The sequence below is a fragment of the Ptychodera flava genome, chromosome 21 (assembly GCF_041260155.1).
Source record: "Ptychodera flava strain L36383 chromosome 21, AS_Pfla_20210202, whole genome shotgun sequence".
Lineage (NCBI taxonomy): Eukaryota > Metazoa > Hemichordata > Enteropneusta > Ptychoderidae > Ptychodera > Ptychodera flava.
Window position 1 is genome coordinate 29,284,263 of NC_091948.1, and position 262,379 is coordinate 29,546,641.

A 262,379-nucleotide genomic window follows, 5' to 3' on the forward strand; every position below is an offset into this window, starting at 1 on the left:
ATAATATTGATAAATGGCTCCACTGTTTGGATTTAAATATCACAAAAGCTGAATATTTAATTAGACACCTACTGCTTTTTTGTTGTCCTTCTTCTTCTTCTTCTCTCCAATTTGAATGTTACAGTCACAAACTTTTGCGGATTTTCAGGTATGGAGCTTTAATGTCGAACGCTCCTCGGAAACAGATTGTCGGACCCTCAAATTTCTACAATTCTTTTCTGATCTACACCTTGTTGGGGGCGGGAGGCTCATTTCAAAGCTCTTCGAGAAGAAAAACTTTGACCGGCTTAGTTTTTCGAAAATCCAAAATTTTATTTTTCCCCATGGAATTAATACAGGAATGGCGGCCATTTTGAATTCCAAATATCGCAAGATGTTGGGTAATTTGTTTCGCTAGTTCCAAACTTTGCACGGTGACCCCCGATTTTTATTGTTGATTTGGTAAGAGAATGGTTGACCGTTTCATTCAGGAAAGTTCTTTCATTTTTGAGGCGCATACTACCTTAATGTGAAGAGACTTTTATTGTTTTTTAGTACTATGTTTCTACTACCGGCGATTTATGGCTCTATTTGGAACATTTACCGCTACGACTTTGAATTATACATCGTAATGCATATTTCAACGTGTACGACACCCATTAATGTCGCCAGGGATTCTCCTCTTGTTTGCATTGTGATCGCTATCAGGACACAAAGGAGATATGATGCAAGTCTCCAGACAATTTAGGTGACCGTCGCACTTATTGAAATAGAAGGTTCAACGAAACGGTGCTCTTCAAGTTGTTGCTGTAGCTAGAGACGTAAATGTCACACTTTTGACAACAATTGGCTGAGCATGCGCGGTGTTGTGATAACGTTGCTTTTCGTGTGTAAAGCCTGAATTCCTGTCGACGTCCGGACAAGACGTCATTTTTCACTAGTTTTCTTATGAAGTACATACGGTTGTGAACCGGGCTGAGCATGTATACTGTGCCATTCAGCATCATTAACCATGTACTTTTATAATTGTACTTTGCATAACAATTAAAAAGTATGAAAAAAATGGTTAAAAATTAGCATTACTGGCCCATTAAAGCCATTCTCTGTTTCAAAAAGAAAACGTTTACGACATGACAAAACATTTCTTATCAAAAATAAAAATTTGCTCCCTATCAATTTTCAAAATGTCCTTCTTAATACGTCCCAAGATTTTTCACTGTCCAGCTCACACTTTCCAAGGGTTTATGAAATTGAGGTATGCAGCCTGGGACGTGTACAATCTGCAGTGGCAGTCAACATACCAAGTTTGAGGATTTGCGACCGTACGTGTTTTTACATGTAGACGTGCTTTTGGAGGGGAAAATAATAGCTGTTCATAACTGTTCATAACTGCAGTCCTTATACGATCTTAAAATTTTCCCATCGATCCTTCCCGTACGTTTCCCTTATCGTTACTCTCACAAGGAAACCTCGCCTCCCCTCTCCCTACCAAAAGGTTTTTCCATTGCTGAAGTTCCCACTGCCAAGCTCTTTGCCACATGCTTTACCCTGCAAATCTGCAAACAACCTAACCAATACTCCCTAAACACTGCCTTTTTTCCAGTTGTTACCTAGCAGTATGGAGTGAAATTTTCCCGCCCTCTAAACTGCCCACCCGCTAAATTCCCCTCCACCGATACTATACGGAAGAAATTTGCCCACCCGCTGATATGGAAAAATTGCCCATCCGTCTATTCCCCGCTAACTGATGTAGAAAAAAATTTGCCAGCCAGCCCGCAAAGAAATCGCTTACGAACAGGTTTTTTTTGACAAAAAGCTTCTTCATGTTTACCCCTGAATCTGTACCCATTATCAACATCTGTTAGTACAGGGTGAGTTGGATGTGGAAAAAAATTCACCGTAAGACTGAACACTGACTAAATAGAAATGTTTGTTTTGCTGATGAAAGATCTGAAACCCTTCGGTGCCAATGTCAACCGATTAACGGCTGACAACCATTTTTTTTATTGACAATAGAAAGAACTGCGCACGATGGCTTGTGTGATATTTGAATGTAAGCTTAAACATCCGTAATTATAAGATTCTATTTCTTGCATTTTCCCTAGATTACTATGATCACAACTCTCTTATAAATCACCGAGAGGTGTTTTGGAGGGATGCCCCACAGACAGAATATACATATTCTGTCTTAAGATCCTCTGTGTTTGCACGTGGTCGATGATTGACATGTTCAATCATCATCTTGAAGCAAGTATTTGATTAGGCGACAGCGGGTAATGAACAAACAAGAGGCGATGCGTGTGATGCATTATACACACCGCCAGTTGCACATACGCAATTCTGATTTCCAAAGCAAATTAAATATCTTCTCCAATAGTCTAACATTGCGAGTTCCATTCCCTGGTTATTGTGATCGACTGACCTTTGAACTTATTGACTTCTGCCCTCTACTGTAAATTCTGTTTTCTGACTTTGCACATCTGTCAGCATTTTTGGCGAAAAACGAAGCGTTTGGGGTCAAGGGTCGCGCGGAATTGTTACATTGATGACTGATTATGAAGCAGTACGGAATGACACCAATTCGATAAATTTCAAGGTCTCATCTTTTGACCCCTGACAGATATCCAAAATTAGACAACTTCATATCGCTCGAACCGCTTTTACAGCTGCTTTTATAGGCGTCAATTACCTACTAACGGCTGATGTTTTAAGGAATAAAATTTTAACAGGTCTGGTCTAGCAAAGGTTTTGTTCAGAAAGTAGGACATCGATTAACAAGCTTTGAAAGAGCACAGTTAATCAGATATCGACTTTTAATATTTGGTTATTATTCTGATTCGACAGTCGCCTCCAAGTCATCGGCTCAGCTGTGTAATGTACATGGTGCTCGGTAAGATGAAAATTTGAAATAGAGTCAGCATCCGAATACAAATTCTGTTTTACATTCTTCGAACTCTAGCGGTGATTACGTTACATACGCCGAATACCCTACGTATTTATGTCAGTTTCATCCTTAGACCAGTTGTTCTAATTTATCAGGGTTAGCGCCCCGAGTAACAAGTCTTCAGACAAATGCTCAGAAGAAACCCTTTCGTGAATAATTCCGCTCGGACGTGTTTTAATTCTGTCCACTGTTTTACGTGTAAACTTACTATCGTGAGACATCCCTTTGGATTCTGACGCAATCGAGATGCGTTGGTATTGTTTCTCAGATTTGGGTCTATAGTTGTCTTCAAATCTTATCAGTGGTTTAAATCGCAACAGGAACTTGGTACAACTGTGTGGATGCAACTGTTTTGTGATTCTATGGGAAGAGATGCAGTGGAGTTATCGCGAGACTTCAGCTCATAACGCGTTTACCCTTCATTTAGATGCCAAGCCTTCGTTCATTCAACTCAATGAATACAGCCTAAGATCATATTGCCGTCATCCCGGACAAAGCGTTTCATACAAAAAGTAACACTTATGGTAATAATAACTTCCTGAAATAACTTAACAAAATCACCGACTTGGCCCGAGTCTAAGCCAAAACAGTTATTTGAATTTTTATTTTTCACACGATCCAGTCTGTCAAAATTGTTGCTGACCATTTTTATAATTAAGACGGATCAAGGGTTGTAAAAAGTTTAACCTTCAAAAGTAATGCCATTCAACATTAAGTCATGTGCATACCATGCACGGTTGCTTGGCGATAATCCCTTCAAGTGCTATCCAGTTGCATAGGAATCTCCAGTAGCTTTCCCGATAAAAATATTATCATTAAATTAAAAGTGTCATCACTTTGCTATGCTGGAGGTTTGCAATTTCAAATTACATTTTAACAGCTACATAAAAATTTACTGAACTTTCATAACATAGGAGATCGCTGTATTAATTCTTGATACCGAGTTCAATATTTATTTTCCGGCCGAAAACAGAATAGCGGTTTCATACGATATTGCGTGGGTGGTTTTTTCTACTGCGGAAATGAACAACCAAATGAGATTTATACCAATATGATAAAACAAAAAGACTTTTATGCATTTCACCAGATTGATATTCTCACGACTGGGTACGTATATTACGGAGCTGAAAACCACAATCGAGATGCGTTGGTATTGTTTCTCAGCTTTGGGTCTATAGTTGTCTTCAAATCTTATCAGTGGTTTAAATTGCAACAGGAACTTGGTACAAGTGTACAAGATGCGACTGTTTTTGTGATTCTATGTAAAGCAGGTGCAGCCAACGGAGCTATTCATCGAAAAAACTATTCTGGTAGCAATTTTGAGGGCAGGGGAAATTGTAATTTTGCAGGGCAGGGGACATATTTCAGGTGACAGGGAGCAAATTTTAGTGTTTTTTTTTTGTCGGGCAGGGCAGATATCGGTTGATTGTCCTGGGAACAGGGCGAGGAGAGGGGAAGCTACTTTTAAAATGGGGACAGGGGAAGTTGAGCCATGATGTCTCCAGGGATGGGACACAGGGCAAGTACTTATACCTTTAAAGGGTTACCCAGACTACTTACCTATCGTGATTGACCCCACATCAAGTTTTTAGGTGAAATTTTTTTCACAGAGCAGGAGGAAATCGACATGTTTTTTCATCACAGGGTAGGGTAGCTTCGTGTCTGAAATGGAATGACAAAATTTTGAGGGGAATTTTTTCCAGCGCAGGGGAAATAGCAAGTTTTCCGTCACAGGGCAGGGGAGCTTCAAAAATTCACAGTGGGAGGGGAAACAGCCAAAATAAGTGGGGAGTGGGTAAAAATGAAGTATGAGTGCGGGAGGGTAGGTCGAAAAATTTTCTGTGGGAGGACAAATTATGACAGCTAACCCTCTTGACTTCAATTAGTCAGTTCACATTACTTGTCATGCACAATATATCTTATCATAGTAAGGACCCTTTTTAAAAGTGCATTGTTCGTTGGCTGCACCTGACTTTCTAAAATTTTTGATTGCGAGGTGTTGTACGTGAGCGCTTGAAGGCTGTCCCCTTCGCTTGCAGTGACGTACGGAACACGGACGGTAAGGGAAAAATGCTATCGTGTCCCGTTCGGGGACACCGCATTCTCGCAGGCCAGAGCAATAATTTCCGCTCCGCGACCTACGCAAAAATCAAGAATTAGCCAATCACGAATACGTTTTACAAAGTCATGTCGGGTCGTAAGCTCCTCATTGTCTGTGTGTACACAATCGAGCTTTCAGGGCCTGAGATCCTCTGGTTCTGTTGCACCTCTTCCGATATATGTTGCATTAAATCCGACAGCTTTCAAAATTTTGACTGTTTTTCTGTCATGATCGAGAGCAACGGCGACACCATGTGAATACTATGGCTTCGATAGGTACACAGACTACGGCCATCAACGAACCCTACCCGGTCCCACTGCAAGGTCGTCCCGTACACTCAGTGTGACAATTTTCGGACGATCTCGGTTCGGACATTCAAAGACATGCTGTTCGTTGTACTCACTTTGCTCCGTATTGATAGCGTTTACAATTCATGATACCGCATATTAAGTCAGGTGACGCTGCTGTCCCGTTTTGAATAGTTAGTTTTTTTCGGTAGAAGGTATTTCGGGCGCTATAAAACTTCGCGAAGTTAACACACCGTACGATCTAAAGCAACACACAGAGACAACCCATATCCGATGTAAGCACCATACACGTCGAAATATAGTTGCGTCGTCCATGGGTTGAACGTAACTAATTTATCACAAATTTTTACAAACAGTTTTCTCAACACATCGAAATTGAAAATCGAGGGTTTGAAGTTTCAAAATATCAATATTTAGCCCCTATAATCACATTCCAAATACGACGTCCGATTACTACGCACTCACTATGGAGTCAACAATTTGGCAACTTTGACCCCCCAATTCCCAAATACCACTTCCGTCCTGTTAACAGTTTTAGGATAAACACAATAAAGTTTCGAAGGGTATGGTAATAAGATTTCGTACTGCTCGTTATTTGTGAAACGGCTTTGGGCGAAATTCACTATACCCTGTCCGAAAATTGTCACCATCTAGGTCACACTAGACACTGAGCGAGTGTACGCATAAGCTTATACGTGTTCGTACCCCGCTGAACTGCAAACCCATGGAACAGACTAAACCTCTCTTGGTTTGATTCCGTTGTAAGCGTAACTTTTGTGATGAATTAATGAAACATAATCGGACTTGAACAACTACGCAATTTCCCGAGATCTGTGATTTCGGCAGTGTTGAGACGATCGGGAGCCTAGCGTACATTTGTGATTTGTATCGCGGAGCACCAGCTCGAATGAAACTTTGAAAGGGCCCAATATACCATTCATACGTTTCTAGCTCCATGTATACCCACAGCACGATAAGAAAGCTTTCAGTGTGAACCTTAATGAAGAGATCGATACATAAACGTTTATACATAACTTGTGGTAAAGTAAATTTATGATCAATAGTTTTGACCAACGGGTTTTACACAGCGGTGTTGTTCTACGTCTGGGTCGGACACTGTGCATAGCGAGGCGTGGGGCCAGCTGCTCCAGTTATGCGATACCCTTCGATATAACGCCCGTGAAACACGATGGGCCGGACGGCCTGCCATGCCTGGTAGCATACAGACTTGCCACCGCTGGTCCTTGTGCAAAGAAACCCATCTTTTCCTTGTAAAATAATTATCAATGGCGTCTTTTTGGTGTGAATAGAGCGGTTGAGTCCAAAAACATTAAACATTTACACATTGCGCGCTCTTCGTCGACAGTGAACGCTGTGTGGTGGTAAGCACCAAGATCAGCTCTGTAACGGGCAATCTGATTGGCTCGTAGGTTTTTCCTCGACTATCATAGAGCCTTGCAGCAATGCGTGAACGCTAAACGTGGCCAGTGATACCACGGCCTTTTCGGCGTTGGGTGATAAGACTCGCCGAAGAGGGCGTGGTGTACGACGATGGGGACACCGCTGCTGCACCCGGTTTTGCCTGGCCGGGTCGAGAGTTAGAACATCACTTTTCACTAAGGACGATTCAGAATTTACTTCCAGGGGGAGGGTGGAGGATTTTCTATTTTCTGGGTGATTTTTTTTCCACGCCCCCCCTAGTAAATTAATGAAAATATCTATGGCCCCCCCCTCATCTTTCCTGTTTTTTTTCCATGCCCCCCCTAATATATACATGCATGCTTATACATTATAGACATATCCAGTCTAACAAGTTGCAGGAACTGTAGTGGACATAATCAATGATATAAACAAATCATGTCAGAGTTATGTGACTATAAAAGAATGATTTGCAGGGACTGCAAGTGGCACACTTTTGGAAAGGGTAGCAATAAACATATCTGGTTGTAAATTTCTGAAGGAAAGTTAATTACTAAATATGAATACTTTTTTCGTTATGTCTCACTGATAAATATGATGCACACAAAGACAAGCAAAGATGTCCGTTAGAAATAGTGAACAGAAAATCAGAGGAGCAGATAATTGGCAAAGTGATATATATCTTGAAGTTGGTACATCATTTGCAAATATCCAGATATTTCTGGAAAGTGAGATGTACTGTACATGCACACGTTCAGCATACATTTTCATTTGATGATGCTGAATATTTGCAGACTCACGGTGAAAGTTTTAAACATTAGGAATTAAAATTGGTGAAAGCCAACTTATTTTTAATTTTCTCTTTTTTCTAATTTGGTTGTCATAAGACCAAGTAGCTGCCACTGAAAGCAACAATGCTGAGGAATATTTTAGAACATTTCTTGAACAAAACACCTTATCCAAAACATGAATTCACATTTTATTCTGCTCATTCCATTCACAATCCAATGTTCATATTAAAATGCAGATTACCCTGTGTAAGTCAAAGTTCACCTTTTTGTCAGCAGTATTTTTCAAAATTGACAGAGCATTCATATTTCAATTTTTTTTAACAAACTTTAATTTAAAATAGTCGCGATGCACATGTTTTCAGATGACACGAAACAATACATGTGTATTTGCTTTTTTTGCCTTTTCTGCCAGCCGCCACTGTGAAATCTTTGATTATACATATCAGAATGAATGGGACACAAAAGTATTAGCATCAATACACAATGTGAAAGCCTATCCAGATTTCTCCTAGCCTCATACACATTGAGATCACTTCTTGGACTACAGCAAATTTCTTGTGTACACAATATTTCAACAATCCGACACCGTAGCATTGATGCAGTGCCACATAATCTTCTGGATGCCCATACAGCATTATTGGAAAATCAACCCTTTTGTAAATTTATCACCATATATTTTTGACAGTAATACATAATATTTTTATTTTAAACATTAAAAAACTATTCGCTGAAAAGCAACTTGAAGATGAGACGGCCATAAATTTATTTTCAAAAAAGTTTATAGTAGATGTAAGCACTGTAAAAAGTTATGTAAAACATTAAAAAATTTAGAAAGGGTAAAATTGATGAGAATGAAACATAGAAAAAGGAGCAGAAAAGAAGAGAGGATAAAAAATACGAGGACTATGACTGGTTAAAGTTGCTCTTGAGTGGGAACCTTCAAAATTTAAACGTAAAAGAATTAGATAAATACCTTGATAAACATAAATTACCAAAACAAAAAAAAATTGAAAGCTGAAAAAGTTCAAATTATAACCGCACATATACATGCACAACCTTCATTCAATTAAGAAGACTGTCAGGGAAAGATATTGTAACAACTTATGTCACAGATGAGTCAGAGTCAGATAGCAGTGACTCTGAATTGGAAACCTCTGTCAATGGAGTCATTGAGAGTGATGATGATGGTGTTGGTTCTGAATATGATAGTGACACAGACACTGACACTGACAAAATCCCAGAGAACCAACGTGACCATGTTACTTTAAGAAGTGGCAGAGTAGCAAGTCGTTTTGTTTTGAATTAAGGTGGAGCTGCATGTTGCCAATACAGTTTTTTCAAAGCAATATTTCTCATCAAAGATGACAAGGAAACCCCCTCATACCATATATTTTCAAAAAGCAGAGACTCTAAAGTTTAGAATGGTAGCAGTAGTTTACTCGAAGGATGAAGTGGGTGTATATTTGGGGTAAAAAACCTCAATTTTGGTATTAATGATAAAAATTAATTTAAGTCAAAACTAGACAGTATTTTCTGAAATGTAATACTTCACTTGAAGGAGAGTATATGTAGAAAAAAACAACTATTTTATTTGGCATTATCCATCCTCATTTTAAAATTGTAGGGGTTTAAAGACTGACACACTAATATTGATTAAAATCATGATCAGCAAAATTAAAATGCCTCTTATTCAAAATGCCTCTTATTAAAACTGTAAGAGCTTTATTGCCAAACAAAACCATTGATAGTCGTTGTGGTATATAGCATGTGAAAATAATGTGAAATTTCAGAAAATTTGACCCACCCAGAGTGGAGTTAAATTCTTTGGAAATTTTGAAATTGGGAGGCAAAAGAAGCCAAGAAATCGGGTGATTTGCATAAATTAACACTTCTTTATCATACAACTTTCAACTGCTTTACAAGCTACAAGTTAAACCCAACCTTATTAAAAAGACATTTGCTGTAATTTTTAGCATTTGTTCAATGTTCATCTCTGTGTATCAGCATTTGTTTGTTATTCTATCACTACATAGAACACCCAATGCTGTATTTAGCAACATACCAGTGTGAACATAAATGACCATTGTTATTGTTGATAATGAATTCTAGTCTGGACTTGATCCGAGATCTCTTTTCAACAAAAACAACCCTGACTGTTCACTGTATGGTTTGTGTTGACATACTAAATACTGGACATTTCATGACGCTTCAGGGAGGAGAACAAGATACTGCAGTAGATGCATAAAACAAAACCACTGTGAATATTACCGAATTTGGCAGCTAAAGGAGTTTAACTAAACATGTTGAGTTTATCTGTCACCCAGGTAGCATCTATGGTTCTCTTTTGTAGAGATCAGAAATTCTGGGCAAATATTAAATTGATGTTTTTTTCCTTGGCCCCCCCTAAAAGATTGTGGTATTTTTGTCTGGCCCCCCCCCCCTAAATTTTCTTGGGAAAAATGGGTGGCCCCCCCCTGAAAATCCTCCACCCCCCGGGAAGTAAATTCTGAATCGTCCCTAAATATCCGGTGCGACAAGAAGCGGGCCTCGGGTCCCGGTTCTAGCGTCAACCGCCGAGCTCCCCATCGCGGGAGAGGCGCGCCACCTGCTCCGGCGACAGTGTCGGGCGGAGAGATTGACTGGGGCGGTATATCTGTCAAACGGAAATGCAAAAGGCGAGCTCGCAGGGACGGTAACCCCGCGTGGGGCAAAAGGGCAAAAGCTCGCAGACTGTAGGTTGACGTATTTCACGAGGTGTTCAAAGTTACCACAGGGATAACTGGCCTGTGGCCGCCAAGCATTCATAGCGACGTCGCTTTTTGAACCTTCGATGTCGGCTCTTCCTATTGCGAAGCAGAATTCGTCAAGCTTGGAACGCGAGCTGGGTTTAGACCGTCGTGAGACAGGGTTAGTTTACCCCACTGATGAGACCATTGCTGCAGCAGATTGAGACACTCGGTCTACGCGCTTGGCCGATAGGCCAATGGTGGGAGGTACCCTATTTGGGGGCTTACGACTTGAACGACTCAACGTCGGAAACCCGACTGGTGCGCGACGACTCGATGGCGCCGCTCGCGGGGAAGAACTGTATAACGTCAGCGGCCGCCCAGGCCTTCCCTTCCGAACCCTGCCGACGCCGAGATATAGAGCGCCGGTCGCTTTGCGGGACAAAAATGCCACCGTGGAAGGGGCGCCAAATCACTTTAGAAGACTTTGGTGTGGGTTCGGGTGTCGTACTTCAAGCAGAGCAGTCTCTTCGCCGCTATCTATTGAAAGTTCGCCTCCACGACCCACCGATCTGCCCGCAGCGGACGGGCAAGTTCGGCCCTTGCCCGACTGGGTCTTGTCGGGGAAAGGCAATGTTGAAAACTTCCTTTACCGGGAGAAAGATGAAGAGTGCGAAGTATCGCTGGTGGCCGGCTTAAGAGGTGTGTCGGCGCCCGGCCGTGCACCGTTGGCTTGTCGCATGCTGTGTTGAGGAGAGGCAAGAATCAAAATTTGTTTTTCGTCGGGTGACAGAAACAAGGGTAAAGTTGCAAAGGAAGGGCATCGCGGGATCCATGTGCCTAGTGCGTCGGCGCCCGGCCGCGCTGATGGTTTTTGCCCTTGCCGTCACATTCATTGAGACAACCAAACTCTCGTGACGTATTGTCACATTGGACAACCAAACTCTCGTGACGTATTACCGGATTATGGTCTTCAAAATTAACAAATCTCCGACGCAAAAAGGTGGAAGGTCAAGGTAAGACCTGGTCACCCCGACATCTGTATTTAGCCATGTCGCACCTGTACTGAATCTTTTAAATTTCTTAAATTATTTGCCAGCACGATGTAGAATACACGTAGATAAGTTCATCGTGTGATATTCAGTGCCCTACAACTATTAGAAGTGGACATATTCTACCATCGCCCGGGGCAATGTATGCCCAACAGGGCCGCATCCTAGATTGGGTGACTTTGTCGGGTATGCCTCTGTAGAAAATCGGTTAAATGTGCATGAAGCTGATCGATTCTAAAAATTTGCCCCAGTTTTAGACTGAGAAATAGCCGGAGTATTTAAGTGATTTTATTTTACCTTGTGTTGGGGATACACATAGTGCCGAAAGGTATAATTGTGGCCACTAAATGTGGTAACTTTTTGTTTTTATAACTTTTTATTCAGTTTGTTAGCTTGTTTCGTCCACTTAAGTTTGACATCGCAAATTAATTTGGTGTAAACATAAGATAATATAAGCATATCACATGTGATTGTTGACAACTATTATATTGTTACACTTTACATTATGAATAATAACAAGAATTCTATAATTTTGGCAGCTTTCATTGGTACGTAAAATGGGGAATACTCAGAAAGCATATGACAAGGAAACAGAGATCGTTTGTCATATGCTTGCTCAAGTATATAGTTTAAAGCAACGGACAATGACAAATATTTAATTTGAATTGAGTGAACTTTAATAACTTAAACTTGGATCGCTGGTATAAAAGGAACGCAGCTAACACGCGCATAAACATGATGTTAATTTCATTTGAATAAGGTTAACAGCGTCACAGACAGCTCTGCAAAATATCCACCCAAAGCAGTAATAGAGGAAAATTTTCGACACTTTTTCATGTTTCATGAACGCATGAATATCCATCGAATGCTGCTTTAACAAAACACTAGACATTTCGGTCGTAGTATATAGGCAAAACTGATCGAACCTTGCGCCAACAGAGATGGGCAGACCGCGGGACCCACTTCCGGCCGTGAGATTCAAAATTACGGGTTTGCCGACGGAATGAACTTTAATAACTTTACGACTGAACGAAGTTTAATGACTTAAATAACTTTTCAAAGGTAAAACTTCACTATCACAGTATGTAAATCATTTTATCAGATAATGTCACAAATACACAATCATAGCTGGTGGTAAAGGCTGGCTCTAAATCTCAGTCGTATAGATATGTGCCACCACAATGAAAAAACCTATAATGCGTTTGCATGCAGTGCTAAGAACTAAAAAGTTTTAATATGAGGCGGAAGATATTTTCTGAGAGAGAGAGAGAGAGAGAGAGAGAGAGAGAGAGAGAGAGAGAGAGAGAGAGAGAGAGAATTAAATTGTCATCCACTTTCACAATATTTTAGCACTGTATAAAGTCAAGCATTAAGCTTATAGGCGATCAATTTTTCAAATTATTTCACTGCATGGGGTAATGATTATCGACAACAAGGCTCATTTCTATTTAATCTTCAATGTCACTCGCCAAGCTCCAAAAGTCAAACATGAAGAATCTTTACCTACAGGACATGCGTCCTCAACGCTTGTGTTGATTTGATGACCCTATCGAAATGGTAACAGCTAACAAACAAAAACGTCGCTGTAGATGGTCAAGATGATTCCCGCATAAAATTAGCCTCATCCATATCTACCCTTTATAGTGCAATGATGGTTGATAGTATTTCCGGTAAAAATTATTTATTGTGGGCTTATAGTAAGACAAGTTGAGACTTGCATCGAACTACAGAGGCACTGACCGACCATGATAGTAAAAGTATGATAAATATAGAGAAAAGCTTGTAGTTAGTAATTTCATGGGAGTAATTTATTGATTTTGAAGTCCTTAGGTCTGCATTCATATCTAGGAAAGTCAATAGGAGGTAGGGATTAAGCCGTACGACGGCCTAACTGTAGTCGAATGATAGCTATTATCACTCGTACACAAATTCAAACGTGGTAATATCAAATAAAATTAAACTGCAGTTAGTGTGTGGAAAATATACCGGAGTAAATAACTGTACTTGCGTGTAACTGTTCTCATTCACCTTTAAAGAAATACAGGCTATCTTTTAAAATATTTTGAAAAGGCACGCCTATCAGAACGATATGCTCTTCTGTACGTGCAAACATGGCGATGCAGTGATGCGAAATTCAGTGATAAATGTATAAAAGAAGAGAAGTGATTTATAAATTCAGTTAATCACTATTTCCTCTTCATTAATCTCGAATAAAATGGCTCACTATCTCATATTGTTGAAACCAAACTACTGACTTTGTACACATCATAATTGTTTGCGTTCGCTTTTAATACTCCCTGGGAGGATAGGAACCTATCGTATTATTATGATTCGAGATTTCCTGTCAATTGTTGGATGGCAAAGATCATTTTCACTCTTTACAGAGAAGTGTTTCAGTGAAACCAACATGGCGAAATCAGAAAATTAATGTGTACTGGCAAAGTACACTCCGAAAAGGACACTAGAAAATTGATCCCATCGAGAAAAAATTGATGTCCGATATTTGGTCAAAAAGACACATTTAGAATACTTTTCAATACAAATGAAGATAAATAAAACTATTTCGAGGAGTTCGAATCGCCAGAGTTACTATGTTCATCCCAAGAATTATGAAGGACTTCTTTTCAATGACAGTCCTCCGTTTCAGCGTGATCTTCTTTGTTTGTTTGTGCATCGTATTTTTTTGTTGTCTGTTAACTATCCTGGTAAAGGCGATATAGTGGTGTTATCGCCAGACTTCAACTGAAACTTTTATAAAGCGTTTACAATACACATACATGCAGATGCCACGCCTTCGTTCATTCAACTCAATGAACACAGCCTACGATCATATTGCCATCATTCCAGTCAAAGCGTTTCATGCAATGTAACATTTATGGGAATAATAACTCTGACACGACTTCCCAAAATCATAGACTTGACCCTAGTCTAATCCGAAACAATTATTCGAATTTGATTTTTCACGTGGTCCAGTCTGTAAATTGTTGGTGACCTTTTTCAAGAAGGATCAAGGGTTGTAAAAAGTTTAATCTTGAAAACTAAAGCTAAAATCGTTATTCAACATAAGTAGTCACTTGCATACCATGCACGGTTGCTTAGTGATAAGTAACCAAGTGCTATCCAGTTGCATAGGAATCTCCGGTAGCTAGCCCGATAAAAATATTATCATCAAATTAAAAGTGTCATCACTTTGCTATGCTGGAGGTTTGCAATTTCAAATTACATTTTAACAGCTACATGAAAATTTACTGATTTCATAACAAAGGAGATCGCTCTATTAGTTCTTGATGACGAGTTCAATATTTATTTCCCGGCCGAAAGCAGAATAGCGGCCGCATACGATATTGTGTGGGTGGTTTTTCTACTGCTGAAATGAACAACAAAATGGGATTTATACCAAGATGATAAAACAAAAAAGACGTTTATTCATTTCACCAGATTGATATTCTCACGACAAGTTACGTATATTACAGAGCTGAAAACCAGAAATAGTGAAATCCTATCCCTCCCAATAAAACTTGAAGACCAGATTATGAGGCAAGGTCCAGTAATCCATGGAAGAGAAATTCAATGCCAGAGATAACCTTGCCAGAGATTAAGCACGCCCAGTAATGGACTTATTCCCACCGTCCGACACTAACAAGGGAAGGCCGAGTCTAATTAAAATAATTTTGTTAGTTAGTTAGTTTTTTTTTTGCTTTTATATACAGCCAGATGTTGGAATATTTTGAATTCACAAGGAGACAGATGTTTACAAAGAATAGGGTGTGACTTTCCGTTACTGAAAATAAAACTATGCAGTGCATTCCAAGGACACTCAAAATGAAGCCAAACTATTCAGCGGACAGTTCATTGTAGTACTGGAAAATGAAATTTCACAGACCCTTACTGTATGAAGTGAGCCCTCTAACTGCTAAATGTGTACTGACGCCCAAAACCTGGCTTTTTGTTTCCGTTTTGAATAGAGGTTTGAAATAAGTGAAAATGAAGATCTGAAATTGAAACAAGAATTAAAGCGGGCTGCCTCACAGTTTAGGAATGTCATCAAATATTGTCGCGATAATTTTTATATTTTGAATATCATTTCTGACGTGATAGACTTTCCCAGTCTCATAATATTATGCCGATGCATGCTACTTATTGTGGCTGGTAACTCATAAGTAACCTTTTCTTTGTTTCGAACTGTGTGATATGCCCAGGCTCACAACGCTTTGTTCCAAATATTTTTTCGTAAACGGAATTAACTCGAGCTCACGAATTCTTTCGAAATATAAGTGATCGGGATAATCTACGCTATCTATAGGCATTTTAATTAGGGTATGGAGCTTCAAGTATTTCCATGTTTCTTACTAGTATGATATTACTCGAGTTTCTATTGAAGAAGTAATCAGTTAAAGGGAAAAGCAAACCAGGATATCCCTACTCAAAGGCAATTCATCTATTTTGTTACTTATCATCATCAGAAATACTGGTTAAAATTCTGAAATTCTGAATAACTCCCATCAAGATGCTTGAGAAGAAAGTAGTTGAAAAGGCACTACACTCGACATCAACTAAAGATGACGTTGAATTGCGTTGTTCATCGAAGCATGCTCAAGCGAACAGCGGGAGTTATTGACCTCTAGGATTCCACCTTAAGTTCGTTCAGTAAAGGTCAGAGGTCAACCCCTGAAATGGCTCAGTCGATGTAACGAGAACAGTCATAAATACAACGATCGATTGTTCGTACGAGATGTATAAAAACTGTACAATATTCGATCGAGATGCCACAAACGTGACTAACAATTTTTGTAACCCATATCCAAGAGTCTGGTAACATGTACGTATTTTTAACATTCAATTTATAGTGTCTATGTCAACTATTCTCAAAAATACCCTTCAAAGTAGGTTCGAACTGACAAAGATATCCGCTTTTTTGACAATAGACGTTGTTGCCTGTGAAAACGTACGATCTGGCGTCAGCGGTTTACGATCATTGTTATCCCCAACTGCTTCAGTTTGATGAGGAAGGACAGAATGTGATCCTGAACTACTGATAGTAAACTTGTGAGACATATTTAAAGCAACAAGAGCTGCAATCATCTTTTGACAATCTGATTAAACTGGCATGCTATGTTTGAGGCAATTAGATAACGATCGTTTGCCGATGGCATCGATCAGGATTGGGATAAGCAATTCTGAGCTGTTTTGTATGCAGTAATTCATATAAGGCAATTTCAGTGATAAGATGTCAAAGTACAGTGTTTGTCAATCGATGTTTTGTTCCAAGTATTGCGCCATGGAAACCAAATCTGATTCAGTGCATTTTATATCTGTATTCGAATACATACATGTAACCATCATGAAGAGATGTACTTGCTTCATCTTGTCTGCGTTCAAAGGGCCGGTCGTCCTCCTTTGGTGTCCACTTTTGAAAAGTGCGTAGAAAGGGATCTTTATGGCAATTTCAAGCTAAACGGTTTACACATTTTGCATTTCTCGTACGAATTATTATTTCGCAAACTTAACATTTAAACTGTTCATGTGTGATCTGTCTGAATAGAGTGGGTAAACACGTCTCCAAAGAAAAACATTAATTCTGACTTAGATCACAAATATGCTTCGGTAAGATCAACGTGATTGATAGCATCCGACACAGTACCCTTCAGTTTCAATCAAATTGTACTTGTCTTGTCATCAGAGGCAGGGTACCGGTGCTTATACTCCCCGTGGTAAAGAAACAATGATGCGTATGCAATGATGTTCCAGTTTTTTTAAAAAAATGTTCTTTTGTGTCGGAATGACCGTGACGTACTGGTGATGATGCTTCGGAATACGAGAGATAGAAGGAGAGACAAGAAGGTATGGATAGAGACAGACAGACAGACAGCGAAAGGATGAGAGACAAACAAACAGGACATCTTGGTGGCCTGCGGATATGCCCCTGCCGGTAACGAGGAGTAAAATCCGCTTTCAATAATGAACGGCCCTAGGGCTGCAGATGCGAGACAGATGAGTTCTGATTAATTATAAATTTAATCATCCCCTGTAGCTGTGGAAATTCCCTCTGAAATCTTTCATGAGCGCATGTGCAGCTATGGAAATCAACATCACGCACTCCAATTGAACGCTGAAAGACTTAAAATTAGCGTTTGGCAGAAAAGACAACGAATTATGAAAAAGCATTCGGGGAAAAATATGAATTAAAAACATTTTATTAAAGATCGTAAATGTATTCAAATGAAGTTGTTATCCAAACCTGTCAAAAATAAGGCACATTTTTCAAAATACTGACTTGTGTGTTTCTCCAATTATTAAACGAATACACGCTCTATCGGCTGTGTCATTTCAGTTTTTCCATCTTTCAGTGCGGAAACACAAGTAAAAATACCCTGAATTTCAATTATCAACTAGTCTTCACAATTCATAATTAAGGCAAGTATTGCCCAAGAGCCAATAACCTAGATTTCTTTGAAGCAAGCAGCTGTATAAATCACTTGGTCATATCGATGATTACAGACATGAAGGCAACTTACTTAAAAGTTTACATATCTGAACAAAGGATATTGTTATCGACAAAAACATATATACTATCTATATGTATATACCTATAAAGTTACCTATATTGTTGTAGTATTCTTGATTTCCATATGCATTCTCTGTTTGCTTATGACAAAACTTGGCTTTCTCACTGGTTAAAATGAGTTTGTAGTTCAAGATTGAATAGGTGATGTCGTGGTAAAAAAGGGAAAAATCACAATTATAGACTTCATCTAAATGTAGTTTCGAATATCATTCTGCAGCAGATAACCTTAACTGTTAACAAGAACAGCCAGTACACCCAGAGAGCAAAATATATGTTTACCTTTAATATCTGAAAGAGAGTATGATTCTTCGTCTTTTTCTGCAAAGGTGATGGTACTTTGAAAAGTCTCATGTGGGGGCGCACATCATGAGACGAAGACATGCGTGAACAAACCATAGATATTGGAGAGGACCCCCTGGTAGACTCGAAATAAAGACCCGCTTGACATATACAAAGCCACAATAGTGACACTGCATATCGTATCGGCACTCTATTTCTTGATTGATTGATTCATTCGATGAATTATTTTTGACCTTATAAAAGCATCATTCACTCTTAAATATTATTCATATCCCGGTGGGAGCACATATTAGTAAATTCAACTATATGTTGAAATAATTCTGATCGCTGAATATTGTATGGTTACAACTTTGAAGCCATTGAAGACTTAGATATTTCTATCCCAGCGCTCCGATGAATAAGTGCATTTCATGCATCGATTCATCCGGGGATTTGTTTAATCGGGGACTAAAATAGACCCGTTTACTATACAAACTGCATGTAAAATACGCATCAGTCCTACTTATGAACTTGTATAACTCTTTGATTTGATAAATTGCTAAGTGAAATTGCCAACTGTTCAAATAAACCACTCGGTAGAGTCAATGAAAGGGTCATACATCATTGCTTTATAGAAGAGTTGTCATCCCGAACACGCCAGTAAAGGTCAAAGTTTACTGTATGGTTCGTTAATTTTCCCATCGTTCTTTATACTGAAGTTCACCGCCACCAGTAAAAATGTAAACATCAACTTGAAGAGAATAAAGATTAACCTAACGGTATTCAAAGATTTTGTTGTTATGTGAAGTTTTGAATCGACGACAAAACTCGTATCATAAGCTCACCTTTGACCGAATAACACCATTGTCAAAGCTTTCCTCGGTTTCGGACGAAATTAGCCCATTTCAACAATTCTGTTTAATGGTATATTAATACAATTTGCTGGTTTGCAAACATCACCAGCCCTTATTTGTATAAAATTCACAAAAAAATTTATGATGACACGTCCCAGAAAATGTAGAACTTGCCCTGTAAACTTAAGCTTAAGATATATTAAACCTTGTTAGAATACATTTCAGCGTTGTCGTTCTGGTTTATTCATCAGTCAGTGACCGGGCATTGAGTTCAGTGTTCATTCTGTGACCTTGGTATTGACGTCAGTTCGTACTGTCATCACCAGTCTCCAGTTTCCAGAAAAAATGAGGTGCGAGGGTGTGTACTCCTTGTCACTATTGAATTCGGCAGTTTTACTTTTCATCGATGATTACCTCCAAGTCTTTGATCAAAATGATCTCGCGGTTGACAAAGTGATGGAGTTTTAATGTTTATATTACTAGGAGGCACTGCATGGTATGAGGAAGAAAATATGTAAATAGCTTGTCTTACGTTCTGTTATTGGTGGGGTCCGGGGTCCGTACCCTGTCAATCGTAATTCAAGAAATTCCCGACATTTATTTTGCTTAATCGGATATATTCCTCGGCCCGGGCGTGCCTGGATTACCAAATAATTATCTAAAATTCCTGCAGATATGACGTCATAGTAATAAAAATCGTTAAAGATTTTCGAATGCTAACACTTCTTGTTTTTCGTAGATCCTGGTGTCTTCCATCGCAAATCCCGAATTCAAACAAACGAGCTATGAGTCAAGTCTGACGATTGTCTTAAAACCACCATGCCGGTTGCCATGGCTTTTGCATCCTCGGCACCTTGAAGAGGTCATTGCATCTTCATGATTGATGTTGATAAAAATGAATCAGTAGTTTGCCAAAAGCAGAACTAAGCTAACACCTTTCTGTCCTTGTAAATGGTGGGTGCTGACAGCAAGATTCCACCGGTTCCACTGATGACAACGATCAAAAAAATCCAGAGGAAGATGCGATCAATAACCATGGCGACGTATTTCCAATCTTCTCTTATCTAAAGGAAGGGAAAACAAGACAAATTTATAAACGACAGAGGAATATATGACAGTGAGATAACAACTGACGACAACATTTGTAAACTTAACAGTGTTGGCTCAACAAGGGCCAGTGGAAATTTGGGTGAGTATCAATAATGCCTGAGAAACAATATGGACATTTAATGCACAGACAATATCATGGTTCTACAGGTAAATTTGAATCAGACAAACAAATTAAATCAACTGGATTTCATCGCGCGTCTTACTCATTGACCGAGTGGCCGCTTGGAGTCGTGTTTTAGAACTGAAACAGATACAAGCAGTCTCTCTCTCTCTCTCTCTCTCTCTCTCTCTCTCTCTCTCTCTCTCTCTCTCTCTCTCTCTCTCTCTCTCTTCTCTCTCTCAGCATTAAAATTTTTTTTGTATTACTGTAATGCACATGAGCAAGTTTCATCTTTCAAGAAAATGCAGAAATTACAGAAACGGGGTGGATGATGGGATTCACTTACAGTTTGGAAATCATCTTCGTTTTTCAGATGTTGTGCTATGTACGACACACCTTTGACCGCATCTTTGATTTTCGGGTCGATTGGCTTGTGTTGTTTGTGTTTTGAGTTGGGCCACGTTTGATCACTTTTACCCAGTTCATCGGTAATGGAGTAAAGCTTTTGTCGCACTTCGCAGTAACTTCCTCCATCACAGTGTGCACCCGAACGCTGACGGAGAAGATTGGTGAGTTCGATTCCCCCGTTGGCCAACTCCGGCTGCGGAAAGTCATCGTAGTAATCCTTCGACGCTTGGTGGCGCTTCATCATCAAGAGAGGTGGAAGCGTCTCCAAGAACACTCTCCTCACCCACTTGGGCATGGTGTGGGTGCTGGGAGCACGGTGGTGAATATTCAATACTATGACGGTGATCACGATTGAAACGGTCACCAGTACCATAGTAAACAAGAGATAGCGTCCGATCAACGGGATGACCAGCGAGGTCGGGGGAATGATGTCCGACACCAGGAGCAAGAACACAGTGAGGGCCAGCAAGACGGAGATACACAGTGTAATCTTCTCACCGCAGTCGGACGGCAGGTAAAAAACCAAAACGGTCAGGAAGGAAATTAACACACAGGGTATGATGAGATTGACCGTGTAAAACAAGGGTTTTCGCCTGATGTGAATTGTGAACGTCACATCGACGTTTATGGTGTCACAACATGAATACTTCACAGTGTTTTTCTCTCCGGGCGTATCTATTATGTCCCATTCACCGCTCTCCCAGTAATCTTCCAAAGCAACCTGACTTTCACTGAGGACAACGTCGACAAGATATCCATCGTATGTCCATGAACCGTACTTCATAATGCACTTCTGTTCATCAAAGGGAAAATACTGCACGTCTATATTGCAGGAGCTTTTGTAAATCGCAGGCGGCAACCAGTAAACTAGTCCGTTTGGGTACAGCAAAGCTTTCGTCATTAACGTCACCTCGTAGTTACCGTCAGCACTGAAGGAAAAAGAACAAGTCATTTCTGAGTAAAGCGCCCTCAGACCCTTTCATAAGGAACAGTAGACGTCCTGTCAGTCACTCTCTCTTTCACAATGGCGATGAACAAAGTCATGTGACGAGCTTTCCCATTTAACCGGTTTTTTGAGAAGTAATGATTTTCAAGGCAAGAAAGAATAATTCAATTCTGCCAAGCGCCTGTGTCTTTGAACAAGGCATAACCTTGGAGTCATAAAGGACATCCCGATTTAGGATGACAACAGTTACCATGCAACCAGTAGACTCGAATCTCTGGACTTACTTGACTGTCTTTAACTGAATCTATACTTACTTGTTGAAAAGCACAATATCTGGTAACCATAACATTTGCGACGGCACTCTCAATATACTTAGGTTTTCATACTTAATTGGATCCCAACTCAGTCTGTAGTCATACCATTGCTGGAAGACAAGGGAAACAAATCGATCACGTATTGTTTCAAAATAAGTTAAATGACGGTACTACCGATCGAAATTTAGAAAAATCACGCCAACCATACAATGTCAAACGAGATAACAAACGAAAAGTGTGATATATGGGGACTTTTTTTGCCAATTCATTTGGTATAGTTAAAAGCGGCTTCAACAGTCCCGCGATCCTTTGTTTGAGATATGATATAGCACACAGAACGAGACGATTATGCAACTAACCTGCTTCAACCATACATTAGCCGTCATAATCTGGTCTTTTTCATTCTGAAATAACGAAAGAAAAATGAACGATAAACACATGCATGAACGTTCGGTTCGTTAGTTTAACCATAGACCCTCGAGGGTCTATGGTTTAACGTAATCAAGTAAAATTCTTCCTGTTTGGTTTAAAAAATGGAGAGAATGGCCCAGAACAGTCCGACAGAAGACACGAACACAGAACCTGAACGCCAACCATGTAAAGAAATGAGTTTGTAACCCTGTATGATGACGCATTCTTTACATGACTGCTGCTCACATCCGGGATACAATAAATGCAATCGCGTTCATAAAACAAAATCCATCACACACGCTCGCGCTATCGCCCATAAAAATACTTGATTGCGGATTGCGATTGATAGTTTTACAGAAATTTCGCAGCCAGAGGTAAAGCGACAAAGTCGGCCATTTTTCATGAATTTTGTTTGATGCCAGATGTATTGTTTGACACGTTGAAAAAAACTGAATAAATGGGTGACCGTGCACATATTCGACCCCGGTTTTGAAATGAAACCATGGCGAAAATGAATTAATGGTGCGGTCATGACCAGTAATTCATTTCAGTCATTTTCGTGATAGGTTTCATATGTCTAAACCCGGGGTCGAATATATGCATGGACACCCATTCATTCAGTATCATTCAACATGTCAAACAATATAAGTAGTATCTCGTATCAAATAAAATTCATGAAAAATGGCCGACTTTGTCCCTTTAAAGCGTCGGAACCTGCGCAGAGTTTGAGTGTTGTAAAATTGCAGCTTATGAGAGGGTGACCAAGAGTATCTACGGTGTCCTCTGTAATTGAGTTACCTTTGAGAATGTTTTAAATGATTAATAATCAATAATGAGCGCTCATAAAAACATTAAAGTTCACATGAACTAGAAACCAGTATTTGCTTTGTTATCAGGTACTCTGTTCATCGCTGCGTACGGTGTATGCGGTGTTTAAAAAAATCAAATAAAAATGTGTCCCTTTCCACCATGGTGTTCCTACGGTTATTTGTCTTGGCACTGTCAATTATCTACTCCACTGAACTGAATAATAAGTTCGTATTCATCTTACACTCCAACAAGCAGAGCACATGGACGATTGTAACTTGGGCAAAGTTGACCCCTGGTATCGAGGTCTTCACCTCGGTCAATGAATACTGTCCTCAAGGGCATTAAAGCACGCGTACCACTGACCCAGGGGCACTAAATGGCGACACCAGAGAGAGCGATTGCGAATGTCGGATATCTTCAGAGACTGACCATGGCCATTAATCCTGCATTAACCTACAATTTGTGGCCATCTGAGACTCAGAAGTCTGCAAAATGACTTTTTCGCAAAATGATCGGACGTGGCAGTAGATGTCTAGATCACACTATCAGCAACATAGTGGCCAGCGGAGCAGACACATGGTATTTTTTGCCCTAACTTTTACAAAAAAAAGTATCACACACATACACAAACAAACAAACAAACAAACAAACAAACAAACAAACAAACAAACTATAAGGTATGGATATGACGAAACGAGCTTTTTTTAACTCAAAAGGGCGCCACCACAGCCTACGGCTTGCACTGTGAGGGTGACTGTAAGAATGTCATATTGTTTCAAACGTAGTTGGCGCTGGCTATAACCAAAAGAGAGCTGAGACAGTATCTGGTTTCTTTACAGAGTAACCGTCTCAAATATTGGACAGCTCTGTAAACTACGTCAAACATTACTTCAGGTGACTAGCTCCGCAATCTTGATGCTGCGTTAATATGATATGATATTACCCAGGAGTTCAGTGAATACAGCGACGGAATGAGCTCCCTGGAACGCAAATTCCTTGCCTGACTCCGGAATTTGTGTCCTTGAAAAGACAAGACAAATGGCGACAGTTGGTGGGAGGACAAAGCCGTGAAGAATTTCAATGGAAATTGACATAATTAAAATGTGCATTTTTGACGCGAGATTTATTTACACATCTGAAGCAATTATCTGACGCATCCACATGTCGTCGCATAAAGCCCAGACAGACATCAAAATCGATATGGAAATTGCGTTAAAATCGCTCCATTTCCATTTCGAGTGTCATGCAATAGTTTGTAAATTATCTCGCGATGAAACCTCAAAAATTACCGTAGCTCTCGGGCATCTGTGAATACGAAAACCCTGAGTAAAGTGTTTTATGTTTTATTTTTATTTATTGAAGTCATCGTTCCGCAGGCGAAAGCCCGGTGATGACGAGGCCCCCACTTCCCATTACTAAATGAGGCGTGGAGGAGTAAATTGCCCATCCCCCCTTTTCGAGTCCTAAATTCACCATTCTCTGACAGTACTCTTGACTTAGTGGGTTTCGAACTCACCCTCAAACGACGGTCAGTTCGGTACCAAGCCATTATGTCATATTCCTGTTATGAAATTGTCGCAAAATCCCTCACCGGGCAATTTACACTCTCTCTGTTCATTAGCACAACAAAAGTACAGTTGACCCAAAAGTAGTAAGGTCATGATGTCTCAGAAGAAATCATTAGCGGCATAAAATTTCATATGCCTTCGTAATTGTTGTACTTCCATGCTCTTCCGTAGATTAAAGTTTCTCTTTTCATGAAGACACGCAATCAATGAAGATATAACAGAGAAAAAATATGTAGTGAAATGAACAACATTAAGGACGGTATTATAGGTGAACTCTGAAAACACATGGAGAGCTATGAGAGGACAGACTCCATTGCCTAAGGACCCTGAAAGCTTTTATAATCTCTAAGAGTCAGTGCTGTGACATGCCAGTTAAATTCGGAATGAATACATCACGTGATCTATTATAAAACTTTGGTTTTATGAGGGTAGCACACTGGGAATCCCATGCACGCACTAAATGATTGCTGTACCCTATGCAGTTGATCAGCAAGTAGGATTTACCCTTCGGTATATACTCACTAATAGAATTGGTCTAAATGGCGGTAAAATATTTTTCGGGAAGGGGGTCATTTAATTACGAGTTGTATGGCCCAGAGCTATGAACATACAATTGCAGTATGTATGTTACTCTATCTCGGTAAATGATGTGTATGGAAGCAGAGAGGGGATGCGTACAGGAACAAAGCAATGGCTTCAAATTGTAGATCAACAACTTTGGTGATTAAGGAAACCACTCTAGGTAATGTTTCAGCAAGCTTACTATACTTCATGAAGCTCTCAGACATCAAAATTCAAATGAAAAATTATGTCAAAATATTGATTAACCACCGGCTGTACACATTAAAAAGCGAAAATAAGCTATTAGTTTATTCAAATGGTCCCTGAAGCTTTAACTCGCCATTATAATTAAATCTTTTAATCTTATTGATCTCATTTTGAATAAATCAATAAGAAAGCTAATCTCGCAAAATGAAAGCCTGCCTCTAGTAAGCCCGTTTTTTTCAAAAAAGACGATTTATTATTACGTCTTTCTGATGAATATTACCCTTACTTCTAATGATGAGTACTTGAACTTGTAATTAGATGTTATTATCAGTTCGACGAGAAGAGAGCAACCGGTTTACACAACCTTCCTGCAAGATTTATTATCGATGGAGCTGAAAAAAATCTGCTCTTTTTCACAAATATCATATCGACTCTTCTTGTGTCAGGCAGATGTGTTGAATAAATTCAGGGCAAAGGCTAGTAAAGAACTGGAAGGTTTACATGATTTTTTGACTGGTGATAAATTAACTGATCAGTTCCAAGGTATTGCATGCAGTCTTTATCAGCGATATCAACACTCCACAAAAATCTTGCATCATTCAACTTCTTTTAATTGTCGAAAATTAATTCTTATTTTTGGTTACCGAGGAGATTTATCATAATTTATCATCTCTTTCGTTTGACATTCTTATATCGTAACAAGAAATTGTATTCACTCATAGCAAAGTAATGGCTGCTGTTGAAACCTTGCCTCATTGCCACATAGCTTCTCAAGTAACCGTTTTGTCATAAATATGCTACTTCTAGCTCACATTGAACCAATTGCAACTCATTTGTGAGAATTAAAAATCCCGAAATATGTATAAGACGAGCATTACTTCGAATTCCCATTTTCAAAAGAGGTTAATGGCTTATTTTCATGGACTACATTGGAAATAAGTAACTGAAAACCGTGGAAAAATACATAATTTTGTTGAATAGCACAGACAGAGCCGTCAGCTTTGTTCGTTTCCGGAATATAGCCACGTGACAAAATGAAGCCAATGTAGACGGTATCACGACCGAGACACAACGAATTCGTCTTTCAATTCAGTCTCTGTGGTGACCGATCTCCATTAAGATAAATAAAATGTATCGGTTAATTTAATGAGCATAAAACAATTGCTTGGATCATTAAAACAATGATTGCTTTCCTTCGTTTATGAATCTGAGAAATGAACATGTGTGATTGTAAGTCATTCTGACAGATATGATCCGTGGTCGAACCTCGTGTAAAATATTTACGCTTTGAATTCAAACAAATTGTAAATCACCGTTTGGCTATGAACGATTAAAAACCCTGTGGAATAATTGGTCTTGAAAACATGTACACTGCAATGTGCAAGTACGTGTATGTATGTATGATTGGATTTGTGTGTGTGTGTGTCTACACGCGTGCATGTATGTCCGATATATGTGATCAACATACACGTATTCTGGTCACGTGTCAGAGGAAATTACACAGAAGCAAAATGCAGAACAAACGTCACGCATCAATTTATTGCATCGTCAAAAGCACTGCATTCTTTCACGATGTCAAAACTTGAAATCCAGCTGTTGGAATCCTATGCCCATGTCATGACCCTTAATATCATTGTCAATGTTAATGTATCATCTATTTTCGCGATCTGTTCACCAAGAATACCTTCTCAATGTAATTGAAAACATTGCCTGTGGGTAGCGAGTGTCGTGCCAGATGCGGCCAAGTTCACCGACAATGATGACAGACATGACATACATTTTTCTATCGACTTCCATGGCCATCGGCAATATTGAAGCCCCCCCCCCCCCCCCAGTGTAATATAAAGATTCGTGCGCTATTACATGCCAACGAACGCGAACGTCCTTGCTGCTTGAAATCTACAAGATGTCACTACGAGTGCACATGGAATCATACTTCTCTACGAGCATTCGATCATCCTTGATTCTATACCAGTGGCATCATATTTTAGGCGTTTTTTTAAAAACTACCGGGTAAAACATGAAAACACAATTATAATATACAAAAAATGTACGGAACAATTTTCCTCTGCGGGCCAGCATATAGGAAGTATATGTTCCACAGCTGACGTATTATCGCCACTTTTAAAGGGAAAAAGTCCGCCATTTTTCATGAATTTTGTTTGACACGAGATACTACTTTTTGTTTGACATGTTGAAGGGTCTGAATAAATGGGTGACCATGTATATATTCGACCCCGGTTTTACTCAAATTAAATGAAACCATCGCAAAAATGAATTAGTGGTCATGACCATTAATTCATTTTCGCTATGGTTTCATGTATCGTGTCTACAACCGGGGTCGAATATATGCATTGTCACCCATTTGTTCATTATCTTTCAACATGTCAAACAATACAAGGAGTATTTCGTATCAAACAAAATTCATGAAAAATGGCCGACTTAGTCCCTCTAAGTTGCTAATAATACTTTCGTAAAAGAATAACGGTAAAAATTAATGTTCGTGCTTCAAAGTAACTTCAGTGAAATTCAGGGCAACCTACTAAACCTATTAGTATGACAACAGAGAGACTGTTTTTAGAAACGTTTGCCTTTGGCTGGACTCGAGTATTTGGTGCTGAAAACACAACCCAAAAACTGAAGTGAATCTCTCCCCAAATCAACGAATCACTGTACCTCAAAAAATAAAATGTATAGCTGTTCATCAACTCAAGGATATTCGTGGACAGTAAAGCGTAACACTGTCTTTTGAACTCAGTCGTGTTATGCGACTAATGTTCGTGTCTGATTCCTACGGAAGGAAGACACAAAGCCGTACACACATGTGAAATAGTGAACACCGAACGACGTTGATTAAAACAGACATTAAATGCTTGTTTTTACCGCGAACTGTCTTGCAGGTCCTAGAAAGTTATTTCTACAGAGTGTGTACGGCGATTGTTTAAGGTCATCATCGACATATGGCTGCTCGTTGCATTGGATATCCGATAGCCTAACAGGGTGGACTGACCGTATGAAATGAAATCACGAATAGACGGCAATGAGTTTGCAGATATAAGGAGAAACATTACAGATCAAGATGTCAACAGATGCGTGTACCGATAGAAGGTGTGCACTTTCCAAAGTTACTGTATCATTACTTGAAGTCAGCCGACATGTAAGAAGGAACCATTTGTGAAACAATGACTGCGGGGAATTCGTGAGTTAATAAAGTGCAGGCCCTCCATACTTTCGCTTTATTTTCAGTATCAAAGCTCACTGTGAATTCGTATTCTCGTGATAAACCCCCTTGAACTATTACGTGTTTGATACAAATAAGTATGAAAAACCCTAAATCCCTTGAATGGTAGTGGTACACGTGGTATGACAAGCGAAATATCAATGCTTGGATGTTAGTGTAGTAAAAGTATACAGACTATATCGAAAACCCGATGTGCTATGTGCAACGACTGGTTTACCATTTACCAAACTCTATGGTGATTCGTATACAGTTGTTCTGTTGTTTTCAAATTGTTAATAGCGACTCGGCGTCGTCGTTATGTACGGAGAAAATAACTCAGACCATGAGTCACAGTAGTATTGCAGAGATGCTCTGAAACATGATTTATTGAGTAGTTGAAGCTGAATTTAAAGTCCAGACTTCTGCTTATATTCATCAACATACATGCAACGTAATTAATAAATCGTACGACCGTATTCAGTGGAATCTGGAATCTGACACTTTGCCTCATCATATCAATGCAGAGCTTGAGAACGGATGAACGCATAGCAATTTTCTTCTTAGACACCGACACTATGTTCCAGGTATTTGCTGAAGGCATTCAACGTACTATGTTTTTGCCTGGTAATTTACCGGGCAACCATTTTAATGGGTTTTTAACGTATGCAGAGTGAAAATCTGAGAATGAGTGAGACTCAGAGCAATGATGGTGCTAAGGTGTTAAGCTTGGGGAGATTTGAGTCACTGTGATACCATCTTTCCCATTCGGAATTCTCCGTAATTGCTCTTTTAGCCCGCCACCCCATGGAGTGTGGTTCCCATGACAACCATCGCACAGGTGGTAACAGTTGAAAGATTGCTCTGGGACAAGAATTGACCTAAACAAGTTACGCTTTCAATAAAATTACATCTGGCATTTAGTTCACTGAATTATTCACTAGGCGTGAAGCCCAGTCCGAATTGTCTGTCATAAGAAAAATAAGAGCATTGTTGCGTCATAGAAGTTCACGTGAGGATGGATTAACTAAACACCCCCCACGTTCAGTCATCAACTTTCCATCGCAATGGACAGTATTGGAATGGAGCCAACGTTCAGTTCAGTGTGTACTTGTCAACTGTTGTCACGTAAATAGACCGTGTAAAGCATGCGGTATATATATTTACTTAACAGTCAATGCGCTGATTGAATACCAGTATGATGGTATGAAAGTTGCGCATACAATCCGTTCCTCACCTCTCAAATAGAAGAAGAATTTTGTAATGAATGGTGCCCCGGCCGTACCAAGGGTCTAGATCTTACAAAGTATACATATAAAACCACGTCAGAGGAAAATACTTGGTGGGGGTCAACAGTGTCTCCATTGCACGGAGCAAAGGCGTGATTGGTTTGATATGTCCGATTTGCTCTGTGCATGGATGGCTAATCCATTTCTGCCGACATTGTAGTCCAGACACTGAATAAAGTGTTGTTGTAAATGTAATTATTTCGTCCCATTGTTTTTAGCTCTTGCTTTGTACGATGAATTATTATCTGTTGTGTTGTGAAGCGTGCAGAGGTACCCTGTACACCGTTGAGTGACTGCATGCTGTCTACTCTTGAACTAGGATGTAACTTTCAACGACCTCCTCATTGCTTTACGATCAGAAACGATGTTATGATCGATCAAAATATCCGCGAGCGATGAAGAACAAAGGTTACTTTCTCGAGAATAATAGATCGATTAACTTCCAGTCAAAGAAGCGTTCCAAAATAGGACGTAAGCTGTCCAAAATAGACGAGATAAAAGAAAACTTTAATATCTCTTCTGTGATCGCGGCGACCAATCAAGTTTCGACTTCATGGACACATATTTTAAGTGCTATAATAATTGCAATCAACATCATAGCACGGCCGACAGGGCATGGACACATGCTTTACAATAAACAGCAACGCCAATCAAGACGAAGCTTTGACTAAAAATGTACGAAAATTTGTAGGAAAATCTAAGATAGATACACAGGCCCCGAAGACATGAAGATGTCTTGTTTGAAAAATGTTGACAGGTTCTGCCCCGGACGTGGCATAAGCTGTCTATCAGTTTCAATCACTATTGGGAAGTATTACTCGGTGCGGAAAACGTACCATAAAACACATAAACTGGCATTGAGGAATTTGTCTGTGAGGTATTCGTGTACCATATACTTGTTCAAGGGTTTACAGTACATGTACATGCTTTAGTATTGCAAAATCAGGATACTGATATCCAATATATATGCGAAATAACACTCTCTGAAACAGGCTTCATAGACAACACAAAGCTGAGAACACGTTACTGATACTGTATCTTTCCTAAACACCAAAGACTGGTTAAACATTCGTTTTGAATGATAATTCAAACTAAATTTGATCACATTTCTCTGCATTGATTGGGTCAATCATTACGACTTACAATTAAACAGTGGACACGGTCAAATGCAGGGTCAGCCTAACAACTTCAATGTCATGCACAGAAGTCATGGACACGTGTGCTCACTTTAGATTCATGGTTTATTTGATAAGAAGAGTCGTATTTGACGATACTGCAGGAAAATAATTATTTGATTTTAGATTTCCTGGGAACATCAACACCTGTGGATTAAGGGGCTGTGGATAATCATGATTAAAACACGCGCACAGTAAACGCAACCTCCGTGTTTAGGGGGGGGGGGTTTGACTGTATTTCGATTACCGTGCGCAAAAATCGCACTACAAGTTTTCCTATCGCAACATCTCGCTACACGTTTTTCTGTATAGCAAAATATCGCGCTACATTGTTTGGCGTGTACCAGGCCAGTACGGCACCGGCGCTACACCGGCATTCTTCTGACCATCTTCGCTTGCCAAGGTCTCCGCTACGGGCAGCTGGATGCTTCCCGAAATCAGACCTTGGCTGATAGACCCCCTAGATCGTGTTTTTTAAAGCGCCACCACACGACTGTATGTGACCAGTAAATAGCCAATCAGATAATAGGTTACTACGTATGTTGTAGTATAGGTCTTTTCCCACTTTTTTTTTGGTGTTACATTTACAAGTATTCGTAGTCACTGTTTACATTTCATGCTACTGAAATCTACTGCTGAAATAACTGATGTGTTCAAAACGTCAAAACAAAGGCCCAGCCGCCAGCGCGTCTTACTGCAAGATATTCCCAGCTGTCGCTCAACTTGTAAGGTGAAAACATCAACCCGCCACACTCAAAAGATCGTGGCGCGAAATAGAAATGTTCTGCCCACCGAAGCAAATCTGTTAAACCACTCCTCCAATTTTGACCTCAAAAATTCACGATAAACCCATTTAATACTCAGACGTTGTTCAGACATTGTGGTCCTGTCAACTGGCGCGACCGGCAACTATTCTGTTGTTCATATTTTGGGAAAATTGTAAAAATTGTGAGACGATGAACAGGATTTACCCGAACAGAACATCGACACGCCGCGGGAGAAAAAACTAGAAGCATGGCTCGAAAACATGGACTAGGACTTTGTGAAATATGCAAGAACTTGAAATCAAAGAACCGGATTTTGTTTGGGTGTTGTTCAGAAAAAATCACTTATTCATCACAGTAAGCAATATACTCATCGGTGAATTTCATAGACTACAAGCGTCAGTTTTTTCAAAGTCATCTTCTGCACTATCGCCATATTCGTCGATTTTTTTTCCTTTAAGAGATATCTAATACGCTTCACACGATACAAAGCGTTGCCATACATTTCGTAACCCACGATCACTGAAACGGAACTTTTCGCCACCTCTCTGAATGACGAGAAAATCGCCCGTAACTTTATCCCCACCACGCAGTAAGATTTCCATGCATGACAATCAAATCCTGTATTAAACTCAGGCAAGATTGCCTTCCCACTCCTAAATCTCCGTTTGAGCCATTAGGGTGTCACAGGACGAAGGTAAACCAGAGACTTGGTTCAAGTCGGTGAATTTTCAAAAAAGAAAATGATTTGTAAAAGTTCCTCTTGTAAAATTTGGTAGCGATCGAACGCGTTTTTATTTAGTCTGTGCAGCTATAGCAGAAGTGAGTTAATTTGTGGCAGGTAAAACTTCCCTGTATCGCGTTCACCCCACTCAACGCGTTCACATAATCCTACTCACACATTTCACATGAAAACAGAACACAGATCATTGCATTCCAGACGTTCACCCAACTTACATGTTCACAATCACGCACTTGAACCAAGTCTAGTAAACCAGTAAGTAAATCGAGAGAAAAGCTGTGCACAAACAGTGCGGTGGTCGGCGTTTGGAAGGTAGGCGTGGTTTTATCTTTGAGTGTAACGCGTGCTCTGATTGGTCCGCCTGATTTTCTAATTCCATCAAACTAAATAGTGGGGGTATCCCGCACGGCGTAGTTAGTGGAAGACTCCTGTCTGGCTAACGAGCCGTGCGAGCGGACGATGTCTTCTGACATACTTGTGATGATGAGTGCAAGAGTAAAATAACGTAACAATCATTTTGGATACATAGTTTCATTTTATTCTATTGGTTGCATCATTCTTCAGTTGGCGCTGAACAGAGATTGGCGCTGAACAGAGATTGATTTTAGAGGGGGTATGGGGGGGGGGGGGGGGGGGAGACGGCCGGTAGAGTATGCGTGATTTCATAGCGACGTAATTACCGATTGTTGGATGCAGATACAGAATGAGGCTTGGTTGAATTTTCGCACTTCCAAACTTTCGTTTAGGGGAGGGGGGTTGAGGCCAAACGCACTCAGTTTCGTTTACCGTGCGCATGTTTTAATTATCCACGGTCCCTTCATTTTCACCCCAAAATCAAACTGACAGAATTCAAAAGAAAACTTTATTGCTTCGCCACAAACATCTGAGCTATACAGCGATTAAACTCAACTCGCAATTTAAGTTGTCCGTGCACACTTGGCCATGCCCTCGAGACTGTTTTAGTACTTTCGCCCGATGCACTTTATCTACAGAATAAATGACGTAATTTGTAAATGTCGACACGCTGGCGGCGGTAATTTATGTAATTGAGGAACACAACAGGCAGAATGGATGTCGTTCCAAGATGTCAAATTGCTGTCTCATCTTGTCATGTATTGCTTTGTTTTGTTGACTTGTTCGGAGTACCAAACCAAACCAATAAACGCCAGTCTTCAGGGGGGTAACCGAAATTAGCGTGCTATTGTCCTCTGCATTGTATCATGGGCGAATAAAACCACTAAGACTCTAAAGGGTTCTGAGGTAACACACTGGCCACTACCACACGCGTGGGACTCTGTGTTGCTTTGACGTTCTAGAAATCCACCACTAAGCACACCGTGCTTACACCAACTATTCATAGCTTTGCTCTCCGTTCTCCAACATTTTTGACTTTTTATTCATTTAATGAATTCTTGCTAGGATAAGCTCAGTGACATCTTTGGGCCCTAATCCAGACATGCATATAAATCACGACTTCACGTCACCGACCGATTTAGTGTGTGTGAAAATGGGTAAGAGGCCCCGTACTCATTGAATAATAAAAAATCTACGCATATCACATACTTGATCGTGATGCATGTGCGTCATCTTGCAACAATTGTTTTGTTGCACACCGCAACAAACATAGGCTTGCACTGAAATATAAAAAGACTCACTTTCGAGATCCTGTCAAAATCAAGTTGACGGCGATATGTGCTATTTCCTGTCATGCCTTTCACATTTTAAGCAACTGGTAACTATTTTTACTTCATATGAAATCTTGCATACAGAATTGACGAAACTTGTGAAGAAGTTTACAATGTTATTTGGTGGTTGTGTACATCATATAATGTTCAAATTCCTACCAATACAGACGAGACATTCATGGTCATGCCCCATTGAATTTTTCCCCTGGTACAAAATCACTGGTGCAGACTTGTTATATTAGCATGACAAGATTTCGCAATGCATTGTGGACATTGCCTTAGAAGTGAAAACCAACTTTACACGGTGATTAGTTTAATACATACCACGTCTATTAGTTGGGACATTGTGAGAGATAATTCCACTGTGAGGAGATCAGTCACATTTCTGACTGGTCGAATCAGCCGATTGTAGTTCTTGAATAGTTCGCCAAATAGCCTTTCTTCGGGCTCGGCTCCCGCAGAGACTGGAAAGAGATAGACATGCAGAAGATTGTTACGTGTTGGTTTCATTGTCGGCATAACACGGGTCACACGGGGGGTCTGTGTAGCGGCGGGTAGATGAACTCGGTCAAAAACTCGGTAAGATGATGATACGGTGAATTAAATATTGATTGACAGGGACTTATGACATGAGAAGACAAAAACAGCGGGCGATCGATGCGTCGTGGTCTCGTTATGCTTGTAATTGTTTCAGTGTTCCGATGGCAGAACAACATCACTGGTGGTAGTGTTATTGCAGACATTGAGACTTGATGGCTTCAATGTATTTAGCTTTATCTGTTTGATTCATTCGAATCGACAATGATTTATGTGATTTTTTCCCCCCGAAAACTGTCATGTCATTCTTTTACCCTCAATTGGTAACTGATATCACAACATATGTAATCTTGCAGTCGACCAAAGATGTTTGGAAATAAATATTAATAAAAAAAATAAGAAACTATACAAAGATCATTTAAATATGTCGTTTTGATTTATATACAACAAGATTTTCATAAATAGTTGAGTTTTCACGATATTCTGAAAAGGTGATTCAAGTTAAGTGAACCTTCTCATGAAATGAGAGGTGAAGTCTGATTTTATCGCGATATGAGGCTACGTGGCCATCGGTAGAGGGCCAAAGTGTACCGTCGAAATCTCGGTATCGCTGTCTATAGGGTGAAATCTCCCTATTTCTGGCGGATATTTTATCTACGACTGCTAAAGATACGGTACAAGGCTCAAGTTGGACTGTTCTTCTTCTTTCCCTTCGTCAATTTCATCGACGGCGCACTGATATTGTCACGCCATGAAATTAGCATAACGCCTGGAACGAGGTTACTGTAACACTGCACTTGACGTGCAGACAAGAGGCACGGATTAGTTGAATTAGTCGGCAAAGAAAAGCCAACAAATAAGATGAAGATTACATGGATTTGTAGAGTTTTTAGCTGCTTTGACAAAGTGAGATTCTGATAACAGTGAAAATGCTCAAGCAACTGGAAAATACATCAGCCACAACATTTGATTGTTCCAGTTGTCCCCAGGCAAATGAGGTCAGTTAGATCAACCGAGTACAAGAGTATGAATTGAATAGGCCACCATACTGTGACTCATTTCGCTAAGCGGAACCTAACTGAGCTGAAAATTACTTTCTGGTATTTTCCCTTTTTCGTGGCAATACGACAAGCCTTACCTGAGGTAATTTGAAATCGTAGAAGGGGTTTGACGTAATGGAAAATAGCTGAAGTGGTCAATGAATACGATCTCGTACTTTAAACGCATGGAATGTTCTCTGCAGAAGAACTACACATGACTTGCAGAAACAACGACAAAAATTTTAACATGAGTGTTACTTCATTATTTAATGTAAAAGGAAACAGCTTTAGTATGTTAGAAAGTACGAGAACATGTATGACATTGAAATTTGTGTTGGACTCGACAATGAAGAGCTCAAGCACTATTGCGAGTCTCGGATGACGTAAGATTCCCGAGCGAATTTTCAAAATCGATACTATAATATTTTGATAGGCATATAGAAAGTCTATTTGAATAGAGGATAATGCACACATGCTGGAATGAGATGCTGAATAGCTTTGTGGATTTCCATACTGAGTTGTCAATCGTCGATTTGTTGGAACAGCTGCTTTCTTTTGAAGTCACGATTTATGACAACGCCAGATGAATTCCACTCCAAATATGTAACTTCGGAAGTTTGCAGTGTCTGCGGGGTGTTGGAACGGGAGAGAATTTTGAGCATGACAATACCGTAATCTATGACCCTCAAACGCTTTTACCGGTCAAACACTCTTTTTGCGACAAAGCATGTGCTGTTCTGAACTTAGAAATAACTTGCCATTTGCACAACGAAAGTGTCCATGCACAGTTGCAACGTTGGCAAAACTACAACAACAGATGTATCTCTAAATCAACGCTTCGTGACTAAACACCTTGTCAGAGCTTTTTTGCTTTGCAAATGAAAATAGCCAAATAAGTGTCTACGCTGAATCAAAATATCTCTAGGATGAATGCTCAAAGAACAAGGACCGTGAAAATTCTTCGACGATTAAAGAACATACACACAGAGGAAGAACAACGGGAGAACCATAAACGCATGAATTCAACCAACCTGACCAGGAATGTGTTAGTGAACTTCTGTCATTGCGAAAAGAGGAGATTCAACTGCACTTTCTATTGAAGCATTGTGGAGTGAAGTTTAAACAACTTGCGATGTTGTTCAGATAGAACCGTAGTCCCTACATAGCCAGGGACTGTCACAGTGGTTTATTTGAGCTTTTAGAAATCAGAGTAACAGAGCCACACCACTCTATTTTCAGGCAAGCACGACTTAGCTTTACGTTGTGAAGACGACTGTAGGGGATCCTTTGTACAAATATAAACTCTCAGAGTCAATGGTCTAATTCGCTAAGTCAAGGTTTCGCTGTGGAGTTGGTCGTGCCGTGATCGCTTAAAAGACATGTCGCTAATTTACAGTGTTTGACGCGTACTTCAAGAAGTCACCGTTAATGCATTAACTTGACCATTCGGTGACTCAGAAACACATCACGTGACTTTTCTCTGAATGTCATTTGGTATGGGGAGTCACGTTTACCAAACTCTACGACGTTTTCCGAACGTTTACCAACCTACAAGAAGATGCGCATTGTCATGGTGAGAATTGTTAAAAATCCTCATATCAATTATTCAAAACACATAAATTTACTTTACAAAGCCGTACAAGTACGATTTGATATGGACACAGCAAGTTTTAAAATAAGGTAAAAACAAAGGTATAAATTTTTAGAAACGGGCGTGATACAGAATATGAAATGTGACAGTGAGTAATGATGATGATGTAACTGTCACCCCTGTTAATAATGTACATCATTTGCATTCTAACCAATTCACGATCATTTTCTCTAAATTTACAATTCTACAGGAAGCAAGACATCATAAAATACGAATCATTTCATTATCCAAGACATTCCCGGAAGTGTTTTCATCGACGGATGATGCACATTTGTCAGAGACATAGTAATACATCAAAACTGTTTCTGCATAAATATTTGAATAGCGTTGTCGTTTTGTTAAACAGCCACATTTCGTTGCAAACAGAAAGTCAAAACAAATTCAGAAACTTCCACTTGCAGGCGGAACTTAATGCTCGGTACAGAAACATGTGCACTGCACGTGAATTTACTTTGGAAGATACGTTCAACTTTGTAGATGGCTTAATTCGATGCAAGCAATGTCATGTTGACTTTGTTCTCAGTTCACTGGTCTTTGCCAGGCCAGCCGACGTATCTCATTGGTAATAAGGTATTCTCTCACTCAAAGGCATAAACTGAAAATGTGAGAAATTTGCAGGGTGACAATATAACCTTAAAATTGGATGCTTTATTAAGAAAAGATGCCATGCAGGGATGTCCATGTATCAAACATTTTCTGAGCACTGACTTGTTAAAAGACGCTATGGCGCTTCTTTAGATATTGATGATGTTTGACTCGGCGTAAGTCTCCTAACCACATTTAAGCATACTTCTGCAGCAAAACTGTCGATAGATTGTAAATGTAACTATACAATACATTGTGGGCACATTAACAGTACTTTCTGGGGAAACTGCGATTTAACTGTTACGGCGAAATATGGCGATAGATATGTAGTAAAGGTCTTTGAATATTACGTAAGCTTACACATTTGCCGTAGTAAATATTTCAGAATCGTTGCATGTTCGCTGTTTACAAAGATGATTATCTGAATATAAGACCACTCCTTCAATTTTCTTTGCTACCTCAAGTAACTTTGACCAAATAGCTCTGACAGCGATGATAGGATAATAATTTCACGTGATTATGACGCAACACCGCAAGAATCAGTATTTCATTTCTTGTATAAGGGCTACTTATGACATTAAAAATTACAATTTTTTGATGTGTCACAAAATTAATTCTCTTTACTATTAAGAGAGATTCATCCAATGCAATAAAGATTCAAATACATTATCTAGGATTGTACTCTAGACTGGCGTCTGTATGAAATTAAGATGTCTCTTAATAGATCTAGAGCTCGGGTTCCTCGAGTCCTACTCTGACAATTATTATATCTTTGCAACTCAGAAAATATTAGCTTCCTGGCTTCCCTCTCTGGTCATATTAGAAATAATTCGCTGATAATTGTTATTTTTTCATCTGGTCCTTTTGGCACACTCTGAAAAAGTCACATCTCTTAACAAAAAAGCTTCCAAGTCGATAAAGAGAATGCTTTTTGTCACCAGCTGGATGGGTAATGTATCAGACTACTTAGTATTTCGCATCTTATTATAGAAGACAGGAGTATATCGACACCGCCATCGGCATGTTTTGTCCAGAGTACGTAATTGCACAAATCCCCCTATTTAAACACCCCCTCCCAGTAAATACAAATGTCATGTCCACGCCATGTCCCCTTCTACAACGAGATCTTGAGATATTGATATACACACAGTATGGATAGTTGATTGCTGCCAGCAATGTAACATCACGTAGTTGATTTAACCCAGTAGCCGAAGTAAAAAATGTCAAACTAGTTTCAAAGCTGGAAGACTATCAACTGGACTTTGCTTCCAGATTACAAAACTGTGCTTGAACTTAGATTAAGTGTCAATGGTTTGTGTTGGTTCCTAATATGTTAGATATTTACGGGGCAGATAAGAGCAAGAAACTGGAGACCGCCTTTAATTTGATATTTGACCCACACTCTATACAACCTCAACTGCTAATATACTGGAAAAACCTTTAGTAATTTGTATAACTTAAATTTGCATATTTTATTATGCCCCCCCCCCCCCATCAGAAAAAATCCAAAAAAACTTTTCAAGCAGACAGGGACATTCCCCTTTGTGTGAGAGACCTCGAGAAAATACTATAGACTGGGCTCCCCTTCCCTAAATTTGGTATTTGGTCTCTTGCATCGGTTAAGTACGTGGAATCCGAACATGTCACGAAAAGGTGTCTTCGATGACATACAACAAGCCCGTAGAAATCAACCAAGCAGATCTCGCTAAAATGGGGCCGTTTTTAAAATACGTTCGAAGTGGGTCTTCACACTGACACATGTTCATCAAGCTTTTGCATCCCCATTTGTGCGGAATATTATATTTTCGATCAGTGTGATCAGCCAACTCTGAAAATGAAGATGACTTATTCATGAGAGTAAGTCAAATGTAAGATTCTTGCGATTTCTGTTTAACATCGAAATCACCGACACTTTCATGACAAATATTTGCACTCACTTCTCTGCATGATGGACTTCAGCGATGGATAGAGAAATGCAAGTACGCACAAAATAACAAGGGTCACAAGAATGCCTACCATCCGGGGATACTTTCTCAGATTTCAACAGAAAGAGATCGTGTTTCAAAATCCTAATAAAACCTCCTCAAGTATCACGAACTGTGAAATAGCGGGTGCTACTTTAATGTACTGAGTACACTTTAATAAGTGGTCTCCGATGACTTTCATTAAGTTCATAAATTTTAGAATTGGAGACAGGTGCATTATGGTCCGTGGTGAATCATTTTAAATCAACGGGTCATTTTTCTTGCATGAAAATTTTCTCTTTCGGAGAATACTGCGAGATGAGTGGTTCCCGCCTGCAGCGTGTAGATTAAAATATCACGAGACTAGATCTCGTGTAAGAACTACGATCTCGGACAAGATTTCGACAAACATGACAAAAAACAACAACTGAATGATGGAACCGTCGTAAACCGTGGACATTGAATAACAAAACGTTTATAGGAACCAGGATTCAGAACAAGCGCGGTGATGTAAGTATACAGCGAAATGACATTTGGGATTCGATTCAGACGATTTCTTTCGAATCCATTGATACTGTCATTTGCCTGCCCCCCCAGGAAGAAAAAATCGATTGACTATGACGATTAAAACAAAGTTGCGTAAAGGTTAAGTGACTCACTTATTGGCACTTGCTGTATAATGCTGTTAAGTGTCAGAGTTGACATAAGGCGTGATTTCAAATATCTTGCATTGTATTAGGTACGCTTGCAGACGATACAGCATCCCGTCTGAGCCATTTCAATTATATTTTGAAAGTTTTGTAGTTTCTTCTGAATTTGTTCATAATTTCGTAATTATCCAGTATTGCGTAAAAAGACATGTGCGAGCAACTTGAAATGTATTATTGTTATCAGACACTCATTACATCTGTTCAAATGTGTCGTCCCGGATCAGCTGCAGGTCGGGTGTACAGTATAAAGGAAACAGTCGCGTTTTTGTCAATGAGTAACACCTGTCCAAGTGTAAACGGAATACGAGCTAACACATGCATTTTCATACTTGTCTGGTAATGTGTGTGTCAGACAATAAATTCGGAAAAAGGGCGGTTATCTTTTGCCTTCACACAATGTCAGGCTACATTTTTCAGACTGGGTATGTTATTGCTCTGTTTTTGCAGAAGTAGTGCGTAATTTTTTTCATTTTTATTTGTTTTGATAAGTTTCTCGTTTACACGATGTAAAGATATTCGCAATTTAGCTGAATAACTTACAGATGCAATTTAGTGATGAAAATGAGATCAGGACAGACGTTCCACTAATTGGTTTTCAATATTCAGATGAACAGTTTGATGAAGTGAGCCAAAGCAAAGAAACACAGACAAGTTCTGCTAGTATAAATCGGTTTTTTTTTGGTGGTGAGGTATTTTTCAATAGGAATAATCCCTGGTTTTGTCAAAATGATCGTTCACTGAAAGTTTGAGATATTTATAGGCAATTCGTTCAATTGTCTACTACATCTTCAGTCAGTGAATGAATTTTAGGTTCAGGTAAACTGGTCAGAGAATACAAAACCATGATTGACTTATACCTCAGAGTTGGTGATGTCTGACAACTTGCACATTGCCTTACTCTTATTCATATACACTTTAAAGCTTGCGATGTCAAATTTGCTCTGAACATACAGAACTTTGTCACACTGAGCGTCATAAATAACTTAACTTTGATTCACCGTACTTGTACTTTCTACTGGATGTTACTGTATGCATGAAGTTATACAAAAAGCACGATTAGTGGTGTCCCTGCTTGACATTTTGAAGATTTCTACTCCAAGTTCCGGCCCTTTCAATCAGTGCGTCTGAAAATCAATCAATTAGAAAGTGGGCGACCTTTGGTCACACTTGGACGAAGAATTCGGTCAAAACGAAAGACTGTTTGTCTATTTCGTAACGTGTATACATTTTGGAGTCACAGATGCACATTGTGTTTATTTGGCTTCGACTTTGACAAACGCAAACCGTTTGCTGGTGTCACTAACCTGCATCGACTCATTTGGTTTGAGGGACATCACACGCGTCTCCTATGTTGATCTTTGTTACCAAGAATGTTAAGCACTTCATTTCACAGTCAAAATGTAGCTAGTACTTGTGAGGTGACAGTCTAGTATTACCAGGTTATTGTCTTCAGCGATCTAATCTTACTGTCTTGTGTTTTGACCGACTGAGAGAGGGGACTGTCCCAGCACCCAGGGGATTTCTTCAAGCAAGTCAAAGAGAACAGATATCCTAAATACTTTTTTGTATTTATGTAAAGGAAAAGTGTATGAAAAGCATGATATTTCAAATTTTGAATAATTTCACCGTTTAAAGTTTCAGTGCAGTATCCAATGTTAGGTTGCTTTTTCCTTGAGAAACCTGTGTGTCTAAATGTGAGATACGATTCTCGTATTGAAGTTACCCCTGCCACAATTTTCGTGATTACGTGTTTCATTTCGATGCTATTATTTTTTGAAAGAAGACTTCCGTTCTGAAAATAACTCGGTTATTCACAGTTATTGTATTATTGTCATATACTTACATGAACCAAGAATGACTTGAACGAGACTGCACAATTTATTCCAATAGCAATTAACGAAAAGCAACAATTTCGTGTCTTGTTTGTTACTTCAGTAAAATCAGAAACATACTACTAAAACGTTGTATTATGAATGCACCCCAGTGTTTTCGAAGGACCTTTAGGGGTCGTCTTGTTCTCAAGTAATTTGACACAGCCCAAGGCAAGATGCCAATGGAATGTAAAAATCTTATAAGGAGTGACGCAACGATGCGCCGGATTACAAGTAGATTATTTCCCAGCGTTACGTTCGACAATTGCGAATTGCGGGACATTTCAAAAAGCAAGGCGTGTTTGTAGTGCTCAGCGAATCAAAGGTTGTTATCATTCCCCTCTAGCGTTCTAGCTACTGGAGTTCGGGTTACTTAACAGTGGTTATTTTCTGCTGATATGTCTGCTGGCGAAACATCGGTCGAGAACAAGAGCAATTATTTGAAGCCAGCTAGTTTGTGAAAAGGCAGAGAAATCTGAAAATAAACCTGCAGTAATTGTATTCAAATGTCTAAAGTGCATGCAGCCATCCTATACTGTGTTGTTGGGTGAATATTCTGCGCTGTAAGGGCTCAGTACAGAGCAGTAGCAGCCGATACCTCTTTCAGAAGATGAATGAAGGAGATCCCAAAAATACCGCTCCTGCTTAACGGCAAAGGTCAATGGCATACGGATTTCAATGTCTCTGACTCGGAGTCTGACAGATCGGTAAATAATGCCGATGTATTTCCTCAAAACATCAGAATAGAAAGTTGAATTATAATTTAGGAGACTGCATATTTTCTGTACGATCTGTCAATCCTGAGACTAAACAGTTGTTTTAAGTTGTTATTTCCGAGGCCATTAGGTTAAGTCTACGTCAAACAACTGATAAAATCGTCTCGCCAATTTTGGAGTCGCTTGCTTTTAAATGTATAATGATCACAGTCCTCTGAAGACAGTTTTTTGAAGCAAGAAACGTTAATCAGAAATGCCCAGAGATTTTGTGTTCAAAGCGATGTCAACCTGGTTTATGTGATACTAGTTTATGTGATACACAATTAATCTGTACACCGTATATATAGACGTACAAAGTCATGTATCGCTGTACATGGTAAGCTTACATATACTTTTAACTTTCTTGGACAAGATTACACGTGGAAATTTTCAGACATATTTGTAATAAACTGAAGCATAACAATAAGAACTAATCAAAATCATGAATTTACTTCATTTGGCGAAAGTCAACTTGAATTTAGAGGCACTTTCAGTGACACATCCTCGTTACAAAGCATACGCCACACGTCTTGCAAATTATATCATTTACAACCCGTTCAGTGATATTCTTGGACTATTCAATTAAACATAACTAGTTTTGCCTGACAACAGCTGTGATTTATTTAAATTTTCACTAACTTACATCGGTTTCATGGTGAGCGACAAAGTGGGGTTAACGTCAATATTTCATCTTTCTCGCGGAACCCCGCTGCAACAGAAGGTGGTTTTATTAGGCCATTCATCAAAGCGACCACGGTATATGACAACCATGAAGGCGTTTGGATATATTTGTTATTAACATCTGCCTGCAAATTTAATCTTATAAGTTTTATGTAGGCTATGTAGACTATAGTTTTGCTGTGTTACGACAAGACGTCAGTTATACATGTGTATTGTTTCAGTGTACCGTTTATGCGAGATAACTTCACGCTACTGTAAAATGATAAATGTTAGCAGCGGCGACTGTCACGAAGTATGTATGTACATTATTAAATTACAGCGTGTTACGCCTTGTTTCACATGCACCCAACCTTTTCCTTCGTGTTCATGTAAGTTGACATATTCATTACGTTTTCCTGTAAATACGTGCAAGTCAACTAACACGTTTCTCAGATCGCCATGGGAACAGATCAGTCCTCGGGCTACTGATACAGTCGTTGTTTGTCCGAACGCAGATGAACCAGTGGGGTGTACCTTCTTTTGGCATACGTTCAATTCGATGCTGTTGTGGGCATCAATTTATGATGAATATAAAACTAACACTTCGATTACCAATTCTATTCATTTCCCAAAAACCTCAACTCCTGCCCTGGTTATGGTAATCCTATGCTATCTGGCGGCAATGATGAGAGATCGAAGATATAAAATATAGAGCGAGGGGAAACAAGATTGTTATAAAATAAATACCCAACTTTGCGTCCGGGAATCACCATAATTACCCCATCGTCATACAACGAGGGGAAAAATCAATGACATTAAGTAAATAATGCTTTTTTTCAATTCATTACGACCTCAAAACCGAATATGTTAATTTTAGTGAAAAATATGTTGTAACTTTCCAAAACTAGTGACATTTTAGAGAAGGATTTAGATTTCTGTATACATTGTCGTGGAAAGTGACACTTAGGGAATGGCTAGGTCTCAAACGTATGCCTTCTATCTTTATTCAGGTCAGTCCCGCCAGACTTTCCCGGGATATAGAGTTGGACCACTCGACCTTATCACCGAATAGACCCAAGCAGAATACATTGTCTGACATTTCCTGTCACCAAAACTTTAGTGAGCGCCATTTCTTCCATGAAAGGACGACTCTAATATGAAAATTTAAAAAAGTTAATTAAATTTGTCTTAAGATTGACCGAAACTTAGAAGTTAATTAAAGTACTCGTAAATTATTGTACTGAAATGAACTCCTTCCCTTATTGAATTTGAACACTGGAGTATTTAACTTGAGTTTTCCTTTTGTATTACTTTGTTGGCTATTTAAATATCATTAATTTTAATGAGGCTGAGTGTTCATGGCATAGTTGGTCAGCATAGCATGAACTCATCTACGGAGTTAATAAAATCAGGTTGTGTCGATCAGACTTTTCGTGAAAGAGTTAATTTCAATGGTGTATTTCTTCACATATGAATGAAACTGTAATCGTAAAATACGTTGAGACTGCAATTTTTATTTCATTAATACGATAATGACGTTGCATTTGACGTAACGACTGATCGCCGTCGGTCTTCGGCCAAGAGGCAACTTTGGAGACGTAGCGTTTTCTCCAAGATATTTTTGTAAAGCCTCTCGTGAACAATGTCCAAGATAGCCGCTTGTCACATTTGTGAATGTGACTTCAGACAGCAAAGAGCGACGAAATAGTGAAGAATGGCCAAATTAGCATATATAATCATATAACTCTAGCGACCATCAAACTAGGATATATCATATGATGTCATTAGTTAGAAATGTATTAGAACGTTTGTAGACATTTTACTGTTTATATGGCCATGAATCTGTATCCGGTACGTCTCCTTCGACTATTGTATTCTTAACGGGAGAGAAGTGGGTATTGTAGATTTTGTTGGTTCGACTTAACACCATATCTGCTTAAAAGAAAAAGTGATTAGGCCTACAGCAAACCAAGTCTGGAAAATTTCGTCACCGTTTTGTGGCTTGTGCATTTAGTGTGCGGAGGTGCAGCTTAACATAAGCGAAACGTGACATTTCAAGGAAAATTACTTTGTGTTTTTGGCGCCTTAACAAGTCAAGCGTCTCGGTGTAAGTGTGATATTGTGTTTACAGAGTGACTTACTGAAAGTCATGGCTTCCACACAATATCCACGGATAGTAAAAGTGAGAGACGAAAATCGATTGTGTAATTAAGAGGGCATTGTTTTTTCAAATATTGAAAGGACTTGTCAATATCACACTCTTTCTCCAACAACTGTTGATTGTTTTGTTTTGAACGACATTTTGAAAAGGGCAGAGCTGGTCATGCGTTACAAAACGTTTTACAAGGATTTAGACCTGAAAAACATCATCAGACAACCCGTGTAGCTTAGACACCAACGCCGAGAAAATACGGATTCCAATCTTAAAACCTGATTGAAAACAACTATTGGCTAACATTTACCCTGCTAAGAACAAAAAGAAACCCTGTTCATTGAACTTCTTGACGGAAAAAACAAATTTAAATGACGGCTTTAGTGCTTAAGCTATCCAAACCATTCACCTTTTATGAATAGTTTTACAAGCGTTAGTGTTTTCCCTGTGTCTTCTCTTTTACCCCGGCAACAAAGCGAAATTCTCGATGACAGATTCCTTACACTCAAGCATAGTGACGGGCTTGGATTCCCTTCATGCAACCATCAATACTGCTATTCTTAGAGTCTCCCCTGTGACAGTATTCCTTTTTTCGTTTGGAAACTCGACTCAATTAGTCCGCGCTGTATATTTGTTTTACGTGCTGTGGTACCGCAGTGCGTCCATTCTGGTGAGGCTCTCTGTGTTGCTCGGCATTGTTCACTGTGAATAAAAGTAGGCAACCCAATTCACCAGCTTTCAGCAGGTACCCCTTTCTCGCTCGAACACCGTGTCGCTCTGTTCCCAAACCCACAGATTAACAATTTACAGGTTTCGCTGACCATATTTTGCGGTATCCCTGCTCGTAGACTCAACGAGCAAGCATCAACCGCATGCATGATAGTAAAACTTCTTACGACAACGATAAAAAATTAAGTAGGGTACGAATACGGTGTCTCTGTATTCCCGCAGTAGAGATGACAATTAGAAGTCCCTTAGCAGTGATCACTTCATAAATGTAGATGTGTTTTTTTGTCTGGAGGCATCGCGTTTAGGATTGCTTAATTAATTACTCATTGGTAGCTCTTGCATAACCCCCAGCACAATGTCAGTACCAATGGATTTTAACACGACTCAGTCTGGCTGTACATTATTTCAATCTCTGTGTTTTACTTACTTTCAAGAAACGCAATACGTTAGTATGCACATTTTACGTCACGAACGCCGTGAAACACACTTCAACAGCGACATTGATGAATCGCTTGTATCCACACAGAATCTTATAACCCATCCATTGCCGACCCGTGTCGAGTGTCAAGTGCTCCATAGACCGTGAAAATTACAGCTAATCAGTACACGTTTGTTACAACCATGGCAAGCTGAATCGCTTGAAGAACGGTCGAATTTAACCAATGAGACAGCTATTTATTCTCTTGAACTTAATGATATCCCTGTACGACAATACGACGTGTTATCTTAGATAGTAAATTAAAATAATATTGTGCCCACGAGTACGTTTAATATAGGTTACTTTCTTCTGAGTATTTTGTCAACAGACACACCACCAAGCTAGAAACTATTTCAGAAATATTAGCTTTTCATGGCAAAGTGTAGATTTTTGAACACTGTTTTGATAATAGTATTGTTAAATATCTCCGATCTGATCATTGTAGCAGTATTTTTAAAAGTTCAAAAGTTAAAGTTTATCGTTACACTGTTAAATGGACGGTTTACTTACCCCTAACGACTAAATTCACCATCAAACACACCAACGAAAGAACGGCTAGATTGAGTAAACCCATGATTATTGAACCATAATCAGAAAACACAACTCTTGACTTTACTCCTGGTGCTTATTTCCCAGTGATCCGGTCTGTGTCATCACTTCTACTCTTACAAATCGGCTGGTGTCGGCAAATGCTACTGTATGCGTGTGCTGACGTTTACGCAGCTTGGGGGTCTCACCGGGGGTGTGTTCACTTGTTAACCGATCTCAAGCATGCCCAGTAATGCCCTGCGCTGGTCCTCGCTCTCGCATATCACCACGCGCCGAAAGATCAATGACAGGGCACTGGTGGCGCGCTCACGCATACCAGGCTCCCTAAACAGCCCTTTCTTTTCAACCCTTCTTCAATACTTGCCAAACCAAGCGCGAGAAAAGGAAGCAGTGGAACAGTCTGTAGTCCATAGATAAAACTTGTTACACCAGCCGTATCTGTCATGACAACCTAATAATACTTAGGAAAAAGAGACCATATCTTTCCCATGTGGCTTTTCAATTTACATGATGTCGGCCGACGTGGTTGTACGCCTTTTGATCCCTGACCACCGCTCTTCGCGAAAATAACGCATGCTCTTCACTAACCTTTTGGTGCTGAGCATGTTCCCTGTACGTGTTAGCTGCGCATCGCTTTAATACATATGTCAGATGTCACAGCTACTGTGTATTCCCAGAAACGATATGAGGACCTCACAGAAAGTATAGACTATACTGCGTGGCAAGTTGGGGTTGTTGGGCCCCAGTTTTACCAAGATTGATTCATCCTTTGGACGATAGACAGTGAAGCGGAGGAAGGACATGAAGTGACCTTTTATCTTTAATCCGACAAACCGACTATCTCGACTGTCTATGGTTGGACATGACGAAAAATATGCATATTTCAAGAACACTGTCTATTTCAAGAAAGCTAAATTTGTTTCAACAGTACTCCAAGGGCAATCATGAATAAGTTTTCATTCACTGATTGACACAAACTTGAAGTTGATCTGAAGCTGTTTTCTCTAAGAATAGTTACAGAAAGCTAGGAAAAACTCTTTATCGCATCTTCACAATTTGCTTCTTGTTTATAAATGACCCTGACCCTGACAGTAGTAATAAACGATACTTCACAATAAATACGGCCACAGATTTCAACCGAGCGTCAATGCAAGACAAATCGCCATGAACTCTAGTACGTAGGTTATTTCCGACTTTGCGTCCTTCACAACTGACACCATCACTGAATTTGCGATTCTTTGTCGGCGAAGCTTGTCAAATTGCATAGTTTGCTTGAAAGAGACCGCGTGATATGAACAGGTGTTTATGTTATGCAGACGTTGATATATGATAATGTTGTGCGTCTATAATTATGCAGTCTGTCACCTTTAAACTGTTCTTGTATACTGTATGCTGGAGAGGAAATTGAAGGCTGCAACTCGACATGTTTCTCTAGAGGTGTCAGGTCAAGATTTACACCAAACAAATCGGGTCAAATGTTTTCAAAAGTGGCAACCTTGCCCAATTTGAACATAAATTAGCAACGATGCAAAAGAGTCTTCGGGAAAAGTCAGATTTAACTTCAGTCTATAGCATTTGTGCATTGTTAACGCTCGATCCATTTTCTGCCAAGTTTTTTTTGTTTAAAATTTGCAAACACAATTCCTGATTCTACGCCAAATGCCCAGTATTCAGCTGTCCAGTCAACACAGCTGTCCGGACGTGAGACGAGCAAGAAAAGATATTTGATTCCAACAAAAATAATGAAAACATTATAAAAAATTACGGCAACTGTTTCTGTAAGGTACGCAGGTGAAAGACTTAATCTTTTGCTCAAACTTTCGTCAATGAAATGTTCGACCAATCTCTTAGCAAATCCAGGATAAAAATCATGGGTCATCATGTAAATTTTGGCACTAGAGAAACAAATTAAATAAGATTTCCCGATATTTGAAATTCAAAATGGCCGCTATCCCTATGTTAACTCTACTGGAAAAATAACATTTTCGATTGTCGGAAAACTAAGACGGCGAAAACTTTTCTTCCATCAAGAGTTTTAAAATGAGCCCCCATAAGTGGCAGATCGGAAGAGAATTGCTAAAATTTGAAAGCCCGAATTTCTGTCCCCAAGGCGCGTTCTACCTTAAAATATGCCGAACTGGTAATTATTTCTCCTTATACTCAGGTAACGACGCCTGCTGCAAATATGAGCAACGTGTCACACATCTTCTCGTAAAACACACTCACCGAGGTGGTATGTATACGTACCTATTCAACGATCAGAACACTTATCGGTATTTAAATCCATACAAGTCTTATACTTAATTCATAATCTCATGAAGTGAAATTGTCCCCATTTCACTGGTATTTGTCTGTGGTGTGCAAAAGCTGAGAGGAACAGTGGGAAAACCTGGCCACATTTTACGTTTCCATACCGTAAACATTTAAAAGTTCACTTAGTCTTTTAATGACGTTGTGAACAGTAGCTGTGTGTGCCGTAAAGATTTAAACTTTAAAATGAAGAGAGAGTTAATTTGAAAATGATATCCTGATAGATGTTGATTTATCTACGTCAGCAAACACGTCGATACGAATGTGTATAAACACGCTGAACCCAAAATCTGTCGAGGTCTCACAGTAAAAAGAAATGAATGGTAGGAAATACGCAAGCAGGTGTCGACTAGTCCGCTTCATACATGTACAAAAAGCCCATGAACAGAACACAACACGAATGAGTGGCTTTCCCTATAATGTTCAGCCGAAACGGACAGTACAGTCAAACAAAGCGAACGGCAAAACTGACAAATCAAGTTTAATGATCACAAATACATTTGACAGTCAAATTTCTCAAGGGAAAAAACAATGCGTTTCTTTTTCTGAACAAAGGAACAAGTGAATTCAATCTTTAAGAAAATTCAAAAGAAATCACTGACTGTTACATTCCTGGCCGTCCTCAACTAGAGTTACTGTGCTGCCCAAGGGATCAACGGTAGCGGCGTTATACGCATGCACAACAGCAGCACAACAACAGTTCATACGACTCGTCGTAGTCACAGTGGGACAACACACTATAAACAGTCCGTCCGCGTTAAATCACGGACAACACGGAAAATCTTCAGTTTGAGTAAACATTTCTTAGACATACGCTTCTCAGAAAATATACCACGAAGGCCATACAATATTACATTACTAACAACACTTCACATAAATGTATGTGATCTCCTCACTCTATTATTTTTATGACAACACATTGTCTGCGTCAATAGACATATATAGAGGGCCATTTCAAAGTTCAATTTGAGGAACCTAGACAGTATCGAGACAGCAGCGATGCTCCTATTCAAAGACACAGCCTAACTGTGTGAGGAGACAGACAGACGACGACTGTTACATCCTAGGTTGCTGACAACTGCAACGAGTTTCACGTCAAACTGATCGACGACAGCTGCAACGTGTCAGACCTTTGAGCCTCGTCAACAGTGAATCCTTACGTGCAAAGTGAACACACTCCGTGACGTCTGCCAAAATTGAATCGTGTATGATTTTGCTGGAATGGCAGATGAACATTGAAAACAAATATCTACAAAGACACTAAAGCAGAGAAGGGAGTAGAGGGAGGAGGGGGAAGGAACGATCAAACAAATTAGAAGACGGGGACAAGGGTATTCATGGCATTTTAGCAATTATATGGTAAGGTTGCTGTACTTTTCGACAGAGGCATGACAAAACATGACGAACTTACAGGCGTGGAAACATTTATAGTAACTGTTATATATATTTCACCTTCCATTAAGCCTATTATTTTGCGATCCAGTGACGTCAACTCCGTGCTAAAAATACGCACAACAAGAGAAAGCGCATTCTTCATAGCTAGAAAGACCTAAATTTTCGCTCCACGATGCTGTATGTTGAGCTGTTGCCGTAAAGAGGTGATTAGTTTACGACGATGGAGATCATGTACACAGTTGTCTGTGATGCAAGACTCATGAAATCCAATACACCAACTGGCTAAGATTGCATACTTCTATCGAAATTGAACTGTTTTTCTATGTTTTCTACCGTCCAGTGAATTTTTTACAGGGAAACTTCTGCTTGTGTAAATTGTCCGAAAATTTTATAGAAACTAGCAGGTGGTTAACACGTTGTATTTATTGGCTTGGTCCAAAAGGGATATTCAGATGACTGAAATTTGATATATTCAACGTAGTTATGCAGACAAATTCAAGTGCGTCTGTCAAAGAATGCGATAGGAACTTTGTTTATCAGTAAATCAAGGACGTCTGTTTGTCGAAATAAATTAGTAGAAGATCTGTATGCATAGTCAATGTGCTATGAAGCGAATGCTTTTGAACTTGAAGGAGGCACTTTTCCCCATTAATCTTTCCGGAGGAATTTAATGAGCTTGTTTTGAAGTAGACTGTCTTGCCGATGCCTTCAGTTTATTTATTAGGTGCGGAATTTCAGATGATGTTTGCTCACAGGTAATGAACCTTAATGGACCAGTAGCTGTAACTTTTGATAATTTTTATGCATTTTTTTGTTTTCAGTGTCAATTACAGTTTTTGTTCTACTCCCCAAATTATGTTGAGATACACAGTATTTAGCTTGTCAACTCAGCCTGTACATACGTTGACTATTGTTGAAAAAGTGAATTCTGGTCCGGACTAGTATTCAAATGTAAACAATACAGCGCATCATCCATCAACACGTATAGACGCCTTGTTGGCAAGCCAAATTAACTTGTGATTAAACATGTTTTGGGGATTACAGCAAAAATTAGCAAATGATATACAAAACAAAAGTAGTGAAAAGCAAAATCATCAACACTTAGAACTACTGGCTCTCTCAAGGTGCATGGTAACCATCTTACCAGATTCAGTAGATATTGACTCACATTCTTTATATTTTCGATCGATACGCATGAAATTGACAGCGGATTTTTAACCGATATCAAACCGAGTTGTCACGTAGCTTCATTATTGAAAATAGGTTGTTAAAAAGATTTTAGTTCATTCTACAATTTACACGTGGATCAGACCAATCCCCCCCCCCCTGAAAGTAGAATGTACGCGGTGCAGGCTGGAAGATTGTTCGTGCTAACATCGTGCGTATCTTTTCCGATCTGAACGGATAGATGTGTCTAACAGGGACGGGCAGATTTATCGATGGGGCGGGGTCGCCACATGGTCTTGTCGAGAGAACCTTTGAAAATATTGTGAAATGCAGGGCTAATCTGCTGTCAATAAAATTAATTCTGATGTAGCTGTTCTCACACAGAGATGCATATCTGCTTATCACGATAAATCATGTTCACACGAAATGTGTAAAGTTCAGAGTACAAATAATATCTTGGGAGCACTTTATAGCATGACTGTCCATGAACGGCTTCGTCAAGAATGTAGACGGGTATTTATCTCTGACAAAGTATGGCAAGAGTGCCCTTCCGAATTCACAGCACATTGTCAATTTCACACATTTCAGCACATTTCAAAATCAAGAATAAAAATCGGGGGTCACCGTGCAAATTTTGGTACTAGAGAAACCAATAACCCAAGATTTACGATTATTTAGAATTCAAAATGGCCGCCATCCCTGTGTTAACTCTATTGAGAAAAATAAAATTTTCGAATTTAGAAAAAAATAAGGGAGTGAAAAGTTTTCTTACAGCAAGAGCTTTAAAAAGAATCCTCACAAGTGGTATATCAGAAAAGAATTGTAAAAGTTTGATTCGGAACATCTGCCCCCGAGGCGCGTTCTACCATAAAAGCTAATATTATATAGGGCTCAGCCCTTGGTGTCGCGCCAGGGGTTAAGATTGGCAATGTTATTTGTATTGATTCATGATAAACTGTAATTGTTACTTCATAAACGTTTATATGACAACTATGCCCAGTTTCCCTCTGATGAAAGCAGTTCACGTACTTACACGACGTCAAACCCTGCAGCAAGGCAGGTATAGATTTTCTGTAGCGTGTAAAAATTTTGGACAAAAATTGGCAATTTTTACAATGATAACAGCCTATTGCGTTAAACAAGGGACGTATTATGCAATAATTATCATTGCAATGGTAACCGCACTGCCCACCTTCCACTTGCAAGCTGAAAACTATAGCGTTCCATCTAAAAACTTGCAATTTTTGAATCTAATTATTGACACAGGGGGCGCTCTCTATAATTCAATCCCAGCATTCTTTGCGTATGCCCCCGTTCATATGCACGACAGTTTTCTCCGTTTATCTATATCAACGATACTTTGTATCAGCGACAAGGTGTATAATAACATTTACTGGCTAATAAAAGAGGTATATTTTATAAAAGGCATGTTCTATCATAGTAATTTGTTTCGTATTTGTTTATTTACGAGTACTCAAAAAAAAAAACATGGCGGCGCCCATGAAAGAAGGGTACACTTCCGGTTACTCGCATAGTATATTATGAATAAGCGCATGCGTAGTCAGTAAGCCGCTGGCGCGACTATTATGCAACAAAGGTACGACAGTTGCAAAAATCTCTGTCGGTAATTGACGTATTGCAGTTTGAATCTTTGGAAAATGCCGACATTTACAATGTTTATGGAATGAACTGGCAGTCCATCTATATGCAAACACTTTAAGTTAACTTCGCTTTACTGCATACAATACATTACTACAATTAAAGTTACAATACATTACAACAATACCAGTTACTTTCCCTTATCTACGTTGCCTTTGATATGCAAATTGACTATGCTACGTGGCTCCAACCAGACTCTTGGTGGGCGATAAGTCTGGACGCGCGACGACTCAATTAGTATTTGGCACTTCTTGCGTCCCCTCTGACAACCTGGTATGTAGTACCTCACCCCAAAATCTGGGAAGACACGATGGTCCTGCCTGAAATAGGTCCTATACATACTGCGACTCTTGTAGATGATGCTGACTGCTATTATGTGACTTTTATCGGGGTTGCGAATTGTCTGTCCCTAACAGCACGGCACGTTTTCTCGAATTTCCAGATTGAGAGAATACTAGTAGCTCAGTGTAAGCTTGCTTACGTCACGACATCATAGATATCTGCATTCAAGAAATTTAAGATAGAAACTCAACTTGAAGACAAACATTTGTTCAAACGTTTCTAAAGGAAACTTAAACCATTCCCCTTTAAGAGTAAAAGAATTAGGGGTCAGCGTGCCAAATTTGGTGGTAGAAAATGATACAAATTACCTAAAAATCAAAAAGACGTTAAATTCTAAGTGGCCACCATTCTTGTTTTAACTCTGTAGAAAAATTAAATTTTCTATTAACAAAAGGAAAAATAAGACGGTAAAAAATAATAATATTAAACAGAGTTTTAAAATTGCCCTCCCAAGCGGTAGTCCAGAAAAGCATTGTAAAAATTTTGAGAGTGCGAATATCTGTCTTCGAGGCTAATTCTACCATAACCTGATTGCTAAATCGCACACTTAGCTGACGATTAGCAGATGTGTCTCGACATAAATTAGTCATAATTTATTCAGCTATTAGCGACCGTTGCATATGTTAGAAATCACCCCCAGACTTGTATGTACCCACTGTTCATCATATCAAACTTTATTTAGACTTTTGGTATTTGAATAAAATGCGAAAACAATTCTGAACATACTGCAGCAGTTTGCGTTGTCACTGTGCAATTACGTCACTGTCGGCGTGGAGGCCGCTAACATTGTTCATGTTGTTTGTACACAGACGAGAAGAAGGAAAAAAGGTGGTTCTAAACATTTGAGAGCGTATCCTGGAATCAGTCAGTCGTCATTATTACGGTACCTGGAGACAATCAGTCGTCAATAATATCAGTACCGACAGTATCCGGGAGGGGGTACCTCCCGGGGTTCCTGGAAACAGTCAGTCGTCGACCTCACTCTCTGCATCGGGGTTAGGATGAAGCGGTCGTTGCGGTAGTCAACCGTACTATCATTATCATCCTTGACGCCAGCCAGAATTCATACCGAAATTTTGAACCTCGTCAATATGTAGAAAATGTTATGTCTTTGATCCAACCGTATGTTTTGTCTCGCCGGTTTCATAGATGCGATTTTCCAATTAATTTGAATTTCGGACAAACTGTGGTATCAATGGAGCCATGTCGTAATTTTACGTGTCAAAAGTAATTTATGACTTATAGCATCGACATAGTCTATAGGTACAGTCGATTTTTGCTGCATATATTGGTCTCAGATTAATCTTACTTCCAACACAGATTTAAGCTTATGGAACAACTTGTTACAATATTCTAAATCTAAATCGACCATGTACTGGAATCGTTGCACCTGTTGGAAGGAGTGAATTTTTCTACGTCGTAAGGAGAAAAAAGAACGCCATAATGATCATATCAGAGTGCCCTTGTCAGACCTTTTGACCTTAAAGCTAAATGATAGGCCATTTAACGTCGTCTGTTTATATCGTTAAAGTGAACCAAAGTCCCGTAGCATTGGCAATTTTATTGGCTTTTGTTCATCGCAGCATATTTCCATAGTTTCGTTTGTTTTTGTATTATGTTGCAAAGTTTCTACCAAATAAAATCGTTTCATTGTCATGTGATGTGAATTAAGGACCAGTAGCGGCAACTTTTATGATTGTTTTCACAATGTTTGCTTTCAATGTCAAATGCAGCCTGAGTGCCTTGTTCTACTCCATAAAGCATGTTGCGATGCCCAGTATTCAGCTTGCCACCTCACTATGTACACGTGTAGGCGACATTGTTGTTTTAACAAGTGGGATCTTGTCCAAGCTAAAATTCAAATGTAAACTATAACAGTGCGTTTTAAGAATAGATGCTGTATTGACAAGATCAACAGTTGGTCATTCCAACATGCTTCGTTGAATATAGTAAAAACTTGCAATTGACATAAAAAGTGGGAAAATATCAAAGAGTTACAGCAACTTGCCCTTTAACAAAATAACTCGTACGAGTCATCATTCCCATTGCCAGTATATTTTTCGAGTTTGTGGCCGTTTGCTTATTTAAATATTTCACGGACGGTTTGGTGACATAGAAGCAATATTGCTGCTTTCTCTGTTCTTCAGTCAATCATTATCAAAATCGTTCTTCTTTCACTGAATGAATCTAACCCAACACAATGCTATACATTTGTAACAATCCGCTAACGTAAAGGAGTGCTAAACATTTGTATCAATTCGCTACTAGTTAAAAGAAGCTATTTTCAATGGCTTAAGCTCGGGGTGGCGTTGCACTTAACAAACACACCTTTTTTCAAAGCAATATTTCGTATCAAAGATGACATGAAAACCGCTTCACACTACATAGTTTCTATTTTTTTAAAGCAGACAATCTAAAATTTAGTATGGTAGCAATAGTTTGCTCGAAGGTTGAAGGGCACGCACATATTTGGGGTAGAAAACCTCAACTTTTGTGTTAATAAATAAAATTGATTTAAAAAAACTTGATACTACTTTGTAGTATTTAATATCTCATTTGAAAGTAAAGTAGACGTAGAAAAAAAGACAAAGTTTGTTTGCATTATCCATTCTCAGTCTAAATTGTAGCGGTTGAAAGACTGACATTCAAAAAATGATTAAAATCATGTTAAGCAAATTGAAATGGCTCTTATTAAAAATGTAAGAGCGTTATTGCTAAACAAAATTGTCGTAGTTTTACATAGTAATTAGGGGACGTAATGTAAAAATTTGAAAATTATTTTACAAACGTTGAAAACGGGAGAAAAAAGACAAATGTGAAACACCAACTTACAGATCAGATGGAAAGTTAATAAAACCAGCCTTCCGCTTGCATGAAGTAGATCTCCCTTTCTACATTTGAAAAGTTCAAAATGTGTAGTATAGTTTTCATTGATACTGATGGTATCTTCTTGTTTTTCGTGCCAGCCAATCAAAATACATTAAACGGTCGTAGGAATGTTCCCTAAAATATCTTGATGAACCAGTCGCCATAAATTTGTTGAATAAAAGAGAATCGAGATAAAGGGCAACTGTGCATGACAGTATCCCCCTCCCAGCCCATAATGGATGAGAGCAAACTTTGTATGACGTAATGTACGAAGCTGAGTACATTATGCAATGCAAAGTTTGTTTTAGATCTTTATGGGTCGGTAGGGGTACTCTATTGTCATTATTTTATAGTTTTGGCAATGGCAGTGAAGTGTTTGATGTAGAAACATCTGGAGCCACAATAGTACAATACTGGATAATCGGATATATTATCAATAATAATCATGGGGTGACTTCACAAAATTCACTGGTATTGACAAAGCCGTAATATAATATAAATATTAATAAGTTATGGTTGCCAATTGCAATTTCAAAAACCAACTAAATTAGATTCTCTTTCTTTGCAAGATTTTCATGACTCGCGTACATATTTGCAGCAGAATCCGACTTGGACCTCTTCGACTTACGTTTCTGTGAATCAAAGAATACAAAAGTCTTACTACATTCGCTAGAAGCGGCTCAATGATAAGATAAATACGTTTCTGACACTGAAACTCACTTGATTTTCTAGGCGTTTCAAAACCGGATGAGAGTTAAACACTTGTTTATTTTAACATTAACATTATTCAAAAATAAGCTTCTAAAAATACATTTCTATTACCTACCCAGAATTTCGACATGAATGGTGACCTTGGGGAACTTTTCACACCTGAAATAAACATATTTTACATGTATTACAGTGATATATATCACAGCATAACGTACAAGGGTATGCAAGTAACATGGTGAGATAAGAGAGACAGGCTGAAAATCAGAGCACAGTGAGAACAGAGAAATGGACGAAAGAATGAGACAATACTCTTTCGCTCAACTACCTACACACCACAAATGATGAAAAATAATTTCTTCTGTATGGTCTATCAAAATTCATATGAGCTGTTTTTATATTTTTATTACCTATGCGCGCTAAAAGCACTCACCTTGCGTTCCCTTTCTCTTTGGCGACTTTTCAACCGTTGGGGGCGTTTGCAATTCGGCGTGATGTTCTGGTTCACAAACGATGACACTGTTACTTGTGTTGTCAACATTACATACAAAGTTCACCTCATCAACGCTTCCATTTTTATCTTCGGGCCTGGGAACAGTGTCGGTGTCCAGACATGGCTGTTTCAACTTATAAGTTATTATGTCATCGGTAACACCTTCACCACCGCCAAATGGTCTCTCCATTTCTGTTTGCTTTCCTTGTCTTTTTTCTGTCAGTTGACTGATGAGTAATTTCTGTTCTTCATTCTCTCTCTCCAGTCTTCTAACCGTCGCCTCCTTGCCGATCAGTCGTGATTTCAACAGAGACATTTCTCGCGTCGCTTTCAAGTGATATAGGCTGATATACTGAGTGGTGATATCAGAATCTGTTTCCCTGATAGTTTCCTGTACACCTTCTTTGAAGCTATCATTGCATGTTCTATCTTCATCACTCATTTTCTTTGTCACCAGCATTTCTTGGTAGAAACGATTTATGTTGTCGATGTTTTTCTTCAGTCGGAAAATCGTTTCCTTTAATCCCTGTTCTTTCGCTGTTTTAAGTTCAAGTTCCTCTTCCAATTTTCGTATTTTTTCCGCCAATTCGTTGTTATGACTTTGAGCTGTTTCCGACATTCGTCGCCCGTAATCAATGACACCTCTCAAAACAGCGATCTCAGCAAAGTTTTTAGCGAATTCCGCTTCTATTTTCAGTTCATTATCGCGATTTGCGACGATTTCACGTTGTTTAGCAACCAGCTGCATCTGCAACGTTCGTACTTTACTTTGCAGTAGCTCCGTCTTTCGACAATTTTCATTTTTCATGCAGATAACTTCTTGACCCCGTTCTTCACTCAAGCCCGCAGAGGCTCTTGAACCGAAATACGCAGCGATCCCAAGCCCACCAACGGCAAGTCCGGCTAAAAGCTGTTTTGTGCTTACGTCCATTTTGACCACGGAATTTCAGACGCTACGTCAAATATCACGGTTACAATGTTCCGAGGACTTTTCAAAATATTCTTTTCCGCGTGCGCCTAGCCATTTAGTGCGCGTCACGCTTTTCGGGCCTAAATTGCGCGTGTTCTTTGCCCTCCACTAGTACAAGCCAGGGTTCTGACTCCGGCTTCGGTAATATGTAGGGCACTGGAAGCTGATTTGAAATGACCTCGAGACTAATTTAGTTCTGTTGAATATCGTGGCTTACAATAGTTATCGTTCTTGTTGACATAAACCAATTAAAATTCTTTCGAATTAGAATAACTGGAATCGAGAAAGTAGACCCACACAAGACGAGATACAGAAAAAGATCTCGATGTCTGTGTGCGAGTACTGTGTACAGATATCTTTTAAAGAAATGTTTTATTGATTTGTTATCCATAAACTAGATAAGTTTCTTCGACGGCATTATATTACCTTACCTGTTTTTGATATTTTGAGAGATATTTTTGTTTTCTGGTATTGATTCATGCAGGCTCAGAATACATTTCCGAAAGCAAACGCTATCAATAAGAGGTCAAACACAGACATTTAGGTGCCTGTCTGGTGCGTTGAAAAGGCGTTGGCACAACGTTATTGCAAGAAAGTGAAAATGCCCAAAATAATCGATAACTTTAGATCAACAACCCGATACTTTTCATATCCATCCATTAAAAAACATTAACATTTCACTTTGTCAATCAATTAGTGGTACATATCTCTAAAGTCAGCATTTCGCCAGCAAGTCACCGACTGTCACCACTCCGGCCCTTATCAGGATACACATCTTGTCATTTACATCAGGAATGACTTTCCAACTTATCCTATGTTGGAAAATGTTCAACTTTAGGATTAGTTTCCTGCAGATGTCGGTATGTAATCGTTTAGTTTATGAATCCGGACGGTAGAGTTTTTTTTTGCTAGTTGAAAAGTTATGGGAGTTAGCAACATTGACATTGACCGAGACCTGACAATTATTCTAATCCATAATTTTAAGTTTTCGATAATTTAAAATTCAAACGCTCAGGGTGTAATTGACTTCTAATGACCTAAAACAATCGCACTGGTCGCTATTCTCTGCTGTCAATGTTTGTAAATTATGTTACATTTTTTGCGGACAAAGTCTTGAGAAATATGCCAATGAAATAGTCTGAGATATTTTAGTCGTTTGCAGTCATTACTCAGCGATACGTAGTAAATGCATCATCTAAATTATCGTCAATGGATGAAACTTATACTCACAAATGCAACCTTAATCTGCTGGAAGTATATCGAATTGCTAAAATCATAGAAATTGAATGTACAATTCCCGTTCAAAGTAACTATCCGAGGTTTATAGAAATGGTGTCAAACATGTACCGTGCCCCGCTTTAATAGTTTTCGTGTTTCGTCTCTTTCCTGAAAATTCGATACCGTCAGAAGAGGTCATTGTCAAATAATTAGATTAACTTGGTGATAAGATATTTCGAAGTGATCGTGCAGCTGTTGCCATAACAACTCCAAAAGAAAATATGAACGAAACACGAACGAACGACTATTGCAAACAGGTGCATGGTTTCACACTATTATGTACAAAACCTACACATTTCCTCTTCTACGTTGACAGAAGTATGTTTACTCTAAGCTAACACGAACTCTTTAAACTTGGTATGAAGGATTACTCTGAGTATTTAGTTGATTCATTATGGACTTCAGATTCAGTTACTGCACAGTCCATGATTGGAAGGACTATCCCTCAGACGACTGCAGAAACAAAGTTCCCAGTATTTGACAGTGCATAATCATTGACAATATCATCGCACTGCAAACAAGTGTTTGAAAACATTGAATTTCGCAAAGTGCCAGTTTCCTGAAAGGAATCTTCCCGAACATGTGTCACTTTCACCCTATGTCGTCATACGCGCTTCTGCATACACACCGACCGCTCAAAACATGTGAGAAGACAAACCACAACTTACAAAAGCGTCATAACTCTTTGAATTATGCTTTTGTGGTTGATATCAAGACAAATAAAGACATAAATTACAGATTGTTTCGAAAATTGTACCTCATTTTGTACAGGTAATATTCATCTTAAGCTTGTGTACGAACAACCCATGCTGTGCCGTGCAAGATTCTGCAGAATCAATGAGTAAGTTGAATGAAATGACCAGATAGGGTAAAAGAGAAATTCTTTTACCGAAATCAGTCTACTTTTCCTTCCGATAGAAGCCTTTATAATTATTAGCATTCTATCCCTTAGATAAAGTCACTTCTTTTTGGTTTATTTATTGATATTTTCCCTCTGTAACTCTACTTTTGAGATTAAAATTGTATTTATCAATGAATTATGCTCTTTATCAAAAAGGATTAGAAAACTGAACTGATAAATAAAAATGACAATTTAGCCGGCCTTTTTCGTTTCATTCGAAGCACCTATTTTGGTTGTTCATCGACGGAAATGTAATTGATTGACATTCGGTTAAAATGCTCCAGGCTTCCTCCTTACTTGCCAAACAAGTGTAAATGGCGCGCTTAATTCGTTGCGATCAATAATTCAATGAGCTGATATGTATCAATACAAGCTGAAATGTTTGGGTAACTGTTAGGTCACCATCGTTCAAATATGAATCAATAACTTTAAATTACGATGAATCATATCCATGACTAACTAGCTACGTTACGAGACATGAGAAAGATCCAAAAGTATACCTTTTAAAACGATTTTCTAACCTCGATATCATTTAGGTTTAAGTAATCAACTGACAGTCTGAGCTACGATAATAAAAAATGAACAGTGATCGTAAATTAAAACGAGACGACACATACTCAAAAAATTAGCCCCTTTCCTTCCACATCAATATACCACTTAAGAAGATTATTCAAACCTCCATTGATGCAGAATGCAGATGCAGAATGTATTTGTTTCTTACCATAGACCCTAAAGGGTCTATGTTTCAACCAAGTTCTGTATCAGAATCCTGAAGCTTTCATTTCATACTTGTGATCTGATATCGCTACTCGATATGTATCAGCTTGTTCAGAAATTTATGATTAATGGGGCAAAATCTTGAACTATCTGAAAAAGTATCCAAACAGAGCATGACATTTTTGCATGCACCAGTTTTAATTCTAAGTACAGCGGCTAGGATTGTTTAATTGTCATCGGATATTCCACTGAAAATCTTTTAAGCTTTGAGATACCATCTCACAAAACCGGAATAGAAACAGTGTATCAATGACTTCCCGATAAACTTGTATGAATTTTGACTGAAAGTCAAGTGTACATGTGGAATGTATAGGTGAAATGTTTTTGTTAATGTAATATTTCGCAGCATATTTGGAGCTTCCTCAGCAACGCCTACATTGAAAACATACAAACAATAATTCAAAGAAGCTTGCTTTTAATGAAAGTGATTACAAATGTTTTAACTACACATAATATAATAGATAAATGCATACACGTTGCATTCTCATATACATTTATAATGAAACATTGCTAGTATTTGGCATATTACCCATTACTTTGAAAAGAAGCGCCCACCCTCTCCATAGTTATTTTCTAAATTATCTTGGTTCAAATGAATTCTAATCATATCTGTATCCTTTCCTAGTTCCATGGAAACTTGTATTCAAAGCAGTGGCCGGTACGGAGGAATCAGTTTATGATTTATGGAAAACGAAAGGAAGTCAAAACGAGAACGTAGAAGGTGCCAACCAGCTGAACTCTGACGTACATGCCCACTACAAATGTTCACTTGTCGACAGTTGGGTTACCAGTGGGGCAACTCAGGTAGGCACTGATACTCGCAGAGTCTTGCCAAAAGCAGAAAATGATCCAAGTGACGATTCCTTAACACCCTAAAGGTGTCCATCCGGGTGTGGGTCACTAGAGAAAACTAAATCGTCGATATTCACATAAACCTAACGATGAAATTTACTTCAAAACTTCAAAATTAGCCTTCAGCTGTAGTAAAAAAAAAACATGGTAAAAAGTTGAGAATCCGAATGTTTGTCCCTGAGGACACCTTACCTACCTTAAATAAAAAATTTACATCGGCTGGTATGATTTAATGAGTGACGTTCTCTATCATTAAAGTTCACCGATCACAAGTCTGTCAAAATGTCAGAGATTGTCAGAGTACTACTGACAAGATCATTATTATATGTACATGTATATTTCTGAACCTAGGCAAAAGTATCGATTTACAACGATTCTGGGATAGAAGACGTATCTGTCTATTTCAACTTAACTGAGGGCGGAAATCAGTTTGATTGGTTTAATTTGAAGCAGTATTCAAGATCGTCGTGGGATGACATTACAACAAGGAAACCAAACATATTTTCGATCCATGGGTAAGCAAAACCCAGCATCACAATTGTGAAGTCAATACTTTGGTGCTGTAAAATGCAGCTGTGGAGGTGTATAAATGTACATGTCCATCTCTGTATTTCTCTACAATGTCTTCAGAATAGCTCTGTGATGTCATCGTATACAGTGGAACCTGTTTGTTTCTTTGCGATATCTTCAAAAATGGTTGTGTGATACCATCGCTAAAGTAGCGTCGTAGTATAATCTTTCCAGTTCCGTTGATAATTGGGCGATGGAGTTTTAAGGACGGGGACTATGTACGAAAATCGACGTCTGCGCAAGTGTTGCGCAATATTTATGTCGTAACAGAGTGAGCTAAATATCGCAAAACGAGATTATTTGCGACATCTTAAATTTAGGCTGTGTTACGCATAAATGAAGGTAAACGTATAAACTTGATGAAGGTTTGTTATGAATGATCAAATTAATTATGTGACGATAAAATATTGTAAATTTTCATGATATTGGCATCGATGTGATCGATTTAAGAAGGTACCGTAAATGGACTAGATCCTGCGTATCATACCGCCATTAGCCGTCAAACTACGTCGCGCTGTCAGTGAAACTTTGTCGTTTGGTCGTGCCAGTCGGCTGAAAGTCACAGGTAGATTCACTACCAAAGCAACACAAAACAGAGCCAGAAGAGTTTCTGAGGCCCCCAAGGATAAATGGCAATCCTCTAGTCATGAAAATTTAAAATCTGATACTGCGGCCACAACGGCTGACGACCATTGCTATGTTGACTCGTGCAACTCGGTTCCGGAACCCATATGAAGTAGTCATATGTGAATATGATGAAGTCTACGATCCTTGGCGGCCAACAATCTACAGTGCTACGAGGAGAGATGGTAGGCGAATTGTTGATCTTAGTATCCTTGCAGATGGTTTATCTGGCTGCAAGCAATGCAGCATGTCGTTACGGATGACCGACACTATCGGCGAGACTCGTCATGGTCTGGGCATGGATGTAAAAACTGGGCAGCTGGCTGCTTGTCAGGTGTTGCAACCCCATTTGTAATTTTGTCAACGTTATTCCCCCTTGCCTGAGACACGGACCGAATAAAAATATTTAGGATGTAAATACCAAACTTGCAATTGGTAAGTACGAATTTTTTACATTGTTTTTTCATGCACGCGCGCGAGTGCCAAGTCTCGCGTTTACCTCAAAGCGAACGGATGGCTTGATATATTCAGTGCACAGAAACGCTAGTTTTCCATAAGCTGACAGTAACACTGGACTGGTCATAATGCGACTCAAGTGTTATATTTATGCCAGAATTACAAGCATTATTTCAAACCAGCCCAGTGATCATGTGATGTGGATCGAGTTAGCATCAATCTACACATTGCTTATATGGTCATGGCACATATTTATAGAATTTTTCAGGGACAATGAGACTACCGTTACTTCCTTTCAAAGTTTCACAGTGTCATCAATTTGGATCTGTTTAGGAAGCTATTTATGTGGTTCTGCTTATCACAAATATACCCTGAAGCGTTGGCTTTTGGAGTTGTATTCTCACACTTTCCCTGGACATGAAGTATAATTACTTCTATTCTGTGAGTTTTTGGTACATACAAGGAATTGTATCTTATGACCATAAATAATTTCAAACTGGAGTTGAGACAGCCCACTTCAGTTAACAACACAACAAAAATATTTCAAAAATTTATACTGATGTCATTGTAAACTTGTCATTGTTTTGCCATAGGTAAATGAACAGATTGGCATGTCTTCAGGGAAGTATTGTGTGTCACGTGCTTCCTATCTAGATAATCAAGAAAGAAAGAGACGGATGAAGAGCCAGACCCGGTGTGCCAAAAAACGTCGTATCAAGCTGAAGGCAAACAAGTGTTTACGACAGAGTGTCCAAGAACTCAGTGAAGGTGACACATACACAACAGGAATTGACCTTGTTCAAAGTAATTACTTGTTTAAACTAGTCCTTGTTTATAATTGCTTAGAATGAAAGTTTGGATTCAGATAGATGTAGATGAATGATATTAGAATCAATGTAAAATGACTCTAAATTGCTAATAGTTGAATGCTTCTATTGATATGGCTCCCTGCATATACTGACTTACCTTTCAACTCACTGGCATAAAACTGATGAAACATGTGCATGAAGGTCTGTAGTAAGTTTGACATTTATTGATGTGGTAATATTGTAAATGAACACACAAAAACCTAATGCTTACAATATGACATGTACCATTTCATCTGCAAGTGTGCACATAGTCATTGAGTGACCTGATGTACTCTATCATTTGCTGGATGGCAATTTTGTTATTTGCATAATTGTAGAACTAGTTACTCGGTTCATGTCTGCTTAAAGTTTGTGATTTGCCAAATACCTAAAACATTGAGCCATGGACCATAGGTTGTACTATTTTGTGAATATTCTGTTTCATTAGAAGTAAAAACTCAATCATTCATTCCCATATATTTTATCTGTATCTGCTTCTATTTTTTCATTCAGAAACCCAAGATATACAGGAGATACCTACAGAGCCTGTTCCACAACCAATAGAATTGACTGATCAACCTGTAGTGTATTTTGACCTGGAGACTACTGGATAAGGTAGGTGTTGTTGTTATCAATGTGATAATTCGCAATACCTTTAGAGGCTACAAATGGCTATTGGACTGTACACACACAGATCAATCATTAAACTGAAGCAAATTTTTACTGGAAACAGAACAAGTTCATCCATGATTCAAATTTCTGCCAGCATTGTTTTAATGATCATGACTTGCTTATCAAAATCAGCAATGGTTTATAGACAATAGGCAGATGACATTATCTTCATACCAACAAGCCAATCAATGCCTCAAGTGTCAGTTTCAGTTTATTACTCATCTCCCAGGGCAAAGTCTGACTCAGCAAATGAAATTATCATTGAAATTTACAGTAATCCAAAATAACATAAACAAATTATCTTGCCATTTGTCATGAGTTTTTTTTTCTTTTCAGCAAGAACATCACACATAACACAGCTTGCAGCTATTGGACCAAAAGGGTGTCTGAATGTGTATGTGATACTTAGGATTCCAATAAGTGTACCAGCATCAAGAGTGACCGGTCTGGCAATGAAAAATGGAATCCTAACACAGAATGGAAAACCTATCAGTGCAGGACCTGTAAAACAAGCATTGTTGACATTGTGTGACTTTCTTGGACCAGAACCCTTGTATTCTGGTTGGACATAACATCAAGTCATTTGATTGTACAGTTTTATATAATGCTGCTGTAGCAACAGATATGGTTGATCAATTGTCTTCACACATTGCTGGCTTTGTTGATTCGTATAAAGTCTTTAAGACCTCATATCCTGATTGTTAAAAGTACTCACAAGTGAGCTTGTTTCAAAATTTGTAGGAGAAAGTTACAGTGCACATGATGCTTTAGCACATGTGAAAGCTTTGAAAAAACTTATTGAAAAGGTGCAACCATCTTTTGATGAGTTTACATTTACATGGGAGTTTGTGAGGAGTCTGTAGAGCATGCAAAGGCAACAAGCCTAAACATGCAAACCTTGCATACTCTTGTACTCAAAGGTGTATAAGTAAATGTATGTGTAAGAAAATTGCAAGCAGTGGCCTTGCTACGGGCCATTTAGAGCTTTCATTCCACAGGAAAGGTGAAGAAGGCATTGAATTGTTGTTGAAAGTGAAAAATCAAAATAGAAAAGAAAGGGTGACAAAATCAAAACAAGTTATCAATAATATTTGTAAATTTTTCTCTCACAGAATCAATACTGTATGTCTAGCATCATAACTTTGAAATTTATGGAAAACTCCATGCTGACTTGTGTTAGATATTTTATAACTTTAACTGTTAAAGTTCTCCTGACATGACAAACCCATCTCAATTGCATTAGCAAACTTAAGTATACATAATAGGTGAAATAAATTCATTACTGTTGAAAACTGTATTGTTGACCCTAGAATAAACACTTTTTCACCCAATCACAGCGATTTGAAAGAACCCACCAAAAGACCTGAAGTGCTCTTTCGGTGATCTTACAAATACGGAAGTGACGCAAATACAAACACAGTACCGCTGAGCCTAGCCAAGACTGTAGACGTCCCTAGAATTTGGAAGATTATCATATACAAAAAGTTCTGACATGCCAAATTGCTGTATATGTATCGCAGTAGAGTGCTCAATGTTTCCAAGTGATTGTGTTTCATTACTTCAGTTTTCAAAGACCCAGGATTATTTGAAATCTGGCTTGCAAGTGCTGTGCCTGAAGCAGAACTGGACACCTATCCAGCACCCGCAACTTGTGTTGTGCATGCAGTGATCATGCATTCGAGGCTGCTGCTTCCAAATCTGCACCAGATCTGAAACAGTGAAAGCTATAGTACTAGGATTCAAATACTTTCTGCCATTCTCATGGTTAGGAATTTGCCTTGCGAGGCAAAACACAAAACATGTTGAATATTTTTTCAAAACTTCCAAAACGAAAAACACTAAAAATCACCCATAAACGAGAATGGCTGAGCAAGCAGCCTCAAGTATGAGCAATTAATTTTGTATCCATGTCTATAGTAGCTTCAGGGACTTTGGCCCTATGTTTTCCTCAGCTGGTTTGGAAATGTCACTCATGTCAACACTCTGTTCACTAACGTAGTCATACCGGTATTCCAATTACAAATTTTTCTTATAACTTCAAATCATTTTACACATTGGAATATCTATTTGCAGATAAACCAGTCATTTGGAGGTCATTTACAGGTCATGCAGAGCTGTTGAGACAATACTGAAAGATTTTGTAGAATATTTATTGTACATACTACGCTTGGTATTATGCATCTTGGTATTATGGCATCTAAGTATGCCTTACTAAACAATCTATTGTATCTTGATATACTTTTAGTGTGTATGCACAGTTGGCTTGGTGATTCATTCTTCATCTTTTAATCATTCCAGAGCAAATAAGTAAATACAGCATAATATTTATATTGATATAAAATATTTATCATATAATATTGATTATATAAGAAGATATCATATTATGATGTAAGTATATATGAAGTAAGCAATAAAGCAACATTATCAATCAGTCAAACCATGCTTATGCTCCTTTTTCTACACTGTGTAAAGGACACCCTGTAACTCAAAAAATAACACTTGAAACTTCCTCAATATTTGTTGACATATAACCAATGCAACAACATAAGCAAAAATCAGAATAATGGCAATATTCTCTGATAATTTTTGAGCATGTACTTTGCTAAACAATTTTTCCCTCTTGTTTTTGTTGACATAATTGATCAAAAAAACAATATATTCAAAAATCAGAAAAATGACAATATTCCCTGACAGGTTTGGAGAATGATCCTTGCTGAAATTATCAAAATGGGAGAAAAAGGCCCCCTTTGTAGTTGAAAAAGCATTGGTTAGGGTAATATAGAACCCCCTAACTCAAAAAGTAGCACGGGGACCCCTCTTTTTCTGTTTATTTTTGTTGACATAATTGTTAAGAGCACAATATATTCAAAAACATCAAGAAAAATGACAATATTCCCTGATAGGTTTTGAGCCAGATCTTAAATGAAACCATCAAAACATACGAACAAAAGGCCTGTCAGTAGTTGAAAAAGCATGGGGTTAGGGGTAATATAGGACCCCCTAACTCAAAAAGTAGCACGGGGACCCCCCTTTTTCTGTTTATTTTGTTGACATAATTGTTCAGAGCACAATATATTCAAAAATCAGAAAAATGACAATATTCCCTGACAGGTTTTGAGAATGATCCTTGCTGAAATTATCAAAATGGGAGAAAAGGGCCCCCTTGTAGTTGAAAAAGCATGGGTTAGGGGTACTATAGGACCCCCTAACTCAAAAAGTAGCACGGGGACCCCCCTTTTTCTGTTTATTTTTGTTGACATAATTGTTCAGAGCACAATATATTCAAAAATCAGAAAAATGACAATATTCCCTGACAGGTTTTGAGCATGATCCTTGCTGAAATTATCAAAATGGGAGAAAAAGGCCCCTTTGTAGTTGAAAAAGCATGGGTTAGGGGTAATATAGGACCCCCTAACTCAAAAAGTAGCACGGGGACCCCCCTTTTTCTGTTTATTTTTGTTGACATAATTGTTCAGAGCACAATATATTCAAAAATCAGAAAAATGACAATATTACCTGACAGGTTTTGAGCATGATCCTTGCTGAAATTATCAACATGGGAGAAAAAGGCCCCCTTGTAGTTTAAAAAGTATGGGTTAGGGGTAAAATAGGACCCCCTAACTCAAAAAGTAGCACGGGGACCCCCCTTTTTCTGTTTAATTTTGTTGACATAATGTTCAGAGCACAATATATTCAAAAATCAGAAAAATGACAATATTCCCTGACAGGTTTTGAGAATGATCCTTGCTGAAATTATCAAAATGGGAGAAAAAGGCCCCCTTTGTAGTTGAAAAAGCATGGGGTTAGGGGTAATATAGGACCCCCTAACTCAAAAAGTAGCACGGGGACCCCTCTTTTCTGTTTATTTTGTTGACATAATTGTTAAGAGCACAATATATTCAAAAATCAGAAAAATGACAATATTCCCTGATAGGTTTTGTGCCAGATCTTAAATGAAACCAGCAAAACATATGAACAAAAGGCCTGTTAGTAGTTGAAAAAGCATGGGGTTAGGGGTAATATAGGACCCCCTAACTCAAAAAGTAGCACGGGGACCCCCCTTTTTCTGTTTATTTTTGTTGACATAATTGTTCAGAGCACAATATATTCAAAAATCAGAAAAATGACAATATTCCCTGACAGGTTTTGAGCATGATCCTTGCTGAAATTATCAAAATGGGAGAAAAAGGCCCCTTTGTAGTTGAAAAAGCATGGGTTAGGGGTACTTTAGGACCCCCTAACTCAAAAAGTAGCACGGGGGGACCCCCTTTTTCTGTTTATTTTTGTTGACATAATTGTTCAGAGCACAATATATTTATAAATGAGAAAAATGAGAATATTCCCTGACAGGTTTTGAGCATGATCCTTGCTGAAATTATCAAAATGGGAGGAAAAGCCCCTTTGTAGTTGAAAAAGCATGGGTAAGGGGTAATATAGGACCCCCCTAACTCAAAAAGTAGCACGGGGACCCCCCTTTTTCTGTTTATTTTTGTTGACATAATTGTTCAGAGCACAATATATTCAAAAATCAGAAAAATGACAATATTCCCTGACAGGTTTTGAGCATGATCCTTGCTGAAATTATCAAAATGGGAGAAAAAGGCCCCTTTGTAGTTGAAAAAGCATGGGTTAGGGGTAAAATAGGACCCCCTAACTCAAAAAGTAGCACGGGGACCCCCCTTTTTCTGTTTATTTTTGTTGACATAATTGTTCAGAGCACAATATATTCAAAAATCAGAAAAATGACAATATTCCCTGATAGGTTTTGAGCCAGATCTTAAGTGAAACCAGCGAAACATACGAACAAAAGGCCTGTCAGTAGTTGAAAAAGCATGGGGTTAGGGTGCTTTAAGAGCCCTTAACACTAAAAGTAGCACGGGAACCCCCCTTTTTCTGTTGATATTTGTTGACATAACTGATCAGAGCACAATATATGAAAAAATCAGAAAAATGATAATATTCCCTGACAAGATTTGCGCATGTTCTTTGCTGAAAGTATCAAAATGTGAGAAAAGGTCCCTTAACACTTGAAATAGCATGGGTTAGGGGTACTTTAGGACCCCCTAACTCAAAAAGTAGCACGGGAACCCCCCTTTTTCTGTTTATTTTTGTTAATATAATTGATCAGGCCACAACATATGCAAAAATCAGGAAATTGACAATACTTTTAATTTTGAGTAGACCACCACCTTAAGTTACAGTGTGTGTATGCAAAAGTTAATAGGAACATGTCCATTGGTATACCCAATTACTTTGGAAGAGTTCAATGAAAATATCATTTTAATGTCGACTTATATTCTGTTTGTGTCTGTCCTTCCTTTCATCTGTAGTCCATTGCCAAGTTCAGGCTATGCTGATTACATAGACTTTATCATTAAATTCAGTGAAAACAAAAAATGCTAAGGCAGATCGTTCCTTGTATTTTATATCACACAGGATAATCTCAGTGTGCGTAACAGAATTTTAATAATAATCGTGTGCAACAGTATATGACGTTGTTTGTGTAATCATAGACCCTAATATTTTTAAGGGTCTATGGTGTAATGCTGATTTGTGTTGGCAACTACGAATATATGTATTTGAAACATTTACTTCAAGGAACAACAGTGATAGTCATTTCATGATCTCTGACTACGAGAATACAACATGTGATTCATGGACTTGGCTTCAAGTTGAAGAACCTGACAGTAATCACGACTGTTCGTGGAAACAAGGAAAGGGAGATTATCCGTATTTCATATATTCCATGCAATCAACAGCTGTATCTGGCAACTCAGGCATGTAAAGTATTCCGTTGTCTTTAAAGAATTTTACTTCAGAGGAGACACATCTCTAGAGTTCATTATTCACGAGATTTTCATTTTCATCTTAGTAGTGTCATCAAAATTGCTCTTAAAATAGTAAAATATGTAAGAATCGTCTATCATGGTCATGTGTATTTTGTCACTGTTATATAAGATATTACATGTTTATGAATACAATGTATCGGCCACAGTACATTGTCAAATATACTATTGTTTACTAAAGTAAAGTAATGACAAAGTTTGTTAATATAGTCAAGTGTAACACAGGGAATGGCCATCGTAGACGACTGATATTCATAAAATACATTGCTTTCACAGATCACATTGCGTATGGGAAGATACTTGCAGTGTTTCTGGACGTTCAATATGGTGAGCCTGCAATTTTAAACGATTTTATTTTTAAGTCAGTGTGGAAAAGAAAATTTGAAATTCAGAAAATCCTCATGCAGTCGCAACCTGGAAAAACGCAACTTGTCCTCAAGTTCTGGAGGAAAATGTTAAACTGGTAAAATATTATTGCCTTTCTCTTTGGCCAAGATCCGAAAATATGAAAGAATCTTGTCAGTAAATGTACTAAATCTTGCAGATTTTAAGCAAATGACCAAGTAAAGTTACAATATCTGAAAAATACAAAATTTTTCACAGTTGATGGTGCCTGGACATCTTGGAGTCCATGGTCACAGTGCTCTGTCACATGTGGAGGCACCGACTCGTTCCAAACAAGACAGAGAACTTGTACCAACCCGGAGAAGTTCAACTGTGGTAACAGTTGCTATGGTAACTCAACGGAAACCAAGAGCTGTGGAAGTTACCCGTGCATGGGTAAGGCAGTTTCTGGCAGTTTTGTGTATTTTTTTTCTCATTTTTGTCGTTTCGTTATGCTTGTCTGTTTGATATGTATATATGCACTCGTACCTTTTTGAGAAATGATTTTTTTCTAATGGGGTTATTTGTTTTTGTCGCTGCTAGGTAAATGGAATGCAATTTTCAAAGCTGTGTCCAGAGTCAGTGGCTACGTATCAGATGCCATTGGTGAACTCTTTATGGGAACCGATGTGCGCAATGAAGGGGTCGCCGTGGCAAAAGCGTTGACCAATGAGCTGCAAGACCATTATAAAAGTATTGTTTTGAATTATTGGGAAAGTTACAACATCACTGAGGTGAGCAATATTCTTTTACTGTCACGAATTGAGTAAGACGTATGGCCGTAATATCGGAATGGCTTCGAGAAAAACGATCGAAAATGCTTGAGTATTGGTGTTATGTATGAACACAAAGAGACAAATTGTCTATTGAAACTTGTTTGAGACAGTAATTAAATAGAAAACAAAGAAACTGATATGACAATGTATATACGATGAGTAAAACCACCCTCCTACAAATATTACAGTTGCGCATACATTGTGCAAGGATTACATTCTGTCCGAATCAAAAAAATCGAACCCTACATCGCCCCTTCAAAAGGCAGGATACTGAAAAAGATATGTAATTCAACATTGAATGAAGAAAGTCAAATTGTCTTCGCATAACTGTGTATTAGTACGCACAAAGTGATCATCAATTCGGAGAGTGTCAGTAAGTATATTTGCGTGGCTGCCCATTGCATTATCCTCTTGTCAATACCTCTCTCTTTTTTCCCGTAAAATTGACCGTCTTGAGAATCCGCGATGTCGTTATGTGTCTCTCTATCAGCTTTGATCTCCTCAGTCTCGTGAGGCCATCTTGATGTTGTGTCACGCTATAATTTTAGCAGCCGTTTCGTTTTTCTTTAAGGTGTGTTTAGTCCTGTACACAGATGGCTATGAACAACTTCGTCTGTTGTTCAACGGTACTGGCTCTAACAAGACAGACTGGTTTACTGGTGGCCGTTTATTATCTCATCCATGGTCAGACCTGGTCTCCAGCAATGAACCAAATTTTAACATCGATAGGTAGGTCATTCTGGTTTACGGCAAGCTTTGCGGTTTGATATTAAGGGGCAGACGACAACGCGTAGAGCCATACACTGAACGTTAGACAGACAGACAAAGACGAACAGACAATGTATACATTCAATTAAATTCCAATAAAAAGGGTAGATTTCAGTGACAGCCAATAATTTGAAATCAGTGAGAAAACAAAAATTAAAGCATTTTTACACAGTGTTGAACTCGTCAAATAAACCTTACAAAAATAAAACGCCTTGAGATTGTAGACAGGTGAATTCTGGTCCGGACAATAATTCAACTTTAAACAATAACAGTGCACTCTACACAGCTACAACGACATGTTGACAAGCTAAATAGTTGGTGTTTCCACATGCTTTAGGGAGTAAAACAAGAACTTAAACACAAAAAGTGTGAAAAACTATCAAGGTTACTGCAGTTGTTTAAATCTATAATATGTTCCTCGGCAGCGCTGGAAGTGAACAATTTTTCATAGGTGTAAACAGAACTGATTGTGAACACAAGAAGATATGGTTTTATGTTGAAGACAACAGCGGAACACACGGCTGTGATTACGAGACACCAGGTCCATATCCCCAGTTTTACTACAGTGTTTTATCAGAGGGCGGTCATCCAACAATCCAAGGTTTGTGTCGCTTTATTGTTCGTTGTCTAAAATATTTCTTGACTTTGTGCTGTAGTCAGTGTGTTTCTGAATGGGATCATTCTGCAAAATTTAAATATGTATGCCAACATTCCTGCGTTTGGTAGGGGAAAGGGACTTTAATTGTACCCGAAAAATCTATGTCATTATTTGTACTGTATATCTAGATCCTGACCAGACGCTATTAGATTGTTTTTAGGATTTTTTATTCAACTACAGGTGAAACTGACAATTCAACTGAAGTCATGGCGATACTCGTTGACGTACCTCAAGGTAAACATACATTTCATTTGTTTTCATCATTCATCTTAACAAAAATCACGATATCACAAAGATCGTTTCATTGTGATATTCCAAACAGAAATACATACAGGGAGCCTTCAACTTCTCCATCCGTAAAGAAGCGTCTTCTGTCTTATTGTTTCCCCTACAAACGAAACAAATTATTGCTGATGATCGATGTACGTAACACATAACACTATCACGTCTACTTCAAGCAGATCTGTTATATCTGGATTCCCTTTGAACAGTGGCCTGACGTCTATCAGCCACGTGAAAGTACTTTTGGAATCAAGATGTTTGGAAATGTGAAACGCAAACTGACGCTATGTTATGTAGGCTCAATAGATGTGTCCTGCCATGGCTGGATTCCGTCTTACAGAAAATATGCAAATCAAAGATGAAAAGTCAGTGTATAAAAGTTCATAAAAGGTCGTAAGCTATGTTCAATTAAAAATGAAAATAACAAAATAAATGCACACCTGACAAGGAAAAGTTAAATTGAGTGAGAATTAAAAAAAAACTACGATTCTTGACCCATAAAAAGATGATGTAATCCGTCTTGATCGACGTACCGTCTCTTTTCCTTTTCCTTCTTAAAATTTGTTTTAACTATACATTCTGTCAAATGAACGCTATAGGTTACAATACAAGTAAAAACTCTTTGTTCTAACTTTTTAATATTAAACTTATAACCATCAGTTGACGGTGGCTGGAATAGCTGGAGCGCGTGGACGACATGTTCGGTCACCTGTGAGGGCGCTAATACATTTCAAACACGGAACCGGACCTGCGATGATCCTATCCCTGCCGACGGTGGCGTGTCCTGTGATGGCGATGACCAAGAGACGCGGCCCTGTGGAAGATATCCGTGTACACGTAAGATTGGACAGTCAAGTCAAACCTAACACCTAACGCAATGTTAATCGTTGCCTCTGTTCCTATTTTTTATTTAGCAATATAGAACAATGCAAAGGATTTTAGCTGATGAGGACTTTAAACCTACAGTAATACTAATTTTTATGTTTGAGGTAACAAGGTTAATGTGTTGTTTAATTTTGATTTCTGTAACTCTTTAGGATATATATATATATATACATATAATATACATATATATATTATATAGTATATATAATGATATATAATGATATATAATGATATATATATATATATATATATATATATATATATATATATATATATATATCGATTTCTACACCCTACGATTTTGAATTCACTATACACCGTGTGTACTAATGGTATCACTTTCACTGATTTCACTTTTTCCCAAAACTAGTTCACGGAAATTGGTCACCGTGGAGCAACTGGGCTGTATGTCCAATCACATGTGAGGCTAGCAACACTACGATCACGTATCGAACACGTGACTGTACCAATCCAGCTCCGTATAATGGTGGGAAGGAATGCACTGGTGAACACAACCAAACTAAACCATGTGGTAGTTCTCCTTGTCCAACCAATCCCTGCTCGATATTTTTCAATGAATCAGATCCTCATTATGAACTCAAGAACAAAATAAGTGCACCATTTGTGAGTACCAAGTGTTTAAAAAGAATAAGCGCGTTTTAAGAGGAATACTGTGCAATCCTATGTTGACGCAAAATTGTAATTTTGTTAAATATTGGACCAACTGCGAAAATGGGTCGAAAATTAAAGGTCTAAAGCCAAATGAAAAGTGGTTGTCGAAGTAGTGTAGAATTAATAAAAACAATTCTGAAGATTCCAGTGAACATCTTAATATTAAGGAGAGGTTTAAATATACCCAAATTTCTGTGAATAAATAATGTATATTTGATGCCTTTATGCATTTTTACTTCTACCTATACTCTGCAGTGTCATATCGCTAACTTGACGGAGGGACTTACATCAGATGACGTGGTAGAGTCTTCATCGTTTTTGATTGGTGGTTACACGCCTCGCTCTGGTGACGTGTACGCAGTCCTGACATGGCTAGGCTATGAGTCGGCACAGCCACTGCTAATCAATATCATTGATGCCAACTATCAACTTGCGGTATGCGCAATATACACATTTAATACCAAATCATTTCAATAACATGTTTTGTGCTTATAGTTAAATGGACAACAATTCACAATTTCTATTGTAAATTATTCATCAGTCACATATATCTATCCAGAAGTAACAACAAAACATTCATTGGTCATTTCCCATCATAGAATTACTTCACCATCTGCGGTAACTTACTGGACAATACCCTGATCAGTCAATGGTCCGAAGTGAGGGACTACACTCGAGGACCTATCCAACTGTTGGAAACGTGCAACTCGTTTGCACTGAAAGCCGGAGAAGCCAATATCGGACAGGTTGAATTTTATCATCGAAATATTGGTAAGTATACCTCTATTTGTCAGCATAGGACGTGAATACTGTTGCTAATGTTGCTTTGATGTAAGTATTTTATTGTTATGAGTTTATAGAAGGGAAGATCAGTCGTCGTACAGAACTGTTCACACTAGTCTCTACAAAATTATACCCTGAAAATGTTTTGGAGGAAATTGTCTGTAAATTTTTGTGATGCATCCCTGTGCATTACGAGCATAAACATTAATCAGTCAGTCAGTCAGTCAATCAATCAATCAGTCAGTCTTTATTACCTTAATTTGGGCAGTTATCATTGTGGCAGCGACAAACACATCAATTATAAAAATGACAATTTAAAATAGATGCATTTTAAAATCCGGGCAGCATACGGTCAAACTCAATAAAAGCACACCGGAGTAAAATGATGGAAATTAATACACATATATTTAGTTTTGCTAACAATTCAAGATATGATTTTTTACAACGCTCAAAAAATCATCCACTCTAAGACTATTGCGGCTTTCGAGATTCGTTGGTAAGCTGACAATAGCCGAAGCGTCGGCAAACTTCATAACATGTCTATTTTAATGTTGACTTCTACAATCGTCTGTCTACAATATAAACAGGGAAGGCAAGAGAACACAAACTTGGGATACCAACGAGGCGGACACTGTGTATAACGAGAAAGAATGTATGATACACGGAGAAACCATAAAAAATGTTAAAGTTATGAGTGACTGGGGCTGCTAGGCTCTGACACCTTTTATCAGAAATGAATATTCTTTCATCCAATAATCACGCCGATTATGCAGTATGGCTCTTGCGAGGATAAGCCTTGTCCTTTCGTTTGTTAAGGTAGAATGCGCCATGGGGACAGATCGATATACGGACTGTCAAACTTTTACAATAGGTGGTTGGTCTACCATATGGGCTCATTTTGAAGCTTATGGAGTAAATAAAGTCTCAAATTCCTGATTATTGTAAAAAAATCGAAAATTTTAATTTCAATTTCGAGATGCGAACTGCCTTAACGAGACTTTTAACCGTTGCAGGACTGAAAATAGACTTCGTCAACGGAAATGAGTTTTCTCAGTACGAGAATGATATGAATGAATATGGTTTGATCAGAGTCGACTCTCCGGCTTCCGATGACATTTCAGGTTGGTAGGATGTTTTTAGGATTGGAGGTATAATTACATTGTTGCGTATTTTTAAATTTATGGATCTTGGAGAGAAGAACAGACCACCAATACTCTAAACGTCACGATCAACATTTTAGGCATCCTTGGACTGGAGTTCCGCGCGTTAGTAAATGCGCCGTTCAGCCGATCTTCAAGACGCCGTGGTTTTGGACACACGACTATTGCAGTTTCACATTTAAGGAAGGATAAAACAACAAATTAAAAATTATCTTTGATTTGTTCCTCTCATTTTGCATATACCGATACAGTTACTGTTTTTAAAATATTATTGAAAAAGATCTCTTTACCTTATATATATTTAGACCAGCTTTCGGTCGAATTAGAAAATTCTTATACATCATTTCAAATCTTTTTATTTCATTGTATTTTCACAGATGGCTCTGTTATCAGTTTTCTAACAGTCGTCTACGCAAACTCCTCACAGCTATTTTCAACAATTCCCCTGCAAGATCAAATTGTAATTCGAAATAATCAGAGGTTTGTATAACACAACGTATTAATGCTGTTTCTCTAAAAGTAAGAAGAAACATGGGCATATGTGTGTTTTTTCACTTTGCTGCATATTCTTTCAACCATCGATTGGGTGACTTGTCGTTCCGGGACGATCTTGCAATGCATTACAATGGTAGCCATTTTAATCTCTGATTTCTGGTTACGTTTTGTTTTCTCTCCAAAGAAAATATATGAATTAGTACTAAAAGCCTTTAAACTTTGAATTGCAGTTCAATACAGGGAGCTAGTCTCGAGAGCAACAGTATGGCAATTGGTACTTCAATATTGTCATTTACAATGCTTGTGAATGGTCAAAGCTGCAGCGTACCAGTTGAATTTATCCTGTATAATGCCTTTGTAAGTAAATGCGGAATTTTTTGGCACCTTTGTGACAATATAATAGACAACTGGTTTCTGGTGATAGTGCAGGCGATGATGATGATTGTTTGTGTTTTTAAGATTGACAGAGTAGCTAAAAATACTCTCCTATTTGTGTCAGATATATATATATATATATATATATATATATATATATATATATATATATATATATATATATATATATATATATATGTATGTATGTATGTATGCGTGCGTGCGTGCGTGTATGTATATATGTATGTATGTATGTATGTATGTATGTATGTATGTATGTATGTATAAAGAAAACGGCAGATAATAGATATACAGACAGACAGAGATCTGTAGTATTATAGTGAATATCATATCATATCATATCATATCATATCAAATTCAACATACTATGGCAATGTTTCAATTTCAGAGGGCCGACACAGATGCGTATTGGAGCAATCCTAGATGTTCATTCTTGGATTATTCTACCAGGTACGTATTGTTTACTTTAACCTTTCCGAACACAAAGTATGTTGACAATCCATTATGAATATATTGGTTTAAATGAATCAGTGTTTATTTATGAATTATGTATATGAACAGTTCAAGAACTAGGTAGAACGTCCAGAAGAAATTTCCATTCATAAGAAGTACGTACGCATGGCTGAAAATTTCTAAGATGTTTGATCATCTCTCGAATCCTAGCCGAAATCAACCACTAATTCAAAATGACATGCGACCTGACAAAAACCCCGACTATTTGTCAATTACATGTTGTCTTTCCTACAGGTTTTACGACGATACATCCTGGTCTTTTCATGACTGTCGTACAGTGACAGATACTGCGCAGTCGACGACATGCCATTGCAATCATACAACCGACTTCGCTGTAATCATGGATATTCTACAACAGCCGGTTTGTAGATACTTCACCGTTTTTTATGTTGCCTTTATATTCCGAAATTTTTTCAATCTAAATCCACAGTTATGTCAGACTGCTTCACAAAGGCTGGTGAACACATCCTTGCTGAGATTACACGGAGAAGTAAAATTTAAAGAAACAAAATTGACCATAGATGCCCTAATATCAGATCTGACAGGTATTCCGTCAAATACTTGACATGTTATGTAGGGAAACACACTGGGCCAGCAATTACAGGCAATGTATATATCCCGTGTTGAGGAAATTACGGAGAGAACAAGTTTGCCTGTAAAATGCTCATCTCCGAATAAAATCAAAAATCGTTATCCATTGTCACTATTTGTTTATTTCTTTCTTCGATTTTAGAGAACAGAGTTTGACTGGATTTTACAACAGTTGGAAGTAAAAAAGAACGTGTGTTAATTTCTCTCAGTATTGTTGAAGCCTTGATCATATCACACTCTAAAGTTATGTGTTCAGTTATTGAACACATATTAGAACGCTTAACTGTAACACTTTTTGAACGCAGTTTAAGTGTTCAGTAAGAAAACTAGAATGCATGTGTTCAGGTTTAGAACATATAGTGTCTTTATTTTTGAACGCATTTCATATGTTCAAAATTACATGAAATAGAACACTGTTTACGCATCAGAACACTGTAACACTTTTTGAACACAATGTAAGTGTGCAGAGTAAGTAAATAGAATACATGTGTTCTGGAAAGCACTGAGACCACCATGTGTTCACCTAATAATGTACACATAGAAATGTTGTGACTGACAAATATTGTAATGTGGCAAAATGGCATGTTAACTGGCCTGAAATGCATTTGAAATGTAACAACAGACTATAACGTTTGGGTTACAGTTATATTAGAAAAAATGTTGCATATTACCGGTCGAACACTAGCATTCTATTTGTGATTTACAAAATTTGTGTTTGGACTAACGAATATGGCCCGAAAATTTGCAACTGTCTAGTAGTATAAACACAAAACGAGATAATTATTAAAATTAGACCGTAAGTGACTCACAATATTGCGAGAGAGAGTACTCTACGGCAAAAATACACTTCTGAGGTGTGCCATGTGCTTATCGCCTGGCCACAGTTCACACTTGGTGCCTATTCAATGCCATTTTGCCACGATATACAATACTTACCGTAGCAGTCAAACTCTCTGTGTAAACAGCTATCACACCGTCACAAAATACTGGCAGAACTCAATCGCTAAAATCATAGAATGTGAAAATACCGCCGGCAACAAAATGTGTCGTCTGCAGCAGCGGCGCGGCTTGCATCTAATGTGCGCATGTTCAGAGGGGCCCTCGTGTGACCCGAGGAAGCCCGATTATCCGTGACGTCATACTCGGGACACCCAGGAACACAAGTGTTCATTTAGTTGGTAACACTAGTGTTCTCTGTTTGGCGTTCTGTTAGAATACGAATATTCACAAATTGAACACCAGTGTTCCGGAAGATTTTTGTCTTCACGATTTTATCGAAATAAAGAGTTTAAAGACATTTACCTCCTTTTATTATAAGCAATTAATAAACTTGAAAACATTTTCGGAACTACCAACATGTGCCTTTGATTTCAAAAAGTGTTCACTGACTCGAATTCACATACGAGTCAAACAAAATATTTTGTTCGTTTTTTGTTTCAGAGGAGTTTACTGGAGCAGAAAACAAATTAAAGATATCGTGATGTGTGTCTCTCACTAAAAATAATATTGTCTGGATAAAAACACACGACAAACACTGTTGTCAGTTGGTGTTAGAATGGCAGCGGTCTATGGCTGACCACATCCATTCTATTTCTGAACACAAATGTTCAATACTTGAACACACATAACACTTAACTGAACGCATCCGACGCGTCATAAGCGTCCAAACGTTTAGAGTGTATATACTATTTATCTATTTGATCTCAGGTACCGTCTGCCTTGAGGTTACAAAGCGTCATTTCAATCTGTAGTAGTCTGTCAATCATCGCCATCAGCTTGACGATTCTTTCATATCTGTTTGTTCGGTGAGTAGAAATCATTAAATCTTCTTCCTTTTTCAATACAGCAGTAATAGTATAAACGGGTGCCCAACAAAGCTGTTTGCATGTAAGGTGGCCACCAGACGTCGAGTATTTTAATCTACTATGAACGGGCAGGGAAAGGGCGGGCAGTCTATTTTTGTTATCAGTCAGGTAGAAAAATTTATCCTTTGGTAAGTGGAAGACTTGGAGTATGCCAACGGGTAGGATTCGGTTATTTCTGAGGCTGACAAAGGGGAGGGCAGACCATGTGGTGAGAGGCGGAATAGTTTCAAAAAGCGTTCGCCCTCTCCTCAGACAATATTTCCCGAAATGCCTCATAATGGCATATTTGCATGTAAAGACAAGCATTCACTGAACGAATTTTCCTTTGAGTATCACTGATTTAAGTGGCACAAAAGCATAGTAATTACTGGCCTCTCGACGCTTAAAGAAAACATATCAATGGCTAACGCATTTGTAGTCGCTGTTTCGTTACCTTTTGCAGGATGACTAAAAATTACCAACTTGGGAATGTTTACTCCGTTTGACGGAGCAAGACACGTCCGCGCCTTTATCAACCACACAATTCGTTTCCTAGGGCACATTTAATTGAAATACATCATCACACTTTAAAGCTCCATGAGCTATAAATCTTGATTTAATTTCATATTATTTTTTCTGTTTGTGAAATAGTTTGTAGTTTTATCCCTATCCCCGAACATCCTGACGGAAGGCTCAGTTTGTAACTGATAAACACAGCTTGTATGTTTGTAATGTCAAATGATATTAACGACTGAATTTTAAGTCCGGAAAAGAGTTCTTGTCAATAATTACAATGCTAAAATTGTACACAATGCGTTGTGTATTCATTGCTGGCACGCCGGTGTCAAAAAACTACATGTCAGGTTTTGAAAAAATAGCACAATGTTTGACCAATTTAGCTTCACAATACAAGCAAAAACCAGATAAACCAGAGGGTTTTCTTTTAATATCTTTTACACCAAGTTGATTTAAACAAGTGGTAAAAAGCTTGGTAAATTTATCACATGGCCAATTTAGGACCGTCATAGTGTGCGAACAAAGTACAGTGTGTGGCAAAGTCGGAAACACTGCTTTTTCTACAGTTAACGTAGCATGACTCTTTCATCAATTTTGTTTCAGAGTCATTCCAGAAATCAAGAACATCAATAAACTGCAATGTCACAAGTAGCTGGAAATACTAACCATCGTGTATCTAACATTACTTTATACTTTTTTCTTCTTTTGTTGAAGAATACACCATTGAAATAACAATCAATATTTAAAACATTACATCTGTCCATTTCCTATTTATGGTGCTAACCCGGTGGTTAACGTCAGGATGAAGATACACGATGAATTAAGATATATCCATATAAATGAATGCATAGCAATTCTTGGAATTAATCTGTGTTTCATGCTTGGAGTCGATGCTTGGGATAAAAAGGTAATTGTTATGTGATCGTTTTGCTTCTGTATAACTCGGTGATCCAAAATAAAATGTGACCAGTTTTCAGTCACAACACGATCTACACTTATGCACTGGGTTATGGAGTCATTAATAAGTAAAACGTTATTTCTCCTTGTATGATAAAGTAACTGTTATGTACACTGCTTGTCCGTTATGGGGAAAATTTGCACATTGTCAAACTGCGTGTCAGAATAACTTCCAGCCGTAAAGATAGTTTGTCCACTCAGTAAAGATCTCGAGGCGAGAATCAAGCCTATCCATTATATCCGACCTTGAGTTGTATTTTCACCAATGCCAGAGGTATCTGTGACCCTGTTTGTCTCTTTGTACCAAAGGTATCCTGTATGGCAGTGTCTATACTGTTACGAGTATTCTGGTCTTCACTATTCCTCTGGTTGATCATGGAGATGTGTCATTTTCATAAACTTTGGAAACAGACAAGACTTTGTAAAGATGAGAAACTCAACAGATCTAAGGATGGTCCATTGAAGAATACAGAGAAGACAAGTAATGTCACGAAGAGAGCTAGCTCAAGATGCAAGAATGCACGCAATGTACAAGGAATAACGTGCTGGGGTGTGTAAATAAATACAGTAAAGTTCTGATTGCCTTGGTGTTTATTAAACCATTAAATCATAAAGACACGTGAGACGATGGTGAAATTTCTATAATTCCGTCTATACTGAGTTAACTTCAAACAATTTACACAACTCACGACACAATGTATTCTTTCTTGTCCAATCATCTTCACTCGCGCTTTCCAAGTGTCCGCTCACTTCGTACTTTTCAAGTCTTCGCTTACAGACGACTAATTCCTTGCGTGTCTTCGCCAGGTGTGCCCGTGGTAATGATTGGTGGAACAGCCGGTGTGTTTCCAGACATGTTTGACAACGGACGAAAGTAAAGTCTTCAGTATATATAAATCTGCCGTGGATGGGTATCTTTACACGTAGCTTGGCATATTACCTACACTTACATTTTGTATGCGAAGTCGTTTAGAAATAATCAATCCGCTTGGTTTTTAATGTCTTTAAATAAAAAAGGTGGTTAGCTCTAACAACAAATCCTTCCAGCAAGCCCTTAGCAAGTTTTATTGAAAGCACATCGAAAAGCCCTACAATAGAAAATAGAGGCAATTAGAAGTCAGAAAAAACATATTTTATTGAGGAAAACATGCAAACTAAGGTCCGTTTTGTTGTTTAGTGTGTTTGGAAGTCGAATATTTGTCGGGAAAATGTATTAGTTTGCTGCTTGACCAATTAACTGAATGTCGTGGCTAGTTTGGAATGAAAACTTTTCATTACAATCCTGTATGCACTGTAAATTTAAAGTAATGTGGCCATTTGCTTAAGATAAGTTACATAATGACAGTTCTCTCTTGAACGTGATCGTAACCATACATAATGTCTTTCAGAGACGAGCATTTTCAGAACAATTCAAAGGGAAATAGGGCTTAGCCCACTACATTTTGGCTGAACAAGAAGTTTACTGATGCTTTCGGAGACAAAATCAATACAACCATCAAATGCAAAATATTGAGAATTTCAAAGATGTAGGGTATTTCCTCCTCTGTGACTGTTAATTCCTTGTATCTAAGCCGTGCAAGTCAAGTGCATCCAAGCAAGAGACTAAAATTCCATGTCCTGTTTACAGCTGTTGGTGGTACTTGGAAGTGGAACCGTTCGAATACAAGTATTGGCTGTTGATTGCTCCAGACCTGATAGTGATCATTTTCATCACAGTCTTCCTGGTTGTTGTTCGTGTCAATCTGTTCAAAGAATCCAATCAATATGTCAGGTAAATTCTCAATGTTACGTTACAGTTGAAGACAATAAGGGGAACACCTGCAACTGGCGTTCCAAACTGATATGCGCGATATATTCCTTCCCTTTATTGTGTGTGTGATTAATTCGATATTCTCGAATTTCACATATTTCATTTCATCTACTATGATATAGGTCATATCGTTTCGAACGAGGAATGTGTGCAATATTCATATTACCTTCTCCTTTTCATGGACCATTTCGTTAATTATTTCCGTTTCTTTGGGCCCTAAATGCTTCAGTTACCCTGACACCAAATGATCATTAATAAAGTTGTAAATAATATAAAATTGACCACCCCATGTAGACAAGACTGAAGTTAAGCTGTATAATATACCTCGATTCTTCTATTCCTTGATTGCATTTCCAGCACGAAAAAATGCGAACAATTAATATAGCATGATGACAGATTACAATGCCATGCTTGGTGCTTTCCGTCACAAAATTCCAGCGGACTAAAATCAAATCCATATCTAAACTCATTTTCTCTCCGTCTCCCATTTAACTGTTTTAACAAACTGCGTCACCCGATATAATAAAGACGGCAGATTCCATTTGACTTTTCTTGACTTCATTTATTTCAGTGGAGGAACGAAAAGATGCGTCGGTATATTTGCTCTCCTGTGTGCGGCATATGCTGCTGGCTTGGCAGCCGTAAATATGACGTCACTGGTTGAACTACAGTACGTGTATGGCGGCGCTGTGACTGCTGTCGTAAGTATATAACTTTCTCGCTTTTTACGTCAGTGTACAACATGAATGTAGATTGTCTTTTCACTGCCTGTGTGAACAGATATAATATTTTTTTTATTTCTCATGAATTACAATAACTGCTAAATAGACAAATTTAGAAAACAAGAAAACTTGAAAATCCTATCCAGAATGAGTTATGGTTTTGTTTTTCTTTCATACAGGGATTAATATTCTTCATACTTCACGTCCTGTTCAAAAATGAGGTACGTACGCAGCTATTTCTGCCATAAAACAACAAATATACAAGGCTCAATATTAAGGTGAATTCACCAAAACTTGCCCTTTTTGCTGATACTAGTATATTGTTTAAAGTATTTATACCTTCAATTTTTAATTGCACAAATGTAAAATAATGATGTAAACATGATGTTCGTTCAAGGTTCCAAATATCTATGTTCTGTGCCCTGTTTAATATCGCTAGTAACCTTTGCAAGTACATATTAAATGTAGTGTACATAGTATACAATCGGTCCTAACAGTTCTCTCACACGTCTTTAAGGCGTCATCGGTAATTGGGCCAACGTCCAAAATAAGTGACGATGAACTGGCAGAAACATTTATGATTGTGATGAAGAAGAAAACAGAACCTAGTTATGTAAGTATTAATTTATAATGATTTATTTTAATATGATATTGCACAGAGGCAAAATCTACATGGTAAATGTACACACATCAGAGTTCGAAACACTTTAACATATTGCGGAGATGAGAGGAGCGTCTCCTCCTGACATAAACACGTAGTGTGTTGTTCGAGCCCACACGAAATTTGTTGTGCGGTGATCTGGAAAGCTTTATTTAAAAAGATTATCTTTGATATACTTACTAGTGTTTAAAACCAGTCAGTTGCCGAATTGCGCATTGGGCGCGATATTAGCCAGCCCGTAGCGTAACTGAGAGCAGTGCTACGTTAACGCAGTATGGTACAAGAAACTTCTGAGAGAAAATAGAGGCTAACAAAACCACTATCGCCAGTTTTTAAACTTCTCTGACCATCATTGCCTTAATTATCTACCCTAAAATGTCGTCTATTTAATATTGATCATTAACTTGAAGGAGCAACAGCTGATTCAGAATTCTAAAGGGAAACAGTCGTCGGAACTGCGCATGCAGTTTCTTGTTCATAAACGATGTATTTCGTGCACGATATCTAGATGCACCTCATCATCATAGCTGCAACATTTAAATTATACGATGTAGATTATGACAGATATGTTTTAACTTTCATCAGTCACCATAGTATCTTGGATACAGTATTTAAATTGGTCGTATGTGTCCCATACGACCTTTTAGCATAGGGAATTCAGGCTCCGATGATGATGATCAGATGGTGACGATGATGATGATTAAACATTAAAAATGAAGAAAAAGAAAAATATAATCGGACTCAGTAAAGTTGTTGTTGTTGTTATTGTTGTTGTTGATAGTATTTGTAGAAAAGAACAAAGTATGAGTTGCAAATTCAATACAGCCAAACTATACACATGCACTGCAAAATTCAATACAGCCTTTATAGTATACTATACACATGCGCTGCAAAATTCAATACAGCCTGACTTTAGGCTGTATTAAATTTTGCAGCGCATGTGTATAGCATGGAGGTAGCTTACCTCCATGTCTACAGTAAGGCTGTATTTAATTTTTCAGTGCATAATTTGTTCTTTTCTGCAAATACTATCAACTACAACAACAATAACAACAACAACAACAACTTTACTGAGTCCAAATATATTTTTATTTTTCTTCATTTTTAAATATTTAATCATCGTCATCATCACCATTGAATTTTGCAGCGCATGTGTATAGCATGGAGGTAGCTTACCTCCATGTCTACAGTAAGGCTGTATTGAATTTTGCAGTGCATAATTTGTTCTTTTCTGCAAATACTATCAACTACAACAATAACAACAACAGTAACAACTTTACTGAGTCCAAATATATTTTTATCTTTCTTCATTTTTAATGTTTAATCATCATCATCATCATCACTATCTGATCATCATCATCGGAGCCTGAATTCCCTATGCTTTAAAGCGCAGTTCCGACGACTGTGTCCCTTTAAAAGGAAAAGCGAGCGTAATTCTGGAAAGATTACAATTATCTCTTTGTAAAGTGCCTGGCTAAGATATTTTTCTATTGCACATCGGTACATGTTTAGAAATCAAGGAATGACTCGTCTTTGTTTAGAAGAGGTTCATTTCCAGAAACACTACATGACTGCATAGACCTGCGGTGTAATGTGTTGATGGTGAAATTTGACTTGAGAAGGAAGAAATTATCTTCAAGTCTGGCGTCACATATTGAATGTGCCTGTAACCACCAGCTGTATAAGTGGGGGTAACATCAAGTTTACTGTAGTCTACATTGCATAAGTGCTTCAACAATTGACTTGATTTGATTTTTTGCGCATTTGTACATCTGAAGTGAAGACGTGACTGAAAACTGACTTGCACTTTTCCTCGCATCACGTGATAGGTAAAGAACAAAAAGGATGGCTACAGGAACACAGACACGGATATCATACGGGAACGTGACGATGTCGATATCCTGGATAAGGTAGGAAGCTTTCCCTCAGGGGTCAAACTGAAAACCATAATGATTCAATTTAAAATATCGTACATATAAAACGTCCACCAGAGTCAAAGATAGATGATGCAAATTGGTCTGGCTCGTTGCTTGCATAGTTCATTCCTCATAGGCACAGACAAGCTTCATTTGTGTTGCAACTCACCTATAGTGTTACGGCCATTCACTTCCATACTTAGTCGAACCTAACGAATATATATATATATATATATATATATATATATATATATATATATATATATATATATATATATATATATATATATATATATATATATATATATTCATTCCTCATAGACACACACAAGCTTCATTTGTGTTGCAACTCACCTATGGTGTTACGGTCATTCACTTCCATACTTAGTCGAACCTAACGATATATATATATATATATATATATATATATATATATTATATATATATATATATATATATATATATATATATATTATATATATATATATATATAAAAAGTGAGGACATTGACCAGGTGTACGATTACAGGTACGACCTTCACGATTTCGTCATTTTATCTTTATTTCACAAACGATCATTTTGTTATGTCTTTGTCGTCTTCCTAATCATGCTACAGTTGCCTGGATTGGTTCGTTCACACGACGGAGTGCAAAATACAAACAGCGAGATGACCGGTGAAGAAGATGGTAGCAATATTGAGAAACATGATAAAGTTTTCCCAGGGATAATTTTCCTTTTGTTTGGAGAAATTTTTTTTCCATAACAGAACAAATTTGTGACTTGTAAGATAGATTTCATGATTTTTATGGATTGTAGATGATCTTCTGTCATTGTAATTCAAACAATCGGAGACGCTGAGGCATTTGTGAGAGCCGAATTGACGAAGATCACAGAGTATTGCAAGCCATAGTGGCCTAGAAGTTATGAATATGATTAATAAATGTCATGTATTAAACTTATTTTTATTATACAAGCCATACCTGTGTCTAGTGTGTGCCTATTACTTTACCCTATCTCTGTATAGTATTTCAATAAAATACTGTTACAATAAGATACTATCGGAACACTGCATAAAATCGCTATAATACTTACTGTATTTGCATGAATTATTGCCTGTATTTTAGCTGAATAGTGCATATACAGTGAATACAGTTAATAATCATTGCTTGTATTCAGAAAGCCTGTATTCATGTGGATTCATGTGAATTCACGTGTTATTATTCTATAATACAGGCAACTCATTAATGTGAATTTATCTGTATTATTGCGTTTCATGCAGTGGAACAAATGGCCGTTGATGAATATTTCAACCAAAGTTTGAGGGTAAAAATAAAAGTTTGTGATTACATTCGTTTCACGCAAAACGATGTGAAGTTACTTTGCGCTATATGGGAACAAAATAAGTACGCTTACTGATGTTCAAGAAATTTGTTTGTCTGTTACAGGCCACTCATCATCTATTCGAATATGTAAAGTTGTCAATCTGACTTAAATAGAGTTGTTTTATTCAATATGTTTAATGTTTATCAAATGCATGTCATTACTATTTTGTCCGAGTAAAGTCAGAACATTAATAAATTGATAAACTTGTAGAATTGATATGTTCATTTGAAATATGTTTTTACACTTTAATTACATTCTTCCATGAAAACAATATCATCGTCACTTGGAATGTACTTAGAGTGCATTTCTTTCCAGTTTTTATTCAAAACAAAAATCTTGAATAGTTATGCATAAAATACTTATATGAGCTTGCGCTGTTACGTAGAAGACATTTCTATTGTCGGTTACTGATTGTCAATTTGCAAGAATTCCGGCAATATCACTCAAGCAATTTTCAATTTGATATGTACATATTCATAGTTCTAATATACCTGGTTCTTGTATAAGCTATTCCAACTGTGTCTGTATGACGCTCGTCTGGTTTATGGTGATCTACACACTTTCCTATCTGTGACGAATTTTGAACATTTTTTTATTTTGAAATGCGGTCCTCCGATTGGCAAGCAAAGTTTTTGAAATTTGTGTCCTAGACAACAAGTTTGTTTGAGAAAAAGTATGTCTCCGTCGGTTCTTCCAACATCCTGTAATTATTGAACACTGTTATCTGATATTGCGCATACATTATGACGCCGTTTGGCATTTTGCAGTACAGTCGCGGTCACAAGAACGTAAAATCATGCGAGGTCCATAATGTCGAATTGCATACTTGGTACATTGGTATCATTAACTTCAAGAACTGGACGCGCCCGAATAATCCAGGGCCCAAGCCTCGTTATGAAAACAAAAGAGTTTTGTAAGGGGCCCAATAGCTTAGTTACTAGTATGTTCGTTGAATTTTATTGGTCAACAACAACAACACGACTAATATAAACATCAACAATAATACATACATACAACAACAACAAGGTTTCTTGGTTCCCTATGCTCTTATTTCAATTAAATTATTGTTAGTTACGCAAAACTACATTTGCAATGTGTGTGGCATTTCAAGTGGACAATGCCAAAGGTTATCTGACCTTCTGAGGTCAACTGCTAGTGTGCACACCCGCAGAGATGACCCTGGACTGAAAGCGAGGTCAACGTAAAGCTATCCACCACCACCACCTTCGATTGGTCAAAAAGGTAAGATTATCGTCCATTGCAGAGCTAAAGATTGGGCGATAACTGACTCAGGGTCGTTAAAAAGACTGAATAAATGTTTAATTTGCGTGGTACCGTACGCACGTCGTAAAAAGCTCTTGTGTGCCTTTTGGTGCAGACTGAGACTGGGACTACACAGTTGTATGTGTACTATTAAAATGTACCGTGTGCCACACCTGATAAAAAATCGTAAATTCCTCACAAGTTGTCATGGCAATCGGCAAAACAATAAAAATAACTCAATTAAAATTTTTGTTGTTGTCTTTGCTACATTCCCAGCCGACTGAGAGTCAAGGTCAATCCATTGTATCCGCGTGTAACTGACATGTATCTGCATATTTTTACGCACTTCCTGGTTTCATTTCTAGTATTGATCACTTTGTATTTGACAGTCAAGACGGGATTAAGATGATAGCTGATGTTATGTTTTGCAAAATACACAGTCCTTGCGGTGCATCGATTGTTTGAAGAGCAGACTCGGACTCGAAGGGGGGGGGGGGCGGGGATCTAGCGGGTTCTACAGGATTCATATGGTCTCAGTACTGTTATGATCAAAAACGGCTCGATTATAAACTTGTTAACGTATTTGGGGTTTTGGTGATATTCAGGATGGCAGACAACAAGTGTGAAGACTGTAGTCATGACGACACTGTAGATATACCCGATGATCATCCAGCCAAGGGATTGGGTGATGATTACGATCCAAATGTTATGAAAGAAAAATTCGATGAATGGAGCAAGACATACGATCAGGTAATAAAACGTTGTATGTCATATAATTGTACTGGTGCGAACTAAATTATGTCTACATATTGTAACTTTAGTATTATCTAAATTCATTAGTTTCTATTTGCTTCTTCTGTTAGTTTTTGTTGCTATAGATGCCGAATTGCATGTGATTCAAACAAAAGGCTAGTTCTGCTTTGTGGCAGCAGGTACATTACGACAAAAAGCTAATTTTAAACTACTATTAATTTATCAGTGCCAAGCTACATATTTTGCAAACCTCTTTCAATCTTTCGTGCAATGTGCTGAAAACTATCCAATGACTTTTACTTCATGAAAATACAGTCAATTTGAACTTCACAGAGTAATGTATATTCAAAGGAGGAAATAATCCACATCTATCTACATCTGGCAACAAACGCTTTTTGTTTCTCTGATCACCGGATATGTTCTGTTATTATCTCCCTTTTACCAAGGACATAGAGAAATGGAATTACAATGGTCCAAAACGTGTAGCAGAGTCCATGTCCAAGATCATACCTGACAAATCTGCAACCATCTTAGATTTGGGATGTTGTACTGGATTGGTCGGCGAAGAGGTGATAATTGCTTGATTATATATAGGTCATATGTTTTCACAGAGGGAGATAGTAGCATTTAAACCCATAGGCTGCAATTTTTTTCTGGGCGTTTTAATACCAGGAGAGTTGCAAAAATGAAAATTGACAAAGACCATGTCAGTAGTCGATGCAGTTTCAAATGATCAAAAACAAGTGTTTTATGTCAACTATTTAATCTAGTATTCATGCTAGTTTCACTGTAATTGTATCTGGATTACATCCTCCTCCAGACTATAGATCCGTCTCTCGAGGGATGGGAGCGTAGAGAGCGCCCTCGACGCGATGGATTTTTCCACTCATACTCCCATTGCACCACAACTTTGGTTGTGAGCGATTCAACATTATTTGAAGTACATTTTTCTATAAACAATGTGATTATTGATCAAATTATAAACTGTTATAAACTCATCAGATGATGATATCATAGGTATGTGTGTATAGAGTAATAGCCATCTGATGATATCAAAGGTATGTGTGTAGAGAGTAATAGCCATCTGATGATATCATAGGTATGTGTGTAGAGAGTATAGCCATCTGATGATATCATAGGTATGTGGTGTAGAGAGTAATAGCCACCTGTCACATATTTTCTGAGCTGATTTTTGACTGAAAGAAAAATTTTCTCAAGTCACAATATTACTTTTTGCAATTTGAACATGTGTAAATACTGTCATTCTGAAAGACATGCAAATGCAAATCAATTGAGCAAGCAGTTTAATGGGCACATGTTTCCTGAATTTTTGTTCACATCAATAAATAAGACATAGTTCCCAAAGCAATTTTTAGCAATTGCTAAGTTTCTCACATTTCACCTAATTGCAAATGTCATCTTGTGCCCCTGGCCCCCCCCCCCCCCCCCCGAAAAAATATAGTTGTTGCAGTTTGAATAACAACAAGTCTTGACCAAAACAATTAAAAAAGTATCCTCAATTGCTGATTTGTTAATCACAGCCAACAAAGGTGCTCTGAAAATGCAAATCTATATGATTTCATCACCGGGAACTTGAAAATAAAGTATAAGCAATCAAGTTTTTAAATGGTTTATACCAAATATGTCTTTACAAATGCATAGTTGTTCATGATGAAGAGTTCAACAAATCTGAAGTAATTCTCTTAAGGAACATTTAAATTACAGAATAAAGCAATTTTGCAAATAAGTTATACCCTGAGTGGAATTACGACCAAATTGTAGCTGACAGTTTGAACAGGTACTTACCTTAAATCATATTCATTGTACGATAAGCAATGTTTAGCTTCATCATGAAGTAGCAAAAAACATTACCCACAGATAATAGAATTCCGTAAATCACATGATTGAGGTATGCTACTCCTGTCTTTAGCATCGTTGTTGTAATTTCATCATAACCTTATAAATTACTGATAAGGACAGTTGCTTCAGCAATATCTGTACACCATAATTTTTTTACTTTTCCTAGTAGCTGTCCAAAGTTGGTTTCCACAACGTAGATGGTGTTGATATCTCAGATGAATGTATCAAATTAGCCAAAGGGAAAAACATATACAGGAATATACTCAATGAAGATCTCAGCCCTGATAAAACACTAAGTTTTGGCACTGGTTGGTATTCACCTCATTGTTTTACTTTACACACTCTCCTCAATTGTATTTTTTTCAGCAGAATGCAAAGGTTTCACCGACTCAAGTATCAAACTTAAACAGAATATTGGAATACACTGAGCAAGTGCAATAATTTCTGCACTAATTTGTTACCTAGTACTTTGCCAATCTCTGTGGCTTTGTAGAGATGTGATTAATCACAGAATGTGAAACTAGCCATTTAGGGTTTTTGTACTTTAGGTCACTAACTGGGAGTAAAATGTTATATATTCTTGCAGAAAAGTGTAAACACATTAAGTACAAGTAAATTCCCTTGAAATTTCCACTTTTAATCTTTTTCTCTTAAATGTCTGTTTATTTGTATCTGCAATGATGACAGTATGAATAACATTAATTTATACTTCTATAACTATTCTTTGAAATGATGTCAAACCACTGAATATATAATAGTTACAAATGACACCATTGAAAAAATTCAGTCAACTCACCGAATTCTGAAAATGTCCTGATAACAAAATCTAGGTTGTGATCTCAGAAACATAAATTTACTTTTCAGTAGAGAATATGAGTGTGAAGAAAATATGATGCATATGTACTGAAAATGTCTGAAGAAAAATAAAATCTTTAATTTGATTTGCAGGCAGTTATGATGCAGTTATATTAGTTGGTGCCGGTATGTTTCTTGATATCCATGGAATGAAGGAGTGGCTGAGGATAACAAAAACAGGTGATCATCTTCTTTTTGAAATTTGAAAGAATCAGAATACAATGTAAAACAAAATCAAAGATTAACCAAGTACTTGAGTGTATTCTGGTATGCAAAATAATGATTTTCTAGATATCTGTGTTGAACATGAGCAATATTAGAGACACTGTAAGAGAGAGAACATCTTATCAAACATTTTGACAACTGTCCACCACATTACATGTAACCTCATCACCCCCCAAATACCTGTGCACAGGTCCACTCTCATTATTGATAACAATACACTTTGACCAAACCATGGAGGTGAAAGGGTTGGGAAAGAGGTACAGTTATGTCTTATGGGTGAACATGAATACATGTTTTACATTTATTTACATATATTCTGAAATTGAAAATTTACAAAAAAGTGTCAATCATATCATGTACTGGTAGAACAATGCTGTTATTGTCATTGATGAAGATAGTAAAATAAAATGTCAGATTGAATGATATTGATGAGGTACAACAAAAGGAAAATCACTGGAAAACAAATCAAATGATTGTAGGATACATTTGTAGCTCTGTTGCTGTTTTGTGAAAATCTCTCGATGGTAATGCCTGCACTTGAACTCTGTAAGCTTTCAATGACACTGCTACACTTCATGGGTAATACAGTAGTCATTGTCAAGTGTACTTTAGAGCTATTTGCATCATTTTTGAATGAGAGATTTACAGTCTGTCAGATTAGTTTTTATCCCTTATTTCACATCTTGCATGGAGGCCACAGTTGTAGTGACTGCTGGTTCTATCTTGATATTCTTGTTTGAATTCTAAACAGACGGTTACACAGTGATTGGTGTCATGGAATCCGAGACCACATCTGACTCAGTCAAACCAGTCGTAGATGAATATCTCAGTCAAGGTTTGATGGAAAAAGTTCATGAAGATATTGTTGAAGATTATTTTCAAGGCAAATCTGGAAGTATCGTGTACTTCAGACCATCAAGAAAATAACTTCAGAAGAAATCACAAAAAGTTCTTACATTCCATGAAAAAGTCACTCAGAAAAAAGAAATAACTTTTATTCTTAGTTTAATAATTTGCGCTAAGAAATCAATTCTGAGTTAGCATTTTCACACACAAAGTGACACAATATTTGGCATCCATTTTGGCCATTTTTAATACCACTAAAAGGAGAACCATTCCTGTGTCTTGTAGTTTTAGAACAGATTGCCTGAAAAGGTTCAATGATTTTTTAAATATTAATTCCATTACATTCAGGGATCACCACAAAAAAGGAGTTTCTAAATTGTTCAAATTAAGACTGGAATTAAAAGTTCTGCTTGAGCTGTACCAACATCTTTAAAAATGCATCAAGGATTCATGAAAAAAGAACAGAATTTTTCAATGCAAAGCAAAGCACAGCAAACTGATACCTGCTGATCAGATTTCACAGCAGGAGAGCCTGTTGCCATCTTGTCAGAAGTCACCACTGCAAATTAACAGTTGTGTCTAATTAGCATTATGAAACATCACATCCAAAATTACAGTACTTCTTGCTTGGTCATTGTTCATACAGACTGTGTATATGATTTAACAATTTAAGAAGTGCTTTTGGTGAATATGGAAATAAATTTTTTCTTTGTAACCTTTCGATGGTATCTCTTATTTCTGTGAGAAATGTCATTATTTCTTGCAGTGTGTTTTCATCACTGGAATCAGAATCAGATTCCTCTGCAGATGCAGAATCCATGTCATAATGAGGTTCTAAAGATTCAAAATCATTTTGAATTGTTCTTGGACTCTTGCTAGCCTCTGTTGCCATGACTACATCAGCTTGTCCTTCTGTTGAGACTCCAGCATCAAGTTGGGGTCTAGAATTTTCTCCATGTGAATCTTTGGAATAGGTTTCTTCATTTTCATTTAAATGTTTTGAATCTGATGCTGCTTTTACTTGGTTAAAAGGCTCGGCTGATGTCAGGCCATGTACATAGCTAGTGAAGTCCATGGGATTTTGGCCCAACTCCTCACAACTTGACATCATTACACTATGTAGGTTGCTTTTATCAAACGATTCACACACTTTACAGACATTATCCCAATCATGAGATGCAAACTTTAAATATTTCACAAAATATTCCAAAAAGTGAGTTTCTGAAGATATTAACCAGTCCAAAGGTACACTGTGATCAAATGATATTGACTGTAGAAATGTCACAAATATCTGATGAGGATTGCACAGCTGACAGATTCTGATGCAGTCTTGTCTAACCTGGTCTTCAACCTGTACACTGAAAATAACAAAAGACAATTCATTGGTTATTTTGCATAAAATTAAATTGTACATCTAGAAAGAAAAAATGCCGGTTGGCAGGTAACAACCCATTTTGGATAAGTATCTAAACAAATCATTGGAATACCCTTGACATTGCATCAATCAAGTCCTTTGACATCATTTGACAACTGGATTCATAGCAACTGCATCCTCGTAGCAAGCAAGCTTACTTGCCATCATTGGCTCTGCAATTGTTCATTTCCTATGACATGCATACCGGTCATTTACAGTCAAAGCTACAGGAAAGACTTTTCTATCATGAATATACTAGTCCAACATCATCTTTTGGGGCAACTTTTCATATACCTGTATTTTTGTCTTAGCATTTGTGAGACTTTATTGGCATGAGAACCTTGACTAAAGAACCTAGGGTGAACAAACTTTACATAAAAAGGAAAAGTGTACCTTAGTTTCTTTGCCTTGGAATAGATATGAAATGACACAAGCAAGGCTGACACCAAATCATCGTCTTGATCATTAAAAACATCACAGATCCACACAGAGATGCAATCTGCTGCAGACTCATTGGTCTCATTTGGTGAGAGGAATGATGACAAACACTCTAAACACTTCAGTACATCAGTGCAGGAAACTGGTGGGAGAATTACACAGCGTTGGTTATGTGAGTGAAATACATTTACAAGTAGTACTCTGGTCATGTGTTCTGTAAGTGTATGCTACATGTATGATCACATTGCTCAAGTTGGCTGCTATGAACTGCTGAGAATGTTCAGTCCTGAGACACTGAGAGCAGGCACCTGGATGTTTGTAATGTTGATAGGCAAGTCTCCTGCAATACTTTAGTACAACAAAAGATTCCATAGTGAGTACCAGGTAATGATATGATCCATTTTCAAAGGACCAATGTTAATTCACATAAAGCAAACTGCATGCACAGGAATGTATTGCCAAACAATGCTCAAATTCTACAATGAATTTTATGGTAAGAAATATTTCATATCCTTATCAGTATTTATAGACAGTTGTAAGTGAGAGACAAGGATTTGAAAAACACAAATCAAGTGTGACAATACCTGTTTGTTTCTGTTGATCATCTAACATCTCTAAGATGACTTGTAGATTTACACAGCAAGACGCCAGAGCAAGGCTGGCTAGTTTTCTCAACAAAACGTTATCTTTCTCCATCAGCAGTTCACAATCCCTCATCTCATCAGTCCTGTCAGTGAATAGTGCCCCTCCAAATCCAACAAACCCATCATTTGGCAGTAGTTTCTCAAGCCTTTCAGCGGTTATCACCTGCATGTAATTTGTTGCTATGGTAACAGTTGCAACATCCAATGACGTGAATTCACTGTTGCCATGGTGCATTATCTGGTTCATCACATCAAGTATCCTTTTGCATAATACTGAATCTTGTGTTTCTATATATGGCATCAGTTTCATGATTATGTCAAGCAGACTTCTGGGTAGATTTTGTCTGAAATGTTTGACAACTTCTACCATGAGGTCTACATATGCTATCAATACAACTCCTGCATTGTTGTGTGGATTTTCTGTAAGCTGTTCATGAATACAGTCCAGTGTTTTAGGTAGTTTGGTTTTCAGTAACTCCATATATGCCATTCTATCATCTGAAATAAAAAATGTCATGGGAATGTATTTAAATGCTGGAGTCAACAGACGGTAACAGTATATGAAATGGAAAACATGTAAATTAGATCTGTGATAGTTGTTTTGGACCACTGAAATATATATGATACAAATACCTATGATTGTATTTCACAATGCACACATGGTAATTTCTGAAAAAACTTTGCTTCTGTGTTCCATAAATGTAAGATTTATTCCTCAAGAATGAAATACTGTTAGTTGACACTTGTCAATAGTCCGTACCAATAACATATCTTCAAACTCTGCTTTGCAAGCTCATTGGCCATGGTCATTTACTGTCACTGATCATAGATCTGGACAACCAATCCAGTGATCAGATCAGTAGACTAATTACCATACACAAGGTGTAATGGAATCTGAAAGAATCACCGTGTTGCCAGGATAGTCTACAATAACACTGCATTTACAGTGACACTGGTTTCTGGGACAACTACCGTAAAAGCTTAAGAGACATAGGGTCTCAAATTTAATACTGGTAGCAAGCAATTGTAATGACAAACGGTTTGAAATAAAACACATTATACCTTTACTGATAGGGTTTGCTTCTTGTAAATGAACACAATTGGTGCATGGATTGTCAGGGTTTACTGAATCTTCAACATGATAACAGCCTTCATCCATAGTCCTGAGATTCTTCAAAATTCCTTTCCATGTGTCAAATGTAAATATCCTTAAGTTCATCAGATCCAGGGTAGGATGCCTCTCTTGGATGACTGTGTCTTGTTCAAAACCTAACATCAAGTCTTGAAGGACTTCTTCTGAAAATATCTGACAATAGACAAAGAGGAACACTGAAGCAAATGCAATTCACAATGCTTGCATTTTACCTTGCTAAAGTACAATGTTGATTTTCAAAAGATGTCCATGACACCGTACTACGATTGAGTCCTGTAAAATACTTTAATTTTATTTCACTACATGGACAGCTATGGAGTTATGTAGGTGTTTTAATTTGAAATTTTCTGGGTGACATTAGGGTATAACATACCTATGAATTGTTGACATGAACAACACACTTTTTGACATGAATTTTAGAATAGAGCATAACAATGTTTTTTACATAGGTGACAAAATTTATATAAAAGGCATCAAAGTTAGAGTTAATAGAACCTTAGGTTTATATATTAGCGGTGTATCAATGTATTATAGTATGCCAGTAAGCTGTTCTGATTGGACGAGAGCTCATGCTGGCTGTAGTAAAATACTAGTAGTAATATACAAGTGCTAAAAATAAGTTGTTCAACTTGTATACTAGTAGGAGATTAATGGTAAAGCAACAAGTGCTTAGATGACAGGAAAAATCATCCTCAGAAAAATGAAATGATTGAATACATAGAGATAAACCTATTGAAATTATATTTTAAAACTGCCTGATTAGAACATGAGGTTTACAATTTACAGTATCAACATTATTCCTTTTGTCATCAGCACCGCTCTCACTGGTAAAGCGAAGTAGGTGTAGTATCGTATATGTACTTCTCCTTCTAAGCTTGTTGACAATGCTTTGTCATGGATGCTGACAATCTGTTTGACGATGGTAATCGCTTTTAAAATCTGCTGTTATCTTTATGAAAGCTATGGAGAAAGCCACTTTTCAAAGCAAGAAACACAAATGTTGATATAGTACACTAGTAATAGCACTAACTTCTTCTGTAGATTGGTATAAACACTCAATCTGAAGAAGTGGCTCATACTTTGTATGCATTTAATCTTAATCTAATTAATCCTCTTGAGATGGGGGTTACCGGTTTACTTTAAGACTGCAATGACTGATACACCAATGATACAGACAGTGAGCTCACCTTGATGGAAAAGATGGACATGATACGTCTGATGGCTTTGCAACTACTGAATGCAACCACTCTGTTTTTGTGACCAAGGAGAGTTACCTGTGACAGGAATTAATAAAAATAGTGATGAATGAAACAACAGCTGTAGAATCACAGATGTTAAATTAAAGTTTATAAATTGATTTGTATTGAACTCAGATTTCATTGGTATTGATTACAATCTGGATCACGTTTCTTACTTATTTCAAATTTTATAACCATCACTTGACTTGTCAAACACCTCTATGTAGGTTTGGTATGGTACCCCAAAACTTACACCTGGCGTTGTGGGTGGATTTTTTGTAAAAGTTATGAAAATTTGCTCATTTGACTGTGTAGGACTCCAGCCAAGAACAATTATGCAACTCATGTCCTGCATATTCTTCCAAAGTCAATTGCTAAATTTTTTCCCTCTAGTGATATATAGCTATGCAATGGTATGGGTAGTTTGCTCTATAACAACAGACAGCTCAGTTTCATGGGACACTGGTTATCGGTACTTTATGTAGCTACACCTGAATGAGTTATGTGGTGGCAAAAAGTAAAATTAATTTTCTCGTCTAGAGTCCTTTCACATTCAAATGAATAGCTTTATTCACTTTGTGAAAAATCACAGCAAGTCACTAGATGCAAGTGTTGGTGTACTGTATTAAAACTGCAGAGAGGTTCTGGACAGTCACCTAATTAAAACTTATTTTCATTTTATTTTTTTATTTATCAATTGATTTTTTCATTGCATGTTATTATGTTCTTTTCATTGGTATCAGCAAGTCCTACTGTAAATTTCTCTGTCAGAAATAAAAAAGTTTCTTCAATCTTGAATCATTCTGGAATTATTTTAAATGGCATTCCCATTTCCCATATTTATAAATAAATTATCCAAATGTTGTGGAAGCTAACACAGCCAAATCCTGAAAGGAAAATACTACTTGAAATTCATTTGGGCATGCATTACATTTACTGTAAGTTGCCTAAGTACCTTCAGCTCTTTATTGTCAAATATTTGTATCCCTCCTTGAATGCAAAGCTATGTTTCCAGGTTTTTCCCTCAGGTATTTGCATGGACAGGAGACCATAAATTGCATGCGTGAAATCACAACTACATCACCTCATAACCATCAACACAATAGTGCACTTCAAAGCAATCATCCAGAGGAATTACTGTACTCACCAAATGTTTGAGAAATTCTTCATTATTGGCAAGCTGAGATCTCATTTCATTGATTCTTTCACAAATATTGCTTGAGCTGGTGTCGTATAAGTTGACAATAATTGAAAGTCCTGTCAACAGCTCACTTAGACTTTGTTTGTCTTGTTGACTTGTGAGATTTATTATAAATTTCATTACATCTTGGTTGTCATGGCGACACAGGCACTTCTTGTAAACATCATTTCCAAGTGATATGGCACTAATTTCACTGGAATCAAGCTTGATTTTCTAAATTAAGATAGATTAAACATTTTATTAAACACTATAGAAATAACAAACATTCTGAATATCTACTTGCTAACAAAAACACGAATGGTACCAGTTATTTCCAAGCATAATTGATACAGACACAGTCACACTATTAGATGAAAACAATACATTCACTGAGAGTCTTGATAAGTTGATATGTTTCTTCACGGTTCATCTCAAGGAAGGCAGGTATCTTTCCCAAGAAATAGAACAATGACATGTCTACCTGTGTTTCCAGTGATATATCTTGCAACAGTGAGGCATGGCATTGCAGAGAATCTAAAGTTTAGTATGGTAGCAATAGTTTACTTAAAGGATGAAGGAGTACATATTTTCGGTAGAAAACCTCAATTTTGGATGTCCTATGCACAAATAAAACGTGAAATTTGGTATGAGAGTCAAAATATATTGTTGATAATTAAAACATCTAATTAGCCTGTGTGTACATGAGCAAATAATTTCTTTAGGATCAGTTTATTGATAGAGATAGAAACAAGACAAACAGATTATTTAGGGCTAGCTTATAATAGTACGGTGGCCTCTACATGCCACAGAACTTAATATTACTTTGCTCGAATTTTTCTTGACAATATCTTTAATATTTGTAAGTGATTTTATTTCTTCATCGCAAACTTTTAATTTTGTACTGGAAACTTTATTTTGGAGTAAAATGTTTTAAAATACTGTGAACCAAATTACTTTAACTTTTAAAAAATAAACTTAACTTTAACTTCAACAAAATATTTGTTTCTCAAAAGTATTTTTTATTTTGTAAAACAAAAGTAAAAATTGTTCAAGAGTACCAACTCCCCTACATGTCATGGGAATTTATTACTTTTGAATATAAACTCATATTTCTGACAATATATTTAATATTTGTAAGAAATTTTATTTTTCCACAGCAAACTTTTAATTCTGAGCAGGGAAACTTTATTTTTGGGTAAACTGTTTTTAAAAACTTTTAACAAAAAACTTTAACTTTTAAAAAATAACTTTAACTTTAAACAAACGTGGCGTGTAGGGGCTACCCTATGATAGAGATTGAAGCAAGATACTCAGTTCATACTAAAGCCTCAGTTACCTTTTGATTATGCATTTCTGAGGCAGTATTCATAGTGTCAATATGTACAGCATCAATGAACCACTGGCAAGTGACGTCACATGTCAAGAACTATTGTGCACCATCATCAAAACACAGTGATGGAAAGGCGTTGGTGTGCCACTCTGAAGAATCCTCAGCCACTTATCGTAGAGAGCTTGTACAAGCTGAAATTGGAGTTGTAGGACCCCTTACGCATAGCATGCAACTACACAGTACATTGGCATGGTTATGATGACTTGTTGACATGGAGCATGGAACCTGTACAGTACGAGTGGCACTCAGACAGATTCAAGGTAGAGGTTTCCCGGGCCACTTCAGTGCTCGGGTTTACTGTCGAACATCTCTCGGCTCTCCTCGGGATCTCTCACGCTGAAAGGTTAGACCCCGTGCATCAGCAGCTGTGCGAATGCGTAGGCATCCCTGTTCTCAAGAGTGATCAGTGTCCCGCGGGCAGGAGGCCCGGCAGTTGTAAACTTCCTTTTTCAACAGCTGATTAAAATCACGTGCTTTGCGAGAGTCGAAAACGCGATCCCGATATGGTCAAGATACTGAACTGAGCTTGCGTGCAAGCAAACCCGGAAGTAAATTAGGGAAGTTACGACTGGCTTTCAAACTTGGTTGAATAGAGTTTACAGGATCCATTGGGAGTTACACACATCTTTGTCTCTAGACTTCTTTGGAAAATGTCTCGACCAGCACCTCCTAAACCAGCCCCTAAACCGGGTATGTACCTGTTTACTTGATTGACTCACAGCGTCTTCGCGCTTCGCAATGTCAAGTGTCACCTCAAGTTTCAACTTCAAGGAAGGGAGTGACCGTTCCTTTTCGCTTCAGGTTTATTTGGGAACCAATACTTCAATGCGATATGTATTTCTAATTTTGTTGTTTATCGGAAATTTCGATTGCTTGCTTGCCGGCAAACACAGCCTGGTTTCCACAATTCCAATATATGTACTTGTGTTGTGATTGTTCACATTGCAGAAGCAATATCTGCCATTCTTGGTGAAGTGTGCGAGAGGGCAAGGCACATGTACTCCAGTGACGTCAGTGATAATGTACACTTTTCTCATAGACCTGCTCAATTCTCAACCCAATGCCTATGACAACTTTGATGTTGTCACTGGTTTCCCTTTCCTGCCAAAATCTAGAGTAGACAGTAGATGATAAAACTGAAGTGGGCGGTGTCGTAAAAGTTGGATGGCTATTCCACAGGAATTCGACTCAATGCAAGCAAAGCGTCATTGATGCAACCATGCAGTCAGAATAACTCCTGATTGCATCAGTGACGGTTAGCTTGCATTGAGTCAAATGCCTGTAGGCTATTCCATGGAGGTAGAAGCTTCTCCGGGAAGCTTCTACCCTTATTCTTTTACGTCATTGCCAAACCACAATAGCTGTATGGGCGACGTTTGAAAAATATTCAAATATATGTGATACACATTAATTTAACATACCAACAGTCTGGGATGGTGAGTTACAAATAGAAGTCTGTCACGCAATCTGTAGTTTTGGTACAGTCTTCTGAGTTCACTTTTCCACAGTACGAGAGAAACTCAGGGTCACTGATGATGAACATTTCAGGATTTGGTAGGAGAATGACAGCATTATTCAGCACAGAACAGGAAGATGATTTTAATCTAACCATAAAATTTTTCACTTTTGTAGGTTTGGTTAAAGTGTTTCAAGCAATGTACAAATATGATGCTCAGCAGGTGAGTATTTCAATAGGATCAGAAGTTGAATAATTGTTAGAAATAATTATAAAGTTTTAGGGATTGTGATTCTTGAAATAATCATAAGTAGCTTCAGAATTATGATTTTGATTCTGTAAACAATTTTACAGACTTAACTGCTACAACACACAAGGCCATGTGGATGAAAGTACATGTGGTTTTGGCTCAATATACTGCTTTTTACTGACTTTGCTGATGGGGAAGTCACTGTCTGGCAGGAAAAGGGATATTAAGATATGATATTCAATGTACGAATAAAACGTTTTCTAGTTAAGTTAAAAGTTTTATCTCTCTTTCTGTCGTATGCAGATAAGAATGGACAGTGAAATTGATCTAAATGTTATCACACTTGTGTAATTGGTTTGTAAAGTTGTTTCAAAATTTACTTCAGGATTGGTAATTTTAGTTGAGTTGCGGCAAACAACAGACGGATGATAGTGTTGTTTCGCAGTAGGCTTCCACTGTAATTGTTGAGATAAAGCAATAAAGTAGGAACTGATTAGTGTCTGTGTGTAGGGTAAAGATTTCCTGACTTTCTATCCGCGTACATTTCAACAACTTTCTTACACCTCTTTTCCTGTGGATCATGATTTTTTTTTGCCAAAGAACTTCATAGAATGCAAAGGCAACAAGAGTCTAATGACAACTAGACTCTGACTCAGCTGTGATACAATGTAAGTCAGAGCGGCAGTATATAAGGAATGTAATATGATTCTGTTTATGTGAAGTGCACTGCAAAGTGTACTCCCTGGTGTGTGTTTATTATGGGTCCATAAAAGCTCTTCGATTTTCACCGCAGTTATAACAAGTCAGTGCAACTTCTGAGGCAAGTTTTTGAACAACTTTACAAACCAATTACACAAGTGTGGCAACATTTAGATCAATTTCACTGTCCATTCTAATCTGCATATCAGTGTAAACTCATATACCACATTCATGATTTACAGCGTGAGCACGTGGCTTTCTCTTTTCCATTCTTTAGTCCAAATGTTGTGATTCTTAGCAATGAGCATTTCAATAAACTTTGAGCAAAAGACCTTGAAATGACATATAAATAGTTCCGAAAAAAATCTGTTAACTGCAGACAATAGATGCTTCTACTGTCAATGTGTAAACTCAAAGAATAAATCAAGTAATAGACTAAAAAATCCGCTGTGGTACAAGTATTTACCTCCAATAAAATCTAAACATGTCAAAGCCATAATTTGCCTTCTTGATTTTTTCAAATATATGAAATTTTTGATGTTGGTATTTGTATTTCGCAAATGTATGTATGTGCATAAGAGTTGTATTGGAAAAATAAAGTAATATTGATTTAATTGGAATTGAAAATGTGAATTACAATTTCATATATGAAAGAATATTGGAATATTAACTGAAATTTTCTTGATAACTTTTAGAGATGGGATGTTTTGTTTTTGACTTTTTTCAAATTGAAACAGTCTTACATTGCCTTAATTAATATTCTATATTTCTGATCATATCTTCAGGCTGATGAATTGAGCTTTGATGAAGGTGATATGTTATATGTGCTGGACATGGTATGTATCATAGCTTTCAGATCAAATAGTGCAAAGTTTTGATGTTAAAGTTCATGTCTGGATAAATGTAGATAGAGATGTACATTGTGTTGTTAGCTTTGTATAAATGACCACTTTCAACAGCAGACCTAGCTCTGCATGGCAGGGCTGTGTGTTCCTGGCGTATGTGGTGGGAGGCCATAACGCCGGGAACACACAGCCCTGCCACGCAGAGCTACAGCAGACCATGTCAATCAATGCTGTTCATACTTGGGGAATGTTTCTGATTCTTCATTACTTTGTTTTTATCATGGATCCAGAACTGAATTCCATGGGTAAATCAACAACCGATATATTTGGTTAAAAATCAACTTCAAGACTAGCCATCACCTGAAACAGACAAGTCTGTCACAAAACTGTAAATGGTGTTTTTATTAAAGTTGGGATGTAGGTAAATGACTGTACTGGTTCCTGGTCGTTTTACAGGGATTTCCCTCAGTGTATCATTGCAATCAGACTGGGGACAGCAGAAATGTTACCGAGGTTTCTGAAAAATTTACCAAATGTTGCCCATGCTTAGCATAAACACTCAGTACAACATTGTGAAACATCCCCCTCAGTTTGAGCTATTTGCATACCATATAACATACTGCATCAGCTGGTTAATACTTAAACATTGTCATTTTAATCTGTCATGAATATTTATTTATCTCCCTGTCATTGCATTAACCGGGAGAGTGGTAGGGTTGGATCTGAAACTGAAATAATATGAACTTCCCAAAAATTGAGTCAGGCACTGCTTGCCCATGTTAAACAGTAGACATAAGCTGTACAATTTAATAACAATGATAAGATTGTAACCATGGTATCATGGTTAGCCATTTTTTGACTAAAGTGACATAGTATAGTTGACACATACCAAAAATACATGTAGTCCTAAAACTCCACCATGTTTCCCTATTTATATTAATCTTCTCCAAACAAGTGTTTCTGTCACATAACATTTGTTTCTGTGTTTCTCCTTTTTTAAGAGCAATTCAGATTGGTGGAAAGCCAAGTGTGGTGGAAGAACAGGTCTCATACCAAGTAATTATGGTAAGTGTTCAGGTATCCATTGATTTGAAAAAGAAAATTTGTCATTTCAAGTGTAGGTTTCCACCAAATCAAATTTCTCATTATGAAACTGGTAAGGAAAATAATCTAAATCTGAGTAAAATTTGGTATTGTTGGTATGAGTGAACAAAATTAGGGGACACAAGCTGCTGATATGAACTAAAGGGGCTTAATCCTTGGGTCTCTAGCTCAATCTATACTCCTATAAAACTGTAATGAGTCCCTAGGTATCGATAATTACTGCAAAACTGTCATTGTTCAATATAGTCTACTATCGGTTATTTTCATCAGTGCGCAAATGTTATACTTGTACTATTTGGTATGCTTTAGCTCTGAATTCAAATCATCCAGTCTCCATAGAGAATATGTCAATCATTTCCAATCACAGAAAGTCAAAATGTAATGCATATCAATAGTGTTGATCGTGATTTCAGGTTTGTTACTAAATATAGCTGCATGCACGCAACTTCAGACAACGCTGCCTGAAATTCAAACAAATTTTCTTGTTGCATGCACGGCTGTTGTTGCAGCTGGTAATCTGAGCCATAAATTCATATGAATCAGTATGATTTTTAGTAGCCACTGTAACTCTAGCGGGTTTTATTTTCATAGTTTATGTGGAAAATGCAGACAAATATTCATTTATGCATATTTATGAGAGAAAAAGTAACGTCATTCGCAATCAGTGCTGTTATTCTGTACTTAGATGTACATTTGTCAAAGTGCTGGAACAACATTTTCCAGAATACTGCAAAATACAAAACTTACCCACCATTTGTTCTAGAATGCTGGCAGTGAGAGTGTATTTCATGTTGGCAGTATCGTGTGTTTGAAATATCACTGACACAGACATTGAGCTTGTGTTCCAGAGTATGGACAAGATCTAATCGTACAATTTTGTTGCAGAGCTATTGTTTATCTTTATGCTTATTTTAAGATATTCAACTTTTTTAATCAATAAATTTTCAATGCTTTAATGATGTTTAAAAATAATCACAGAAAGGAATCATAGTATTATCTCAAAACTTGATTTCAGTTGATAAACAGAAATGGACAAATATTTTTTTCTACATTTATCTAATGTCTCAGTAAATGACAAATCTTTATTTAACCAAATTTAGCCATATACACGGTATTTACTGCAAGATTTTTGTATTCTAAAACAATATATGTATATTGGTTTTCAGTTGAAGAAAGCGCTGAAGCTGTGGACAATCCTTTACATGAGGCTGCAAAGAGAGGCAATCTGTCCTTCATGAATGAATGTCTGAATAATGGAGTGAGTGTGCTTTCTGTCGGTAACAAACTTACTTCCCTTGTCAGCCACAAATAAACTGTGAAATAATACTCATTCAATTGGTATGTGTTATGTGAAACGTTTTTGCACACCAATTTCCTTCTGTATTGTTGGCACTAAGGAAATGGTGTATATTGTTTAATGCCCTTTCCAAGGAGTCTTTCATTCCACAACAAATTTGAAATCTGAAACTACATACCAATGCTCAACAGAAAGCATTAAAGTTAATGCTGCTTTCAGTTGTCTGTATGAATGTAATTTCAGATTTACAACTTGTTGTGGAATGTATTTTTAGATTTGAAATTTGTTGGGGATTGAAAAATTCTATGGAATGGACATTTAATCTGTACTAAGAGATTGTAAATTACTTGACAGGATTGATAGATCACTTTTAATTTTTAATTTTAGCCTCAGGAAAAGTGTTCCTAAGCATTCTAAAAATGTTCACAATTACATACAACAGGCACTTCCTGTTGCAGACAGTATTGTTGGTTTGTGACCAGGCTCATGCGCCTATACTGTGTGCATAGAGATGGCCAGCACTATGATTGCTACATCAAATTGACACAGCACACAGATTCAAGTTCTCACTACGTCAATAAAATATTACATGAGCATACACTGGTTAAGGACTGACATTCCAAAAATTGACTCAGAATGCTGAAATAGTGGCGGCCTAGAGTTGACAGATCTTATCCCATACCATAAATGTTGGTCAGGAAAACAATGCATAGATTGTTAACGGTTAGTTGTGTCATGGAGCTACCAAATCATGGTGTGTAAACAAGACTATGCCAACAAGACCTGTAAACACATTTATAAATGCCACAGAATCAGATCATAAAAATATTAATGTCTAGATATTTACAAGCATTTATGATATTGAGAATACGCTGGTTGTCATTCCATAGATTTTGGTTTTATAATCAAATTTAATCATTGTAATATTGCATGAATTGCAAAGACGATAATTACTGGTGATGTTTTGTGTGAATAGGTCTCAGTGAATGGCCTGGACAAGGCTGGATGTACAGCATTACACTGGGCAGCACATGGTGGCCATATAGACTGTGTGAAAACACTTCTATCAGTGCCTCGTATACAGATCAATGTACAGGTAAGTCATGTTTTGAATCTTTGTCATCATCTAAGTAATCAGCAATATCATTTGTTGAGAACACCAGAGTCCATATTTGCTTCAAATCACACGGCTAATTATTCTATTCTGTCACATGTAGATTTACTGATAGTTGTACAAGAAGTACAGTTATGGATGTTGTTTGGATCACCATGCTTGATCCTCTATGTTACATGTGTAACAGTTTTCTTCAAATACATATACTTTGATAGTGAATATACAATGGATTGAGACACATTTTAATTTGTACTTAATGCAGTCATCTCTAACTCAGCTTTGCATTTTATTGCATAGTTAGCAATAGTTGAATAGTTAAATCTGTATGTTAATGGATCTACTGGTAAGAAATTAGAAAAGCTGTAAAATTATCAAAATGTATACAACCATACTTCTTTATCATTGGGTACCTATACTGTTCACCCCCAATTCTCTATAAAATGGTCCACAATCACTATTGAGAACAATGTGCTTGGACCAAACCATGGTCACTGTGGTGAAATGGTGAAGTTAGACTAAGACCTTGTTTGGCTGATCTGAAATGAGAAGCCATGTTTGAACCAGAAATCAGGAAGTTCCATGGTTTCATCGTATGATTTTTACCAAGAACTAACGATTGCTGATATGTACCTTAAAATGATGTCAGATTATGCACACATGACTCTAGGTGTGTTGGTTCCTATTTTCAGAATAAGATGGGAGACACGGCATTACATTCAGCAGCATGGAAGGGACATGCAGAGGCTGTGCGTTTACTTCTTGAGAAAGGTAATTTTAAATTATACAGAATTTGTGTTAATATGATTGAAAATACAGCCCCTCCGTCATGGATTGACTTTGCCGACAACCAGTGTTTTCAAGTGAAATACAAGTAACAACTGGTAGCTACTGAGAGTTCATCTTCAAAGCCAGCCAGAATTTAACAGCATATAGTCTGGCAACACAACCGGTATAATAAACCTTTTCTTCCAAATGGATTGACGTGTAGCCATGTGAAGTTACACAAAACTACAAATATTCAACTGAAAACACTTATTCAGTAGTATACAATTAAAATAAGGTACAGCTGATACCTAGACTTGTATATAACCCCTCTATGTATTCAAATGAATGCTACCCATTTATGGTATATCAGTATCTTACTGTATACCAATGTGTTACAGTATAGCAATGTGTAACCGTATTCTGATAAGTTACTATATACCGATGTTACAGTATACCAGTGTGTTACCATATATCAATGCGTTACAATGTACCAATGTGTTATACTGTATTCCACTGTGTTTCAATGTACCAATGTGTTACTGTATACCACTGTGTTACCGTATACCAACGTGTTACCGTATACAATGTATTACCGTACACCGATGTTTTACCTTGAACTTATATGTTACCATATACCAATGTGTAACCGTGTATTGATGTGTTACAGTATACAAATGTGTTACTGTATACTGCTTGTGTTACTGTATACCAATTTGTTACCATATACAGTGTGTTACCGTACACTGATGTTTTACCGTATATCGATGTGTTACGATATACCAACGTGTTACTGAATACAATGTATTGCCCTACACCGATGTATTACCATAAACTGATGTGTTACCATATATCAATGTGTTAAAACTTATGTGGGACTGTGTTTGGTAGAATGCAAGAACTGATCATAAATGATCGTCATGTCTTTGTGACGTTAATGTTGAACTATTTTCTGTTTTATCCCTTTCTTTCTCACAGGTATTAAAACTGATCTGAAAAAACATGACAAGAAAATGGCGTATGACATGGCCAAGGATCCATCTACAGCAGCCCTTCTCAAACACACAAAAAGTAAGCTAAACTTTCAATGCCTGAAACTTGATACCTTTTCTGTATATCATCTATTAGAATGTAAAATTGTCTATTAATACCCAGTAGTAGTGAAGAATGAATAAGGCAAATCATACTGATGTAAGATTTGTATACCATAGTAAACCATACATGGAGTAAGTACTCATCATGTGTAAAACTCTAAATGCACTGAATATTAACAGACAGTTTACTTATGTATGAAAGGTGGTAGGTAGCAAGCAGAATATATTCCATTTACATTATTGTCAATATTTTAATGTTCAAAAAAAACATATATGGGCCGCGTCAAGCAAAAACAACCCTGATGTCAGGTCACATGATTTCGAGAAACATTGTTGCAAAAATTGATATACAAAGTTGCAAATTGATTGTTCTATTTTGTTTGAAGATCCATCGAAAACACTGTATTTTGCTGACTATAAACAAGTGAAGTCGCTTTTACTTCGTTCTGAAGTAATCGCAGATAACATTTTACCCACAGAAATATCCAGGTTGGTGTAAATAACAGAAAAAACAACATAAAGTTAAAATTATATTTAGCGTGAAATACGACTCGAACCGTTTCCGCGGGAACGTGGTTTCCCGCCTTACAACAGATCGGCTGCTACATATCATTGACTCGCAAAGCCAAGTCAGTGTGTCGACTACGTCCGCAACTTGTGTTTTTTTCCAAGTATGTCTGCAAGCTCATCCGATAATATGTCCGGATTGGACCAAGAATTGGTCGATTTATTGCTTGATCGTCGAAATGACGTTTTAGGTGATCGAGAACACGCCGAATTCGAAGTAGTTCCAGAACACGAACCAGTTGTCAGCCATCCAGCCGCGGTCCCCAGTCACTCGGAGTCCGGCCAAACTGTCGACGATGTTGATGACGAAGAAGGCTTTCGCCAGCTAACCCAGGGTGAGATTAGTCAACGCTCAAGGGATTTCGTAGCGTTAACATCGAGCCGTTCCCAGACAATGGCGAACGAGAGTGGTCCTGAAAATGTAGACACCCTTGATCCCCTGGATGAAGCTACAGCTCGTCGCATAATGGAGGCTGGCTGCGGATGTAACCGCAAATGCTACCAACGGCTGGACTTCGATCGTGTTCATGGGTACCGTCTCGATCTCGCTGAATTTTCGCGGCAGGAAAAGGACATTCTGTTGCTTGCCAAGCTTCAGTCTATGGAGGTGTCTGGAGACACTGCTAGAGGGGAGAAGAGGTCGTGTCAACGCTTCCGTTACACGTTTGATGGCCAAGAAATTTGTGAAAAAGCTTTCCGATTTGTTCATTTCGTCGGTAAGTTTTTCTCAATGTCCTCATCATAAAAGTAAAATTTATTCATACGTAAATGCAACCTCCTGAACCGCTTTAGTTTGTATTTACGCTAATCGTAATCGGATGACTTTCCAATGCGATAACGAAAAACGCATGCTCAAGTTCACGTGAAATTTTTATTGTCAAATGTCTTGTCATGGGCGACTTTTCATTCCTACGAATCCTAGTGTACACCCGGATCGTTTCCTTCGGAGATGTCGACAATGCACAGAAGAGTGTTACCGATATACATGTATTTCAACGACTTTTAAAAATGTATTTATATGATATCGCCGTTTCTATCAAATTTTCACTCGCATTTATCTGATTTCATAGAGGTCAGCTGAAGTTTTGCCAATTATTACTCAGACGTACCGTGATGTATCAACAATGATGCCTTGTATTTTGTATAAAAATGGTGGGACGGACGTCAGCATTAGTTAGGAGGGGGGAGTAGGTGGGAGCTGTCTATGTTGTGCTGAGAATTTTCAGATAAGGTAAATCACCTTGTCTCATTTTCCATTTTCTTTTCAGGTTCTCAGTCCTTTAAAAACCTAAAGGCCCATTACAAGGATAAGGGAGTTCTTCCAAGAGTTCACGGATTAAAGGGGAAGAAAGCTCATAATGCTTATTCATTTGAGGTGAGTGATCTAAACAAATTATTTTGTGCTCTCCAGTGTATTATGAATTCATGTTGTTCATTCATGTTACTGTAGCTATTTTGAAAATTATTAATGAGTGCATGCAATCATTGCAGTAATTTAGAATTTTATAATCATTAAAAAAACAGAAAATGAAAAGAATGAAAAATATTTTGGCATCATTGATTAGTATTGTGTATAATTTGACAGCGTTGACTTTAAAAATATTCAAAAGAATATTTTCTCTGTATGTAAAGCTAATAAACTACAATAATTTTTACTTCTTATAGTTATTTACAAAGTTCTGATATATTTTTACAGACTAAGGCAACATTTACTATTTCATTGATTTTAACATATTTAAAATTATATTTTTGAATTTTCAGGTTATTGCTGATGTTATAAAATTCCTGGAGCAATATGCACAGGAGAATGGTATCCCCATGCCAGCTGCACCTCGTGGTCGTGATGGTGTCCCACCAATTTACCTGCCATCAAGTTTACGAAAAGAGGACATTTATAAGCAGTATGTTGACTCTTGTAAAGCTTGTAGTCCTAGTAAGCAGTGCGTTGGCTTGACAACATTCAAAGGTGTATGGAGCTCCTGTGCTCCGCATATCCAAAAGATGAATATTCGTACAGATGTTTGTTCTAAGTGTGAAAAGTTCAGACAAAAAATTATGTATGCTGTAAGTGAGGAAGAAAAGTTAACCCTGACTTCAGAATACAATGACCATGTTTGCTGTGCAAAAGCTAGAAGAGAATTTTACAATGAATGTGTCAGTAAGTCATCAGTAGAGGTCAGTGCAGCATCTGGTGTTGAAATTGGTTCTGAGCCTTGTTCTAATGATTATTTGATGTCCATTATACTTTTGATTTTGCTCAAAGTTTTCTTCTTCCTCATCAAACTAGACAAGTCCATTGTATTTTTGTCACCTTTGAAAGTACACTGTTTTGGAGTGTGCAATGAAGCCCTTAAGTTTCAGATCAATTATTTATTTGATGAGACAGATTCAATTTCAGTTGATGGGAAAAAGAGTCATGGACCAAATAATGTGATCAGCATGTTAGACCACTTTTTCAGCCATTACAGTTTAGGTGAGGTGGAATGTAAACTTCATGCAGACAACTGTGGGGGGACAAAATAAGAATAAGAGCACGATCCATTATTTTTGTAATAGATGTGCTAAGGGTTTACATCAAGAAATACGTTTACATTTTATGGAGCCTGGTCATACAAAATGCATTTGTGATGCATGTTTTGGCAAGATGCGTCAACTATATCGTAGGTCAGATGTTGACTAACCTGACCAGCTAGGTGATCTTGTCAATGCTTGTGCTCGGGTCAACAAGGTACAAATGCATAGTCATTCTGCAACTTGTGAGGAAATTGTTCAGTGGTTTTCATGGGATAGTTATTTATCTTCATTTATGCGCCCACTCAAAGATATCAGAAAGTACACCATTTTAGATTTGTAAAGGCAGATGCTGGGGCAGTGTATGTAAGAAAAGTGTCAATGATGAGGAAGAAAGAATTAGTTTGCTCCTTCCTGGTAAATCATGGCCTCCACCTGATGATTGTCTCCCTCATAGATTACCAGCAGCTGGTTTGAGTGCAGCAAGAAAGAAAGATTTACATGATCACATACTTCCATTTGTAAGGCCACCATTCAAGGAAAGTTTCAAATCAAAGTTCTGTGTTTAACAACTTCCAGTAATCAGTCATTTATAGTAATACTGGAAGAGAGTGAAGATATCACATCTATGTCACATGATGTCCCCTCTAAATAGAATGCATTTCCTTTATTGACTTGACCCCACTCTGTAAACTGTTCCTTTGAACTACATCTGTGATATTATTGAATTGTTTCATAGCCTTGATGGAAAATTTTCATATCAACTCCCGTGTACTGTCATCAAATATCTTCATTTCATCTCACCCATGCCAGACCCTCACACTAGGTAATATATCTTTATTTCATCTCACACATGGCTGACGCTCACACTGGGTAAAATATCTTCATCTCACACATGTCACACCCTCACACTGGGTACAATATCTTCATTTCATCTCACACATGGCAGACCCCCACACTGGGTAAAATATCTTCATTTCATCTCACACATGTCACACCCTCACACTGGGTAAAATATCTTCATTTCATCTCACACATGGCAGACCCTCACACTGGGTAAAATATCTTCATTTCATCTCACACATGTCACACCCTCACACTGGGTAAAATATCTTCATTTCATCTCACACATGCCAGACCCTCACACTGGGTCAAATATTTTCATTTCTTCTCACACTTGACCCTCACACTGGGTAAAATATCTTCATTTCATCTCACACATGCCAGACCCTCACACTGGGTCAAATATTTTCATTTCTTCTCACACTTGACCCTCACACTGGGTAAAATATCTTCATTTCATCTCACACATGGCAGACCCTCACACTGGGTAAAATATCTTCATTTCATCTCACACATGTCACACCCTCACACTGGGTAAAATATCTTCATTTCATCTCACACATGCCAGACCCTCACACTGGGTAAAATATCTTCATTTCATCTCACACATGGCAGACCCTCACACTGGGTAAAATATCTTCATTTCATCTCACACATGGCAGACCCTCACACTGGGTAAATTATCTTCATTTCATCTCACACATGTCACATCCTCACACTGGTAAAATATCTTCATTTCATCTCACACATGTCACACCCTCACACTGGGTAAAATATCTTCATTTCATCTCACACATGGCAGACCCTCACACTGGGTAAAATATCTTCATTTCATCTCACACATGTCACACCCTCACACTGGGTAAAATATCTTCATTTCATCTCACACATGGCACACCCTCACACTGGGTAAAATATCTTCATTTCATCTCACACATGTCAGACCCTCACACTGGGTAAAATATTTCATTTCATCTCACACATGTCAGATCCTCACATGGGTAAGATATCTTCATTCTCACACATGTCAGACCCTCACACTGGGTAAAATATCTTCATTTCATCTCACACATGTCACATCCTCACACTGGGTAAAATATCTTCATTTCATCTCACACATGTCACATCCTCACACTGGGTAAAATATCTTCATTTCATCTCACACATGTCACATCCTCACACTGGGTAAAATATCTTCATTTCATCTCACACATGGCAGCTCCTCACACTGGGTAAAATATCTTCATTTCATCTCACACATGTCACATCCTCACACTGGGTAAAATATCTTCATTCATCTCACACATGGCAGCTCCTCACACTGGGTAAAATATCTTCATTTCATCTCACACATGGCAGACCCTCACACTGGGTAAAGTATCTTCATTTCATCTCACACATGGCAGACCCTCACACTGGGTAAAATATCTTCATTTCATCTCACACATGTCACACCCTCACACTGGTAAAATATCTTCATTTCATCTCACACATGGCAGCTCCTCACACTGGGTAAAATATCTTCATTTCATCTCCACATGCAACACACCCTCACACTTGGTAAAATATCTTCATTTCATCTCACACATGTCACACCCTCACACTGGGTAAAATATCTTCATTTCATCTCACACATGGCAGCTCCTCACACTGGGTAAAATATCTTCATTTCATCTCACACATGTCACATCCTCACACTGGGTAAAATATCTTCATTTCATCTCACATATGTCACACCCTCACACTGGGTAAAATATCTTCATTTCATCTCACACATGGGAGCTCCTCACACTGGGTAAAATATCTTCATTTCATCTCACACATGTCACATCCTCACACTGGGTAAAATATCTTCATTTCATCTCACACATGTCACACCCTCACACTGGGTCAAATATTTTCATTTCTTCTCACACTTGACCCTCACATGAGGTAAAATATCTTCATTTCATCTCACATATGGCAGCCCCTAACACTCGGTCAAATATTTTCATATCACACTTGACTTGACCCCACTCTGTAAAATGTTCCTTTGAACTACATCTGTGATATTATTGAATTGTTTCATAGCCTTGATGGAAAATTTTCATATCAACTCCCATGTACTGTCCTCAAATATCTTCATTTCATATCTCACACATAGCAGCCCCCTGACACTGTGAAAAATATCTTCATTTCATCTCACACATAGCTGACCCTGACTTTATTTCATCTCAAACATGTCAGACCCTCACACTGGGTAAAATATCTTCATTTCATCTCCAGCTCTTTGTAGGATATCTCAAATCTATCTCATTCAACAGTCCTATCACATAAGGCAGAATATTTTCAATCAGTTATTTATATTTAAGCAATTCCTGAGAGCACTATTTTAATCTTGTGGATCTGCACATGTAACACATAACATTTATCTGCTTAGCAGAAAAGTGTATCTTGACACCTGCTTAAGGAATGTTCAATAATGAATGTGCATCTTTTGTCAAGAAATTTAAGAAAGAACTCTATAGTTTTTGAGGTCATGATCTTATTGTGGTTACCACTTTGTAAAGATATAGGAATATATGTCCATGAATTTTGTGTTAACAGGACAGCAATAAAATTACAGATTTATTTTACAGAAAGTATTTGTTTGTGAAGATCTTTATTCTTGTTGAAGTGATTGAAAATGTGTTGTTAAGTATGATTTTTGGTAGCAAGTGTATGTTGTAGGTGTTTTACCTCTTTAATTTCATTGGCTACCCCGCCCCCCCCCTTTTTGAAAATGTAGTGATCCGTATTGTCTTAGTATTTATTCATACACCCCAAAAAGTTTGAAACTTGTAGAAAGCTTTATTAATTATTTAATATTGCTTAGATGTATTTTAATATAAAATATGCAATTATATTGGTTATGAAGGTCAAAGGTCATATACAAGTAATTATGATGGGAGCACGTAAACTTATCTAAAAACAACATAAAAATGTTAACACTTATGAAAATTTGTCATATTGAATTAAAATGTTGCATTACTGTATGAATCTATTACATTGACACATCCAAAAATTGAAAAAATGTGAGTCCCTTAGTATTCAGTCGCATCATCCTACACTAAAGCTGATACCAGCACCCCTATCAAATAATGGTGCAATCCAATACCAAAATTATCTTGTATACTACAATTTACATCATTTTCTTTTAGTTTGGCTGGTTACTTTTTATTATTATTTTCATTGAGTGATTTTTTTCCATCCATGTGATTTCGTGTTATTTTATGCAATGAGCAGTCCCATCCATATCATGAGTGGGTCAAAGGTCAAACAAAAGAGACCTCTAATCCATACTGTAGGATGAATTGAGCAATCTGTTTTAGGAGTACAAACTACTAATGGTCCAGAATCAAATTTAGTAAAAACTCAAAATCTGAAAATTTTGACATCAGGGTGTTTTTGCTTGACGCGGCCCATATCTTATTTCATGTATGTTGCCTTTCAGTCAAAATTTTGGCTGCAACTAATTTTTTTTGACATCACGATCTGCATTTATGGAAAAGTTAATGTTTCAAATTGCTAAAAATAAACCACTGAACATCAAGAAGAATTCAAATTTCTTGCATGACACCATGACCAAATCAAGTGAGCCTAGCATTGTATTGCTGCTAATGATATTGAATAACCATGTTTTGCATACTCTTTTATTTAGATATTAATCGTTGAATTTTCTTTCATTCTCATCAGTGCCACAAAGAATTTCCATGGATTATGGTGATGAAGAAGATTCAGATTAAATATTGAGAAATCTGGGATTAAATGAGATGACTTACACGTCAACTGAAATCTGGGTCATGGGAAATATGTGACAATACTATGCTATGAAGTAAACTTGTGCTAAAGTGAAATGGTACCAAGTCAAATTTGTCAACAGTGTAACCAAATGTATGAACTGTGTAAGAAAAACCTATTTTATAATTTACTGTCAAGAAATAAACTGAATATTGAATTTAAATTTATACTTTTCTGTAGAGAAGAAAGACTATAATTTCACAATATCAACGCTCTTTGCATTTCTAGATGTGTATAAAATCTTGCATTTGCATCCAAGTTATGAAGTAACTTGTAGCAATGATTTTGCATTCAATTATTCACAATTGCTGGATTGGTGTCAGTTTTGTTCCCAGAATGCAACACCATGCATGTGACATGTTTACATACCAGTGTGGCAGTGTGGAAATTTAAATTTACCATTTGCAACAGTTGCATAAATTAAGTACCTAGTCCACGATACGTAATTGGTGACCATCATGTTGCAATATGGGAATGGAGAAAAAAGAGTTGTAACACGGGAAATTTCAGACATTGTATAACTTTGACATTTATTTCAGCTGGTATCTAACTGAATCATGTATTTATGTGATTGCTGGGAAATGTAGACATTGTTTAAAATAATCCAACTCAGATTAATTGTAATATTGTCATTGCATTTCTTTTCTATCTATTTCATCTTTTCAACTTCACAAGAATTTAAGTTTCAAAAAGTTTCAACTCATTCAAACCAAGCACAGTCACTTTGTAATTTTTAGGATATTCAAATAAGTGTGTATCCTTAAAATACACAACAATATTAGAATTCATAGCAATTTTAACTTGAAAGTTAATACAAATTCTTTCTTACTGAGGTTTAGATGTAAAATTTGATTACAATCACAAACTGAAAAACGAACATTCCGCCAGGTATCTTTGATAATAGTAGTTATATTTTTGTATCATAACTATGCAAAATATTGTATGCAGTAGTTGGCGTTAAGTAGACTATCTGGAGAACCAGTCTGATTGAAATCAGATGTTGAGATGGGTGTTTTCCATAGTCTCATCATGATCTTTACTTCCGGGGTGGAGAGGGTGGACCATAATACAATGTATAAATAGGGTCCGTACTCTCCTGGAAAGATCTTGATTTTCAAAGACTCTGGGAAATTCCTTTGAAATGAAATTGAATCCTGAAAAGTCCTGGAAAATTGATATTCCACCCCAAGTTTCCAAAAGGGCAAGATGACCAGTCATTATATTGTAAAAAAAAACACATAAAATTATACACGATCAATATATTGTAAATTTGATATCTGGAAAATGGTGTTTTGGACCTCAAAGTCTTTAAATTTTATGTGACTTTGAGTTATGGACCCTGAGAAAAGACAGACCCATCTCTTCATCTAATTTTAATCAGAATGGCGAAGAACAAGTGTAGTATTTCTTACTCTATTATTTTGAGCACTTTTCAAGCTTGTTATAGAAAAGTTTTGAGTCATAATGCATATTTTTGTCCCCCTGTGTATTGTTGGCCTTGTGCCACAGTTTCTAAATGGGAAAATATTTTATCATTGTTGGCGATGGTAAATGTATGCTACTCAGTTCAGAGATTGAGTCACAGTTAAATGTAATATGGACCTGCACCCCAAACCATGTCAAAGTAGGAAGTGAAAGATTAGGAATAGCAACTATCTAGTGTCAATCAGTGACAGAGTTAGTTAGTTGAAACGGTGAGCTGTAAAAAAGATGTCACAATGAGATGACGAACACAAACTCATTCATTTACAGTTTGAAAACGCCATACCGTGGTATTTGTGTTTCTGAAAACAGTATTATTTATGTTCCAATCTCTCATATTTGTGTTGCTGAGCTGTTCTTAGGTTTTATTTGTCCTTCAACATTGTCCTAATATGAATAAGTATTATGTATATTGTTTCCTAGACCATACATTAGCACATTTGACCTTTCTGGCAAAGGTCATCACTACAGAGGCTTTGGTTGTGCTATGCTGAATCATGGTACAACAAGTAGTGCATGTAGATAATGGATATCTCGACCAACTACAATGTTATGTACATGCACTTTGTGTTTTCTCTCCAAACTGCCCTATTTTACCATTACACACCGTTTCGGATTTGTTTTGCATATTGTTTTCTTGTATATTCTGGAGCAACTCTTCAGTTCTTGCTGTATCTCTGTATATAATCAAAGAAATGTGGCAAATAAAATATATGAACGAGATTCTCTCTTTAACCGCCGTCTTATCTTGGCAAAGTTTCAGCCAATGTAATCTACAGATTTTACAAAAGTCAGGTAAGGAAACAGCGGTAGTGCACTAAACTTGCATGATAGTTGTGACCTTTGTTTTGTCCATTGATTGTACTCAGAAGTAAATTTGATGTAGCCCAGTACTTCAAATTTATTCAACACTTTCAATATTGGGGCGAAGGTTACTGGCAACACTGAATTATGCAAATGAGCATGGCCTCTAACCTGGCTCAGCCTGATATGTGAACCTCAATGTGGCAGAGGTGTATTACAATGAACAGTCCATGTGATCTTGTGTGGTGATGATGTGACATCACAGGTAAGGAAAATTGCCCAGTTGCATTATGGGTAATATGAAGTTCCACTGTCATAGATTCATTTATTTACTTTGATCATTTATTCGCGGGAATCAAAAGTACATATCTTTTCAAAAAAGTCTTCAATAAGATGTGATACTATCAAACTAGGCCACAGCCATCTACATTTTCGAAAACCGAAGATCAGTCTATTGGAGCACAAAATCGAGGATGCATTTATGCATCAAAGGGTTGAAATTTGCAGTAAATTCATTTAGACTTGTCAGCATGCTACTTCTAAAGTCATGTTGAAATCCTCAAGTCTTAAACTTTCGAAAACGGCCTGTATGTGTTTAATGTCTTGGGTTATTGTTGACAATTGGTTTTTGAGTTCAGGCTAGAATTCATTTTTGAAGAATAATGTACTATACACAAGATGTGCTGACAAGGATATTACTTCCATTTTATGGAACAAAAATAAAATATTTCACAGCTGTAGATATTGTCCACATAAAGGTTTGAAATAAGTGTTCTGAGAGACGCATTACTAGCAACAATGCAGTTCTAATGTTCTGTCCATCTGTACATATGAAGCATGAATGTACCATCCCAATATGTTTTTCAGTATTTTGTGATCGAAAGGGACCTAATGTACTGGTATTGTCCCACTTAAGCATATCTTGTATACCATGTACAATAATGAAGCCAGTGTGACAATACATGCAAATAGTTATAACAAAGTTACATTTGAGATAGCAATTGACTCATCAACAGTACAAATTATGAAATATACATATATGTAGTCCCTCCGAATACAATTCTATTAGGGCACAAAGACACTGTACTAGTCTATACAAAGTACTGGCTAGCAAATTTGGCACTGACTGATTGTCAACATTTGAAATGTATTCTATTCCTATCAATTCAATATTCTGATTTGAGACATTAAGCCAACATCTGATCATTTTAGATTTCTAATTTCTTTTGTAATTCATTGTACATCAAGGATAGTTTGTACTGAATATGCAGTAAAGATGACTTTATAAATCATTTCACGTATAAATTGCACTCTATTATTAGATATTTTGGGTTATGTAGTCTTTTGTCATTTTGATATTTTGTCACCTAATAATGGATAATCGCCATTAGGTTCTGCGATTTCATGGCCTCTTTTTGAACGGCCATGCTCAATGAAATGATATATGTCTCATAATTGTTGATTTTTCATTTCAAATCATGTAATTATGAGATGCAGAAATACAATGAGAGCTAGGTCCATGTTTTATCAACCTCCAGGGTCAATGAATTTTTCATGTAGTAGAAGTGGACCAAAACAGGTTTCATCCGAAAATATTTTTGTTGTAGGTCACAAACTTTGAGTACGGTGGACTGACTACGACTTTTCAACTGGAATTCTGTCACGTAGCCTTGTGCATGAACACTCTTCCCTTACGTGTATTTCCTCCTTTCTACTTTCAATGTCCTTGCTCAGGTCATCTGCAATCCTTTGACATTCTTCACAGCATGCAGTGCGCCCTCTCTGGCGACATTCTCTACATGAGAGCACAAGTTGGTGGCAGTGTTTGCTAGTGCATGGCCGGTAAGAGTCCCAAGCAGCTCTGCAGTATGTGCATTCTGAAAAGTAATACCATTGTTCTCAGTTACACACACACATGTATCAAAGTCTTGCTACATTTGATGATTTCTTCTGATGGTCATTTCACAAACTCATTCTTCAAAGTAACAATAGTTGATCAATGCATATTTTAACCCTTTTCCTGCCAGACAGTATCACTTCCCAATCAGCCAAGTCAGTAAAAAGCGGTATTGAGCCAAAACATGACGCATTTTCACCCACTTAGCTTGGTCTATTATAGCATCTTTAGTCCAAAAATATGAAGTTTACAGTATTATGTTTTCAACAGCCTTCAAATGTACAGTATTATGTTAAAATACACCATATGGAATATGTTGTGTTTCATTAATTTTAATCATCTTGACCTGATGGTGAAATATGGACTTGGCAGGAAAAGGGTTAGGGTGAGCCTGCCTTTGACTGGGTATGTTAAGTAATGCTCTTTACCTTGGCTTTTAGTTTAACAGGCATTGTAGGATACATATTGATAGTTATCAAACATCACAACAATATCACTTGTGAGGGGAAACCATTGACACCAAGGCAGTTTTGTCTTTTAATTGCTGTCTTTGGCAATTTTACACAAAGAATCACTCATCTTGAGGCAAGTCTTTAATAAACCATTGTGAAAGACAGACTTTATTGCATCAGTTTCATTTATTACTTGAAAGTAAACATATTAACTACTGAGGCCAAAACACATGTCATCACGTGCATTATCGATTTCAAAAATGATAAAGGGATGCCTTTCAAAAAGGATGAGAGAAAAGATGTCCCAGACCTCTGTGTTGCAATTGAGGGAAGAGTAGGGAGTCTTTTGCTTGTATCACAATGTGGATTTTGCAACTAGTTGTGCATTTTTTGAGGCAACTTGTATTTGATATTGATTTCAAAACCATCACTCTCACAAACCACCATAGAAAGCATGGTAAACAGGGTTTTTCTTGGGTCAAAAGTCCAGTATAGATTGTGAGGATTCTTAAAGTCCACACAGCTTTTGGTTGCATAATGCTAGTAGATGTGATTTCAGGGAAAACTGTCAGTTACCATAAATTTTGTACAGAAACAATTCACAAGCATGCAAAAGTCTAGCAATTGAACGAGTGAAATTTTTGACTAGTCAAACTATAAACAAACGCTCAGAAACTAAACAAAATCTTCTGCTTAATTCTTTCATTCTTTCCTTCATTCTTTCATTCACTGCACTTTGAAACAGTTCTGAATGAATAACGATGGTTCTATAACTACTGCATGTTTTCAGGACCATGATATATGTTCCAAAGCTAGTTGACCACGTTATGATCTGTCATTTTGACAGAATGATATCAACAAGTTGGCATGCCAGAACATGACAAATAATTTCCTCACCAATTAATACAATTTTACAATTAATCAGGTTTGGAGGTCATTGATTGATACAAAGGTGTAACCATGACTACTTGGCTTGCTGCCAGCCAACATCTCCACACCTGATCGATAAAACTCAGAGGATCAGGTTGAGAAAGGGAAGTGGGTGTTATCAAGCATTAGCCACAGGGATATCATGCTGAAATTCGACTATTGGCATTTTAATGACACTTAAGTTCTGGAATATAGAATATTCATCTTACACGATTTCTTTTTCATTATATTTCATATCATACATTCGTGATGATGAGAAGATGATGATATTAAATGGCAAAGGACTATATTTTCAAAGCAAATACTTTTTTACTACACTCATTGCCATACATGTACACACACCCATACTCACCAGATATGACATCAGAATTGGCCGGCATAGCAAACCTCTCATCAAAGACAAATAATTTACCCCGGAAATAACCATTTGGATATTTCTCTATGTATTTATGAATTCCTCCCTTCAACTGGAGAACTTCTTTACAGATGCTCTGGAAGAAGAAAATAAACAATAAATGTTCATATTTTGACAGGAAACGGTGTATTGTTCTCCTGTTGCTTGTTATGATTTGATTAAACAAACAAACTATGTTACTTTTCCACTATTTTCACACTAGAATTTTTCTTTTAGACTATCATCATTTCACCTGTGTCAAGATGATTGAACATGAATAATAAATACAAATGTCAATGAAAGTTAAATGTCAGTCACTGTCTGATAGCGAGGGAATAATTTGAATACTCTAGTAATGAATAAAAATCAATAAATTTCCCATGTTAGTCATGGTCAAGTTATAAGGAAATTATTTGCTCTCAATGGCACTTTGAATAAAAAAAAATATTACAAAGAACACGTTTTCCCCCACATACAAATGATGATGCACTTCCTGTTTTATTGCTTTCCTTCCTGTTGCACTCGCATAGAGATTAAATAACTGTACGGATTCACTGTTAACATCTCTGAAATCACACTTTAAACCTCAGTAATGTGAAAACAATTGGCAGGAAACATACTGTACGTAGTATTCCAATATGACATTAAATACATTTTCATCCTTTAAGGTGAATTTCACTACATAAATTATAAATTATCATTGAAATCATCTGTCCAACTCAGAGACAAAATTAATTCGGGATGAATATATTGGATGCTGGTAGAATATCAGTGGAAGAAATAAGTAACAAAAACTAGCATTAATGTTCCATTATTCTTTCTCACTCTGTTCTCAAGGTATTTAAGTGTCTCCATACCAAACATCAACAGAAAATGAAGGATTTTAAATAAGTTTATCAGCAATTTTCCAGGGTATTTTGCAGTGAAAAAAGATACTTTTTTATCTACAAGGAAGTTTTGTTGGTAAAAAACAAAGTTTACACAGCTTGTTATAAAGTTGTAACATTATAGTTCTCAATAGTCAGTAATAGTTGGTGGTACTACAGTGTACTTTAAGCCATTTACAACAATCTGTCTCTATTTGATCTTTCTCAGTAGCAATTTCACATTCTGGGTGGTAGTTGTATTTGACTTGTAGCAAATACATCACAAATGATAGTTTTTTATTTTTCATTTAATTTTATAGACAAATCATTTTGTTTAAAGTATGATTTGTAATAAATAGCTGGTGCTATTCCATGAAACTCTGTATTATAACTCTTTGAAAATCTTAAACACACCATTAACCATACATGTAAGTACACTGTATTTGTAAATATTTATAAGGCCTTCAAGCAAATTTAAGAGGAATTTGAACTTTTTAGGGAATGCAAACTATGTCACGGGTTTACATTGAACAACAAAAAAAGTAACCTTTGTATACATAATAAATTTTCCATTCTTTATTAAACAAGTTTTTGACCGGAGCAAATTTTAAAGTGCATAGAAAAGGAAAGCCAAGGGGAATGGTTTTAAGCTATGAGGAAGTTCATGGAAAATGACAAACAAGCCTTAGGGCAGATGAATTTGCAAAGTTGCCTGCTTTAGCAAAACAGTGCCTGTGCTGATAATTGTTTTACATACTGTACACATAGTATCATTGCCTTTCATCTCAGCAAACCAATACCTGGAAATTATTTCCACTTGTCCATCAGGCAGGTAACTGTAAAATTCACCTGCCTGGCCAAAATTTTCCTCCCCCTGGGTAGGCGGGAATGCAGTTACTTAGTTACATGTATGAACCAATGAAACCTATCTATAATAAATTTTATGCAGATGATCAGTGATGATGCAACAATGCCTGATTATGCCCATATATGACATAATTATGTCACATATTTTTTAAGATATCACATAATGTTTTACAAATTACAAATCTCACTGTGATAATGACATTGCATTTGACTTAAATTGAATATGTATTTTGTATGATGGTACAAAGTACAGTGCTCCATAATATAACAGCAAATACATTGTTACCATGCATTACTTTCATTTGCTTTAGTTTATGAATACTGCCATACCATATGGACATAAATTAAATTTTGTACTTAGAAATTTGTTGCCTATAGTTACCGTTCCATAAATGTATACCATTAATAATGAATTCTTACCTTTGACCTTAAATATGCTGATCCTCTTTCACACCTGATGCCACCAGTGCAGTACATCAAAACTTTCTTATTTTCAAAAACATGGAGATTTTTTTCAACATACTCTGGCCAGTAGCTGAATTTCCTGATATTAGGGGCCAATGCACTTGTAAATTTACCCTTTAATATAAAATAAATTAATGGAAATATTTAAATTATATTAGATATCTTTGCATCTTAAGCATTGCACATTTAACTTGGTTCAATCCCTAATATAGGCTGAGCAATGTAGAACTCCTATACTATTGCCCTTTAACAGTCAAGGTGATTTCTAAAATTGCTGACTTTTATACCATAATATTTTTTCCTATCATTAGCCATCAGTAAAAATTTGACACCAACAGCTCCGGAGTGAATTTCCTGGCAACCTCCACATGCGTCCATGGTTACGTAAGCCATAGTGTGTTGAACTCTATCTTGCTATATACTCTTCCTCAGCATCATTCACATAACTTTTTAGTGTATTATTACTAAGATCCATGTCAAAAATATTATCAGTTGTGAAAGAGGGCTTTGGTTAAAACACTTGGCTTAGTACATTTCATGGAAATACGGATGTTGTTCCTGAAATAAACAATAATTAATCACGCCGTATTCTGCTATGATCTTGAACAGTTGTGTGGCCACTCTGTCAACACACATTTTCAAAATAACATAACAGTTTTGGTCTGGCTCAAAGTCCCAAACCCCATATATTGCTTAGATGCCCAGACTCTGACCTGAAGTCCTGCGAAATATAAATCGCGTACCTACTCAGATTGTTCAGAAAACCCCATTTGTATCAGAGATGGCAGCTATCAAAAATTCTATATGAGAAAGATGAAGGAAATCAGGAAGGGCTGATCAAAATGAATTGTAAATATCTTGGTTGCTGCTTTATGTGATGGTATTATTGTTTGTCAAAGTGTTCTTGGAGAACATAAGATCACATTCATCATGAAAGAAATTTTGGATTTTACGGTCTACACGAGGGCCGAAAGTAGCCGTTAGTGATTCATACGATGCTGGCGAACCTGCAGTGACTGCCATCTTATCAATGACGTACTCTGATTGGTGATTGGCTAATCATGGAAATAATATTATGGTATAGCGTTGCCAACTTTGGAACTGACCCTGACTGTTTAAGGCATATTGTGACCTACAACCATGGGTTTACATGGCGGTTGAGTGACTAGCATTCATGTGAAAGTTGGACAATCTTCAATTTGCTGTAATTTACTAAAATAAATGCCAAGCTAATTATTGCTTACATACAAGGAAATTCTAAACATTTCGAAGAGTTCAATACATGTTTTGGAATGATTGTAAAACTGCTCTACATTAATGATTTCACTCTTCCTCATGTAACAACTATGCCATCCTCTGAAGTAGAAATTGCGTGACTGACATTGTCTTTTGTCAATACAAACAGTGACAGCAAGAGAGTAGATGCATATCAATTTGTTTGATCTTTTGGTTAGTTTCAACTCAAATATCGGTATAACAAGAAGGGGTATTCATTTTCACAGCCAAACTATCTTCGCGGGAAAAAATAACTAAAAATCTTGGAATACACGCGAATATGTAACTGAATTTATCCTCGTATAGAGCAGATGTAATATGTGATAATTATGTTCATATTTGAAGTCATTGCAACATTACATTTTTTGTTTCTGAACAAATCATTGTAAACAATGCTAAAATAGGTATAGGTAGTCTAGACTTCTGTAATCACTTTCTTGGAGAAGATGAGTGACGTACTATTTTACTTTCATAGAAATTGCGACAGTCCACTAGGACTGTGTCTTGGTTTCCGTCAGTGTTCAGTTTCTGCAGAGTGTCATGGAATTCATCCACAGTGAGATGTCCTCCTGAATAAAGGGTAAAGACAAAGAAAGAGGCGATGGAACAATGGTTCAAATTTGATGTGATTCAACATCTTTTAACTACAGAAATTTGTCCAAATATGATCTGTAGCTGGGTAAAATAACTTCTCGAAAGTAAGATAATTAGCATTAGCAGTACTTGATGATTTTGTTTAGCATACAGCCTTTAATCATCATGGTATTTTATCATCAAAGGTCATATCATTCAGGCTTGGTCAAGAGCCCAATTACTGGTTAAAACAAAAGTCATCGCTTGTGCTGATAATCTTGTAACTTGGTTTCATGTTGTCATTCTCTAAGGCATTATGGATCACAGTTTATGTTGATGTCAATAGCTGCAATGTCTATGCAGGAATACAAGTTAAGCATTTTTCTGACTAGCAAATACCAACATATAGATCTTTGACCATTGTCATGGTTGCATGAGGTTTCAAGTCTCTGAACTCAGTGTGCTGAACTTTGCTTTTTACTACAAAAGACTGCGAAAATAGAACAGTTGTTTCCAGATGATGAAGACTGTAATTGTTCTCTGCATGATACTCAGTGAGAAATCAAGAATATTGGACATTGGGATAATGCTTAGCACAAATACCACTGTAAATCCCTTAGAACTTAATAAAAAAATTGGATATTTTGACAGTGTACTGTAAATATGAACAACCTATCAGCAAAGTTGAGAGTCAAAAACTGTAACACAATCTCGTGAATTATACTTCATGCATTGCAATGCTATTTTTTGCTTGTGAAGACTTTGGCAATCAGTGGTTATACCATGAAAGATGTGTCAAGATTCAGGAGAATATAATTTGTCCTCAGCTGAGATACAGTACCTTTTGCAATACTTTTTTTATGACTAATGTGAAAGGTTGATAACAAATTTTGCAGTGTGAAGTGGTGAAAATATCCACTTAGAGTCTGGTGGTCCATCATGTGATATAAGTATCTTAGTGTTGAATGTAAGTCTGCAGGTTCTGCAGTCTAGTTTGCTGACTCCTGCATACATTCTTTCTCCCACATTGGTATAACATATATTCAGTTGTGGATAGGATTGATAGAATGGCGCACCATATACACAACTCAAAAAATTGATATTTCTATAGGTATTAAAAGATTTGCTCATGCACTACATGAAAGCTAAATACAGACCTGCTTGGTGATAGCTGATCTGCTGAGGGTCAACACCCATCGGAACAATCTCTGTATGAACTGTAACTCGTAAGCCATCAGGAAAGTCCTCCACATTACCTGGACTTGTCTGAAATAGCAATATAGATAAAGTAAAATAATAAATTGAATCACTATTGAACCTCATGAGTACCAGAAAACAGTATGTCAAAAAATGTAAGTCTACTACACAAACCAATACTTAGCACTGCAATACCAATCCACAGTCACTCACAAGAAGTCAATACAACAATTTCCGATGTGAAATGTGTTGACATGCAAGAGTAGAATGAGGAATATGTGGTAAAAGTGTAAGTTACAATGGTCAACAAACCTTGAAATCTTCCAGTGACATATCAGAAAATGAAGCATGTAATCTTGTATACTTGATGTAGAGTTGTGATGCTTGAAGTGAGCCACCAACGGTTCCATTCAATCCTTCACGAGCAATACGAACCTGGCAAAAATAATTAAATCTCTCAGTTTACTCACTCAAGCTGTGTTTATTTGTCCATTTGAAGGACTGGTTAGAACAAGGTATATATAAATGTACCTGCCAAATATATATTAAAAACGCAGTTTTATTACTTTTATTATCATAATTGTCAAATATTGCACAGAATAATGCATTTGTAAGCATGGTTCTTACTGTATAACTTGATCATCATTGCTAAAAACCTTGGCAAATATTGTCTTGTGCAGTAAATAGAATACCGGTATCTGTAAGCTAAAAGCCATGGTTTTTTATTCATTTACACAGGTTACTTTGTGGTATAACAATGTGGTTATACGAGGGTATGGCTAACCTGGGTTCTTGAATCAGGTACCAAGCCATATGTTCCTCACTGAAAATGTTAGTATCTTAAAGCTAAGTTGACTTTGAACTAGTGCACTGACTGACTGCAATAAGTTTATTGACAAACCAGTTTACCAACCACACTGTCGAACTTGTGATTTTCTGTGAGATTTGCTCCACATAGTTTAGTGAACAGAAAAGCAAAAATTCTTAAATTCATGAGACACATGTAGACTACTGTCCTCGAGCAAGACCATGCAGATCACTACTAACACTGTATGTACAAATAAGTTACACATTATGCGGGTAGTGAGGCCATGTCAGCAATGTTTACGTTGAGTGACTTTTAAAAAATTAAATTTTGAACACTGGGTTGGTACACCATAGTTATCAAGATGTTTGCATCTCTTGATCTGATTTATTATGTCATAATGTTATGCAAATGTAATAATGGCTATGAAATATTTATAATCAAATGACTGGGTGTTAGGACCACAGTTTATTGGAAAAACGTCCACAGTGACAAATGATTTCATTCAGAATTGAAAAATCAAAGAAACAATTGACTGTTAAAACTTGTAGCTGGCAACCTATGGAAATACAGAATGTGTATCCGTGAAAACCATTACAATCCTTGTTTCAACATCTGCAGTGATTTTGTAGCTTGCTAGGAGGAATCCCTGCATACGCAGTAGTTGTAAATGTATATATGCATTAATATTTATGTAATTGCTTATATTGCATGGCTGAAATGACGAGTCAGAAATAATACTTACTCATGCACTGACAGACTGACAACACACAAGTGGACGACACATATTGCCATAATGTGCAACTTTAGAAATTAAAACTTACCTTTCCTGTCAATTTTAATTTACTACAAAGATTTTCCTGCCAATCACATACTTCCTGAGGATTATCAATGTCAGTGTATTTATAGTACAGAAGTATCTGTCCATCAACAGGTACTTCTTTGGTTTCTACGTCCTGTATTTCCTCGAGAGTTGGGAGCTGATAATGAAAGGCTTCATCGTCATGACAACCATCATCAGGTCTCTCTATTTCAGTTGAAGAACAATGTTGCATGGTTGCATCTTCTGATACATTTCCTTCTTGTCGTCCACTTTGACCTTTGACTTCAAAATCTTGGATGATATGATTGGCAGTTTTATCGATATTGTCTCTGTGCACCATGGCAACATGTTTGTGTACTTTCACAATGTCTGAGAAGTCTTCATTGCAGCACATCCACCTGCCATCATCTTTCTTACTCCGCAAAGTTTTGACAAACAGTGCAAATGCCTTTGAAGAAAACAAAAATTAATATACATGCAGTGATGAGTAAATTAGCTCTAAGTTTGAGTTGGTGAAACATGTTGATAACAGTATTACATTATATACAGGTGTGGAATCATCAAATTGTGTTCGTTTCAAAATTGTACAATATGATGAAAGACTAATGCAATATAAATTGGTAGATCACATTTTGGAACCAATGTTATCAAAGGTGATTATTGTTACACAGGTAGAAAAATGTAATTATTGTATAGAACAGACATAACCAGCTGTCTGCAAGATGTTTATATGGATGTGACCTGGAGATTTAAAATTGCTGAAAATCATCATACAGTAGCCTGCAGGGCAGCATAGAGTGCATATCTACAATTGGGAGTAACCATTCCCCTAAATGAACTTAAAAGAATTCCAATTACCTGTTTTACTCTATGATTATGATAATATGTGAAGTAAACATCCCCCCTCTCCCAAAAAAATGAATATAGACCCACATAAAATAGGATACACTGTTGTATGGGATTACAATGTACTTTAGGTGTTCAGTGAAATTAATTGCACCTGATGATCCCATAAAAACACTACTTTTCAGAGCAACTGCCCAAACTATCATGCATGAACAAAATTGGATTACAACTTTAATAGCAGACGGAAAACCTGTAATCTTTTGTTGGATATAATTAGTTGGAATGCTGACATTATCAGTGTATATAAAGTGTTGTATCTATTATAGAGAGGAGTTCATAAAAGTGTTATATACTTTTCAGAATATGGCAATCATGATGAAAATCATGGATGTAGCTTAGATTAGAAAATTTTAACGTTAAATTAACCAGTAGTATAAACATCACAAAAGCATTGAATATGAAGTAGCAATAATTTATTAATCATATTTTTCATGCTGTGAATAACATAATTTCTATTTATCATGGAGGCAGAAGTACCGCCATGATTTATTTAATGTTCAAGTTCATGATGCCCTGGCTGGATACAGATTAAAGATACTGGCTATACCTATAACAATATTGTTTAATTAGTCCAATCAAGACGGTATGTTAGCTTACTGTAGCATTTGCTCCACGGTCACCATGTGTGAACTGAAGAGATTTTTCAAAACAAGTTCTCATGGATGAGTTTAACTCTCTTTTTATCTCTATGGTTCTAACATAGAGCATAGGTAATAAGGTAGCCGTCATTATTTACAGACTGGGGGTCAGAGGATTGGAAGGGGGGGGAGGTCACTCAAAAAAATGAAAACTTCAATGGGGTTGCTCAGAATGTGGAGAGGAAGAAGGGGTGTTACTCAATTTTTGGTGCAAAATAAATTGAAACATTTCACACATCAATTTCTCAATATTTTTGATGCGAGGGGGACACCCCCTCTCCCCTTGGGGTGTTCTAATAGTTTTACTTTAAAAAGCAAATTAACAAAACTCCTCAGATTGCACCAGACTGCACCATTGCTTATCATTTCTCAAAATTTATCATGGTGGGGGGGGGGGTACTCGATATTTCGGACTTTCCGATGAAATTCCTCCGACCCCCCCCCCCGGCTGTAAATAATGACGGCTCCCTAAGCTGCTAAGCGAGACCGCTTGTGGTTCTACCGAACTCGAATCGATTGTAATCAGGGAAGCGATTAACTTATATTGCCGGTAAATGAGAACAAAAACATGAAAACATACGGACCACAACTCCAAACAAATCTGGCCAGGAAAAGTGGCCCGTACCACTCTAAACCGTAAACGCGTACCCGTCGCAGTTGTCGGCGGAGAAGCGTGTCACTGCCTGATATCAACATTGTTAGAATTACCTTTCTCCTTGCTAACTTCTTCTGTGTTTTAGGCCCTTTCTTGGTACGAATACCTCCCTTCATCGTACCCAGCCACTTTCGATACTGATCGGTACCAAGATCTTTCACACAAACGGCATGAAATTCGGTGCAGACTGCTACAGATGCGAGAATAAACAGCCGGTAAAAATCTGACTTTTGACCTTCGCCCTTTGACACATCCACCCAGTACTCACGTGATTTATGCACGCAAAACCGGCGACATGCTTGGATATACTCACAGACTGGACGTGGACAGGGCCATCGTTGGCTCTTAGAAAAATGTAAAGGCGAGTCTTAAGCCTATCCTGTAATGGTCTCAGCGACTCAGTTGCTGACTTATGCAGAATGTGAACTTTCCCTCAATATTTGCAGACTTTTTTTATCATATTATATAACAGTTTTCATTGACTCCAGCATCCAATCAGTTTCTGTTAGGGTTTAGATGATATCAAATTATATAAAATTATTTTATTATCATAATTTATTTTGCAATGTTGTTTTCTAAAAAGGAGAGAGCCTAGTATGTAATATTGCCACGAATAAGTCTACTTCAATCTTTCCAGGTTCATTTGTTATTTATTTACGTATTTGTTTTTTGTGTATACCTGTATTAAAGATGGATAAGAGCCGTTGACAATGTTTCCATTATTGTTATGCTGATGAGTAATTTATTCTGCTCTGTAAAAGTATTTCCTTCCGAACAATATATGCATACACTACCTATATTGCCATTTATAATGGATAACGAATGTTTGTCTCAGTTTATACTTAAATTCAGTTATAATGTCAGACATTACACAGAAAAAGACAGCTGGAAATTTGAACACGACTGCACTGGACATTTCAACATGATTTTTCATGGAAAACAAGACACTATTTTACTTACAGAACAGTCAAAATGTTATGAAAAATAATCAGCTTATTTACTTTGTACAGTAAATGGAGTTTTGAGTTTTAATTGTGTATTAACCCTTTGATTGCCAAAGTCAACTTTTGTTGCCTTTATAGAATATGACATAGCCAGCAACTTTTTTCAGATCTTGACTATTTTTTCAGATTTCCTCCAAATTTTGGTCAAAAATTGTAGCCATAGAAAGGTAAAGTCCATTTAGTCCAAAATTATCAAAAAAGTACAGAAAAATTCATAAAAATTGGTAAAATCAATGTTTCACTGAAATTTTGGTGGGAAAAACCAAAGCACTCAAAGGGTTAAATATAGGAGTAATACTGCATATAGGACTGTTTCCTAGATACTGACAATGATCTTTCACGGATACACTCATAACATTTATAATACATTAATCTACAGAGAGGCAACTTGAGTGAACTGTTAGTGCAAGTTTCTTTATTTCACACAGTTCAAATATTGCATATCAATGAGCAATTTTTGCATTAAAAAAAGGAATGCCTTAAATAGACAAATACAATGAATAAAATGCAACTACTAAAATTGTCGCCTGACAAAGAAAAACTTGAGACATATACGAATTACAAAATGTGAATTCACGTAATATAATTAACACGCACAATATTAACAAAATAATTATTGTACTAAACTGTTGCTCTTAGTATCTTGCAGATAATTTAGTAAATATTTGAATAATGCAGGCAGCAATGAATTGTGTCATCTTGCTTACATTTCACAAAAAGCAATGTACAAATTAGCATTATCTTGCTGAAAAATTAGGTACCCATTCAAGTTCAATGTCTTTTAGATCCAATTTAGCCATTCTTTTGTTTCATATGAAACTTTTTGAAATGTAGAAGTATTTCAATAATCTTTGTGGAGAAAAAAAGCATGCACATTGTTACACTGTCTGACATTCTGGCTAATTCCGTTTTACCAAGTGTCAGTGAATTCATTTGAAATAGAGTTCCTTCATATTTTTTCTAAAGAAGAAATATTGAAATCTTTGCAGAAAGAAATTTCTCAGCTTTGCATTGTTTACAGTGCCTTCCTTCACAATCTTGGTAATCTACAACTTTTTCTTTCAAAAGATGTTAAAACTTCATATAATTTTTATTCATCCCTAAAGCTGAAAATGAACCTCTCTCAGTGATGATAGCAAGCAATGAAAAACATGATACACCATTTACTTAGAATTCTCATCATAATATTTTGCAATAATCTCATTTGTTTATGAAAAAAGGTTCTCCAAATTTCTATTTTTCCATATTTCCCATCCAGAGCTGGATGATAAACTCAGCTTTATTTTCCCTGCTTTGCCATTAGCACATAGATACTGGAGACCTGACATCCATGGGTAAAGTTGTCAGGCCTTTTCTGAAGTATAATAGCTAGTTGGATGACGCAGGTTCTTTAGAAGGTCAATTTACCAGAATAATTCACATGACAACCTAAAAATACCCTACAATGCACACATGCTGCTTATTCCTGTGTACACAAAGCGTGCAGAGAACCTACATTTAGCCTGCTGAAGTACACATGAAATACAATAACGCAATGAAGAAATATTGTTGTACAATGAATTGGTGATTAGCCATATTGGAGGGCTTTCATAATTACTTATTACAATTGCACCAAAGATTAAAAGCAAAGAAATATCAAGCGTTTAATATTTAAGGACTTTTTTTCACGTGTGAAATTAATTACATGCTGCCCTGGTACAAAGCAAAAAACACATATAGTTGACAGAGCTGAATTTTAAATGTTGCACACTTTTGTTATGCTACACAAATACAGAATGGAAGTGAAATACAACTGCATAATGCTTTATAGCAGGAACAACTGCTGCTTCTAAGATATTCTCAGCGCTTGACTTCATTAAAGGTTGTCCTGTCCACTGACATCCTAAACCAAACATATCATTTAAAATTGGAGTTAAACATGATTTGTGAAAATCCTATATGCGGAAGCTTACATATATCATATATTGGTTTGGAATAAGCTCCTAGGCTTCAAATTATCCAAATGTAATTGTTACACATTGCACATTGACAAATAGTTACATCTTTAACTTGAATTTCATTATGTTGTCTTGACAACAATGAAAAGTGAAGGAGAACTGGACGTCTACTGTTGATTTTTTTGGTTTCAATATCTAATCAGGAATGACCTACGACCTCTTTCTTGGAGTAGGGATCACCAGCCACTTTGTGAGAGGAAAAAGGTTTCTGTTCCAGAGACATAGTCAAGATAAGATTACATAGAAAGTAAAGGGATTTAGCATTCACATGGAAAACAATGATTTGGAGAGACCGTGACAAAAATGAGAATTAGATAAAGAACATACATGGAACAATCGATACACCACGTTAAAAATATTTCCCTTTTAAAATTTGTTTAAAGCTTTGGACAACATGTTGACATCATGGACACTGACAGTTCAATATGAAAACCATTACATGAAAAGAGGCAAATTTGACAAATTTATATGAAGTTGTGCTAAACAAATACAAATCACACATCAACCTTTCCCCTTCATAAACAACATTCAATAAAATCCTTCAAGAATTAATTTTCCATTCAAAACCACATTCTTTAATTAGGATTCATGTATAATCAATAAACCTATAATCATTCAATGAAATATTGAAGCAAAAATATGGAAAGACCAAATATGACAACTTCCTTTATTTGGCAAAGATGTTGGCACAATGGAATCACAACAGCTTGTGACCTTCTGAATGGTGTGTAAATTTGCTACACGCACACAGCAGTAACAAAGCTACCATAGTGTGCAGTGACTTTCCTCTGTACAGTACCAATCTCACATGAATAAGCTAGGCTATGCACAGACGCATCAAGCTTTGGCATTAAATGGTTGTAATCCATTCCTAAAACTATACATGTAAATTTTCTAGCATCTATTTGAAAACCAGGCTCTTTAGGCTGTGGAACTTTCAACACCAGTGGCAACGAGGGAAGAATTGGACCGATTTCTTTATAACTCAGGGATACAAATTTCCTCAAAGGTAGTAATACAAGCAGTGTACAACCTTGAATTTCTATCATGAAGGACAACCTCTTTCAATATTCATTTGCTATGCTTGAGGTAGCTGTAGGTAAATATTGAGCTCAAAAACTATTCTTGTAGAGTGCTGTTTTGCAAAGGAGTTTCTCATGAATTTATCTGAAATATCAATATCATGACTGCAATAGTACCAGACACTTCAAAGATATTTCTGAATGGTTTGACTCTCTGTAACAAGTTAATCTTTTTGATTAGGAAGGTTTGATTTGTGGTTGACCATGTAACTGGAGAGTACAACTACTGCATCACAAAAAATAAATGTTAGATCTACTCTCGGATAATTATTCAACAGAAACAAATCCACAAAATTACAAAGTCAGCATACTTTACATTGTGCCTTTTTTCATTAACTAGAGCACAGGGTGGTTTCATCGTAAGTTTTACACAGAAAGATGTCAAACAGGGCCTGTTGGCAAGTTTTTATTTTACATAATATGGAGTCAGCAATTTCCCCATTAAACTTCACACAGGCAGACATCTGGAAACGTTGCAAAACAAGCAAAGTTCATATCACCTCATGTTGGAAGGAGCTACAGCCTATTGTATTGTCTGAGAATAACATGTTTACTGCATTTGAGCTTCATCTGATGAAAAGGAGATTGCTGTCTCAGTAGCAAGGACGTGCATCTCAATGTACATAAACCATGAGATGAAGTTTCTGTCTGGGTGTTGCATTACACTAAAATCTGAAAACATTTTTGTTGGTATGTTTAATACATGTATCCATTGCATGAGACAACATTCAGATCTCGTCACCCTGACCTTTCACCCTTTTGACCCTTTGACACCCAGTCTCTGAATGAACATTTAAAAGAAGCTGGATGAAAATAATGTTCAGATTACTTTTTGATCACTTTGAAGAACAGCTCAGTTTTTTGAATTTTTACACTGCATTGTGATATACAAAGACATTGGAAATGCTGTCCATTTTCTACAACTGAGTTTTTAAAGATGTAAAACCTTTCACAAAAACAATTGTTTTCAAAGGACAAAGTCTATGGGCATTTGACTCTTTTAGATACAAGCACAGACACAATATTGACTTCATCAGTTGTCCGGCAATTCTTTAAGCATGTCATGATCTCATGAGTTGTATTTGTAACAATACACAGAGCACAACAACTATAATATGAACATAGTGTGATGAAACACACTTCATACTTTTGATGTCCCATTGTGATTTCTGAATTCAATGGCATTTAACCTTGCTTTCAATGATCAAGCTACCATACATCCATATTCACTGGTCAAGGTCTAGTATTTTGATATTGTGAAGAGATTCTACTGCAGTCCAACAGTGACTGTGAATGGTCTGTTTCATCAACAGTTCAACACATCGTGTCAAGGCTTTTCTTCAATCAGTAGACAAGCAAATCAGCGCCATGCCTCTGTATTCTTTCACATGTACTGAGAAGAGCACGTCAAAACACTACACACTGGAACATAGAAAGTCAATGTTTGCGATCCTATCCAATCATTTCATATCTTGCTTTGGAACGGATATCTTTAGGAATTGCAAGAGAGGCAAAAATCATGTCTAAACAGGTGTTACCTAGGACCAGTGTGATATGAAGCAAAAAGGACTGGCTTAATAGCTGGAAAATATGTAAAACATAGATCCCTGCCACAGACTTCATGATCTTATAATTCTATAATTGCTTGAGATGTGACTTTGACTTTGGATGTTTTCATGGTTTCTAACTGCACATGGTAGAGAACTTGGGAGTGCAATGACTGACATACACAGTATTGCAGAAAACAAAGTCAAAAAGGTTGTACAAACATGTCACTTTTGTCGAATGCTACACCTGCCTGTGTGGTTAGAAATCCTTGCTTGTAATTCTTCCTAGAATCTTGCAGACACATACGACTACACCAGAGTGAGAACACAGGAAAAGCATGAGGTGATAGACTTCAATGTTTACAAAGGCAAGAATATTGGGGTTTATTCAAATTTGATGTATTGGTAGGTTCACAGTTATTACAGTATATGTAATTAACTGCTGGCATCTTTTTCCCCCTTACATCAAGTTTGTCAAATGCTACATCTCAGTTTAATGAAAGCACTATCTTTCAGTTCTTCTTACCACAGAAGCAAAAAACACTCATTCAATGAATTTAGAATTTTTTAAAAGATTACACTGAAGCATTGAATCATATTTTAACTCGCACACACCTTCACGTTTATTTTTGACTGGTGTGCTAAAAGGTAACGCACTTTTACTTATAGCCATTGATGTGCCAACTCTACCTGATGCCAGAGTGTCAACAGTGTTATGAACTTCATTATAAAGTGAAACTGGGACAACAGAAAGACAAAGACTACGCAATCTATATTTTGTACAGATAATGGAAGAGCTTCCTAATGTCTATTTTTTTATCATTTTCCTTGTAACAGAAAATATAAATTTTCACCTATATTTACAAATCGTCAACAACAAAAATATATCAACAGGTGTGGTCACTTATATTGGACACTGTCCCTTCTTCAACTTAATAGCAAATAACAAAAATTCTTAAAGTCACATGGCAGTCACCATGGCAACATATCAGAGAACCACTTCAACGCACGTAACAAAATTCTGCACACTTTACAAAAATAGTATTTGAAATTATAAAAAATTTTACACAACTGTGCCTCCACAAAAACACACTGACTGGAATTAATAATGTCAGCAGCTTCACAGACACCACTTTCTAAATGTTTTATACATATAGTTGCAATTTAGAACATGATAAGTTATGGAAATTGTCCAGAGTTTTCGATAAATATCAGAAACCCTCCAATTACAGATACTACATAAAGGATACAATCTCAATTTTATTTTTATGATTTTGATCTCTTTAATTTGTTAGATTGTGTCAACTTTGAATTTGAAGATACATAATTAATGGAAATTTCTTGAATTTCGTAAACACTGATGTAAATTCCAAGAATTACTTGTGAAGCATAAACAGTTGCTATATTCTGTATGTATCATTTTTAGAAGACCACCCTGTCAGACAGAAGCCCTAATTAACTTATTCTTTTGATGGATATGAATATGACAAAATCGTTATATTTAGAGTACCTTTATACTCAAATCAAGCAGCGTCTCTCTTGAAGACTAGTTAAGGAGTCCTATGACACACAGACAGAAGACATCTCCTGAATAACTCCTTGCAACTTTTACAGGCGATCAAAAATTTCATATGTGCTGGTATAACTCATACATAATTTGGTTACAAAACAAGCTAAAACAATGTGACATCAATCTTTAGATACCCTCCAGAAATACTTTACTACTCTTCCTGCTGTGATTGCACCTTGGATGAGTTAAGGCAAAATACATATCTAGGTAAAAAAAGTTTCTTCTTTCTTGAATCAGTATTTTTATCTATCCTTATAAATAATGATTTGTGCAGAGAATGTTCATCCTGGCTTCACTGAAAAAGAATGTCACATGGGTGTTCAATGCCCGTTATATAATCTGACATTTACTGTCATTTTTTCCAGATAACACACCCACCACCTGCTTGATAAGCCAGGATGAGATGGAGCGTGTCACTCACAAAGAAATCTTTTCATTTTCATACAAATACACTGAATAAAGTATGTATTTCTATCGATGTGTGAATTTGAGTTTCTGGGCATTACATTTGACCACAACACAACAGTAAATCAATATTCACATTTGCCCTATTGTCAAGGGCACTTCTTCAAGTTTCATTCACACGGCATGTGTGATGCTAACAAACTAGGGGAAAAAAACACTTTCATTTTCTGATCTGAAATCACATAATTTTTGCCATTGAAGGAACATGATATCTTAATAACAGGGCACCCCACTATTTTCTTCACTTCCAAAAATACCGTGAAGACTAGTGGAGGTGTGTCCATCACTTTAAACATGATTGGAATTTCAATACCGACAGTGCTTGCTTTACGTTGATACCAGGCACTATAGTATTGGGAATAGGTTTAGCTTAAATTAGCAGATATCATAAAATTTCTTAGATTGCTCTTGAATCTACAATAAAATATTACGCTAAAACAATTATCAATATGGATATATGCCAAGTGTTGTCATAAGTTTGGAAACATCAAAACTTAATATTGTACATGCACTTGAAAGCACTTGGAAACTATCAAGAGCAACAATAAGACTGGGTCATTTCGCCTAAACTGACCATTTTAAAGGCAATGTACCAAAGTAAGATTCTGAACTTGGGTCAATATCTCTTTGATCATTGCTTCAGTTACAAGTAACAACTTTTGGCTCCAGAGCAGCTCCTACTATGCATGTTACAAAACAGTATTTTCTTTGCCCTTCTAAATGCTTCTTTGGTCAAAAGAATATAGCTACATGTGTGGCAGTTAAATAAGTGTGTAATGGAAGAGGAGTGATTTCTACTTGTACATAAATCTATGACTACTTCTAGTCAAATGTGATGTATGGAAGTACATGCATATTTCGTACTCATTGATGGCAACGACTTATAAACTAGTCTTGTTATTCAAAAATGACAGCATTTGAGAGCTGCCGATCAAAAAAACTGAGGCACTTTATATGTAATTCCTTAGTTTAGGGAAGGGGGTTACAGACCCCAAATGTGTTTTCTGTGTGTCATAATCGCAATAAGGATTCTGCTGTAACAAAAAATATAATGCAACTGTGAACACGCCACATGAAATCCCAAAGTAATGACCTGTCTGTTGCAAAATTATGAAAAGCGTCTTTTTTGACACTTTTTAATACATTTGTACCAGGAAAAATCATGATAGTCACTTTCTAAATTTCTTCCCGTGGTTTGCATGTGTTGTGTCCTGCTATGAAGAAAATCACACCTATACATGATCACTACTCTTTTTTTGTATGTTATCACTCTTCACATTTTAAGTATCTTAATATTCTCCATACACATTGTGATAATAGACAACAGAGTTTTCCTGAAACCAATTTCTCAGTGCATCAGCTTTTATGATCAACGAGCCCTTATTAAAAAGTAATGTTTGAGCCACACATCAACATCTAACAAAGGACCTGTTTTAGTTATCACAAATTTTCACACACAATTTTAAGATACTTCATTTCTCTCTAATTCCATTCACATGGTTCTATTAAAATGATATGCTTGGTTAATGAATTTGTTCATTTACAATGTACACTGTATGCTGCTTTGCATTTCAGCATTAAAATGATGTGGATTAGTGTGAATTTTTCAGGGAGTTAAATATTCTATGAACTAACAATAGGTTTTCCTCTACCAAGTGTAAAACCTCTGGTCCCATCAGGACCCCTAGGTTGTCTTATAACACCATCCATCCCAGCAAGACATGGCTTGTTGTTTGCGTCCAATGTTCTTCGGCCCATCAGTGGACTACTTCTTGGACTTCCATCGATCACTAGAGGGCTCTGATCTTGCTGAGCTGCTAACATACGACGACGCTGGACCCAGGACTAGAGGAACCACTGCCATCAGATGAGTAGTCTGTTTTCTTCCTCGATAACTCTGGACTTGCTTTGGGACTGGCCTTAGGGCTGAGGTAAGCAGCTTGTCCAGATTTCCCTCTACGCTGAGCACGTGGACTTGACCTTGGACTAGAGTGAGGACTTGACTTGGGTGACATACCAGGACTCAGATGGTTTTGTCCACCCTTTGGAGAGAGCTGCTTGTTATTGTTATTGGGTGTTGTTTTTTGCCCTCTCCGATTTGGTGATGGTGAACTTGCTTCCACGTCAGAAGAACTTGAAAATCCGGAATTATCACCTTCCTTGACAAGTTCTTCAACTCTGCTGTTCCTTTTCTTTCTTCGTCGTTTACCTTTCTCTTCACTGTCAATATTGTCACCGCCGTCTGTGTTCTGATTAGCATTCGGACTGAGTGAATTTGTTTCGTGTTTTTCTTCATTTTGTTTGTTTTTAGTTTTCTTCTTAGGGGTTGCCTTGCTTAGCGTTGCTACATGCATACCGTTTCTCCAGTCATTCTTGTCGTTGAGAGTTTCGATGGCTTTCCTTGCAGATTCCGACTTCTCAAATTCGACAACGGCACACACAGTAGTCCCTAGTTCCGGGTGTTGGGTTTGATGTCGCTTGACATCTTGAGGTAATGGTTTCCCAGGACGCAAGATTCGTATTAACGCTATTTCGCCACAAGATGAAAATAAATCGGCTATAGCTTCAATGGTTGGCTCCTGCATTGGTAGGTTAACCGCTACAATGCTTCTGCTTGGAGTGGTTTCATCATACTCGGGGAGGGGATGGACACGTTTTACTTTGGTACCCTCTCGATTTGTAATTAATTTGTCAGATTTTTGCAGGCTGAACCTGACAGCTTTCCAATCTTTCGTCAGGGATTTCATTTTCTTGAAAGACGTTATCAATTTTAGACTGACATACCCTTCCTTGTTTCTACGGACATGTTTGAGTAGGAACGCATCTTTCACTATATTGGCATCGGAGAAGTAAAATTCAACTTGTTTGATAATTTTCTGTACAAGTTCATCTTCTGGTGGAACCCAATTTTCGTCATCCTTCTCACCGGTGGTTTCGTTATGAGCATCGTCATCGTGGTCAAGTACTTCCTCTTCGCTCGTGTATGGAGAACTCGTTCCATCGTCCATTAATTCATGTATTTTCGGTACCTGTAGATACTTCTGGTTTGGTGACGTGCTCATGGCCATGTTGTCCATGCTGCACTCTGACACGGTAGGTGCGTTTTCCGGTACAGGCACAACGTTAGCTTGGACGTCGGTCATTTTTTCGCAGTTGAGTATCCGAGAACCGAACTAAATACTCAGAGTTCCGAGCAAGTTTTAAAAATGCCCGATTGAGCGACGACTGCAGCAAAATAACCACGTGAATGTCAAACTCTACCACCGTTCCTCCGCCGCAGCGCCTTCAGTATGCAATATGGAAGTGTTTGGCTGCTAAACTTGACACAACACTGGTTTTGATTGGTTGGATTCAGTAACCTTTCACCTTTAATCCCTTATAATGACGTCAATTGCAACATCGATTAGGTATATTTGCATGATTTGTACGTCATTATACACTCTGGAGAGTGAGCTACCGTTATTAAATGCGAATTTTAGTGACATGCCATTTAATAAGACTTAGATTCAGACAGAGAAAACACACGGGCTGCGTTGTTTCAGTGTCGGGAGATGAGGAAACATCGACCAATCCTGAGTTTCATATTATTTACAGTGGAAGATGTCCCAGAACGGAAGTATGACGTCATTAGTCTGACGACACAGTACTTCACGGATGTGTGTCGGAAGTGAGAACGTGTGTGTAAATGTTGTATTTTTATTGGGAGCGAGAAACGGAAAATCCCGTGCTAGACGTTGTCCATGGAATATCTCAGCTGACCATATAACATTCCAGGATGTGTTGCAATGGAAAGCGTATTTATAATAATCCAAACCACCAGTTCCGCATTCTGCACTGAGATTCCTATACCTGTTGGATCAGACACCAAAGTTCTCATGATTATAAATAATCTATTTATGTATTAATTTATTATTGTCAGGCAGGTAAAGAGAGTGAAAACAAACGGTATTGCAAATTGGAATAATCAAACATAGATATGTCAATAGAGAATTAATTTTAAGAGTTACATAATTGAATTTTATGGAAATATGAGCAGTACATATACATGTAATTTAAAACATTAAATGTAAGATGGATTGGTCTCTTTAAGAAATTAGCAAAGAATTTCAGATCGAAATTCCAGTTAACTGTCAGTCAGGGTAATTACAGAGGAATATTCAAAAATACCATGTATACATTTGTGATTCTGGTATTTGATGGGAGATTCAATGTGCTATTCTCTGTGGGAGAATTATAACAGCTGCAAAAATGGCATCCTGATAAAATTTTTAACAGTTCAATTTGGTCAAACAGGTTTTGATGAGTTTCCTGGTACATGGTAATTTACATGATAAATGCATGATAATTTAAATTTTGTAATGTGCAGACAATGTAACAGTGTTACATAATTCATCAATAAGATCAGAAACTCAGGATTTGAACATTGTTAATATTGTATATACTCTTTTCCTAGTTGAAGGAAATTGAGTTTTTGCTGCAGCACCTTCATATGTTGAATATTTAACTGAACTATGTTTATCTCAACATTTTACAGAACATCACACACAGTTAACCTTGTGATAAAGAACACAATAAGTACTTATATATCACCGAATGTCAAATTCATGCTAACTATTCAATAAAGATTGCTCAGTGTACAAAGCATGTGGCCTCATGAAAATGAACTAACTTAAAGGGTCACAAGCTATAACTTTTGATTTTTCGCACACTATTTTTGTTTTGAATGTCAACAGCAAGTTCTTGTCCTACTCTCCAAAGCATGTTGAAAAATCTACCGTTTAGCTTTTCAACACAGCATCTATACATGTACATTGCACTGTCATTGTTTACATTTGTATTCTAGTCTGGACCAGAATTCACCTTTCAACAGTAACAATGCAGTCCACCACACATGTGAAGGCTGAGCTGACAAGGTTAATACTGCATCACCACACCACTGTGTATGGTATCACAATATGCTTCAGAGCATAGAACAACGAAATGTTATTTACAAAACGAAAAGTAAAAATAAGAAAATCTGGGTACTGGCTCTTTAATTTGAAAAATCAGTATATGTATTTTTGTGTCAATAGAAGATGGACCATCAAATTAGCTCGTCTGGCAAGGAGTAGATTAAAGGGACAATAACTGTGTTATTAGACTTTGATGTCTTCATTAAAACCACATCAAAGTATCTGCAAACAGAAAATATTGACTTCAGCTGTCCTTGAATAGTTGTTTAGAAATAGTGAAATCAATATTAAAAGGTATTCTGTCAATGATTTTGAAATTAAATGACACATACAGTCAGAGTTATTGTCTGCATTCAATGCACCCATGAGCCAGTCACTAAATTTCAATGCAGAAGGATAGTAACTCTGGAGTTTCCTTGAATATTTGGGAACAACGGGACAATAGCACTGCCCTTTGTTAACCTAATGATCATTCATACATTACAAGAAAAAAAGGACCAAAATATTGTATACCCGGTACTGTATACCAAAATAATATATTAGAAGACTATTTCTAGATGGAAAATTAAAAAATGGCTCTTAACTGAAGGAAGAAATTAATTCAACACATCTGAAATACAAGATACTTATTTCCCAGCAGCACTTGCAATATGCTACCATTTGAAACAGGGCCACCTGGTACGTTTCCTGCCAGGTGAAAATCTGCATCAAACGAAACCCCACAAAAGTTCAGAGACTAACTTGGACAATTCTGGTATTCACGTTATTTCTAGGAGTGTGAAATATGGCTTTCCGATGGTTATCTTCAGGCCAGCAGTATAATGACAATCCTTGTGTACATTGAGAGAAGACTATTGGCCTTGTCAGTTCGATTGCAGTTTTACATTTGTTCTCCAGCCTTGATATAGTTGACAACTCACTTAGTCGAATTATTTTGATACTGTGAAACAAATGCACATTTTTTGTGAACAAGCATGGAATGGATATACAGGAGTATGTCTACAATGCTAATACAAAGTGTCAGTTTGTTGTTAGATTTTACTAAACCAAGAAGTATTTGCTTGTAGCAGACTGGCACTGCCTTCCTCTTAAGACTGCTGAGCTGGCTGGCTGCAACTGTGTACCACTGTTCATCAAGCAGCACCTAACAGTAACAGACACTGTGTAGAAAGCAGGGTAGGCAGGGCTGATGAATCATCAAGAGCGCCCTCAACCAGAAATATCTCTATGTCTTTGTTCCACCACCAAAAACTCCTGATATGAGTGTTTGATACTAGTCATCAAATCGGTCAATTGGTTTATGGTAGGAAAAACTCTACTGCATAAAAGTACAAATAAAGTTACTATGACATAACTGGACACCAGTAAAAACAGATTTCAGTTTTATTTCTCATCATGGCAACAGAAGATATAGCACATGACAAATTGCACTCTTACAAATATTTTTGGAGATTCACGTTTTGAAGATTTTTTCCTTTCTTTCTCTGAGCGGTTTCAACTCATGGGCTGTGCATTTATGAAGTGTCAGATAGAGATAAACTAACAGTTTAATATTATGGTAGATACGATAAAAGCATGGTAACTTACATTTATTTTTCTACTACAAATAAATACTCTTTTCATAACTTTCGACAGTGATATTAACTTAGCAAAATAGCTCCATCCTCTTCCCAAGCATTCAGATGAAACCTTGATGTCAATGAATTAGCAGACTTGAATTGGCACCATTTCTGTTTGTGTGACGCTTGTTATCTTTGTAAGTTCATAAACAGAGTACAGATGTACAGGATTTATCATTACACAAACAAGTGGTTTGAATATCACAAGGAATTAAATTTGAAAATTCATTAATGAGACCAAAATATACATTTGTTCATGTTGCTTTCAGAAAGGTATATTAAATCTGTAAGACACATTTTAAAATTGACTTGACTCTATAAATTAAAACAAAGGAACATGTGTCTAAATAATTATATGCATACATATTTATGCCCCATGCCATGGCAGTATTTACTGATCTATCTCCAATCGTGTAAACTCAATCATTCCACAGCTGGATTATTCAACGACTTGAAGAACAACCATCTATGCAAGGTGGGCAATCAACTTGCTTATCAGGGTCAGTTGACATTAAAATATACCAGTGCTGTTACACAAACAAGATCTTCAATAGTCTGTCCAATGCATTGTACTTGATGCAAACATTTTGTGTCTTCAACATTTCTAAATCAAATAAGAGCTGAGGGAAATGTACAAGATACACTGCAATATTTGAAAGTTGAACTTTTCCATCTGGCAGATTGCAAAAATGAAATGAATCTGCATTTTTCAGAATTGGTTTTCAAACAAATACGTATTACCCTTGTCAGTCAAAACAGAGACACGAATGTGGTGCTCAATCTTTGCAAATTAAACAGCTCCAAATACTGCCTTTGAATTTTTCACAGCAGTTACTTCAGGTCACACTATAAGACAACAGTATTATTCACACACAGTTAAGCATGCTTGTCCTTTCAGATTTCCTACATGAAAATGTTCAACTTTGGTACATGTGTACTGCTCTCAGCATGCTAGACTGAGTATGAAATATTATACAAGACGGTATCTGGGAATACAGTATGTTGTGATAATCATAACAAAGCTAATCCGCATTAAGACCTAAGAAGTCAGTAATAATCTATGTTTGAAATATACAAATGAAAAGAAATTTAATATTTGCATTTGGAATAAAAATTTTGTACTTCTGCCAACAGGTAGGTACATGAGAATCTCATTTATTGTAGCAATACACATGCAGTATATAGAAACCACTTCTATTCCAACAAAGCAAGAATTTGAGTGTTCTGAGCGGAAGGGCTTCTTGACAAAAAATAATGCTATGCTAAAATGTAATACAAAGTTCTTTTGGGTGTAGCTATGGCCTATTCTACAAGCATTCATGATTTAAAACTAGCAAAGGACGTGGAGGAAACCAGTGATACTGGTTAAGAATTTCCTAGCTGCGCAAACGCTTTTGTCACATCACTTGCATTGATGAATTGCACACACTGCAGCTTACTGCAGCAGATGTCTTTCAGCTGAAAAGAGTATCATGGAATGACTGCATATCCTGACTCAGCAGACCCCGTATCTCCTAGTCTTCATCTGATTTATTCTGGGAAGCCACTTCATATTTTGTTATCATTTCATCCCACTGTACAAACTGTTTTGACAGCAAAGTTATCTGAAAGTGCCAAGTTAAGGTGATACATTTGCTACAACAATGAACTCATGCAGGGCAGTTTCATGGCTCCAACAACAACATTTTTATGTGGAACATCTTATCTTCTAACGATAACACTGATGATGTGAATTTCATATTCATATCAGAAAATGTCATAATTTTCGAATACAATAGAAATATCAAAAATATAACTATATGTTTGCATATCTCTGAATGATTGGGTCAGAAACTAGGTACACTGAGTGTACCCTGGACGGTAAGTCATTCTACCAGTTTATAATATAATGAGGTAAGGATACAATATTGTTATATGCCTCTAAGAGTTGTCTGGTTTCTTGACTTAGAGCATCAGCCTCCTCCTGTAAAAATATCAAGACATTTTGATTTAGTCCAAACATAATCATATTTGAAACAAATATTAAATTGTTACTCATTAATCAGAGGATACCAAGATAAATATCACTTTGTACTGTTTCAAAAATACTGAGATTAATCTTTTTTTTCCAAAAACAGTTGTGGTAAAAAAGAACTGGTTGTACAGACATGGCATCTGAATGACATAACTGAACAGGTCATTTCTAAGACATTATTTAGTACGATTGGAGATATTGCAGCATTATTTATAATAGTGAGTGGTGTTACCACAGAGAAGCCATTGCAGAACTTGTTACCAAGATGCTACATAGAACTTCCAGTATAACAAAACATCTTAGATAGCCCTCATATGTATACCTGTCTAAAATATCAACAAGACTAAAATATTATACCCATTTTCTCATGAATAGAAAACAGATTACAATTGCATGAAGATTAACCTTTCATAGCATCACCCTGCTAACATTAGATGATCATGAAAACACAGATCATGAAAAAGATCACAGAGGGTAAAATTGGTTCTGTAATACAATCATCATCACGCTCCCCAAAATAATACATTTGATTCTCATGCCAGATCTTTGGTAAATATGGGATGTGAACAGTTCTTTACTTTCATTTTGTTTGCCTTAAAGATCAAAGTGATGGGATAATGGTACCTTGTAGAAAGTTGGTTTGAAATAGTCCTGAAACTTGTTCACAATAATCAATGTTTTATATAGCTGTACATCATCAAGTTCAATGATCCTCAACAATTTTAATTCAATATACATAATATACATATAGTTCTCATCTTGATCTTTGCATCATCTTACCATATCATGTTAAAGCCAAAGGCTTACATTCAGTTGATCAAATTTCAAACTTCTGGAAATACTTATATGAGATACAAAAGACGTCATACATGAAGTGTGTTTATCACAGGCTCTGGACTGTGAACATTTCACTTAACGTGAATTGTGGAACATTTGTGAGTTGTTCAAAGTACAGCTTAGATATCTCCTTAAAACTATATTCTGGACCTATTTGGATTCACATGGCACTCTTGATATTCATTTGAAGGGAAAAAACTTCATTACAAGTGCAAAAATCTCTGTTTGCAAAGCTTGGTACACTTGAATCAAAGTATATGCAGCCAGGACGCCCCCTTGCCACAATGTCCCCAAAATCAAACCTGTTGTCCCCCACTCTCCCACACTGTGGGTCACCTAAGGCGTACTTTTGAGTTGACTGTGGTGGTTGTAGTCTGTAGGTAATACCTGACACTGACAATGACCTTTGTTTTGCATGATCATTTGAGGCTTCTATTTCCATTCTTTCGGAGCTGTGATTAGAAGTAATTAAAATGCTGCACTTGATATTATAATTTGCTTGTGGTCTGCCTGAGCTCTCTCATTTGTGGCAGATACAATACATTAGCTGCTAGAGTTGCCTGCAATTCAAGCATGATGAAGCGGTCCTGGTAGCTTGAATTTTGTTTTGTGAAACTAATTGGTAACAAAATAGTACATTTGATTGACAACTGACACATGTTGTCATCAAAATGTATAAAATGTCCCCAAGAATAAATTGTAGGGGGACATAGTGTCCCCTCGTTTAAAATTCCTGGCTGCAACACTGCATATGTAATGAGCATATACACTTACATCAAGCTCTGAGACTGAAGGGTATAAGCGCCTTAGCCTGAGCCGCTACTTGCAAAGAAACCAGAATTTTTATGCAATCTCTAAATTATGTGCCTAGCCTCAGTCTGAAATCAAGTTCAAAGTTAAGAACTGTACACTTAGAATATGTAATTTTACAGATATCTTCATTTTGGGCAAGGCAGGTGCATTGTCACTTGTTTTTATTTCTGCAAATGGGTATGTTGCCGGTGTAGATCAAAGCACATGAGTAAGAAAAACAAGATTTTTTTCAGCTGTTTTGTGAAGGATATGTGCATCATGCATTTTCTCCAAATTCTACACCTATAAGAATTCCATTCCAAGAGTTGTTCCACTAATAACTTACTTTTTGAGTAATGTTAATGACAGCTAAGGACTGCATTTTGTCAGACATGTTAGAAGTCACTGTAAAAGAACAGAAATATAACAACTGATGAATTTGTGATATGAACCCATCGCTTCAATGACAAGATGGTGTGGCAAAATAGACATTCAGTAAGATGGTTACTTGAGAGCACTTTAGTCATCAAATAATCATAGACTGTCACACGAGTTATCATGCTCCAATCTGACTTTTCTGTATAATACCTGAATTCTGACAACAACAGGAGATTCAATATATTGTGCCATGTTTACAGGGTGAAGTACACATAGACCTTCATGCTATCAGGTAGATACTGTGAAACTTTGTTGTAGTTGACTTATATGCTCTTGCGAACAGTAATCTAAATACAAAAACATTTATACTAGCTATTCAAGTGAAAACTTTGTGTGACATTTCATTCTAGAGTACATGGTGTTTGGCCTTGGAGTGTAAACTGGAGGTTGGTTACAAAGTTCAGGTTTGAAGTGGTTTATAAATGTATGAAGATGTCTTGTTTCGTCCTGAATTCTGCCCCTGGATGTGATGTCCAGACAAGGAATGAATGACTATGATTTAACACTTTTTCTATTCCAGAGATGCAAATTTCCAATAATGAAAAATTGGATCTGTGAAATTTCTACTATAATGAAACCAGGCATTACAAACATAATGAGTGTCATGTTTACCTTTCAAATGTTCACTATCTAGAATATCTTTCATCTTTTGAACTTTTTCCAGTAAAGCAGCCTGTGTCCGAAGATGTTTTTCTTCTGCAAATGAATTCAAGAAACTACAGTTATTAACACTACATGCTTCATGATGATTCACAGATTTGAATATTCTGAAGAATAATACAAAATGCTGCTGTCAACAAGATGCAGCTTCAATCTGGGTATCGTTGATTCAATAATGAGAAAAGCTTATCATTACGGACGAGTTACACTGTTGATATAAAAATGTTGGCAATGATTTAGCATTTCAATTTGACCATCCTGTTGTTCATCACAAAATATTACTTCTTCATACTCATGTTGAGTATAATTTGTTAGTGGTCATAGTCAGCTCAGCTGAAAAGGCATTCATTATGAAGCAACCTCAAGCGTTACAAAACTGTGGTTTGCCAAAAACTAACAATGACTTCCTATGTTGAGGTTGGACCTACTTTCACTCTGCAGCATTTCTGTGGCGATATTTTTAACCAACTACAGAAACTTGCTACGGCATCTGCATTCATGTTTCTACTGCTCTCAAATTTGGCCATCACTATTTTCAGTAATCTATCAACAATAACTTTGAAACTTTTGGACAAATTTTTCTAAAATATTTTCAGATTTGCTTCAATGTACAGAGTTGCTATGGTGCCAATGCTAAAGCTAAGAAACCAGTATCCGAGGTTCTTCCTCGTTGGGAAAGTATTATTGGCGAATTCAGTAACATTGACTCAACATGTTTTATTTGTCAAACTTATTTTTGATAACCTGATCTTCCTAACTTGTGTTCTGTTGATTGAATGAGCTCTAGTTATACTCATGACAAGCATAACGACAACACTCTTGCCCATATAATCTATGTTGTAAATGAAAGATTTGTTAAAATTCCTCACCTGCAAGTACAATTTCTGCTTTTAGTTCATCATCAAGAGTAAGCTTATCGACCAATGATGGATCTAAACACTCCTCCAACTCATCCACTGCAGATAATTAAATATTATACGAATGCAAAATTTCAATTTAAATAGCAACAGGAAAAATTTCCCCAGTGTTTTCGTTCCATGGCTCATATTGATGATATATTACTGCTTAAACATCATGTTTCATTTGTAAGTAGACCAGCAATTGTTACTAATCCTAACAAATCATAAAAATATAAAAATTCACAATAATTGTGCGCAAGTCTCATTCATTCTACTGTTTTTGTTGCATCAACAGTTCTCTTTTCATATTTGGTAACCTGCAAAATGGCCATTTTTATGTGTTTGATGTCAGACATTACGTACATATTTGACAACCAATTTTGAACCATCTAGCATACATCCTGTATATTCTTGCCTTTTACCTTGACAATGAAACCAAACATATTTGAACATGTCAGAGTGGATTTGAGTAAGTGCCCACTCCAATTTCTAGGGAAAATAATATGATCCAGACCAGTCTGACCTTAGGTGCAGTGTTTATGATCATATGTTAACTTTATCAGCAGAATTTCTAATCTAGGTAAATGGCATGGGAAAGTTGGCAAAATTTCATTGTCTCCTAACATAAGAACCAAGATGCCCTTGAAATTGAAATTGAAAGTACGCAAGTCAGATGATAGCTGTGCACATATATCAACACAACTACTGTACAGAGAGTAGCCATCACTATGATATTCCTTGAAGGTACTGGATATGTCATCTCAGTGATCAAACTGACACACTACTAGGCATCATCTAAAATCCTCATAGGTAACATATAATCTGTTACTTTGTTATACTGTATTGTTATTCACAAAATACTGGGATTTATGTCTGAGTACGTTGAACAGTGGAGGTATTGTCAAGGACAACACTGAAGTGTGTGACGTACTGGTATGAGGACATACATCATGGTATTTTGTGAACAACCTTACTATTATACACCTATTTAGTCAAATTTTAACAGAAAAGTTGACATTGTAACATTTTGAAAATGTCCTGTTGTACACTGCATCATGTGATCAGCAGACTGTGAATGAGTTCAGCGCTTTGGCAATATAGAAAGAAAGAAATGTCGACCCATGCAGGGCAGAGCAGTGCACCTAATAGTTCAGCAGCATAATTTCGATAAATTCACAGGTTTTGGAATGGTCAATATTCACTGTGTGACATACCACTGGTTTGATGTATATTTTTGAAAAAAATTGCAAAATCTGGTCTTGTTGACATAAAGTAGCTATGAGGGTAAAGGTTAGATAGCATCCAATAACACCAAAAGTTATTGTGTTCCTCATCAATGTTATTGGGAATGTGTCTTCTTCTCCTGAATCTTACTGTATGATGAAACTCAATAGGTCACTGATGTAGGTGTATAATAAATGTACTTACATCTCTTCCACAGTGCTCCAATGTTGTCTCTCCCAGCAGTTGCAGTATTCATACTTTGGGAAAAGTTTGCTACTGTATCGAGCAACTACAGGAATAGAAAGATATTTTTCAGAGTTGGTTACACCATGGTGTTCAAGGTCAATAGACATGATGGTATTAAACTCATAACTACTGGTCATGTATCCATAACTGACACATAACAGGGACAAACCACTATCTTTTGACATTGTTATGGTTATATTTTATTCAATGGAGCAACTCTTCACATCTACGCTCCCCTTCTAAAGGAACTGCCTGCATTTAATTTCTGCCACGTGTCATATCAGGAAACATTTACTTTTCATTCAGAATTGTGAACAAGTGGAATATTCTGTTAAACAATATGAAGTGTGATAATTCTTATTTTCATTATAATAATAATTCAATGAAAACTTTCCAGACTTTGACATTTTGCTGAACTTGAATCAAATGCAAGTGAAACATTTTTAATCATTAAAGAACTGTATTTAAAATAGATACATTTGTAAGGCCACATTTTATGGAACGTATAGAATTTGAAATTCTTCACATGAAAAGTGAATGCATTCAACTCTTTCTGGCCATAATACTAATCTGGTGACATATGGATTTTTCTGCATATTTTGAAATCTAAAATGCTAATCTCCAATTCAGGGAAATATAAGAAAAACTGTTGGTCAGTGACGCAGTGTCTTGATCACCCATAAAGGGCCAATTGCTGTAACTTTTGAAGATTTATTTCACTTTTTTGTTTTGTATATCAATTGCAGGTTCTTGTTCAACTCCCCAAGGCATGCTTAAACTCCTACTATTTAGCTTGCCACCAGTGTTTATATGTGTAGTATGCACTCACAGTCGATACAAGGATATGGCCATTGTATGCATTAGAAACGCAGAAAGTTCAGAAACAGAATTTTCAGTTCTTACAACAGTGATTGGTCATCTACTGTCAGTCTGCGATCATTTGAAACACTTATATTTGGGAATGCTGACTGAGCCAATGAGTGTACGGCAGCCATCGGTAGAAAGGGTCCCCTCAGAAATTGTACCGCAAAATGCACAGAAGATCAATTTTGATGCAAGGATGATAGCAGGTATGAATTTAGAGATGTAGTGGAAGCCATCGATGCTGGTTTACTGAACGATGTGTACCTTCTCCGAACTCAGCGATAGCCAATTTGTTTCCAAACTTCCTACATTTCTAATGCATACACCGGCTGTGTATCGCACCACAAGCGATTGTGAGTGCACTGTTATTGTTTACATTTGAATTCTAGTTTGTACAAGAACTTTCTTGTCAACAATAACAATGCAGTCTACACATGCACAGGCTGAGTTGACAAGCTAAATACTTTGAGTAAGAAGAAAAAGAAAGTGTGCTTGACTTGAAAAACAAAAACAGTGAAAAGGTCATCAATAGTCACAACTGTGCTGGTCAACATGATCTGCGTGATACCTCCATGATCCAAGCTCTGACCTGTTGGCACGGCTATGGCTTCATCACAGGCTCTGGGCTCACTTTACATACGGTCCTGTGATTGCTATGTCAAAGGGCCCTACATGGTTGCAGTACTGGAGTTCGAGGTTTTGTCGGGGGGTGTGGGCTGGGTAGAAATACAAAACAGGCAAAACCTCGAGCATAGTACTGCAGCTAGGCTGTACTGTGTACACCGTAGTCCGTACGTAAATGCCATGTAGTTGGACTTAGACTACACCCCCCAGCCCAAAACTCGGCCGGTACCAATTCTCGCCCAGCGCGAGAAAAAACGTTACGAAGTCTGCCGTCATTATAATTCTACGTCAGTTCCGCATTGCTATGGGTTCTGGGTATAATCAGCAATCTTACCGCCAAATTTGACGATCCTGGAGCGAAGCAGCCTGCCGCGATCCGCAACAACCGAGAAGGTGCGTATATCGATTCTCATTTCCACTGTGCTTTTAACGGTAGCTAGGATTTTGGCACCATTTTCTGACTTCGTCTCGCGAAGTCAAGACGACTTTTTAACTGCCTAAATACTCATCAATGTTCTTTGGTAATCTGTCGATGCGGCAATTAGTGTCATTTGTGGCTGATTGACAATTTTCGCGCCTCTTAGCAAGGATCTTAAGAAATGGTAATGCCCAAAAATCGGCCGCTGTTTTGTGCGCTTGGAGTCACCCACTCTTGCAGTCATTCTGTTAAATTGTTGTCAGCAGCAGTAGTAGTAGTAGTAATAATAGTAGTAGTTAAAGTAATAATAATAATAATAATAATAATAATTGTAACGATAACGACAACAATAACTTATTATTATTATTATTATTATTATCATTATTATTATTATTATTGGTGTGACATTATAATTAGTAGTTTTATGTTCCTTTTCTTTGTTGTTGTTTGGTAACATCTTTACAATTTTTTGCTGATGGCTATCCTTCATGTTTGAGACAAGACTATTATTCTAAAATAGCATGTTTTGATGAAATTCATTGCTGTGGCATGATTGGGGAGGATATAGGAAGATGTCAAATCCAATTCCTATTAATCCTAACAATATTATACAGAACATTCTTAAGCAGTAAAGGGAAAAATATTTTCATGTTTTTTTTTACTACAGAAAATAAATTTAAAATGGAAAAAAAAAAGCACTTGAAGGTGCTGTCAATGACATCATTGTAAACAAACTGTCTTGGCGGAAAGCTGCAGCCAAATGGAATGTGAAGAAGTCAACTCTCGGTGATAGGATAACAGGCCGAAATGCAATGGGTCGAAGAAGTGGACCACCCCCAATATTAACAACAATGGAGGAAGATATGATTGCTGACTGGCTCATTGGAATGGCTGAGAGGGGGTTGGTGTCACAAAAAGTCAACTTCTTAACACAGTAAAGAAAATACTTGATAAAGATGGAAGAGTAACACCTCTCAAACAAAGAGATCCACCAAATTTACCTGGGAACAAGTGGTATCGGTGTTTCCTCTAACCTTAAAGTAAAGATGGTTAGCACACGCAAACTTGATCTGAAGAGGGCAAAGGTTAGCAAAGTTGAAGTTGATAAGTGGTTTGAAGATTTCGAAGTATTCCTATCAGATCATCAACTCCTTGATAAGCCAACTAGCATCTGGAATTGTGACGAGAGTGGATTTTCCATGCAAGTTAAAACAGGCAAAGTACTGGGCCCATCCAAAAAAACAGTGGCAGTTCCACAGTTGACAGCTAATAGCAAATCTCAGCTAACAGTACTAGCCTGTATAAATGCTGCTGGTGGTGCCATCCCCCCATATGTTTTGTTTCCACTGAAAACAGCACCCCGTTCATGGAATCCATTGGCTGGCTGTGTACCTGGGTCAAGCTGTTACTTCACTGAAACTGGATGGATGGAATCTGCTGCATTCTACTCATGGCTTGGAAACCATTTCATTCCTAACATTCCTCCAACAAGACCTGTGGTCCTGCTCTATGACAGTCATGAGTCACACCTTGACCTTGAGACTTTTAAGCTGGCGGAAGAAAACCAAGTCCTACTTTACCGTTTGTTGCCAAACGCATCCCATTTCCTACAGCCATGTGACGTATCCTTGTTTTCGCCACTGAAAAGTGCGTGGAGCAGAGCTGTCAGGGAATACATGAATGAGCATCCTGGTGAAGAAGTGAATAAGCAGACCTTCTCAAGGGTGTTCTGTGTTGCCTGGCAACGAAGTGTCACAATAAAGAACATAACTGATGGCTTTACCCGATCAGGAATCTATCCAGTGGATAGAAGCAAAATAAATGACAAGTTGTTGCTGCCATCATCAGTCTTCACAGAAAATGCAGTAGAAGAGGCAAATATGGAGTCCACTGCGACTGACAAAAACTCTAACAGCATGCTATCCATGTTGAAAGAGGTGTTGACAACACCTGAGAAGGAGAAGTACAAGCAAAGGATGGCCGAAGGATATGACTTGGAAGGGAGTCCATCTTATCGGTTGCCGAAAAGGCTACACTTAACTGAAAGCACAAGCCAGCCAGTCATCATTCCTAACACACAACTTACCCCTAGTTCACTATGTGCCACACAAGCCTGTACTCCACCTACAATGTATGCCTGCCAAGCTGCCAATCCTTCACCAGTACAACTTGCCACTACAACTACCACACCCACTTACCAAGCCACCAGTCCATCACCAGTACAGCTTGCTGCTACTAGTACTACAACTATCACACCTACTTACCAAGCCACCAGTCCATCGCCAGTACAGCTTGCTACTACTAGTACTACAACTACCACACCTACTTACCAAGCCACCAGTCCATCGCCAGTACAGCTTGCTACTACTAGTACTACAACTACCACACCTACTTACCAAGCCACCAGTCCATCGCCAGTACAGCTTGCTACTACTAGTACTACAACTACCACACCCACTTACCAAGCCACCAGTCCATCACCAGTACAGCTTGCTACTACTAGTACTACAACTACCACACCTACTTACCAAGCCACCAGTCCATCGCCAGTACAGCTTGCTACTACTAGTACTACAACTACCTCACCCACTTACCAAGCCACCAGTCCATCGCCAGTACAGCTTGCTACTACTAGTACTACAACTACCACACCCACTTACCAAGCCACCAGTCCATCGCCAGTACAGCTTGCTACTACTAGTACTACAACTACCACACCTACTACCAAGCCACCAGTCCATCGCCAGTACAGCTTGCTACTACTAGTACTACAACTACCACACCCACTTACCAAGCCACCAGTCCATCGCCAGTACAGCTTGCTACTACTAGTACTACAACTACCACACCCACTTACCAAGCCACCAGTCCATCACCAGTACAGCTTGCTACTACTAGTACTACAACTACCTCACCCACTTACCAAGCCACCAGTCCATCGCCAGTACAGCTTGCTACTACTAGTACTACAACTACCACACCCACTTACCAAGCCACCAGTCCATCGCCAGTACAGCTTGCTACTACTAGTACTACAACTACCACACCTACTTACCAAGCCACTAGTTCATCGCCAGTACAAGTCACCCCTGGCAGTACATCCATACCCACCTACCAAACTCTCACTACCACACCCCATCTTCCTGTTGCTGCCAGAGGAATTCTTCACTACCCCAACATTGGCAAGAAGAAAAAAAGGAATCAAGTCCGGAGGCAAACATTGAGGTTACCCAATTTCTTGAACGGCCCTGAAGCCATAAAGCTTATACAAGAGGAACATTTGCGCCAGTTATTTGAAGATAAAGAAAAGCAAGTAAAAATGCAGGAAAAAGAAGACAAAAAGAAACAGAGGGAAGACCTTGTTGCTCAAAGAAAACATGAAAGAGAAGAGAAGAAAAAAGAAAGAGAAAGGAAAAAGATGGAAGACCTTGAAGCTAAAAGGAAAAGAAGACAGTCACGGGAAAGTGCCAAAAAAAGACAACGCCGTGTCTTCAGTGATGAAGTGGATGATCTTTGCAAAATTTGTTTGATTGCCTATAGCGATGATGAACGTGAACATGCAACATGGGTTCAGTGTGAAAAACAAGCAGGTGGCTGTGATAGCTGGATGCATGTGTCATGCATTCCCCTTAGTTATGACACCAGTGCCATTGGCAAGTCAAATACCCCCTTTGTTTGTCACGAGTGTGATCAAAACAGCAATGAATTGTAATCAAAACAGCTAGAAAGTGAAATCAGTGTCGGTTGGATTCCAGCTAATTAATCATTAATGTTTTTTTTTACATGCCAGGTTTCAAATATGCCGCAGATCAAAATCCTCAACGCTGTCATAAAAGGGTAAGAATTAGCAGTGTCACCCTTTGATTGCCAGTCTTTTTGTCACCATTATAAATATAGCCCAATCGTTTCTTTTGAAATATTTGCAAAAATTTTGATAATAAAGTGTAGTCAAGGAATGTCATGCCCATTTGTTCCAAAATTCTTTTTAAAATTACAGGAAAGTTCAAAGAAATTAGTACAATGTTGATTTAAAATTTTGCTGGAAAAATTTACAGTACTCAAAGGGTTGCAAGGTCCATTAACTATAACTTTGGGCTTCAAATTCTCTCCAAATAGTTTGATTTGTGAAAGTAATGAGACAACACTCTGACAAAACATTTACAATGCAGTATAATAAGGAAAGTGTAGTATCAGATCTCATCAGTCAAATGAAATGAGTGCTAATGAATGCAATGTCAAACCAAAGTCATTGATGAATCACAGCCACACTTAAATTAAGTTTGAAACCTCCCAATTTAATGTGTGTTGTTGATCTGGAATGATTAATGTTGTAGTGTAAATGTCATAGATACATTTTTATTTTGTCAAGGTACCACTATTATCAGGTTAGGGCACCTGATGGGTTGCCACTTATGGTGAAAAAAGAATATGGCAACAAACGTGACAAATATGCCCTAATGGGTGGTTACCTGAACTGAAAGATATCCAGCCTGAGCTACACAATGTTGTCACTGATGAAAAGAGACACCTCAGACTTCCCCAAGTGGCTGGAGTGCCAATGGGACACGTCCCATTTATTATGAGTGAAGGCCTGTACCGGTGCATTCATGAACTTGGAGCTGACGTTAAATGGTAACTTACAATGAGCATATCTGACTACAATCATAAAATAAATTTTTGAGGGGTTATTTTGTATGAAAGTGTAATACCATTAAATTTCTAATTCCATATAAAAATGCAATCAGCAACAATATTCAATATTCAATTATTGTTTCTGTACATTTACTTCATGTGTGAGCTTCAGTTCAAGTCAAAAAGATACTTGATAACTTTAACTTTGGTTCACATCACTTTAGAGTGCCACAGCAGAGTTAGTTTATAAATCTTTTAAGAAATTGAATCTCTGTGTGATTTTTACTTTCCATTTTTTTTTACTATTTTTCTCCCTTGTATTTGGAGATGTTATATGATACTGTGCATGAATGCAAACACATTTATGTGTCACATTGACTGCTGTTTTATTTTTAGTTTTGTAACTGGAGATCCTAGGCAGAGTTTCCCTCCATGGCCTCTTGTTGATGAAAAGGGTGGTGGAGCTGTATTGCCAGCTGAGTACACAGTTTCTATCTCAGAGGAGAAGTACACTGCTGCAAAGGAGTTTGTCACATCTTCTATTGAGAAAATGGAAGAGAAATCTGTCCTGAACATTGTGTTATTACAGTAGCAAATACATGACATTTGTTTGCATGAAGATTTTTATTGTATGCATGCTTATTAGTTAGTGAAGATAATTTTAAAACCCCAGAAATTGTTTCTTTTGATGACCAATATCAAATTCTATGTAATTTTTATTTGAATAACAGCTATCTTCATGTTTCACTATGTAAACAATGATGAAATACACAGTATTGGATCAATCAAACCGCCCTTTTGTTTGCAACAACATTGAAGTCCAGACTTTAAACTTATTTTCTGACATTTTGCTTTTTTACTCTTAAAAAAGGCTGTGTTTACCTTTTTACCATGTTATTGAAGGAAAACAAAGCATGTTAGGTGCACACAAGAAATTTCTTGAAAATTAATAGGCCAAAAGTTACAGTTGCTGGTTGCTTTGAAATATATGTAGACAAAAGACATTTTATTGATTCACACACAAAATTATTCCAAGACAAAAGCTAGTCTGATGATTGATTTTTTTTTAAGTTTCAAACAGTTTGCATTTACCGTCATTCTCAGGTTGTCTTTGAACTGTTCCCTCCACACTCCCATTTACATTTTTAAAATTCAGATTCTAAAGTACACTTGAAATGTATAATTATCTGTTATACGACTCTACAACAGTGCAACAACAATTTAGTGTATCAAACTACTGATATTTTACCAGAATCCATCATCCCATTGTTTGTTTAAACCTGTTGTACTTTTCTCTACACAAATGCAACTCAGGAATATTCGATTGTGCCATGCTTTTTATGACAAACAAGAACAGAAAATTTATTTAGTTTTCAGACATATATATTACTAAAATTATATGCCTTTTTTATAAATATATATATACAGTTATATATATATATATATATATATATATATATATATATATATATATATATATCCATTTTTTTCCATTTTCATTGACTCATTTGTAACTTAAAGGCCTACGTTGCCAACCAAGATTTAATTATTACAGGGTTTTAATTATTGGTGCTAAGTCTAAGCTGTGTCTAATATTGGGCCACTGATAAAAAGTACATTTTTTTCACCGTCCATGCAATATGTTTTTCAGTTTCAGTTTTTGTTGTTTACAAATAAAGTATTGTTGAATAATGAGATTCTGTGATTTAATGTGAGTGGGTGCTGTGTATGTACATGTTACAATTAGTTTGACCTGTGGTAATAATATCACAAACTTGGTTTTGGTGCATATGAAAATTTCTCAAATATTTTAACATTTTGCTAAAATTGCTATCAAATTAATGCTTGATTATTTTCACAATTAAAATATGAATTTTATTGTTAAGGGAAATCAAGTCATTTATTTTTTTTTTACTCCAGCGTCAAAAAATGTTTGCTTTTGTGTGATATCAGTCATATCCATATTTACGCATATTATTACAAATTTGATTCAAAATTTAGGAAATTATTCATATCAACTGAACTAGGATGAGTGATTTTAAGTGTTGGGGTACTTTAAGAAATGTTTCCGCGTGTCCCATTGCCCTTTGTTTACGCTGACAACGATCAGATATTAACGTCTGGACGCTGGAGATCCAGAGTCAACAGTGCACTGCAGTGAGGGCCCGGTTGAGAACAGTTCTCCGTGAAAACTGAATTTTTTTACGGGAATTTCGGTGGTATACAATGTTTTTATGATCAGTTCTGTTCTAAAACATGTTTGTGGCTAATAGTTTTTAAAAGAATGTGTGAAATTTATGTATGTTTGGCAACGGTCAGGCCACAAACGCCAGGTCAAAAGTGTGGTTGAAAATAGGGCGTGATGGACGACTACTGGAACAGCTGCAGTGTTCCTTTTTGTTGTTGCTGCCCTTTAACCTTTGCTCGTGTGACCTTTTTGTGTGATTGTTCGTGAAGTCAGACCTATTGCCTACAGTCAAAACAAGGAAGTCTGGCAAATCCCGTTAGCGGCGGAGTGTGAGTAGCGATTTTCATTAAAGCGGCCGAGTTTTGGGCTAGGGAGTGTAGTGTAAAGTACAGAACACAATCATTGGACATCAGCTCATTAAACGATCTTATTAAAAGAAGAAAACTACACCTGCCTTTTTGTTGTCTCTAGTTGTGGATACCCTTCTATTTCCGAACAACCGATCCTCGACAACTTTCAGTCGTGCATTAAGAGATTCAAGCGTCTGGTCAGCAGAGTCGGCGGTCGCCATTTTGATGTTTCGGTGATGTCATTGGGCTCCCTAGCCTGCCGCCTAGCAGCTTCAGATGATAGACAAGTGCCCCTATGAAGGTGTTCATTATGTTATTACCCAAACAATATTTCTGGGCTGACTTGCAGCAGTTTCGAAGGTTGTAGCTGGTTGGCCGATTCAAATTATATAATTTGCATATGTGCATAATTTACCTAGAAGCAGTAATGCATTGACGGTTGTGGGCTCTGTTCAATGTTGTCAATTAAACCACAGTAGTAAGAAATTGGAATAAGCTAAGTGTTCTTAACTATTTGTGCGTCTATTTTTTTTAATGTAAATTTGGTATGCTTGTTCTACACTTGGTTTTTTTTTTTTTTTTTTTTTTTGAGGGATTATGTCGTTCACGACAGCTTGTTCATGCTTTAAACTTGCGTTCTTTTTCTGTTGATCATAGCTAGGCTTTTTCTGTGTTGAGCACTGTTGATTGTGTTGATCAGTGTTGATCACAGGCTTTTCTGTGTTGAGCACTGTTGATCATAGCTAGGCCTTTTCTGTGTTGAGCACTGTTGATCATAGCTAGGCCTTTTCTGTGTTGAGCAGTGTTGATCATGTTGATCAGTGTTGATCACAGGCTTTTCTGTGTTGAGCACTGTTGATCGTGTTGATCACAGGCTTTTCTGTGTTGAGCACTGTTGATCGTATTGATCACAGGCTTTTCTGTGTTGAGCACTGTTGATCACAATTAGGCTTTTTCTGTGTTGAGCAGTGTTGATCATGTTGATCAGTGTTGATCACAGGCTTTTCTGTGTTGAGCAGTGTTGATCATGTTGATCAGTGTTGATCACAGGCTTTTCTGTGTTGAGCACTGTTGATCACAGGCTTTTCTGTGTTGAGCACTGTTGATCATGTTGATCAGTGTTGATCACAGGCTTTTCTGTGTTGAGCACTGTTGATCACAGGCTTTTCTGTGTTGAGTAGTGTTGATCATGTTGATCAGTGTTGATCACAGGCTTTTCTGTGTTGAGCACTGTTGATCACAGGCTTTTCTGTGTTGAGCACTGTTGATCATGTTGATCAGTGTTGATCACAGGCTTTTCTGTGTTGAGCACTGTTGATCATGTTGATCAGTGTTGATCACAGGCTTTTCTGTGTTGAGCACTGTTGATCACAATTAGGCTTTTTCTGTGTTGAGCAGTGTTGATCATGTTGATCAGTGTTGATCACAGGCTTTTCTGTGTTGAGCAGTGTTGATCATGTTGATCAGTGTTGATCACAGGCTTTTCTGTGTTGAGCACTGTTGATCGTGTTGATCACAGGCTTTTCTGTGTTGAGCACTGTTGATCACAGCTAGGCTTTTTCTGTGTTGAGCAGTGTTGATCATGTTGATCAGTGTTGATCACAGGCTTTTCTGTGTTGAGCACTGTTGATCACAGCTAGGCTTTCAGCTCAGGGCTTTTTCTGCTGTTTTGAGCACTGGAACTTTAGCATTAATTTTTCCCTGGCATATTGTCCTAATCTTCTCCAATATATTTTAAATCACCCCCATTAAGCCACATTACCTGCATTTACATTCATTTGTCTACTACTGGCGACGGATTCGTTGAATAAAGTTTTGGTATCTTCGCGGGATTTTGAAATCGGCCGCCATTTCCAGGGGCTCTTCACGTGACTAAGAACGCAATGAATGCAACGTCACGCAGCGATATTTTAAACGAGAATGGGAACTTGGCGTGTGACTTACAAATGGGCCGAGTGAACTTCTCGTGAACTCATATCGCCATACAATGGACTCGACGGAAGGCGTAAGTAATACATATGTATATATTTTTTTCAAAACAAGTGCACATGTCTGGCAAATTCAACATGTTCATGTTCGAATGCAGACTTTTCTCACTCATCAGGTATTTACTTTGACCGTCATTTCTATCGAGAAAACACATCCAGCAACTTTTAGCGATTTAGAAACCTTTGTAGGACGCCTGAAATAATATGCCGATCACAAGCTGTGGCCTGAATCCAGGATTTGAGTTGTAAGAATCGCACAACACTCGCAGAATTGTGATTTTTCGATAAACGGCTATGATTTCTCGACGACATATGTGCAAAGTTTTCCGCTGCCGCCTGTGTTTGTAAGCTTATGCGTTGTTGCTTACGGCAAAGTAGTTACGTTGCAGTCGAGTCTACATGAACGTGAATACTTTCCCCGATACTTTCACATCAGCGATATCCAGCATTGTATTATTCGGGGCTACGACGAAAGGACGGATCTGTCTTATTGCAAAAACAAAAATCGCTTGCAGTGCAGTGCAAGCCTCACTTTACAGCCGTAGATTTTGGGCGCGACGTTACTCCATGGCTGGGCTGTCTGATGAGTGATGACCGGCTGCGGCCGGAAGTTCATGTTGACCACACGGGCTGATCTTTTTATCTCAGACTATATAATCATAGCCTATCCATCTTGCTTATCTTCGAACCGATGACCGTAGAGGATAAAATAATTTACATTCACCTAGCTAAACAAACTGGATTTACGATGATCAAACTTGCATTTTTACCTTCACGGATTGAGTTGACCCTCAAAGAGTCCAAGCATTTTATCGTGGGTTTATAGTGCGTATCCCATGAGCGTTTTTCTCTGATCTCGGGCGCAGCGTAGCCCAACATGGAAAACGTAAACACGATTTCTATTATTTGAATATGACGTTATTTTTTGATAGAATTTTAACAAAGATACGTTAGGAAAGAGGGAGAATCTGCAAGACAACGCTAGTTTGTTTGGACTGTAAAAGCTACAATGCAGAACCAGCAGTGAGCCACTACAGCTGTATATGCAGCGCACACAAAAAATGTTTGTGGCAGCACTATGGTCTTTGGCTAAATAGAAACAGACTGACAGATAAAATACTTTAGAAAATAGGAGTGCAGTCAATACAAGATGTGAATAAACTATAACACAAAGAAAGATAAACACTCATGCATAACTATAAACTTACATAAATAAGAGACCCTAGAAATAAAGGCCTATGCACAATAAAACAATAAAACTGAGTAAATCAGCTCTGGGAAGTCGATTAAAAATAAAATGAACAGCAATGAAATCATGAAAGTAAAGAGCAAACTATATGGACGCTGAAAATGGCATAGCAGAGTAATTGAAAGAAAGGAGTATGCAAGTTGATTCTAATGTAACGCTTTGAAATGCTCCGGCATACATATCATTTAGTGTTCAGATTTATTTTGCTTGTTTTTTTCACTGTGTATGTGTACATGTTTCTACATATTTCATTGTCTTGTTTTTGTACCCATTTTTCAGCCAAAGGTCCCTGCGAATACATATTTCATAATCCGACTTTTGGACCTGTCATAGTCTTCATGATGGTCTGCTCTTGGGAGATGAATTGTATCGTTAAGGACTGAAATGTCCGTTTCATTGGTTTTGACATGTTTACTCAACATTTTCACATAGACATCACCGCCTCCTTCATCCAATGAAAGCTAAGAGCACATCAATGTTTCAAGCACAGTTAGAGGCAGGGAAAGATGCAGGGGTAAAAGCAGAGGTCATGCAAGAAGAAGAGGTAGAGGAAGAGGTAGACACACTACTACAGAAGCCAGACCATCATCAAGTAATGAGGTCTTACTCAATATAGAATAGAGGAAGGTAACGTTACGGGTAAGTCATTTATCATATATGTGATAGTGTGAATATTGCCTTTTTCTTTATCTTCAGACCCAAAGGGTCCACATTAGTGCTGGTACAGCTATTTTACTATCATGGTGTGTGCTCTTATGCTCAGTCACAATGATGTCTTTATAAACTTGGTGCACAGACATGCATGTAAAAAATTTGTCATTTTCTTTCAGGCCATGATAGAACAAATGAACGACACAGAAAAAAATGACCAACTGCTAAAGATTATTGAGAACCAACCAAGTCTTGTGTTTAACTTGGCAGTACCGCAACCACAACAACCTGGAGTGGGCGGATACCATCCATCAGAATCATCTTCCAAACCAGATTGGTGTGTTTGCACATTTTGTAGGGAAATGCCCACACAAACCAGAGAGAAAGTGCTGTGATAGACCTCATGAATTCTGTATGTCACAATCACCGTGAGTAGTTAACTTGTAAGCTTTGAAACTGTGCTACTCATGCTTCTGAAAACTGAAAGCAATCCAGCAAGTTAGTCCTGATTCACAGACTTTGGGATTATTTTAAGCATCAACATGCAGTACAGGTAGCTGCACTGACTCTGTACTCAGTGAAGTCATCGTATTATTTAAGACAATGCACAAATCTGCAAGAATCATCAGTCTGTAATTTGATAATAATTTTGATAACAATTAACTTCCATGTGTCATGTTCACTCAAAGTTCCACAAAAGTTCCACATTAAAAGTCACCAAATCATGAAAATAACTAAACTCAAGTTAACACTGATTTATCATAGGATACATTGATCTAGACCAAACAGACGTAGGATCAATGGAATCAATTTTTTCCAAAACTCTAGATTACCTCTAACATTGTCTTTCTTTATCTTTTAGGATTTGAGAATCTTCTGCTTGAACGAAGGGGTCCTGGCAATAGCTAGGGCTTACCGAAGGGATGTTTTGGCATTGAACGAGGATGCAGACCTGAATAAGTGTAACAGACATGCTGCGTATAGGCAGTTTATTCTGTGGCAGTATGGAAGATTGGGTGCTGGGGACAGAAGGGTCATTCCTAGTTGTTGTGTGTGGGCCATCCGTGATAAGTTCCCAGACAGATTTGGACAATACACAGGATTTAATCCTGGGAGATTGGCCTAAGTTTAATCGGTTGTTACATTTGATGTTATTCTGTCAGTGATTATGTTGTACACTTAAACATGTTGACTTTTCCTTTGATGTTTCGTTATAAAATGAATAAATCTGTTGAAAACAATAATTTGTGTTTGCTCCTATCCCAGTAACTGGTGCATAACTGGTGCATAAAATGTGAAATAGTTAAATAAATTCACTAGCCACCACTGTTACCTTGCAAAAACGGAACAATCTTTATTTATACCTGGCCTGGCTGTTTTGTTGTCACTGGTGACACTGCTTATTGAGAGGTAAATGTCAGGGCATGTACAAGCCTGCGGGACGGAAGAGTTCTTCCTCCTGAGTGGTTCGATATGAAAACAACAACAACAACAAAACTTATACAGAACAACAATAAAACTTTAAATATACAGAAATCGATAAACTGCTTCAGGAAGAATAATGCTTACTAACTACCTCAACAAAGGAGTATACAGTGTAAGAATTTGATTCTCATTGACTGTACATAAAAGCGTTTTTAGCACAAACATCAAAAATCTCCTTATTGTAACTCTGTTGTTTCTAGTCAAAGATATTACCATTGCTTGTCTTGGTTATGCTATTGGTGGCCCTACTTAGAGTATATCAATTTACCCAAAAAAAAACAATTTGATTTGTGAGCTCTCACATTTGTTGCCCAAAGGCTTCTTCTGACCCTAACCCTAACGGCAGCACCTGATAAAACAACAAAATCAGCTGAAAATTGCATTTGTATGCCAAATGTGTTTGGATTCCACAAATTTTGCACTTTTAAACAGCAATGTACGTTTCTTAATCTGACTGAGTCATGGGATATCTCCTTTACAGGGCTACAACCCTAGTTGTACACCAATAAACTGTATAATTTGTTGATCACATAGTACCTGAAGACTACAGAAAATTTATAATAATTTATAAATTATTTGGACTTTGAATTGCACAATATACCCATTATAAAGCACCTAACACTTTTCCTTGCTATATTTTGCTACAAAAACTGTGGCAAGCTTTATGGTCTTTCAAAAGTTCATTCACATTGCTGCATTTATTGTCGACGTGAAACATACTCCTGGACAATGGAAGCTGTTGCCGGTGGGCTCAGAGGTGCAACGTGTGCTGATATTCTTCGTGGATCTGCGGGTTCTAAATCCTTCTTCTTCTGCATTCCCCCCTGGTCAGCCTGTCGTTTCTCTATAATGTTTAATGTTTAATGTTTAATATATTTCTATAGCGCTTTTCTACAATAAAATATTCAAAAGCGCTTTACATCATGTACAACAATAAAAAGTATTGCATTCAATAAAAATACAAAACAAGATTTAAACAAAAATCTCATAAAATGTCCAATAATATTAAAAATTAATCAGTGCAGTTGATAAAATTGTTTAAAAAGAAAAGTTTTTAACTTTGATTTAAAAGGTTGAATTTATGGTTGATTTCTGTTATGCACTTTAATTCAAGTGGGAGTGAGTTCCATAACCTTGGACCACAGACTGCAAATGCACGATCATTATACTTGTTGAAAGATCTTGGTACTACGAGATTCATACCGAAATTTATCCGCAGATTATACCTATTAACGCTGACTTTTTCTACCAAGTCACAAATATACTGTGGTGCCATACCATTTAGAGCCTTAAAGACCTGCAAGATAATTTTGAAATTAACCCTGGCCTTTACTGGAAGCCAGTGTAGTTGGATCAGTGAGTCAGTCACACCATCATACTTTCTCAGATGCATTACCACTCTTGCTGCATCATTTTGGACACGCTGTAATTTATTAAAATGCTGATTTGGCATGCCATATAAGATTGAATTGGCGTAGTCGAGGTGGGAGCTAATGAGAGCGTGAACAAGAATTTCAGTAGTGTCTTGATTCAAATAATGACGAATACGTCGGAGGTGTATAAGCTGTGACTGGCTTTTTTACAAATCTGGTTGACATGGTGCTCCATCGACAAGGTCGAATCAAGATATCCTCCTAAATTACGAACCTTGTTAACAATTTTGATTCTGTCATTACCAATTTGAACATAGTCACAAGTTATTTGGCGAGCTGTTGTTTGGTACCAAAAATCACAACTTCTGTTTTGTTGTCATTAAGTTTCAACCTATGTTCCAACATCCAATTTTGAATATCACAAACACAGTTTTGTACACATTCAAGTGCTGTGGTCTCATCATCAGCTCTCGGTGCAAACACTTTCAGGAGCTGTGTATCGTCTGCATAACCATGACTGTATAATAAATGTTTGTTAATGACGTGGAACAATGTACTTGAATAAGCTGTAAACAGAACCGGTCCAAGGCAAGATCCTGTGGAACACCAAACTAACTACGACACTTTTCAGACAAACTGTCGGATATCAGTACTCTTTGTGTTCTATCACTTAGATAAGATGAAAGCCAATAATAAGCTTTTCAATGGAGCTACTTGTGGATATGTCTTGTTTACCTTCACTGGATAGGCACTCCACCTTCCACTTTTCTTGTTGTAATGCCTATGATAGCTGAATGAAGTAGAATGTAGTTCTCATCAGTCTCTCTGTGACCTTGGCTTAAAATGATAATACTAAAAGTTGTGTCAAGGACAGTGTGAGGAAAAATAATTGTCTATCAGTCATTCATGAAGCACACAGACAATGCAATATTAAAAGTTTGGATAGTGTAACATTGACCTCTCAATCATGGTTGTGAAGTACAGCCCTACAAAAGTAACTTGCAATGATGCATTTTTTGATTTGCTGAAACAGGGTAGGGATGTGATCTTACTGCCAGCACCTCCCAGTACTAGTTTGACATTGCTAGATCAAATACACCCCAAAACTTCCATGAATGTAATGTGATACAAAAGTAGCACTGAGGTAAAAGTTCAACATTCTTGTTCCTGTTCTTTATTGGAATCCAATTAGCCTTTCTCCAGGGTAGTGGCTGTTTTTCATGGAGCCATAAAAATATAATCTTTGGAAGAACATAAAATTAAATTCTGATAAACAAAGACTCTAAATTAAAAAAAAAGACAAACAGTGATATGGCTATGAAAAAACTCCAACATGAGTAGTAATAATAGTACTACTGTTCTGCAAAGTTGGCAAAGTAAATGTCGTGTTCTACTTACACAATTTCACCCTTTTTGTTTCTCATAATTTCCCTGCTGTGGTGAACATTGTGATCCACTGCTGCTAAACGATTCCGGGCTCTGTATACTGGTGGCACATATGAAAACCTCTTTGCAGCATTCACATGTATACTCTGCTGGAATGTCTCTAACTCAGCAGTACTTCTGCAAAAATTGAAACCAACAAACTTTGCATTATTCGAGCAAAAGGAATCAAAGATGTGTGGGAACAGAATATGCTACTGTCAGTTTGAGGACTTAAAAGAGAGGTTCTCTATCAGCTTTATCTGTGAGCAAATTAACTAACTAGATGCACAAATTCCTATGAAAACAAGGGACTAAAATCACATGGACAGTCAGTGTCAACAACATCTTATGCGAGAACCAGGGACTGAAGACTTCCTGTTTAGAGTTACATGTGCAGGTACCGAGCAAATTTCCATCATTTACCATCAGTGTATTACTTTGTAATTTAACATAAACCTGCTAACTTACCTACAATTTACGAAGTAGGGAATTTGATTTGTAAATCTCTTGTCCATGACAATTTTCACCAGTGCTACATGAGCTGGACTAACCTTTTCTAGCCATTCCTTGTCACTGTCTGCAGATTCTGTTAGAGGTCCATGGTTACAAGAATTAGTTCCCTGGCCATATGATAAGACCCATTCGTGTTCATTTGTAACATGATGAATCACACCACACCAAAGTCCCTGTGATGGAAGCATAATAAATACTTCAGTTATCATACATTTTAACATTCCTCATAATGAAAAATACCACACTAGTAGTTTCTATAGACAGTCTCTATTAGCTAAAATGAAATCATAAAATGTCATGAGTCTAGAGAGTGAGATGTACACTTAACATAAATTATGAGACAAACAAGTAATCGCTGATGACACAGTCCCTACTTGTAAATGGGTACTTTAATTGCAATTCCTCAGAGAGGATAGAGTCCTCTTCATTAATTAGGTCTGCGATAAAAATACTGCGATACAGATGGAGCTCAATGGCCAAGAATGAGTTCTATGGTGGTGACAACATAAAACCAATGTAGGCCGCCATCCTAATTACAAAAGGTCATTAAATGAGTCAATTAGTAATTAATTGACAGGATGACATTGCCAAATATTATTGCATCCTATCGTAACACTGACAGATTATCACCGGTACTATATTTTATAACGTTTGATGCAGTATTTACAACATTACGAGATCAACATCTGTACCAAGTTTCATCAAATTTGACACAGTATTTGTAGATATATCACTCAAATTAGGAAAGTTCATTACATATGCAATTACAAATTAATTAAAATGACACTGATAAATGTCTTTTTCACTGTTAAAGTAATGTGAGCTTAACATCTGTACCAAGTTTCATGAAATTTGATGCAGTATTTCTTGATATATCGGCCTAATTACGAAACTTCAGTAATTGACATGATAATGCTACATGCCATGAAACAAATCGATGTGCATATGTATGAAATAGGTCAATGTCCTTGTACCAACTTTGAATGATACTGGTGGAAATATGTCTGAGTTATGGCTCCATACATGAAAAAATCGTAACAAAATGGCCTACGGCAGCCATATTGGATCTTATAACAAAACAAATCAACGTGCATATGTATGACATATAAAGTAATCCTTGAACCAAGTTTGAATTAAATAGCTCCAGGCATCTTCGAGATATCTGCGTGAACGGACGCACGCACGCACGCACGCACACATGCATGCACGGATATTGTCAAAAACCTAAAAGTCCCCACGGACACTGTCCTGGGGGAATAATAAGATTGAAAATGTGTACGGCAACACTCCTCCCTCACTCTGTTTCTTTGGCCAAATAATGTCCATACGAGTGGACTGCTAAGTGTGATTTCCATCAACAGAAATAATTGAACGTTTTGTATTTCAAAAGGCATTCATACACTCTTACCAGGAACTCTTCATAAGTTGAAGCTTTTTGGCAGCAATACCAAAAATGATTCCTGATATGCCTGCTCCATTTCTGAAGGGCTTTACAGTTCTTCTGCTGACCAGCCTTGAAAGCAGATAAAGAAAAACTTGACTCAATCCTCATAAAGATAACACTTTACTGACAATGATTTAAGATATCAGTACAGATTAATGTATCAGTACATGTATATTAAATGTAGGTGTCAGGGAAAAAATTATTTGTATGTGAAATGGGCTTTATGGTGGCATAAATAACTAAGCATTATTGCATGTATAGCAGCAGCTCACACTACAGAGGACAGCTAATTCAAACCAAGTGATGCATCATTCTTGATGAAAAATGACAAACATATACCTATGATTTAACATTGCAACAGCAACAAACCTTCGTTATTTTTTTCCCAAGGTTCTTGGCAGCATGCCATATATCAAATGAATGTGTGATACCAGGGTATGTGGTCTCTACACAAAAAGAGATACAGGAAGGATTAACTGCCAATAAGGTGGTGCTCAGTGTTTCATTTACAGCATAGGTTCATGCATTGCAGGATTAGCTATGTAGTAACCCATGACTTGCCTTTACATACTTAATAGACAAGTTATTGTAAATGACATAGTCACCCTTTTCATTAATTTCAAAAGCATCATCAGAAGTTGTCATGGTGACAGCAATCATGATGAAGTGAATTTGGGAAAATGGCTGGGAAAGTATGTGCACTGCTGATGTTCCAAGTACTAGTGGAATAAATGTAGCTAAATTTGTGTAATGGTTGGCTATATGAAAAAGTACAACAAAGAGGTAGGAATTAAGTAATATGATGTCTTAGTGATGGTTTACGATAAAGACGGATGAACAAACCTTTAAGTCCCTCATCTTGGCTATGACTGCAACAACATATGATCAATATCAACTGAATTATTTCATGTTGTCATGTTCTTGTTATCAAGAACAAAGTTCATTTATCATGAAAGCTGTTACATGCTCTTTTTAATTCTGACTACCGGTAGTTAATTTTACAGTTAAATATTAGTATGATGAAACAACTTAAAAAAAAGCAGGTTGATTTGCTGTTGTTTATATGGTAGTTAAAAAGAGAAATATTTATCAAACTTACTCATCAGGTATGCAATTTGAGTGTGGGCATCTGTTACTGCTTCTTTTATCTGCAGTCCCTTATCACGGAGCTGGTTTAACCCTTCTTGAAATGCTGCTCTTTCCATGATGGTTGATTTTTTGTCAGTTTGACGTTTGTCTATGGTTACAATCTCCAAAATGTCTTTGGATTCGTTTTCCATGATAGTGTATGTACAGTACTGTGCACAGTATCCAGGAGAGTCCATTCTTCCATCACCTTGTGATATCGTAAAATAAGCAGATATACCACAATTACACTGAGCGTAAAATTCTACTACTTTAAGAGCAATGAATACATATTCATATAAGCAAATTTCTCAATAATTTGTGGAAATCAAATCTCAGTCAATGTGCATTGTCATAAGGATTGCGCCATGTCTATTCAATGCACAAATTTTTCTTAAATGACATAGAATGCATGCTGGACGAAGACAAATGTGTATAGTACGGTACTCTGTCCTACAGTAACAGTCACTACAGTAACGTTACTCACCAAGAATAACAATCTCCTTATCTTGATACTTGGTAAGTATTTCCTGTTGATGTGAAAGCCAATATTCATCCACACATGGAACTAGATAGTGCCGCTGTATTTTGAAGAATGTACTACTACTGACTATCTTCAACCTTAACATCTTGGCAAGTAAAGCAATTTTGCTGTAATTGTTTCCGGACATCAGTATGGAGGCCGATGTAAGCAGGTCTCCACTGTGAAGCCGTCGTTTGAGAAGGGGCTGTGAGCACCACTTGTATTCTACATGACCAGAAGGGCATACCTACAATAAAGTATCAAGATAAGTTAACATTAACTGTGTTTGTAACTACAGATTTGTATAATAATACTATGTACTCTGGACATATGAACATTATGATCAAACTCAGAATCTTGTACAGGATTTAACAAGATATTCACACAGCAACCCCTTAGATCACAGAACAGGCCCTGATCTATCTTTGATATAGGGAATGGCCTGTGTTTTTCGTTGGATTTACAGCTGCTTTCACAGGCATGCAACATACATATTGAACGTTCACGTATACAGTTCTGTAGTCTCTGTCCAGCTATTTCTGTGATCACATTGATGAAATTTGTGTCTGTATTGATAACAGACATGGAGAAGTGTTGAACCTACAGGGTTTGTTACAGTTATGTAAATTCACAAGATGTTTAAAACTGTTAGGATGTGAACGGCCTGATACTTCACCTATGTATAATATGGCTGTAACAACATGAATCCACAGTAATTATGACTTAGTCAAAATTCTTTACATAACAGCAGTGAACACTGTATACGTCAATCTTCCTACGTGATGAGAGCCATGCTGTCATGAGGACATTAAGTCTGTAGTATGTTATGTATGTCATTGCACGTCACCTTGTACCCAGTTTAAAGTAGAACATTATGAAAGGCCAGAGACATGAAGTGTCACTGACTGAATCAAAGTATTACATTAGGGTCAAAGACAATGTACATACCCATGATAGATACAGTGCTGACCCTACTGTATTTGTTGAAATGGTCAGCATTCCTTTACAGTCTGAGTTGCTGCATGTTGACTTGAGTTCAGCTTTGGCCAACAAAAGTAACTGGCCTAGACTTATCAAATAGAAGTCCTCTTCAATAAGTCTGTTAACATCTGCCTCACTTCTCACTCTTGTTACACCCGATTCTCCGTTGTTCCTGTATATTGGGAGAGGTGTCTTCATCACTTCTGTCATCAAACTCTGAATGGTCAGATGGAAAGTCTTCCATGTCAATTCCATGGGACCTGTGAGAAGTATCAATATACATGCTAATTTCAAATTTCAAATTATGATAAGAGTTGTTTAGCACGATGTATTTACTAATGTGTTGCTAATGATGGATAAGTAGTCTGTTTGCGATAAAAATTATGCCCTGCATTGAAAACATTACTCAGAATTTCAATTGTGTAAAAGTACCACAATAGAAAATTAAATTTTTCCAGGATTTATTGCAGGGAAGTGTTGTCACTACTCAAATCAACATATTGTATCAGCACATGTAGACATATCAATTTGACATGATTTCTTGTGGTAAACTTCATCTTTGTAATAGTGTTTGAAAATTCAATGAATTTTAAGGATTTTGAACCTTATGAACATTACATGCATGAACTTCAGACTATAGCAAAGATATGCAAACACAAATGCATGTATATCATAGTGTCCCAACAGCAGTTATGGCAGACCAGTGTCATGGTTATGTTACACACCATGTGCCCTCTTTGTACAGGACCAATTTGTAGCCAGCTACGTACACCTGACAAAAACCCTTGTACAATAAATTGTTTTACTTACTGTATAGTTATATTGAAGCTTGGTTCATAATCCGCATCTCCATCATAGTATGACAGATCAATATGATCATAATCATCGGTTGGATCAATTGTCTCATCTTAACTCACAGTGGAGGTGAAACACATAATGTCATGATTATCACAAGGCAAATTGTGCAACTATTAAAATAGTCAGTACATATATCACGAAATATATATCTCTTCCAAAGTGTTGAACAATATTAAAGTAATCAACAATATTGATAAAGCTTATATTAGTGATATGCCAGTCTGTTGTCATACTACTTATAGTCTTTTCTTTCAAAATACTAAAGGACTTACTCAAATGGGTCCACAAAAGATTCTGATATGGTACTCTTTTTCCTCTTCCCATTCTGCCACTAGCACTGCAATGTGGAAGTTAAATAGTTACATTCGTCATTAGGATGTCACAAAAGATTACATATTGTTGTAGAAGTTATTTAGTGTGTTCTAGAAATTATGTAGAGTGACACTAAAATAAATTGAGCTTATGTACCTTGTTGTTGGTTCTGTTTCTGTTTGGGGTTCCTTGTCTTGCATTTCCTCCACTTCTGACATCAACATGTCACTGGATTAAAAACATGAAAAGACATTGTAAGCATACCCAAGCACAGGAAATAATTCATACATAATTATCTAACTTTGCATAGGTAACTTTGAACAAACAGAAAACATTTACAATGGAAAAAGATTTTTGACTTTCACGGAAATTTTGTGACTTTCAGAGAAATTTAAATTCACATGCACATGAGCAGACACCAATTTGAGTAAAAGATACTTTTGATCTGTCCAACAAGTACATCAAGATCTTAGCCATCTCTTTCAGTTAACTACTTTTCTTTGTTAGTAATATTTAAATTACAGCTGCAGGATACAGTGTTTTAACGTGATTTCTATCCTATTGCTTGGAGTTGTTTCCTTCACAAACATGTACACCAGGGCCATGAGAAGTTCATTACACAATGTTTATCTTACCCTTGATCTGTGGATACAATGGAAGACATCTCTTCAGACATCTCAGACATTTTAAATGTACTTGCAGTCAGTTGCTGACCTGCTGGCGTTGATGATGTGGGCTGTTTTGGCACATTTTTTCTTCTGAAATAGAAATAAATGGAATCAAGTTATTATGTAAAAGCCACTGAGACCAGATCATTACTACGTTGTCAGTTCTAGTACCTCAGCTGTCAACAGCATACACTGTCTACTTTGTTGATCATACAGCTGCACAGATTTCTCATAAACAAATAACACTTCTTTGTTTGGAAAGTTTGAACATTGTACAGCTACCATAATGACTGAACAAACAACTATTCTTGTTTGTTGTTATTCATCTTTCCATTACAGTAAAATGTCTACCAGTTACATTTAACATTACACAAAGAAGTGAAATGATATCTTACCCATGACCAGATGAAACTGATGATGTACTAGACAACTCATATAGTTGCTCAATTATATGAGGTGATGCTGAATGCCTAAGGAAGAAGGCTCATTTACAGGTGGTAATGCTTGTTCCGGCAACACTTCATGACTCCTGGTCCTGTGATAACTGAAGTAATTTATGAAAAAAGGGAAACCAAAATATGTTACAAATGCCTTATAAAATGTACATGTTATTTTAGTGATCAGTCAGCCGCCCCTTCCCATAATGTTCTTTTTTTTTTTTAAAAAAAAGGTAAGAAATTTCAAATGCGCTATGAATTGCTATGTTGTAAGTTTTGATCGAATTCTTGTTGACAAAAAATTCATGAAGCTGTATAACATACTAAAAGCTTTCGATTAGATTTGGAGACACTGTTTTACATTTAAATAACGCTATCTCTGTACTATTGGTCATGGAACTTGGACCCATGACGTTTAGACAGTTGTTTCCGATATTTCAATGATTTTTCACCAAATTATTTAAAATGCTAAGTATTCTTCTCTAACCTTTTATCTTGTCCCGTGGGGGGTTTTTGCCGACTCTTTTAACCACAGCGGTCAAATTTTTAGCGAGCATAACCTTAGTTTGCCTTCGGACCTGCGCTGTAGCATGATATACTGTAGCCTCTGCATGGCAGGGCTGTGTTACCAGCGTTACAGTATACGGTGGTAACAGTACTAACACACAGCCCCGCCACGCAGAGCTACATGGATCATGGGTGTCTATTTTTTACATCCATGCATGCATGGATACAGCCGTGACTAAACCACATGATAGATACAGTACATACGAATTACACAATTCGGGAAAAAAATCGTTTGTTTGGCACACGTTTATTGTCGGCCTGCTGTGTAGACGTGGTTGGCAAATGTGTATATTCTTTGCAAACACGGTTCAGTAGTACATGGTAGCCCAATCGGAAACAAAGCAGTGCCAAAACGTCTTGGGTCCCGGTGACCACAGGCGTACGGAATGTTTCCTAGATCGTCGTCGGATGGAAAGTGACGGACACTGCATGCACCGTGAGGCCGAAGGCCGAACCTCGGTACTGTATAGTAATGTTATACAGTACCGAGGTTCGGCCTTCGGCCTCACGGTGCATGCAGTCCGTCACTTCCCATCCGACGACGATCTAGGAAACATTCCGTACGCCTGTGCCGGTGACGAAGCGTTTGGGACCGAAATATACTGGGCAGGAATGGTTGGCTTAGAAACCATGAAAATGTTCAGACTACGAAGAACGATGTGTCCCCGAGGCACAAATTATGTGAACTTAGTAACGCTAGACGCGTCGGGCCGCACTCTCACAGTCTCATTACCCTTACCTGTCGATCAATTCTGCCGCCAAATCGGGATTAGAAAGGCCCAGTTCATCCTTTAAATCCTGCCATCTTGTGATCTGGTTGCCGATGTATATCTTGCATTGACGCTTCAATGCATTGCCACGCAGCTGCCTTCGCTTTTTTGCCGAGCTCGTAGTAACAGGGTGTCCGCGCGGGCCCCGTCCACGCTTAGCGATGGACGACGCCATGTTGAATCTGTGAATAAACGTCCAGTCACGAACGAAGGTCGATGATACGCGTATGCACGCCCAATAGTAAGTTCATCTACAGGGACAAATCGTGGTTTGAATGTAAAATCATGAAAATAATGTCAAAAGTTCCAGCTCTTGGGGCTGGCTCCACAAGGATTGGGATTGCGCGCTATCCTAAAACCGTTGGGGCGGAGCCTGTCACTCAAACACACCAACCAATCAGTTCCAACCTTGGAAAATCGCTGCGAGTCAGCAGCTATTTCTACGTATGCATTTGGCCGACGTCAAAAGATCGATGTCTGATAAAAAAGTTAATCCTGCAAGTTTGTGGATGGGGTTGGGGTTCGACAAAAAGAAATTTCTATCCGACAAATCCACTTCTAAGCTCTGAAAAAGAAAGCATCAATGCATAGTAAAGTGGGCGAAAGTCTTGCTGCAACACGTTTAGGATACGACTGATTACACCAATATATGTTTGCGTCAACATGCGGACTGTTGGCTTTCATCTCACCAGGGAATCCTATTCTTGTCCACGTGTCCACATTTTAACGTATGCTTAATCTGACGGATTTTTAGCCTAGGGAATGCATATGCGAGTGACATTTACTTTCGCTCTGTAGTTAGGATGGGTTGGCCCTGTCTTCAGCTAGTAGGCCTAGAAGTTTGGTTTTTTTTCTCCCACGACTAGAAGTCGTTGTCGTAGAGCTCGTAGAGTGAGATCGCAGAAGTTACTTGATTAGTCATTATGCCAGTGTGCCGAACTATAACTAGTATTGTTTTTACGATGTAGTACCGAGATTCATTTAAACTGCTTGGAATTCTACTGAGAAAGTTCGACTGCCTAAAACTTATAATTCTGAAGAGTTTCCTTTAGTAAAATTGTACTGACTAGTACAATTTTCTTTGGTTTAGGTCATTTTGGACATGTTTAATTGTTCTTCATTTTTACAGCCTTCGAGTTAAAAATATGTATGTTCATAGATCATTATCCAATGACTCAATATATATTTGATCATGTAGTTTTCGTAAACAATTACTAAATAAAGCTGCATTCACAAATAACGGGGGGGGGGGGGGGGCTGGAGAATCGCGATTGAAATCTTATTTTTTTTAGATCCCCCTCAATACCCCAAAAAATTGAATACCCCCTCTATATGATCAAAATTTTTCAAGTCCCCCCAACTAAAGGATGTGCGCGCTGAAAAAATAAACACGTATCGCGCCGTTCTGCTCGCAGATGTTCAACACTACCTGTTATTAGAAGTTTGTAAAGTCATATTCCTAAGGCAAGTTCTTAATTTGATTCATTTTTAAATGCATTAGTGAACTTTTTGGATTTATCAGTCACAAAATGACGTCATGAGAGAGTAGGCAAAACTGTGAATTCTGGTAAGGCCAAAGTAATTAAATTCTTTGTTTTGCGTCCACTTAAAATGGGAAAAGGTACACGTCTAAGCGGCTAAAACACACACAAAAGAAAATTAACACAATGTAATTTGATTGCAGCTGCAGCAAATAAAAAATTGTATCAAAATTTTAGTTCAGAAAAGCTAAGCGGTCATGTCCTAAAATTTCCTATTCGAATACATCGTGTGTGTTTTTCATGAAAACCTTAAAAACCTACGCGGGTGGGGACGCAAAACAAAGAATTTAATTACTTTGGCCTAATTGTCATATTGAAAAAAAGCTGAGCACACTTACCTACCAAAAATTTGTTTCAAAGGTACAAGACATGAATTAGATGCTACTTAAAATTGACAATACTGGACAGTTCAACATACTGTAGGGGTAGGGAGTAGAACAAGAACACAGTTGTATAAATAAACTAATTAATTCCATTTAGGCTAATAAATGTTTTAATCTCTGAAATCTTGGGTGTAATAATGGAAAATTTTGTTACAAAATAAATCATCCAATTAGTCACATATAGTTACTGTTTAAAGTTTTACTTTTGTATTTTTTTATGATGAGAATGTGAAAATTCAGAAAATCAAGCATGGTGACCCTATCTTTTTTCTTTAATATTCTATTATTCTCATATACCAGAATTCAAAAATCCCTGATAATTTTTACACTCAAGTCTCCTGGTCTTCCACGTGTTTCTCTCTAGCCTGATCTTGTGTACAAATATGTTTCACTGTCCTAAGCGTCATTTGACCCAAACTCTTCTTCAACAGTCATTTATATCAGATTCAGAGTTAGGCTGCGTTCACAAAAATGGTTAGGGGGGCTGGAGGAATTCAGGGGGGATTCGAAAATTTGGGGGTAGTAGAGGGGGGACTTGAAAATTTTTTGGTTCCCTTTTATGTTTTACATTTTCCAATTCCAAGTTTTTGTAGGTAATTCAATGAAAATGAATACCATTTTTATGTCATCCAACTGTTTTAATGTTAGTAATCATTTAACAAAATCTAGAACCATTTTGAAGTATGTAATTAGCTGAAATAAAAATATTAAAGTTCTTTTATTGCTGTCATTGTATCACCACTTTATATACCAAGTGTAATTACCGTTGGCCAAGTCCTTCAAGCCATATATGCCGAGCTGTGAAAGCTCATTAGACATGCAAATTATAAATTAACTGACATGAGAATGTGAAATGACTTTTGATATTGTTTTAACCTAATATAATCATCAATGTACATAGAATGTTTTGCCAACTTTGATCAAGTGAATCCCAGTATATATCCGTAATTAGAAAAGATCATTAAATATGTAAATTAGGAATTGGCTTAAGTAAAAATGCTTAATGATTTTCAATAATGTTGTTTCATGGTATCTGCAATATATGTAGCAAGTTTGTCAACTTTGGTCAAGTTGATTCAGATATATATCTCTAATTAGGAAAGTTCATTAAATATGCAAGTTAGGAATTGGCTGAAGTAAAAATGTTCAATGACTTTCAATAATGTTAAATCATAGTATCTTTAATATACATACCAAGTTTGGTCGATTTTGATCGAGTCAAATCAGACATATATCCCTAAATAGGAAAGCTCATTAAATATGCAAATTAGCAACTATCTTTCATGTCACCCCTTAATGGTTCCCACTGCTGATATATATTGGTGTGATCAACATTTGTAGCAAATCTCATCAAATTGTGTGTAGTCGTTTTTAATGTATATTCGTTTTTTCTAAAATCATTAATTATGCAAATGAGCAAAAAGTATGCAAGCCACACCCACCAAAAACTAATCAGTTCTTGCTATTTGCTAACTGAATCTATGTACCGGATTTGATTCTGATCTGATGAGCCGTTTTTTGAGATATCAGACCAACAGACAGACAGACAGACAGCGACAGACAGACAGACAGACAGATATCGCTACGACATATGCTCACGTGTGTAAACACGTGAGCAAAAAAACAGAAGTTGCGTTTACCGTGCGCGTGTTTTAATTTATCCACGGTCCCTAAAGAACATGTAGTCAGCGTCTGCTCACTGACTAGTACCACCATTCAAATTAGAGATTGGTTCATCAAAAAAGCCTTATTACAATTTACTCCAATCACTGCAGTGATTGTTATTACAAATTTCTCCAAAGTTTATTACAATTTACTGCAGTATTACAAATTACCGCAAAATTTTATTACAATTTACTGCAGTATTACAAATCACTGTTCTAGTCCCTACAGTTAACCGAATTGAAAACCATTTCGAGTTTACGTGTAATACTATCAAGATACATTAGAGTCACGAACGAAGTATGATTTTGCAAACTGATGCCTCGTCCTAGAGTGGACTAGAAAGTTGGACAGACCTATGAACGATTGTTGCTAGGGTTAATAGCGATGTTTCAACATACATATTGATCATTGGTCGGAAAAGATGTAGGATTCAACCCGATAGTGTCAATTCCAAACTTTCTTACATTCCTGTTGCTACTCTACAAATCAAACCACCTCTGCTCACACAAAATATTCAAAATACTGACAATTTCACCTGGATACGATGTTGATTCTTTGTTCCCTTTCAAGTAAAAAGGGAAACGAATTCATGTCAACTTTGCAAATATTGTGTAAAATTTGCGAGTATAGCAGGTCAAACAAACAGACGATTGATTGATTTTTCGTATATGTCTTTCCAAAAACAATATTTCAAAAGACAAATAAAAACATCCTAAACAAAATACACATCTTCAATTCACTTCGCAACGAATAACACAAATACTATACTTTTAAGTACACTGTTGTGAGTAAAGAAACGCCTCAACTTCATGTCGACCAACACACTAACCTCATCAAGGGCTTGCCAAAAACAAATTATCAAATACGTTGTATTTTTTGTTTTTTGAGTAGCGAATAACAGAATAATGAAATATAAAGCAAGGTACAAGATCGATGAAAATAAAATAAGACTCCTTGACAAAGTCGGCTTGCACCAATTGGTATTGCCATGGCAATACCGCTTTCTTCATGGCCTGCTATTGAAGGCATAACCCAACCATGATTCTCAAACAGACCATTGCTTACCGTAGAGTGCTCTCAATACGTCGACAAATTTTCAGAATTAGTCAGACAAGTTATTGAAAGGTCAACGTGTCCAAGAATACAACGATACACGTGCGCAAAGGTACAAGGAAATAGAAATGTTAAATCATTGTCACTCCGATTTTGTTGTCATAATCACTGCAAATGTAGAAGGAGATTCTTTGCAGGTGGTCTGAGACCAGGTGGCAGACATAAAGACAGATTTATCAGTGTCGCAACTTGTTCCGCCATCTTCCCTTGTTGAGAGTAGAGTTTCATTTCAACGTTGGTTGACGGCTTTTGGTGATACCGTGGCAGTTTTTCGTTTGCTTCATGCACATCATGTAACCTGGGCTCGTCCAGTTCAGACTGATATGGAGTCAGGCCGGTGAACAAAGTGGCAAGAACCATGCCAACACTCCAAATATCTTCTTTGAATGACGTAATGCCATTATCAAAGACGGCTTCGGGTGAAATGTACGGGAGACTTCCAATTCTATGTCTTATTGAAGCGTCCTCGAGTGGAGCAGAATTTCTGAATCTAATCAGTGTCAAGGCTGACATGTTCTTGTCAATCTGCGGAGAAAAGAAAACTTTAAATTTTATTCATGATGTTGTTAAGGGAAAGGCATGCAACTCCGGAGTGAGAATAACAAGATTCGAAAATTCTTTTTGTATTCCTTGTTATTTTCCCATCTGCCCTTTCTACATGTAATTGTATGCATAGTGCATGTACACTTGAGCGTGTACTAAAATGACGTCAGTTGGTTTGAAGAATGTGTTACTATCTAGATGCAATAGCATGACTCCTTTATGGAGCAAATTGAAATGAGAGAGAGAGGGGGAGGGGAGAGACTCTGACTCTCATGATGATAGTGTCGGAACAGATATTCTGATGGATAATTCCAAGTCCGTGTTAAGTAATTGCTAAAATTACCATAGGCCTAAACCAACGAAGCGGAGTCCGAAAGCGGAGAATTGTAAAATAAATAAAGATGACGACGCTGGAATGTCGAAATAAGAGAAATAATGAGAATGGAATTATACCGGCACGAGAGAAATGATCAGCGCGAATATTTCGTAAGTTCTTGAATTGGGTACAGCTTTTTTGTAAGGATTAGTTCTCTATGATCGTTACAATTTAATTCAGTTATCCGATTAAAGTATAGCCGAAACTAGCCCTGTAGTAATTTATATCAACAATTATTTGACCGACGTATTTGATCGCTACACAATAAACGCTAAGGCACCGTAAAATAAATTCTTTGTTTGCCGTCCGCATGCGGGTAGGTTTTTGGACGAAATCTGAAAAACAAACAGATCATACTCTCGAAAATACGGCGCGTTGTATCCTTCCTTTGTTCGCAATGTCGCAGCAATTGACTCAAATGTCGCAAAAACGAAAATGTCGTACGATCGTTTCAATACAAATCAGATTAACTACCGTAAAGGGGTACATCAACCGCTGTACGTAAAGTGTACAACTTGAAGTGCACCTCATGTTGTAGCGGACTGCAGTGTACCGTAAGTTAAGATCGATCGACCGTTTCACAAGTTGATTTCTCCCGCAAAGTTTTCAAATCGGCGAAAGTGCGTGAAATTGTATTGGTCTCCATACAAGGCGGATCAAAAACAATTCTTGACTGGTTTAACTTCAAATAAGGAACTGAACTGAATTTCCGTCACCTTTTCCGCGATTCGCGATTGATCATGATGTTGGATCTGCACCGGGGCAAGCAGGTACCGCCGCTGAAATGTTGGTTGTTGAATGCTCCAAATAGTTCGTACGCAGTAGAAGTTGCTCTTACTTTGAACACTTTTTTCTGCTAAAAACGATTTGGTCATTTTATAAGTCCGGATTAGAATTCAATTTTCAAAATATCAATGGCCATTTGGCATTGCTGTCTTTACAAGCAGAATATTTAGCATTTTAGTATGCAATAATGATGATCACTTAACGTCATTTTTCTTTCCTTAATATGCAAAAATAAATGTTTTGTACTAGTCCGACATTGCCGCCTGCCGATGCCAGGCCGCTTAGCTTCACCTTGACTTTTGAGCTTTTCGGGTCGGACTTTTATTAATTTCCAAAGTAATTATCCTGGTAACATGCTGTGAAAGTTTGGATGTCCTAACCTGTCGGAAAGGGTCATAAATCTACTTGCAACCGATACTATATCACCGCTTCTGACAAGGCCTACTTTATTTTCAGGGGTTCGGGGGATGGCGGTCAACGGTAGATGTTTGGGGGCCCACTGTGCTCCTAAGCGCATAATTTCACTACAACCGACTTGGTTTTGAATACTCCAACTATTCCTCAATCAAAAACTGGGGAAAAGGTTTAGGCTCGACCAGCTTGCATATTTAACCGATTCTCTAAAGAGGGATAGGGAACCAAATCACTGAGTCTAGGATGATGCGGCCCATGTTGTGCATACATCAGGCGATGGTAGAATATATCTTTCCTTCATGAATTTGACTTTGTTGTGTGTACCAGTGCTTACAGTGGATTTCAACTAGGCACCGCAACTCAGCGTATGAGACAGACACATTTCACGTACAAAACAAACGGTAAGCTAAGGTATCACGACATATTTCAAAGCCACCGACACCTTGATTAATTACTGTAAACCAGAATGGGACAGCCGCCCTGTCTAGACTGAGAGATACATCTGACCTATGTTTTTACGGTTTCGGCTGCAAGCTAAAATGAATTGAAATATCACATACGTTGCTGCCAAGATAAGTCGAAATACAGATGTTATGCTGCACAAACACTTCGCATTGCAATACGAATAAACAAAATACATACCTCTTATCATACTTTTTTAATATTTATTTTATGAACACAAACAAAGTGAATATAGTGGTGACCATGAGTAAATACCGGTAGAGTAACATGTACTTCGACTTCTGTTTTGGAATCGTTGAAATAAAGTCAACAGATCTTTAGTCGACGAAAAAACCAAAGCCGCTTACAGATGACGACTTTGTATTTCGCACGAGAAAATCTACTGTGCACTACTTCACGGAAAGAAGTTTAGAATACGAAATCAATGGATAATTGAACAAGGTAACTCTGGTGTAAGGTCGCAAGACGAGAAAGCAGTTGAATATATTTCGAAGCAAATTTTTCTTTCTCAAATTTCTGATATGCTGTAGTCAACTCAAAAGTTAAAAGAAAAACAATAACAGTAAAATATTGCATTGCCTTAAGGAATGAACATTTGGGACAATTACTCGCCATTACTATTGAAATGGAGGAGGTGGAGGTGGCGGGCGCGATGGTTGTTCAGTCGGCAAAGGAGGCTGATGAGAAAATGGATAAGCTTACGAATGTAAAGGTTGATTCAGAGCCATACTATGGCCCATAATTAGCCATGTACGCATAGGGATGCATTTGTGCGACTCGGAACACAGACCGATGGTAAGGCAATACATTCTGTTCATAGTACATGCTAGGTTGATAGTACGGCCGTGTCTGTTCTGAAACATTGCTAAGTTCAGAGTACCGTTCACCACGCTCTCTACTGAATCGAGTTGCGTCGTTTTGTACCAAACCCTTGTTTACATTCGCTGCGGTAATGACATCTGTGCCAGCACATGTTGGTGTACCGAGTGATTTTGACGTCTGCTTGCTTGGAAAAGTAATTCCTTGCGATTCAAGTAATTTCTGTACACTGTTAGTGTGCTTGGGTCGTTTTTTCTCCTGTCTGCTTGCGGCTGCCTGGATTATCTCTGGCCAGGCCAAACTTCGCGTATAGTCTCGATGTTTTCTGGAATTTTACCATTGTAATACGCACGAAGAATGGCTATGTCTGCATTCACAATCACTTGTCCATGTTGTCTGACACGACCATTGAGGAGATATTTATCTGGATTGTTGTTGATAAGAAATGGCTGAACTTTACTTTCGAACGAGTTTAATACATACGGAGTTACAAATTACCAACACTCATCGACAACTTGGTTATTAGGGACTCACCACGACCAGAAATCCGCCTGTAATTCACTGAAATATCACCTTTTTCCTAGCTTTAACATGACTACCCGGAGACCGCCATTTTGCTAGCGTAAAACTGTTGACCAACAGTTCGAAGTAGACGTATTCGGGCCCAGTGTGTTTCATTCCTTTCAAGGTTAAATTTGCGTATTCGTTTCATTCCACAGAGTTGAGAGCAGAAGTAAAAGTAGCCCGTTGAATTATGGTCACTTTATTAAGGGATGGACCATTAGACCTTGGGAGGGGGGGGGGTGGTCACAATGAAATTGTGAAAATTTTTTTTTTACTATTGTTAATTTCTGAAATTTTTTTTTCCAATTGAGATTAGCTGTGCAAATTTTTTTTTTCAGAGTAAATTTTCAGATTTATAATTTTTTTTAGTTCGTCGCTGTCTAAAGATAAAGAGGGCAAAGATGTGGTGCCAAGCACCACAAGCGGCAACGCAAGCGGTCACGGGGGGGGGGGGAGGTCAGGAGAGGGGTGTCCCCCTGCTGCTGTTGGAGCTTTTGAAAAATAGAGATTAAAATGGTGTTATTTGGTGGCACTTGGGGAGTATTTTTGTGGGGGGTGGTCAGGAGGGGGTGTCCCCCTCCTGCCGTTGGAGCTTTTGAAAAATAGAGATTAAAATGGTGTTATTTGGTGGCACTTGGGGAGTATTTTTGTGAGGGGTGGTCAGGAGGGGGTGTCCCCTCCTGCCGTTGGAGCTTTTGAAAAATAGAGATTAAAATGGTGTTATTTGGTGGCACTTGGGGAGTATTTTTGCGGGGGGTGGTCAGAGGGGGTGTCCCCTTCCTGCCATTGGAGCTTTTGAAAAATAGAGATTAAAATGGTGTTATTTGGTGGCACTTTAGGAACATTTTTTTCGGATTACACATCTTCCTCTGAAACATGGTCTTCTTGCTCCTCAGTAGCTTCCTATAGTTTTGAAAATTGACTATTTTGGTTTCCTGGCTTCCCTTTCTACTGCGTGGTGAAATGCCTACATTCACCCCACCAAGCATCATGCATATCTCATGATTTACAATTGATTTTGACAAGCTGAGAAGCTAAAATAAGCTAAATAATATAGTTAAATTAGCATATTTGTGTTTTTAGAGCAATTGTTGCCCTTTTTTGATCAAAACATCTATTTCTCTGTAGCAGCATGTCCAAATTGATTGGATGTGTATAGATGTGTTGAAATTTCAAAATTTGTCTTTTTAGGCAATTTATGCCATTCATGGTCAAAAAATCTGTATTCTCTGAAAGGGCTTGTCAAATTTCTTTGAAATTTGCTACACAAAAACGATTATTCATGCAGATTTATTCAGTATTTGCTATCGAGAAACTTTCAAAGTTCAACCCCTTTTGTGTGTTTTTGTGTTGGGATTTGTTGGATAGATGGCATTCTACGTAGAGTATTGTTGAATGTTAAAACATGTGTTGCTGTTGTTTTTTGAGGCTGTTTTTTGAGAAAAAATGAATTGAAAATGCCTTTTAAAAGCAAAATAATACATAATGACTTGATATGTTGTTTTATCATTATTGACGTGTTTCTACTTGTTCACCCATTCTTGCATTCATCATTGCAATAAAATGCTGTGAAAAAAATGAAACTGATGTGGCCTGCATCTGTTTACCTTGATCTTAAAAGGCAAATACAACTTTCTGTCTTGACAACCATACCATAGTTTCAATGTTTTACCTAGTGTACCTGCTTGGTTTGTACGCAGGAAACAAGTAGAAAACAGGTTCTATAATTTCATAATTTTCAAGTGATCAGAATACAAAAGTCCTGAAAAGATAAGATAATCACAACTTCCAGTATAAGGGATACAGTCACTCTAAATGTATAAATTAAAATTAAACATGTGCCGGGAGGATGTACTAAAAAATACAGAAAGTTGCTTTCTGTCGGTAAAATCTAAAAACAAAATTCAAAATTTTAAAGACTTTTGCAGATTTTTTTTTTACGCCTTTGTCTTCTTATTATTTTTTTTTTATTTTGCAAACTAGTTTGAAGATTTTTTTTTTCCTAACTTTCTGCTCTGAAAATTTTTTTTTTCTGTTTTTGACCACCCCCCCTCCCAAGATCTAATGGTCCGTCCCTAATGCTCAAAAAATAAACGCTTTGAAGTATGTTACGATGTGTGTGCTTTGTACAATTTCTGTAATTTTGAGGTGCATTGCAGCAAAATGTGAGGCCTTTATTTAGTTTCTTAGTTGAGAAAACTCTCAGCTGAAACTGTAAAACCAGTTACATTGTAGGTCAAGTGTATCTCTAAGTCTAGACAGAGCGGCTGTCCCATGCTGGTTTAGGGACGGACCATTAGATCTTGGGAGGGGGGGGTGGTCAAAAACAGAAAAAAAAATTTTCAGAGCAGAAAGTTAGGAAAAAAAAAATCTTCGAACTAGTTTGCAAAATAAAAAAAAATAAATAAGAAGACAAAGGCGTAAAAAAAAAATCTGCAAAAGTCTTTAAAATTTTGAATTTTTTTAGATTTTACCGACAGTAAGCAAACTTTCTGTATTTTTATTTTAATACATCCTCCCGGCACATTTTTAATTTTAATTTATACATTTAGAGTGACTGTATCCCTTATACTGGAAGTTGTGATTATCTTATCTTTTCAGGACTTTTGTATTCTGATCACTTGAAAATTATGAAATTATAGAGCCTGTTTTCTACTTGTTTCCTGCGTACAAACCAAGCAGGTACACTAGGTAAAACATTGAAACTATGGTATGGTTGTCAAGACAGAAAGTTGTATTTGCCTTTTAAGATCAAGGTAAACAGATGCAGGCCACATCAGTTTCATTTTTTTCACAGCATTTTATTACAATGATGAATGCAAGAATGGGTGAACAAGTAGAAACACGTCAATAATGATAAAACAACATATCAAGTCATTATGTATTATTTTGCTTTTAAAAAGGCATTTTCAATTTTTTTTTCTCAAAAAACAGCCTCAAATAACAACAGCAACACATGTTTTAACATTCAACAATACACTACCTAGAATGCCATCTATCCAACAAATCCCAACACAAAAACACATAAAAGGGTTGAACTTTGAAAGTTTCTCGATAGCAAATACTGAATAAATCTGCATGGTTAATCGTTTTTGTGTAGCAAGTTTCAAAGAAATTGGACAAGCCCTTTCAGAGAATACAGATTTTTTGACCATGAATGGCATAAATTGCCCAAAAAGACAAATATTGAAATTTCAACACATCTATACACATCCAATCAATTTGGACATGCTGCTACAGAGAAATGGATGTTTTGATCAAAAAAGGGCAACAATTGCTCTAAAAACACAAATATGCAAATTTCACTATATTATTTAGCTTATTTTAGCTTCTCAGCTTGTCAAAATCAATTGTAAATCATGAGATATGCATGATGTTTGGTGGGGTGAATGTAGGCATTTCACCACGCAGTAGAAAGGGAAGCCAGGAAACCAAAATAGTCAATTTTCAAAACTATATGAAGCTGCTGAGGAGCAAGAAGACCATGTTTCAGAGGAAGATGTGTAATCCGAAAAAAATGCTCCCAAAGTGCCACCAAATAACACCATTTTTATCTCTATTTTTCAAAAGCTCCAACAGCAGGAGGGGGGACACCCCCCTCCTGACCTCCCCCGGCAAAAATACTCCCCAAGTGCCACCAAATAACACCATTTTAATCTCTATTTTTCAAAAGCTCCAACAGCAGGAGGGGGGACACCCCCCCTCCTGACCTCCCCCCGCAAAAATACTCCCCAAGTGCCACCCACATAACACCATTTTAATCTCTATAAAAGCTCAAACGGCAGGAGGGGGACACCCCCTCCTGACCACCCCCCACAAAAATACTCCCCAAGTGCCACCAAATAACACCATTTTTATCTCTATTTTTCAAAAGCTCCAACAGCAGGAGGGGGGACACCCCCCTCCTGACCTCCCCCGGCAAAAATACTCCCCAAGTGCCACCAAATAACACCATTTTAATCTCTATTTTTCAAAAGCTCCAACAGCAGGAGGGGGGACACCCCCCTCCTGACCTCCCCCGGCAAAAATACTCCCCAAGTGCCACCAAATAACACCATTTTAATCTCTATTTTTCAAAAGCTCCAACGGCAGGAGGGGGACACCCCCTCCTGACCACCCCCGCAAAAATACTCCCCAAGTGCCACCAAATAACACCATTTTAATCTCTACTTTTCAAAAGCTCCAACGGCAGGAGGGGGGACACACCCCTCCTGACCTCCCCCGGCAAAAATACTCCCCAAGTGCCACCAAATAACACCATTTTAATCTCTATTTTTCAAAACCTCCAACAGCAGCAGGGGGACACCCCTCTCCTGACCTCTTCCCAGTGACCGCTTGCGTGGCCGCTTGTGGTGCTTGGCACCACATGTTTGCCCTCTTTATCTTCAGACAGCGACGAACGAAAAAATTATAAATCTGAAAATTACTCTGAAAAAAAAAAATTTGCACAGCTAATCTCAATTGGAAAAAAAAAATTTCAGAAATTTACAATAGTAAAAAAAAAAATTTCACAATTTCATTGTGACCACCCCCCCCCTCCCAAGATCTAATGGTCCATCCCTTACAGTAAGGGACGGACTACGGCGCGCCAAATGTTTCAAAAATATTTATCGTCACAGAGTAAAAATAAACTGTCAAATTTTCTTTCTAAAAACAAGTCTTAAACGTGTATGAATAATAAAGAAAAAAGTTCTTTCGTCCATATCATTGCATTTTATTAATGTACCTTTTCATAAAATAGCATTCATTTGAAAATACGTGTCATTAAATATTTGAATGTGTCTGTACAGATAAAGATGACGTGCAACCGTCTTTCTTGATTGAAATAAAAATTCGATGGAATTACGGAAGAAAATAAACGAGAAAAGTAGTATTGCAAAAAAAGGGCAGAATGTTATGTAATGCTTAATTGTAAAATATTCTTTAAACCGTAATGAGAAGATAAACTTTTCAAAAATTTGGAAATACCACACTCCCATACTTATTGACGTACACATACACGTGTATTTGATATAAAGGTGCAATGAATGCTGATTATAAGGGAAAAAAGAAAAAAAATCAAGCACACACAAAAAATATTGAAATGATTAAAAACAAAACCACAAATAGTACTTGCACTACTACAATAAACAAAACGAACCACCATCAGGTCTGACTAAAAAAAGAAAGAGAATCACAATTGAAAAGTCGACCGAGATCGCGCCGGCGTTGAGGCTGTAAAGAAACCAAAACGAGGTCAGCTTGGAAAAAAAACCAAAGCGAGGTTACAAAAAAAAAAGAAAAAAAAAAGAGGTTACCAAAAAAAAAAAAAAAACTCAGTAGAAAAAAAAGAGGCCCGTTCGAGAAAAGAAAACAGAGTGGGACACCCCGCAGAAAAAGCCCAACATGAAAATTGAATAATTGTCAACGTCATGATTGTTACAGTTTAATGCCAAAGGGTTTGGGATCATCACACTCGGATGTTGGACATGATATTTGGGGTATTTCAGCGATAACTCTCAGCTTCTAGTCGTCAATATCATCTCATGGACGTCCAAGTTACCGACACGTCCCATTCTATATTAAACAGTTACCAGTTTTGGTTAAAAGTGGACAAAACACTCGTGGTGGTTCGTCGGCTGCCAGCGGTCCCCTCGCTCCAATGTACACTCGAGGTGGTAAGCCAGCGGCCGGCGGTCCCGTCGCTAGTACAGTAGGCCTACACGCCGGCAACCAGCGATCCCCTCGCTGTAAAGTGTAGGGCCGCCTCTCCCAAACCATAGACAGTCTGTGCCCAAACCCCAACAAAACGATGGCTTGCCGCTAGCCCACGGTTACGTGTGGTTCGATACACAGCGGCCGCCGTGTGGGTATGCATAGTAAAATTGCATACCACGCAGCACGCTGCAGCCTAGTTCTGCATGGCAGGGCTGTGTGTTACCGGCGTGACACGGCCTCCCGTATAACGCCGGTAACACGTACACAGCCCTGCCATGCAAAGCTAGCAGCGGCCGCTGTGTATCGAACCACACACGTATCCGTGGGTTTAGCCTCTAAACGGAGTGTGGCAAAGGCAAAAATACTCGGGCTAAAACACTCCGTTTAAATTCGAGGAAACGTTTTCACTAGTAGGGCAGAACGCGAACGCGCCCGACTTGACAAATACTGATCAAGCAGCCGCCATTTCTCTGTATACTGTAGCTCAACACAACCAGCAAAGGGAGTGGTAGGGCTACGGAACCACAGCAAGGCCGGGCTGTGAGTTACCGGATACGGCCAGGCCGTATAACACCGGCGTTATACGGCCAGGCCGTATAACGCCGGTAACTCACAGCCCTGCCCTGCCACCAAGAGCTATGTATAGGCTACTGCACAAATATCGTAGCTCCATATATTGGACTGTGTGGATATAAAGATTTCTGCAATGGGGATCGACATGTCGTGTATGTGCCTGTCTAGCCCTGCGAGTATAGTGAGAGTGTCTGGCGTTGCGAAGGCCAGACACTCGCCATACTCGTAGTCTTAAGGTAAGGCTTGTACAGTTGCGTCGCTTGTCTTGTCGAACACGGAAAGCGATGGACGTTCTCTCAACACGCGGCAAATTCTTCAAAACTATTCATTTTATCATGATTTGGGTGATCTTTGAGGATAGACGAGGAATTAGCAAACAACGAGGTGGTTATTATCATGGTATTTGAACCCGATGTATCGAACCATACGTATAAAACTATGTAGAAATCATGTAGGCCAAACGGCGATGACAGTGCGGCTCGGTGGAAGGCCTGCAGTGGGCTCCCTGCCATACCGCGCCTAAGGCATCGATATGTTCGCAGTGTTGCTATGAAGGGTCATGGGTTGTACGTCTCGCTCGTGATCTGACCTGTGGACTGCCTGAAATTGGCTCAGTTAACTTGACTCTCTGGAACTATTTACTGTTAACTTGGACGTTCTTTAGGTGATATTGCCCACTTCATTTCATCAAGTATGGTTTCAAGTAGAGCAGGGCCCAGCCAAACAGAGCTAGGTTTCAAGATGTCACGTTATCACTGAAATGCTCGATTAATATTTCGTCAAACATTGGAGTATGTGGTGATCGGATTCCCCGCTGTTGGGGATTCATCGATCGAAGGAAACGTGAACCATGAGTTTTTTGAATAAAATAATTGTAATTTCGGGCTTGTTTTTTTTCTGTGGCGAGTGCTTGTTTTTTTTCTTGTTTTTTTCTTTTTTCTTTTTTTTTTTTTTTTTTTTTTTGCTGTGGCGAGTCCTCATTTTTTTTTTTTTTCCACAGGCCTCCGCGTTTTTTTTGTATCTCTTTTCATGGCATTTTTTTATTTTTTTCGTTTTTTTTTTATTTTATTTTATTTTTTTGTAGATGAGATCCACTTTTGTCTAGAGCCATCACTGCCGAATTTTTTCTCTGATTTTCTCTCTTTGCTGTCAAAGCGGCTGGTGATTCATATTATATTTTTGATTATCTATAATACGTTTATTATGAGACGTAGTGCTTTTTAATTTTCTGAAGTACATAAATAATTTTATGTGTGCATGGCTTTTTTGTCTGATTCTTTTACAATTATTTTCTGTATGTGGTTCACGTTTTTATTTTTGTACTATTTTTTCCGAGTGGTAGTAGTTATTTTTGTGATTTCTTGTGAATTTTTGGACGTATCACTGTATAACATATTTTTCTTTTTTCTTTTGTAAAATCAGCACTCATTGCACCTTTTTCGCGAACTATTATACGTGTATGTATGTCGATAAGTATGGATGTATGACTTTTTCAAATCGTTGAAAATTGTTTATTTCCTAATTACGCTTAAAAGATTTTTTCTCAAGTTAAAATGAAGTATTAAATGGTATTTCTGTCTTTTATTTTTTAATTATACTTTTCTTACTTATTTCCTTCCTAATGAGACCGAATTTTTATTTCAATGAGAAAAACAGATTACTTTTGCACTGAATCGATAAATATTTTTGAAACATTTGGCGCGCCGTAGACGGACCATTAGATCTTGGGAGGGGGGTGGTCAAAAACAGAAAAAAAAAATTTCAGAGCAGAAAGTTAGGAAAAAAAAAATCTTCAAACTAGTTTGCAAAATAAAAAAAAAATAAATAAGAAGACAAAGGCGTAAAAAAAAAATTTGCAAAAGTCTTTAAAATTTTGAATTTTTTTTAGATTTTACCGACAGTAAGCAACTTTCTGTATTTTTAATACATCCTCCCGGCACATTTTTAATTTTAATTTATACATTTAGAGTGACTGTATCCCTTATACTGGAAGTTGTGATTATCTTATCTTTTCAGGACTTTTGTATTCTGATCACTTGAAAATTATGAAATTATAGAGCCTGTTTTCTACTTGTTTCCTGTGTACAAACCAAGCAGGTACACTAGGTAAAACATTGAAACTATGGTATGGTTGTCAAGACAGAAAGTTGTATTTGCCTTTTAAGATCAAGGTAAACAGATGCAGGCCACATCAGTTTCATTTTTTTCACAGCATTTTATTACAATGATGAATGCAAGAATGGGTGAACAAGTAGAAACACGTCAATAATGATAAAACAACATATCAAGTCATTATGTATTATTTTGCTTTTAAAAAGGCATTTTCAATTCTTTTTTCTCAAAAAACAGCCTCAAATAACAACAGCAACACATGTTTTAACATTCAACAATACACTACGTAGAATGCCATCTATCCAACAAATCCCAACACAAAAACACATAAAAGAGTTGAACTTTGAAAGTTTCTCGATAGCAAATACTGAATAAATCTGCATGGTTAATCGTTTTTGTGTAGCAAATTTCAAAGAAATTGGACAAGCCCTTTCAGAGAATACAGATTTTTTGACCATGAATGGCATAAATAAATTGCCCAAAAAGACAAATATTGAAATTTCAACACATCTATACACATCCAATCAATTTGGACATGCTGCTACAGAGAAATAGATGTTTTGATCAAAAAAGGGCAACAATTGCTCTAAAAACACAAATATGCAAATTTCACTATATTATTTAGCTTATTTTAGCTTCTCAGCTTGTCAAAATCAATTGTAAATCATGAAATATGCATGATGTTTGGTGGGGTGAATGTAGGCATTTCACCACGCAGTAGAAAGGGAAGCCAGGAAACCAAAATAGTCAATTTTCAAAACTATACGAAGCTACTGAGGAGCAAGAAGACCATGTTTCAGAGGAAGATGTGTAATCCGAAAAAAAATGCTCCGTAAGTGCCACCAAATAACACCATTTTTATCTCTATTTTTCAAAAGCTCCAACAGCAGGAGGGGGACACCCCCCTCCTGACCTCCCCCGCAAAAATACTCCCCAAGTGCCACCAAATAACACCATTTAATCTCTATTTTTCAAAAGCTCCAATGGCAGGAGGGGGACACCCCCTCCTGACCTCCCCCCGGCAAAAATACTCCCCAAGCGCCACCAAATAACACCATTTTAATCTCTATTTTTCAAAAGCTCCAACAGCAGCAGGGGGACACCTGACCTCTTCCCAGTGACAACTTGCGTGGCCGCTTGTGGTGCTTGGCACCACATGTTTGCCCTCTTTATCTTCAGACAGCGACGAACGAAAAAAAAATTATAAATCTGAAAATTACTCTGAAAAAAAAAAATTTGCACAGCTAATCTCAATTGGAAAAAAAAAATTTCAGAAATTTACAATAGTAAAAAAAAATTTTCACAATTTCATTGTGGTGACCACCCCCCCAAGGTCTAATGGTCCATCCCTAATTAATCAAGGAGTCGGTGGCTTTGAAATGTGTCGTGATACCAAAGATTATCGTTTGTGTTGTACGTGAAATGTGTCTGTCTCATGCGCCGAGTTGCGGTGCCTTGGTGAAATCCACTGTAACTATCTGTTCTCTGCTGTTTTGTGTCATATGATTATTTCCACTTTTAATAGTTGTGGGGCGCTGAAAATCACACGATGAGCTCACCTTTGTCTTTTGTACATCATGCAGGAAAATAATTTAAGACATTGAATTAGATTCAGTATAAGTCCGACATAGCTAAATACGGATTGAGGGTTGATCCTGTCTGACCTTGACCTTCAACTTTTTCTGCGTTTGATTTTTATTAATTTTCAAGACAATCATCCCGGTAAATACGTCACGAGATTTTAGTTGTCCTGAGTCTGCGTTCACAAATAACGGTGGGGAGGGGGGCGGGGCCTGCTGAAGGAATCGCGATTGAAATCTTATTTTTTTCAGATCCCCCTCGATACCCTCAAAAATTGTCAAGTCCTTCCCGTGTATATGATCAAAAGTTTTCAAGTCCCCCCAAATATTCATATATCCGCATATTTATATGCGATGCACTCAAATAAAAAATAAACATGTAGTTCTGTTCAACACCACTTGTTATTAGCAAAATATAGAGCCACATTCCTAACGCGAGTTCTCTATTGATTCATTTTTAAACACATCAGTGGACTTTTTGATTTATCAGTCAAAGGCAACTTGACAGCTCGATCTGGCCATGCTAATGGCACCTGCTGAAGAGCACACAAATTAACGATCATGAGAGAGTATGCAAATTGTGAATTCCTGGCTACATTAGATGCTACTTATAAGTTTTATAAAATTGACAATATAGGGAGGTTAAAGTATTCCATGAAATAAACGTTTTTATCTCTGAAAGTTTTGGAGTAATAATGGGGAATTTGGTAAAATTAAAATAATTCCATTTAGTCACACATTTTTTCATTTCAAAGTTTTGCTTTTGTGTTATTTTACGATGAGAATGTGAAAATTAGAAAATCAAGCATGGTGACCCCATCTTTTTCTTTAATATTTGATTATTTGTATATGCCAGAATTCAAAACTTCCTGATAACTTTCAAGTCTCCCCAAATGAAATGGGAAAATCGGACATTTGGTATATTGGAAATTGAAAAAACGGAATACGAATTGTGGGAAATTGAGTTTGTCAGAGGGAAATTTGAATGGCCGTAAAGTGCCATCCTCACAGCAGTATACACCTGTTTCCTATATTTCAATCTCAGCCCAAAGATTTTAAATTTAGAAATAGGCCTAAAAGTTAATAATCAAAATGATAAAACCATTTGAAAATTGAAAATCAGCTCCACTTCGATTTTCTTTTTTGAAAATGCAAATTGGTTTATTGGTTGGCCGAATTGTGCCACGGATTGTAATTCTACACCGGGCATTGGGCAGCGAAATGTTGAGTCTAGTCCTTGTAATTTAGACCCAGCAGTCTGTTGACTCTATAGCAAAATTGTTAATTTTCTGTTTATCTGTTTATTTTCATTGTGTAGAGTTCTAAATCAACCAACTATGTAAACACTAGTGCAATGAATGTAAATTGTATGAAAAAATAGACAAGTGGTGAAAAAACTTGGGCGGCATTTTTATCATCTCAGCTGAAATACAGTGTACACTTTGGAGACATTTCGCTGGGGTCTATGATTACAGACAATATTATTGTCTGTCCAGAAGATGTAAAACCACTTGAAACACCAGTCAGGCCGTTTGCTTGTCATTAGGGACTAGTCAATTTCTTCGGCCTGGGGGTGGATTATTTTTTACCGACGTCAAAAAGTGGTTGACCCACCCCCCATTCCAACTTTCGAAATCAGGGTGAACCCCCCAATTCCATTTTCAACGCCCCCCCCCCTGCGCGCGACAAAGGTAAAACAAAAGGTGGAAAATATATATAAATATATATATATATATATATATATATATATATATATATATATTATATATATATATATATATATATATATACGAACTGAAAAGTGTCAATTCTAAAGTTTGAAAACAATAAAGTATTTTGAATGAGCTGTGAATGTACTCTATTTTTTTAAAGGCATAACCAGATGTACAGAAGTACGGGGAAATAGAGGTGATTGAAGGCTGGCTGTGATATCACAGCAGTACTTGTTGCCTGTATCGAACGCGCCAGGGTCATTGAGGTCATCGCCGACTGTGGCGTGACCCCAATGACCCGAGCACGTTCGATACACGCCACAAGTAATGCTGCGATATCACAGCTAATTGAAAGCAAACTTTGTTGGAACTGTGAACGACGATTGATTTCGATGGATAGAATGGTGTCCGAATTTCGTGAAAAATGCCAGGCATCACAGTGGCTAAATCATGGAGGTAGAAAGTCTTTCTTTCTACCTCCACGGCTTTGTGGTACAAACAAGAAGTTGGTGTCAAGTGAGCCTGAAAGTGCGAAACCCAAGAAAGATGAGAAAAAGTTACAAGTGTTACTTTCATCCAATCACAGCTTGTTTTATTTTAGGGACTGGTCAGTTTCTTCGGCCTGGGGGGGGGGGGCCGGTGGATTATTTTTTACCGACGTCAAAAAGTGGCTGACCCCCCCTATTCCAAATTTTGAAAACAGGGTGACCCCCCCCTATTCCAAATTTCTAAAACAGGGTGACCCCCCCCCCCCCGGGCGCGACAAAGGTAAAATAAAAGATGGACATAAATTATATATATATATATATATATATATATATTATATATATATATATATATATATATATTTTACATTTTACATAAAATTATATTTATATTTTAAATAGTCATTCTATGTTTTAGTGAAATTGTTGACATGTCAGTTGTAAGATAGGAATTTCAAAGTGTCAATCTTAAAGTTTAAATACAGTACATTTTGAATGAGCTGTATTTTGAATGAGCTGTGAATGTATTTCACACTTTCTCTGCTTAACCAGATGTCCTGAACTGTTGTACAGAAATGGATGTCAATCATTAATATCAAAGAGGAAAAAGCAGTGAATCAAAAACTTTGATGGGTGTTAAGACTTGCCAACCATCCAATTAAATCTACTGAGGAGCCATAGAGAGCTTTTTTAGCCAAATCTGATGTGTACAGTGTCTGAGAGGACCTTTTCTTGTGTAACATTGAAACCATAAAAGCACAGCTAATAATGACAAAAACTGCCTTTTTTAACTGTTATTTTGTTCATAAAAAAGCATCTTTCAACAGAAAACCTATGAAACAAAGGAAAATAATTGCATCAATGAGAAGGAAAGATATCTTGTCATTTTTCTATCTCTAAAATAAGTCACTGTATCAAATATATATTGTGAAATATTTGTGCATGTTGCTTTCTCATACTGAATTCTCACAGAGTGAACAGAAAAGTATCAGGAATTTGTCATCCTTTTCATATGAAATGCAGATTTCATAATGGTACACTTTCACTTAGCAAACATCAAGATATCTCTGAAATTATGGCGCCCGAAGGGCGCGCCAAAAATATGAAACATCCTGATATCTCTGATATATATGCCTTGTATATTAAAGTCATGCACCTGAAGGGCATGCTGAAAGATGTATGATATATTAAAGTAATGAGCTTGAAGAGCACGCTGAAAAATATTGAACATACAGATATCTCTGATGTATGTATGCTTGATATGTTAAAGTTGGGCACGCTGAAAAATATGACTGATTATTAAAGTTACGCGCCCGAAGGGCGCGCCGAAATATACAACTGAATGATGAATTTTGTGGCTGACACTAGCATTTTAGGCAATGATGAGCCTGTGTCAAAATTCAAAAACACACTGACCCCCCCTATTGGGCATTTCAAAAACATGGTGACCCCCCCTATCACCAAAGTCAAAAACAGGGTGACCCCCCCCCCCATGAATCCACCGGCCCCCCCCCAGGCCGAAGAAACTGACCAGTCCCTTAACCCAATAGCGCCCATGTTTACATTAGCCGGTACCTGACCCTATAGTTGGGTTGCCAATGTGAACAAGATAATATCTTGTTCACATTGGCAACCCAACTGAAATTTGGGCCGACGCAAAATAATTGTCCTTTTCGCATTAAATTTGGTCCGTGTCCACACTTACCGGTACCAGAATTAGGGCCGACGTAACTTTACCTCCTTTGTGACCTCTGACCTGTCAAAGTTCAAAATGGCGCATTTGAATATTGCACGCTGTTTCTACTGTTCATGATTTTCCTGTGTTTTACGCACAAGAAGGGCAAATATGACTACTACTCACCCTTTTAATCATCGGAGAGATCTTCACTATTTATTGGATGAGCATATGGTATATCAATCTGATTAAAATCAGATGTAGAGTACGGCGACGTCTCTGTACTTGCGCTGTTTTTTCTTGCTGTCGCCTCTCACTACAAAGAATACCGCCCTAGTACAGAGACGTCGCCGTACTCTACATCTGATTTTTAATCAGATTGATGGTATATATAAGACCGCGGTGGAGAAATAACCAGTGCGCGGCATTTTTGACATGCCTCTCTAGTCTATTACGTGCACTGTGGAATCGAATGACATGGTCTCGTTTGCGGAACAAAGGTTGGTGGGAAGTTCTGCGTACATGGGATGATAATTAAAATGTAAAGACTGGATTGAAAACTTTCGATAGGTGTAAACTTTAGTTTCAAACGTCGTTTGTTTGTGCGAATAGGTGACTAGTATCTTGTTCACATTGGCAACCCAACTGAAATTTGGGCCGACGCAAAATAATTGTCCTTTTGGGATTAAATTTGGTCGTGTCCACACTTACCGGTACCAAGAATTAGGGCCGACGTAACTTTACCTTCCTTTGTGACCTCTGACCTGTCAAAGTTCAAAATGGCGCATTTGAATATGGCACGCTGTTTCTACTGTTCATGATTTTCCTGTGTTTTTACGCACAAGAAGGGCAAATATGACTACCACTCACCCTTTTAATCATCGGAGAGATCTTCACCATTTATTGGATGAGCATATGGTATATATAAGACCGCGGTGGAGAAATAACCAGTGCGCGGCATTTTTGACATGCCTCTCTAGTCTATTACGTGCACTGTGGAATCGAATGACATGGTCTCGTTTGCGGAACAAAGGTTGGTGGGAAGTTCTGCGTACATGGGATGATATTAAAATGTAAAGACTGGATTGAAAACTTTCGATAGGTGTAAACTTTAGTTTCAAACGTCGTTTGTTTTGTGCGAATAGTGTGACTAGTTCAACTTCGATCCATAGCGGAGGCCTGGTCAACTGGGACCAGGGCCGACGTAACGTGTCCACACTGGCGATTTGCGTCGGACCAAATTTTGCGTCGGCCCTGAGTCGGCCCTGAACCCCCCTTCTAACCGGGACCAAACTGAGTCGGCCCAGGGCCGACTCAGCGTGTCAACATTGTTTTTTTACGTCGGCCCCGGCCCTGGTCGGGACCTGGGCCGACGCAAAGTCGTCAGTCTGAACGTACTATAGTTCAACTTCGATCCATGGCGGAGGCCTGGTCAACTGGGACCAGGGCCGACGTAACGTGTCCACACTGGCGATTTGCGTTCGGGCCCAAATTTTGCGTCGGCCCTGAACCCCCCCCCCCCCCCCCCCCCCCCCCCGCCCCCCCCCCCCCCCCCCCCCCCCCCCCCCCCCCCCTTCTAACCGGGACCAAACTGAGTCGGCCCAGGGCCGACTCAGCGTGTCCACATTGGTTTTTACGTCGGCCCCGGCCCAGGTCCGGACCTGGGCCGACGCAAAGTCGTCAATCTGAACGTGCATAATTCTCGATATCATGCGGGGAGTACCAAACTAATCTGTGACACTTGGGAGAATATTATATAACTAAAGTTTGGATTTTCAGTTGCTGCTGGGCATCGGTTCTGAAATGGCATTTGATATTTCGGATGATACACATTTATTTGCTAATGATAGATACATTAACAAGTTTCCGCTTATGACAATGCTTCCAGCGAGTCAGCTTTTTGCGAGAATCGGGTGTACCGTTACGTATAATATTCACTCGTGACTTCAATTGGTGTCGCATTGACGTCGAGCACGTAATATCATATTTCAAGACCTCTGAAAGCCACAGAAAGAACTGTACACCAACCCCGTTGGTTCGTGCCTGTAGTTGCCGATGTATGTGCCTTTCTCGCTCAACGCCACATCATCTTAGTACGAAGACTACGCTTGGGAAAATCCCGCAATATTTTGTTCAATCACCAATTTCGTTTTCCTGGTTACTTAATACAAGTGAATGAAAATCATCTATGCTACATTCTGAATGAATATCCTTGTTCCTAGATTGTCAATATTGTTTCCATGACCACAAATTTCATTCAGGAAACGATCTAGTCGTATTTTTGGTACAGTTTAATTGTCGTGGAAATTGCAGTGGAAATCAAACGCCTTTGTTAATTTTCTCGATATCTATTTCTGACAAGCATTACGCAAACTTTCCAGAATTTTCGATTGTGAGATGGACAGACAGGTCAACTTCTCCCTCGGACATCAACTGATCTGATTAAATATGAAACTGGATTTTCAAGCGCACAACAAACTAACATGTGGTCGTTGCCATGTGTCCCAGTGTACAACAAAGTTGTTAAAATGCGCAGCCCAGCCTTGTAAATCTTCGCAAACCCAATGAAAGTTTTCTGATACCCACCTGTTCATTATGCAAATTCTTCGCAGTACATCATTAGAGCGTGCCGCCTCTGGCTTTGCCGGCGGAAGGGTAATCCGGCCCGGTGGCAGATTTTGGCATGCCGTACCTGTCAAAACACCCTTGCAAAAATTTCGCCCTCCATCCTGGTTCAGGCCGAGACAATATATGGGCATGTGCCAGCAGGACTGTACAGTGTACGGAGACTGCAGGAGGCCAGGCGGCAGAGGCGTTCAGGGCCTCAGTCGGCACCGCCGTGTGCTCCCGCAGTAGAGAAGGGGAGAGGCTAGAGCAAAGACATCTTATTGGACTGTAGCTAGGGAGAGCATGACCGGGCCGAAAGTATATACTAATAACTAAGAGCGGGTGCAGTCTCGGCTTTGCCGGCGGAAGAGTAATCCAGGCGGGTGGCGATTTTGGCGTGTCGTACCTAAGAGTACACCCTCACAAAAATTTCGCCCTCCATCCTGGTTCACGCCGAGACTATATATAGGGGATAACTCTTGCTCGAAATGGGCTGAAGGTGAATGCGAGAAAGTACGGACTTTTGCTGTGCTTTGGCGGCTTTAGCTTCGGCATTGCTGGTACGTAGGCCTACACCTTGGCCAGGAAGCCATCGTCGCCCCTGCAACGATAACGTGCAGTATGTGCACACTTGCAGTGACGTACCGTACACAGACGGAAAGGAAAATATGAGAGAAAATAGGGCTTCTGCCCGCAAAATATTGTTTTCCCTCCCGGGAAAAACTGCAAGAAAGTGGCGATCTCTTGCAGCTTAAATGCAGCACTCGGTTTTGCCTGGCCGAGTCGAAAGTACAGGGCTTCTGCCCGCAAAATATTGTTTTCCGACCCGGGAAAAACTGCAAGAAAGTGGCGATCTCTTGCAGCTTAAATGCAGCACTCGGTTTTGCCTGGCCGAGTCGAAAGTACAGGGCTTCTGCCGCAAAATATTGTTTTCCCTCCGGGAAAAAATGCAAGAAAGTGGCGATCTTCTTGCAGGTTATATGCAGCACCGGATTTTGCCTGGCCGGATCGAAAGTACAGGGCTTCTGCCCGCAAACTATTGTTTTCCCTCCCGGGAAAAACTGCAAGAGAATGGCAATCTCTTGCAGCTTCATGCAGGGCTCGGTTTTGTGGCTGGCGGTCGAAAGTACAGGGCTTCTGCCCGCCAACTATATGTATCTTGTCCCCTCTCGCTTTGCGCGATAAGTGCCACCGTGGAAGGAGCGGCAAATCATTTGCCAGACAACATTGGTGTGGATCGGGATCACATACTTTGCAGAGCAGTCTCTACGCTGCGATCTATTAAAAGTTAGCTTCTACGATCCGCCGATTTGCTCGCAGCGGACGGGCAAGTTCGACCCCGGACCGACTGGGTCTTATCGGGGAGAGACCATGTCGAAAGCTTTTTTACGGGGACAGAGACGGAGACCATGGTTGCGGAGTGTCGGCATCGCGGGATTGCCGGCTGCAGAGGTGCGTCGGCGCCCGGCCGAACACTGTTGCCTTGCCAGGCTTTGTTGGGGAGAGGCATGAGTCAAAACTTGTCTTCTCGTCCAGTGACAGATACAAGGGTAAAGTTGCAGACGACGAGCATCGCGGGATATTCTGCCCAAGAGGTGCGTCGGCGCCCGGCCGGACACTGTTGGCTTGCCAGGCTTTGTTGGGGAGAGGCATGAGTCAAAACTTGTCTTCTCGTCGGGTGACTGACACAAGGGTAAAGTTGCAGACGACGAGCATCGCGGGATATTCTGCCCAAGAGGTGCGTCGGCGCCCGGCGAACACCGTTGGCTTGCCAGGCTTTGTTGGGGAGAGGCATGAGTCAAAACTTGTCTTCTCGTCGGATGATCGACACAAGGGTAAAGTTGCAGAGGACGAGCATCGCGGGATATTCTGCCCAAGAGGTGCGTCGGCGCCCGGCCGAACACCGTTGGCTTGCCAGGCTTTGTTGGGGAGAGGCATGAGTCAAAACTTGTCTTCTCGTCGGGTGATCGACACAAGGGTAAAGTTGCAGAGGACGAGCATCGCGGGATATTCTGCCCAAGAGGTGCGTAGGCGCCCGGCCGAACACCGTTGGCTTGCCAGGCTTTGTTGGGGAGAGGCATGAGTCAAAACTTGTCTTCTCGTAGGGTGATCGACACAAGGGTAAAGTTGCAGAGCACGAGCATCGCGGGGTATGCTGCCCAAGAGGTGCATAGGCGCCCGGCCGCGCTGCCTTCAATGGCTTGCCAGGCTGTGCTGGGTAGACGCAAGAGTCAAAACCTTTCTTCTTGTCGGGTGACCGAGACAGGGGTAAAGTTGCAGAGCACGGGCATCGCGCGATGGTCTGCCCAAGAGGTGCCCCCCCCCCCCCCGCAGCGCTCCCTTGGCTTGCTAGGTTGTGCCGGGGAGAGGCAAAGGTTTAGTCTGGTGACCCAGACAGAGTAAAGTTGTGGAGTACGGGCATCGCGGGAGGAGGTGCGTCGGCGGACTGCGAAGTGACCACTGCACACCCCCCCCCCTCTCCGCAATCACACATCTTCGTGCTTATTAGCTGCGGGTGGGTAAGCATTGGTTGCAAGTAGAGTTTTGCCCTTCCCGTCACATAAGGACAAGCAAACTCTCATGACATATCACCGGAATAATGGTCTTCAAAATTAATAAATCACCGCCGCAAAAAGGTCGAAGGTCAGACCGGATCACCCCGACATCCGTATTTAGCTTTGTCGGACCTGTACTGAATTTCTCAATTTCGTAAATTATTTGCCAGCACGATGTAGAATAGACATAGATTAGCTCATCGTGTGATATTCAGCGCCCCACAATTATGAGAAGTGGAAATATTCTACCATCTGTACCATCGCCCGAGGTAGGTATGCCCAACATGGGCCGCATCCTAGATTCGGTGATTTGGTCTTGTACGCCTCTACAGAACAAAATCGGTTAATGCACGAAGCTGGTCGACTCGAAAAATTTCCCAGTTTTAGACTGAGAAATGGCCGGAGTATTTAACCGATTTTATTTTGCCTAGTGTTTGGCATGCACGTCGGACCGAAGGGTATAATTGTGGCTAGTAAATGTGGTAACTTTTTGTATTTTTTAACCTTTTTTTTTATTTACTTTGTTGGCTTGTTTGTTCCCTCTGAAGTTTGGCAGCGCAAAGTAATTTGGGATGTAAACATAAGATAAGCATATCACATCTGTGATTGTTGACAACTAGTATATTTTTGCACTTTACATTATGAATAATAAACAAGAATTCTATAATTTAGGCAGCTTCCATGGGTACGTAAATGGGGAATACTCAGCAATATGACAAAGAAACAGTGATTGTTTTTCATTTGGCTGCTCAAATATATAGTTTAAAGCAACGGAAAATGACAAATATTCAGTTTGAACTGAATGAACACGGACCGCGGGTATAAAAAGTGGCTAACACATAAACATGATGTTTATTTCATTTGAATAACGTTAACAGCATCATACAGACAGCTCTGCAAAATATCCACGCAAAACACTAATAGAGGAAACTTTTTGACGCTTTTCATGAACGCATGAATATCCATCAAATGCTGCTTTAACGAAACGCTAGACATTTCGGTCGTAGTATAATATATATAAGCTTCGGCAAAACTGGTCGCACCTTGCACCAACAGAAAGAGGCAGACCGCGGGAACATTTCCGGCCGAGGGATTCAAAATTACGGGTTTACCGGCTGAATAAACTTTTAACGACTGAACGAAGTTGAGGTGTGTAAGGGTACCTGAAATCGACAACTGCGGGGCCAAAGTGAGGGCTCTCACAATCGAAGTGCGAGCAAATGTGAGGGTTTGAAGTGAAGGCCCTCACTTTCAAAGAGCGAGCGACAGCTGACTTTCACCTAGACCTAATAAAAAGTTAATACAATGAAAGTCATTCCTACCGGGTAACTCCTACATTTGTAAAACCGTGATACGACCTCCAAGAAAGTATAATAGGCTGCAGCGCAGCGCTGTGTATGAGCGAATGGCTGAGTGTATTGCTGTGAGTACCGTAATATCTGACTACATGTGTGATAATGGCCGTGTACGGCGCGGCAGATGTGGGATTTTCACTTACGTCTTTTTCATAAATCTTTTCGTGTTTTGTATTATTGACATTAAAATAGCAACCAACTTCCATCCCACATGACTTTGCAATTGTTTGCTGCTTTCTTACATCAAAAAGGTAATGTCATCTACCGTAATGAGTCTGTACATCTCCCTAATATTCGTGCATCCCTTTTAATACAACAAATAGTCTCCTCACCATAGCAATTCACACGTCATACTTTTACGTCACTCATAAAAAACTCGTAGTCAACTACCATCGAACATCGCAATCTACACCTGTGACAAACAATAATTATGAGAAATTTGTGATGTGGTGGTTAAAAGATCCTGACACAATAAGGGAAAATCCAGTATTTTGTCAGCTGATGTTGCTGAAGCGCGATCGTAAAGCTCCCTCTTGAAAAATCTATCGGCCATGATCATCTGTCTGCCGAATACTTTCAAATATGCTAATGAACGTCTGCATGTAAGTCTCATGAGAACTAATATTGAAACCACCGTATTGTTCCTCTAGTCAAAGACAAAACTCGTGATTTGTCCAGCGAAGGTAACAATAGATCAGTCGCCATTACCACAGTGACTTCTAAGATAAGATCTTGGAGTTAATTATTTTACATTGACCATGGGAATAGATGAGTGTCATGAGTTCTGTTCTCTAACTTTTTATGTATAATTATGAAACACACCGACGCGTTATGACTGGCTCTATGGAATTCCAGTCAGAATGATAATATGATTCATATTTTAACATTAAGTGTTGTCAGGATTGTCTGAATACTACAGATTTTCAGTTTGGTTTTTAACAGAAACATTGTACTGATTTTTGTATTTATACCGTGAAAGAAATAATTTCCTTAGGCTACTACAGTCATCTCAAAAGTCCAGTATTTGTGTGTTTTCCAGATGCAACCAAAGCATTTATGGTGGCTGTACACTTAGAAAAACATGGATAACCTCAGAGTGGCATATCTTCTCTTAAGTTTACCACGTGACTGCAGTGCCAGTAGAATGTGTGTATCGAACAACATTCCATCTTTCGATGCTCTCAGACAAAAACTGTCGTATAATTTCTTCATCACACTGCACAAAAGTAAAAATTGTGTTCTGGCCAAATTGTGAGTTCTCATGCATTCGTCGAACTGTTATGAATTCACCCTTTATTATCACAGAAACATATATTTTAATTGACTTCAGTTCAATAACCATTTTGACATTTAACCATACCCTATTCAGGCGTTTCATTAGAAGCTGGCAGCTGGAGAAAGACACAAGAAGGTAACAGATTTTCCATTCATCCACATTCTTTGGTCGTAATCTCCGGCAAACTGAGAAATGTTTAAATTAACAAAATGTATTGTCATTGTTTGATTGTTGAATATTGTGACTCAAACACTAATCATGCAAAAAATGTAATAAAAATATCAGTGTTCAATGTCATTTTCAAACAATTTTACCGACCGAGTGCAAAACAAATTGAAACACCTCTCAGACTGCATCATTGCACACATCAATTTCTTAAAATTTTCGATTTGAGAGGTGGTCCATCCTCTCGTACTGCCCCTTTTGAGATGTTCTAACAGTTTTACTTAGTAAACAAGCAAATTAAAAACACCGCACCATTCCACACATCAATTTCTCCAAATTTTCCAAGCCAGATAGGGGACAACCCCTCTGACACTTTCCCCCTCAGCCTCTTGCGTAGTTTCACGTATAAAATCCTAAGGAATACAAGATTCGTTATTTTTCCAAATATTAAAGATTGCTTTATTAATTAATACACATCATTCCATGGTAGGGATGAAATGGGTTACATGAACTCAGAAGAGAAAAGGAAACACAATTGGAACTAATTTGGGATAATTGAATGGTGAAATTATGTCGTTTTAACCTGCAAATGTAAGCTCATCTGCTTTTCTTTTTAAATTACACACTTTTTATGAGTAAATTGTAATATTGCAACAATCAGCTAAAGAGCACCTAACACTTTTGAGAAATTTTATAAATATGAAATCCAATTATCCCAAATTAGTTTCAATCGTGTTAAAAATAACAGAGTCTCAGAAATCTCACTGCAAATACAAGGAAAAACTCTTAACGAAGACACTTAATATAATCTAACTGCCACACAGTGAGCGATGGCAGTGCAGAACCTTTGAATACAATATGAAATAATCCTGCATAACTTAAATTTCAATTTTTATTTTTCGTTCTCTACGCTAATTGCAACTTAGCGGACGCGCTGAACGCAGTCACAGTCAGGGTGCGATTTCGCCACGCAATCTACGGCACCTGGGACTGAAAACCCGGTAAACCGCTACACCGTGACATTTGACTAATATCACGACCTACATGTTTATTGTGAAAAATAAGATATAATAAATAGATCGAATAGAAGAAAAAATACTCTGAATGTGCTTTTGTGAAATACGCAAATATGTAAGCTTCGACTAAACAAGACAGGCCTAAATGATATCGGTGCCGCCATGGCATCACTGGTTCTTGTAATACTAATGCAATGTTTCCGTTACGTGGGGTCGGACGCTCAAGTTGCCTTATCAACTGGCTGAAATGTTGCTAGTTATAGCTGAATCAACGACAAACTAGCTGTGGGTTAACCTCATCCATCAAACCTGAGCTTGTTTTTCGAGTTGGCGGGAATTCAATTAAATATCACAATGTCTGCGTAACAAAAGATTTGGACAAATATAACAAGTTCTTCGATTTGTTGCTACACTGTCGCTAACTTAAGTAATTATATGGGCGTACAGTTCATTTACTTTGGAAAGAACACGTTGCCGCATACTTATACACTGAACGAGCAGGAGATAATTTGAAGTCGCGTACACATGAAAAGGAGAAATACAAAAATACAGCTTTTTGTTTTCTTTTTCTTGGGCATAGACACTAGAAAATCTTCGTTTCGAGTAATGTATCTGCAGATACGACGGAAAGAATGGACGCAATTAGAGTTATTAGACCCCCCCCCCCCGTTTGGTGAGAGGGGGTACCCTCGGTTTTCTTAGAATTTTTTCGGAGTAGCCATAATCAAAACGGGCTTATAGACTTATTATCTTTTGATAACGTTTTAATGAAAAACATAAAAAGGTGTCCTTATCCTTTGTACATTTAAATGTGAGGCTAAAGGAAAACAGTTGGACGAGTTTTGCCACGGATTCGACACGTACCCGTACGTCTCCTGATCTTAGAGTGGAGAGACTAATGTGACACTGCGATTGACGCCACGGTATGTTATGTTGTGTTATGTTATGTTATGTTGTGTTATGTTATGTTATGTTATGTTATGTTATGTTATGTTATGTTATGTTATGTTGTGTTGTGTTATGTTATGTTATGTTCATTTATTAAAGTGTCATGTCTGGACTTCTGTATTGTTGCGTTGAGCTCCTATAGGCTTATAAGACACTGAAGCAATACAGGCGTAAACATATACTTAAACGTTACACACAGATTCCTTTCTCTAACGAAAAGCATTACTGACAAAATTTGCCGGGTCGACAGACATTGTTGTAATTAAAAATTCTAAATTTTCTTCATAGTCTCTAGTGTCAAAATGTGGGAACATTTCCCTTGATTTTGAAAACGAACTAACTAATAGTATTTTGCCAAAGATACAGATTGTTGAACCCTTATTTGTTTGTGCTTGAAGTTTGCACTTTCAATCATGCACCCAATCGGAGGTGAGGCCCCCCTCCCCACGTACGCCCCTTATTTAATAGTTTGTCGGGAACAGCACTCAAATTCTCGTGGAATAAGTTACTTATCTCGGTAAACGGGTATATCCGAGTCAAGGCCACAATCAAGGCACCGTAGAGTAACCTTAATCAGATTGAGGGTGTGGGGCAGATCATGAGATATTTTTTGAGGAATTGTAACAACGATATATATATAATATATATATATATATATATATATATATATATATATATATATATATATATATATATATATATATATATATATATATATATATATATATATATATACTATTCTAAAGCGCTCTGAACCGAACTTATGGGGTATGGGGAATCTGAAAGCTGCTAACGACCGCCCGCCCACACTGATGATTGAAAATCCCCTCCTACTTTATTTTCCATAGGAAATTTCCACTCCCCTCCCCCTGCCACACGATTTTGATCCCCAAAGGGCTTTATCTGAGTTTAAGCAAAGGCTTACCAACACTCAAAAATACCTCTCGCAAACCAACAAAAATTCGTCCCTCCTTTTCAAGTCCACGTGCGTTCGGAGTGTTCAGTGTATGGCAACGTATAATCTTTCTCCGTGCGCCTTGGTCCAAAACCGTTTGAATTTGTAAGTAGTTTTCGTCCTCAGCCTCTACAGTAATGTATTTCATTTCTCGAACCTCTTGGTGAAGGTAGGGATATAATTTCATGATTCATTTCATTTCATTATCATTTGAAAATACTGATGTATTTTTCTAATAATTTGAGGTTCTTTAGGTGAGTCGCACATTTGACTTAAATTTCCATACGTAGTTTATATTTAGGCTATTTTGAGAAGTTCTTCTCTCTTCGCGTTTGTAAAAGAAATTTGGAAAAAACTTGAATGACTTTGTGAATTTCCTCACGGTATATAATATATTGTAGCGTGTGGCCGCCTACTTCACGCTTTTTTCAATTCACACGACACGAATATTCAAAGCCGCCTCACGAAGCGATATCCATACGCGATATGCCGCCATCGCGTATCACGACAAGTTGGCCGTGCTCAAATAATTGCGATTTTGGATTAAATATGTTGTTTTCGGCAGAGAAAGTGCGCGCTACCAATCTGGGGGAGATCTAACGTTTTGTTTTCCCTTTAGATTGCGATGTTATTTTTAGCAGAGCGCGATATTAATGGCGAAAACTATTGTTATTATTAAAAATCTACATGCAGCCGCTGTTTCTTCAAGTTGCACGTTTGACATATTTTTTGCTGTGTTAATCACGCAAATGAAATACATCATGTACACTGGATGTTCTTTTTGAAGCATTACCATACACACAGTTGTACGAGTTTTGTTGTGTCGTATCTTGCACAGTACCAGATTGGGCAATTATTAAAACAAATAAACATTTAATGGAAGGACTATTTCTGAAAGTAAAATGTCAGGGCTATGCGAGGACTTGAAATACGCTCAATCTTTTCACCATAGGCATATAGGAAGAAATTCAATATCACCTGTAACCGTTACTTCAAAGATGCAGCTGTCATAAAAAATCCTTGGAAATGTACGAATATTTCATATGCATTTGGGAAGTTTTACATTGAAATATTAGGCCCTATAACGGGAATTCAAATTTCCTCCCTGCTCATTGTTGACATTTGTGAAAAATTAAACCACCCGCCTCTGTCCTCATAAATAGTTTGCAAAATTGTATGGTTCCCATTTGTTAAATTTGTTTAATTTTGTATATAATAAGCTTATCGTCTATAGACATTGATCTTCAACTATCGCAATATTTCGGCTGTAAACATAGACGAGTGTACTCAACTAAAAATGGAAGATAACCAGCCCAACTCAAATCATATCGAAAAACCGCAATAATTTCTACATTTGGAGAAACCAGTCATGAGAAACGGATTTCTTTCAAAACGTTTAGAACTATACCAAAAAATTAAAAGTAAGTTCTGAAAATCCGGTAAAGTGGAAATCGGAAATAAGTTTCGCCCTGTTTACATCTTTCACAATTGATTTCTGTGATTAAGCAATACCACTAAGGATCAAGGAGAATTGTGGGTAGGCTCACACATTGCGTAATGATACTAATACTTTAGACCCCTTTGGTTCTGATTTGCATGATCAAGGATTTCTCAGTGACGGCTGGCAGAAAATGCGAAAGAACAAATTATCATGTTTGTTTCCATTATCTTAAAACATGTACATCATGACTATTTTAAAGTTTGTAAAAGAATGTGAAATACGCATGCTCTGTCAACTTTGATTAAAAAATGTACTGCTGACAAAATTCGAACTTTGACTTATCCAGGGTTATCTGCATTTATGAACATTGAATTGTGAATGGAACTAGCAGAAATTTAACATAGACATTATGTGAAATCATGTTATGGATAAAGTGTTCTATTCAGCAAAGGTTCTGAAATATTCCTCAGAATTGTTGCTTTCAGTGGCAGCCACTTTGTTTTTTGGCAACCAAATTTGAAAAAAGAGAAAAGAAAACACTAGTTGGGTTTCACAAATTTTCACTGTGAATTTAAGTTATTCAGTATAATAAGATGAAAATGTGTGCTGGACTTGTGCATGTAACACTCACTTTCCATAAATATCTGGAGACCTGCAAATTAGTTAAATGTGCTCCGACAATTTCTAACTGAATTATGTGCTTGTTATTGTGTGTATCATGTGTATCAGCGAGAAAACACTGGTTGTAGTTATGTTTATTTACTCAAATTGCACTGTCAAAAGTACAGAGAGGATTTGCATGGCATCCCAGAATGAAAGTATAAAATGATAGGTCTTTGCCTTGCAATATGATAAATAAGCTTAATTGTGGGTTTGATGCAAATAGCGATTTTTCTTGGCATAAGGTAGAAGACTATCCAGGGGCTAATATTGCAAAATTAGTCATTGCATAGGATTACATATATGTAAAAATGTCAGGAAAACATATTAGCAATATTCTCAATTTCATAAAACTTTCATAAATGATCTACTGAAATGTACTTCATTAAAACATATAAAACAAATACCATGTTACTGTGCTTGATTTTTAAAGAGAAACATAATTGTGTTTTTCTTTGAAAAATCACTGATGCAAAAGTGCTGACTCAGCATTTTTTCACAATTTTTATTTATTTTTTATTTTATTTTAGGTGGCATTTTTCTTATTGGATGATTAACTTCATACATGATGTTTATATCGGAAATATTACATGTAGACAACAAGAATGCAATGAAATAACAATATTTTTATCCACCATTGCTATCGTTTTCTTTGAACAGGTCAAATTTGCAATAAAGTCATGTGTTAGAGCTCAAAATCACGGGGTAGGCCTAATGGATAATTGAATGTAAAGTAGATTGGGAACAGGCATTTTACAAGCTACAACTTAAGTGATTTCTAGAAATGACAATATTCTTGGCATTGGGTAGTACCCCACCTTAACATTTCCACCTACGGGAGAGTATTCTGAAACACAGTGACACAACTTGTTTATTCAGTGAATGATGTCTATAACGGAAATACTGCATGTAGACAATACTGAAGAATCAAGAGTGTGATGAAATAACAATAGTTTTGTATATCATTAGTAGGCCTATATCATTCCTTCCTCTGAGTACTTGCAGCTGTACTTGCTACTAGTCTGTAATGTTAAAAACAACTTGGCAACATTTACAACCAAAGTGTTTGATATAGACCACTGATATAACAACATTTAGGACTAAGTAATTTTCAAATAATCAAGGAAAGGTCTATAAAACGGATCATTTATAGTGGACAAAACGAAAGAAGCATTCATGTTTCATAATTAACCTACTTTTCTTCAGAAATTTACCTAATTTGTTCATTACTAGCCTTCCCAATAGTGTGCCACTTACAGTCCCTGCAAAACATTATGTATATATATATATATATATATATATATATATATATATATATATATATATATATATATATATATATATATATATATATATATATATATTTATTAATATGTCACCAGGAAAATAGAAAATTCTCAAGGCCCACCCTGGAATTAAATTCTGAACAGTCCCTAAAAAGTACATTTCGAATGGAACTCTGTATTTTCATATTGCAATTCTGTGCAAGTGAAACGCTTTTGTTGTCCATAAGTTTGGTCTGCTCGACATTTATATTGCATACTTCTTCGAAAATCGTCGTGGATAGATATATGGGTACAAAGGCACTGTCACTCCCATCTCCCAATGCTATGCTGTGTTGACGTTTGACTGGTCTGACCTTGCAATTTCCCGCCAGTTGGGTTGAGGTGTGTATTGCGCAAGCGCAATACTGTTGCATGAGAATGCTGGGAATTTAATTTAAAATGGCCGCGGTTGTTCAAAGTCTAGAGAAACATCAAGTCGTGTTGATTATTGACTTGCTTTCCGCATCATCAAGTGGACATGATCACATCAACTTTCAGGAATACTCATCAACAGTAAGATTGATAGCTCTCAAACTCCTCTACTTCTTCAGTAATAAGCGTGAAACCACCGAATCGCTAAGATGGGGCTACAAGTTTGTATACACTCGGGAACCAAAATACGAACGATGCGCCCGATGCAGTTTCAAAGATTTCAACTTGAAAAACTTTAAAGAATTCGAATGTGATGTTATCAGTAGAATAGACGAAATCGTCAATTTCAAAATAGACAGTTCACTGGAAGCGAAGAAATCCAGTCGTTTACGGGAGATCGGGAGTCCAGTGAACAGAGTGAAAACTTCGTTGACAGAGGTGACCCAGGACTTCGAATGGGATCTACCAGATATCAGTTCCCCTACTCCTAAAAAACCCGTCACGCGACCACTGTCCAAGCAACAAGACCGAAGAGAACTACACGGAAACTATGTATTCATACTGTCCCCGTGCCCATGCAGTGAAAGTTCGTTACAGGTATTCAGCGGACAATCAGCAGGTTCCGTCAATGCGAAAGGTTTGAAGGAATTACTGATGTCGAATAGCCTGTACAGCCAGTTTCACGATGTGCATAAAATCCGACTGTATTGGATCGATACTGGAGGATGGTGTCGGCAGGAATCTGTAAGTAGGCACCTGATCAGTTTCAGATCCATTTTGAAGGGTTTTCCGCAACGACAATCATGAGACAAGCGACAGACGCGAGCTATTGTTGCCATGGAAGCGGGATTCCTATGGTACATATGCACTCCCTTCAAATCAATGTCAATGCGTTTTGGTATTGGTATGGTGATGTCACATCATTGCTTATAGTTGGGCTCCAATCCACACCCGTGACCTACATATGTATAAAGTAGTTGCATATATAATTCTGGAGCATTCTGGATTTGAACACATCTGTACAATTCATCAGTATGAAATTGAACCAGGCAGTAAAGGACTTGGCCAAAATTTATTGTCAATGTGTCCTTTCCTGATTGTTTTATTTTTGTGTGGGAAAGAAATGTAGGGAAGATGATGAAGATTATTTCAGATTCTGCAGTATCATTTCATCTTATTTGAAAAATGTTCATTTAAATTCAGTGTATTGGCTTTTATTAATCGGCGCAATCTGTGGTGCAAAGGCAATACGCAACATTGCGCCAACGGAATCTAGAGATTGCGCTTAATACATTGTACATGTTGCATAATGGGGCATGCACATCAACTTCTAAATGATGCTGTCACGACAGTCCAACTGCATCTTTGCGCTAAAAACTAAAATTATCAGCCAATAATATTCAGTATCTTTCAACACGTCAAAAAATATCAGTGGTATCTCGTATCAAACAAAATTCATGAAAAATGGCTGACTTTGTCCCTTTAAGAACCAATATTCATTTTATTCCCATGTTATATTTACAGGCAAGACATCCAGATGACCTTGTTGGATATTCTGTGTTGTCAACAGTCTTGGAAGAATATCTCAATGGTAGGATCATACCCGTTAACGCCATACTAAACACTGGCAGGTGTATGACAACAAACATTCAGTCAGTACTGGGTATCCACAGTGTGCAGGCAACTGAATCTGAAGAAGGAAATGTTGAGACAGAGGAGGAAAATGAAAATTCCACTCTACAAACCCAACGGAAAGCCAAGAAAAATTGTCCGTGGATTGATGGAGTGCTGCCGATAAGTTCAGTTGCAGGATATTTTGCATCAAAACCGAACGGCCCCTTTCATGACGTACCGTTTTGTAATGAAGCTCAAGTCTTACTTTCAAGAAAGAAAGGTGAGTATCTGTTTCCACTTTGCTCTCAACCACAGTGCATATGGATGCTACATTTGTTGAGTTGATGCTTGAGATGTAGCAATATGCAATAAGTTATACTCAGGTTACACTCTATGTTGGCACTGAAAATGACTTTAGGCAACCAAACGCCCATCTCACTCTCTCATTTGCCAAGTTTTGTCACATGTATACTAACACCTATCACACAATTCTTTAGTATTTTCTCATTAACTTATTTATTTTAAAACTCTTCAGATTTATACCATCATGGATTTAATATTTGTTTTCCTCATCAGTGTAACCCTAATGAAGGCAACTTTTGTGTTGTGGAAATGTTAATTTGAATAAAATATCTTTTGAATGCTGGAACCAAGTCAATTCGCATATCCTCTGTTTCAAGTTTTCTTGTCATCTGTCTTGCTCTGTCAATACATGGACATTCAGTACATGTACTTTGTGAATAATGCATAGAAAGTGTGACTGGTCCATGAAAAGAATGAAGTGATGTAACATTTACCAATTAAAGGGGAAGTTCACCAAGGATGATTTTTACAAATGAGCTAGCTTTGGGGTCACTTACCCGGAAAAGCTATTTTCGCCATTTATAACTTGAAAGATTTTTTTACAAAAACCGATAGAAATAGTACAGGAAGTTGCCCATGTAATTTGAATCATGGGAAAAAGCGCCAAGCTTGGAGCTTGCATAATGTGATATGGAAGGGACCATTTTTCCATGGGTATGGCATTGTCCACTCACCCATGCTTAAACCAGGCTGTGCGTATTTACATAACTTTTGTTTATACTGAGTATCCTTGCATAAACGATAATTCACTTATAATAAACTATCCACTGTCAGATTTTGTGTTGCTGTTGACTACTGTATTACTGTGAGTGGTCAATGTGGGGCCATACCCTTTCGGAAATGTTCCTTTGCATATCACGTTATGCAAGCTCCAAGCTTGGAGCTTTTTTTCCATGATTCAAATTACATGGGCAACTTCCTGTACTATTTTTATCGGTTTTTGTAAAAAATGTTGCGGGTTATAAATGGTGAAAATAGTTTTTCCTTGGTAATTGACCACAGAGCTACCACATATGTAAAAATCATCCTTGGTGAACTTCCCCTTTAATAAAATATCGTTTTCCGTTTTACAGATACAGGAACAGATATTTATTGCAAGCTGGAGTTGTTACCTCTTTCAAAAGGAAAATCAACAAACACAATGTGAGTTCTACAGATGATATATTGTTGTCCGAGTGTAGAATTTTGACATGTAATCATGTGCTGTTTTCTGCATGACTTTCCCTGTATCTCACCAGTAATCCTTCACCTTGCTATAAAACTTACCATTACATTTACTGCTTGTAATTTTTTGTCTTTGAGTTACTGTGAAAAAAATTTGACAATGTTTTGAATATGATAGGATCTACAGCAGGCGCAGTGTATGTTTATACTGGTAATTAACACTGACCAAAGTACTTGGGTGCTGGGGATATTGGAAGATCGCGAGGGAAAATGGTAAGTGCTTATCAAAGTTGGTCTCAGGTACAAATTGGCATCCACAGTAAATAACACATTTGTATAGCAAATTATATCTTTTCATGAACTCTGATCAGTGACAATAGTTTTTCATTAATTAGTGTACAGAGTGCTGATGCTTTACCCAAGGCAAGTGAGAGCAGTGGACAAAGTGGTGTGATGGGTGTAGACAAAGCTCTGACAATGACGGATCAAGGACAAGTGACATCAGTGAAGATTTTGAAGGAAACCAGTCTCAATGATGCCCCAGTACAACATATGTACATATGTGGTGTAGTGCCAAGTCATTGCTTAGCCATTGATATGTGTGACTTGCAACAAGTGTATGGTTGTGTCGGATTCAACCATCAGGCTGGTAGCTCATCTGTGTCTCAGGAATCAATGCCATGTCCCACAATCAATTCAGAGAGTGGGGAGAAAGACGACACCTCAATCTCCTCTTGGTTTCAAAGTCTACAGTGTGTGCTGGCCCAACAGCAACTTGCACTGGTAAGTTGAATCTATCATCAAACAGGCAATTTAAGGGTTGAAGGTACACTTGTCAGAAAAGGATTTCTTTGTTACAGTGGGAGAATATGTGTACTTGAAAACATTCTTTTAATACATGTAGAGAACAGAGCTTATCAAGAGCTAAAAAAAGCCAGCAAGATCATTTTAGATGTATGTGATTGAATGCACTGTATAGAGCTATTATAAAGAAGTACAGAATCATGTTTTATATATTTACATGTATAGATCATATTGTGTAAAATTATAACAATCAAATATTTGCAAGTACACTGTTTACTGAATGGACTTGCAAATGTCTAATTTTAAGAGAAAATGTATTGAAATGAATTCCCATTGAAAACCTTCATCACTGAATGTTGTATTTTTCAGGTCGTTGAGTTCTGCAATGTAATCACAGGATTACCTGTGACTGCTGTCTTACAACCTCTGACCTTCACCATGGCAACCCTCAGGATCGTTCAGCCTGAGAAGATTCTGTCACTTGAGAAAGAGTTAGTTTTTGGATTCCGTCTGAGAAATGAGGGTAAGTTAGCTTTTGGTTTCCATCTTAGAAATCCTGGTATGTTTCAATATCGCAGAAGATTTTAAAACAGCTGAGAAATCAAACAAAATATCTTCCTCATGAAGACACGTATGTCTGTGTATAGTATGAAATAACATAAGAACTTCAGGAAATAATTTTCACTGATACTACCAAATGATATTTGATACCCCATCCCCTTCTTAACATTAAAAAAAATATGGCTGTATAAGAAAGGAGTTCCAAGGAAATTTTACAACCAAGAATCAAATAATGTGAAGGACTGGACCATTTTCTGTGAATATGAAGTTTTTGTTTCATTATCAAAATGCTCACAGTTTTATAATGGTTGACCTCTGTTGCATCTAGCAGAAATGTCAAAAAATGTGCACATAAAGAACTTCAAATAAAAAGAAGCAGGAATTCTGGAAATGTGTTGAAATTGTACAGTAGCATTTACTAGGTACATCTTGTGATAGTACTTAGATTTCTACAAATTTTCTCTCCTTTCTACAGACCATAGTTCCACATTGTCTAGCACAGGTCTGTCAGTTGTGACATCTCAGATAATTGAACCGTGGTATTCAAGCCATCCTTGCTATGGAGCATGCCAGAAATTAGTTCAAGAACTTATCAAGTAAGAAAGATGTCATCATTTAATGTTTTATAGTTTTGTTGTATGATTTAGTGAAATAACATACTCATAACAATTCAAAGACAGACAGAAGAGGTTCAATCACAGTAGGCATTGTAATGCATGTTGTAACACAGAGTAAAAGTATATATGATTTTAAACTTTGAAGGTATATTGTATACAGTTGTACCGTAAAGAAAATGCTAAACTTAAAATGCCATCTATGTAAGAGTGTTACAAATCATATGAAACCAGTCTGACCATTTCACTTGTTGACAAAATTTACTTTTTGAAATGATCAGAGAAATAACCAAATTGTACACCAGAGTAACATCTGAACTCATCACACATTACATCTTTTTGAAACAAAATTTTGAGCATTTGCCTGTATGCATTTGAATAAGCTTCAGTTTTCTAGTTTTGTGGAAAATTATCATTTATCTTCCGTTTGGCTAACACAAACACATTGGCAAGCATCACAATTCATATCTGATATTATTTAACATTTTGCATATAGCAGCATTTGCATTATTGTAATAACTGTTAGGTAATCTGCTACTTGGTTGCATTTCACTCCATCTTCAGCATCCCAGTGTCAGATGAAGAAACTGACAAAAGACCAGTGAGTAGTCTGATGCAAGACATTCAGGAGATGTACTGGAGAGAAAAACAGGACCAGAAGAATAAAACACAACAAAAACAAGAAGTAAAAGTTGTGCAAGATGACAAGATAGAAGGTTGGTATTTGTGTACCATTGTGAACCTTTAATATTTCTGAAGATATGAAAGATTTTTATGGATACATGTATGCTTATATTACCATGATATGAAGAAAGCGTAGATTTGTTGTGATTTATTTCTGGTAAGGTAGTTCACACTGTGAAAAATGAAAGGTATAAAGTTTCGCTCAAACTTTTGTCAAGCAAGCTTTGGACCATTCTCTTTCAAGATCACCAGGGGTCACCCTGGTGACCAACATTTGAAATTCAAAATGGCCGCCATCTCTGAGTTCTGTCTATTTTAATACGGAAATAAAATTCTACATTTCCAGAAAATGAAGCTGGTGAAAACGTTATCTAATTATATAAGTTTCAAAACGCACCTCCACCCTCCCAACCCCCCAGTGTGAGGCCTAAAGCATATTGTAACAGTTTGAAGGTCTGAATATCTGTCCCTGAGTTTCATTCTATCTTATTGATATAACCTGGCAGCAAATTTCTAAGAAAACGGGGTAATTCCCTTTAACAGTTGTTGCTAATATCAATGAAAACCATAACAATATTTTCACTGTTGATTTTGTTAATCGTCATTCCCTATTCTTTCTATGTGTGTGTCATTTTGTAGAAAATAAGAAAGCTAAAGTGAAAAAGCCATTCAGGAGAACCAAATCCATGAATCTTCTGAGAGGAGAACTTATGGTAGACAAGAGTAAAGAAGTTGTCAACAAACAATCTCAGAAAAGTCCTGAGAAGAAAGAGGAGGAGGAAAAGAAAAAAGCAGAAAGTCAGGCAAGAAGACAAGACATTGAAAAAGACATTATCAATGGTAAGGTGGTCCTGCAGACAAGTCATTGTTAAAGCCCCTGTAGCTGTAACTCTTGAAATTTGTGGACCTGAAAAAGGCTTTCTTTCTTCTCTGGTTTTCTTTAAATTCTACAAATTTAAAGGATATAGTCTTTTACCACTGAAAACTTGGACAAGCAAATTTAAATTTTAACCGTTATTTTGATTTCCTGCCATTTTTAAAAATGGGTAATATTACAGAGAAAACAAAGCATATGATGTCCCAGTGGAAAACATTCAGCACTATGCATTATATTTGTCAATGACTACTCTGTTGTTTCTGTGAAGATTCCAATGCATATATGCACTGCGTACTGTGTTTTTTGCTTTATATGCATGAGGGCGCCATTTTATGTTTGGGCAAACATTTATTATTTATCTTGCTCAAAATTGCACATGCAGTCCCAGTGGACAGTTTATTCTACCTGTATCAACACCCCTCAATGAGTACATTCCCACGAACTTGTTTTAGTTTGGAAGTAAAATCACAAAAATAATGCGAAAAAGATACAGCTATAGGGCCTTTAATATGAACTTATCCTTGCTTTTGAGTCACGTCATAGTGACTGAGTGACTGTGTGTTTTTTAAGATGTGTATGCATTTTTGTTGGGGTGAGATTATTTTACTTTCATTTAAGTCCATCATTGGATATCATTTACTTCCAAAAATATTTTTTACCAAACTGAATTTAATGAAATTTTTCTGTTGAGTAAGCTCTGACTTCTCTATTAATATGAGAAATTGAAGTTAAAAACAGTTACCAATAAATAGCTAAAGTAACTTAATGTTTCAAAAATAAAAATCACTTTAGACTTGATGAGTGTTCATCGTTTTGTAAGAGTCCATTATCCTAAACATTCTGAACACTCTTGCTCTAACATAACATTCTCAAAATTCAGTTTATCTTTTTATTTTACAGGTCACATAAAGTTCACCTGTCAGGATGATTTATTGCTGTGTGTTCAGGAGAAATATGAGAATTGTCTCAATAAAACACAGGTAGTACAACCAAAATATCACTAATGATCAGGTGTTTGTTTCCCCATAAAATCAAATCTATTTGTAATTTGAGGGGTATAATTTTGACAGGAATTGCACAGTGATATGAATCAAGAAATCCCCTGGGCAAAGTTTATTTATTAAGACTCTTTAACCCTTTTACCGTCGTGGTTCGGCCCAAACCCATTGTTATCAATGGTGGCAGTGGACCTGTCTACAGGGAATAGGGGTGAACAGGTTAAACTGCCAGAATTAGTATTACTCTGACATGTCAGAAAATACAGTGTTTATAAAACAGCAGCACAATCTATGCTTGTTCAAGTCATGTGCATGCATGTCTGATATTCTGATGGCCTTGTATGGCATGTCAAATAGAACATAGTATTGTATTGTGGGTAGTGAACAAAAAAAATCACAACCACAAACCAACATCTGTACAGAGAACCTGAATCACATACAATAACTACATGTAATATCTGTAATCTTACTGATTTTCCTCAGCAGATTTCATTTTCCAAAGCTATTCAAGATATTGTATATACAATACTTCATCACTTCAAAGCTGAGTTAGAAGACAAAGAACAGGTAGAAACAACTTTACACACCTTTTCATGCTTTTATTTAAATATTTGAATCTATAAAAACACTATTTCAAGCAAAACAATTTTGTGTTTGTATAAACAGGCGATTTTAATGTATTCATCTCACTTGGTTTTGTATATACAATGTACTGTGAAATAAACAAAGCTCTGTTCAGCATATATATACGCAGAGAACAACATTCTCAGTACCAGTGCGTTGTACATGTGCGTCTCGTGTGTATGATAAATGGAATAGACTAAGGCTTTTGGAATTAAAATATAGATTAATAACCATGTTGTGTACATTATCTCTACCAGAGCAAAGCAAGATGCATTGTGGATAAGCTGATTCTTAGTGATAAAGAACTTCGACAAAAATATGCAAATGATGACAGTGATGCTGGCAAACTTAAGAAAAAACAAGAGATAATGTTACAGGTTTTACTGAGAATAGAACAAGAAATTTACATGCCTTCTAAAGACGACCTTAGTGATGTCCTTGATCAGGTAAGTAAAGTGCGGACAGAGTTCAGAAAGGTAGTTCTAGGTTGTGAAAAGAAACGTCATGTACAGAAATGTCATTGCAAGAGAGTGCAAGTATGCCCTGCTCAGTGTATTTGCACAAGGGTTAATGGTGCGTTATGCAGCTGTTCAAGTATGGGTATCATATACTATAGGAAAAATTGAAAGCTGTCATCAGTTTTCATTTTGTCAAAGCTGAACAAGATGGTTTACAACATGAGAAGTTACAAAATTTGTGTGTAGCTGTTTCAGTACTCCAGATATATTTTCCATAAAATGATCGTAGAGCAACCAGAGATGTTCAAGGATAAAATCTCTCATTCATAATCCCTGTAAAATTCCTATTCTCTGCAGGAAATGCTTCCCTGTAAATCTCTTTACGAATGTCAGATTTTAACATGAGAGAATAAATGTGTTAAACTAGTGTACTATAGAAAAACACAGGTCTTCATGGTGGCTCTATACTACCTAAAGTCTTACACAGACAGTCGTCTCACCACTTGTTTTCTTTTCACTTAGTCTTGTCATGATATTCTTACATAATTCTTTTTTGTTTACTTTTTTTCACGAAATCCTTGTCAACATGATTTCCACAGATCCATGTGTTACTTGGAATGCTAACATTAATGTATCCCGGTGAGAAGCGAGATGCAGCATTCTTAAAGGAAGAGCTCTTGGAAAAGTAAGTCATTAATTCTTCCCATCATTGTTGGTGTATTAGAATGGCTATTTCTATCAGGCTAGTGATATTAAACATTGATGCTTGTAGGAAAGATGGTAACATTAGAGTGGTACATCTGAAGCTGAATTTATTGACTGCTTGCAAGTTTCAGATCTATATGAAAAATCAGAATAGTACCATTGAAGTAGACAGAAAAACTGCTAGTAGTATGCATAGGGCAGTGATTTCTTGGCAACTGAGCTTGGTTCAATAGTATTGTGTGGTTTAAATGTTGATAAGTTACATGAAAAGTAACATGAGTGAACCAGACCTGGCTTCATTGATACAATACAACAAGGGAGCTCTAATTGCAGTTGTCAAAAGTCATCATTCCAGAGCCTAGTGACAACCAGAGTGATGATGTCATAATTTCAGATGAAATTTGTTTAATAGTTTAAAAATTTTTCGGTTCAAAGCAAGTGCAAAGATTGTAGTGGTAGTATTTTTGTAGCATTTTTCAAGTCATCATTCAGGGCTCGACATAAGCGCTAGCCCACTAGCCCGAGGCTAGTAAATTTTCAAGAGGACTAGTAAAAATGTCTTTGGAGGTAGTCCTGCGGACTAGTGCAATTTTCAAGTTCCATAGTTGTCCAGGAAAGTTTATCGCTACAAAACTAATGGGACACCGGGCCACTCATTCGACAAGAATGAACCAAGGCTCGATCATTTTTATAAAAATAAACTAACTTTTACCAAAACAAATTGGACAGTGAAACAGTGAAGCAAACTTTATTGATCACCAACTTAAAATGAAACAGTTTACCTGCTACGGAGAATCAAATTGTACTGTACATGCCACTAACATGGCCCCGGGAAACATGGCTCAACGCTGAGCAAAACAGAATTGTCTGCACGTTGTGTATTTTGGTTTGCTTGAAGCTCATCACTTCACCTAAAAACATGAGCAACCCCACAATTTCGTTCAAACACTGTATCCTTGCCTTTCAAAGAAGATTTTTATCAAGATTTCTTCAGGGGCATTCCCGAACAACACCTCCGATAGTTCGTAGCCAGCTTGACCCTGCATTAGAATGCCTCCACATGCCGACCTCCATATATAGTCAAGACCCCCTAGCTTGATTGAAGCTGATCTTAAAAAGAACCATCTAGCTTGCCAAAACAGTGCTATGGCAAGTTGCTACTGCTTGCACGGGTGAGGGAATCCTCACAGATAATAACTTGGTGCTAGCAACTTATTGTTTTGCCATTTTAGTGGAAAAGTGTAAATTATTGGGGCAATAATAGTGAAGTGAACCTTAAAACAGTAGTGAAAAAACAACGTATGAAATGGGTGTATCAGACTGTTGTATCCAATCACTTCTGGGAGTCATTGGTTATTTTTGTGCTAATCACATTTTGTTACCAGTAACTGGCAAAAACTCATAAAAGACACAAGCACATGAAATGGTAAAATGCAACATTTTTACTATTAAAAACAAAATTTTTCACAAACCATTATTACAAATGAGAGGTCCTCCTCACAAGTGGTCAATTTTAAAATGTGATATGTGTCAAAAATATCACTCCACAGGAACATTTGTGAATGGCTGTACGAATTTCAGTTCTGGAGAAACAAATCTGTCCCCACCATGAACAAACATGTTCTTTGCAAATTAATGGTGCACTACCTGAGCTATGAAGAATTTTCCAAGAAATTCATCCCTACGTCTGATTTTATTCTTGATGGCAATAGGCTATATTTCATGACCTCTCCTCCTATACAGGACATTTCATTCAGGTTATTTTTGTGGTTTATATATGATTCAAAATTAAACATTTTGCAGTAAGCAAATGTGCTAGTGCTTGCATGAAAGTTAGTTATTGGGTTTAAAAACCTTTGCGACAAAAAATATGAGAATGGTAGTATACACCTCTTTACAACATGAGAGCAACATTTGGCTTTGCTTTAGCAGGACTAGTAGATTTCATTTAGGACTACTAAAAATGAACTGCTACTAGTCCTTCGGGCTAGTGGATGATTTGACCTTGCGTCGAGCCCTGATTCATTCATGCATTCATTCATTCATCTAACAAACGGCTGAAAAGCAAACACCTGCCAATTATTGCTGGTTAAATAAATCTTTCTGTCATTATGAATCCATCTAGGTCAGGAAATATGCCAGACATCTATTTCACATTTTTCAAGTGTGGTCTTTTGTATCTATCATAATTCACATCCAATGTTTCCTTTACAGCTATCTTTATGTCTGTCCCAAATTCCTGTGTGCCATTTATGAAGAGATGATGCAACCGCTACCGGATGAACTGAAAGTATATTCTGAAAACAAAGATGATGAAGATGATGATGATGATAATGATGATGACAGCAAAGGCCTTGCATCATGCCAGTCTGCTGGATCTGTAACGTCACTGGACAGTCAGGGAGTAGTCAAACCAAGGTATGGCTTTACTCAGTGATAAACTGCAAGGGAAGATGTACCTATTGTGTTAGGTTGAATAGCTCAGAGCTCTTGTTAACTCAAAGGTTAAACTTCAGAGAAGTTTTACGATGAACAAAATATTCATATCTAGACTTTTAATGGCACCATCTGGAAAAGAATACAGAATATGTTTGCTCGTGAGGTATGAATAGTAATGAGGATAGATATCAAAGCGGATGGCGTAGTGCTTCATTCACTAGCCAGAGTCTCAGAAGGAAAAAAATTACTAAGTGTTGTAAAATGAGTCAACACCTATTGTGAAATTTGACAGTTGACTGTTGTATTTCAGTTTCAATATCGATTCTAATCACTATTGTACACATCTGATTGTTTCAAAGAACCAGGAGCATGACTCGTCATTTTAGTCTGACTGATGCTGCCGTCAAGAAACAGATTGTTGTACAAATGAAACCTGCTCAGAAAAGGGTGAGTGATACATGTCCAGGCTTTGATAGATTACTGATATTTAATATCAGCAAATTTCCCAAAGGTCAAAGAAGTGTCAGTTCATATGCTTTCATGGCATAGATGCAATTGCAATTAAGTATCCATTTAACTGATGGTGTTGTCGTGATGTGATCACATCTGTTTGAATGAAAATTTTCGGTCATCAATCCACATGCCATTTCACAAACTCATGGCTCAGTACAGCTAAAGGTGTTTTTAGAAGTATGAGTTGCCTTTACTTCTGCCTGACACAACTATGTTTTGATATGAAGTTATATTCACTGAATGGTTAGAAGTAGTTTGTATGAAACTTTTACATCCAATTTTAGGGAAAATATCAAACACTATGATCACTTTTAAGCCTTGGTCACAATGCGTACTATACATTTACAGTCATAACCAAAAGACATTCTCCTGACTATACTCTTGACTTCTGGCATACAACACAATTTGCATGAACACATGATGAACTTGTATCCTATGAAAAATCCCACAATGCTATGGTGCAAAACTAGCAAACACTAGCCACTCAAAACAAAAAGCACATCAAGTATAACAAAAATGCTAGCAGTTGACCCTAGCACACTTAGTGCACAGCATGGCATTATTATTTCAATCATTCTGTAGTCATCCTTGCTATTTACACCATCATCAGTGTGTGTTCTATCTTTTCTGCTGCATTATTTCATAATTCTTCCATAAATATTACATCTGTACAGAAAGTGAAGCAGAAATCCAGAGCCATATCAAATGGAAAGAAGAAAAACCAAAAAGGTATAAATGTAGGGATATATTTTTACTAAAATTCAGGGTATCCATGTTTATATCTGAGGGCACAATAATCTGTGAGACTAACATGCTCTGATAATAGCAAAATACTGATGACATACAGAGAACAAGACACCAGTGTGGTGATATGTAAGATTTTATTGTCTTTGGTCATATTCAAGACTCAAATCTATAAGTATTATCAATGAAGTTGATTTCTTCATATTTGTAGTCTGTAACGTTTCCATTAAAATTGTGAAAGCAGGATGATTTTGTGGATGCCAAGAACTTCTAGTGTATTGTTAACTTTTATCGTCCGTCTGATACATATTGACATCACTTGAAGGACATGTTTATTATATTTTTCATGCCAGATTCCAAGAAGGAAGAAGTGAAGAAAGTCCGAAGAAATTTGTTCACTGGTGAAGAGGAGTCCATAGCATGCAGCGAAGCAGGCAGTGACGCAGTGTGTGTGATGGCCAAGCCAAAGACACCAACAACACCTAGAAAGGGAAACCAACTTGTGTTAAAAACAAAACAAGTATCAGAGACTCCAAAATGGAAGCAAGTGTCTAATGCTATGCTGAATAGACTAGACAGAGCTCGGTGAGTACAGTATTGCCATTTCAAATCAAGTATGATTCAAACACTTCCGAAATGATCATAAATGCACTATTTCCTGTCAAGGCGATATTAAAGGGACATAAGCTGTAACTTGTGTCAAGTTTCTCAGTATTCTGCTTCTGTATATCAACTACCGTGTCTGACCCTAATCCGGTTGTCATGCTGAAATTTCGAGTGTTCTTTTGTCAACACAGCTTGTATGTGATCATTGTTTATTGTTTAAAAATGAATTCTAGTCCGGACTTGAATACAATTTTCAACAATAACAATGTAGATTATACTCATATAGGTTGTGTTGATATGCTCAGTGTTCTCCACAAATGAAAATTAAAGGCGGGCGGCTAATTAGCGTATGTATTTGCAAAATATTTGCATACAATTTACATATCACCAGGGCTATTCACAAGGCACTCCAGTGATGAGATATACTTCTGACATTCTCAATATTTTTCTCCATTCAGCAGTGATTAATGGCAAGCTATACAATTTATTTTTACATTTAAATCCTGTCTATTTACTTTAAATAAATAATAAAACATCAAAGTGAAAAAAAACACATTGAACTAATACAAACAATACACAATTTAGTAAATATATTGCACAATACCAACATGAAAATTCCAAAGTAGGCCTACATGAGAAGTAATCAGTGTTCGAAATAATCGGTGGCAAATGATGGCACGTTTTCATGTGACCCTCTGTTACTATATGTTTGTCTGTAGCCGGATTGGTAAAGCCATGAACGTCTTTTTTTTACGTCCATGACAAGTTGACACGGGACTGAATAATGCACTAAGTTACAATGCGGAGTCAGCGGAGCATGCCTGCAGAGAAACATACGTTGACTTTAAAACTCAATTCATAATAAAGGGAGGCCCGAAAAAAAATGATACCAAGTATTTCCAAGAGAAAGATTTGAAATTTCATCGACTCTTAGTTCGGCAAACGTACAAAACTTCGACAACTGCGCGGCGTAGGCTGCCATGCATGTTTGTGTGGAGCACGCTGGCGCACTAGATCTCGATCACACGCGACCTTTGAACTATACAGTAGGCCTACAGAACCGTATGTACGGTACATAGCTGCTGTATTCGGATGATCACACGAATGATGATTTTAGCTCGTGCAGTTTCTTTTTACTTCATCTCATTGTGCCTTTGATATTTTAAAACGGTCACGGATTTTGAAACTTGATCAAACGCAACTGCTTCTCAAAGTCAATCGAGTGAATCGCATGCAAGTTACGAATGCGTGACAGGAAATGACACACATGGCTTCAACGTCATGTGGACGTACACGGATCTCAAAATGGCTAACTTGGCTCGGATACGCAACGACCTGAGCACGCGAAGTACCATACTTTTTTGCATCTGATATTTGTCTCAACCAATCGTACGATTTTAGCCAGATCTGATCGAAATCACTTTTCCTGACCTTCGGATCCTTACAAGTACGAGACATTGGCGGCAATGGCAGTTGACATAGCATAGATGCTTTGACTGAGTGTCCGCTGGCAAAAATGCAACACCGAGCCTTCGAGTGTACCGTGTCCGTTGTATGAAATGGACGGTGTCTGTACGGTACGGTCGGCAGCTTAACACATTTCAAGCTTTTTGAATTGAAGTCTTAGCCAGTGTTCATCGGCACTACGGCCATTTCACACTTGAAAAGCTTGCTGAAATAAGAGCGTGACAAAATCGCCGCTGAGAAACATAGGTCTTCAACCACATTTACTAAAGAGTATCGGCGCCGGCGGATATGAAACAGGATCGGGCAAAAAAAATAAAGGATCGGGGCCGTCGGAGAACATTGAATTTGAGGATTGCATGCAGTTGCAAAACAAACCGACAGATGTGTGAACGGTCCCTCTTTATTACACGACGTTGTCAGTTGCTGTCATTTTTATTCAATAGGCTTTCAGATATTGTTCGGACAACTGACTGTGAAAACAGTTTAGGCGACAGAAAACAAAGGTGGGGCGGGCGAGATTAAAGGCGGGCGGGCGAGATTAAAGGTGGGCGGCGACAAAAAGAAGCCGGGCGCACCGCCCGTCAAAAACCCCTTGTGGAGAACACTGATGCTAAATACTTGGCATTAAATTACAGTTTAGGGATTCGATGCAGAAAGTGTAGGGAAACCACAAAATAAAAGTTCTGAAAAAATAGTCAAAAGATTCAGCTTATGGAGCTTTAATGATAGTGATCTCTTCCCAGCTTTTCTTTTACTTTTTTCATTTTCTCCATGGCAACAAAACAAAATCTTCCAAACTTCAGCGATGTAGCAGACACTTTAATTATGCATGTTGACTGTCCACCATGAGAATTACTTGTAAATACATGTGTTTTACAGGAAGAGGTCAAAGACAGTGACTGAAGTAGCCTTTGTGAAAGAATCACCATTGAAATCAATGAAGACAGACTCATCAAAACCTAGCAAAGGTATTGTTCATTTGTCTGCTTTACTTTACTCAAAGTGACACTGAAAATATCATCGTCATTGCTTGCTGTAATGGATTGCAATGACCAGTTTCAAGACTTTATTTTAATCATATAATTCCTCCAGTATGTTTTGTGATAAAGATGGAAATTCTATGTTGTACTGCAGTCTCTGTATATTCAGTACTAGATGTATCTTGTACAGCGAAAAACTTACATTGCAAGTTTAAACGCAGGACACGTTTTTGTTCAGAAAAAATCCAGCCGTTTCGATTTGATTCCATGACAGATGATATTAGTGCTCTAGACTTTACATACTGCACGTGTTAAGTACCTCTGATGTCACTTTTTAGTTTTACGCTAATGAGGAAGATCTTGGTTTATTGATACTGTGCCTCCTTGTCTAAAAGAAAAGAAAATTTTTGCAATTTTTTTCTCTGTAGCTGAAAATAATCTTTATTATAATTTCAACAGAACGTCTGATGAGTCCAAGGACGTACATCAAAACCTTGAGACGTAGAAATTCATTCTACTCGGCCCGTGATAGATCACCATCATCGAGGCATCAGCATGCATTGGACTTGAAGAAGAGCAGAGAATTTGCAGACAGGTTAGCTGGAAGAACTGTTGTCAGCCCAGAAGACAGCAAAGAAACCGTCAAGAGCCCTACTTTGCAGTCTGATACAAAAACACCAGCAAGTTTCCTCCTGTGTGAAATATTCAGCCCTAACTCTCTGAAGAGAGTCAGGAAAGTTTCCATGAAAGAAGGCGAAGAAGACTCTCCCAGCAAAAACACCAGATCTCAAATCAGCATGACACCCACAAAATTGACTGCCAGGTATGCAAATGAATCAGTAGTAGATATAAAGAATCGTAAAATCAGCGATGGACTTGATCAGCACAAAGTAAAACCAGAATTAGGGTCAGGAAAGATATCCATGTCACCTAGGTGTGTTCTGCGTGATATTGGAGAAGTCTGTGCTGGTTGGAACACAAAGACAACAGAGACTGATCTTCCAACAGATGGGAAAAAAATCAAAGAAGAAACAGTTAGTGACTCAGAGAAACACAGCTGGAGTACTTCAACATCAGTTCCTTCAGCTGGAATAAACAAATGTGAGAATGCCAGCAAAAACAGAAGTGGTCAAACTCAGAAATCTGCAGATGATTCCCAAACGTCTGCTCCAAAATCAAAGAAGGTCGCTACAAGTTTAATGCATTTGTTTCAAGACTCTGGTAAAGAAGAAACAAGCAGAGGAGAAGAAGATGATATTGCAATTAAAGTTATGACTCGTTCAAAGAAACCACTCTGTAAATCACCGACACCCAGCACAAAAAGAAGTCTGGCGTCAGCCGATTGTTCTAATCTGAAACAGCACTTCTCAACTGTATCGTCGCCACCTATGACCACCAGGTCAAGTTCAAGGTCACCGGAAAAAGGCGGAATTAAAAAAAATGAGACTGCGGTCTACGTTATGAGGCGTCCAAAGCAGTCACTTTGTAAATCACCAACACCACCAAAAGCACAAAATCTGAGATCTCCTGATAGTTCTAGTCTGAAACGACACTTCACAACTGTGTCGCCAACGATGACCACGAGGTCAAGTTCAAGATCGCCAAGTGAGGTGAAAATCTGCCCTACGTGTTCGCCAACATACATGAGTCGTATTTTGAAATCTCCAGGTGGTGAGATGAAGTCACCAAGCAGTTGTTGCCAATCAAGTCCACCTCACATCATGAATAAACTCAAAATGAAAACACCAGAATCTTTAGATAAATGGCCACGCAGGAAACGAAACTCAACCAAAACTTCCATATCACCAATAATGGATAAACTGACATCGACACCAGCACAGAAAATACAAGGAGAAGAAAAACTCAGTCCAATGGGATCACCGATATTTGGCAAACGAAAACACAATAGCGGAGGAAAGAATAGAAATACTACTATGGGAACTGACACAAAACTGCCACCCAGTGGCCAACTGTCACATGATTTCAAAGAGACATATTCTGAAACGAATTTGACAGATTGCTTTGTAGACATGACTAAGACACCAAGCAAACTCTTGAAAGTTGAAAACACTAAAAAGATTTCCCCAACAAATGCCAAGTATCTGACAAGATCCAAATCAAGAGAACTTGACAAATCACCAACTTTTGCAGGACAAGAAAATCTCGGCACGCCCAGAGCTGGAAAACGACTGCGAGAAGTGTCGCCAGAATATGTGCAACCAATCACACATCAGGAAACAACTGACATCAAAAATGTGCTCAGACTGGAAGAGTATAAACCATCTCCTAAAAGGTCAAAGGGCTTGAGATGTCAATCAAATTCAAGTGATACCCTGAGAACCGTACAATCACCAGATCCAGTTAATACACATTTCAAATTTGCGTCTCCTGTGAATGACAATACACACATTAGATTTACGCGTTGGTCATCGCCTGCCATGTCATCATTGGAAAGCAGCACAACTCAAAATAACAGTGATTATTTCTCATCGGACAATGATGAAGTTTTCCTTGGTAGCTGCACTTCATCAGCAAAGACTGGCTCTGGTAATTTCTCACCAGTACAGTTATCAGCACATGGTTTGAACACCTTGCTGAATTCACCCATTACTACAGCTGTGCCATCAAGACAGAGATGTTCCAGTGACAATGTCATCAAAGGTGAGTTTCCTAGTTAACCATTGTCAACTTTCTTTTCCATCGTGCTTTTTTATGCACTCATTCTACTCAGACATACACACACACACTCATTCTACTCAGACATACACACACACACAACACACACACATACACACACACACACAAACCAGCTCTGTCTGTCATTCTTACATGCACTTACTGCTACCCATCATAAATCACTACTCTCCTTGGTGCAATATGCATCATAGGTTTAATGGTTCTACTCCGGAATAAAAAGGACGCGATGCGTTCTACAGACTCAGTACGCCCAAATAATCACGTGATGCCGGTACAAACAAGCCCACATGTGTACTAACGCGTATGGAAATACACGTACGTCTAAGCGCGTTTGCGCACATGGCTTTGTTTGTACCGTGGTCGATTCGAATTCCGGGTTTGGCCTATTCGCAGGCATTTGCAAAGTATATAACACAACTCAAGCTATTAAAAACAGAGTGAATCAAGGAGCTTGTCTAGAGGGCGACATCACAAATTCATTGCTGATAATGCTACAAACTTAAGGGCCAGTAGCTGTAACTTTTAATATTGTTTTTAGCTACTATAGACTATAGTCTATAGTAGCTATTGGGATGGGTATCCGTCCGGCGTCCGTCGTCAGTCTGTATGTATGTATGTATGTATGTATGTATGTATGTATGTATGTATGTATGTCCGTTTGTGAGGCGTCCGTCCACTCAAATATCTTGAGAACCGCAGAACTTACTGATTTGATATTTGTTGTGTAGATGCAAAATATGATTTTGAGAAACTATTTTTTGTAATTTTTTGATATTGTTGAAAATATGCAAATTACTGCCAAAAAAAGCGTTTTTGGTAAAAATCTTCTCCTTCATAACCGCTGGTCAGACAGCTTTGATATTTGGTATACAGATCCCTAGGGATAACCCAACTTGGATTTGTTCAAATTGTGATGAAATATGCAAATCTGTATTTTTAAGGAATTTTTTGTCATTTTTGGTCAAAAATTTATTTCATCAAAACCGCTCGTCTGACAGCTTTGATATTTGGTATACAGGTTCCTACAGATGAACTAAATATGATATATTGAATATATGATGAAATCTACAATTTTTATTTTTTGGTGCAATTTTTGCCATTTTTGGTCAAAAATGTGTTTCTCAAAAACTACTTGTCTGATGCCTTTGATATTTGGTATACAGGTTCCTAGGGGTTCTCTTAGTGTGATATAGGGAACTTTGATGAAATCTTCAGTTTTTGTATTTTTAGGTCAATTTTTGCCATTTTTGGTCAAAATATTTGTTTCTCTAAAGTTACTCATGTGAGTGATAGCTTTGATATTTGGTATACAGGTTCCTAGGCTTTATCTTAATGTAATATATTGAAATTATGATGAAATCATCAATTTTGTATTTTTGCAGCTAATTTTGCCATTTTTGGTCAGGCCATCCTGAAATGAGCTATCAAAGATATCCACCTTCTTCATCAATACATGTGTCACAAAAAGTTATTCTCTACAAAACACAGCAGAGATCTGTCAACTGTTTGGTCATTTGTTTTTTTTGAAACTGCTGGTCACACAGCTTTAATATTTGGTTTACAGGTCCCTAGGATGACCTTAGTGAGATAATTTCATACAGTCAGGAAATACTTAATTTTGTATCCATGTCTATAGTAGCTTCAGGGACATTGGCCCTATGTTTATCATTATGCTTCCATAACACAAATTCACATTTCTCAGCCTATCTTGAAATATAGGATACTCTGTGGACAAAACGCTTATAAATTTCAAAATCATAGAAGTGTAAATGTAATTGTATATTATATATTTGCATTATTTTGTTCCACTTAGAGTGTAATTTTTTTGGTTTGTGTCTCCTTAAAATTTTGAAAGGTAAGCGGGTACATATAAAAGGTTTGAAACAGAGAAAAAATTTTACACAGGCAAGTTTTATGTGTACTTGTTTCCATGTAATGTAAGTGCCCATTAAAGAATCCAAGCAGAAACTTCTTTTTCACCATCAAAATTTATGCCACAATGTGACATTCTTCAAGCACACAGGGTGTTATCAGTATATTTTACCACATTTGTCAAAAAAAAATATTGTGGGTAGGAAAGCTACATGAGAAAGTCCAATTCAAATACACAGGGTTTTTTTATGAAAACCTCCAAAAGTTACAACTAATGGAGCTTCAACCAAAAAATGTCAGAAGACCATGATATTTGTACTGACTCATATTGCGTTTTTTCAGACAAACAGAAACCTCAAGTTTTGCGAAGGAAATGTGGAAGCAATGATGATTTTGTAATCAAGAAGAGGAAATAGAGAAAGCTAACGAAGTGAGAAATCTGAAAGGATCCCATCCATGGATGTAAATAAACTGTACTGGACTGCAACAACTGTGTGAAGACTAATGAAATCCCATACAGGAATAGAAACCAGACTATTGGATTGTTGTCTTTCACTCCAGAACTGATATTGTATAAACTTACTGTAATGATATTTTTCATTGTAGCATCATTCTTCAATAATGATGGAATTCATTTTCCTAAATGGATGATGCCTTAGAAAACGCCGAACTACTTAGCAATGTAATCGGAAAATATGCATTAACTGTGCTGTAATAATGCTTTGTAAATTGTTATCCAAGTACACTTACCAAGATGGTCAGGAAATCCAGTTTCTTTACATGGGAACAAACTATGCAATTAAAGTAGAAATTTCACCATCAAGTGCAAAGAATGTGTCTTTTTGTCTTGATATGTAGCTTATCCTATCTTTCATAAATTTGGCAAGGAAGGTGTTTCATGAAATGGACCGACAATGTGAACAACAAAACTGTTATGTGGTCTTTCAAGCATTAATTGTTAGTGCTTTACAACCTAATCTTCCTGAGTCAAATCAAGTATGCAAGAAATTTTATGCAATAATTTGATACAAGTAATATGTTCCTGTTCTTTGTCTACTTTTCAACATTATCAATTCAAACTATGTACAAACAGTAGAGAGTGTTTTTCTTCACTTTTTCACATTTCAATTTGTATAGCAGCTAAAGTTTCAATTTATGATAGCATCTTTATTACAAACAATAGATCTAGTATTTCAGGTTCATTTATAACACAGTACAGTATGTCTCAAAGTGGTTGTGCCAGATATTCTTTGTTTCCTATGATTTTGTTTTAAACAATTTCAATGACACTCAGATGTACCACACTGACCAAAATAGACAAAAGTGTTGAAAGCATTCACAGTGGAAGGTGAGGGCACTGTGTATTATACGCAGATTTCTAACTTATACCATGTAGAGATGTTTTATCATGAAATCATGTAGTGCATAATCTCTCTATATCACAGTGAAACAACAGATCAGTTAGGGGATCATGTACATTACTAATAAAACTAACTGTATTTGACATCAAACTCCTACCCCTCTGCTGAACAGAAGTTTAGGAAGAGGAAAAATCTGACATTAAAACTATGATTTGACTTTTTTCTTGATACAATGAATTGCTGAAAGAGGTTGTTCGAAGTTTAAACTGCTGACAGGTTTTCAAAGAAAAAACATTTTTCAGAAAAACGACCAGAATTGTCATTGAGTGTCATGGCACAAATGCTCACAATTTAATCAAAATAGAGCACCGTAACCCTTCCACCGTTCTCCCTTAGAGGTCCAGTAACTTTACTTTTGATGATTTTTCTTCACTACTCTTGTTTTAATTTCAACTACAATTTCTTGTACTAGTCCCCAAAGTATGTTGAGATACACAGTGTTGAGCCTGTCAACTGCCTGTACGTGTGGATTGCATTATTATTATATACAAGTGGCTTCTGGTCTGGACTAGAATTTATAATAAATGTAAACATCATCAGTAGATTTGACATGTATAGACTCTGTGTTGACAAACTGAAGAGTGGGTTTATGAACACACTGTCGAGAATAGGATACAAACTTGTCATTGACACACAAAACAAAAATAGTGAAAAAAAATCATCAAAAGTTAAAGTCACCGGTCCCTTCATGCTGTGAGTATTGCTCATCATGTAAATTTTTGTCACAGTCCATGATGCTACATTCATCCACATGTAAACAAGAACTAAGGACCAGAATAAAAGTTGTAGATTCTTCAACAATATGTCTTCATTTAAATTTCAGTTCCGTATTCTTGTACAGCACAACTGCCAAACGATTTATTGTTGATTTTTCATCTCCTTAGTTGTATTTGCAAATAATGAAATATTATGATTTGTAACTTTCAAAGACAATGAGAATAACTGTAACTTGATTTCAAGACTGTTTTGTTATTCTTTTCTCGTGCCAAAAAATGAGAGACTACAATTATCATCACTTTAAAGTAGATGTAAAATATGTAGAGAGAAGTGTAAAAGAATAAAAGAAAAATGATTTTTGATTAATTTCTTTTGTATATTGTCGTTTTATAATATGAGAGACAATAAAATTTAGAAAGAACCACACAGAGTTACTAAAATGCCAAGGACTCTTATCAGTTACATACTTCCATTGTTCCATCTGAATCACAGTCACTTGTGAACCAATACATGACAGCTGTTGTGAGGTATGCATTAGAAAAGTACTTTTCTAATGTGTACCACACAGCAGCTGCTGTGTATCAATTCACAAAATGACTGTGATCTGAATCATAGTGTAAAGCACCAATTAGCAGAACAGGGCATTGTGACACAAACCCATCATGATTTCAGTGTTGAACAACCAACAAAGCAACTTCTGTGAGTTTTAGTATAAAGGTAGACGACCAAGCAAAATTATAGTATTTTCATTATCTTTACAATTGTAACAGAGCAGAAATGTAATGACAAAAAAATTGGTGTTCCCATTTTACTTTTTGAGATATATCTTGTTAATTTATCTGGCTAACTTTGATTTGCGACAAATTTCAGCCTTGACCTGTTCACGCTAATTTGCTATAAACAGGTCCACAATTTCCATTGGTAACAATTAGTTTGGGTCAAATTATGGTTGTGGAAGGGTTAGAAACAAGACTGAAGCACTGTCATTTCCTTTCTGTGTAGATACACAAAACATTCCTTTACAAATGACTCTCAGATGAAACAAGTAGGTTACTGACCAGGCAATGAAGACGCATTACATTATGGTTATCAAGCAGTTGACAAGACTGCTGAGTCAGCAATTTTCATACCTTCTTATTTTAAAAGAATACAATCTTGCCAATATATCCAGACTAGATTACTCTATGTGATTCTGATGCTATCTGCCACCAGCTGTATCCGTACTACAGAACTCCATGAAATTCTGGCCCCATGGCATTTGGACTAAATCTAGGAAAAACTTGCAGTCAGTGCCCATGAACCCTGACTGAGAAACCATATCAACCACTAAGAATTTATATAGAATGGTGTGTTGTGTCAACTTGAATTTGGAATTGCTTATCGCATAGTGACGCTTTTATCACTTTACTAGTCTAATTTATTGAAAAACATTGGAAATCTTTTGATTTTCAAGTGATCTGACAGCCAAAGATCTTTATCAGTTATATCTATACAATAATGAAAATAGAAATTATACCTGAGTGGAAATTTTTCCAGAGTTATCAGCTGTCTTTGAAACCATGGAATAACCACTCACAAATGTGGCTTTAAATGAACTCATGAACTTGACCCTTAGTTAGACAACACCAACTCTGAACTTTCAGCCATGATAGGAACCAAAGGAGTGAACCAGATTAACAATAGTTTGAATGGTGCATGAATAATGAAGTATTACAACAGTAATATTTTCCTTCGTTGAAATAGACCTGATAGTGTTGCATTAAGTTATGCCTTGATTCAGTGCTCCTTTTTCGGGAAATTTGTCCATGATTCTACCATAACAGTTGAACAATTACTGCTGAACAGCCATAACAGTGATGGTCTGCGGGTATTACCATACTTTCGGGAAGCAAATTCTGGCAAACTGAAATGGTCATACTTTGTGAAGAATGGGAATTGTCAATTACACAGCACTGAAAGACCACTGTCTGTGTGATTACTGTTTATAGTATCAATACCCTTGGTAAATCTTCATCAGCAGCACAGGATACAGTAGTATCATCTGGGTATGTGAATGTTTTCTTCATAAACAATGTATTTCTTTAGTTGTAGCCACTGAAGAAATTCAAAACAGCCACAAAAATAGAATATTAAAATGTGCACAACAGAAAGCAATTTTTTATAACTCTCAACACTCATCCATGCACTTTGGGTACATGGATGTCAGTCATAAGAGTCCAATATCTTAGTTTTCATCAGATAAGTAGTAAATATTAAATGAAAAGAGACAGAACATGGATTAGACTACAGTGGAAACTGGTCATATTACAGACCCCAGTCATGGAATAGCTGTTTGTCTTATTGCATAATGCTACTGGTATCATGACAATGGTTTTGGGTTTTTTTGCAACAATGGAAACTACTGCTGTAAAGTTATAATTTTCACATAAAAATTGCATCACATCGATAACTGTATTCCATTGTTTGAGCAGTTTAACAGCAATAACTCTTTCATAGTATAGTCCATGAATTCTTAGTTTCCTTGCATATAACTCTGCATGTTTCTGTACAGATTTGATAAATGAAATCTGTACAGATTTGATAAATGAAATCAGGGAACCACATTTCTTATATTATTACACGTTATTTTATTTCTGTATTTATGTACATATTTGATTGTAAATGATTATTGGTAAAACTACACAAAAGTAGTTCAACAAAATAAATTGACTTTATCAGAGAAAATCAATGTTAATATCATAATCTGAATTATTTATTATAGGTACAATCTGAGGAATACTTCAGTATATAAAAAATGTTAAGTACTTATGTATTTCATTTGTATTACACTATTGTCATAAGTTATATTTGATTCAACTCTGTAACTAGTCAGATACTTTGAAGATAGCTTTAATAAATTCTACAACAATTTGACAAGCTACTTTACAATATTTTTATAAAGCTGTACAGGAGTTTTCAATAAAGTTAACAAATATTATTTCAGAAAAAAATACAAAAACTATGTTATGACAAATATATATTGAGCTTCTTGACTATCAAATAATAACATTAATTAAACAGTAAGCCATTTTCACTTAAATCCTCAAATTTCTCATAAAGGAATTACACCTCTGGCAACATTCCAAGTAATACCTACAGTGGTATATATATATATATATATATATATATATATATATATATATATATATATATATATATATATATATATATATATATATATATATATATATATATATATATATATATATATTGTTTGTCATCAAACACTTCATAGTTTTTGTTCTTTTAAAAGTGTTCTCCTTCCCCTTCCAAAGCATGTTGAAACACAAAGTATTAGTCTTGTGTTGTGTGAGGTTTGTGTATTTGGTATGGATAAGATGTCTTCAAAAGAATTCCGAGGATGATGTCATATCTGGCATTATCAGTGGATAGCAGAATCTGCCAACTACCTAAACTGATGAAAAGCTATTAACATTGCTGCTTTAGTGACACACCCTAACATCCAAAAACAATTCAGTGAAAAATTACAGGTGAGTGGTATTGTTTACCCAATAGTGTTTAGGAAACACTTTATTAGCAAAACAGTGTGCATTGGACGTCAAGTTCCAGTCTAGAGTAACATTTTCTTATCAACAACAATATTAAACATTACATACATAAAGGTTGTGCTTACAGGTTTGAACACAAGAAAATTTAATATGATTTTTGGAGTAGAACAAGAGAGGATTTTTTATAAAGATAATAAAGCTAATGGATTTTTAATATGGGTTAAATTCTAAATTAAGCTTGCTTTGATTGAGAGTAATAAAAAAATTGAACTGTGATTGTATATTTTCCTTTCATCCTTTTTTTATCAGGAAATCTTTAAATTTGACAATTGTACATAAATAAAAAGTGCTGTATAATTGGTAAAACTTATGTGTGTACAAAGACACTTCTGTACTTGTGACAAATTTCAATATTAATTTTGTGTTACATGGAATTTAGAATATTATTCTTACAAAAATACCATTAATGTTTCCTGTTGAATATACACTGAATATATCATACATGAATCATAAGATTTGTACAAATTGACAGATGTTCTAAATCACATTAAAATATCCTAGAATACTGCTATTTTGTACATTAGTTCATGGACGAATGACAACTACGACAAGTAAAAAGATTTCATTACAACGAAAAATGCTGTATACTTAAAAGGCACTGTGGTGATGACTTTGTTTTGTAGATCCTAGCTGACGTTTTCTGGTTCACAAAGGGCTGTGTAGTCCAAAGGATATCAGTTATACATTGTCAACTTTTAGTGACGGCTTTTAAATTTATCAGTAAATTTTTAATGTGCCAAATTATGAAATTATTTATTATACAATCAAATCACTATATGGTTAAAAAAACTTTGTATGTCAAAGTGGAATCAAGGTTGATGTTCTGATTACACAAATGTATTTCTACTCCAATTTCACAATCAAGTTCACATGGCTGTAATTAACAGTGTTTTGAACATTGAAAGAGCCAGCAGACAACCACTAGCTTCAAGACTATTCTTCCTTGGATTCTATGCTGCATATGTGATTTTGCTACCTCTGAGAGCTGTTTGTTGATGAAGAGTTGGATTTCTGTGATGCGGTTTCTGAATCACTGTAAACCAATGTTTTCAGTCTTGACAGATGTTCCATTGCCCTGGAAAAAATAAACATGAATAACAGGCCGTTATATCAATCTAGAAGAGAAACTGCTGACAGCCACCTCTATCACTGGTGACGTGGAATCTTTTTGGTTAAAGGTATACAATCACCTGTAATCTAAATATGCCCATATATGGTCAAAGGGGCGTTCCTTGGTATTCAAAATGCCCATGCGAGGGCACTGTTTTTAAAATGCGGCCACCTGCTTAAAATCTGTGATTGGTTAGATTTTTTCTTTCCATGGCAACTGTGGCAAAATTGGAACAGGTGACAGTATACCTTTAAGCTGTGAAGGGAAAGCTATAGGATAAAGAGTAACCTGTTGAAAAGCCATTATTATTATGAATGGACTGAATGGCAGTAAGTGTGAGAAAACACAGCAATAAGGACACATTTTGAGAGTGCCAGTCAGAGGTACTGCAACTGACAAGTTGTATTTGTTATTGCTGAAGGGCAAAACAAAATTTGCTGGCAGTACGGACATATTGCTCAGAATTCTTATCAACAAATTACACTACTTCAAAAAAAGAGCTCGACTAGGAACTTACCTTAGTAAAGATTTTCCACCTGGTTCAATGTCAAACTTTTCCTTGTTAACTGTTGATAGAGACTGCAAACAGGAAAATCATGAAGAGTGAGCATGTCTGGTTTGAGTGACAATTTTAGTTATGAGAAACTTGACCATATCATTCTTCATGGGTCACACATGTCAAACCTTCAAATACAGTAATCCAACCAGAAAGTCAGTAACTGTCTTTTGATTAATGCTAAAAAATGTTAAGTTAGCTGTAATTCAAATATCTTACTTGACATTTTGAACTTACTGATGGCAAAACTTGGAGAACTATATTTAAAATGAAGGAACTCCTTACAGAAATGTGTGAAGAGTGTTTTCACAAAATCCATGGATTGGTAGTTAATGTTACATTGATATGAAGAACAGGCACAGTGTCTGAGTGGTTTGTAGCAATGCATAATCAATAAGATTTTAGCATTAGTGAGACAGAGCAACACATTCTCGACTTACCAATAGGTCATCTGGAGTTGAAGTTCCATCGTTTGTATTGTCATCATCATCAGCAGCAACACTTTGAAGTTTAAACAACATCTTTTTGAGAGTTTCCACTGGGCCTGGCTGTTCACCGCCAGTAAGTCTTGGACTGTCTCCACCGCTAGCTTTCCTTTCCTGTCAAACACAGTCAATGAGTATTGTCAACACACTTGTGATGGGTAAACAGCTGAACTACACAACACCATCAATGAATGGTGTGGTATGATGATGAAGACCCGGATTGGGTATTGGGTATTGGGTATAGGGATTATGAAGTCAAGTGAATTAAACTAGTGACTGTAGTGTGATAACTGTTCATAAAAAATACAATGAACCCTGTCAATCACAGACACCTCTTTAATCAGGACACCTGTTTACTCAGGACAAATTTTTGAAGCCAAATCTTACAACTTGAATAGAATTGCACCCTGTTTATTATAAATAACAGTCTGTTGAAGACATGTTTGGTGTCCCACAAAAGTATCTGAGATAGACAGATTTCATCACTTGTCACACTCAAGTATGGAAGAACACAGCAAAAACTTGCAAACAAGCTATACACATCAAACCAATAAGAAAACAGTCAGTGTATATGGATGCCAAAAGTACTAGTACAACACATTAATTTGTCAACAGTAAGCTACGTTGGTCAGTGGGTGTCTGTTAGCATGGCGTGTGCCATATGGTAAGGCTGCTAAAATTATGAAAACTTAGAATGTCAGAATAGTAATGGCGTTGATTTAAATAATACCTTTCTTCCTGAAAAGTAGAGCAGTTAATCTTTATTCTGAACTTTTGACTTGTATGACATCAAATAAACTTTGTATTTTTTCCATTCTTTCTTATTCAATTATTTTTGGTGGCTACTTTAATAGCTAAAATGATTATTCAGCATGGTTTTTTCATCCTTGTAATTAAGCACTGCAGGTCTTAGCTCAGTGGGCACAAGATCCTATCAGGTTATTAACTGTATTTGACTAAAGTCGTCTGAACACCTGAGCTAAATTAAACACCCACAAACCAAACTAAATGAAACTGCCAAAATGTCATGGGTTTAATGAGGCTACTCCACTAAAGTATTCACACATCAAATCAAGGACAATCAACGGCAAATTTTTGTACCTGCCAAACTTGTAAAGGGCAAGATATTGTGTGTCTTCCATTTACCAATTGATAAAGGGTCAGAGGTCAACAGTCTCAGATACCAACGATGGTGTGGAGTTTATTTCTGCAGAACTACTGGATGATGATGATGACTGAAGACACTCTGCTATGAAACTTTGGATGATGTTTTCCTTGCTGAAGGTTTTCACACACTGTTTGCTACCCCTGCCATAAAATCTTGAGTTTATTCTGTGAAGTGCAAAACTGGTCGGCCTAGCATTAACTCCATGTTGGCTTCTTACAGACTCAGCATTCATCCCTATTGCACTGAGTTCATCATTCATAATATTCTGACATGTACATTTAGAGTTAGTTTTGATAGGTGTGCTTGTGGCCTGTGGTGAGTTATGTGGCATACTCACGTTTTCTTGATCAGAGTGCATGCAGTCTTCTAGGAATTTATCAATAATTCCAGTTTTGCTAGCTGCTTGTAACGGTGTGCTACCACTTCCAGCTCTTGGATATTTCCTTGAAAGTAAAACAATTCACCATAAATTACTTGGTCATTTGGAATTTGCATATATCCATGGCATATGGCAAAAGAAGTGAGCAATCCATATTTACTTATCAAACATTGGTAGCAACAAACAGGAATGGCACAATTGTAATTTGCAACAGTAGGTACAGGTGACTAAACCCTCATAATACATTATTGGCTGCCAAAACTAATGTTATTTGCAGCTATTGTGAACAATAGAAAAACATTTGCATTCACCTTTGTTTGCAATTGGATCTGGTCATTCTGAAGATAGTTTCTCTACATTTGAACTTTTACCACGAAAATAAAGTAATTTTCATAGTTAGACTTTTCAATCCCTCAATTATGTAAGAACAAGAGAAATTTCAATATTGATTATGAAATGCTATATACGTTGAGTATTGGAAAATTCTGGGGAGATCCTATACTTGCTATCTATGTTTGGTAGAGCACTTTTACTACATCGTAGTTGTACAACCTTAAGTGGTAAATTTTTGTATTACTTACAATGTATGTGTATTGATTGAACTAATTTACAATCAATAATCCAGACAGTGAAAAACAGTCACAATACTTCGAGTTCAGTTTCAGTTGATTTCTCAATCCTCTCAATATTTATCTTCTTCAATATAGAGAGTAAAGTTTTACTCATCTTTCTGAAATTTATGTTTCAAACATATTCACCATGATCAACTTATACAGTAAGGTATGTAAATAGAATATGATATATTGTTTACCTTAGAGGTACAGTTTTTTCCCAAGATCTGTCTCCATCTAGCACATCTTCTGTCAGAGGACTGGTGTTCAGATCTACATGACATTTTTTTCTGGCTCTAGCTATGGCTTCTTCTATCATAGTGTCTGGAACGGAAAGAAAATGTCAGCAAATGTATTACAGTCATATCCGCCAGACTGGAAGATCCGTCGCTTGAGGGTGCTCTCTACACCCCCCTCTAGGGAGCTTCCTCTAGCGACGGATCTTTCAGTCTAACCTTCTACATGTTTGCTATCATTTTATGGGTGTGGATCTTGAGTTTCACAACATTTTTTTGGTGGGACAGGCTGGCCTGCTATTCAGTCACTGTTCAGAAGGACTGGAGATTAATAACTTTGCCATGTGATAAAAAACACAGATACAGAACAACAGGACGTTTTATCCAATTGAAAGTTTAAACTTACCATTAATTGTGTTGTCAGCATCAGTACTGTTGCTGCAATTCAACAGAGCAGGAAGAGGTGCTTGGTTCACCAGTGTGTCAGTATCCATGGATGCAATGTCAACACCAAAGTCATGGCCAGATCTAGTCAAATTGGATCCATACTTCCCCCGATCAGTTTTAGACGGTGTTCTACTCTTGTCTCGTGACTGGGCACTCCAGCTAAATCTGGATTGTTCATTTCCAACACTTCTCTTGGAATAGCTGGTATTTCCCAGATTCTGCATGCTTTGCAGAGGTCTCTTGTAGCCTGATCTTCTGAAATAACGAGTCATGGAGCCAAGATCACTGTCATCTCTTGAGTAATTTCCATATTTAAACTCTATTTTCTTCCCAACTTTGGAAGTGATTGCCGAGTCATCTTTATACTTTCCAAATCTGTAATTTTCATCTCTGTATTTTTTCTCTCTATGGAAGACATCTTTGATCTTGTGTTTCTCCGGAGTCGTGAGGATTTTGGATTCATCTTCCTGATGTTGTTGTGTTTTCACGTCAAAGTCCAGCAAATGTTCAGTCTCATCAAGCGGCCAGTCACTGGCATCACTCATCAAGAGATCACTTGTTGAGGCATAGCGCCTCAGTAAGATGCTATCCTCACTGGGTTGTGAATTGAGTCTGTCTGTGGCTGCTCAATGGATGCCATGGTTGGTGACTACTCTGTGTGATGGTGCTAATGTTAGACACATCAATATCTTGTACCCAGCTTGGTGCTGCACAGCTCGCTGTATCAAGATCTTGTATCCAACTTGGTACAGGGTGAGTGATTGATGAATCCAGATCTTGTATCCAGCTAGGGGCTGGGTGGCCAGCTACCGAGTCCAAATCATCAATCCAGCTTGGTGCAGGGCGCCCTCTATTGACAGGTGATGTGGATTGAGCAGTGTTGCCTGTTTTAGTTGGAGTAGAACTCTGCATGGTATTGGATGGTGTGTGGTAGGATGAAGCCATTCTCTGTGGCATCTGAATGCGTCTACTTGCTAGGTCTTCCAGACTTCCAGATTTCAGTCGATTCAGGGTGTTTCTCTGTCTTCGTGTTGGGTATGGATGTGGAGGTGCAGATAGAAGTGCATCTGTATTGAGGCTGATGTCAGTACTCTGGCCTGATATCAGTGAGCTGCTGTCATTTAGACGTGAAGTCGCTAACAGTGCTTTTGCTGTAAGTGAGAAGATTGTCTACAGTTAGGAGCTTTCATGACATTATGATGCTGTTCTTGAATAAAAAGTGGCACTGTGTGTTTCTTTTTTTACAATATTCCAATTTATCTTACAAAATACCTTATTTTAGTTAACTTTGTCTGTTTCATTGTGCACTGAATAAGAAATTAAAAATTGTCCATCGTGACATTTTGGGCAGCAAAGTTAAATAGAAAACTTAAATCTTTCCACAGCATTTCTTAAAAACTATTTTGTGCTTAACCCGTGAACACATTAACAGTATAAGACTCAATATGATAGTCCTACAGTGAGCACAAATAAAAAAAGTTTAAAAAGTGACAATCTACACAATGAAACACTGAAACTATAATTTGACAAGTGAAGATATTCAATATCAACTTGTCTAAGTCATGGACTTTAAAACAGAAAACGTATTTAATGAATGTACATATTAATATAAAGGTTTTTGAGATGGGTTAATAAGATGCTATTGATTTCCAGTCAAAATATACAGCCATAACATCTTACAAGAAACACTCTATCTGGCAAAAAGGGAATGAAATAATTCAGAATAATATCAATTTTTAATAATTCTATTCAGCACTCTTGCAAAATCTTGGTTTAGTGTGGAGCAATTGTGACAAAAATTAATATGAAGAAGGGCGTAAATGTTGTTCAAACTGGCATATTAACTACTCAATGGAAACACGGTGTTTTCCTAAGACTTGTTATGAACATGTTTTCTTTTAACTGTGCACAAACATTTCTGTAATATTTCGATCATCAAGCATCATTGTTACACTATGGATTCCCTTAGTAAATCATTTACCAGATCCATCCAATCCTGGAAACTGAGAGAATTTTATTAAGCCACAGTCAATATTTTGTTACTCATTCAGAGTGAATGCATGTATTCATAATGCATGTTGCATAAAGTATGCATGTCACAATATGTGTGTCAGACCTGTTCACTAGTGTTGGAATTTAGCCAAAATTCATGTTTTGTTTTTTTTCAAAAAGTCAAGACTTATTAAAAGCTAGTTAAAATGACAACTACCTTTGACCCAAACTTTAGTTAAATTAAACTTTTTGATTTTGTTTTATTTCAAGATGTCAAACAGTCAAGACATAAAATTGTAGGCAAGGGACAGAGCTGTTGAAAAATCAAATCAAAGTATATTACATGATCAACTTCTCCACACTAATTTGCATCAATTAATTTTTCAAACTGGATGATATTTTGCAAAGTTTAAAATATATAAACCTTTTTTACACTATCAATGACAAGGTGACAGGTATAATACAAACCATTAAGCACTACAATCAGAGACTGTTATAAAGTAATCCTTAATTCTCAAATTCAGTCATTATCAGGACAAGGTTATCTGGTTCAATATGAACAAATGAAAATAAAATCACAATTGCTATATTCATTCCTGGTTGCAAATTTCTCAAAGGTTGCTGTGACTTCCTATCTAGGTCTGTAATGGCCGTGAATAACACACAGGTTCACATCTCCATAGTTTACAAGACAACTTCATGACAAATCTGGTACAAAATACATATCAAAATAGTGTATGATTGCCTGCTATAACACTATTTGCTTACCTTTTTGACGTTCATTGTCAGCTCTCAAGATCTCTCTATATGACCTGTCAATCAGTTTCTTCACTTTATATCGATTGATTTCGGTTTTGATATCAGCATTTCTACTACTTCCCTTCAGTGTTGTTTTAGAAGGCAGCAATTCGGATACATTCCTGGAGTATTTCATGTGAGGATGACTGCTTTCAAAGTCATTGATGTATGCCTGCAGTGCCTCTGTAGCTGATGGATAGCGTTTACTTTTACCAGATGATGTTGGTGAGTTTTCAAAGCTGTTTTCTTGACTCTGACGTAGTGTGCTGTGACTGAACGGCTTCATCACTGAACTGCTGCCACTGTTCACAGACGACAGGAAATGGCTTACATCAGACCTATCTACCATGCTTGTGACTAGAATACTTTCAAAGATGAGTTGAAAAGTTGCCGGCAAGAAGATCCTCTTCTTTTTGGAATAAGTCTTCTGCAGATCTGTAACTGTCTGGGTGCGTCTATTGGACTGAACCAAATGATATACAAAGTGAGTATGGGGTACAAGCTGTTGTGGGAATGCCTATAAGCACTACGGGATACAAGCTGTTGTGAGAATGCCTATAAGCACTGTTATTCTATCATCACATATTCAGAGATTTGACATGATATGGTAGACTGCAAACACAACCACTGCAGTTAATGCAAGTATGAAAGACATTACAATCACAGTCCCTCCTGAGGTACATAACACAGCAACTATATTGTACTTGTCATTTGAAGGAATAGCCTACAAAGGAGAGCCCAAATAAAATAACAAAAGATCTGAAATCTCTGTTTATCAAGGATATCAAATATCAGCCTTCTAAGAGATGTCTATCAATTCTTTGCCCCTCTATTGCCAGCTTCTTATTGTTTGCAGAAAATTCTGGTTAGATTGTGAGGACAAGTGGCGCACTATCTTACATCTGACAAGATGTTTATTTGATTTGCTAATGCAACATCAAACACATCTCATTCATCAGTGGTTTTCTTTGATGATTATTTAATCCCACAACAAACAGAATTCATTCACAACAGTTTTCTTCAACCCATTAGGTAATCCATTGGCAAACACTAGACAAGTACACCAGTACAAATGTTGAATTTACATCAAAGTTTTTATCGTAATCATGATATTAGCTTTTGCAATTCACATTCCACTTTGTATATTGATGTCCAGAGTTTTTAGTTTCATATTTAAAAATAATCACAATCTTGATGAATTTCAGGAATAAAGTATTAACATCAGGAAACTAATACCTTCCCATTTTCACATTAAAATTATTGTAACTTGGTGAATTAATTGGTACCTTACTGTGTAATTCCTATCAGATCTTTCATTTGCATAAACAAAAGCAATCAGAACTGCATGCATGTCAATACTAAAATTACCATACCAAATATGAATTTTCCATTGCTTGAGCAGACAGATACCAACAAGCTAAAGTGACGGGTCTGACCATAGACAGTAGAGAAGCTACGTCTATGGTCTGACTTTTTGGAGAAATTTTTGACAAGCCAAGTCAATGTGCAGTGAAGATATGCTGTGTGCACTTCATGAGATCCCCATACAATTTCAAAGGATTGCATGCACTTTCTGAGCATAAAGGGTGGAAATTTGTGTCAAAACATTGCTGATACTTTTGAACAACTTTACAAGCACACCTTGCAAACCTGACATATTAATGTGTACATGCATATCAATAAAAACTATCTCAAGGTCCAGGCTTTGTTGACTATAGGAAGTGAAAGCCATGGAAGCAAATTGCATTGAAACCATGTAGATTTATAACTGTTCAAATAAGCTGAATGAATGAAGAGTTGAGGTTTGCTCTTGCCATAAAATGCCAACACAGGACATGTACTGACGCTGTCAACACGACATTTACGGCAATAGTATTACAATGAACATCAGTCTGTCAACAAAGGCCCAAAGAATTAAACAGAAGAATTTCAATTCATAATAGTTGAATAGCCAAACTTTGACGGGACAGAAAATTGACCACAATGCAGTAAAACTAAAACAGATTTACCTGTAACGCTAGGATACATGCTAGGTAGTACAGTGTAATGGATCCGTTGATTTTTAGAGGAAGGCAGACATGAATAGAGTCAGCTATCACAAATCAAACATAACTGTAGTTTTTGAACTAATCCAAACGTAAACAATACGTTGTATGGACTGTGTCTGGGAGTGCAGCTGCCGGTGAATAGCGGTGGCCACCCCTTGCAATCACCAACTCACTGTAATTTATGATGGAACATTAACTTGCTCTGACCTGTCACCATTACCATGAATGAAACCCACAGCTGCTATTGAATCCACCGACAGTGAGAAAGTAAAAACACAGGCACCAAAACACTCAATGTACTATCTGTCTCTGACACATTTCATCACGGTAACAAATTGCTGTTTTTAGGACAAATTATGGAACAAAGCCGTGGTTGAATAATGACCAGGTGGAGTTTGTATTGGTAGGCTGGTCACAAACTGTCAACAAAAGCATGTTGAAATGTTCAGATTAGCTCACGGTCAGTCTGAGAAACAGTTATTAATTCATGTAAAAAAGCACTAATTCAGTTGTAAAGAATTTGAAAAACTTAAAAAAAAGAAAAAAACATGAAAAAAAATACACTTCAGTGCACAACATGACAGTACTTTTTACATTATTAAAGTGTAAGAATGAATGAATTGGTGTATACAGGTATGTGAAAAGAGGTCATGCTGGTAAAAAAGCTAGCTACTATTTCGTTTTAATGATTGATCTATATTGAATTTTACAATTCTTGAAATTTGATTGTGACATAAATTTGACTTAATATCAGTATTTCTGAACACATTCACAACAAAATTTCAATGTAAAGTAGAAGTAAAAAAAGAGTTTAATGGAGTTGAAATGGGCAGTTTTTTAGGTCTAACCCCTATAGCATAGTGATTGTAATTAGTCTTACAATGTACATTGCGGCCATCATAGACTCTATGCTGCCATACAGTTTTTATTATAACAAAGATAGAATAGAAAAATAATTAAATAAATAAAAGTAAAAATTTTAATTGCATTTTTACTAGAAGGAATGATTATTATCCATAAGAATGGACCCAAAATTTTCCATAGTTCAAATTTTCAAATCAATTTCTATTCCTTTGCTACAAAATACATGAGGCTGTCTTGCAATTTTCTGTTACTGTTAATCCGAAATTTTTTCTGCAAAATCAAATCCACAAAATAGAAATACATGTACAGGTCTTCCAAGTTTGATGTCTGCGGCATATCAACAAATTGATAGAACTTTCAACCAGACATGTTATCTGTCAAGGCATGCCCTTTGATCTTTTGACAAAATGTACAAAAGACTGCATTGCATTCAGAGAACAATAAGAACAAGGCAATCCAGGCAGGCATAACGGACAGTACAGCTGCAAATCTTACCAATCTTACCCTACTTGTTGTATTGACATTCACGCCTAGACTAACATGAACTAGGCTTTAAACTGTTGACAATACTCTACTGTCTCCTTCAAAGTCATGTCACAGATCACTCCAGGTCTTCTGATCTACTATTCCACAAAATTTTATGAAATAAAGTTTGGTACTGACTATTGAATTCAAGTTTTGATGGGAAATAAAACCCTACCAAATCAAATCGATTTGCACATAGCATCCAGCACTCCTCCAATATTTTGGTTATTCTTCATCAAAATACATCAAAGAACATTTTCTTGCATTGCTCAAAATTCTCCACCAAAATGCTTCTTCACCTTTTCAAATTGATAGAGACTTTGTGGTCAACATTTTGTAATTCAGTGAAATAAGGGGAATGGATAGGAAGACTGAAACACAACTTGGGAACTGGATTCAGAGTGTTGATATGTCAATAGCTATCTATCAATCCATACATCAAAACTGATCAATTACAATCAATTCTAAATGATACTACAACAAAATTCAATTACAATTGAGATAGAAACTGCCAATTTGCTCATCAATGAGATAAGCTTATAGATATTTGTTCTTTTTTATCACTATTGCCTCAGGCATATTGATATTATTACTACACCTCTGCAAATTTAGTGCTTGCTTTGTGCTGTTACTGCTTTGGCTTACTTTCAAATGATTACTAGTCTACGACAGCTTATTTAGAAACAACCAAGAGGCAAGTACATCCAAACCATAACCCAAAGATCTTCCCCTCTGTTTTATGTGAAAATGTTTCACAAAAATAGAGGAAAAAATGAAGTGATATATAATATTTATACTGTATTTTGATGACATGCTTATTTCTATTGATATATAAGCTCATAAAAGATTTTCATTTAATCAATGATTACACATGACAGCCTGATCTATGTAACTAGGACAAAGAGTTTCACCAATATCACTGTATATTGACCTACGGCAAATGCTAAAACTATATTCAAATTTTTGTGTTTGACTCGTCTCATGTCATGTCATTAAATTTACGTTAGTGGGATTGGCATTTTGTTTTACTTTTGACTATTTTAGAGGCTTCACCTCTTTATCCAGGTTTGAATTTTGCTATTCTTTACAGTCTCTGATCTCATGATAAGAGCTCTGGGCTTACAGGGTGATCATTAGAACTTGAATAGCGCCACCAACGCCATTTCTCAACAATCTCTTTATCTTGAACTCATCTTGTTAGGTTACCTGTTACCATATATATATCAACAGAGTTCTACTGGCAGGTACATTAGTCAATAAATGAGATCTTATTATCTTTCTCCCGACAATCAAGTTTGCCTTTATCTTTGAAGTGCTGCACTAAAAGTACATGGAGATCAATTGTTGGTTAATACAACATCATTATTGTATGAATACTGTGTTTGGAACACTTCCATGCAAAGAGGATTTTATATTTGCAAAAGTTATCTTTTGTGTGACAAGTATGAATTGTTTTTGTTTCAAGAATTTTTTAAAGTTGCATATTTACTTTGATAACTTACTGGGCTGGTTGACTCATCAAAGCAAACGAAGCTGCCAGTGGTTAAACTGTCAAAATAATGACAAGAATAAAGAATAAATAACTGTGTTGTAAGCTAGCTTTCGGCTGTGGTTATTTCTTTGTGAATATTGTTATTGTGAAGTTGTAATGTGACATATAAGGGTGGAAGAGATACCAATATTACATTTACTCTTAGCTGACTACAGTAGAAACATGGAATAATTGATAGATTTTTTAGAGTCTCTGTGTTTTCCTATGAATACTGGTTTATTTTTATGGACTACTGCCAACTAGGAATACACCAATACACACCTACAGAGAATTAGCAATTGCAAGAATGACCCTTGAGGTGCAAATTAGAAAGAAGAACACCTGTGAAATTTGAAATTTTACTTTTAAACACAAGTTTTGCAATTAACTGTTTGCCATCACACTGTGTTCTTGACCTTGACCTTGCTGTGCACTGACAAAGAAAGCTCTGGTTTGGAATAGTGAGAAACTAGGTAATCTGTTTTGAATTGATACTCTTTGAATAGCTTAACACTGTATAGTATTATTGTATACTGGTGGACAGTTACATTCAAATGGTGTGAGACTGTGTCTATATTTCTTTTCCTTGGAAATTTGATGTTATTGGTGACAATGGTAAACTTAAAATGATGATAATTGACAATGTTGCTCTGGAATAAAATCAGAAAAATTGGAAGACACTGATAGTTCATGAGTGAAAGCTTTACTCTTTTGAAAGGCGAAATGAATAACTGAATTTTAACAAATGACAGCAAGCCCAATGATTCAATTTATTTAGGACGTGAACTGAAATTTTTATGACTGACTTTAATCACTAATATATTTGGAAGCAATATTATTTTGAATTAACTGTGATCATGTTGGCTTGTTCTCATGCAACTGAGTCCAGTATTAAAACAAGTTCACACTCTATGAAAGGATCTGTGGACAACTTTCAGACACTCTGAATACAACTGGGTGATCCCTTTGTGTCTACGACGACTCCTACATAAATCACCATTCATCAACAACATACAACAAAAAAGCTTTACAATATCAATACACATGAGATACAAGGTACATGTAGTTTGTATATGTACCGTTGTGCATACATCAAGCACTAACCTATCTTTCAGATTTCAATTGAGTTTGAAGACTACAGGCCAGTTATACTCTGGTCAACAGAATTGTTTGTTTTCAGAATCTTGACATAGTGAGATGAATAACTGACATTAATTGCACAGAGGACTAAATCAATGATACTGTTTGGACAGGCTAATTGTATTTAAGATATAAAGCAACAAGTTTCAAGACAACATTTTAAAGTATGCAACTTAGACTTACTATCTTTTTAAATTTCTGAAATATACAAACTTTAGTCATGTGTTTTATCAAAACTGGTCATGAAAACTTGTGACAGTGTTTTTGCAAAGTACTGCAATTTTTATTGTGTGGTTCAGAATTTCAATACATTAAGACAACATCAAAGAAGTTTTACACTACGTAGCCTATTGGGTTAGTACATGTGCAGTTGTTGTCTGCGGCATATATGAGCTAGTTGTTTTTTTATTAATATCAGTCAGTCATTCAGATACAAAATGCATATAAGTGTACATTTATTGCATTTTTAGAGCCTCTGGTCATGATGCAAGGGGGCTATGAAAATGAGATAAAAGTAACCAAGCAAAGTATTTACATTAATGTAATGTAACAAATGAAAACTTTCACTAGACAATTACATCATCAAAGAATTTGGTGTCATAATAACAAATGTGGACAAATCCGCACTTATTCCCATGCTAACATCACATGTAAACTTTCATTTCATTAATGTAACTCTCACAAAAAAAACCCATCAAATATTCATCATACTGAGACTGTAAACCTTCCTTATGATCTGAAATTTGTCATTTCTAAAAATCAAATCCTGACTGAGAAAATAAAATAGGAATATGACTTGAATACTTATATAAGTACCAGTGTATAGTACCAGTGCAGGAATGGTTTTACATTGTCAACAAATATTTGCAAACTAAAAATTGATTAATATAGATAAGGCCCAGGGAAACTCAGGAATTGTTCCTCAGAATCATGATTCTCACACTGTTAACAATAAATGGTGAAACTTGGACATAGTACAACAATGCTGAGTAAGAAATTCTTCATATCACTGGTTTAGGTGTACAACTATAGTGATACAAATTACTGAAGTTGAAAAGCTATGAATATGAAGCAATGATAAACTGTGCATTGAAGAGATATACATAAGAATTTTCTGAACAGACAGTGACAAACATTTCAAAAAATGTAAAACAGAAACCTACCTATCGTTGGTTAAAAACAGCAGACTGCAGTACCTTGATGTTCAGCAGTCTCTCTTGCAAGATGAAATGGAATCAATGTTTGGTTTTGACTTCTCTGTAACTGCCTAATTATCACTGATCTGGAACCAAAACACAACAATTTTGCTACTTTCAGTTTGTCATTGGAAACTGATACTTTTGCAAACATGAAGAATATTGTTGTCAGTGTTCTGGTGTTTGGAGGGACTGTAGCGTGTATGATAGATTGCTGACCTGAGTATAAAAAAGCGCTCACCAGGGCTAAACATGTCGGCCAAAATTTCCATCACATGTAATCATGAACACAGATTAGATGCAGTAATAGGGTATAAATATGAAAAACTTTATTCAAACTTAAAACTACTTCCTCGATTTGCACATTCAAGGCATTTAACTGAAATCAACATTGTAATATGAGCGAGCCAAGCACACATGTTAATTTCCATTCATATCCTAGGCTGGCATTCAATCTCAGGTAACCAAACAAGCTGGTGCCTTGTACGTTACCACATGTATCAATTAAGAGTTTAATGACCCAGAACACTAGAGAACACAATGACTACTGGAAGAAATTCTGACTCTACATATCATTTCAGCTAACCAGCCACTTTTAAAACACATTCATTATCTTATTATAAAGGTCTAATAGCACCGACTATGACCCAAATTCTACATGACACCTGCATATGGATTATCGGGACTCTGCAAGGCAATCTGAAAAGCATGAACAATTGCGTTGAATCAGCAATTGTATCAATTTTTTTTCAAATTACATTTTCCACAATATGGAGTGACTATAGTGGCAGTACATTTTGTATGTGTGTATCAACTTTGTTTCTAAAATGTATTCAGTGGAAAGGAATGATCAATGATATACAGATTTCAGATTAACTCTATCAGTTACCTGTAAGAACTACAGTATTCATCTACAACAGAGGTCAGATGTCAAAGCCCTAGTGACTACACCTTTATGCAGTGAACTATTATGTTGCAAAACCACCTTGCCAAAACAGTTACACGACACTAACTGAATGAAACCTATAGCCCAACAGTGTCTGATATACTATACACTGGCAAAGGTCCGACTTCTGTTTACCAAATGGTGATGGAGACACAGAAACTGACTAGAAGAATGTGTTTTATTTACCAGAATGGTTGTTTGTTTGTTGTAAACTGCCTCTGAAAACTAAAATTTTCTCTACTACAATCAAATATTCCAGCAGATCTACCAAACAACAGCAACTATTG

The 262,379-nt window shown here is 37.3% G+C and overlaps 15 protein-coding genes and 2 long non-coding RNA genes across 19 annotated transcripts; 7 read left to right on the forward strand and 10 right to left on the reverse strand.

Moving 5' to 3' along the window:
• Window positions 1-17,498: 17,498 nt before the first annotated feature.
• Window positions 17,499-48,275, reverse strand: LOC139121956 (neuronal acetylcholine receptor subunit alpha-3-like). Its single transcript, XM_070687295.1, has 6 exons — window positions 47,968-48,275; window positions 34,650-34,789; window positions 22,256-22,300; window positions 21,897-22,006; window positions 20,575-21,565; window positions 17,499-20,082 (listed from the first exon to the last, which is right to left on the reverse strand). The coding sequence occupies exons 1-6, from the start codon at window positions 48,029-48,031 to the stop codon at window positions 19,942-19,944; spliced, it is 1,491 nt and encodes a 496-aa protein (XP_070543396.1). The 5' UTR covers window positions 48,032-48,275; the 3' UTR covers window positions 17,499-19,941.
• A 9,793-nt stretch (window positions 48,276-58,068) lies between these two features.
• On the reverse strand, window positions 58,069-59,328 carry LOC139120997 (uncharacterized). Its single transcript, XM_070685576.1, has 3 exons — window positions 58,889-59,328; window positions 58,574-58,617; window positions 58,069-58,379 (listed from the first exon to the last, which is right to left on the reverse strand). The coding sequence occupies exons 1-3, from the start codon at window positions 59,262-59,264 to the stop codon at window positions 58,290-58,292; spliced, it is 510 nt and encodes a 169-aa protein (XP_070541677.1). The 5' UTR covers window positions 59,265-59,328; the 3' UTR covers window positions 58,069-58,289.
• A 4,177-nt stretch (window positions 59,329-63,505) lies between these two features.
• LOC139120998 (uncharacterized) lies at window positions 63,506-72,667 on the forward strand. Its single transcript, XR_011549190.1, has 3 exons — window positions 63,506-63,678; window positions 64,078-64,241; window positions 72,495-72,667. It is a non-coding gene; the product is annotated as an uncharacterized lncRNA (long non-coding RNA).
• On the forward strand, window positions 64,796-69,068 carry LOC139121957 (uncharacterized). Its single transcript, XR_011549372.1, has 4 exons — window positions 64,796-65,355; window positions 65,970-66,180; window positions 66,738-66,839; window positions 67,233-69,068. It is a non-coding gene; the product is annotated as an uncharacterized lncRNA (long non-coding RNA).
• A 263-nt stretch (window positions 72,668-72,930) lies between the features above and the next one.
• Window positions 72,931-90,294, forward strand: LOC139120947 (adhesion G protein-coupled receptor B1-like). Its single transcript, XM_070685537.1, has 25 exons — window positions 72,931-73,069; window positions 73,346-73,522; window positions 73,670-73,860; window positions 74,474-74,631; window positions 75,096-75,271; window positions 75,509-75,562; window positions 76,271-76,447; window positions 76,866-77,119; window positions 77,423-77,602; window positions 77,767-77,938; window positions 78,964-79,071; window positions 79,488-79,590; window positions 79,836-79,962; window positions 80,390-80,451; window positions 80,749-80,875; window positions 82,813-82,910; window positions 84,267-84,372; window positions 84,732-84,972; window positions 85,230-85,296; window positions 86,050-86,193; window positions 86,804-86,933; window positions 87,134-87,175; window positions 87,472-87,567; window positions 89,445-89,525; window positions 90,148-90,294. Exons 1-25 carry the CDS (start codon window positions 72,931-72,933, stop codon window positions 90,292-90,294), a joined length of 3,357 nt encoding a protein of 1,118 aa, XP_070541638.1.
• A 908-nt stretch (window positions 90,295-91,202) lies between these two features.
• On the forward strand, window positions 91,203-97,431 carry LOC139121960 (uncharacterized). Its single transcript, XM_070687298.1, has 6 exons — window positions 91,203-92,156; window positions 92,783-92,927; window positions 93,377-93,499; window positions 94,960-95,098; window positions 95,739-95,825; window positions 96,622-97,431. Exons 2-6 carry the CDS (start codon window positions 92,784-92,786, stop codon window positions 96,795-96,797), a joined length of 669 nt encoding a protein of 222 aa, XP_070543399.1. The 5' UTR covers window positions 91,203-92,156; window position 92,783; the 3' UTR covers window positions 96,798-97,431.
• LOC139121958 (protein Lines homolog 1-like) lies at window positions 97,348-104,635 on the reverse strand. Its single transcript, XM_070687296.1, has 7 exons — window positions 104,120-104,635; window positions 102,751-103,017; window positions 101,553-101,639; window positions 100,275-100,518; window positions 99,153-99,710; window positions 98,524-98,710; window positions 97,348-98,074 (listed from the first exon to the last, which is right to left on the reverse strand). The coding sequence occupies exons 1-7, from the start codon at window positions 104,150-104,152 to the stop codon at window positions 97,348-97,350; spliced, it is 2,103 nt and encodes a 700-aa protein (XP_070543397.1). The 5' UTR covers window positions 104,153-104,635.
• A 26-nt stretch (window positions 104,636-104,661) lies between these two features.
• LOC139121961 (osteoclast-stimulating factor 1-like) lies at window positions 104,662-122,739 on the forward strand. Its single transcript, XM_070687299.1, has 9 exons — window positions 104,662-104,863; window positions 105,806-105,852; window positions 107,364-107,414; window positions 108,425-108,488; window positions 109,694-109,785; window positions 110,801-110,920; window positions 111,628-111,706; window positions 112,679-112,771; window positions 120,430-122,739. The coding sequence occupies exons 1-9, from the start codon at window positions 104,824-104,826 to the stop codon at window positions 120,477-120,479; spliced, it is 636 nt and encodes a 211-aa protein (XP_070543400.1). The 5' UTR covers window positions 104,662-104,823; the 3' UTR covers window positions 120,480-122,739.
• On the forward strand, window positions 113,468-115,884 carry LOC139122159 (uncharacterized). The gene is made up of 3 exons (XM_070687577.1): window positions 113,468-114,077; window positions 114,630-114,736; window positions 115,123-115,884. The coding sequence occupies exons 1-3, from the start codon at window positions 113,468-113,470 to the stop codon at window positions 115,882-115,884; spliced, it is 1,479 nt and encodes a 492-aa protein (XP_070543678.1).
• Window positions 122,740-123,140: 401 nt separating the features above from the next.
• On the reverse strand, window positions 123,141-135,794 carry LOC139121959 (thiosulfate sulfurtransferase/rhodanese-like domain-containing protein 2). Its single transcript, XM_070687297.1, has 8 exons — window positions 135,617-135,794; window positions 133,366-133,812; window positions 132,049-132,171; window positions 131,697-131,805; window positions 130,426-130,535; window positions 128,647-128,805; window positions 126,452-126,590; window positions 123,141-124,697 (listed from the first exon to the last, which is right to left on the reverse strand). The coding sequence occupies exons 1-8, from the start codon at window positions 135,677-135,679 to the stop codon at window positions 124,456-124,458; spliced, it is 1,392 nt and encodes a 463-aa protein (XP_070543398.1). The 5' UTR covers window positions 135,680-135,794; the 3' UTR covers window positions 123,141-124,455.
• A 1,161-nt stretch (window positions 135,795-136,955) lies between these two features.
• LOC139121964 (la-related protein 6-like) lies at window positions 136,956-146,562 on the reverse strand. Its single transcript, XM_070687302.1, has one exon. It carries the CDS (start codon window positions 146,369-146,371, stop codon window positions 145,046-145,048), a length of 1,326 nt encoding a protein of 441 aa, XP_070543403.1. The 5' UTR covers window positions 146,372-146,562; the 3' UTR covers window positions 136,956-145,045.
• Window positions 146,563-149,539: 2,977 nt separating this feature from the next.
• Window positions 149,540-182,979, reverse strand: LOC139121965 (dynactin subunit 3-like). Its single transcript, XM_070687303.1, has 8 exons — window positions 182,799-182,979; window positions 166,090-166,323; window positions 156,868-156,952; window positions 155,410-155,496; window positions 154,493-154,576; window positions 153,789-153,847; window positions 151,703-151,762; window positions 149,540-151,403 (listed from the first exon to the last, which is right to left on the reverse strand). Exons 2-8 carry the CDS (start codon window positions 166,204-166,206, stop codon window positions 151,314-151,316), a joined length of 582 nt encoding a protein of 193 aa, XP_070543404.1. The 5' UTR covers window positions 166,207-166,323; window positions 182,799-182,979; the 3' UTR covers window positions 149,540-151,313.
• LOC139121962 (uncharacterized) lies at window positions 173,353-179,649 on the reverse strand. 2 transcript variants are annotated; one of them, XM_070687300.1, is made up of 9 exons: window positions 179,553-179,649; window positions 178,710-179,002; window positions 177,726-178,008; window positions 177,213-177,449; window positions 176,483-176,559; window positions 176,078-176,182; window positions 174,625-174,842; window positions 174,130-174,294; window positions 173,353-173,521 (listed from the first exon to the last, which is right to left on the reverse strand). In XM_070687300.1, exons 2-9 carry the CDS (start codon window positions 178,995-178,997, stop codon window positions 173,398-173,400), a joined length of 1,497 nt encoding a protein of 498 aa, XP_070543401.1. In that variant the 5' UTR covers window positions 178,998-179,002; window positions 179,553-179,649; the 3' UTR covers window positions 173,353-173,397. The 2 variants fall into 2 exon arrangements, with proteins under 2 accessions (XP_070543401.1, XP_070543402.1); XM_070687301.1 differs by lacking the exon at window positions 173,353-173,521 and having other exon boundaries at window positions 174,708-174,842.
• Window positions 182,980-187,161: 4,182 nt separating the features above from the next.
• LOC139120948 (serine/threonine-protein kinase polo-like) lies at window positions 187,162-187,569 on the reverse strand. Its single transcript, XM_070685538.1, has one exon. It carries the CDS (start codon window positions 187,567-187,569, stop codon window positions 187,162-187,164), a length of 408 nt encoding a protein of 135 aa, XP_070541639.1.
• A 31,957-nt stretch (window positions 187,570-219,526) lies between these two features.
• On the forward strand, window positions 219,527-240,882 carry LOC139121966 (treslin-like). 2 transcript variants are annotated; one of them, XM_070687304.1, is made up of 19 exons: window positions 219,527-220,273; window positions 221,054-221,423; window positions 222,580-222,649; window positions 223,066-223,453; window positions 223,844-223,997; window positions 224,511-224,631; window positions 225,214-225,365; window positions 225,973-226,173; window positions 227,111-227,190; window positions 227,692-227,775; window positions 228,090-228,278; window positions 228,890-228,975; window positions 231,210-231,413; window positions 231,794-231,881; window positions 232,622-232,676; window positions 233,045-233,276; window positions 235,644-235,732; window positions 236,204-238,405; window positions 240,656-240,882. In XM_070687304.1, the coding sequence occupies exons 1-19, from the start codon at window positions 219,557-219,559 to the stop codon at window positions 240,727-240,729; spliced, it is 5,556 nt and encodes a 1,851-aa protein (XP_070543405.1). In that variant the 5' UTR covers window positions 219,527-219,556; the 3' UTR covers window positions 240,730-240,882. The 2 variants fall into 2 exon arrangements, with proteins under 2 accessions (XP_070543405.1, XP_070543406.1); XM_070687305.1 differs by having other exon boundaries at window positions 227,695-227,775.
• A 4,172-nt stretch (window positions 240,883-245,054) lies between these two features.
• Window positions 245,055-251,597, reverse strand: LOC139121967 (lung adenoma susceptibility protein 2-like). The gene is made up of 6 exons (XM_070687306.1): window positions 251,012-251,597; window positions 250,570-250,693; window positions 249,717-249,822; window positions 248,167-248,325; window positions 247,688-247,749; window positions 245,055-247,134 (listed from the first exon to the last, which is right to left on the reverse strand). Exons 1-6 carry the CDS (start codon window positions 251,595-251,597, stop codon window positions 247,032-247,034), a joined length of 1,140 nt encoding a protein of 379 aa, XP_070543407.1. The 3' UTR covers window positions 245,055-247,031.
• Window positions 251,598-251,643: 46 nt separating this feature from the next.
• LOC139121969 (uncharacterized) lies at window positions 251,644-258,827 on the reverse strand. Its single transcript, XM_070687307.1, has 3 exons — window positions 258,782-258,827; window positions 253,813-254,305; window positions 251,644-252,203 (listed from the first exon to the last, which is right to left on the reverse strand). Exons 2-3 carry the CDS (start codon window positions 254,189-254,191, stop codon window positions 251,644-251,646), a joined length of 939 nt encoding a protein of 312 aa, XP_070543408.1. The 5' UTR covers window positions 254,192-254,305; window positions 258,782-258,827.
• Between the last annotated feature and the right edge of the window lie 3,552 nt (window positions 258,828-262,379).

Excerpts from the sequence above, each read along its gene's own strand:
- LOC139121962 (XM_070687300.1), bottom strand. The coding sequence starts at position 178,997 with ATGGAATTGACATGGAAGACTTTCCATCTGACCATTCAGAGTTTGATG. Across the intron at positions 178,009-178,709 it reads CAGCACTGTATCTATCATGG|GTATGCCCTTCTGGTCATGT; the intron begins GTATGTACATTG and ends ACTTTATTGTAG. Across the intron at positions 174,843-176,077 it reads CAACTTATGAAGAGTTCCTG|GGACTTTGGTGTGGTGTGAT; the intron begins GTAAGAGTGTAT and ends CTTCCATCACAG.
- LOC139121961 (XM_070687299.1), top strand. The coding sequence starts at position 104,824 with ATGTCTCGACCAGCACCTCCTAAACCAGCCCCTAAACCGG. Across the intron at positions 105,853-107,363 it reads ACAAATATGATGCTCAGCAG|GCTGATGAATTGAGCTTTGA; the intron begins GTGAGTATTTCA and ends TCATATCTTCAG. Across the intron at positions 111,707-112,678 it reads GCGTTTACTTCTTGAGAAAG|GTATTAAAACTGATCTGAAA; the intron begins GTAATTTTAAAT and ends TCTTTCTCACAG.
- LOC139120997 (XM_070685576.1), bottom strand. The coding sequence starts at position 59,264 with ATGTCTCTGTTGAAATCACGACTGATCGGCAAGGAGGCGACGGTTAGA. Across the intron at positions 58,618-58,888 it reads AAAGAGAAAGGGAACGCAAG|GTGTGAAAAGTTCCCCAAGG; the intron begins GTGAGTGCTTTT and ends TGTTTATTTCAG. Across the intron at positions 58,380-58,573 it reads CATTCATGTCGAAATTCTGG|AAACGTAAGTCGAAGAGGTC; the intron begins GTAGGTAATAGA and ends TTTGATTCACAG.
- LOC139121969 (XM_070687307.1), bottom strand. The coding sequence starts at position 254,191 with ATGGTAGATAGGTCTGATGTAAGCCATTTCCTGTCGTCTGTGAACAGT. Across the intron at positions 252,204-253,812 it reads TGACAATGAACGTCAAAAAG|CAAAAGCACTGTTAGCGACT; the intron begins GTAAGCAAATAG and ends TCTCACTTACAG.
- LOC139121967 (XM_070687306.1), bottom strand. The coding sequence starts at position 251,597 with ATGAGTGATGCCAGTGACTGGCCGCTTGATGAGACTGAACATTTGCTG. Across the intron at positions 249,823-250,569 it reads GAAAAAACTGTACCTCTAAG|GAAATATCCAAGAGCTGGAA; the intron begins GTAAACAATATA and ends TTTACTTTCAAG. Across the intron at positions 248,326-249,716 it reads TGCACTCTGATCAAGAAAAC|GAAAGGAAAGCTAGCGGTGG; the intron begins GTGAGTATGCCA and ends TGTGTTTGACAG.
- LOC139122159 (XM_070687577.1), top strand. The coding sequence starts at position 113,468 with ATGTCTGCAAGCTCATCCGATAATATGTCCGGATTGGACCAAGAATTG. Across the intron at positions 114,078-114,629 it reads CCGATTTGTTCATTTCGTCG|GTTCTCAGTCCTTTAAAAAC; the intron begins GTAAGTTTTTCT and ends TTTTCTTTTCAG. Across the intron at positions 114,737-115,122 it reads ATAATGCTTATTCATTTGAG|GTTATTGCTGATGTTATAAA; the intron begins GTGAGTGATCTA and ends TTGAATTTTCAG.
- LOC139121959 (XM_070687297.1), bottom strand. The coding sequence starts at position 135,679 with ATGAAGGGAGGTATTCGTACCAAGAAAGGGCCTAAAACACAGAAGAAG. Across the intron at positions 132,172-133,365 it reads AATTAAAATTGACAGGAAAG|GTTCGTATTGCTCGTGAAGG; the intron begins GTAAGTTTTAAT and ends TATTTTTGCCAG. Across the intron at positions 126,591-128,646 it reads CAGCATATTTAAGGTCAAAG|AGCATCTGTAAAGAAGTTCT; the intron begins GTAAGAATTCAT and ends TTCTTCTTCCAG.
- LOC139120947 (XM_070685537.1), top strand. The coding sequence starts at position 72,931 with ATGACAAAGTTTGTTAATATAGTCAAGTGTAACACAGGGAATGGCCAT. Across the intron at positions 75,272-75,508 it reads CGGTCATCCAACAATCCAAG|GTGAAACTGACAATTCAACT; the intron begins GTTTGTGTCGCT and ends ATTCAACTACAG. Across the intron at positions 89,526-90,147 it reads ATGTCGATATCCTGGATAAG|TTGCCTGGATTGGTTCGTTC; the intron begins GTAGGAAGCTTT and ends ATCATGCTACAG.
- LOC139121964 (XM_070687302.1), bottom strand. The coding sequence starts at position 146,371 with ATGACCGACGTCCAAGCTAACGTTGTGCCTGTACCGGAAAACGCACCT.
- LOC139121958 (XM_070687296.1), bottom strand. The coding sequence starts at position 104,152 with ATGAATACTGCCTCAGAAATGCATAATCAAAAG. Across the intron at positions 101,640-102,750 it reads AAGAATTTCTCAAACATTTG|GTAACTCTCCTTGGTCACAA; the intron begins GTGAGTACAGTA and ends TTCCTGTCACAG. Across the intron at positions 100,519-101,552 it reads TGTCCATCTTTTCCATCAAG|ATATTTTCAGAAGAAGTCCT; the intron begins GTGAGCTCACTG and ends GTCTATTGTCAG.
- LOC139121966 (XM_070687304.1), top strand. The coding sequence starts at position 219,557 with ATGGCCGCGGTTGTTCAAAGTCTAGAGAAACATCAAGTCGTGTTGATT. Across the intron at positions 221,424-222,579 it reads CTTACTTTCAAGAAAGAAAG|ATACAGGAACAGATATTTAT; the intron begins GTGAGTATCTGT and ends TCCGTTTTACAG. Across the intron at positions 223,998-224,510 it reads ATTCCGTCTGAGAAATGAGG|ACCATAGTTCCACATTGTCT; the intron begins GTAAGTTAGCTT and ends TCCTTTCTACAG.
- LOC139120948 (XM_070685538.1), bottom strand. The coding sequence starts at position 187,569 with ATGTCAGCCTTGACACTGATTAGATTCAGAAATTCTGCTCCACTCGAG.
- LOC139121965 (XM_070687303.1), bottom strand. The coding sequence starts at position 166,206 with ATGGCGACCGCCGACTCTGCTGACCAGACGCTTGAATCTCTTAATGCA. Across the intron at positions 151,763-153,788 it reads TCATTAACATTACTCAAAAA|GAGGAGGCTGATGCTCTAAG; the intron begins GTAAGTTATTAG and ends ATATTTTTACAG. Across the intron at positions 151,404-151,702 it reads TAGAGGCATATAACAATATT|ATAACTTTGCTGTCAAAACA; the intron begins GTATCCTTACCT and ends TGGCACTTTCAG.
- LOC139121956 (XM_070687295.1), bottom strand. The coding sequence starts at position 48,031 with ATGGGTTTACTCAATCTAGCCGTTCTTTCGTTGGTGTGTTTGATGGTG. Across the intron at positions 22,301-34,649 it reads TGTCCCAACTAATAGACGTG|AATGAAAAAGACCAGATTAT; the intron begins GTATGTATTAAA and ends TCGTTATTTCAG. Across the intron at positions 20,083-20,574 it reads ACGAAGATGATTTCCAAACT|ATAAGAGAAGATTGGAAATA; the intron begins GTAAGTGAATCC and ends CCCTTCCTTTAG.
- LOC139121960 (XM_070687298.1), top strand. The coding sequence starts at position 92,784 with ATGGCAGACAACAAGTGTGAAGACTGTAGTCATGACGACACTGTAGAT. Across the intron at positions 93,500-94,959 it reads CTGGATTGGTCGGCGAAGAG|CTGTCCAAAGTTGGTTTCCA; the intron begins GTGATAATTGCT and ends TTTTCCTAGTAG. Across the intron at positions 95,099-95,738 it reads AACACTAAGTTTTGGCACTG|GCAGTTATGATGCAGTTATA; the intron begins GTTGGTATTCAC and ends TTTGATTTGCAG.